The sequence below is a fragment of the Castor canadensis genome, chromosome 3 (assembly GCF_047511655.1).
Source record: "Castor canadensis chromosome 3, mCasCan1.hap1v2, whole genome shotgun sequence".
NCBI lineage: Eukaryota > Metazoa > Chordata > Mammalia > Rodentia > Castoridae > Castor > Castor canadensis.
The window spans coordinates 17950009-18238366 of record NC_133388.1 but is presented as its reverse complement, the minus strand read 5'-3'; the positions used below and the strand labels follow the sequence as shown (position 1 = coordinate 18238366).

Here is a 288358-nt window from a genome sequence, read left to right as displayed (position 1 = left end):
ACAATTGTGAAAATGTGAACACAGACTGGGTATTTAATGGTATTCAAGGACTTATTTTCAATTTCCGAGTGGTGTGAAAATGGTATTGGGATAATGCTAAAAGGAGTCCTAATTGTTTAGCGTTTTGTACTGAAATATTTATGGATGGAATAACACAGTGTCTGGGATGTGCTTTAAAATGATCTGTGGTGAAGAAAAGGAGAGAGTAAAAGTTGTGAGGAGATGCAGTCAGTGCAAAGCTGGTCCTTGTGGGCACCTAGGGGTCACCCATTTGAGTCACCCAAAATTGCTGATATGTGAGCATTTTTGACCACCAAAATGGCAATTTCATACAGTGCAAATGAATTCTGTGGTATATATTTGGAATTTTTCATAGTAAAATATTCCTTTAGAAATGATACATATCTGAGGAGATGGAAATGCTGATTACCCTGATCTGATTATCATGCCTGTACTGAAATGTCACACTGTAACCATAAGCATATACAATAATTACATATCAACTAAAAATAAAAATGTATTTTAAAATTTGTTTTAGGATAAAAGGAGAGGGCCAAGCCTGCCTTTCCAGGAGTCTCTACCCAAAGAAAGAGAAACCTAAGGCTGGGGCTAAAATCTGTAGGACTGCTGAGCATGTGGGTCACATCTATAATGCCAGCACTCAGGATGCTGAGGCAGAGGGTTATGAGTTGAAGGCCAGTCTGGGTTACATAGTGAGACCCTGCCTTAAAACAAAACTCCTTAAGCAGTGTCATAAAAAAGTCCAAACAACTGTTGGAGGCGGCTGTAAGCCAGTACATATGATTTTCATGGAACTAATAATCATAAAAGACTAGAAATTATGATAATGTACTACTGGTCATTGACCCCGAACCCTCTGCCTCATGCCTGCATCTGTTTGAACCTCAGAAGATGGTTTCATCAGCACTTGGTTGGTTGATAAAGAACAATAAAAAGGCAAGCATTTGATGACTGCCATAGACCAGCAAGTTCTTGCTTGCCGAAGAAGGCATCCAGGGTCATTCCTAGAGCATAACACTGTGCAGAACACTGGTCAGAAGACCTTGTAGGGTGGACAGAAGCTGGCTCCCAGGAGAGAGAAGTCCTGGATCTCAGCCCTGTTTCATTTTGAAGCCTCTGCAAAGCTGCCGACTTTGGGAGCCACAGCATGCACCCGTGCCTGTCTCCAGAGTTGTGTCTCCCAGTGCCTGGAGAAGGCTCAGGTCACTCTGTTAAGTCCCTTGTCTAGTCCGATTTTTATCTGGATGCCAAGTCAATCATTTGATCCACCAAGTCCTTACTTCTTTGTTGTTAATGCCTTCTCTTTGCTGAGCGTGGGGCTAGGTGCTATGGATGACACAGGTTTTTGTCTTAACAAGTGCATGCATAAAATCCTAAAGCTTTGTGGTTTTAGGCAAATATTTAACATCCACTTGGGCCTCAGTTTCTTTACCTGCAAATCTAGGATAATGAGCATTCATGCCTATTTCGTAGGGATTTTGTGAGTATTAAGCAGCAGATAAGGTATGTAAAGTATTTAATAGTATCTATTTCGTAGGGATTTTGTGAGTATTAAGCAGCAGATAAGGTATGTAAAGTATTTAATAGTATCTGGTACATTGTGGAGCTCAAGAAACAGTCTATTTTACTATTAATTATTAATTATTATTATTATTATTACATGGAGCCAGATGTGCTTAACAAAGACTATAAACTGTGGCTCAGAACGATGTGTGATGGAAGATAACCCCAAGGCCTGTTGTCACAAGGATAAGAGAGTCAGAAAATGCTAGATGTCTCCTAGTATTCAGTCAACATTTTTCCTTTAATGACAAAGCTGAGACTACATTTTCCAGTCTTCCTTACGGCCATGTGACAAAGTTCTGGCCATGAAATGAAAGCACAAGCGTTACTTGGGGCTTCTGGAAGAGTTGCTTAAAAGAAACCGATTCAGCAGAGAGGAGAGTCCCTTTGTCCTCACTTCTTCCTGCTGCTAGTCTAGAATGCTTACAAGACTGAGCTCCAGCATCCACTGTGGGGTGTGAGATGATCTGGCAAATAGAAAATGTGCACTGAGAATGGTGGAGCCTGCATTTCTAATGACACGGTGGAGCCACAATAATGCCGCTGACTGCCTGTCTCTTTCCTTTGATAATGTATAAAAATGTAAACAGCTATCTTATTGAAGGCGCCCTTTTTCTGTTATACACAGCTGAACCTAAACCCAGGGCATGATGTGGCAAGTATTTATAACTAGAATGCCCTGGCCCTGATGAGCCCGCACAGACTCTGGCCATAGTGCCAGAGCAGCAGAGGAAGGGACCAGGATGGCAGGGGGCTTGAGCTGCAGTTGTTCCCAAGCAGTGCAGACATAGTTTAATATTTTAGCACTCAGCTCAGCCATGTCAATGCACACCTGCTAGAAACCAGCTGAATCCCAGCCCTGCCTAATCTTAACCAAGACAATGAATAACGTTTGGGAACACTGAAAAAGACAAAGAGGAGGCCTCCAGGCCTTCCGCACAGCGTGAATAAAGGTTTAATGGGTGAGTGAGTGAAACGTGGTGATTAGATGAACCATGAGAACTGTAGACCCAGATCTGATGGGGGGCGGGGAGGAGGGAGAGAGAGAGAGAGAGATTTTGGAAGTATCATCAAAAAGGTCAAATAAATCCGATTACAGAAGTTGTTGAGAGGCAGATTCAGAAGTGATCTTTTTCTTTTTGTTTTTTTTTGAGATAAGTTCTCACCACTATGTAACCCAGGCTGATCTTGAACTTGCGATCCTCCTGCCTCAGCCTCTTGAGTGATGGGATTACAGACATGCAACACCATACATCACAAGAAGTGTTCTAAATTTGAGGCAATATAGTATCCCTGGAATATACAGGAGGATATGTGGAAACCAGATGACCAAGGGAAGTGAGGAGCCTTGGTGTAGCAGTGCCAGGTTGTGTTTAGTTATTATTGCAGAATAAGAAGCCATCTCCGTCAGCCATAGAAGTCACAAGTCTACCAAGATTCAAGGATGAGAAGACACAGCTGTCATCTCTCAGTGGGAGAACGTCAATGTCACAGTGCAGGGAAACATATGACATGGGAACTTCAACCTGGTGCAGGAAATGTCCTTCATCTCTGCACCTGTTTCTCCAAGAAGCCCCCAGGGTGGATGCCTTCTGTTTCAAAGCTCTTCCAGCCTGCTCCAAAGTATTGGGAGGGTCTTCCTATCTTCTAAATGGGATATGCAGTGTGCACCTAAATTATTTATGGAAACCAACTATGTCTTTGGTGGAAAATGTCCAAGAAGAAGCTTAAGCACTAAAATAATTAGTTAGCTAATGTAATTGAAACGAAGGGAATAGTTCAGACTCTTTAAATATGACTCAAAAACAAGGAGAAATGGATTTTTCAGTGGGAGGTGATATAAGCCCCATCACTATTCAGAATTACTGACTTTATGAGTCATTCACTTAGCAAAATTTCCTGAGTACTTACTATGTGCCAAACACTGGGATCCACCCAGGTTGAAGATGAAGTTGCTGCAGTTGTACCTGCAAGTTGCTGAAACTTAGCAAGGGAGATGATGAAAAAAAGATGTACCATGATGTGCTAAGTGCTCTGATGGAGGAAGGCAAAAAGTGCTATGGAGTGGGAGGCATTGGCCTCTAGGAGGTCATCCAGGTAACCCTGACAGCTTCCTGAGGTTGGATCTTGTCAACCATGGTTGAACACTTCTATCACATAGACCCAAAGGATAAATATATGTATACTATAAGTCATCCCTTGGTATCTGGGGGTGGGGAATTGGTTTCAGGACCCCCTAGAGATATAAAATATGTGGATACCCAAGTCTCTTGTATAAAATGGCACACATAGCATTTCCATATACACATCCTCCCGTATATTTTAAATTGTCTCTAGGTGATTTATAATATCTAACACCATGGCAGTGCTGTGTAAATAGCTGTCATATTATTTTGCTTAGGGAATAATGACAAAAAAGTCTGTACACATTCAGTACAGATGCAATTTTATTTCCCCAAATATTTTCAACCCATGGTTGGCTGAATCCACAGATGCCAATTATACACAGCAATATGGGGCCATTCAGGGAGGGGCAAACAGCCCCCTGAATCTCTACAAGCCCATAGGCAAGCATTCAATCATATTTAGGGCAATTCTAGACTGTCTACATTTTAAATTATCTCTGAATCCACTGTTTAAATGAGACACACCAGACGATCACATTTTTGATGTGAATGTTTCTTAAAGAAAAATCAACCATTCCTAATAGAAGTCACAAAGACCGTTTACACATACTCCTTAATTTTCTTGATAGCCTTGTGAGGAAGTTAATCTCCATTTTCTCGATAAGTTTCAGCAAGTTTGGGTGGTTTGCTCAAGGTCATATAATCAAATCAGAGCTGGAACTTCAATTTCATTCTTCTTACACATTGGATAATTAATTTCTGTGGAAAAGCTGATTCTTCCATGATGTCAGATAAGTGACAGCAATGAATTTGGGTTAACATGACAAAGGGGAGAAAGCAAAGGTTTTTTGTTTTTTTTTTTAATCATTTAGGACCCAAGGTCACTCGGGCGTTGACATCTGCAATAGAGGAAGGAACTGAAAGCATGAAGCAGCCAAGGGAGGTTTTCCCAGCCAGGTTGGAATACGATCTACATCACATCTGCCCACATCCTACTGGCCACAACATGGTTGCATAGCCCCATCTCAAGGCCAGGGTGGCTTGGAAGTAGAGTCCCCAAGTAGCCAGGGGCTTCTCAACAACAACTTATACTCTAGTCATCTCTGCCACAAGCCAACACTTACTGGTTACTTAAGATCTACCAAGCAGCATCCTAAGAGTTCCACTTGGTCCTCACAGTACAACCCTAGGTGGTTTGAATGCCATGGTTTGAATGCTCGTCTCTTCCAAAATTCATGTTGAAACTTAAGAGGTGTTTAAGTGATGATCTCTCTCTCTCTTTCTCTCCCTCTTTCCCTCCTTCCCTCCCTCCTTGTCCTTCCTCTCTCTTTCACCCTCTCTTGCCCTTTCATCATGTGCTGCTTTCCAGCATGGGATGATTCACAAAGCACAAGGGCTTTGGCAAATGTAGAGCCCTTGAACTTGGACTTCATAGACTCCAGCATGGAGAGCCAATAAGCCTCTTCATTGTACATGACCCAGTCTGTGGTATTCCCAGAGAGCAGCACAAAAGAGACTCAGACTGTCCTATAAGGAATGTGAGGCACAGAGAGAGGCTAAGGGATGGGTCTCAAATGGAAGTCCTTTCTCTGGCCCCTGGAGCCCAGCTGTGCACAACCCATGCATTGCTAGGTGATTTCCCTTCTGGCTCCCTGTCTCCATCCAGGTCCTGTCCTTTCATGTCTCATATATCCTTCTTTGCATACCTCATTCAGCCTTGCATGATTTGAATTCTCTAGCTTCAGTTTCTCTGTGCTGGTCACCAGTCCCCAGTCTCACCACAGAATATTGGGTATTTGCAGTGCTGTCCCTTCTTTCTGAAATGTTCTGTCGTTACATATAATGTACTTGTGTTTGCCATGGCAAGGCTCAGAGCCTGTCCACCATTTTCTCCCTCCTGGATTCCTTCGGTGGGTCAATCTCCTTTTCTTTTCTCAGAGTTTGTGGCCAGGCCTTCCCCGTTCCATACTACTGTGTCTTGGCTCTTTACTTGAAGGTCTCACCTCTTACCCCCAGACCAGGAGCAGCCTAAGGTCGAGACAGTATCTTATTCATTGTCATCTCCAGAGGACCCAGAGAAAGGGGTCTCATGCTAGTATGCCAGGCAGAGGGTCTTGGGTTCTGTGCCTGCTCCCTGCAGCTGGCTTTACACCTGTCCACAGGCAGCCTGGCCTCTCTGTGAAGGAAGGACATTAGTCTGTGGTTTTGAACCCTGGGAGCCAAGTGCCACCCCAGTGACTCTGAAACTCTCACTGTCAGGCAATTCTTTTTGTTTTGTTAGTATATTTTAATTGTACAAAATCATGGGCTTCATTATGACATTGTCATACATGCATATAATGTACTTTGACTATATTCACTCCCATTGTCCTCTCTCTGCTCCCACTGGTCCCCTTCCTCTTCTTTCTACTTTCATGTCTTTTTTCTTTGTTTTTAAATCTAGATGCTGCCAGGCAATTCTAACGTAGCCAGGACTGGAGACTGTGTCGAGTGCACTTCTGGTTTTAATGTGCACACAGCGGCTGGTCCCTTGTTGAAATACTGGTTCTGAGTCCCTAGGGTAGGGGTGGGGTTGGAGTGTTGCCTCTCTCACCAGCACCCAGCTGATGACACTGAGGCAGGTTCAAGGTACTTCTGAGGAGAAAGGACTTAGATGATACCTCCCACCCCTGTCCTGGCATTCGATGCCCCCAGGCTGGAAGGAGGAGGCTTGGAACTCAGAAAGGTGGTGCAAGGGGCAAGGGAAAGTAGTGGGGTTGTGGGGGGGTCAGGTGTGAGAGCTGTCATAGATGCAGTGGCAGGATGTGGTGACATGTGGCACACAGGCGATGGGTTGTGGTGCTTGCACACATCCTGGTCCTATTGATCATAATAGCTGTGCTTATCATGAACTGGGCACTGTTCTAGACTTTCCTTTTAGTAACTCATTTATTTAATCCCTCTTCTCATTTTATAGATGAGCAAATAGAGGCACAGAAAGATTAAATAACTCATCCAAGCTCAAGCATTTAGAAAATGGCAGAGCCAGAGTAGAGCCCAGGCAGTCTGGCTCCATGCTCTATGTGATTAACTTTGCCATATTACCTCTCTAGTTTCCGAGACAATGAATATTCATTTATTTGCTCATCTCATTAAATATTTAATGAGCTCCTGCCCTGTGCAGACTTGGGGCTGGGCACAGAAAATATAAGAGTACCACTGCCCAGGCCAGAGCTTGAAGGCAGTCCCTGAAGGTGGACTTGGAGGGCTTTGCTGTTGGAGTCCTCAGGGTTTGTCTAGTCACCCCACAGGGAACCCCAGCTCCTCCAGCAAGATCCGTGCTGAGGTGCAGCTCCTAACATCTGGCTCCAGCCTGACCCTGAGCCCTGCTGAGGACTCTGGGTGGGAGGCAGGCAGATGAGCCTTGGCCTCTACCTCTGCCCACTCACAAACTCCTTCCTCTCCTATCCCACCCAACTTCTTGGTACCTCAGTCCTCATCAGTCCTCCATGCCCTCTCCAGTCTCTGAATCTCATTGTCACAGCCCATAGACCATAACTACTTGTCTTTCATAAAATCAATTCTGTTCTATTATTTACTAATTGCTTAGTTATTATTTTGATGGATGGAATAGGGCACCCAGCCCTCTGGGCTCCTGTAAAACAAATTGACTTCCAGCCCACACTACTGTATAAATAATAGATCCACACATTGGGTAGCCTGGAAAGGGAACTGGGACACTATGTCCCCATGTTCCCTGCTCCTGGGCACTGTAGCTGAGATTGGAGCTCCTTTATGCAGACTCCGATTACAATGCGGGGGGGAGGTGCTGATGTCCTGATTTCCTGTTGGTGGTGCAAGAGGGAGACTGGTCAGGACCAGACTTGCCAGAGAGAAACAGACAAACTGAGGAAGGGTTTATCCAAGGCCAGTACTGCCCTCCCCAAGCCCCTCTTTCACTGGACTGTCATGTCTGTTAGTATCATTGCCTCTTCCATCAGACTGAGGCTCCAGGATCATCCAAATTTTATTTATCTCTGTTGTTTTGGGAGTCAGTGTAGAGCTTGATGGAGTGGATGATGATATGTACATCCCATATGGGGGAGGAATCCAAGGATTATAATTCTAGTGGCTATACTCAGCCTGCCACCAGCCATTCATCTGCCATTCTTCTGATGCATTGACTTTTGTTCCCAACAGATCACATTTGTGATGCATACTTCCTATGTTAGGCTATACTCTAGTTTCTTGTTTATTCATAGCTAGTATTTCCATCTGATGAGGTCCCATGGGATTTTGCACCTTATATCACAAGCTCTTAGGGACCATTTACTATGAGTCAAATGCTGTTCAAGGTGTTTCCTCAGTGAGTCTTCATAATGGCTCTATGGAGCAGGTAAAAACATTACCCACATTTTATGGAAAACCAAAGCACAGAGAGGTTGTGTAACCTGGTGACATCAGCAGCTGGGACTCAAACCCATGTCAACCCCCAGCTAACCCTCAGCTTCCTGTCTTTATTTCCCATCGTGGTTGTTATATGCCTACCTCGATCATCACAAAGTCATCTCCACACTTATTGATCTTGGAGCCCACCAGTAACAATTTTTGAGCATGCATCCCTCCAACACATGTCTAAGTGCCTTTAAGTCGTCTACAAGCACTGCGATCAGTAATCAATAGCAAAAGTCTTGGTTTACACTCACTGCAGTGATGGAAATAAGTCTGTCTTTCAAATAGCCTTCAGAGTTTCAGATAGGGGAGGAGGAAATTGTTTGCAGACGTGTCCTCTGGATTGTCTCATAGAAAGTCTGCAAGAATGGGTTGTCCTTGGAAAGGAGGGTCCAGCTCTGTCATTTGCTTTGTTTCTCCTGGGCTTACATGATTATTACTAGCTCCAGACTTTGCAGGATTTTTTTTAGCCATCTGTCCACTTGGTGAGAATTGATTTAGTGAACAGTAGACTTGGCAAGTCCAGTTGCCTGGGTAAAACTGAACTGCTGTATAACACAACACTGATGAGAGGTGCTGCAGTCAACGCCTCCACACTTTGGCCACCTGATCCAAGACAACCTCAAGGTCAAATGGTAAATTAGTCTTAGTAAGTCTTCATTTCTTCCCTAATTTTTACATGAAGATATGAATAAAGATTCTAACACTGTCTTCCTAAACTCAAGTGAATCAGTTATACCATTGCCTGGGATATTCACTTCTCCAGTGATACTCTATTTCCTGGTATCCTAATTTTTTTTTTTTTTTTTGGTGGTATTAGGGTTTGAACTCAGGGCCTCACACTGGCGCCATGTTCTCTTAATTTTTAAGGGAGCCTTCTATGGGATTCCAGAGTTCTTACACAAGATTCAGCCACTTTCACACAGATAAAAACCTTTGGGTAATGAAATAAACATTTCAAAATAGCCACAAAAAATTGTTTGATTAAATAAATACATGTTCAGGAGCACAAACAATTCTCAAAAAACACTTTTATGTATGCTATTAAGTTCAAAATAGGTGATCCGTGCTTGGTATTACACATGGTGGAAAAATCTAAGCTTGATTTTAGCAGATCCAGTAAACAAATGCTCTGAAGGGTTTATAATTCCTACCCCCCTGTGGCCTGTTGGATCATTTACAAAGTAACAGGTGTGGGTCTTGGTGAGCTTGGAAGCTTGAGTGATCATTGGCTGGAGTGAGCTCATGATTAGTGGGTCCAGCTGGACATGCATCTCCCAAATAAACACTGCAAGCAGAGAGATTTAGTGGGGGAAGTACTTGAGTCTCAGATTAAAGGCCATACAGATAGTTAGTGGTGGAGATGGATTTTAAAAGCAGGGCTTATGCTAGCTGGTATAGCATATTGAGAAAGCTCATTGTTCTTTAGTGTAGTAGGCAACAGTGCTGAGTAACAAAGAGCCCCCAGACCTCTGGAAAAAAAACTCGTTTATGACACATTCATGGTATGCAAATCAAGTGCACCTCAGCTATGCCAGGTTGGTTTCCGGAATTCAGGCCCCAGGCTGTCAGTTGAATTTTTGTCTCCCTATTGTTTGTCCTTGATGGCTTACCTGGGCCATGTGGTCTGCTCCACCTGTATCACTCTAGGGCTTAGACTGAAGGGACTTATTTTCCATGGTGATGACCATGGTGCAACAGGGCAAGCCCAGTTGGGCAAGGACATTTCAAGCCTTTGCTTGCTCTCTGACTGCCAATATTCCAATGTCCCTTGGGCAAGTCCCATGGTCAAGTTCAGACTCAATGGGTGGGGATATTCAATCCATCCACCAAGAGGCTATGGTGAGGGTGAGAGAAAGCCCCCTTTCCTGCCATCAGAAGCAGTGGCTTGAGTTCACTGGGACAAGATTCCCAGCAGCCTGAAAGGGCCTGGACTTGTGGCTGTCCCTGTCCAGAGGACAGAACTGGGTCTGTGAAGAATTTCAGTTCTACCTTTTTTGTTAAAAAAAAAAAAAAAAAAACTTATGAAAAACTCCAAGCACACAACAGTACAGAGAGTAGTATAATGAGCTCCCACTAACTCGTTACTTATATTTAACTTTCCACCATATTTGCTTCCTCTATTAGTTATGGATATAGCCGTAATACCACAACTTGCAATATTAACATTTAATTGCTTAATAGCTAGTATATTCAATTCCCCATTATCTCCCAAAAGCCCTTTTACAGATGTTTGAATTGGTATTTAAATAAGGTATATATACTGATTTTGGTCAGCCCATCTCCTAAGAGTTTTCCCATCTATAACCCTTACCCCACCTTTTAAAAAATGGCATTTATTTGTTAATCACAGACACTCACTCTGTAGACAGTCTACATTCTGGTTTGGCTCATTGTGTTTTTGTGGTATTATTTAGTGTGTCCCCTCTCTCCTCCATTTTCCTGTAAAGTGGAGTTGGATCTAGAGGTTTAAGTAGATTCAGGCTGAATATATTGTGGAAGAACAGCCTCATTGTGGAAACCGTGTACTTATAGACTTCATAGCAGGAGGAACATTCTGTCAGGGATAAGATTGATCCATAGATGCAGGTGGTATTAGCCTAGTCTATTATGAAGTTCTTCATGAGTGTTTTAGCTGGTGGTTTTAGCATTGAGTAGATAGATCCTTTCTGTCATGGGGGTGCTGAAATGGTGATATTCCAATTTTACCTGAATTGGGCAGCTTTCTGAAACTGTGGGAAAGTAACCTGAGGCAATCAGTTGGAAAGGGGGAAAGATGTGTTTTGGCTCATGGTCTCAGAGGGTTCAGATCATGGTTGCTTGGCCTGTGATGAGGCAGAGAATCATGGCAGGAAACATGAGGCAGAGGGGCTTGCTCACCTCATGGCAGCTGAGAAGCAAAGAGGGAGCAGAACGGCCCAGGGTGCTAATATCCCCTTCAAGGGCACACCCCCAATGACCTAACTTTCTCCCACTAGGCCCCATCTCTCAAAGTTTCCATCACCTCCCAGTAGCACCACTCTGGGGACCAAGCCTTCAACACCTGGGCCTTTGGGAGACATCCTATGCCAACTACAGCAGTATCATTTCTCTTACTTTTATTAGCTGTAATCCTTCCATGAAGGGGGACTTTCTCACATCAGCTATTTGTTTATCCAAAAGACAAGTTTCTACAGGAAAGTCATGGTAAATGTTTCTTTCCCTCCCAAAGGGGGCCAGTAAGGAGTTTTTGGCTTTTTTAAAAAATATCATTATGAGTAGTAGATTTGAAAACATATGGGAAGTGTTTCCATCCATTGTAGTCATTATTCTTATTGACAAATAAATGTGCCTGTGTTCGGTTAGTAGGAGCTCATTCAAGTGGCTTTTTGTGTCCTTTTGACACAATGCTTGTTATTTGATCAATTACTTGACTTCAAGTTCAGCAAGATGATCCAGGCTCATTCTGCACATTTTCTGCTCCAGTCCTAGAATCAACCATTTCTTCCATAAACCCAAGGTTTTTATAGTCGGGAATCATTCTTAGGCATCACACTCTAGGTGCAAAATATGTCGATTGCTATTGGGTCATTATTACTTCCAAGACTGTTCAGTGGACAACACTAAGGAAAAAAAAATTTTTTTTAGAAAAAAGGAAATAAGTCCTGAGTTCTACTGACATTTCAATTATAGAGTCTAGAGTAAAATTTTAACTTTTAAACTTCATATTTATATCCATTTTCTCTAACTCCATAAATACTTATTTGCACTCCCATCTCAGATTGTTTCCCTCTGTCTCATCCATATGATATCCATCATCCATCCATCCATCCATCCACAAGTATGCTCACACACATAAGAATAGTTTCAAACTAACCATGACAACATTGTCACTGGCAACATCAAATTTAATGTAGTTAAAGATTGTTTTGTGCCAGGCCTGGAGGCAGATGCCTGCAATCCCAGTACTCCTGCTGAGGCAGGAGTGTCATGAGTTTGAGGTCAACTAGGGCTGCATAGTAAAACCCTGTTAAAAAAAAAAGTTTTTTTGTGTGTTTTTTATCCCTTAGAATATGTAGTCAAAATAGTGTACTTAAAGTCACTTGCAATCATTTTTCTCTATATGGTTATACTGGCAACTTGATGCAATCACATGAAGTAGAATTAGGTTCATTTCTTTCAGTTTCAAAAGTGGTTTAAAAAATGTTTAGAGGATGGAACTGGAGAACATCATTCTGAGTGAGGTTAGCCTGGCCCAAAAGACCAAAAATCGTATGTTCTCCCTCATATGTGGACATTAGATCAAGGGCAAACACAACAATGGGATTGGACTTTGAGCACATGATAAAAGCGAGAGCACACAAGGGAGAGGTGAGGATAGGTAAGAAACCTAAAAAATTAGCTAGCATTTGTTGCCCTCAACGCAGAGAAACTAAAGCAGATACCTTAAAAGCAACTGAGGCCAATAGGAGAAGGGGACCAAGGAAGTAGAGAAAAGGTGAGATCAAGAAGAATTAACCTAGAAGGTAACACACACGCACAGGAAATCAATGTGAGTCAACTCCCTGTATAGCTATCCTTATCTCAACCAGCAAAAACCCTTGGTCCTTCCTATTATTGCTTATACTCTCTCTACAACAAAATTAGAGAGAAGGGCAGAATAGTTTCTGCCTGGTAGCGAGGATAAGGGAGGGTAAGGGAGGGAGTGTGGGTTGGGGGGAAGGTAGGAAGCGGGGGGAAGGGGGTAGAAATGACCCAAACATGTATGCACATATGGATAAAAATAAATAAATAAATAAATAAATAATGTTTAAGGATTTTTCATTTTTTAAAAAATTTACTTGAGCTGGCACTGATGGCTCATGCCTGTAATCCTAGCTACTCAGGAGGCAGAGATCAGGAGGATCACGGTTCAAAGCCAGCCAGAGCAAATGGTTCTTGAGAACCTATCTCAAAAAAACCCTTAACAAAAAAAAAAAAAGTAGGACTGGTGGAATGACTCAAGGTGAAGGCCCTGAGTTCAAACCCCAGTACCACAAAATAAAATAAAATAAAAAAAAAATTTGTTTGATTCCTCAAGCCAAAACATTAAATAAGATACATCCAGAAATGTCTGCATCCAGTTATATTCGCCCACCTTTGTTTTTATTAGTTGTGGTTACACACACACACACACACACACACACACACACACAGAGGCAACTATATACTCTGTTTTATACTGTCTTTTCCCTGAACAATGTGCTTTGGAAATTGTTTCATTGTTTTATTTGGAGGTAGTCCTCTTTTTACCCACTGCATAGTATTCCATTGTCTGCATGTACATAGTCCATTTATCTGACTCTTTATTGATAACAATTTGGGTTATTTCCAGAATTTTGCTACTACAAAAAGTCCTTATTGAATGATCTTGTGTTTACATAATTTCCTATTTCTTTCAGTGCATTTTTGGAAAAGATTCCTATAAATTGGATTCTTGTGTTGAAAGGTAAATGCCTATGTGATTTTGCTAGATTTTACCTAGCTACTTTTTTTTGCTGTACTGGAATTTGAACTCAGGGTCTACACCTTGAGCTACTCCACCATCTTTTTCTGTGTTTTTTTTTTTTCAAGATAAAGTCTCACAAACTATTTGCCAGGGCTGGCTTTGAACTGTGATCCTCCTGATCTCTGCCTTCTGAATAGCTAAGATTACAGGCATGAGTCACTGGTGCCTGGCCCCAGTTGCTTACTTTTGCTTTCCTACTTTGTTCAAGTATACATCTCTATCTTTTAGGAACTTTTAAAGTTTTCCCTCTATAGATTTTCTACATTTCTTACATTGATATCTAAATATTTTAATTTTTACTAGTAAAAATGGAGTCTGCTTTTCTGATAGTTTTTCTCACTGCTAACTACTATTAGTATCCTCTTGTTAATTTTATACCTTACTACTTTACTAAGTTCTTGTTATACATAGCAGTGTTTTCATATACTTTTGGCTTTTCCTAACGTACATATAGTCCTATCATCATCTGCAAATGATATATGTTTTACCTCTTGCTTTCCAGTTTTTTTTCTTTTTAGGCAAAACTGGGGTTCGAACTCAACCCCAGTTTTAAAGTGCCTGGTAAAAGCAGGCACTTTACCACTTGAACCATGCCTCCAAGTCCAATTTGCTCTGGTTACTTTGGAGATGAGGGGGGGAGTGTCTCACAAACTATTTGTCCAGGCTGGCCTCAAACCTTGATCCTCCAGATCTCAGCTTCCCAAGTAGCTAGGATAGCGGGTTTGAGCCACCAGCACCCAGCTTGCTTTCCAATTCTTGTTTTTCAATTGCTTTATCTTGTCTAATTGCTTTCACTGTTACCTCCATCATTGTGTTAATAGTCATATATCAATGTGCTACTGATCTTTGTTTATTAATATTTGTGTTTGTTAGTATCTTGTTTAAGATTCTCTAGCTGTGAGACAGTAAATGGAATGTGACCGGAATGATGTGTACCGTATCCAAATAAGCCCTGTAAGCAATTCCTACATGTAATTTTCCATATTCTTTTTCCTTCTGCTTATTGGATGCAGACAAGCAAGGTGAGAATGGGGGATCCATGATGTGGAAGGAAGCTGGCTTCCTGAGTCACCACTGAGAGGACAGTCACCTGATCATCAGGAATATAGTTTTGGAATTTACATGAATAAATTAGAAACTTTCATCATGTTTGATCATTGTCCCTTTCAAGGTTGTTTGTTATAGCAGCTAACATAACCTGAATTACATACCGTGCTTAAGAAACATGATCTCTTCCTCCCATTTTCCCCTTTTCTCAGCCCTCATGACCCAGCTCAAAATGCAGCTCTCTGGTGAGACCTTCAATCTCTGTAGGCAAAAATTAGTGAGTCATTCTGTCTTCTGCGCTCCCAAGGCACTTAGGACAGCCTTTTCCCTTTCCTGATTACAAACTAAGTTTGTTTACACATCTCAGCTATCAGCTCCAGGTGTCTGGCCCTCAGCTGGCACTCAACATGGGTAGGTTTGTTGAATGAGCAATGAGTAGTATATGAAGCTGTGTTACATACTTGCTCCGGATAAAGTCTAATGTCTGCAAAACGTCTCCAAACTTACAACAGGCAGGTCCATGGTAGTCTTGCCAAGGACTTGTATCCTGAAGAGATTCTGGTGCCCAACCATACATCACACAAAACTAAAACCATACTAGGGTGGAAAATTCACACTCCAATTGAATTCTGACTTTTTCACAATTATTACTTTGATAGCACTTTTGCAACATTGCATAGCAAAAGCTTTCTAAAATGTTTAATTCTTCCTCATCTATGTTTGGTATCTCTGTTTGCTGTCATCTTCAGCACCAGCTGGGCCTCCTGTTGTAGGATCTGGGAGGTCAATAATGCTCATCTCAAATCAGCTTGAGAATTTGGCCTTCCTGGTGTTGGTGGGAGCCGAGCTCCATTCCTGTCCCCGTGGACAAGTGCTAACACTTCACTCACATGTGGCTGAAAGGGAGCCAAGGTCTCAGAGCAGTAGCACCTTTCATGGGTCCCTGTGGTGTGTAGAGAAGGTAGGAAGTCCTGCAAGCTGCTTTGTGTGTGGGGGGGAGGCAAAGGTGTGACAAAGGGCTTGGAGATGGAGATAGGTGGGAAGATGGGAGACTGAGCTGAGGAAAGCTAGTAGGAAGGGGCCTGTGGAGAATGCACTTATGTCATCTCAGGCTCTGGCTGATGCAGAAAAATGTAGAGCAAGCTCAGGTGCTTTCGGGTGCAGAAGTCCCAGGATGGTTGTCTAGGGTGATGGCTAGATGTGATGGGTCATAGGGGGGTGGCACTGGGGACCAAGGAACCTCTGACTGGCCTTGGAGCCTTTCTTCCAATGTCCCAATAGTGGCAGTAAAGCAAAACAGCTAACAACAATAACAACAACAAAAAACCCACCTTAGGGTGCTAAAGATTGCTTAGCTCCAAATATGGGCTCTGTCATGCACTAGCTCCATAGTTGGTCCCAACCAAAAGGCATCAAAAAGACCACTTGGCCAACAACCTCATTCTGGACACAGTGCTGTTGTGCTCCTGAGTGGAAGTTCCTCTCCAACAGTCCCAGCTAGCAGGAGGTAGAGCTGGAGCCTGAACCGAGGAATTCTGATGCTCATCCTAATACTTTTATACAGTGTATCACTGTGAATATCCGGCACTAACACCATCCACTCACCAATCTCCACTATTTACCCATTCAACTCCCAGCCGCCCCTTAACCATCCACAAATACACCAATTTCCCCATTTCTCCTTTTGTAAAACCCATTCTATCTACCAACCTATCCACCCATTTACTTACCCATCCATCCATCCATCCATCTATCCCTCCCTCTATCCAGTTGTTTCTTGTCCATCCATTTACCTACCAACTTATTCATCATCTATCCATCTATCCACCCATCCGACCCCTTCCCCATCCATTCAGGAAGAATGAAAGTTGGACATATAGCCAATAGTGTTTGCCATGGGGTTTGAAAATCTGCAATTATTATTTTTAAGCCTTTTATTTCCATTTCAAGTCAAAGTGTTTAATGAATTGCTATTAAGTTCACAGTGTTGTTCTAGCACTATTGGGTAGGGGTAAGGGTTCAGGAAAAAACCTAAACCACAGTTGTCTCCTAAAGAAATATGACAACTAAATGCAATTCAAGACTGAGAATTGGATCTTGGACAGGGAAAATAAAAAAGTACATCAGTGGGACAGTTGATGACATTTTTAATATGGACTATGGAATAGATAGCAGTAATTGCTAGAATGTTTAATTTCCTGATTTTGATAATGGTACTGTGGTTATATAAAAGAATGTTCTTTTTCTTAGGAAATTCCCACAAAAATACTTATGGATGAAGGGGAATGCTATCAATTTATTTGCAAATGACTTCAGAAAAAGTTATATGGATTACATATAATGTGTATATAATGCATACATGTCTATACATCTACATATCTATATCTGTAAGAGAGAGAGAGAAAGAAGGAGAGAGATACAAAAAGCAAGCAACTGGTGAATCTGGGCCAGGGATATAAATGAACTCCTTGTACTATTTTTGCAAATTTTCTCTGTGTTTGAAATTACATAAAATAAAAAGTCCACCCCCAAATCCACAGTCCCTTTCTCTCAGAGCTTACAGTTAGAGAAGGATATATGTGACTGTAAAGAGGACACAGCTTATGAATCTGTAGGTGCTCACCGTCCCCACCTCACCCCCAGCAGAGTGCCTAGAGAAGAGCTGGAAGGGAGAAGAAGGAAGGACCATGGTGGTAGCTGGAAGGAGAGAGGGGAAGGCATGTGAGAGCTGCAGCTTTAGAGTGTCCAAGGGCTTGGAAGAGGCAGAAGCTTCTGGGAAGCCTGCAATGGGTTATGAATTGGATGATAACCCAGCAATCAGGATTGAAATGTCTTCTTAAAATTGCTTTTGGTTGCTGGACTCTGATTATTTATTTATTTATTTATTTTTGTCATACTGGAGATTGAAACCAGGGCCTCACACATGCTAGACAAGTGTTCTACTACTTGAGTCACAGCTCCAGCCATTTTGCTTTGAAATAGAATCTTGCTAACTTTGCCCAGGCTGGCCTCCAATTCTCAATCCAAATCTCAGTCTCTGTTTCCCAAGTAGCTGGGATTACAGACAGGAACCACCATGCCCAGATTGGACTGTGAATATATTTGTGTGTGTGTGTGTGTGTGTGTCTGTGTGTGTGTGTGAGTGTTGGTACTGGGGCTTGAACTCAGGGTCTTGTGTTTGGTAGGCAAGCACTCCACCACTTGATCCATATGCCCCAGTCCTTTTTGCTTTAGTTTATTTTCCAGATAGGGTCTCACACTTTTGCCCAGGGCTGGCCTCAGACTGCAATCCTACGTCCACCTCCTGTGTTACTTAGATTAAAGATTCATGCCACCAAGCCTAGTTCATTTTTTGAGATAGGGTCTAACATTTTGCCCCAACTGATTTCAAACCACCATCCTCCCATCTCTGCCTCCTGTATAGCTGGGATTACAAGTATGTATACATGCCTTTGCACCTTTGTGCAAAGACTGGTTCACATGGAACCTTGTACCTTATTCAGGTACATAGCTCTCCCTCAGTGAGTGCTATGGCAAAGAGGTCACTGGAGTGAGCTGGTCAGAGGACCTCCACTTAGCCATTGAAAAACTGTGCTACATGATAAAAGCGAGAGCACACAAGGGAGGGGTGAGGATAGGTGAGACACCTAAAAAATTAGTTAGCATTTGTTGCCCTTAATGCAGAGAAACTAAAGCAGATACCTTAAAAGCAACTGAGGCCAATAGGAAAAGGGGACCAGGAACTAGAGAAAAGGTGAGATCAAAACGAATTAACCTAGAAGGTAACACCCACGCACAGGAAATCAATGTGAGTCAATGCCCTGTATAGCTATCCTTATCTCAACCAGCAAAAACCCTTGTTCCTTCCTATTATTGCTTATACTCTCTCTTCAACAAAATTAGAAATAAGGGCAAAATAGTTTCTGCTGGGTATTGAGGGGGTGGGGGGGAGAGGGAGGGAGCGGAGTGGGTGGTAAGGGAGGGGGTGGGGGCAGGGGGGAGAAATGACCCAAGCCTTGTATGCACCTATGAATAATTAAAAAAAAAAAACTTGAAAGAAAAAAAAAAAAAAAAGAAAAACTGTGCTATATCAACCCAAGCTTACATGATAAGACAGCCAGGAAGAGGACCTTGTGTATCCAGGGAAGAAAGGGAAAAGCCACAGGGAAATTTAGTATTTGTGGAGCACTGTCCCATACACCATGCCTGCCGTTTTACAGATAAGGAGACTGAGTCACAGGCGTGCTGCAACTGACAAGTGGCGAAGCTAGGAATTGCAAGACTCTGAAGCCCCAATACCACAGGCCTGAGGTACATGACATTTGGGGAGAGAGGAGATGGAGCGGGAGGGAAAGAGAAGGCCTTGAGTGCTAGGAGCACGAACCCGGATTTCCTCGTACAAATCCCAAAAAAAGTCTTAGCAGGGAAAGGCTGTGGTGGACAAGGGACAATAGGAGAGGAGCCAGGTGCTCCCATTCTTATCCAGCCACTGCAGCAGCTGTCACAAAGGTGGCCACCCTTCAGAGGCCCAGTGTGTAGCTCGCTGCCTTCATCTGAGCGACTCTCTTCCGAGGTGGGAGCCACTTCCTTCTCAGTGGCACCAGCACATTGGAATTCAGGGAGAGGGATTTGTGGTTCTGTGTGGGCAGACTCCAATTGTGAACTTGCCAGCTGCTGTTTCCTGTTCTCTCCTGACACAGGATGGGGGAAGCAGCCCCTCCTGCAGACTGGATGATTGTGGAACACGCACCAGCTGTGCAGTGACTCCAGCCTTCCTCTACTTGGTGACTTGGACTGCAGCCTCGACCACCTGCCCAACCCGGACCCCAGACCAGGTCTTTCCTGAGAGGGCAGAGGGAGTGAGCAGGTGATCCCAGGGGCTGGAGAAAGCTGAGGTCTGGAGTAGTTCAAGCCCAGCATGAGGGCATCCGTGAAAGCCAGAAGTCACTGGGAGATTTCAGCCAAGGAGAAGCAGGGTTTTCCTGACTGTGCCAGGGTTCCATTTTCTTCTGTCCCTGGATCAGACTATGATGAGATGTTATAGGATGGCTGAGCAACAAAATGGAAGAAGTCTGCATCTCTCAAGGACAGTGTGAAGGACAAGTACCCTACCCTACTCAGGACCAGTGTGAGCAAGAACGACCCTTCTGTCTCAGTGATCTGTCACATGTTTGGGCCTATTTGTCACAGCAGTTATATAATACCCAGTCCAAACTGTCAAGGTGTCATGCAAGGAGCACCCTCTTCCCAGCTGTACCCCAAATATTATCTGTCACCTTGGACATTCACTTTTCTGGGCCTTGGTTTTCCCACATGTGAGAAGAGGATCAGTTAGTTGATTTCCAAAGTTTCTTCTGTTCTTCAATTTGATTTCCTAAAAGGTGAGCAACCATCTTTGAGAAATATTTGATGAAAAAATTCACAGTAACAGCACCAATAAGATGGCAAAATGGAACCCTGAGGGCTGTAAGTGGAGAGGGGTCATAGCAGGTTGACCAATGTGACTCAGGAACATTCACTAGTAGATCAATTACAACCTGACATGGAGGTCTGTAGTGACATACCACAGGGCTCTTCAAACTTGGCAACTTGGATGAACAAACAGAAAAGAAGGTGAGGCAAATATACCAAAAAATGCAAAACTGGGAGGGATAGCTTATAGAAGAACGAGAAACTCAAGGTTCAAAACAGTTAATCAGGCAAGAAATTGGGACAAAGGCAACAAAGGAAATCAAACTGAGATATATCCAAGTCCTGCAAAATACAAGGATGGGGACAGGGGAGCTTGTCTTGGCAACAGGACTTAGCAATGGGGTGTATACACAGGGGCCAGGCATTTTTGTTGATCACATGTTCTCTAGGAGCCAATATTGGATCCTAGCTGCTGAAACCTCATAGCATCCAAGGCTGTGATGAAGCTACCCGCAGTTAAACACAGGCTCCATCAGGAACCGTCTCACATGGTGTCTCTTGTATCACATACTGAATCATTGATCCTCCAGAACAAGGGTCAGAAAACTCACTCTGCAAAGGGCCAGTAGTAACTATTTTAGGCTTTGTGGACCCCATAGTTTCTGTTACAACCATTCATTTTGGCCTTTATAGCACAAACGAGCTTTATACAGTAGTAAACAAATAGGTGTGGCTATGTACCAAGCAAACTTTATTTACAGAAGTGGGTAGTGGACCAAGTCTGGCCCTTGGGCTGTAGTTTGCCATTTTAGAAGAAAGGACAGACTTCAGAAATAGGCACAGTGAGGGTTCTGAGTTTGAGGCATGGATGGACTGGTGACAGATCTGGGAGGGGGTGCTCTCTCTGATCAGGCTGCCTACTCAGATTTCCCAGAGGGAAGGCCATTTGCGGGGAAGTTATAAGAAGGCTTAATTTTCATTTGTGTCAAGGAAGACTCCATAAAAATACCAAAAGGAGTGGATTCTGCACACTGGGGAGGCTGGAGACTGAGGGAACTGGACTGGGTGTGATTCAATGCCCAGTCCTTCTCTGGAGGAAGAGGTCTTCTGTCTCCCATGACAGCCCTGTCTTCCCACTCATCCCTGTGCCAGTGCTGAGCTGGCTCATCCCACCCACATGCTGAGGCATGAATAATACATCCGAGAGGCAGCCACAGCCCCTTTGATCATGAGGCTCCAAGAGCAAAGAAGACATGCATAGGGCTGGCTTGACTAGAATCTGTGATGAGCTCTCAGGGTGCTGGGGAGGTCTGTGGCTGCAGAACTCCACCCCCTCCCACCCCTGCCACACACACACACACACACACACACACACACACACACACACACACAGGGCTGATAGACAGCTGGCTCCTCAGCTCGGGGCTTGGTCCAGGACTGGGCTCTCAGAGCCTGCTTTGTGCCTTGGGGTCCTCCTCTGACCAAAAAAAGAAGGAGGTGAGAAAAGCTTGGGTGAATGAATGTCTCTGGCTCTTCTGAAGAGCCAGGAGGCAGCCACCAATGATTGATGACCACCTCTTGCTGGTCACCAGAAGGAAGCTTATGAATAGAGAAGTTGAACCTCCAGGTTTCTTGGGGCAACATTTTGGAATGAATCAGGATCAGGTACTGACTCATTCAATCTTGCAATAAACCTATGAAATGGAATCTCCCCAGAATTCAGCTGTAAGATTTTGATTGCAAATAATAGAAACCCCAATTGTACTGGCCATACTGAAGTACAGAAGCAACTGACTCATTCTCAGGGGACAAGGCACAACTCCAGGTCACAGAGGTGGCTGCTCAGGTAAAAGAATCCCCAACTGCAAATGACTTCAATGTGAGAAAAACGCATCTGTCATTTTAACAACAATATTCAGTAACATGAGGCCCTACCTCCCTGACCACAGCTGATTGGACTGGATTAGCATTAGACCCAGGGCAGCCAATCAGTAGCCTGGCAAGAAGCTGTGAGGATGATCAAGAGGGGGTAGTTCTGCCCCCTGGTGCTGGTCATTAAGAGGTCCAGGCTGGATCTCTCTCTTGGAAATCTGAGTAAGAGATTTGAAAGAAGTGTGTGGCAATCTGTAGAGAGACCTGAAGGCAAAAATCATGCCAAAGGCAGTTTGTTCTGATTTTTATAAGCCTGGCTGAGTCTTCACCATGGATCATTCCAAGTGATTGTTAGGACTGAGCTATTATCTTTGCTACTCCCACAATATTCTTATCTACCACCTCACACCAGCCCCTCACCATCACCTGAGAGGCCTCGAGGAGAGCAGAGGACCCTTGGAATTCTGAGAAATTCTCATGCAGTGTCAAGGTGTAGCATGAGACAGGCTTCTTGAATAAGGTTCTCTCTCCTTAGGGCACTCCTGGAGGAATGGGGAAGACACTGGGAATGGCACCCAGGTCTCTAGTCTCCCAGACTTCCTAATGCCATTCCTAAGCCAGGGAGGGAGACTTCCCTGAGCCTGAATGAAGGAACACTCATCAGCCAAGGCCAGAGAGTCAGCCCAAGAGTAGTAGTGGGGAGATATGGGCAGCTGGCATTGCCCTCTGATCTGGCCTAAACCAGGAAGATGAGTGTGAGGTATAGACAAAGTGAAGGAGGTTGTGGGGGAGGCCCTGTGGGGTCTCTGGCGTACAATCGTGTGCCAGTGTGTTCCCTTTCTGTCCCCACTCCATCTCATTTCATTAGCAGTCCTGAGTTTCTCAGACAAGATAGACCATCTAAGCACTATAGTGACTGTGGGAAGTGGACAAGTCACCAAGTCTCTTTGAGCCTCCACTTCCTCATCTGTAAAGTAGGAAGAGGAAATGAGTTCACACATGTGGAGCACGGGGAAGTGTCTGGAGCATAACACGTGCCAGTAACAATAGTATCAGCCATGGCTCCTGAGAGCAAGCACTCAGGGGAGGGAGTGGGAAAGAGAGGAGGAGGAGGAGGAGACAGAAACACAAAAGAGGGTGAAAAATAGGGAGAATAGGTTGTAGATGGAAGAGAGGAAACGTGGGGCCCACTGAGTGGGGGGGGTCTTCACTTCCCAGGGCTGACTCAGGACTCACTTTCTTGTTCTTCTTCCCCATATAATCTCCTGAGAATTGTGAAGAATTCTGTTTCCATCCCCCCTTACCCGCCCCCCCCCACGGTTGCCATGGTAATGCAAAAATCTGGACCCAGTGGAAAGTTCTCTGTGCTCTTGGCAACCAGGCTGCAGCACCCCGCCTCCTGCCTGTCTGCCTGCCTGTGCGTGGGCGGCCCGCTACTGTTGCTGCCAAGATTCAGGGCTAGCAGCTCTCCGAGGCCCAGCCCTGCCCCCATAGAATCTAGGGTGAGAGCCTTGGTGTGTCCAGAACCAGGAGCCCTCACAGAACATCTAGCCTGTCCCATTTTATAGGTAGGACACTCAGCCAGACAGGACCAGTGCCTTGGCCAATGCTACAAGGCTCCTGATTCCCCTGGGGCCTCACTTTCTGGCCAATTGTGAATCTGGTGGGCATGGTGTACCTTAGGACATCACAGACAGAGTCAAGAAGAAGCAGAAAAACAATGGGGCTCTGTGAAGGCCACTATCAGCTTTACTTCTCCCCCCAGAGACAGTGGTGGTGGGGTGTTATGGACATTTGTGTCCCTCTAAAATTCAAATGTTAAAATCTAATCTCCAGTGTGATGATATTGGGAGGTGTGGCCTTTGAGAGGTGACTTCATGAGATGGAGCCCTTGTGATATTAATGACCTTACCACGAGACCCCAGAGAGCTGCCTTTCCCCCTCTCCACAACATGAGGACCCAGTGAGAAGGTGCCATTTAAGAGCCAGGCTCTCCCTTGGGTATGGGACATATACGAGCATGGAAGATAGGGTCATGGACAGACCTAATCTTCCAGTACCTTAATTTTGGACTTCCCAGCCTCTACAACTGTAAGAAATACATTTCTATTGTTCATTATCCACTCAGTCTATGGTATTTTGTTATATCAGCCCAAACAGACTTAAGACATGCTTTGAAAACCTTTTTCCTTGAGCAGGTAGTCTTTATTGAGCAACACACACAATGGCCCATTTTTGATCATCAAAGCTTGTAGAATCCAGTCTTCAACTGTCCCAGAAGCAGACACATTGAATTCTTTGGGTCCTTATCTGCCACTCCATGTGGAGAATACTGGAATAGTTCCACAAATTAGACACTGACACTAGCCCAGGGCCTATTGTCCCCACTGCTCAGAACCCTGAAAAGGCAGGTTCACAGGTTGAGTACCACTGGACTTTCTCCCCAGATTCCAACCAGAGGATGGAATGTATACTTTCTTGGGAACTCCAGCCCTGGGCAGACTAAGGCCAGGTTAGACCACCTCAGTCTCGCCACAACCTCCCATGGCACTCAGCTGTCTAGATATTTTGGGAGTATGAAAGGTCCTTGTACTTCTTGCAAGAATAGGGTTCTTGTAAAGAAAGAGCCTCCCACCCTGTTTCTGGTGACAAAATGTGGACAACAAAACCACTCATAGGGAGCCCAGGGCCTTACTTGTACCATCTCTGTGGTCCCAGGAGCTATTACCCAGAAAATGGAAAACAAAGCCCTTGGATCCCAATTTCCCATGGAAATTTGGAGTTAAGACAGTCACTAAAGATAGATTTGACCCAATGTCCTCATGACACAGGGGCATGAACTTCATCTGGAGAAGGGAAGTGATGGGCATAGGCAGGGGATGGGACAAGGTCCAGAGACAAAGGGTTGGGGCACAAGTTCTCTCATGACCTATGTAATTACAGAGGAATTGCATCACTTTCCTAAGCCTCAGTCTTCCTGTCCATAAAATAGGGCTTAGGTTATCAACCATTGTTAATTCTTCCACTGGTCATATACTTGTTAGGGAAAGGATGTGCTATACTCTTATTTCTCTTCCACAGAGTCTGGAAGAGTAGTCCTGGCTGAATGTAGGGGTAAGAAAAAACCTTGAAGATATTCCTTACCCTGGCCTATCCACCACACATTCATTTCATTCATGAACTGATTTCATTTGTTCAGCCAAAATTTATTGTCAGCTATATGCTAGGCATACAGCAGTGAGGGGTAAGCAAACAAGGAGCTTACAACTGACTGGTGGGACCAGACAGGTGACACCACACAGTGCAGGACCCCAACTGAACACAACGGAGGAGAACTTCCCCAGCATTACAGAACCCAAAAAGGCTTCCTGAGAAGGTTCCAACTCAGTCAAAACCCCAAGAATAATGTCTATTGTAAGCAAAAGTAGTAGGCTTAGAGTTCCAGGAAGTGGAGATGGAAGTATAACCTGGAGGGGGAAAAGTGGAAAGTGTTCTCTGGGGCCACAAGTGTCCCCTTCCTGCACATCTACTTCTCAAAGAAACCATCTCACCCAGGGCAGAGAACAGGAAAATGGTTCAGGACCATGGAGAGCTCCACCATGCTATTCCAGCCACCACTTTGCTTGCACAGCTCAGGCTAAAACCTGAGGAAAGGAATGGTAGATTGTGCAGGTATGGAAGCCACCAGGCTAGGAGCCAGGGAAGGAGGGTCTGGGAAGGTTAGCTGAGGTTTGGGGTACTATCACCTCTCTAAAGAACCAAAGGGATCCTGGGGAGCAACAACCAGAAACCCTGCTGGTCACAGGAAAGCAGTGGGATAATTGGTTCTCTACTGTTGAAAATCAGACAGCCCTTTAAGAATTGAATGAATAGTGAATAACAAATTTAGAAACACAACATAATGACTCAATATGTCAGAAGGTGACTAATACTGTGGGAAAAAGAAACAGTCTCCTCCCCTAGCCCCCCAGGAAACAAGTAACCCCAAAGCTTTGGCACACTAGAGCTCTCTTTGGATTTGGTTAGGAACAAATCTCCTTCAGGAGGTAACCCAACCGATGTGAGATAGGAAGGTGGGGGTAAAAGCTGGGTGGAGATGGAGCTGGGTTGAGTCTACCTAAACCCCTAAGCCATGTATGGAAGGGGGCCGAGAAAGACACACAAAAATAATGTAAATTCTGTAGTACATCAAAATTGGTAAGTGCTGTGGGGGAAAAAATGGAAAAGTCTATCAGGATAAGAGTGGTTGGGAAGACTGGGGAATGGGTTTGGGTGTAGGGTGCCAGGTGTGGAAGTCAGAGTTTTAAATACAGAGGTCAGAGTTGTCCTACTGAGAAAGTAACCTTAGAGCAAAGACTTGAAAGGGTGAGGTACTTGACCATGCAGACTTGTGAGGGAGCAAGGTTCCAGGCAGAGGGAATGGGCAGTGCAAAGGCCTTGAAAAGGGAGTGTGGCTGCACATGGGGGGAGGGGGTAGAATAGCCAAGGGAACCACGGGAAGGTAGTGGGAAGGAGGTGAGAGCAGAATTGGGGGGAGGGAGCAGGTATGGGAGTCATTGTGCAGAAGAGCTTTTGCTCTGAGTGGCTATGAGTCAGGGCAGGGTTTGGAGCAAAGGAAGAACATAATCTGAACTGTAACAAATACCTGAGATAAATTGGTTTATAGAGGAAAGCTTAATTTTCGCTCACAATGTTAGAGGTTTGGGCCCATGAAGATTGACTCTTGTTTTGGGTCCATGGTGGCATAGTACATCATGGCAGAGTGTGTGAGAGAGGAAGGCTGATGACTTCATGGCATGCTGCAAAACAGAAGAAGAGGAAGGGGCTGGGGTCCCTTTCAAGGATGAGCACATAGCAATTGGAAGACCTTCCATTAGGTCCCACCTCTTAAAGGTTCCATGACCTTCCAATGGTGCCATTGTTTAGAGACCAAGTCTGTAACAGGTAGGACTTTGGGGTACACTTAACTACACCAAAGCAGCTTGTGCTGAAGATGGACTGTCAAGGAAAAGAGATTGGTTAGGAGGCCACGACAATTACCTGTATGAGGGATGCTGTGGCTTGGTCCATTCTGGTAGCTGGGGGTGGGGGGAGGAGTAGAGCAGAGGGGACGTGAGACTCAGTAGATTCTGAAGGTAAGAACAACAGAATCTGTGGGTGATCAGTTACAGGGTGAAACACAAAGAAGGTGTCAAGGGTGACTCGAGTTTTAGCTTGAGCATAGGAGAATGAAGTTGCCATCAGCAGAGAGCTGCAAGAGGGGCTGCATGAGGGATAGAGCAGGAGCTGGTTTGGGATGTGTTCTGTGTGAGATACCCATTGGACATCCCAGGGGAAGCACTGAGGAGGCATTTCTGGATTTCACGTTCCAGATAGGTTCCAACAAGATGGACCCTTAGAAGGCTGCCTGAGCCCAAGCCCCCAGTTGGAGCTGGCACATCATTCCCCTCACTTGTCCTGTCACTGCTGGTACAAGTCCATGAGTCATTGACACTATCTACCAAGGCCATCTCTTGTATGTCCAAACAACTCTGACTGAGAGCAGTCCTTCCTACGCTGAGCTGACTTCTGTCCTGGGGTCTCAGACCACAGGGAGAAATGCAGATAAGAGATGCTCTGACCTCAGACTGTAAGAGCAAGTGAGATATAGAGGTGTGTGCATTCCCAGTGTCTGATTGCAATCCTTCACAAGACCAGGTACTTCCGAGAAACCTGGGGCTTGCACACAGTCCCCTTTTCTCCAAAGTGAATTCCAGTAAGCTTCTGTGACAGCCACCAGATATCGCTACTCAGAGAGGCCATGAGGACTTAGTGAAATTGTCAAATGCTCAGCCTGGGGTCTCCTACAGAGAAGGTGATAGATGCAATGAGATAATTACCCAAGAGGCTACTGATCCTTGAGCTAAGCCCTAAGAGAAGGGCAAGAGTTAAGCAGATGAAGGGAAAGTCAAAGGATTCCAAAAATTTCCAGCCAGAGCCCAGGATGGTGTTTCATGCCTGCAATCCCAGCAATTTGAGAGGCAGACAGAGACTGGGTGTGGTTCGAGTGGCAGAGTGCAAGTATAGCATGCACAAGGACTTGAGTTCAATCCCCAGCACCACACACACACACAAACTTCTCAACCAGTCCCCATGTCCCCAAGCCATCTCTTCTTTCATACTTGGCATGCCAGCTTCACCACCCCCATAGCAAATATGATCCTGCCCCTTCTTGCAAAAAGCAGTGCCCAGGACAGAGCCTTGAAGAAGAACACAGCCCAGCATCGAGACAGTGGATTTAAGTCAAAGCCCACAACTTGCTATTATGTGAGTCGGGTAAGTTGCTGACCCTCTGTGCTTCGTTTTCTCCATCCATGGATAAGGAGATAGCAATCGGACCTAATTTGCAGGCTTGTGAAGATGAAGTGGCATCTGAAGTGCCTGGAAGTCTGGACAAGGCAAACACTCAAGAAATGTGAGCATTTTTTGTCGCAGTTGGGGCCTGCCTCTGCTCTGGCCTCAGATTTTTGCTCAGTCCAGCAAACCCTATCAGGTCCTCCATGGTCCACAAAGCCTGTTCTAGTCCTTGAGCTCAGATGGCACCGATTTTATAGAGAACAAAGTAGAAGAAACTGGAAGAGGCCAAGCGACACATCTCAGTCCCCATAGCTAGTCCAGTGTTCACTCAGCTAAAGGCCCAGGGTCTGACTAAGGAGAGAGGCCATAGCCAAGAGACCTGGGGAAGATGTTGTGGGAACTCATGCACAGGAAGCAGAGGAGACAGGCAGGACTGAGTAGGGGTGTGAGGAGACAGTTCCCTCAGGAAGACAGAGAGGAAACCAAGCAGTCTCCGGAAGTTGCGGTGGAAGCTCTGGACACACCACCTGGCTGTCGCCTGAGGTCCCCCACAGACCCCTCCTGCCTTGGTTTTCTGGTCTTACGTTGCAGCAGAGAAACCATTTTCTGAGTCACCCAGCAGCTGGCACGCTTCCTTTCGCTCCCTTAAGCCTCCACTCAGTTCCATTTTATGGTCTAGCCATGCCTCAGAGACCCAGTTTCTGCTCCTGGTCTGACCACTAGCTCACTGTGTGTCTTTGGGCAGGTCACTTCACTTCTCTGTGACCTGTGACTCAGACTTCTGAGGTATCCACTGGAATGGGCATCACTGGAATGCAGGTCCCAGGAAGCCTAAGACCTTGATGACCTACTTGTGTATCTCATGGCCTACTGTGGAGTCACACATGCACATGGTGCTCACGGAGGAATTTGAAAGTCAGAGAATGAGTGAATGCCCAGCTTAGTCTAAAGGCAACAGTGGGCAGATGAGCTAATAGCTCAATCCCTTGTGCCATGTCTGTGTGCCCACTGGCAACTGACCCCTCCTTCTTGAAGCTTCAAGTTCTCCATAACTGGATGTAGGCATCACCTGCTCACTCACCCTCTGCATCATTATGGCGGTGACCTTCCCCCATTAAGGAGAGCCCCCTCAGCACACCACCTTCATCACCAGTCCATCACCTGCTCCTCTGCCTCCTAACTAACACTCAAGTCCACACAGTCGCCATCTGACCTCAGTCACCTTGGCCAGACACATCATTTCTCACTGGCTACTTATCACAGTGACTTTCCAACTCATCTCCAGTGACATACTCCAACACCTCACCATCCTGTCCTAGAAAAAAAGACTCCTGTTGTCCTCAGAACTAGGGTCTGTATGGCCCATGGAGACTGGAGCCAAGCTTGTCTTTCAGCTTCGTCTCTCTTCTCCCTATCTTTTTCCATACAATGCCCTCTTTTAGGTTTCTGGAGCTTCTGTGCTCCTCTCATATTTGGGTGCCTTGGCCCATCGTATTCCTTCAGTCCAGAATACCTTCCTTGTCTGCATGGTAAACATTTATCCCTCAAATCCCTCAAGAACATCTGGGGAAACCCATTCTGACTACCCAAGAGCTGAGAGTTCCCCCTCGTCTTATGAATACATCTACTATATTGCGTTTCTCAAAGTAGTAAATTAAGGTTTTGGAGTCCCTCCTCCATGAGATATTTCTAGAATAAGCTCATGGTTTATTCAGATCACAAAACTTAGACTTGAATATAGATGTGAATATTTAAATCTAAACAGTATGAAGCTCAAGTAGGTATTCATAAAAATGTAATCAATGAATGTATTGATGGAGAGACAGGATGGGTGGGTGGACCAATGGAAGGATTAGACTAATCATACAGATGGAATGATGGGCGGTTGGGAATATAGAAACAGAAAAGATGGATGATGGGTTAGATGAATACATGGAAGGGATGAGGATGGAAGGAAGGAATGACAGATGAATGGAAGGATAGATGTTGAATGAAAGGCAGATGGATGGATGAATAGATAGAAAGATTGAATAGATAGATGAATAGATAGAAGATAGAAAATAGAATAGATAGAAGGAAGGATAGAAAATGGAAGAAAGAAAGAAAGAATGGACAAAAGAATAGCTGGATAGAAAGGATGTGAGCTGAGGAGGTAGCTCAGTGGCAGAATGCTTGCCTGCCACATGTGAGGCTCTAGGTTCAATCCCCAGCATTGCAAGAAAAAAAAGAGAGGGGTGTATGAAATGATTGCAAGAATGGAAGAGAAGACAAGAGGGAGAATGGAAAGATGAGTGGATGAATGGCAGAATGTCTATTCTCATGAGTGGATGTGACAGAGTTTTTAATGCCCCTTGAGCTGGTCAGCTTTTTCACAAGGTGTCTGGGATGCCCAGGCAGCCCCTGAAGCAGATTTCAGCCACCTATCCTGGTATATATAACGCACATTTTGGTCTTGGGCAATAAACAAACCATCTATTTTGGGTTAAGAAAAACTAGAATGCTAGAGATTAGTTAGACCAATAGATTCAGTGGGGGTTCAGGATAAATGGGGCTCAGAGGGGTTTTAAGCAGCCTGCCCACATCACAGTCAGGTCATTGCACTTGAGCTTGGCTCTTCAAACTCCACTCAGAGCTATAAGCTCTCCCCTTCTGGGCTCATTTCTTCCTGGATTCTCTTTCTGAGCAGTGCCTGTGTGTCCACTGACTTAGGGAGAGTTTTTCATGGAATAAATGAGAAAGAGAAATGACCTCATCCTAAGGCTGTGGCTGGAGAGGCATGGCAGGGCCAGCTGCTTTTCCAACCAGAACGTGACCCTGGGCACAGGAGAAAGAGAATCTGGCCCAGTGTTGGCACCCAGGCACTTGCCAGGCCCATGACACAGAAATTTGGGTCTGGGTGCCGAGAGGCCTTGTGGGAGGTGAGCCTGGAGGTCAAGTGCTTCTTTTGGAACCCAGTGTAGAGCCTGGGCATGGAGGGGTTTGTGGCCTCCTTACACTTCCCCCTACTGCTTGGTCATGGCCCAAAAGCTGACCCTCTGTTGGTGTCCCCAGTCTTCTCCTCTTATGGTAGCACTCACTGCTCTCTTCCTTAGCTCTTTACTCACAGACATCTTTGATGAAGCTTCCAGAAAGTGCTCATGTGCATGTAATACCCACACACTGGCCTTCATCCTTGCATCCCAGGTGGGCAGCCTATGGACCAGGAGAGCCAAGCCTTCTCCAGTCTGCATAGCCCTCCTCAGGGAACCTGGCCCTCCACATTTACCCTCTCATGGAGCCCTCTAGCAGCCCTGGATGGGAAGCGCTTGGGTTTCTATGACATAGGTACGGACTCAAGGTAAGAGAAAGCACACAGCTTAGGTACCCAGAGGCATGGATTCTAAGAGTTTTTATGGAGGAGTGAAGACTCCACACCTCAGCCTCCTTGTCTAGGTTTCTAAGTAATGCTGCATACTTTCCTTAAGGCAACCACAGGGCAAAACTTGTATTTTTGAAACTGCAGTGTTTTTGTGTTTTCCTTTTTTCTCTCTTCCTTGAAAACAATTCAGGGCTTTCTTTTCATGCTTCATAGCCATAGTGACTGAAAAAAAAAAACAACAACTTTGCTTTGGAAAGTTGGGGAAGAGTCCAAGTTTCCAAGGGAGGGGACCTGTGGAATGGGTGGGTGATGTTCTTTCACTCTCTGGTGCAAGTGTGGTTGGCCAATCTGCTGTGGCCAGCTGCAGACACTCAGCCTTTGTGGGCCTCATGCCAGTTGTGGTTTTTAATGTTGTCGTTCTCCAGAGTTAAGAATCGGTTTTTAATTGCACCTCAGGATACCACCCTGGTCTGTCTCCAATTCCTGTTCCCCTTACAGGCAAAATGGCAGGATTCAAAGTAAAATGTGAGGCTTTGTCATGTAGAGAATTCATGAAAATTCACAGAAATACATGTTTGCAAATTTAGAGATATGTCCTAGAACTCTTTACAGAGAACTAGTGAGTGAAACCTATTTTAAAATATATTTCTATAAACTAATATTTGAACTGTGCAAATACATAGCAAAAGTGTGAAATACTGTTCTTTGGGACCACTCATCTTTTAAGAGTCCAGACTTGGAACAGGCCACCTGGCCTCTTTTCTGTTCCTTCTGTTTCCAGCATAGTAGTGAATGGGATTATGGTAAAACTTAATGCACACACACTTAGGATGGGCGTCAGAAAACTTTCTTTGTAGCTGGGCTGGTGGCTCATGCCTGTAATCCTAGCTACTCAGCAAGCAGAGATCAGAAGGATCGTGGTTTGAAGCCAGTCCTGACGAATAGTTCTCAAGATTCTATCTTGAAAAAAGCCCATCACAAAAAAGGGCTGATGGAGTGGCTCAAGAGATAGAGTGCCTGCCTAGCAAGCATGAGGCCCTGAGTTCAAACCCTAGTACTACAAAAAAAATTTTTTTTGGAAAGAATCAGGTAGTAAATCTTGTACTTGTGGGCCATACAGTCTAATTTACAGCTACTCAACTCTGCCATAGCACAAAAGCAGCCATAGACAACAGCAAATAAATGGACATGACTGAATGCCAATAAAACTTTATGTATAAGAACAGGTTGGGGGGTTCAGAGTTGGGGCTGCTGTTTGCCACCCTGTGCTTTAGAATAGGGACAGACATAAATGATTAGTATAAGAAAAAATAAATGATTAGTATAGTGAATGATTGGGAGGTTCAGGCATACATGGTTTGGTGAGAGAGCTGGGTGGGGTTCTGTGTGGAGAAGACTCAGAAAGTCAGGTATCCCCCCTAAAACATCCCAGGATGGGGAGGGGGCCCACTCAGTGGTCCCAGAGGCTGTCCATAAGGTGAGGGAGGAAGTTACAAGGAAGCTCAATTTCATTCACTATAAACAATGAAGAGGTGGGCTCCCTGTCCTTGGAAGCATGCAAGCAGAGGCTAGGAACTGAGGAAAACAGACTGAGGAGTATGCGTCAAGGCCCAGTCTTGCTTTTGTACTGAAGGTTTCCATTTCTTCTTAAAACTCTTCATGGTTCCTGCTTTGTTCAGAGAAGAAGCCAAAATCTCCATGGAAGGGTGGCAACCTCAAACGCTCATCCTGCTGCCTAGCCCCATCCCGTTCTCCACTGAGCTCTGCTCTCCTCTAGGCCATGTCCGCAGCCCCAGACACACCCAGTCATCTGCTCTGGCTGGTCCCTTGCCTAGACTCTTGTCCCAGGCCTCCCAACTCTCAGGCCACCTGTCTTCCCTCCTTAGCACCCACTTCTACTCCACGTGGCATTTAGTTTACTTGTGGTAAACTCATGAGGCTTTCCTCATGAGGAGGTCAGTCTCACGAGACAGTGATTTTTGTCTTTTCGGTCAACCACTGTCTCCTCAGTGTTTAGTGCCTGGCTGATAAGTAAGTACACAGTAAATATGTAGTGACTACAGCACTCGTATTTCCAAAGATGGCTACCAAAGCCCCACTCAGCCCACTTGCATATCCACATGCTGCCGATAAGCCACCCTTTGAAGATTGGGATCTGGGTTATCACACCCTTGATCTTGGCAGGCCGGAGACTATGTCAGAGGTGAAGCTGTGTGGTGATAGGGGCTATCACCCAGAGGAGGGAGAGGCCAACTTCATAGGGAGGCCCCAGCTTACGTCAGGTTCACCTGATAGACAGGTGAGCAAAGACCTCCTCAAAATAACTCTAGTCCCCACTGTCATGGAGGAAGAGGTTTGGAGTGAGACCCAGTCAACCTTAGAGCTGTGGGATATGGTAACAGAATAGGGTGACTTGTTATTGGGTGAATCAAGAAACGAACGAATGCTGGTGTGGTGTAATCCTGTGTTCCCTACCTCATGCTCTGGCCCCGACTTGCTGGCAACCAGTCCCCCTTAGGGTAGGTGCCATTTCTTTACATTTGCCCTCATGCTCTCTGGAAGCTTCTGCTGAATGGGGGTGGGTGGAGTGGGTGCTCTGCTCTGTCCTGTCTGCCGTCTGCTGAGACTTGTTCTCCTAGGCGTGACTTTCTGCTGGAAGCCACTGCTGATGCTCCCCAGGCTTCAGGATCAATGGTGACACCTCCCCTCTCTGGACTGGCCAGAGCAGACATGTGTTCCCCACATGGAGGCCCAGGGCTCCTCAGCCATGGTCCTCCATACTGGTGTCCCAGAAACCAATCGCTGCTCTGGCTTCTGCTGCTACCTCCATCACAGCAGTGGGAAACTGAGGCGTGGCTTTGTCTTTAACTCCCCACTATCTCTATGTGATCTGGGGAAACTCACTCATCACCAGAACTACTTCATGCCTCCAGAGGAAAAAGACTGTGCCCAGACAGAGCAGAAAAGCTCCCTCACCCCACTCCCTTCCATGGGCCTTCTCTGCAAGTTGGGAGACAGCACTTGAGGTCTCTCTTGAATCCTGCCCCTGACACCATCCAGGATGCTGACACCAATCATGGTGCTGTATCGTGGTCCTCTATGACCCCAGTGTGGGCATTTCCCTGAAAGTCTGACTCATCCAGTTTTATCATCCATCATTGCATGCCCCATTTTTGTTCCTATCCACAGCCCCTGGGCACAGGGTGGGGCAGGTTCCCTCTGACTTGCCGTCTCTCAGATAGATGACAAAGGTGCAAGGGATGGTGCAGGGCTGGGGCTTCCTAGTAACCCAGATCCACTGTTTCATCCTTGCTTTGTGACCCTGGATAAGTCACTTACCATCTCTGAGCCTCTCCTTATGATCTCTGAAAGTAGTGGAAAATCGTGGTCCCTTCTGGGACTATTAGAAGAACTGAGGAGACAATGGGTAAAATGCAGTTTGCACAGCACTTGGCATGTAGCCGGCATGTGATAAACAGCAGCTGTCATCATTGTTAGGTGACCTGCCAAGGTCATGTAGCCAGTCAAGGCACAGGCAGCCTTGTGTCCCCATCTCCGCTGGCTATGACTATCCTCCCTCCACCTCCCCCCACACCCTCCTTGCCTTGCCTTTGGTGGTCCATAGCGCAGCTGTTCTCATTAAATCAAGATGCTCCTGATTTCTCATCCAAATCAGCTAGGGCACATCCTTCCCCGGCCCTTCATGTGACCAGAAAGAGCCCAGCAACCCAGGCCTTAGAGTTGTCCCCACTGTAGCTTGCAAATCAAACCAAGCTCTTTGTCTCTGTCTTGACGGCGGATACCCTTTTCTTCCTGCCCCTCTCCCCCAAACAGGACAGACAGACCCAGGAAAGGAGAGGGCATTGGACTCTGGCTCTTTAGTTAGAGCCAAAATGGATCAAGGAGGCAGCACGAACCCCAGAGGTTTGTGGGAACTTTGTTCCGCCCATTACTACTTGTGTGACCTTGAGCAAGTCTCTTTACTTCTTTTGAGGTTCAGTTTTGTCATCTTTGCTATAGGGACGGTAGTGCCAGCACCGTGGCATAAGAGCCTCCTGGCTCTGGGGCTGAATCAAGACACTTCTTTGAGGTGGCTTTGAGGTTGGTCTCTGCCGTCTCTGGACCCATAACCCCTATCCTGCTTTCCCCCTCTCCAGGAGTCCCATGTGGGGATGTGTGTACAGGCCTGTCTGTTCTTTACTTGTGAGGGTTGGACTTTCAACCATGTTCCCTTTAGTGGCCCTGTGCCCATCACAGGGTCATACACAGAGAAATAACTTGCGTTACCTCGGTGGATGTTGACTGATTTGTGACTGTGCACCTATAGTTGAGACTGAGTACCCAGCAGAAAAAGGCCCTGGCTGGTACCTTGGGGTGAGCCACCATGCAGACGTAGGGGACAAGGAGTGCTCTGAGTGCCTCTGGACTTCGAAGAATTCCTAGATGGGGCCCTAAAGCCATTTTGGTCAAGACCACATTAGGTGGTGTAATACAGAATGACTAACTGGTGTCGCTGAATCCAGAATCCCTGGAGGCACCTCAGCTAAAGAAGTTTCTAGAATCCACAGGCCTGTGCTGCTTTTGCTTTCTTCAAGACAGATTTATCCTGTAGTCTGTCATTGTCACCATCCATTGCACTCCTTGTTTCATTTGATGATCTTATGCAGTGATTACAGCACACTTGGCACTATTCTAAGTGCTTAAAATCTATGAATGCATTTACTACAACCCCCTATCAGGTGGTGCTACTTATTAGCCCTGAGGCCCAGAAAGGTTGTGTGACATATTTGATGTCACAAGGCTAATGGGTGCCAAAGAGGACTACCTGCTTTCTTCCCAGAGGCAGCAGCTGAGAATGGAGCATAAGATTACTGCATGTGCTACCTCGGGCCTCATGAGCTGCTGTTTCTCCATCGTGGCAGAAACTCAGTACCCACACATCCCTTCTTCTCTACCTGCTGCCTACCCTCTGGCTGGGGCTAACTTGGAAGTTCCTGCTGACAGAATTGTTCTGGAACAGGGCCAACAGGAGCACCCAGAGTCTGGGGCTAGTGTCACTTGGGTTGGGGGAGCCTCATGACATGCCTTCTCCAGGTGCCCCAGACCTTTGCCAACTGGGCAGAGAGGCAGGGCTGGCTTCTTTAAAGAACAGTGGGCCAGGATCCCAGCAGCCCCAGGGCTTGCCCCTGAGCTGTGAGCTGTTTGCAAGGTAGGGTAACCCTGGGGTCAGGAGGCCTCCCCAGAATGGTCTGCCCCCACCTTTGAGGAAATCCACAATGGCTCACTCTCCCAAAGGATTCCCTGCAGAGAGTTCAGGCTGGGCCAAGGTACACAGAACATTTGTTTGTGGAGTTCAGGTTGGGTGTGGGGTAGGGGAGGGTGGAGATCGGGCCAGAAGAAGCACCTGTCTAGGGTCATGGGTACCCTCAGAATACCTGTTCTCTGAGCTCCCACCCAGTCCTTCTGGGTCCCTAGTGTGGGGCAAAGCTGTACCCAGAGCACAGCCTGCCCTTCTCCTGGAGGAAGGGAACCAGAGGGGGTGGGCACTGGCCAAAGGTCACATAGGCACACTGGCTGTCTGCCACCTTGGGCAGGGCCTGTCACAGGATGTGTTTTGTGCACTGAGGCCCTCAAAGGTAGCCTTTGACATTCTTTCCAAAAGGTTACAGCATCTGTCCGGCATGACTGAGATGTCTGCAGGGACAAAGGACATTCATTTTACAGCTACCAAGGAGTGTCCCTCACAAAATGAAGTTCCTGTGACCCTGAAGTCCTTTGACCAACTTGTAACTATCACCAAGCTATTGTTCCAGGTGGTTCAAAGTAGTCATTTGTTTACTGCAAGCATTAAAAAATAATGTCATGATTCTTAAACTTCACCTTGACATGCCTTTGTTTGGCAAGAAGTAAGAACCTTGAAAAATGGCCACAGCTTGGGTTGTTCTCCACCTCCGAGGGCCCGGTGCCAGGAGCTGCTAGGAGAGGTGGTGTAGGCAGCCTCCTCTGTCCCCACCCCTGGGGAACAGCCTGGGGACTTAGCCAAATGCTAAGGGTCAGACAGGTGGCCAACCCTTAAATCAGCTCTGGACAGAGGACAGACAGATCCAGGTTGTCAGGCTTGTCTCAATCTACCTCTTCTCTGTGACCTTGGGCTAGGGACCTCCTCCAGCATCAGTTTCCCCACTTGAGCCTCAAGGGCTAAGCCAAGTGACCTTTTTGATGCTCTCCCACTCTGTTCCTGGCAGGGAAGACACCCTGCTCAGGCCTGGGGAAGCCGCTCGTGTGGGGGATCACCGAGCACAGCCTGGGTCGGAGCAGCTCAGGAAGGAGAGTGAACACTAAGTTGTCATAACAGAGCGGGCCTCCAGGCACCTCCTGTTTACCGAGGCTGAGCAAATACAGCCGGGCCCTTAGCAACAGGCACAAAGGGGCCCTTGTGATGCTGCTCCTGCAGGCTCCCTAGCTCCCCAGCTCAGCCCAGCTGGGAGCTCTGTGAGAGGCAGGCAGCCTGGCCCACAGCTGCCTGGCAGGTGGGAATGGGGTGGTTGCAAGGCCTACTCTGTGCCCTGCTCTGGGACCTGTCAGGGAGCCAGACTGTTGAGGCCCCTGTCCTTTACAGGCAGGAAGCCCAACCTATTCTTCAGATCAGTAAACTGAGGCTCTGAGAGGGCGCTGACTGGAGATTGTCCATCAGAGGTGGAGCAGGTGAGCCTCAGAGCAAGGACCCAGGGGGATGGATGGACATCTGTGTTGGCCCTGAGACCTTTAGCACATTACTTGTCAGGAATCCCAGGTTCTTCATCTGCCACCGAAGCTAATACAACCCACCACGTGGTTCACCTGGGCACCTGGGCCTCGGATGAGAAGATGCATGAAGATGTTTATTCTATAAACTCCAGAAGCCCTAAGTAAATACAGGGGATTGTTATTTTGGGCTGGTGTCGGGGAGACTGGGGGTGAAGGTCAAGGGTAAATTTTTAGTGCCCCTGTCAGCACCAGGAGCTTTCAGAGCCCACTTTGGAAGGTGGGGAGGGGTCTCCGGAGCCCCAGCTACTGGTATTCCACCCTTGCCTATCAGAGGAAAATGGGGCAGGGTGTCTGCGTCCTGCCCACAGGGCCTCATTGTCTGAAACAAGGCTGACTCAGGCAGAATGTGAAGTGCTGTTTTGAGTGAGTGAATAATGAATGCCCCAGTTAAAAAATAAGGAAAACACATGAAAAAATAATTCATAAGAGAATGAATGCTGATGACTGATAAACACTTGGAAAAAAGAGCCAACCTCCCTTTGGGTTAGGAGTATAGCTCAGTGCTAGAGTGCTTGCTTAGCATGCATTGAGCCCTGGGTTCCATCCTCAGCATACCAAAAATAAGTAAATAAGAGCAACAATGAGAGTTTTTTCTCCCCTTATGAGATTAGCAAAAGATCAGAAACTCTTCTCCCAGGGCTTGAATGCTGGGAAGGAATGTTCAGCTCCTTATTAACTTTGGACCTCCAGCGTAAGAGCCTGTAAAACAGGCAACGACAATACCCACTTTCCAGGTTTAGGGACAGGATTAAACAAGTTATCATGTCTGAAGTGCTGAGAAGAGTACCAGGCACATAAACAGACTTAATACAAGGAGTTTAATGATTATTGTTGATTCAAAGGATAAATTAGCACAATCTTTATAAAGGCCCATTTAGAGGCATATATCTCCAGTTTCAATGAACCCAGCAATTCCAGAGCTGAGGAAATAGACATGTCAGAGAGCTACACAAAAGGATGTTCTATCCTTTATTAAAACAAAAAATGTCCACTAAGAAGTGGATAATTAGATTACAACATTCCAACAACAAAGCCAGGCAGGGTAGAGATGTTTGTGTTGACATCACAGTGATGGTTTAAAAGCAATCAACCCAAGGGGACCCATTTCTGCAGAATGGCAAGCCCAGCTCTGTCAGTGTGTGTGTGTGTGTGTGTGTGTGTGTGTGTGTGTCACTGAGATGCCAGTGAGGATGTGAACAGCAGCTTTCTCTGAGTGAAGATGGGTTTTCTTCTCTTTCTTTTTTTTCTTTCTTTCTTTTTGGTGGTACTGGGGATTGAACTTGGGCCCTTCAGGGCCTTGAACTTGCTAGGCAAGTGCTTTTACCACTTGAGCCACACCACCAACCCTTTTGGTTTCAGTTTATTTTTCAGATTTTGCCCAGGTTAGCCTTTGTCTGCAATTGCCCTACCTCTGCCCCACCCTGCCTCCTGCTCCCCAGTAGCTGAGCTTACAGGTTTCTTCCACCATGTCCAGTCTTTATTTTATTCTTTATACTTTTAAAGATTTTGTTAGTTTATTTTCCAAAGCTCACTAAATCTATTTTCTTCTGTTTAAAGTTCAAATGCAGTAAGTGCCAGTGGGAAATCTAGGGTCTCACTTTCTGTGTCTGGACCTGGGAGGGGTAAAGAGGGGTGCTGAACACCAGCCTTAACCTGGGGACTCTGAGTGGGAGTCCAGTCAGTGCTGATGGGACAGAGCATCTTCTGAGCCAGTATATCAGTTGGCAGAGGACACAGGAAAGTCCTGGGCTCAGTGGTAGCAGAGCACCATGTATGCAAGAGGTCTTTCAGGTGAAAAAAGCAGACTGAAGGAGAAGCTGCAGGAGTTGGGATGAGGCCCGGTACTGATGGGTCTGGCTGCTCTTGGTGGCTGCCACTTGGACCTCAGTGCTGGGTTGAAAAGGCTTGAGGAAGGGACACAGGCCAAGCCTCCTGCCTCTGTTTTTGAAGGAGACAGACCTGAGGAAGTTGCTGGAGGCTCACAGCCCTTCCTGCTTGTCTGTGGCCATTCTGGGCCCTCACTAGGAGCCTCTCCTCCTGAATCTGCTAGTACGTCTCATCTCATGGCTGGCAGTCTCTGACTACCCCAGAGTCACTGGGGTATGCCACTCTCCAGAGCCACCCAACTCATCACCACGGGTTCTGAGCAGGTGGCACCATATAATGACAGGGAACTCCATGCTTCATTCCAGTGTTCTGGCCACCCCTGTCATTGTCAGGGTCCCCTTGCCTGAGGGGCAGAAACTAGCTCCCCAGCAGCACATGGTGGTCCAGAGATGGCAGCATGGCTGACATATGGGGTGAAGAATTCCACATGGGGGCCCTCTGTGCCCTGTGGGGTGCTTAGCAGTGCCCTAGCCCTTCTACTAGATGACGGTAGTACTCCCACCACTACAACCACCAGAAGCATTGCCAAATGGCCCCCAGGGGCACAATCACCACCTAGTCCAGAACCTCAGCTCCATAACAGCTTCATGCCATCAGTCTCTCTCCTGGGCAGAGTCCCTGCATCCGCCATCCTCACAGACGCAGCACATGCTCTGTGTGACTGGGAGCTGTCTATGGCCCTGCTTCACCCGACCTCTTCCTTCCATCCCAGATGGACACCCTAACTCCCCAGGATCTGGAAGATGAGCAGAAAACTCCATTGTGTCCTCCCACCTTTCCCAGCTCTCTGCTCCAAGGTGCCATAAGGAAAACCCAATCCTTTGAAAAAAGCAACCTTTAGTCACCTTTCTAGACAGTCATCCCCACGCCCATTGCACACAGGGCTGTCAGCCCTGCCCACGTGCTGTGGGGAGCTCCAACTCTTTGGGTCACCACACCCCTAGCTCCATCCCTGGCACTGGTTCCCAGTGGGCAGGGGCCATGTGGAGGGACTGGCACACTCTTAACACCTAAATGCACTTTTGAGGAGTCACATTCTCAAAATGGCAGCCCCAGGGTGGCGGGGAGGTGCTGGGCCGGGGCCCTGTTTCCCATGGCCAGGGAGGAGACAACCAGGATATTTGCAGGGACAAACACAAAGCTGGAAGCCATTTGAGGTGGGCAGGCAGCCAGCAGGATGCAGAGAGGGATGTAAGGTCAGCCTTCATTGAGCTACCTGGCTGGGGCTGACCAGAAGGGGAACATGGGGAGCTCAGAGTATTTGTTACATTCACGGACCCCAAACCTGTCCACATAGGGATGGGGCCCCACCTCAAGAAGACACCAGCCAGAAACTGGCCTGGGTCAAGATCATAGGCTCACCAGCTCACCTGGGGTCCTGGCAGGCCCTACAGAGTGGCTTTTGAATCAAACCAGCTCAGGGACATGTCTTCAAGGAAAGTTTTGTTGCTAGTCCCTGGAGATGAGATGCTGGATCAAAACAACCAAGTCCCACCCTTAGGGTCAGCCATGGTGACCTCTTCTCAGACATTGCACACTGAAAGAAAGGCAGGTTACCTTATTTTGTTTATTTTCTTTTGTTCTTTTGATGGGACTGGGATTTGAATTTAGGGCTTTGCACTTGCAAAGCAGGTGCTCCACTGCTTCAGCCATGCCTCCAGTCCATTATTTTGGAGATAGGGTCTTGTAAACTATTTGCCAGGGTTGGCCTCAAACCTTGATCCGCCTGATCTCAGCCTCCCAAGTAGCTAGGATTACAGATGTGAGTCACTGGTGCCTGTTGAAAGGCGGGTCATTTTAATCTTTATTCCAGAAGGAATTACTGGTCTGCCATTCTTAACAAATTGTCTTCACAAACGTATCACTGCTCACCTGCCTGCCCCCTGAGGGGTTCCTGCTGGATCCATGTGAGTGGGGCCCCAAGACGTCCTGCTGACTTTATTGGGGGGGGGTCCTGGGCTACCCCATAACAGCAGTTTCAATCTGTACATGTCAGTCGCCTGTTCATGAGGGTTACTGAGGTTAGGATTCCTGAGGAATGCAGCCACCAGGTGTCATTGACAAGAAAAAACAAAGGCTGAGAGCAGCAGCACTGGATCCCTGGGTCTGAGTGACACATGACATTATGACCAAGATTCTGGTGCCTGGGGTGGGCACAATCAGGAAAGCAGCTTCCTTCAAGAAAGCTGTCTGCACAGGCCTATTTCTGGCTGGGGTTGTCACCTATAGGGCAACCCAGGGAGTTCAAACCCCTGGGCCTTCTATGTTCCCTGACCTCCTATTCCCCCCGGAAGACAGGTGGAAGGATTTAGTTCAGGGGCATAAGTGTGGACATTTTGATTGACCTTCCACTCCTCTTCCTGGCCAACAGAATCCTGGTTTTGTCCAAGCAGCAGGGGACAAGTCTCGCTTCATTGCCAATTGGTCTGTGTGTGATCACTCTGTGCCCCTTTGCCAGATCTCTCTTTCCCAGCTTTCTTTGCAACTAGGGGTAGCTTTTGATCCAGTTGTAGGTAATGAAATGTAAGAGCTGTGGGGGAGAGCTTCTGGGAGAGCTTTTGTTTCTTATAAAAGGGTGGATATGACAGCAGAGTTCTCTTAGCTTGCCCTTCCCTTTTTTCATGCTAGAGTACAGTCATGATGACTAGTGCTGTAGCAGCTATCCTGTAACTATGTGGTCTCAAGAGAACACTGAAGGTGGTGGACATAGAGATGGAAAGAATCTGGTTCCTCAGTGACCTCGCTAAGCTTCCAAACCACGCTGACACCTGCTATGCCCAGGGTCCTCATTAGGTCAATAGTTACTGTATTTGTGGTTCAGAGAGAGGCACTGTTAATGTGCTCTGTGTGAGCCCGTGTGAATCGTCCATTATAGAGTGGATTCTTGGTGACCAGTGGCCATCACCAACATTGTGTGCAATCTGCTGGCTTGCATAAGTACACTTGGACGGATGACAGATTTGTGACATATGCATATACATGACCCCTGGGTCAGAGTGCCACTCAAGCCCTGGTCCTGAGTGTTACTTGCCCAGGCTCTCAGGCCACTCCATCAACCTTGCTGAGATGCATTCTCCTTATCTAAATGGGGAGGAAAATGGTAGCTTATGGGTGTGGAAGTTGGCAGTTAGCCCAGCCTCACGAACCCGGAGTGGGGCAAAAGGACCAGCTCCACCTGGCAGATAGGGAAACCAAGACTCAGAGAGGCTCAGTAAAATGCTGAGGTCAAGAGCCAAGACCTGGCGAACCACATGGCCTCACATAGCACCTGTGTGTTGGAGGACTGTCTATGTGCCTGAGTGTGCAGGCTGCATGCATGTATGTGCAAGCGTGTGTGCCCGGGGCTGTGTATATGTATGCAGAGTTATTATGCAGGAGTGTAAGTGCAAGTGTGCATGTGCACAGGGTGTGTGTGTGTGAGGCTGCATGTTCAGGGTGTATACACGTGCAGGGGCTGCGTGCAGGGAGTGTGTGCATCCACAGTCACTTAGGCCAGTGTGCAGATGAGCCCTGGAGACTGTGTTTTGAGGGTGTCTCTCTTCAGCCCCAGCAAGAGTGGCCTCTGCCTGTCCCTCACTGGCTCTGCAAGGCTCCCAGACCCCGGCACTGGCAGGGCCACCCCTGTTGCACTGACTCCCTCTGGCTCCCCTGGGCCCAGATGCTCCCCAGGGCTGCATCCTGCTCCCTTCTCCAAAACAACACCACCATCATCAGCAGCAGCAACAGTTCCCTGAGGGCGGCTGCCTCCCTTGCGTTGGCACCAGCCTGGGTCTCACCTGCTGGGCTGCTCAAGTGGCCACCAGCATTTTCCTGGCCCACACCCTTTTCCCCTCCTATCATCGTCATGGATGGCTATAGATAACGCTCCTCTTCCCTTTCCCTTGCCACTAAGTCAAGGAGTTCTACCCAGTCATCTCCACCTGGGCCAGCCTGGGGGTCGGTTGGGGGCCTGCATGAGAGGGTGGCAGGTGAAGGAAGTCCAAGACTCCCAGGGATAGCATCGGCACCCTGCCCTGCCCTTGCCCTCTTCCTGCCAGAGCAGACCCCTCAGGCTTCCCTAAAGACAGGGGCCATTGGAACCTCACACTCCAGCCCAGTCAAGGCAAACATGCTGGGAGACCTTCCTGCCCTCACTTGACCCTGAAGGGCTCCTTTCTCCTATCTTCACCTCCTCTTCAGCATCTCTGGCAAAGGAGAGTAGTCCCCCCATCTGGAGCCTGAGGCAGCCCTATCCGCCTCTCCAGCCCCAGAGTCACAGTCTCATCTCCATGACTTTCTCATTTTCCCCCAGCAAACTCACTGTCCCATTCTACTGTCCTCCCCGCTGGGAGTCCTTGATCCACCTTGGGCCCTGAGCCAAAAAGTCATTAAAACAAAGTACAACCAAGGAGAGGGAAAATTGCACTTTCTGATGGGAGAAAGCCAAACACTGTCACACTCCAGGGCCACTGGCTGTGTCCCAGGAACTCAGGGAGGGTGGGAGTGTGGCAGCCCAGGAGCAGGGGCAGGAGGGAGGGGGGTTAGAGCCGGGCCTTGAGGGCTGACAGGCCGAGGTGTAGGTCTCTGAATGCCCAGTCTTTTGGGAACTGTGACCTGCAGAGCTGGGCTGCAGAGCTGGCATGAAGCAGGCCCTGAGTCTCTGTTGTGTCTACAGCTCACAGGTGTTGGGAAGGCCTGGCTCCAGCCTGAGACTCTCACAGGACGGTGACCAAGCAGAGGCCTTGGGAGGATGAAGGACCCACCTCTCAGAGCACCTAGGACCCTTGGGTTTTCCCACATTCCCTGTGGTCCCCTGCACCTGTTGTATACCTATAGGAGACACGACAGAAAAAACAGATAGTGTTTCTCAGTCCCCACCTGGGGAAACTGAGGCTCAGGGTGGGAACCCTGGTGGGCATGTGACCCATTTAAGGGGGAGCAAGGGCTAAAATACAAATCTGACTTTCCCTGCCTTGTGTTCTCTTAACTAAACAATGGTGGTTATTGCATGTGGGTTTTTAAAACAAAATCATCTTTGATTTTTACAGCAAATACCTTGATGGTGGCTTTATTTCCCATCATTTACAGATGAGTACAGTGGGGCACAGAGAGGGTAATCAGATCCAAGGTTACACAGCAGATACACAGCAGAGTCAGGACTAAAACCCTGGGCACCTGACTCTAGCACCCGTGGCCAAGAACTCCAATGTGGCCAGTGAGAAGCTGACAGAGTCCTCCATTCTCAGGTGGGAAGGGGACCAAGAGCAGTTTGACCTGCCAAGTTCCTCCAGAGCTCCTCTGCTTGAGTGGAAGGACACGTGGGAATAAAAGGGGCAGAAGAGCTGATGGCATAGACTAGTCACAAAAACTGGCTAGGGGTCATGGGAGGAGAGTCCACAGGCTGGTGGCCACAGAGTGGAGGCTGAGGGTCTACTCCAGGCACCTGGCTCTGGCTGGGCACAGTGGGGAACAAAGGGCTAGGCTGTCTCATTGCCATGGACTGCGGACCTCCTTTTCCTCCTGGCTGCAAGCCTCCCCTGGCCTCCGGAGCCTCTCCCTGACAGCCGCCCCCCACTTGTCCCCTGTGGTCTGCCAGGAGTTCGATGTTCTTGGTGTGGGGAGGGGGTATGGCTGGGTGGGCTGCCTTCTCCACCCCCAGCCCAATCCTGAGCCTTCTTGCAGCCACAGTGGCTTGATGCCACCCTCTGCCCTCCCCTCCTCTCCCTCTTTAAAGCCAGCTATGCTAGAGACCCCTCCCTGCATGGGCACCCTGGGGTGGGGAATGGAGGAGCTAGGCCTTTGGCTCCAGGCCTGAGCCTGTGATGGTTGCCAGGGTAACAGCAGTCCATGGCAGGCAGCCTGGCAGCTGAGAGGAGGCAGGAAGCTGAGATGCGGGGAGTCCACCCATTCCCCTCCCTCTCTGCTCTAAGGGTGGTGTGTGGGGCTAGGTGGGGGCACCTGGCACAACCTGAGGCTTAGGGTTGTAGGAGTTAGGGAAGTTGGCAGGAGGAACTTGGGGGATGGATGACCTGCTTCAAGTTCTGGTCCAACCACAGGCCAGCTGTGTGGCCCTGGCCGTCTCTCCACTTCTCCAGAGCCTCAGTCTTCCCATCTGTGGTTGGCTGTGTAGCAGTTTGCTAGGCTGGAAATCTGAACTCAAAGTGTGGGCAGAGATGGTTTCTCCTGAGGCTCCCTCTCCTTTTCTCTGTGTGCTCATATGGTCTTCCCTCTGGGTGTGTCTGGATTCTACTCTTATAAGGACACAGTCCTACTGGATGAGGACTCACCCTAATGAACTCATTTGACTTAATTACGTCTTTGAAGGCCCCATCTCCAAATACAGTCACATCCAAGGTACTGGGGATGAGAGCTTCAGCATACAAATTTTGAGGAGGACACAATTCAGGACGTAAAATGCAGCCACCTGGCCTGGGCCCTGCCACTCCTGAACTGAATTTAAACAGACTGGTCAGCTCCCATTTGTACTTCTCAAGTCGCCGCCCTCAGGCGAGCCAGGCCATTGTCCTTAGCATCCAGCCCGTGAATTGGGTCCAAGGGTTACTGTGTGAAGCGAGATACATTTGTGATATGACAGGGCCAAGGTCATTCCCACGGCACATGCACAGCTCCTCCCAGTCCAAGAGAGTCCTGAAATTGAAGGATGGTTTCTCTTCCTTGCTCCAGGAATAGAGGGCTCCCTCAGTTGCTCTAGTGAAGAGGTGGAAGGGCAGGGGACAGTGAGAGGTGGCCAGGGTTAGGTGTTTAAGGCTCCCTTGAGGTTTTTGAGAAATACAAGGCTCTGAGTCACTTTGAAATTGCTTTGAGTTGCTGGACTTCTCTTTCTTGGACCGTAGATTCTCACAGATTAAAACTCAGAACAAAGCCAGACACATAGTAGGTGGTAAGAAAATGCATTTCAACTTCCACCCGCAGGGTGGAAACACAGAGACACTGTGTTTGGGGGCCACTGAAGCATGGACAAAGGCCTCTGCTCTGGGCTGGCGTTGGCTCTGATTGGTCACCAGAACCCACCAATTTTCCTAGGGAAAAAGGCCACACAGGGAGGCCTGGCCTTTTGTGATCCCCCACCTGCTACGCTCCCACCATGATAGGATGTGTCAGTACAGGGTGGGCAGTGGAGCAGGCCTGCACCCTGCTGTCTACTTCTCTCTCGGTGCATGTGCGTGTGTGCATGTGCGTGTGTGTTCCAAGCCCTATGCAGGACAGGAAGGTGACAGAGTTGTCCAGGACTCCTGGTGCTGGTTGAGACAGGGCAGAGCCAACTCCTAGGGAGGACAGAGGCTTGACTAGGAAATGGAGGTCTCCCAGGTCTCCATTTGAAGCTTCTTTCTTGTCCCAGGGTAGTTTGGATAATTTAATGGGAGCAATAACTTCCTTGTACTTCCTCAGGGCACTGCCCTTTACAGTTTTCAAGGCTGGTCCATATCAGCTGCACCACCCAACTCTGGAGGGGGCAGGCTTCCCAGATAAGGAAGCTGAGGCACCAAGGAGCCTCTGCCCTGACATCAGAGTGTAAGTGCATGGGCACCAAGGCATGGGGTCCTTGGGCCCAGCCCAGGGAAAGGCAGTGATAAGGCCACTGCCTCATGTGCTTCGAGAAGCCTGACCTTCAGTGAGGTGGGAAACCAGGGTGGGCCTGGCCAGAGCAAGGGAAGGTCCCTGGCCTGGTCCTTGGCCCTTGCCCCAAGCCCCACCCGACTGAGCCTCTATTTCCTGAGCTGGCCGCCAGGACAGGCTGGGTAGCTGAATCCCTTCCTAAAAAGGCATCAGGCAGTGGTGGCCCAGGCTATTTTTAGACAATTGTGTTGAAAATCTCAAGGCACATGTAGCACCATGTATTTTATTTCAGGAGGAAATAAGTGGGTGTAAGTAGATCCCCCAAAAGGCTTGGAGGAACCCCCATGGGTCTGCCTGAAAGGGCAGTGGCCTAAGATGCCCAGCCTGGGGTTTGAGGATTCAGGGCTTCCTGCCAGGGGCAGGGTCCACCACAGCCCCTCTTTGGCTTGGAGCTATCTGGAGTGCAAACTATCCACATTAAAGATGGGGAGTCCAAGACCCATCAGTCCTCATCCCCATCTCTATCCCAGACCTTACTTCTCAAAACTGTGGTTTAATAAGCTGCACATCTTTAGAGTACACAGGGTGTTATGTCTTGATATGTGTCTACACCCGTGAGGTCACCACCACAATTAAAACAGTAAACAAGCTGGGCTTGATGGTCCATACCTGTAATCCCATCATTTGAAAGGCTGAGGTAGGAGGATTGTGAATTCAAGGCCAGCCTAGGCTACAGAGCAAGTTCCAGGCTAGCTCAAGCTCCACAGTGAGACTGTCACAACAAACCAAACAAATGAAGACAGCAAACATACTCACCCCCACGCCCCAGGTCTCCTCGTCACCTTTGCAAACCCTCCGTCCTGTCTCCCACTGCCTCTCTGCCTCAGGCATCTGTTCTCTGTCACTATGGATTACCTCATAGTTTCCAGAATCTTCTACCAGTGGGGACCCACAGCAGGTTCGGTTTGACTGGCTTCTCTAACCCATCATCAGCATTATTTTGAGAGTCAACCGTGTTGTTGCATGTACCAATAGCTCGTCCCTTTACCCCCCATGGTATGCCATCATAAGGACGCACCACCATTTTTTTTTATCTAGTCATCTGCTCGTAGACGTTTGGATTATTTGTACTTTAGGATAGTACCAATATAAAATGTACCAGTCCTTGAGTAGACACATCTTTTCTTTTCTTTGGGGTAAATGATAGGAGAGAAATTCCTGGATAACTCTACGTTTGAACTTTAAAGAAACTGCCAAACACTTTCCCGAAGTGGCCGCCCCGTTTCACATCCCCGTATGTGCGTCCCAGGGTATGCATCTCTCACCAACACTTGGATTGTCTGTCATCTCGGTTAGACAGCTCAGTGGATGTGAGGTGGCCTCACACTGTGGTTTTGATTTGTTTTCCCCATGACCAGTGACACTGAACAGCTCATCATGTATTTGCTGACCCCAATCTCACTTTTTTCTTTAAATAAGCTTTTAACTTTAAAATAATTTTAAATTTACTGAAGAGTTGCAAAGCTAATACCAAGCATTCCCCCAGCCCCCTCCCCCTCATATTAGCTTCTTATGGTACCTGGTACACTTATCACAGTCATGCACCACAGCGTGTCACGTGTCAAGCGTATGATGCTAACGTGCCTCCCACAGGTACGTCATGTTTTGCTGTCGAATCTCCACAGGCCCCTGAGGTTACTGTCAGCTTCTTTGACTTCCCCTTGCTTTTCACACTCTTGACGGTTGGCTTAGATATTTTATAGAAATTTTTTCAATTTGGGTTTTCCTGTGATGAGACTGGGTTATTGTCTTGGAGAGCCCAGTGAGGACGTGCCTGGCTCATTCCTTCCCATCGGGATTTGTGCTGGCCACATGACTCATCACTGTGGTGCTGACCTTCAGCCCCGGGTTCAGATGGTGTCGGCCAGGGTTTTCCAGTGGGACGTCACTATTTTTCCTCTTTCGACAGCCTTTTTGGATGAAGGCCTCTTTGGGTCCTAACCTGCACTTCAGAGATTAAGTTCCCCACACTTTACCTTCATTTGAGAATCTTCCAGAGCAGGTACTTCACACTGACATGTCACTCGATCCCAAACCCAACCACTGTCCTTCTGTGAGGGGTCTTGGTAACCTCTACACTGGGCAAGCTTGTGGTTATAAAGGACTTGGAACAATGGCTTAAATGAGAAAACTGAGGCTCAGAGAGGGGTGAGATTTACTTAGGATCCACCATAACCAGAAGAAAAATGTCCTTGGGGCATTGACCAGGGCAGAGAGCAAGGGTGCCCTAGTCCAGGACGTGCTCAGGAGGTGCCCACATTGGTTAACACGCGGACACTCATGAATGATAAGGACTTCCATACATAAAACCTTTCTCTGTGAACAATGGAGGCTGCCCCAAGGGTCACCCACTGCCTCTCAGCCACCTGAATAAACTGGGGAAGCTAGAATGGGGGATGTCAAAGAGAAGACAGCCCAGCACTCCCCTGCTGAGGCCTCAATGTCACCTATGTGGCCACAGCAGCCCTGCCTCCTCTTGGCGGTCTGGCTGGCACAAGCTGGATTCTAGATTTCAGCTGGCCACAGATGAGTCTCCAAGCGGTCAGTTAGGGACTTGGGCACCATCGTGAGGCGACACACTCGTACCCTGACCTCGCAGGCCAGAGTTTAAATTGGTCGGACAAGTTATTAAGACACAAACAGGAACATTAAAAATGGTAATGATTTTTTAAAATTGTGCTAGGTGGGGGTACATTGTGGTGTTTACAGAAGTTCTTATAATATATCAAATATTTGATAGCTGAATTCACCCTCCATCAGTCTCCTCTACCCCCCTCCCCCCACTCCTGATGGTAATGGTTTTGCTCTGGTTCCCTGGAGAAGTTTTGAAAGGGCCATGGAATTGTGGAATCAGATGGATCCTGAGGAGACTAAGGATTGCTCTGTGGTGAGTCACCTCAACACCCTGAGTCTCAGTTTTCCCATCTGTGAGATGGGGATGATCAGTGTAGTTACCTTTTGTATTGTCTTTAATTTCCATAATCTAGTGCAGCACGGACAGTGTGGTGTGTGTATCTGTGTTCATTTTCACGTGCACCTTGAACCCTAATGAGAAGCTCACCCTCCAAAGCTGGTTTGGCATCTGCAAGACTGGAACCAAAGCCATTAGCTATTACTTGCCCACTAACTAATATCAGGCCACTAATTAGCCAAGGGATATAAAAAATGCTGTGTGTGTGTGTGTGATATAAGTGGTGTTAAGAGTGTGTAGATTGGGAGGGCCATGGCTCAAATTTATCCCCCCAAAACATGTTAGTGACAGTATTAAGGAGAGGGTCCTTTGAGAGATGATTTGGCCTCAAGGGTCCCACCCTCACAAACAGATGAATAGTGTCATAGGAGTGAGTTCCGCATGAAGGGCTGAGCTTGGCTCCCCTTGCCCCTTAACCTTTCTTGCTCTTCTGCTGTGGGGTGTTGGGGTGTCGCAGTAAAAGACCCTGGACAGATGCTGCCCCACTCCCGTCTTGGACTTCGCAGCCACCAGAACTGGGAGCCGATACAGCTCCGTTAGTCTATATTACATTGTCTTGGTGTTCTGTCACAACAGCACAAATGGACCAAGATGGCCAGCAATATTGTACAGGGGCCTCTGTACAATGTGGGGTTGTTCCAGAACCAGGGACTCCTGGGTCCTAGGTCTGGGTGCTTTGAGGATTTTGTTGGCTGATCCTGACTCTTAGCGTCAGAGTCCTGTTGCATCAGCCCCAAGTAGGCTCTTCACGTGAGTGCTTACCAGTGCCTGAAATTCAGAGCACAGGGACTCCACCCTGGCTGGACCATGTCGCTGTCTTGGCATCTGCTCACCAATGGCCTGATTTTCCTGTACTTTGCATTCACTGGGGTAGCATCTAGCAAGGAGTCACCGCTCTCACTTCTACTGATGACTGGCCAGCTCTACGGAGCCACCAGACAGAATCCAGCAGTTTCAACTGCCAGCTTGGTTCTGGCCAGTTTACAGATAGCATCACAGAGTCCTGAGGATTAAATGAGGGAACATGTGGAAAACACACACTAAGCCCTCAAGCAATGGAAGCTAATGAACCTGCTCCTCCTGGAAGTCTGTCTTAAAGATAGGCAGCCAGAGATGCTGGGGAAAGGTGTATGTGAGTGGCTAAGCGTGGGGATTCTGGAGTCAGGTAATCTGGGCTCGGATCCCAGTAACACTGCCTTGGGCAAGTTCCCTCATCTTTGAAGAAGGCTTTGCTTCTCATTTGTGCCTGCATCTGTAACATCAGTGTCCATCTAGCGAGGTTGCTGCGGTGGTTCATCTGGGAAATTAATGAAGTCCACGTCTAGGTATATCAATGAGGATGTTTACAGAGAAAATTAATAAGGGAGGGGGGCCCCTTCCAGAATCCAATAGGCTGGGGACCCAGAGGGAATAAAAGGAGGAGGAAGTCTGCTAGCACAAGCATCCATCTCTCTCTCTCTCTCTCTCTCTCTCTCTCTCTCAGTTCTTCCCCTTCTTCCCATGCCTAGCCTCCATGAGATAAGCAACTCTGCTCCTCCATGCCCTTCCACCACGGTGCTCTACCTCACAACATCCCAGAAACAATGGAGTCAGCTGACCACAGACTGAAACCTCTGAATCTATGAGCCAAAATAAATCTCTCCTCCTTTTAAATTGTTTCTTTCAGGTATTTGTCACAGCAGGAAAACTGAGTAACACAGTCACCACGAGTATTAGATGAGTCAATACATGTAGAACACTCAGAATGACACCTGGCACACAATAAATGCTCAATAAATGTGAGCGAGCACAGATCATCTCATTCTGTGTGGAATGACAATGGGAAGCAACCAGAACACCTGATGAGCATTTGGGATAAATGATTGGCAGGGCAGCCATGTGACGGAAGGCTATGCATTTTCTTCTTCTTCTTCTTCTTCTTCTGCAGTACTGGGGCTTGAACTCAGGGCCTACACCTTGAGCCGCTCCACCAGCCCTTTTTTTATCATGGGATTTTTTTGAGATAGGGTCTTGCGAAACATTTGCCTGGGCTGGTTTCGAACCATGATCTTCCTGATCTCTGCCTCCTGAGTAGCTAGGATTATAGGTGTGAGCCACCGGCACCCAGCTGCCTTTTATCGTCTTTGGGAGTAAGGGGGATTGAGCTCTGGGCCTCGTGCTTATTTGGCAGGCATGCTACCATTTGAGTCGCATCCCAGTCCTTTTACTTTTAGTTTGCTTTTCAGGTAGGTTCTCTAGCTTTTGCCTGGACTGGTCTTGGACCATGATCCTCCTACCTCTACCTCATGAGTAGCTGGGATTATTGGTGTGTGATACTGTACCTAGTTCTATAAACACAAAGAAATTCTAAGTGCAAAGGTATATAAAATATTATAAATAGTATCATGTCACTTCATTAAAAATATACTCCTGCCAGACGCTGGTGGCTCATGCCTGTAATCCTAGCTACTCAGGATGCAGAGATCCGGAGGATCACAGTTCAAAGCCAGCCCAGGCAAATAGTTTGCAAGACCCTATCTTGAAAAACCCTTCACATGCACACGGGCACACATGCACACACACACACACACACACACTATATATATATACGTATATATATATTCCTAAGAAAACTCCAGAAGGTAGTATGCCAAAATGATAAGGTGAACACTAAATGGTAGAATTGAGTTATCTAAATCTTTATATTTCTGGAATTGTCCATGATGAGTGTGGTAAGTGGAATAATGATTTCCCAGAGGGGTCAACATCCTAACCCTGGAACCTGTGACTGTGTTAGCTTACATGGCAAAGGGGACGGTACAGATGTGACTAAACGAAGGATCTGGGGTAGGGAGAAGATTTTGGGTGATCCAGGCTAGACCAATGTAGCTACAAGTTTCTTACAGGTGGAATAGGAAGGGAGGAGGGTGAGAGTCCAAGAGGGGGATGTAACAAATGTCAACCTGCAGAGGCTGGAGTGATGTCATTACTGGATTTGGAGATGGATAAGGGTTGTGAGCCAAGAGCAGCCTGGAGAAACTGGAAAAGTAAGGCGCAGGTTTCCCTAGGACACTCAGGAGAAATACAACCCTGCCACCACCTTCATTATTGCCCACCCCTCCGCCCTGTGACCCATTTCAGACTCCTGACATCCAGAATTATAAGATGATAAATGTATACTGTTTTAAGTTTTGTGACAACTTATTACAGCAGCATTAGGAAATGAATACAGTGGGTATGTATTTCATAGTCATAAAAGAAAAGGCTTCTGACTATTAAAAATAAAAGGCAGAGCCAGCTGTAGGTGACTTTATTACTCCCCTTCTCCATTGGAGGTAATGTGACCAGGCTGAGCTGGGATTCCAGCCAGATCTGTGTGACCCACAGCCTGGTGGTTACCAGGAAACCCTATTATCCTCAGGAGGTCAGGGGCCAAAGGGCAGAAGGGGTAGGCAGAGGAGCTGTGGAGGCCTTAGGCAGCCAGATATTCAGCTGGAATTCCTGGCACAAGGCAGGCCTGCAGAAGATAGCCACCATTTTCCTGTCACTTCCTGTTGCCAGTCCTACTCAGGCCCTGAGTGTGTTTGGGGTTCCTGCCTGCAGGCCTGGCCCTGAGGCCTCATACATTGTCCCTGTTTGGTGGTGGCCCTGGTTTTCCCTGCCCAGCAACCCTACCATACTGACAGCAGCCTGCTGACTCATGTCTCACCTGGAAGCAGGCTGGAGTGGGGGGCAGTTGTCCCCCATCTGACAGTGGGGCCCCAGAGGGACAGTGACTTCAGCTCATCCTCTAGGGAGGCTCAGAGTTGGAGTGTCTCTCTCAGGGCATGGCCTCAAGGAGGAGGCCACAGCCCGGTCCCCAAAGCCCTTTTGGAGGACCCTTTGTCTTTGTGAGTTGACTACAGGATGTCCCTCTCCTGGTAATATCTGGTGAGGCCTGGGCGGGGGCAGAAGGAAATGAGTGACTGATGGGACAGGATGGTCAGTGGCAGGAGCAGAGGTATGTGTGCATGTATGGGGAAGGTCCTGGAGACCCTGCACAGCCTGTCCACTGCCTGTCTCCCCTGATAGGCCACAGTCAGTGTGTGGATGCTTTTGGAGTAGGCAGAGGACAGGAGCTGGAGAAGAGAAGTCAAGGAAAGTCAGGGAAGAGCAGGAATGAGTCTAGCAAAGATCCAGAAACAGAGACGTGGTGGTGGGAAGACTCGCTGGGGGAGGGTCATAGAGGGGGATGGCAGGGCCACATGACTGGCCTTGGGTAGGAGGTCCCTTCTGCCACACTGGGCCTTTGCTGATTCTGTCACCCATTCCAGCTTTATGCTGGGTGTGTTGGAAGAACCGGGAGGGGCCATTGGGCTGGGGTTGTAGCTGGGGTGGCAGGGGACAGGCTGGTGATATGTCCATTACAGACAGGGTGGAGGTTGGGGGGGTGCTTGGTGAAGGTCAGGGTGTCCTTTGGGCAGATGGCACAAGGCATCCGAGGATGACATGAGACCAACAAGGAGATCGGCATGGCCTGGAGGAATCTGGAGTTGTTCTGATATGGACACAGGTGTACACACACATAACACACATACCTATGCAACCTCCCTTAGGCCATGAAGACACGTAAGGAGCGCAGGTTCCTGAGTGTGCCAAGGCCTGGCCACTGCCTATGCCTAGGACCTGGAGACAGATAGACAAGCCTATGGACTATGACAAATGACACTGGGATGAGAGAGGCCTGTCCTGGCCACACCCACCCCAAGGTCCTTTTTAGCTAGGAGTCAGGGCCCCCGTGAAGGTGGCCTCCTCTCTTCTTCTCACCTGCTTCCTCCTTCCCTCCTTGGCCCATTCACCTCCTATCCTCATCCTCAGCTTGTTCTCCAGCCTACTGAGAAAGGGAAGCCTATGGCTTACTGGTGTGGGATACCCAGGTGCTCTGTTCTCTCTCTGTTGCTACTCTGCAGGACCTCACTGGCTCAAGACTGAGGCAGCCCTTCTCTTCCTTGCTCCCCAGGGACACCTCCGGCTGGCTGTCCTCCATCTCTACCTCACTCCCTTCCCTCTGCAAACCAAGCGCACAGTGAGTACCCACCTACTCCCCTGTCCCCTATTCTCGGCTTTCCTCTACATCAATATCCTTGAAAGAGACCGCCATGTGAGATACTCTGCTCACCATCTTTTTCTTCTCTTGAACCCATGCCAACCTGGCTTTACCCTACCACTCTTCCCAAACAGCTTGTCTTAGTTCAGGCTGCCATAAAAGATACCACAGACAGATGGCTTCAGCAATGGAAATGCATGCTCTCACGGTTTTGGAGACTTGAAGTCCAATGTCAAGATTCTGGCTGATTTGGTGTCTGGAGCAGGCTCTCTTCCTAGAGTGTACTCAGCCACCTTCTCACGGAGTTGCTCGCTTGCTCTTTGGTGTCTCATCTTAAGGACACCAACCCTAACTGGATGACAGTCCCACCGCTATGACCTTATTTAACTGTGGTTACTTCCATAGTGGCCCTATATTAAAATGCGGTCACATTAGGAGTTCACTATACAATCTGAGGCAGGGCAAAGCTCTTGTCAAAATCTCTTCTCACCTCCACTTTCACAAACCCAACTGCTAATAGGTTGGCCCTACTAGACCTGGGCACAAAATAGAGCTATCCCTCTCTCCTCCCTGGAACTTGGCCTTCATTTGGCTTCTGAGTCTCTGCTCTCCTCTCTCCTGCTCCCTCAAGAGTGGCTCTGCTGCTCACTCCTTGCTGGCCCCTCTTCACTGTCCTAGAGGTGATCCCTGACCTCTTCCTCTCTGTCTGCACTTGTCCCAAGGAAACCCCTTGCTTTCTTTCTACTCCCTTTTCACTGATGTCTTCACATTTGCACCTCCACGTTTGTTCCAGTCCTGCTGTATAGCTGTTCCTCATTCGGAGGCGTCATGGGCATCTGACACCCAAACTTCATAAAAACAAACTCCTGGGTCCTCCCACCTCCCTGATTCAGTGGCTAAGAGTTCCACCCTTCCAGAAGTTCAGGACAAAACCCTCATTTCCATCTTCAGCTTCCCTCTTCCCCTAACACCCATTTCCATCTGTGAGCAAATCCTTTTGTCTCTGTCTTCACAACATTCACAACCCAACCATGTCTTACCACTTCGTGGGCTCCACTTGGCCCAGCCTCCATGACTGCCCACCTGGGTGATGGATGATGGTCTCCCAGCAGGCTATGGTTTGCAGAATCACTCTCTTCCACTTTTCCCCTAAGCAATCTCTATGCTACTCCCTGCAGTCTGAGAATATGTTTAGCTCACGCGGATGGCAAAGAGACCTTGCAGATGTGCAAGATGAAGTAGTCTGAGACAGGGAGGTAATCTTGGAACATTCCAGTAGGCAAAGGAAATCATGAGAGTCCTTATAAAAGAGAGGCAAGCAGCTCGGAAGGCAGGAGAAAGGTGATGTGACTCGGGACCCTGAACCAAAGAATGAGAAAGCCTCCAGAAGCTGAAAAAAGGCCAGATCATCTCCTGGAGCCTCCAGAAGGAACACTGCCCTACAAAACCTTGGTTCTAGACTTCTGAATTTGTGTTGCTTTTAGTAAGTTTGTGGTCATTTCTTACAGCAGCCATAGGAACCTAACATACCTTTAGCGTGGCCCCTGAATGCCCCTGTTAAGCCTCTGACCTCCTGTGCTTGCCCCTCCATCCTTTACCTCCCTGACTGTCCCTCCCACCTCTGAGCTTTTGCTTCTACTATTCCTTCTTCCTGGGATGCTTTCCCCCCACAAATCCACCTGGCTGGCTCTGGCCAAACATCGCCTATGGGAGAGCCCAGCCTGTCCTTATATTCCCAGCTTTGTTTTGTCTTTCTCCAGGTGTGTTACCACCTGCCATTGTGTACATTTGTCTGTTTCTTCCTCAAGAAGTGAAGCCCCACGTGTGCATGGTGTCTGCTCCAAGTGCTGCTGTATCCAGTGTGTAGCACAAGTGTCTGGCATGTTGTGAACACACAACAGATGCCTGTTGGATGGATGAATGAATGAGTGAGCAAGTGAATTTTACAAGTGAGGAAACCAAACTAGGGAAAGGGAATGACCTGTCGAGGTCACAATCAGCAGTAGTCCTACAACTCAAGGATCCCCCCAAACCCCTTTTGACAGGATGTGGGCACCTGTCAAAAGCTTATTCTCAAGCCCAAATCTCAATCCTATTTTTCCCAGGTGGTTTCTTCTTATTCTTGAGATTTCTGTTTCTTCACCTGTGAATGAATGAATGAGTGATGAGTGAATGCCCATATCTGGGAAGGAGCTGACAGGTCAGAGGACTAGAAGAAAGCCAGAACAGTGAGCAAGGAGGGGAGGGAGAAGGAGGCCAGGTAACCAGGGCCTCTGCAGTTTGGATCCTGTTCCACGCAAAAGTTGGGAAGCCATGGAGGCAGGTTACAGAGGGAAGAGACCCAATACCATTCTCTGCATGAGGCTGAACAGGCAGGAACAGGGAGGGCCTGCCATGGGCCAGAGAGAGGAAGAGGGGCTGGGCTATGGTGTTGGCATAGAGATAGAGAAGTGGAGAGGTTTGAGATGTGGACTGGGGAGGAAAGACAGGACTTACTGTAAAGCAGAACTTGAGTGGGTGGGATTAAGGCAGAGGGTCAAGGGGGTTGGAAGATTTCTCACATAGTGCCTATGGAGACCACAGCACTTCTCAGCATTTCTTAGGTGTCTTTCAGAATAGAAACCCATTGTGTGGGCTCTAAGCAGACCAGGGAGCTACATGCTCACATGATGGATGGAAAATGTTAGGTTCCCATGCTCCAGTGGTGACCCTGAGCCCTGATTCTCATCTCCTCATTCTCTTTTCCTGAGTTGGCACCACTCTCAGGCAGGCTGTCACACACAGGGCCAAATGTCCTCCAAGCGGGCATCCTGTTAGGACATCAAACCTATCAGTAAGAGTTTTTTCCCTAATATTTCCAGAACCAAAGTCACAGGGAGCTTAGGCTACATGCCCAAACCAAAAGCAGTAGCTGAAACTGGGGGGCTGTCAAGGTCAGTTGCTGAAATTGAGGGGGCTGTCATGGTCAGAGCGTGATTATGTCCATCCTTGAGCACAGGGGAGAGAGGAAGGGGAGGGTGGTTCCTCAAGGGAGTGAAAGTAACTGGTAGGGTGTTAGACCAGGAGTCTTAGAGGTCCTGGCTTTCTGCCTGTCTGGTACAGATTTGGGTGGTCTTACTCCACACTCCTGTACCATGTGGCAGGATTGGCCCTGAGCAGGGGCAAGTTGCCACCCTGCTGAGCCAATGTCTAACATTATAATTCCCTGATTTATGACCACTCACAGCCCCTAGTACTGCCTGGCAGGGTCAGAGCTGAGGTTGAGGTTGAGGTTGACCTGCTCTGTCCATACTGGGTCCTACCATCTGTTCCCAGACCTTAGCTGCCCCCTCACCACCTGCCTGCCTCAGTGAGCCAGGGAGGTTGTGCTCAGCTTGAATGGGGCCTTCTACGCTTTAGGGTAACTAAGATCAGAACTCAGGTCCTCCACATTACCTTGGGTCCTAGCTGGAGTCGGGAGTTGGGGTGGGGAGGAGGGTCACCCTACAACTGCTCAGCTAAGCTGCTGTGGGTGAAAGTAGAAGTCTGGTATTTTTCTCTGGTTCCTTGTTTTGCTGTCCACTCTGTCAGTCCTTGGCTCCGACCTCTATGCCTTCACCTTATGGTGACAGGAGGGCTGCCGTTCCAGCCTCACTTCTGAGGTTTACAACCAACAAGAAAAAGTGAGAGCCTTTTCTTGCAGCTCCAACTCTGACTGGACTGTGTTAAGTCACATGCCATTCCTCAACCTCTGTGGCCAGAGAGTGCAAGATGTTGATTGGCCAGGCCTGGGTCACATGCTCTAATCTCAAGTCCCATCTAGACAATGTGGGGAGATTTGGGAAAGGTGAATTCCCATGTATAATCAGAGTTGTGGCTACAAAGAAGAGGTTTGGATGCTGAGGACACAGGAAACGTATTAACCACGAGGATGGCCTGCAGAACACAAGTGAAGAGAGAGAGGCTTGGATGGAGGAAAGCACTTGCTTGCTCTGTTCAGACAGGGAGCAATGAATGGAGTCAGGTCCAAGGTTTGTCTCTGCAGCTGTTCTCACTGGGACCACTCTATGTAGGGTCCTCCTTGTGCCTCCTTGTCCCTCCAGGGCAGGCTGTAGGGAAAGATAGCTCCCCACCACAGGATCTAAGTCATTGCCTTTCTCAGGTTTTGCCAGCTTCTATGAAAGACAAGAGTCAGGGGTCCATTTAAAAATCATTTTTTTATTAACATCATCTTCCCATTTAGCCAAGTATTTGTCATGTATAAGGAATGCCGGTAAATATTCCATTTGAAGCTTCTTTGTACATATTTCCATCGATAAATAAACTCTGAATTCACATAAAAAAGTTAAACTTAAATAACTCATATTTCCTTCTCTTGTAACAGGCGTCTATTGGTAAAATATAAATATTCTTGGACTCGGGCTTTGTTCTAAGTGACGAGAACAGTAATTCATCACATGGACAATTAGTGACAATAGAACCAAGAAGTTGTCAGCTGGTGTCCTGGCATGGACTAGTACTGAGGTGGGAAACAAGAAAATTCACATTTGGTTTTTGGGCCAAGGTGGGACAGGTGTGGTGGCAGGGACAGAGGACAGGACAGTTGCTTTCTTTATAGCTCTGATAAAAATAATCTGCTCTGCCACTGAATTTTAACTTCGAATGTATCCTTCTACATTTGCTGATTAATTCCATAATCATTTTACCTGAAACTCAGATGTCAACTAACCAAATATGGCACATAATCCATTTTGAACAACGTCAGTAGATTTAGAAACTATCATTGGGCTGGCAAAACCAACAAGAGAAATAAATGCACGGGGAGAGAGCGACGACTCAAGGTTGGCTTGGTTAGTTCACTGTGGTCAGTTGAACATCCATCCAGGGCCTCAGTGCGGCAGACTCATCCCGTGGGCATCAGACTGGTCCCTGGCGACCCATGAAGGGCATCCTTGGCCTGCGAGGCAGGTGAAGTGGACAGCCCACTCTAGAGAACACGAGGGATGATGGTGAAGGGGACAGCAGGGCTGCTGGCCTCCAGCTCCAAAGCTGTCAGAAAGCACTCGGTGGCTGCAGCGTCGTTGCCCTGAGCCTGGAGGACCTCGCCCAGCCCGTTCCAGACCTCGTGGGCTGTCGAGTTCACCTGTACCGCATCCCGGAGAATTTTCTCTGCCAGACTGTATCGACCTAGCTGGTGGAGGATCAGGGCCTGTAGGAGTTGGAGACAGACAGTCAGACAGATGTAAGGAGCTGTGGGTACCTGTTTGTCCTTGAGTTTTCAGGGAGGTCCTTGGAGATGGGACTGTATCTCCTACTTAGCTGAGCACATAGTAAGCTCTCAAGTAATTCCCCAGGCTCAGGGGCAGTACTTGAAATAGTTACTTGAACCACATGAAATTGCTGAGATTCAGTCATTCTTAAACTATAAAACTATACAAAATTTCACACGGTTCATCTGAAACTTAACAACCAACTGGGAGGCCACAGTCTTGCTTGACCCAGTGTGGTTGAAGTGACCTGTCCCAGCTGACACCTGCCTGCATGGAAGAGTATCTGTTGTTAGTTGTAGTACTATCATAATGGTTATGACAGATTTTTTTTAAAGTTGCTCACAGCCTCCTGCCCTAACCAAGCCCTGATCTCAATGCCCCCTGTGCACAGTTGTCAATTTGCATTTTGAATAAGGGTGTATGTATTGGTCTCCGAATATTTGATCATCGCCATGCTTCCAAGTTGCACAACTCCATTAAATGTCATGTTTGTAACATTCATCCAACAGCTGTGTTCTTACAGACTCAATCTCTCTATTGGCAGGAGAGATTCTGAAATCATATCCAATCTCTGCTCTTAAATCACACCCTGATGAACACCTTTCCAGAAAAACTTCTTTGTTCTAAATCCTGCAAGTCTTTTCAATAGCTCTGGAAACCTTTGGGAAATGAAATTTTACTGGGAAAACTCACATAGTCTGTGTATGAATGAACTTAGAGGAACTGCGCCGGGTAGGGGCTAAGGGCTGGGGAGCTGTGTCCCCTAGAGACTACAGAAGCCATCTGGAGAGTCCCCCCAAAGTGGCTCTCTTTGGATATGACTCTTTCTAGGGTTCTCAAACATGTTGCAAATTTACCAGCAAAGGTTAGTACTGCTTGTCCATCCATCTAGACAACCATTCCGATCAGCTATTTAGTGGCTGTCGCCTGTGCCTTCTGTAAGCTATTTCTCCTGCTTTTGTTTGGGAGTTTTTTTTATAAGACTGGTGTTCACCTACCATCATAATTTTCTAGTCTGTTCTTTGACTCTTGAATTTTCTTTGAGCCAAAGTTTTTAGTTTTTTAATAAACTCAATGATGGTTGATAATTTCGGGGGGTCACTTAGAAATTTATCCTTCCACAGAACTGACATCTCTCATTCTCTGTGACTTGCCTGATTTTAAGTAGCTGACTACATTGTCCTGGTGATAGAGATCAATTTCTGCTACTGTGGTAGACACAAACTGGCTAATCCTGCCTGCCTTTGTCAAATGGTGAACTGTGACATGAAATGCTTTCTATTATTTTCCAATGAGCTGCAACAGCTAACTTTTGGATCAGAACCATACTGTTTTAATTTCTGCTACTCTGAGTCATGTTTTAACAGGTAGGAATAGTCTTTTTCCTCCTGTCCTTTGCTTCTATATATTTCCTGACAATCTCGCTCTGTACTACTCCAGATGAATGTTAAACTCATCTGTTCATTCCTTTTGGGGGTCGAATCATACTTGCATTGAATCTCTAAGCGTGTGCAGAGAAGCTGTCTTAACAGTGGTTAATCTTCCCACTGAAGAAGAAGCCAAGGCCTGATGGCTGTGCAAGTCTCATCCTAAACCTCCCACAAAGTCCTGTTCTTCCTTTGGGCGGTTCATGGGCCCCATACAGCCTGCTCTCAATCCCGAACTTCACCAATGAGTGAGGTCAGTAGGTCAGCTCTCTGGAGCAGAACCATCTAGCACAGTGCCATGAACAATGTGCCTGCCAATAGTGGGTTGCAGCACCATGGGTGCAGGGTGTGGGTGGGGCTCAGCAGAAGTGTCCCCCCTCCCCTGGAGACAAGCTCTGGAGGAAGCAGGGGACACCTGAACAGACAGTGTCCAGTCCCTGAGGGTAGCTTGGGCTGACCACCTCCTCTTCCCAGAGGTGCCTGAAAGGCAGCATGACTTCCTTAGTCACTTGCACCCAAGGTTACCTGGGAAGAGTTCATGATCAGTGGGAAGATAGCCAGGGGATCCATGGTACTAGGGCAGTGTGTGAGCCCTGTGCAGGCTCCTCCACTGGGAGGTGCAGAAGGAGGAGGAGGAGGAAGAACAACCAGGCCACCACAGAAAGCCAGTCCTAGTCTGCATAGGGTTTCTTCCAAGCCCTCTCCATCCCTCTCATAGGGTGAGGGAACTGGGTGCTCAGCTCCAGGTGGGGCTTCCTGACAGGATGAGTACTGTCTTACTACAGTACTGATAGCGAATGCTCCCCAGTGTCTGGGACACACTCAGCACTGTCCTAAGTGCATTGGTTTCCCTGGGGACCCCAAAACCATTTCACACGGTCATGGCCAGGACCCATGTGCACCAGAGTGCAAGGCCTGCTCTCACTGCTCAGAAAGAGAAAGAGCCCCAGCTGTGGGACAACTGTTATCACACCAGGTGAACTACTCCTCCCAGAGGCAAATCTCCTGTTCCCAGCATGCAGCTGGCCACTGCAGAACCCATCTTTCCCAGCTGCTAGGGACTGTGTGGAGTCCTCTGTGTGGAGTCCAGGGTGGCAAAGAATCCTGCCCGTCACCTATGATAGAGCTCCTCTTGAGGAATGTGACAACTTGACCTCATCACTTCCCAACCTTAAGGGCCAGCAGACCAACCAGGGACACTTGCCTAAGTGGTGGTCAGCAGAATGCCAGGTCTAATGAGCTCCTGGTTGTTTCCTTCCAGGATAGGCTGTCAATGTAGCTCCCCCTAGAACATTCTGATGCTGCCAACAGGAGCTGGGGGCAGGCAGGGGTCTGAGTGGTGGCAGTAAGCAGCAGTGTGGAGGGGTTATAATAGGGGCCTTTTTTCTTCTTCTAGGCAAGACTCAGTATAGCACAATATAACACACCCAGCAAGGGGATTCTAGTGGCTCTCCTGGCAGGGAGAGCTTTGCATGCCTCTGGTAAACAAGTGATGAAGGACAGCCACCATGGAAGGCAGGAAGGCATCCTTGCATACTTGGCTGCAGGTGGAGAACACAGTTCAGACCCACCAGGCTCTGCTGCTATAAATCAGCTCTGTGCTCTTTCCTTCATGGAGTGGGTTTGCCCTGTCAGGCACTGCGCTGTGCTTGGCTAATCTATTACCAATGCTTTAGAGACAAGGAGACCACAATCAGAAAAGTCAAGGTCCCAGGACCAGTGAACATTGAGTTGCAGGCTGCCTGGGTATGTCTGACGAAAGCCACCTGTTCTGCCCACAGGGATGGAGCTGCCCCTGTGGCTTTAAGAGGTGAGCCTGTGGCTGTGGCAGAGAGCTCTTTGGGGCTCTTGCATCACGCCCCAGTGCACTCAGGCAATAACCCACTTACACACATCCAAGCAACAGCAAATGGGCGTCTGCCACGCTGTGTCTTCCCTTTCATTTCCCTGACCACTAATTGCTTATTTTATTGCTCCTTTCCATGTTGTGATTGGGAAATTGCTCCTCTCCAAGGCACAGCTTTTCTCTGGCTCAGGCCTGCTGTTTGAGAGCTTCCTGTGTGTTTGCTCATGGATGGTGCAGGCTCCTTGCTTCCTTTTGGTGGCCCACAGGCTGGCCTGCTGGAGCCCCACCAGCACCTGGGCTGGAAATTTTGTTTAGAAAGTGTCAGGCCACTGAATCTGGGTGCAACCGACTGTGGGGGCTTCAGGGTATTGGGCAGGGGGCATTCTACCTGACCCTAAAAGTCCTGCAGAGCACAGCCCCAGAAGGCTTGTCTGACCATCACGCTCAGTGTGGGACAGTTGAGCACCTCTGGGGTTCCCTAGTGTTTAGGGCTCTTTTCCTTCATAGGCATGAACTTGTTCTCTGAAGGCTGCCATTCTCAGGTGACCTTGAGGCATCCTGAGGAATCTGCTTAGTGGAATTAATTCCTCAACCTGAGCTGCTCAAAGAGAGCTCAGACTTGTAGGGGCTGCCAGTGCAAGCTTGGCATAGGAATGAAAAATAGGCCTCTCCTCAGGTTCCCAGAGAGCTAAGGGCGGCTTGGAAATCAGTCACACCAAGAAATCAGCCTGCACAAGCTCTGACTGGGGTCTAAACCACTGCTGCATCCAGCATTGCAAGAAGGTTCAGAGGTGGGCTGGGAGCTGGATGTGCGTGGCTGTCAGGAGTGACACACCACCAGGTCCCTTTGTGTGCTGGGCGGGACTTCCCCCACCCTGGCCTTGATGAGCAGTTCTGCACAAGGGCCCTGACATCATTTCTAGTCCTACAGGCCCTGCTGTCTCTCTTCTCCAAAGTCAGAGGCCTCACTCCAGAAGCCCCAGCCTTCTTGTGGTTCTGTCAGGATGGCTGTCACCTGGTGCACTGCTGAGCACCCTCTGACCTCCCCAACCTCAATCAGCCTGAGCCCCCTGCTGGAGCTCCAGTCCATCTGTTACCCTCCCAAGAGCTCAGGCCTTGCTGCCTCCCACAGGCAGTCCACACGGCTGCTGTTCACAACCCTCCACCCGGCAGGAGAGAGATTCAAACTGACATAATCCAACACTCCCTGTCTCCACATCAAAATCAACAAAACCACTGGGTGCTGGCCCAGATGTGCCGGGACATAGCACAGTCAGACAGCAGACTTGCTCTCAAAGAGCAGTGAAAATGTTTAATGATAATGGAGCCATTACTCTGTGCTGGGTGCTGGCTCTACTCTTGGCAGGCAGGACCCCTCCACCCTCACCCACCTCCAGGAGCCCATGCTATCGCAGAGCTGAGGCTGGCACTGTGCTGTGTGCCTGTGCTCTAGCGCTGGACCCTCTCTCTTCTCCTGTGCAGGGTGTGGAAACAGACTTCTACCTTCCCAGCCCTGGGGTTCCTGAGCCAGCAACGAGGGGGAGTCACCTCGGAGCTCCTTTGCTAGGTCCCTTTCATTAAACATAAATGGAGATGGTTCCCAAGCTTGTAATTATTCTAATCAGGTGTTTTGTACAAATAAGATCTTGGTGATGCACCAAATTAGAAATAAAGGATTAAATTAAACCTGCTATTTCAAATGAGATGAAATGGACTTGGCTAGTTTGAGGGCAATTAGCATTTTCCTCACTCCTGCCTTTTTGTTGCAGTAATTGCTGCCCCAGGACTAGACACTTTGCTACTTGTGCCCTGCAGGAGTCAATGAAGGCTGCAATGAAAGACCCTGGCTCCAGGAGCTTAGGAGGCCAGCAGCCTGAGCTACTCTCGGAGTCGGAAGCCCACAGGGCTGAGACCCTTTCAGAGACATCCCTTATGGTGCTCTGCCCAAGAGTGAAGTCAGCCATTTGGTGGGCTCACAGGTATGTCGTGGCCACTGCTTGTCCCTCTAGGGGTACAGGCACAAGAAGATGACATCTCTGGAAGAAAGCATTCTTCCCAAGAAGCCACTTAGAAGTCACGTGGCTTACCTCTGACTGGGCGGGTCTTTCTTCCCAGCTGACTGTTGCTTTGCAGGCAGTGTTTGGGGACCCAAACACTCAGCATAGGAAGGAAGTGAATAGTTTCCAGTGCTTTGCACATTAGAGCCTGGCCGATACTGTGGACTCCCAGCTCTGCTCTCAGCTCTTCTGAGCAGAGCAGTGAGCTGCCCATGCCACATTGGTGTCAGCCTCACATGTGCAAGGGCCACACCAAGGCCAAGGATGGGGGAGGAAGTCTGATGTTACATGTGGGTCTGGAGCACTAAAAGAGCTTTTATCCCACTTCTAGGTCAGAATGGCCACCATTACACCATGGTAGGGGGCAGAGATGGGGGTGGGTGGCTCTTCCAAAACCACAAATAAACCTGGAAGGACAGAGGCATGGATCTACCCCCTACCCCCGTATTATTTTTTAGTGTGCCAGGAGTTATAATGCATGCACTGTGGGTCTTACTGATGCCAAGGTGCTTGCTTGCCTGTCCTGGGTGGTGGCTTATCTCTAGTTCTGCTCCCCCACTAGACTTTGCTGTGAGTACCTGGAGGGCAGGGAGCAGACCAGCGGTCATCTCTGACTCCAGGCTGACCCCAAGCAGGTGGCAAGTAATCAGGGCAAAACAGACAAATAAACCAGTCCTAAAATAATATGACTAATGCCACTATTAACTGAGTGTGGTCCAAGAAGCCCGGGCCCTGCTCTAGTTCATCACACTGGCCTTGGGGAGGGGGGAAGATTTTCCAGGTACCCATGAGCCAGCAGCTGGTACAGCTATAAAGGTCAAGCCATGCTTGTAGAGTAGGGTCCCAAGGCAGGGGCTGTGGGACAGGGATGTCCTTGTTGCTAAGATAGGTAGAGCCCTGGAGGAACTGGATTGGGCTGAGAAATATGTCCATAGCTTTCTCAGGACCCAGCCTGGGCCTGTGTAGCTGGCACCCCAAGCCTTTTTGATAAAGCTATAGAATCCTGCGCAGGTGGGATTCCTACCATCAGGGGTGGTGGTAGCAGCCGAAGGAAAGCCTTTCATCCAGCTTTGTCACCCCTGGGAAGTTGATAGAGCAGCGGAGCTGGTTGGGCCTGAGCCATAGCTGTGCTGGCTGGGGCTCGTGACACAAGGAGGGGCCATGAAAGGCACTGCAGGCCTGGCTGCTGTGCGGGGTTTGTGTATTAGAGGGACCCACCGGGCCACAGGGGAAAGGCTAGCTCTTCAAGGTGTGTGACACCTAGGCTTGCTGGATAGCTGGGACTGCCTGCCAGCTCGCCATCTACTTGGTCCACTTAGTCTCATTTGCTTCATCTGTGTGAAGGGGAAGACACGGGTTCACAGGAGAGCTCAAGGAATCACAGAAGCAGTTTGCAAAGAGCTAGCAGAGTGCTGCATGCACTGTCAACCTTAGAACGGTTGCCCTCATCAACATTAAGACTATGGTAGAGCCAGATGCCGGTGGCTCACACCTATAAGCCTAGCTACTTGGAAGGCTGAATTTGGGAGGATTGTGGTTTGATGTCAGCTTGCTCAAATAGTTCTTGAGACCCCCATCTCTAAAACAACCACAGCAAAATGGACCGGAGGTGTGACTCAATCTGTAGAGTGCCTACTTTGCAAGTTCAAAGCCCTGAGTTCAAACCCCAGTGCCATCAAAAAACAAAAACAAATACATGGTGGTTCTCATTCCTATTAATGGTCTTACAGGAAGGGACAGGAATCAGTATGGTGGCTGTCTGAGAGACAGCCACAGCCCCTGGGGAAGGTGCTCTGTTCCCAGCAGAGCCCAGGGGCTGTCATGGCCTTCCCTGAAGCTGCAGGCTCACATACCACAGAGCTAACTTGTTCCCTAAGAAAACCCCAGAACTATCTCCAGACCATCTGCAGATAAGGCAACAGTGGGCCAAAGAGGAAAAGAGCCTTGCTCAACACCTGTCCCCATTGCTGGACACAGTAGGGCTGGAAGGCAACCTCCAAGAGCTGGGTGGAGTGCCTGACCTTCAGTAAGTTCCCAAGTTCTCATCTCTGATCACAGTGCTCTGAAAGTACCGATTTCAGCTTTTTTTCTGCAAGAGGCTGTATGCACAGCAGTTATTTCTTTTTCTTTTTTTTTTTTTTTATGGTAGTACTGGGGTTTGAACTCAGGGCCTCACACTTCCTAGGCAGGCGTTCTACCACTTGAGCCTCTCCATCAGTCCCTGTACGCACAGCAGACTGAGAGCTTTTTGTAAGTCAATGGAACCCCCATGAGTGCTCCATTATCAAGGGAAATGGGCCCCAGACCTGCAGTGTGGCTGGTCTGGGAGGCTGCATTGGTGGGCACAGGCCCACAGACGAGGAGGATCAACATACTCCATCCTTTCTCTTTGCATATTTGCTTTTTTCCCTAAGGATGCCACCAATCAGAGGGAGGTAGGGGATGGTGGTGGTGTTTGCAAAATATAGTTCTTTCAAATCAGAACATAAATAGCAAACTAGTGCCACTCTGAGAAGACCACAGGAAACAAAGTCTTGGTCAGGATTTCTTTGGAGCAGCTCTGGAACACAGAGCCTAGGGCTGCCCTTGCCTCCCTCTGAGCTGCCCTGTGTTCTTTGGCAAACATCAGCGGTGTCACTGGTTCTGAGCATGAGCGTTTGGTGGGCAGCTAAGGGGGGGACTGGTGAGCCATCCCTGCTTCCCAGCAATCCCTCAAAGAAGGAAGTAAGAAGCAACACACCAGTGGGCTGCAGCTGTGGCTTCTCTATCTGGATTCCAGCAGTTTCAGGTGAGGCCTGGTCTCTACTGGGCTCTGTTTTGTGTTTCTTTTGTTCTGAGAGCTTCAATATGGCACCAGCTCACAAGGAAAGCAAGTGTGTGTGTTTAGGAAAACAGCACCAGCCTGGAAGACTGGCCTCTAGACCAGGAGCTCCACAGGGCCAGGTGTCCTCAGCCCACCCTCGTCCTGACTACACAGCTCTGCCCCCCAGGGCACATGCAGATGGACTCATACTGCTACTCTGGGACTATAGCAGACAGTGGGCACCCCAGTGTGCATGCATGTAGCCATCTCTGGGTGGCCCCCAGTCCTCCCCACCCCCACACTCCAGGCCTCCGGGCAGGGACAGAGCTTTCATAAGGCCACTTAACCTTCAGAACAACAAAGACAGTTTCAAGCTCTGCTCTGGGAACCTGGGCAGAAGGGCAGTGAAGGGAAGACTGCCAGGACAAAGGAGAGGAAGGAAACTGTCAGCTGCTGGGGACCTGTTGCCTGGAGGAGTGGGGCCTCCATGGAAGGTCAGCTCAGATAGAGGAGGGCGGCTCTGGAGTACGTCAGCAGAAGCCAGGCTCCTGTGCTACATGGCCGTTCTCCATCTATGATGGCCAGGGCTGTGGCAACATAAAAGGTAAATCCCCTTGGATCACTGTGGTCTCTCCCCTCCATGTCCCCCAACTCCTCCTGCTTGAATGTCAGAACCACAACACAGGCTGATTCTCCCCTCTCTTTCCTTCAAGTTAACTACAACAGATGACCAAATCTGTTGCCGCCAGTAAGACCTGGTGTGGGGCCCAAGGAACCAAAGAAGGGTGAGGGATGCTTCTGGCTTGGGGCAGGGAAGGGCCTGAGTGCTTGGTGGACACTGAGGCTTCTCCTCATCAGCGTGTGCTGCCTACACCAGGAGGGAAAGGGCCCGCGGAGGACTCCCAGCTGGGCTCCAAGAGGCAACACTCCCTCTTTGAGGACATCTGGGGACTGCAGGGGCCGCCTTCTCATGGGGCCCCTTTCCCAGGCCAAATGTTTTACTTGAGGAAAACACTGAACTAACTCAGAAGGAAATAAAACTCAATTTTCCAAAAACCTCTTATTTTTCTAAGCCAGTGGCCAACCAGCTATGGAAGCAGATGTCCTTGGGTTGGGACAGGTGCTGAGTCTCTGATGTACAGGTCCCTGCTGCTGTCTCCAACAGGTGGTCTTCTACTTTTGCTTACACCTCCAGTAATGGGGAACTCCATCTCCCCAGCAGTCCACGCCATCAGTGGGCAGCCTGGACTGTGGCTTAAAAACATGGAGTCCTAATTAGTCTTTTCATCTAATCCCCCGTCTCTGATGTTCTGAGTCCCCTGGAGTCATGTGACAGTCCTTCGGGATCTGAAGGAAGCTTCCAGAACAGTACTGCTGTCCTGAGTGCTTTACAGTAATGGTAAATTCAGACCTCCCACCCACTCTCCCCACCTCGCTGAATTCTGCTGCTCAATGCAATCTTTAGAGGGAGACCTGTGGGTTCAGACAGAGGCACCATTAAGCCTCAGGCAAATGTGAGCATGGCTTTTACTTTTTTTTTTTGAGACACCTGTTTGGCAGAATCTCTTAAAGCTGCTTTCTTCCTGGATGGTTTGGAATATTCTAGAGGAGCTTACTCTGCAATCAGAAGTGCCAGAGTGATAGGCTGTCATGCAGCAGATACTGTACAGGATGCGGCAATCTGGCTCTGAGCCCAAGGGCCTGTCCAGCCTTTGCCCTCACCTCACTTTGGCCTTATTTCTTTGAAACTGGGTGCTCAGGACTGGTGCCAAAATATCCACAGGTTGTGGTGGCTGTTACAGAACAGTATCTGGGGAGTGGTGGGACATACAGGGAGGGGACTATAGCTTTCCTGGCAGCAGCCCCCAAAACCCAGAGCCTCATGTCCAGGTGGGTGGTGGTCAGCATGGTGGGGAGTAGAGCACAGTGCATTCCCAGAGAGCCAGTATCCTTATTTTATAGGGGGACAAATGCAGGCCTGGAGAGGGTGAGCGCAATCATCTTTCAGGCTCTATGGGGGAATTGGTTCTAAGAACTCCTTCGGACACCAAAATCCTCAGGTGCCTGAGAATGGTGTAGCGTCTGCCTAGCATCTGTGCACAACCTCCCACAATCACCTCTAGAATATGTGTAATACCTGTTGCAATGTAAATGCTTTATAACCAGGTGCCATTCTGTATTATTCAGGAGACAATGACGTGAAAAAGTCTGTATATGTTTTATATAGATGCGGTTTTTTTCGGATATTTTTGATTGGCGATTGGTTCATCTGTGGATGTGGAAGGCCAATTGCACACTGCCAAAGTCACAGAAGTGAGCTGTGGATCAGCATCCGGGCATCTGGGTTCCCAGGCTGGGGCTCTGTTCACTCTGCTACAACCGAAGCTCTTCTGAGCTCTTTCTTCCCTTCTACAACAGCACAGCACTGGTGTGCCAGCATGGTCCGCATGCTGGGGATGGGCCACACTCGCTGCCCACAGGAGCGCAGTGGATCCTACCCCAGCCTGAGGCACTCGGAGCTGGGCAGGGCTCGCTCACACACCAGGCCAGCACCTGACTGATGGAAGGAGGATGAGGGAGGACTGCCCCAGAAGACATGATGTGACACTCAACCCTTTTGCTAAACAAATGAAGGCGGAAGCTCAGGATCCAGGTGGCTGACTCATGTCCACATAGCTGGAGAGAAGAACCTGTGACCCCAAGCAAGCTCCTATGCTTTTGCCTCTAGTTTCCCTGTGAGCTGCTGTCTGCCCCGCCTAATTCTTCCTGGAGCAGAAGCCTCTTGGTGGTTGCACCTGAATGGTCTGGGGCAGGCTCCTGGATCTTGGGGGTGATGAGATCATTTAGCAACCAGGCAATTTCAAAAGGCAAAGAGGCATGGGAGCAGCACGTCACTTCCACTCACAGATGCTTGGAACAGAGTGTCCTGGCCCTAGCCCCAACACTAGTCCCTTCACTTGCTCTTGGAGTGAATGGTGTGGTTATTTTGCTGGTCAGGCAGAAGAGGGAGAAATGACCTTAGTAACAGCAGGACAACTTCACTTCAACATCAGTCTGTTTCTGACATTGGCACTATGAAGACTTAAGGGAGGCATCTGCTTCCTCTGCTGAGTGCTGCCCTGCCTCAGCCCTGGGTGGTCAGTGCCTCTTGCATCTGACAGGGGCGCTGGCTGCCACAGGGGGTTGGGGGATCCCAGAGTCAGGGCAGCTGTCCACTGACGGTAGCCTGAGGCACAACATTCATAAACTCAATGCCCACATTCACAGGAGCACCACATGGTGCACTGACCTAATTGAGAAAGCGTCAGGTCAGCAAGTCCTATGCAGTGTCAAAGGACAGCCAGTGAGGATCGACACCAGATCCATTCAGTGCAGCTCAGGCTGGGTGATGGGGGTGGACGAGGAGACAGGAGGAAGCCCTGGGGTCCCCAGCCATTTTCCTGACCCCGAAGCCGGAGACCATTCTTGGTAGTATTCCAGATGAGTCTCCAGCCTCCCTTCCCCCAACTGCCATTTCATCACATGCTTTGTAGTAATGGGATGAGCTCAGAGGCTGGGCCTGAGCCCTGGGCCTGACCATGCTGCTAGGGGAAAAAGCATGCTTTGGTCTTGATGCTGTGAGGCCTGACATGACCCCATCAGTGTGCTCTGGGGGGGGTGCTAGTATGGGTGCCTTGGCTGGTACTTTTCCATTGGCAGTGGGCAAGACACTCCTGTTGACTTAGTTATATGTCTCCCTGGTTGACTTATTTATTTATTTTTATCTACCTTCCTCAACAACAAGTTGGGCAGAGAACAACGGCGCAGGATGGCCTGGAAGCCAAGCATTTCCCCATAGCCCAAGTTATCCATACGGTGGAAAGTTTGATGCTAATTGCCCCCTGGGGACTCCTCCTGCCCTCAGGGGAGGCCACAGCTCATGTGTTTGGGAAGGTAGCATGCCACCACAGGTGGTGTGCACCCAGCTAGGGAGGTGCAGGCATCTGGGAAGTTCTGCTGCAGGCCCAGGCTTCCTCTGTGCTCTGGACCCCTAACTCCACAGGTGAAAAGAACAGAGCCAGGCAGAGGTCTAATTCCCCCAGAAGTCTTGGGAGAGGCAGGTGGCTCTACATGTCAGATGGGCTCCCAGTGAATGCTTGGCAAGGTCAGAGAACAATTCATGTGTGACCACTGTGGAGCTCCACTGAGGGACTTGCTGGAGTCCCAGGGCCCAAGAGTGAGAATCCTAGACACCCCAGCCCCCACTACATGGCCCAACACTGCAATCTCTTCCCAACAACCCTCACAGGTCCTCGCTGGCCCTGCTCAACCTGTCCTCAGGTGAGGTGGGGGAAGGAGGCCACACCTTAGTGGGGCACTCTCTGTTCTCAGTCTGACCATTTGTCACCAAATTCTGGGAGAAAAAAGCCTGTCCCTAGTTACCTTGCTCAGCAGCCAGAAGCTGTGCCTTCCTTGGGTAGAAGGGCAGGAATGGAGCAGTTCATGGGGCAGGGGGCACAGCTCCCTGACCTGCTCTGTGATCCACCATCCAGTGCCATCCAGTCTTCTCTCTCAGCCTCCCACTTTTCTAATGCAGAAAATGAAGGGGCTGAGTAAAAGATCTCCAGCTGAAAATTACCGGTTTTGATAAGATTTCCCCGCACTACCGTGTACTCAGTGTGTATGTTCTCCTAGAAATTGAGTAGGAGCAGCTCAGGTGGCCAGGAGGGCTTCTTGGAGGAGGCTCTGGAGCAACTTGGCCAGGAGGAGCAGAGGCCAGGTGAATTCTGATGTCTAGCAGCAAAACAGTGCAACAGGAGACCAGCACGGAAACCATGCATCCTACCTCTGCACGGGAGAAGGGGAGCGGCTCTGCTCTGTTTTTGCGGAGTGGGGTGGCAGGTGAGACCAGGCAACCATGGCCCTTGCAGGGTCACTGAGCAGTACAGTTCCACTTTCTCCTAGTTTCCTTTGGGACAGGCAGACAGGTAGAATATAGTGACAAAGGATGGGTTCAGTGGGTATGCTGGAAGGTCTCTGGATTGATAGAAAACTCTGCAAAGCACCAAAAAGCCAATAGTGTAGATGAGTTACTACTGGACTAAAAAAACTCAGGCTGCCAGAGGCAGTGGCTATACCACTCATCTTTGCCTCTCCAGAGATCTTATGGTCCTTGGGACCCAGACATAATATATACTTTTGGCTGAAAGTCACATTGTTTTTTTTTAATGGTGGTACTGGGGTTTGATGAAAGTCACATTCTTGATACTGCAGGCACTCAATAGATGACTATGGAATGAGTATCATCTCCCAGTTCCACTCATCAACCCTCCTGTCCAGCCTAGGGTCCACCATGAGCATGGGTGTGGAACTCACCCCAGCCTCTTTACCAACGTGCACCCTGGGCCCAGTGTAGCTGGGTGGTGGTGATGGATGCTGTCCTCAGTCAGGACAGCCAGCAGGCTTCCAGGCCCATCTCTGAAGGCTGCCTTGGGATTTGATTCCCCCAGGCTCCATCTGGAGGATGCCAGCTGCTTCATGCTGCCAGGATGACACAAAGCCTGTGTCATCAGGATGACACAGCCCCAGTTTTCAAGAGACAGGGGACGGAGGAGGAAGGCCCCGCTGGGGGCAGTGGACAGTGCTCTGTTGCAGCTGCAGACAACTCACTGGGGCACAAACACCAGGATGATTCACTACCTGCCATGTGGACGCGGTCATTTTGGCCAGCACCTACCCCATCCCTGCCAGGGTCTGGCATGAAGCGTTTTTTCCATTTTAAAACAGGAACAATGATAAGATACTTTCCAATGAAGGGAGGACTAGAATTGATAAGTCTTGGGACATTTTTTTCCCCCAAAATAATAAGAGAACTCATAACCCCAACTTTGGCCAGGACTTGGCTCTGCTCTGGCTGCTTCTCACCACACCACATGTGTTTCTGGGCACTAGTGCTACAGAAGCTGCAATTTAGTGAGGAAAAGAGAGACAGTTTGCTTGGAAATGGGGTCTTTCACTCCTGGGGTTCTTACAAACTTTCTCCCTAGACTTCCCAACTTAGGCTCAGAGCTAGAACAAGGACGATGGCAAACAGGCTGGGAACAGAGTGGGGAGCCACTGCTACCTGGGGAACACACACTTGTAAGGCATCCGCTAGGCTGGAGCTTTCAAGAACAGAGACCCAGCCTGGTGCTTTCTTTTCCCACACAGTTGAGCCCTTATCATTTCCCACTTCAATGTGGAATAAATCAGCATCAAGATTAGAGACATCTCAAAAACCCCCAGGCAACTCTGAGGGGAAGAGCACAGAGAGGTTGCTTAGCTAAGCTCACACACATGGCCCCCTGCTACTTAATGGGCAGCTCACAGGAGCAGGCTGCCTTCTCAGAAGTCAAGCGCCCCTGCATGGAGCTAAGAGAAAAAAGGGGTCTCTGGGGCTTAGACAATAACTTGAGGGAGATGGGCAAACTGGAAGAGCAAATTAAAGCCACCACCAACATCACTCCTGTGGCCACCTGGGGCCAGTGGACTCAGGAAAGTAATAGCTGGCCTGTGCTCCAGCTCCACTGTTCTCCAACTGCACAAATGGCTGGAAAGTGAGCCCTTTCCTTCCTGAAGCAGGGGAAGGGCAGGCCCACGGGAAGGCATGATGTCCATCCTCTAGGGGCCCTGAGGGTCTCTATTTCCCATGCAATTTTCACAGCCTCTCTGGTAGAAGGGAAGGTCAGGAGATGAATGGCTGGCTGTGAGGTGACGTTTATGTGCTGGGCACATGCCAAGGACTGTGTCTGGCCCCAGTGAGAGCCCTGTTAGGGTGGAATGTTCACTTCTGTATTACAGAGGTCAAATAACGTGCTGAGGTCACACAAATCCCTGCCCTGGCTCCTTCAGCTTCCACCTGGAGGGCAGGAGAGTTGTTAGATCTGTGCCAAATACTCCACTCAGGAGTCCTGAGTTGGCGTTCCCTGGGATGGTCTCCTCTGCCCAAGAACACTGCTCCTGGAGGAGCCTTTCCTTCCTTCCCTCTTAATCCCCCCTTCTGGACCTGTGAGTTCAGTGATGTGCCAGCAAACTGGTCTCTGAAAGAAAAAAAGTCCTTATAAGTGGCACTTTCCATCGTATAAATCCTCCCACTATGGCTGACTTCAGGCTGCCCACTTGAGGTCACTGTAGTGGTGGGGTGAGGTGAGAAGGCCAGGACTGCCCAGCACATACTATGGGTACCTCCTAGCTGGCAGGGGCTACAAGAGACCCTCCCACTGGAGCAGAGGGACCACAAAGCAAACACAGGTGATGCTGGACCATCAATCACCAATTTTGGTGTCCAAGCCACACTGTCATCCTCGTGGTTAAGGGAAGCAACACAAAAGTCCTATTTTCTTCAGTGCTGAGGATACAGAAAGTGGCAAAGGGAGACATTTTGGGGTTGGGATACAGTACTAGGTTTTTGGACTCCAGGTCTTAAGTACTTTACCACTTAAGTCACACCCCAGCACTTTTTGCTTTAGTTATTTTTCAGATAGGGTCTTGACCTTCTTGCTTGGGGCCAGCTTCAGACTGAGATCCTCCATCTCCTGCATAGCTGGGATTATAAGCATGTATCACCATTGCCTTGCCTAGCTTGTTCTTTGAGATGATGGTGGTCTCACGAAAATTTTGCCGAGGCTTGCCTCAAACCACAATCCTCCTGTTTCTGCTTCCTGCATAGCCGGGATTACATGTGTGGGCCACCGCGTCTGGTGGAATACATTTTCTTTATCATGAGAAGCTTGATAGAGAGGCTCAGGGCTTCACTGATACTCTCTGAACGCTTCCTGCTCTGGAAGGGGTGGGATGAGCTTTCTCCCTGTCAACAACACAGCCTTCCTAGCCCAACTTCCCTGCAGCCACTTCTCAGCAAACAGCCCTGTCCCGTCATGCTTGCTGGTAGGTGTGTGGGTGTCTGAGTGGGGGTGGGGATGGCTGGAGGGGGGCTGCCGTTGGCAGCAAGGGGAGACTATAGCTGGTTTTCTTTAATCATTCCAAAGGCAGAAGCAGATCTGTCACCTTTGTATAAGATGCCAGGCAGCAGGTAAAGAATTTAACAGCTCGTGGGAGTTCTAATTAGAGAGCCAATTATAACTCGATTGACCTGTCTCGCTTTGAAAGGCCTGGAAAAATGCACGTTGTCCTTAGGAAGAAGCAGGTCTTGCTTCTAGTTTGTTCTGGGAGGTCCCCGCAGGGATCACTCACTTGTGCTCCGGTTCCAGCCCCGTGCATCTGTCTGAACCCTGCCGCCCTGTGCAGAGGATAAGAGAGAAGCTGCAGGGATCTGGCTCCCTTTCTGCAGGGGCCGCTGTCTGCGGCAGGCGAGCTCTGCTTCTTTATTCATGAAGAAAGACACAGCATCATATACCAGAGGCTCCCCTGCGACTAGGCCAGCAGTTTCTGCTGTATTTGGACAGACACTGGCCAGCATTTCAATTGTGGATGTAACCAAGACTGAGCTCTTGGCAAGGCAGAGTGTTAGGCTTATTGTATGTGTGTGCATATGTGCGCATGCCCAAGTATCCTTTCAGTAACAGTCATTGCTGTTACGAGCTGGGGGTCACCCACTGCCCCCTAAGTAAGCTGTCAAGGTCTCAAATAGTCATGAAGAGGGGACATTTCATATTTCTAAGAAACAAGGTACAACATTCACCACCAGGCATCTATGAAGGTCTTGGGCTTAGGTACATGTAGTCACATCTAATTCCCACAGGGCCGTGACTGATCACCATCATTCCTACATGGAGAAGAAGAAACTGAGGCCCAGAGAAGTGAGGCAACTTGCCTGGGGCCCCAGCTCCTTTGTACGGAAGCTCTGTGTCCAATCTAAGCCACTTCCTCCAAGTAGGAAAGTGATTTTGCTGGCTGAGCCTCTCCCCTGCCTGAATCGCCTAAATCTCCTGTAGCTGTCTCTTCCTCTAGACATCAGTGCTTGAAAGGAGGGGTTGGGACAGAGTCAGGTATATTCTCAGGGATCTCATCCAGTGTCTGGCCCACATATCTTATCTCTGTCATCTTACTTAATCTGCAAAACAATTACCAAGGGACTGGTGTGCTGAGTCAATGCCCAGAGCACATGGGAATGTAATGCTTAGGGATGATGCTAAGCTAATGCTTAGCTGGACACAGAGAAGTGCTTAGTGTGGAATCTCTCCTGCTTTTTGGTCCTGTTGGTGACTGAAAGCTGATGTTCTGAGAGGCTCCATCATAAACAATACCTGTATGAGCATTTTAAGACAGGCGTTTTGTAAATATCAAGCAGATAAAAGGAAGAGTGCATCCGCAGTGAGCCTGGTGCACACTGAGAAAAGCACAGTGATCCTTGGAGGGCATCTTCTGCTGGGGCAAAGTTGGCTGCAGCCTCAGGACCCCTACTAAAGAGCTCTTGAAGGGCTTCCCCAAGCTTCTAGAGGTTGGAGTTTTCTGGACACCAGGGTCCACGGTGAGAGTGCATAGTGGGGCTCCCATGGCTTGGTTTGTCCTATTTTCTCCTTTCCCAGATGAGAGGCCAGGCCCTCCCCTGAGCTGGGTGGGGCTCTCACCCAGGCTCTGGTTGTGCCCTCCACACACCTGCACTCACTCGTTGGTTTACAGTGCTCACCGGGTGGTAAGTTCTCCAAGATAGGCCCCAGAGCAGGCTTCAGGACTCGTGCAGGGCACAGAGGCTGCTTAGGTTTCTAGGTCAGGACCTCTTGGCACCCAAGGGACTGAGAGTCGGTGATTTCTGATTTATCTGTCATTCTTTCCTCCTAAGCCACCCTTAGCCCCATCCCCTGGTGACAAGAGAGGTGTCAAAGGACAACATAGAAACATCCCTGAATCCAAATTAACACTGAAGCTGGCAATCCAGGCAAATCATGGCTCCAGACAGCTGAGAGACACAGCGAGGAGAGACAAAGACGTCATTCCAGATGGATGCAAAAGAGAAAGGAGCCAAGCTGGAGACTGCTTGACCATTCTGACACAGTCAGAGCAAGGACCATGAGAACTCCTACTCTCGCATCAGAGCAGGGACCATGTTCTCCGGGGCCAGGGTCTGTCCTGGAGAAGTTCAGAGAGCTGATCTCTTTTACCTTACCTCAGTGGCTACCTCAAGGAGACAGGTACTACTGCCTCATTTCACAGATGACGAAGGTAGCAAAGAGCCTTCAAAAGTGATGGGGTTACAACTCCTAGAAGGCTGCTACTTCCTGCTCTGTGCCCTTCCCCTATCTGGTTTCTTAGATTAGGAAATGTCAATGGGATTTTAAATCTGCACTATCTTCAACTCCTGGCAAGTGTCAGGTCCACAGGTTTTCATTGCCCACTGTCCATTTTAGATTCTCACCCATTATTGGGAGAGACTTCTCTAATCTTCTCTACGTTCTCCAGTGAGATGTCCTCCCTACATTTTAGGCCTAAAAGTATTAAACTTAGTCTGCAGGTCCAGACCACAGATGGGATTGACATGCCTAAAGAGAGCCCATAGCACTCAAGGAGGAGTCTCGGACTAGCCTCAATGCTGGAAAGCAATCCAGGCAGATGGGGGTGGGGAAGAGGGAGATGAGGAATGAAACACAGCAGCAGGGCTAAAATCCAGGGGCCAAGAATAAGGAGTGGAGTCAGGACTAGCATTCTAGAACACAGAACAACTCAGACATAAGACACAGTGCCTAATTCAAGCCAGGGAGCAGAAATGATGCAAAGCGGGAAGGCAAGGGAACCTAGATGTCAAATTGCAGGGAAGCAATGGGGCACAATTTCAAAGAATAAATATCTTGGATAGGATATGTTAGAGCTACAAAATTTCAGATCATAATTACTAAGGAGACTGCATGGCCTGCAATTAGTCATCTAAGACCCAAAACAGAAAACAGAAGTAAACATAGAACTGAGTTTTCCTTCAGTTAAAGTGAAGGAAGGCCTAGAGACAAAGGCAATGCATAGCTTCCATTTCAGAGCCAGGCCTGGCCTGGTTTGCCCTTGGTCCTTGGGAGAACAGTAGTGACCTGATGCCATGCTCCCTGACCTGTACCATGAAAAGTGCTGCAGTGGTAAAAGAGGTACCTGAAAACCAAACAGAAAACAAACACCTGCAGAGAAAGTTTGAGGCGGGGGTGACTTGGGAGGTAGGGCAGGCACAAGAGCCACAGGTGGACGGGGGTCATGTGATATAGAGCAGGAGCGCTCTGTGCCCTGGGGACATTCCTTTTGCTTCAAGGAGGACACAGATGCCCAGCAGCCAGAAAATGTTATAAGCTAAAAATAGACAGTTTCAAAGGATTTGAAGACACAGCTTCTGTCACAGGAAAGTGTCAATTACCTGGCTCTTCCCCCAGGTCATTTCCAATACCTTCTGTAACCCAGGCTCTCTACTGGCTGTGCACCTCTGACCACGCATTGGTAGCCTTGAGAGGGGTGGGTTATCCCCACTGCTGCCACCTGTTTCCCCTCACCTCCACCCTAGGGGAGCCATCTCTGAGCCACATGCAAAGCAAGGCCAGGCTGCTTTTCCTTTGGTGCGGGAAGGGGGGGTGTGGAGATACCCAGGCCAGGATAAGAAGGCCCCATCCTCACTGGGCAGTTGGCTGGGATTTGACTAAAAGAAACTCCACTACCAGAGAATTCATCTGAGCCAAGGGACCAGGGGTTGGGGTCTGCTTCTTCTTTTTTTTTTTTTTCTAAACAGAAAATAATATTTAATGATATTCATGTGACATGCAGAAGTGAGAGGTCCAGGTGGTCCTAGGGCAGAGATGACAAGCCCCACTCCCCCTTCATTTCCTGACTCTCCAAAAGGCTGAAGCTATTCTTTTCTTGGCTCATCTGTGACCACAGGACCCTGGCAGGGAGGCTCTGATTTAAAGATATAAATGGTGTGTTCTGGGCTCCAGGAAGGGACTCTCTAGTGCAAAGGAGGGGCCCCTCCAGGACCTACACAGCACTTGTGCACCCTGGAGCAGGTGCTGCAGGTCAGCCTGGTGACCTGGTCGTGCCAAGCACAGTGACCAGAGCCCAGATGATGGCTCCCCAGGTCCTCTCTGAGATCCTGCTTGCTACACTCACCAGAAGGTTCTATTCATCAGCCCTGACCTGGTCTCTGTGGACTCATGTGAAACCATGTGGCTATGTCCTCCAGTTGTATCCCAACACTTTTCCTGTGTCATGGTCAGAGAGGATGGCACTGAGGCAAAGTGACAAGCACCGAAAGTCCTCTGCACAAGGAAAGAGAACTAGATGACCTGACCACTTAAAAAAATGGCACATTCTGATGTCATCCAAGCTCAGCCTCTTCAAGGGCAGCAGCCTCTAGTGCTCTTGAAGGACAGGAATGGGACCTGCCTGGCTGCTTGCAGCTGTTGCTCACCCCCAGCTCCACCCCCACCCCGTCTCCACACCTGGTCCACACAGGTCACTGTGTGACCACCCTGCAGTGAGCTTCCAGCTGAGAGGGAAATGGATTATGGAGGGCTTCAAGATGGAAGGTAAGGGCTGAGGGCCTCTTTGTATAGATGGGTGGGGGTCAAGAAGAGTCCTAGAGGAGGTGACAGTTGAGCGGGGCTGCCCTTTAGGTCCAAGACTGAGGGGTGAGGCATGCTTCCTAACAGCTGTGGTTTGGTACCAAGAGGAAAGTGGCAGTATGAAGTCCAGGCCACCATCTCTGAAGCAAGCTGGGGCCTCTAAACACTCCCCTCCCCTTTCAGCCTTCATAACCTGGGCCGCAGGCTCCACAGAAACAGCTGGCAAGTAACACTTAAAAGCAAAAGAGTTGTGCTATTGGTCAACCACATGCTAGGATATGCTCTCATTTCTGCTCCTCTTACCAATGGAGCCTGGTCACAGTGGGCTGGTACCAACTCAGAGAAGAGATGCCCCGCCTTCGTCACATAGCTTGAGGAGTTAGCACTACAGGTGTGACCCACATCACAAGGATGACAGCCCTGCTTACAGCTATCGTTCCACAGCACTACACACCTGTATTCACTCATTCAATCCACACAGCACCACCATGAGGTGCTACTGTTACCCATTTTACTATGAGAAAGTGGAAGTACAGGAGGATTACAAAATCTATCTGAGGCCTCACAGTAAGACAAAGCTGAGCCAGGCACGGTGGTGCACACCTGTAATCCCAGCTATCAGGGAGGCGTAGGTAGGAGAATTGCAGTTTGAGGTCAGCTGGGGCAAAAGTGCCAAACCCTATCTGAAAAGTAAACTGAAGCAAAAAGGGCTACAAGTGTGGCTTTACATGGTAGAGTGCTTGCCTAGCAAGCTCAAGGCCCTGAGTTCAAACCCCAGCATTTCCAGCCAAAAAAAATTAACAAAGCTGGGTCCTGACCCAGGCTGCTGCTCCAGTGCCATGTCTTAGCCTCTGTGCCACCTTGTCACCAACGCTCTGGACTCCCAAGTGACAATACTAACATGCAGTCTGCTACTTTCTCATCCCGGTTGGCTCCTAACTTACAACATGACCCTGGGCAGGTCACCAAGAGCAGCTTCCCTCATTGGTAAACAAGCAATCCCCCATTTCACTGGCTGTTGGGACAACGGCACATCAGATATGGCATTGTTGAGAAAAAAAGTGAGATTCCTGCCGAGTATTAACAATTGCTGAAAAGACTTCAAGCTGAAGGAGCAACTGCCGCATTCACCGTTGAAATGGGACAAGATGGAGCAAAGCACAGACAACTGAACTTCCACTAGACAGCTCTGCTCTTCCCTCTGCCCTGTGGGCCTGACCCCAGTGACACTGGTAAAGTGAGTGAGGACGATATTAGCCAGCACACAGGACCAGGACGTCGAAACATCTCACAAAACTTTCTTCAGAGAAAAAAGCTGTTTTTAACTTTCAAGGCATTTTTTTAATTGTGAAAGAAAATAAATACAATTAATAGATGAGATGGTCTCAACTAGACTATTGCACGGCTTTAACCGTGCTGATCACTCTTTCTGTGTATGGAAAGACAGCCTACACTGGGTGAGAGAGACCCATTAAAGCTTGGTTTTGCTAGAGGAAGGATCTTCAGATTCTGTTTCACCAGGCTACTTGTGCCAGAGTCTTTCCCAGACTAACAAAACTGAGCAGAGTCTCTCTAGGGGAAAATCAGAGAGGTGCAGATGTAATCCTGTGTTGCCTGTCTGTGCCTTGGGTCCCTCACTACGCTGACGGATCAGTTGGAGACACACAGACACAGGTTGCCAGTCCCTGGAGTTCCAGCATCTCCACACTCATCTCTCCTCTGGCAGGGGCACATATTGGGAAGCAGGCTGCTAAACGAAAAATATGAGATACAGCTCTTGCCCAAATCTCAAAGAACAGATGGACACTTTCAAAGACGGGCGTGAAAGCAAAGCACCAAAGTTTTGTGATTAACAATGCCAGCTCCCTTAGCAAGTCCAGCTCACCTCTTTTCCTCCATTCAGCCCTTCTCTGCCAGTCTACCAGCCTGCCATGTACAATGGAATGAAATGCTTTCACACAGTAAACAGGCCTTTGAGCTTGAAAACAGTTTAAAGACAGCTCTGACTTCAGGCTCCTCTTTGAACTTCAGAAGAGCACTGCCTGCTCAGAGCAGTGTTACCTGTCAGCTTTGTCTTGGCAGATCAACCTTCAGAACTGTTAAAACAACTGAAAATGTAGCTGTAATCCAGAAAACATGTCCTCGTGCACTATGCTGCAGTGCAACCCCCCAACCCCAGCCTGCCATCAATGTGGGACACCTTTGGGAATCTTGTAATGAAATGTGTTTTCCAACAGCCAGTCTGCTACAAACATGGTACCTTGGAGCAGGACTGAAACCCACTCCTTGAGCTTTTATGCTCATGCCACTCAAGGGAGAAAGCCTTACGGAAAGCCTGTGTGTGAAGCCTTTGGCCTGAAGCCATCTTGACTGAACTAAGAGGTTTCTGACTCTTGTAATCCATCCACAGAAGACAAACAAGATTTTCAGGCCCACTATGCCCCAGACCAAAAGCCTGCTTGCTTATTAGACTGATCCCCTTATGGAAACCTGAAACGTGTTTTTCTGAGCAGTGACCCCTTCCAAGTGGCTGTAGCCCTGCCATATCCCATCATCCCCAGGACCCCAGGGGAGGCTGATAGTCCTTGGCCACACTCCTCAGGCAGGGGCCCTCGTCAGTGAGAACACCACCGGTCTGTTACCACCTCTTCCTCTGGGGCACCTAGAGCTTAGCACTTCCCTAATCCTCTAACCATCCTCTTCCAATGACCATGGCTTTCTGTCCCTTTCCAGGTTCAGCCTCTTCAACATTCACAGGGATGGTCCCTTCCTGCTTTCAGTCTAGGTTTTCTCATTTTTCGGCATGAGCTCTGAGACAGCACTGTCTCTGTCCCCAGATACTCCTCAGGAAACTGCCCATCCTTTTGGTGAACACATTGGTTCTCCTCCTCTGGCTGGGGGAGTTGTGTTATGTCACCAGTACTCCTACTGTCCCCTTCCATGGTCCTTTCCAATGCTGCCTTGGGTGATGCTGGCCACCCTCCCCCCACTACTGATCCCACCATCTGCTCTGGTTCTACACCTGTTCTTAAACTGTCAAATGCACAGAGGTGGACCTCCTGCTGGCACCTATCGTGCTGTTTATTGCTAGCCTTATCAACTCCCTCCAGTGTGCTTCCTGGCTCCCTTCCACATGCACCTGGCTCCTGAAACCTTGTCTCTTTCCTACCTTACCACCTCACACACTGCCCTCAAAAGCCCACACTGACATTATCAGAGGGCACCCAGATGTCCTTGTTTGCAGAGCCTGTCCCCGTCCTGGTAATTGTGTCCTCGGCTGCTCTGAATCTCTGTGCCTGTCCTTGGCTTGGGAAGTCTGCTCTAGGATGCAGTGCTCTCTCTGCCTGAGGTCACTGTGGGCCACCTTCCCTTCATTTCCCTCTACTTAGAACACAGAATGACTGCTTTGGAAAAAGCTGCCCTGGGCCTCATGAATTCATTGTACTGGGGGCTCAAGGTTTTTAACATAGTCAGCAAATATATGTAAATTTATACATTTATACAAACTAATAAGGAAACATGCCTTAAGATTTTCCGGGAAAAGTCTGATCACCCTATGAATTCCTCCCCTTGGAAGCAACATTACTTTGTAATTTTTGTCCCTTCAGCTTATATTGCTCCCTTAATAACTGCCCATGCTTGGCTCCCTCGCCTCCTGGTCTGTGTTCACTCAACATGTTGTTCTTTTCTCCCTTCTCACTAGATGTGAATCTGAACACATACAGTAAGGCTACTATGGGGCTTAATTTACATTTCTTTTGTCAAATCTGACCTTTGGCTTATTTTTGTGAATACTATCTGCTTTTTAACAAGGTTAACAGGTTTGCATTTTTGCATAAATTGAGGGTGTTAGACATCCTGGTGATCTGGCATGATCTGCCAGTTATACCCTAAAGTTATTGAGAATTGCTCTCCACAGAGCAAGCCCAGCTCCCATTGTTTTCTGCAGATTTCTGTGGCCACCCAACTACTGTCACTACTTGTGATAGACAACATGGCCTCCTGCCTTCTAGACATCTCCCTCCAACTGTCTCTCCAGCTCCTTGCCCTTTTCTCTGAGTATGAGGGCTGCTATGGACCTTATCCATCCTTGCAGTCTTTTCTGTGAGTACAATTTGCCTCACGATTGGTTCCTTCCCTGGGGACCTCTTTGATTGGCTCTATGGTGGTCTCCCGTGCATGTTCTTTGAACTGCTAGTCTGAATCTTTTGGCCCTGGCTTGGCCTGGGCTGCCCCTTGCCTGCTTTCACCCTTCTCTCCCTGGATGCCAGGCAACTGTCAATGTTCTTCTCTGTTTCCACCTCCCCATCTCATCCCCAAACTTGGTCTAGTGAGGAGACACTTCCACTGTCCCTGCTTCCACCTGCCTCCAGGGCTCACACACCAGTCTGCTTCCTGTGAGTCACAGGAGATTTCGGTTCTTGTGTTGACTTTGTCTCCATGACATTTGGTGCTAATCAATCCAGATCTGTTTATGTGCTTGAGGAAACCGAGGCACAAAAAAGGGGAGTGACTTGCTCCAAGACCCTGAGGCCAGTGAGTGACTGTGAAGGCCACCTCCCTCTATCCAAGGTCATAGAAGCACTGTTTTGCTGCATAGCTGGGGGGAGGGTGTGGGGGGGTCCTCAGGCTTAAGAGCCTCAGGATTCCAAGGGTCCCTCCACAAGCACCAGAGGTCAAGAAGGAGGGATCTGCCCTTGGCTATGATGGGGCTCTCCTGCTGTGGGCAGAACATAGGTGACAGTGCATCATTCATATGGTCACCAGGAGGAATTTTCCAAATGACTTTTGGGAATCACCACGATTACAGTCAAGGGCAAGTTACTGACTTTGAAAATCCATACTCTTCAAAATCTTCAGGCGTGTGGCTTTCAACCTGCCTTCAATCTAGACAGTTTTCTGAATACATCAGATGCATTGAGAAAGAGCTTTTGAATCTGTTATTATTACTGGTTTTATTGGCAAGACCCCCCAAAGCAGCCACCGTCTCTGGGCCCGGTGAGGCATGGTTGCTGCCAATGGGTGTGGGCCCCACCACTGGCCCAGTCCCTGCCTTATCAGCCTAGAGCTGGGCGCAGTTCTTGCTCCTTCAGAAAGGAAAGTGCTGCCTGACATTTGTCAGGAGCTCAGGTGTCTCGAAAAGCTCCAAGGAGGAAACAGAAGACTCCCTTGGTGCGATTTTCCTATTTGATCTTTTGTCTCATGTGTTCCCCTTGGGGGTGGACAAGAAATACTTCTCTGAATAATTCATAGACCCCCCCAAGGTGGAAATACACTACCTCTTTTGAATAAAGACGGGTACATGGGGTTGATTGTACTTCTGCAACGTTCCAGCAGAAGCTCAGAGTTCTGAAAAGCTGTAACAAATCCTTCTTCCAATAGTGAGACAAAAATTAAAAGCCAGGTAATATTTTTAATCCAACAGACTAATGTTTGGATAATTTGTGAAATTATTTATAAAGCTGCATTGAGCTACAGCATCCTCATGAAAGGAAGTTGAAAAAAATTAAGTAGCTATAATTATTATAAGGTTTGATTTATTTTTAAAAACTGAAAGTGATTGTCTTCAGTTTTTTAGGTAATTAGCACCCAGTAGGTACCAGGAACTCTGCTGGTCTTGTTATATGAGTCATTTCACTCAGTTCTCACACAGCCCACCTGGGTAAGTACCAGCACAATTCACAGAAGCACCACAGCTCTTGGAGGTTAAAGGGCAAGTCCAAGTTCAAGTCCAGATCTCACTCTTAGGAGTACACTCTTCCCAGGATGCCTAATTCTTGGTACATCAGCATTCTTCTGCTGAAAACCAGAAGTTACACCTCAGCCCCTTCCACATTTTGCAACATTTATGCGAAATGGCAAGATAAGGAAGGCTTTGGAATCCTTCAGAGAACATTTACAATGCTGTTTAGTTATAAAACCACATCCTTTCAGTTCTAGACTGACACAGCCTATCCAGTGGAATGCCTTCCTTTTGCAAAAAGGGCACTGAAGTGCAGAGAGTTTTATGTGCCTTTCCAGAAGTTAAAGTGAGCTAGTGACACCACTGGGGCCAGATCTCTGTCCCTAGACTCCTTGTCCAGCACTTGTTTTTCATCTCACACAGCACTGTCTGATTATGGGTACTGAGCTCCCAAGGGCCTGTGGCGTGAAGAGCACCTGAGCTTCATTACAAGGCTTTTCTTTCTTGTGGTCCATTAAATCAGCGATGACCCACTGCTAAGAATAAAACGGAACTTTGGAACCCAAGCTTGGCACACAGGCCTAGAGAGGGCAGTGTGGCTTTTCCCCCACTCCACAGACCTTGTTACTTTGAGTTTCAGCTTAGACTCTCACAGGAAGGGAACAACAGACAGAAGCGCCCTGCACGGTGTGGCGCTTCATCCGCTTTCTTGGCAGTGCTGGAGGCTGAGCTCAGGGCCTTGTGCTTGCTAGGCAGGCACTCTACCACTTGAGTCACGTCCCCAGCTCATACATTTCTTGACGGATGGAAACTCCAGAGTGACCAGTCTGCTCCCTGCCTGCCTGACATTGAGCTTTTCAGGGGACAATTTCAGGACTTCTCAAAGATGGCCGATGGCAAGGCACTGGGAACATGAGGACAACATGCCCATCTTTTTGCCTGGACATCCAAAAGAGGGACACATGTGTTTCTGAAGAGCTGCTGCACGCATATGCTGTGTGGAAACTGGGTGACTTACCTGTGTCCCTGCTCTAGCATCTCACCTCTCAGTGCCACATAGCCAGGCCCTTCTTTCTCTGGGCTGTCCTCTACCAGTGGCCTTAGGGACCAGCGGGAGTCTTAGGGTCCTTTAAGGTAAAGGAACTCCCAGGGTGTAAGCGTTCTGACCTCTGACCTCAAGTCTGGGGTGGGGATGGTGAATACTCCCTCAAGGTGACTGCTGTAAGCAGTGCAGAGACCAGAATGACAATGACAGTGTCCAGGGCTATAACAATGTCCTTACCAAATCCAGAGCCACAGGGTGGCTTGGACTGCTGGCCAGAAAACCAGAGACCCTAACTGCCCCATGGCACCTAACAGGACCTTGGGCAGGGTGGCTATCACCCTGCATTGTCACTTCCCATTTGCATAAAACGCCACAGGAATAGCCAGCTGGCTTTGTACATTATGACAGCCTGGCAAGATGACTGTGGGAATCTGAGGGTTTAAAGGTCATGAGTCCCCCACTGCCTCCAACGGGAACACCAATCTAGGAGTGGGGGGGTCCCAGCCCAGGCCAAGACTCACCAGGCGCTGCATACTCTTCACGTGGGTGGGGCTGATGGATAAGGCTTCTTCATACCACCGCCGGGCTTCATCGAAGTTCCCTCGGAGCTCAGCAACCTGGCCCCGCATGTACAGGACATTGTGGGACATTGGGAAGAGGTTAGCAGCTTCTTGGGTACAGGCTGTGGCTTCTGCAGGCTTTCCAATGCCGATGTAGACCTCGGCTACAGGAGGAAAGCAGAGAACAGATGCTATCCTGGTTCTCTGCCATCAGAGGCTTGCAAGTGGCTATGATTCTGCTTGGAGAACTTTGCATTCCCCCATGGGAGTCTGGCAGGGCCCAGAGCCAGCTGATCCCCCACTTCTTGTGGACATGGCTGCCAACAGTTCCTTGTGCCCACTCCTGCCCAGGGAATCCAATCACTTCTGCTGTAGGTCTTGCAGGGCTGACACATGTCAGCACCAAGCAGAGGGGGTGAGGTCTGCCTGGGCTTTGCCTACAACCTCTGAGGACACCATCCCCAGGGCCCTTCTAAGGCCCCTCTGCATCTGGACAGAGGCTGGCCTCATCCTACCCTTTTCTCTGACTGCATGAGCACAGGGACAAGTAGACCAGAGACATACAGCCCCACATAGCACAGCAGTGTTCTGCCCTCTGGCCTATTATCCTGAAGCCAAAAGCATGCCGAGGGCAGCAGGCCGTGGCTTCCATGTTTAAAGGCATGAAACAAAATGGCCGCTCCAGCCTTTCCCAGAAAAAAGTGCACCCTGGAGATTCTTGACTATAAACATCAACAAAGTCTTTGATAAACCAAACTGCCACTTTCAAAACAAGCAGGAAAAACTTTCTGCCCATCACAGGCCTCAACTCTCCCAACTCTGCAGAGACTCGCAAGTTGCTCTGTAGCCCTGGCCTGGAAGCCCACTGTTCATTTCTATATGCCACCTCTCAGTCTCCCAAGTGGCCCACTCAGGTGTCCAGGTAGGAGTACCATGTCTCACCTCTCTGGTCTTTTCTCCCCAAGGCCTGTCTGAGTCTGACACCACCATCTTTCTCCTTGGCTGGGCCTGAGACTTTGAGGACATCTGAGTTCTCTCTCCTGTTCACTTCCGAGCTACCACAGTCACATCTGCCACGCCTCCTGGCCAGGGCTTTCCACACTGGCTGCTGTGCCCTGGGCTCTCTGACCCCTTTTCCCACGTGTAGGTCAGCCCCTTCTCAGTGCTTGCCTCAGTCCCTGGCTTCATCCCAGCAGTGAAAGATGTCTGCACCCCCACCTACAAACACGTACATAAAGTATAGGTAGGTGTACTATACAATGGCACACAGAACGGGAAAGTTAAACTGGACAGAAGCAAGCCTGTAATCCCAGTACTGGGGCAGCTAAGGCAGGAGGATAGAGAGTTCCAGGCCAGCCTGGGCCACATAGTGAGGCCCTGTCTCAAAAAACAAACAGTACAACAAAAAAGAGATAGAAATGCTAAAAGAACATGACCAAAACAATAAATAGAAAAGTTTTACTATTTGCCTCGTGCTTCTCTCCACTCTGCCTCCTGGAGCCCACGCTGGAAAGTTCTTCAGTCATGGCAGACCCTCCTTGAGGCCCTTCTCCCACTGCAGCCTCATAGCCAGCCTGCCCTCCACAGCTGCTAGAGCTCCACAGAGGTAGAGCTCTGGGGCAGCCATGTCACTGCTCAAATCCTTCCTTCCTGAAGGCCTTGCTGCCTTGGGTTCAGTTTTTCCTCCCAGGGCCATCCACTAGCCGGCTAACTTACCCTGCCACACCCCATTTGACACCTCTACTTCCTTTCCCTGCTTGATTTTACTTCGTGTGTCCCCACTAGAATGTAGGCTGTAGTGACACGAGAGCAGGGATCATGTTTGTGCTGTCCACTGCTGTGTCCCCACTGACCAGAGTAGTGCCCGGTACGCGGAGCTCAGTGCCTCGTGTGGGATGAATGAATGATGACAGCAAGGGTATTAGTAAATAGCTCCTGCTCATTAAACGTGGCTTTGTAATGGGAAAGCTCTCATCTCTCAGTTTATCTGCATGGTGATTCTGGTAGTGGTTACTGCTGTTTTATCCCCAATTGCACAGATGAGGAAACTGAGGCACAGTGAGGCTGAACTCAAGGTCCCAGAGCAGGTTAGAGGCAGTCTGGCTTGGGCCTGTGCTTAAGGCCTCCACAGAGAACAGAGTCTCCCCTGCCTTTGGAGCCCTTGGTGACTAGTCCCATGGCTCCTGCAACCTTTCTACTGCTTCCTGCACAGCTAGGCTCTGGTGTGGTCAGTGCTGCCTCCATATTAAGGAAGGTATTCCTGCCTCCACTCTTTTGTCTGCTGTGGCCTCTGTCCATAAAGCTGTCAGTCCAGTCTCCTTCAAGGCCCAGCTTGATGGGCACCATGCCTGGAGCCACCTCTGACCCTGCCTCTCCTGCTGCTGCAGCTCTCTGCTACCTGTGTCTGTCCCTATTAGTATGTTTGGAGGGTCCTAGGTCAGGGCACAGTCTCCCAGGACAGACTCTGGTGCAAACCTGTCCTTATAAATCCCCAGTCTCAGGTTTGGGTCTGGAGGCCAGGAAAAATGGCAGGTGTGGATGTCAGGGTCCCTGCTGCTGATCACTGAACCTAAGTCACCCTGGCCAGTCCCTCTCCTCAAGCACTCCCACTTGCCTAGTGACCGTGTTCACACCAAAGACTCAGGGGAAAGCCCTGGAGCAAGCAGGCCTAATTCTAGCTCAGTCCTGAACTTCCTTTCCAGCTTCCTGTCTGCCAGTCCCCTCCACAGTGGGAGCACAGAGAAGTGACAGACTGGTCCTAGGACTTGTAGAGGACAGTCCTGGAAGCTTGGGCAGTTCATACACAACTTCCTGAGCTCTAGGGTGGCAATGCCACAGCCATGCCAGTCTTAGCTTCTCAGGAGACTCAATGGGCACAACAGGGAGACATTTCTGTCCCTTGGTTTGGACCAGGCAAAACCCTGTCCACTCTGGGACATAAACACCCTCATAATGACACCATTAAGATTGTCCAATGTTCAGTTACACAATTCTCGAGGCACTGGCCAGACAAGATGAATGCACATCCACTGTGGTGTTAGGTTACCTGAGCATGGTGGCACCTTGGAGGTGGCACAGATGTTCTCTCAATGTACACTTGCCTCCTGACTTGCTTCTATTTTGGGGTAAGTCTGTGGACATTTCCAGGATCCCCCAGCCTACAGCTGTCTGTGGGTTGGTAAGGTATACTAAGTTCTCTCATCAAGCCCACTGGGAGAGAAGGGCCAGCTTGGGGGTGCAGGGACAGAAGGCTTCCAGAATGCTTATATGAAGAATCGACTGGGTAAGCCTTAAACACCACCTTGGCAGTGCTCATATAAGTCCTGTTCCATGGGAGTCCTCTGTGAGACCAAGTATGACACCAGCTACTTACTCATCACTACGTCTTTATAAGCCTCAGGCCTGATGCTGCCGCTCCTCCACACAGGAGGAAACAGAAGACAGGTGGACCCAGGCCAGGATGTGAAGGAGGGAGAAAGAGGCCTCCTCAGTGCCACAGAAGTTGTTTGAGGGGTCCATGACCCTGACAAGGCCTGTGCTCCTGAGGTAGATGTGGCAGAGAAGTGCATGACCTGCAGATGCTCCAAATCCCTCCAGCTTAAGCTCAAATGTAAGGACATGGGCACTACAATGATTTGGATGTAAAGTATCCCCCAAAAGGCTTATGTGTTAAAGGTTTGTCCCCTGCTGATGGTGCTATTGAGAGATGACTGGATCATGAGAGCGCTCACTCAACAATGTGCCAAGCCCCTGATGAGTTCATACTGGATGGGCTATTAGTAGGTGGGGCCTGGTTGTTGAAAGTGAGTCACTGGGGACATGCCTGACTTTCCCTCCCTCCTTCTCTGTCTGCCATGAAGTAAGCCTCTGTGCTCCACCACATGCTCTCCACCATGACGTTCTGACTCACCACAGCCTAAAAGCAATGGAGCTAGATGACCTTGAACTGAAACCCCTGAAGTTGTGAGCGAAAATAAATCTTGTTGTTTTCTCAGGTAGTTTGTCACAGCAACGGAAAAGTGACCAACACAGGTACAATGTCCTGTAGTGATTTTCAAGCTATTTTCACCAACAGAGCCTCTATTTTCGAAGGAGCTCTTAAGAAGAGGCAGCATAAGCGTGCTTATGATCCAATCACCTATCAGTAGGATGCTGCTGGGCACCCTAGAACTCTCAGTTTCCCATTTGTAAGGCACATTGTGCTAAGGGCCTGGAGGATTCTGTGCTTCCCCTGAGCCTTGTGTATATCCTGGGGCAAGTCAGATGGGGACCAGTCTTGGCCACACCTCCCCAGAGACAGTGGTAAGGTTCTAACAAGATGGTAGGATCCTACAGCCCAGGGTGAGTTGGGAAGGATGAGGACAATACTTGCTTAGCCTCACCCTTCCTGGATTTTGCAGAGGGGAAAGGAAGGTACAAAGAGGTAACATGACTGGGTGAGCCCTGCAGCTCTGTTTCTCTGACCCAGGACATATCGGGATCCAGGTCTGGCTTTCCATTTCACCAGGGATCTTTAATTCCCACTCTAAGAGGACACTCAAGTTGAATTGAACACACTGTCTTATGCTCCAGGAAGGAAGCTTTGGTAGTGGGATTTTCGGACTCAATCCAGGAGGCTGGGATAGAATTAAGGGAGGGAGAAGAAGAGATTAGTGAGGTTCCCCAACATCTCTGTGATCACCCCAGCATGCAGCCTTCTCTGGCGGAGTACATGGCTGGTCCCCAGAATACAAGGAGGCCACAGAGCATCACTGTGAGCTTGCACTGTGCATGAAGCCCTCTTCCCTGGAACTCCATGGCTCAGGCAAAGACCAAGGTCTCCCTAGAAGATGTGTCATGAACATCTATCCCTGATCCTGGGTGGAGGTCAACAGCCTCTCCTTTGCACTCATGTAGCACCTGAAATGACCTCTCTCATCAACTCAGTCATATCATTTTTGCTAGGGGACCCTCTGATCCTGCTGCCTGTTTCTGTCTGGGCCTCAGTTATGTGCCTATTCCTCTATTCGCCTCCTGGTTCTACCTAATTGTGGACTTTGGGGGGGAGGGGACTTAAGCCTGTTCACCTTGGCTTCTCTCTGTCCATAGCTCCCTGTCCAGTGTCCTGTCCCCTGGGTGCCTCATTTTCGGCTTGCTCTTCATGCAGACACATCGCTGGGCCCTGTCTCTGTAATAGGGAACCAGCAACGACATGGGCTGGGGAATTCAATTGTGCTGGGAGGCCCCAGGGAGCCCAGCTGAGAACAGAGGACAAGCCACATTCTTCCACCCAGCCTCCTGGGAATGAAGTTGGGATTCTGATCTCTACCTGCCTCCCTTGTCTTACTTGGTTTGGAATTCAGGAGGTAAAGAAAGGAGTATTACTTATACATTCCTAAAGCCCCCTTAGTAGAAACAGTATGTTTTTCTTCCCCACCAAATGTGGCAACTCCAAGTCACAATCATCTCTGCATCTTGTGCAGAGGACCCAGCACCTGGTAGGTGCTCAAGAAGAGCCTGCAGGTACATAAACCCTGAACAAGTGTCAGAGAGGGTGACCACTTCTGAGGCACAGGTTGCCAAAGTCAGCCAAAAGCTAGAGACGCTACAGTGGCTGAAATTTCCCTGTCCCTTTCATCAGGGCTAAGTTCAAGTTTGAAAAATAAAGGGCGTTGTGAGCTTATTAAGAGTCTAAGAACTTGTACAGAGTGAAGCAGGCTCTGGGAGTTTAGAGCCACTCAGCCAGGAGGAGAGCATTCTACAGTGGGCAGCTCTGGAGAGGTTACAGGGATAGATATTCTTCCCAGTCAGTGGCAAATGACAGCCTTTAACCACAGGTAAGGGACTACTCAAGGTCACGGCCACTTCCCTCCTCATTCTTAGAGCTTGTCTGAGCTGAGCGTCCTCTTTGGAATCCTAGGTCCAGCCTTGCTATCAAGTTATTATGAAAAATGTTGGAATAAAATCTCCCCCTCTGTGTACAAACCTTCAGTGGTTCCCTGTTGCAGGTGAATGAAATCCAAATGTTTGAGCTTAGCATTCAAAACCAGGGCCCTGCTAACTTCCCAACCACTCCCACCATCCCCTGCTGCACTATGCACACATGCTCACCAAGATCTAAGGCCCTCTACCAGGACTATTTCTCTGCCCACATGCCTCTCACTCCTCGCTTTGCTCTTGACCTGCTCAGACACTCAGGACACACCACTCTTCTCCTCCAGTCCCTCCATGCCATCCAGGACATCCTCGTCGTCTCCCCACAAGATGCCTTGCTCAAGGAGGGCTGGGGGGAACCTGTCCCTCTTTGTGCTGTCATGTCCTTAACTCTTGCTTGCAAGCAGAAGGCCTTCTGCAACTGCCTACTTACTGAAGCAAGTTCAGAATGTGGACGCCTGAGGACTGTGCCTTTCTCAGCCAAAGTGGTGTTCCCAGCAGGGGGCCTGGTACTGGAGGAACTCCAAATCCCATCAGTTTCCTCATCCATCCATTCACTTAACACTTGTCCGGTCCTGCTTTGTATCAGCTATGATGGTGCAGGTCGAGCACTGCATACAGGTGTGGGATTGAGTGCTGAAGTCAAGCCTGGATTCTGCTGCAGGCTGTGTGCCTGGCACAGCTGTGTCAGCACTGAGGAGCAGAAGGAAGCCCTTTTCTGATCACAATGTGCCTTTGGCTAGCCAAGTTTTCTCCCTTGGGGAGCTTACGTTACCCAGAGGGGACACCTTTTTTGGAAACTCACACAAAGCAGCAGTCTGTGTTAGAGGCAGCCCTGAGAACTGTGTCTAGGTCAAGCACTGGCAGATCTTCCATGTAACTCACAGCTGCTCCTTGTGCATGGCAGGCCAGCAGACAGGCAGAAAGGTAGGCTGGCAGACTCTCTAACCCATCAAATCATTTAGCTTACCCCAAACCTACAGAGAGACACCAGGGAGGCCAGGAGCATCTCAACTAAGTGTACTCTGGGTGACTAAAGCACAGAAGGTGCCCCTACAAACTTATTTTTTAATTCAAAGATCAGAAGGAAGGCAAAGAGAGAAGAGTCATGAGTTCTGATGGGTTTACTGTCACCCTTCCAGCTATCACGACCTAGGAGAGGCCTCCATTCTCCTCAGCTCCTGCTGCACTGGTGCTGTGCTCTCTGTCAAGGGAGGGGTGGGCAATGGGAGGAGGAAGACATTCTATTTTCAGCTGTGGCTGCACCCTGAGCACCTCTGCGCCAGGTCCGAATCTGGACCCTGCAGTCCCCAACCTGAACACGGTCCAGGTCCCATTCTCACTGAGGCCCAGCCAGCCTTTGCTAGGGTGTTAGCTGCATGACTGCCACTTATCTCTGAGTCTGCATCTGTCTGTGCAGGTCTGTCAAGAGTGACCCCTTCCCCAAGTCCTCAGTGGTACAGTAGGACATGCTCATTCCCAAGCTGACTAGTGACTTACTTCATCCCTTCTGGGTTGTGACCCTGATCCTCTGACTCCTGATCTTTCCCCAGTTGCTCTCAAAACCTTGGCAACCTTGACTCCCTTGACTCATCAGAGAAGCCAGAAGCCAGCAGAAGAGACCTTATGCCTTTCCCTGCCACCAAATCGACAAGCCCACCTGTGTCCTCTGCACCTGTCCACTGTGTTCCCTGCTGGGGTGCAGGGTCACTTGCTTTGCCTGGGATCCAGGCCCTGTCACTGTCCTACCTTCTCGAGGACTTCACACCTCCACACATCCCCTCTCTCTACTGGATGCTGAGACTTCTGTGCCTGCCTCTTGCACACCTGGTCTTCTTTTTCCCCTCCCTCCTCCCCAGCTCCCCGACCCTGCTCCACAGGTCTTCTTGCAATGATGGTGCACCTTTCTACCTCCACTTCCCCACTGGCCACCCACTCTGCACCCCATGTCAGATGGCTTCTAACTCTACCACTCCACCGAAACCAGTCTTCTTCTGGTCCCCAGCAACTCTTCTCCACCGGATCCCAAAGCGATTTGTTTGCACCATACTTAACTCCAGCATTTCCTGCTGGCCGCGTCATCCTTCAGGACGGTGACTTCACTAGTGTTTAGGTGCTTGCTGTGTGCAAGCACACCACATATGTGATCTTGTGTGACCGTCCCAACGTCTTCATGTTGCAGAGTGGCATACTAGCTTGAGTGGGAGTAGAAGTAACTTGCTGGTTGAGTCCTGAGTCCAAGCCCTTGATGGCACTGCACAGGCCCCTGCCTAAATAGCTTCCCCACCCCTGGCTGCTATGATGCCATCCGTCCAGCTGGCCATTCCCTTTCAGTTTCTGTGGCTTTCCCTGTCCTCCCCAAACATTAAGTGTGGAGGGGTTCGGGTCTCAGGCTGACCCTTTCTCTTCTCCACCTTCATTCTCTTCTTAGGCCTCCTTACCACATCTGTTAGTTACCCATCCCCACATTTAGCTAGAAGGAGTTTTTAAAATGTTGGTCGGATCGTCTCATACCCCTGCTTGAAGTCCTTTGCTTGCTTTTCAAAGAGCCTAACACAGCTACGGGGGACACAGTTCAGTCTGACCCCAGACCTCGCTTTCTCCCCTCAGATCACAGCATTGCATAGTCTTTAGGCTTCGTGCCCAGAGTCCTCCACTGCTCAGAGCTCATGCTGCCTCCAGACCTCACTGGGCTGTGCTGTGCTTGCCTCCCCCATGTCCCCTGACCAGTGCTAACCATTCTTCTAGTCTCCGCTCAACATGCACAGGCTTCTTCTGCCACCCTGCTTGGGATGGCCTTTGGTTTCCTAGGGTCGCAGGAGCTGCACTGCTTGTTCCTGCCACTTGGCACTGTGGGAGTTGCAGCCTTTTGTAACTGTTTTGTTTTGTATCTGGAACCCTAGGAAGGCAGGGATCGCGCCTGTCTCCATGACTACTGATGCTTGGAGATGACTGCGTTAAACAACTGAGCACATATTGAGGGTGAGAACAGGGTTTCGGGCCACATTAGTTGGCTCTGAATTCAGGTTTCCCAATGTGTGAGCCATGTAACCTCAGGCAAGTGACTGAGGCTGTGCCTCAGTTTCTTCCTCTGGGATGAATAAGGTGATGAAGGGTATCCATCCTATGCAAGGTTATGAGGATGAAATAAGTAAAGACATACTACGTCCTTGGAATAACATCTGACATATACACTGTGCTTGCTAAGTGTCAGCTATCTGCAAGTTGAGACTATTAGCCAAAACCCTTCTAGAAGGGAAAAGGGGCTTGAGGAGCAGAACTGATCTATGTAGACCAGGCCCATATGTGGCCAGGGCTGACCCTCCAGACTCAGCATTCTCTCTCACAGGCATGTCCTGTGCAGAAGCCCACATGCTACCTGTCTTCATTCTTTATCTCATTGGGTGGTCAAGCCACAGGGTCACCCCTTGACCCTACTGATGACACCTCTGGTTCCTGGGAGGAGCCAGAGAGTGGGGAAGGATGGATGGGCCAGGCCAGGACAGGGTCAAGGAATCTGTGAGAGTATCATAGCTTTAAATTCCCAGCAGAAATCAGAAAATCTGATCTTGCATATCTAAGAATAGCTTCTGGTTTCGGCTGTGAGAGGTGCCAAAGTGAAAGCTATAATTATTAGTAAGTAACAAGCAGAAACTGACCACCTGCCACCCCAATGTGGGAATTGAAAGATGGGTGCCAAGAAGCTGCTTGGTTCTGAAGGGCCCTGGTTCAATTACTATGGCTGTTTGAGTTCTGATGGCCAACAGCGAGGCTTGCAGCCTTCAAAAAGGGAAGTGCGTGGTTGGGGGGCTCCATGCTGAGGCTCTCCCGGTTCTGCCCTGGGAAGAGTACATGGTGCTCACCAATGTCTACTGGGGTCCCCCTGCCTCAGAGTAGAGGGGAGACCCTCCCTCTGCCCTTCTTTACAAAACACTATGTACAAATGGCACCATGAGATACTAGTACTTTCAAGAAGAGACTGAAAAAATTGATAGCTGCTTTCTAAATATGTGATGCCATACAGAAAGATTAATAAATATATTTTAAGAGCTGTTTGGAAAAAACACAAAGAAAATTAAAATGAGGGAAATACTAGCATACCTATCGGAGACACAAGGCAAATTTATTACACTCTGACATATAATAAATGCTTGTAAGAAAAGATGAAAAGCTCAATATCTAGGAAATGGGCAAAAGCCACGAGCAGCCAATGGAAACACCATTTCTTCACGTATCAGACTGGCAAAGATGGAGGATTTTGAGACTCTGTGGTATTGGCAAGGAAATGAGAAAATGGACATTCACACGTTGATTGGGATAGAAATTGGTGTGGTTCTATGGAAGGCAAATCAATATAAATTAAAGACACCCACCCTTTGACCCATCAGTGCCACTTTTTGGAGTTTATCTTAGAGACATAGAAAATGTATTTCAGGATACTTATTGAAACATTGTGTGTAATGGCAATAATCTAAACACTAATTAATATGTGCTGGTTAAATTATGGTGCTTCCGTTACATGGGTGCATACTAAACGCTGTAAAAAGGGTGAGCCAGCCTTGTATGTGCTGATATCCAACTCTCCCAGACACTGTGTTATGAGGGCACATGGACAAATCACAGAGTGGATAAAAGCTCCAGAAGGAACACAAAACTGCTACCAGGGGCTCCTATAACAGGTGACTGAGCCCTGGGGATAGGAGGAGCCTTTTAACTTTACATCTTTTTTTTCACCTTTTCAACTATGTACTACAAGAGTGTGCTGTATTTGTTTGAAAACAATTTAAATAAAATTGTGACACTGGTTACAAAGCAAGGAACAAACGTACAACCCAGGCTGGATGACCACCAGACGTCCTGGTGAAAAAGTCTGAGACTATGGTTTCAGGGATGTCCAGGATCGAAGAGGAGACATAGAGGGAAGGGGACACGCACCACATAGAGGGAGGGTGTGTGTTCAAGCATCGCTGTCTTCCTGAGTACATGCTCCCAGCTGGAACTTTGGCCAGTTTCCTCACTGAGTGGCAGGAGACTCAAGTGTCCTGCTCATCATCTTCCCATCAAATGCATATAGAAGTGTCCCCCAAACCTTCTAATGTAGCAGGCTGGAATCTGAGACCATCTCAGGATGACCCTTCCTGAAAAACTCAAATCTGGACCATCTGCACCATGGGCTCCTATCACTAGCTCCCACTATACTTAGAAAAACAATCAAGAGAGGACAGGGTAAATACAATTAAGATACATCATAAGCACAAATGTAAATGTCACAATGAAACCCCTCTTTACAACTCATATATGCTAATAAAAATTTTCATCATAAAAAAATCAACCAAGAGAGAACAGGCCCACAAATGCCGTAGAAACACCACAACATTGGGTGTTAGGTCTTGATCTGCTTTCTCTAAAGTTTGCAGAATTGATGGAGTCTGGCAGCATTGCTGTAGCTGACAGTGGACATGGAAAGCAGATGTTACCTGGTTCTCATGAACTGTCAAAAAATGAGGTCACTTTTATTTTGCCTCTCAGAGCAGTGAGCTCAAATCACACATGATAAGTCCTAATAGTTCAGTGGAAGCTGTTTTCTTCTAAAATTTCCTCTTTAAAAACTATGTGAATATATGACAGGATTCTAAAATCTTGATTCAGACAGTCATTGCTTTGGAAAGAGTCAATGTGGTACAAATTCTAAGAAGATTCTACTTTTCTCCATCCATTCATGCCACATGCACTGTTTATTATGTGTGTACAAGCACGTCTGCCTAGAGGCTATAAGCAAGTATAGCACTTGCTTTTCCTAGTTCAGTTCCACTCACTTGTAGAATGTAAAGCCATACCCACTGACCAGTAATGGCACCTTTATTTTGTCCTAGAGGCCATGACAATGAGAAATGGAGCTTCTGTGATTATGTAAAATTCAAGGATAGCTCCTAACAGAATCTTAGTCATTGAGTTCTTCAATGGCCTAATAAGCAGCTATAAAATTTCCTCACCAAGAGTCATGGCAGGTCACGCAAAGAGGGGCAAAGTGCCTGGATAGCTGAGTGAGGGGCAGCAGCTGCCAGGCAGAGCTCTCTGGAGCCTTACGGCCCTCAGATCATCAAGTTTTCCAAGAACCAAGCAGGAGAAGCAGCAGCTGTGAAGTCAGGAGCAGTTCCACCTGGAAGCAATACTTCCATTCCTAGGCTTTACGCCTTAGCCCTTCCCAAACTCAATTTCAAGTCTGCTTTGAAAGACAGCCCCGCCCTCGCCAGTCCTGTGTGTTTAGTCAGGCTTCCCTGGCTTGAACACTAGACCACACTCCTTTCCTGTCTGGTCTCCAGGGTCACTGTTCACGGAGGTGACTGAGCAGGATGGTTATTCTGGCAGAGAGCCAGGGAGGAGGCCTTCCTGCTGGGCCCTGGCCCTCTGAGGCAGCCTGCCTGTGACCTCTCTGGGCGCAGGGCTCAAGGCTACGGAGCATATGCAGCAGGGAAGAACAATTGCACATGCATGAATCAGCCCTCTTTTGTACTTCTGCTCAGAAGAATATAATTTGTAAATTTACGGTAGTTCTTATAGCTCAATTAAAGATGCCAACACAGAAAATGCTGACTGAGCTAGGCTCTGTGACTGCCAAAGCCAGGTAAGTCCAGCCACTCTTTCACACACATAGGACTGCCAATGGTGACACAAGGTTGAGCATCACACAACTGGCCTTGGCAAAGGAGTAATCAGATGGACAACTGGTAGGTCATGTGCACCCTTTATAGCCACATTTGGACTCTCAGACCCCACCCTGAGGGTCGAGCCTCAGAAGGCTCATCCAGATATGCAGATCAATGATAAAACATGAGGGGCAGAAATTACTTTTCATGCAGAAATAGAAACATGCAAGTACATCAGCAGGCATCATTTGCCTGGGAGCACTGTACCGTGGGATTATGGCTCAAATGCCCAGTGTTGGACTTACTTGTGGGTTCCCAGCTGTGCAGCAGCATGGCTGAGGCAGCCGACTGCCACAAAAAACCAAGGCAGGGGCGACTGTCCCTGCCTCTGGACCAGTTTTCCAATCACTGGCAGTTGCTACTGCCTCCCTCTCTGTGGGTGACTGGGGTGCCATCAGAGGGGAGTGGGGATACCAACCGCGTTGCCTTGCCCTGGCTTCGATAAAGGCATCTGTGTCATCAGTGCCCCTCATCCCCTCTCCTGAAGACTTGCCTGCTGAGAAGTGGTAAGCATGATACTTGTTAACCTAGGAGACACTTTTGTTTTTGTTTTGTTTGTTTGTGTGTGTGGTATTGGGGGGTTTGAACTCAAGGCTTTGCGTGTGCTAGGCAGGTTCTTTACCACTTGAGTCACATCCCTACCCAAGGCAGATGCCATTGTAACCCCAGTGTGCAGATGAAGATACTGAGGCCAAGAGGTAAAGACAGAACTCAGTTCTTCCCAGCTGGAAAGTAGCATATCTAGGATTCCACTTAAGTCACCCACAAAGACAGACGGGGGTATATCCCTGCACCCTACATGGCAAGCTCCCCAGAAGTCCTGAGTCTGGTTCACAAAAGCTCTCCTAGATGCCTGCTCTGGGCCAGGGGTAGAGCAGGGAGGGCAGGGGAGACACAGAGTAACTCCTGGTCCTTGTACAAAAGCAGTACCTGTTTGGTGTTTAGTCAAGCACCAAACAAAAGCTTTGGTTTCTCACAACCCATGAGGGGTCCTGGGCTCACTGACAAGTAAGAGTCTGCAGGAGCCTGCAGCCTCTTCCCAGCAAGGGATTGCTGGACGGGGTAGGTGGGTGGAGGAGCCCATGCAGGAGCGAGCAGAGTGGTACCTGCATGGAGCCAGATCTGTGCCAGTGTCATCCAGGGATGCAGCGGGCCCTGTTTGGGGGCACTGCTCTGCAGAGATGAGGCCACTTCTGACAGTGCCTGCTCCACTCTTGAGGCTGCTACCGATGTGGCATGGATGGAGCCTGTGGGAGGTTTCAAGTAGATAGGATCAGGAGTGAAAAGGTGGAGAACCAAATCACACAACCAACAGACGAGCCCTCCCATACACAGACGCCAGTGCGAACGTACACACGCCCCTTTCCCCAGGATGTTTCTGAGTTACTGTTCATGAGGAAATGGGGACAACTGTTATGGCTGGAACCTTTCTTCCATCCTGTTGCTTAGCTGATCCTTTAGTCAACACACAGGGCACATGCTATGCTAAGCGCTCCCTCAGGAGCTCAGTGGCACAGTGTGAGTGCAGGGCAGGAAGGAAGTTCAGCTAGACACACAGCAGGGATACAAGTGTTAACAAATGGCATACCCAGGGCCTACGAAGGGATGGTCCAAAACACCCTGTGAGGGCCACCCTCACCTCCTGGGTGGTGTTTGGGTAGATGGCTGGCCATTCTCAGGACAAATTCACTTCCCATTGTACCAGTGCAGCCTGGCCTTCGAGAGGTGGGCAACACCTTGCACTGGGAACCATGTTCTATGTAGCAAAGAACACTTTTCCCCTGTTGATAGCAGATTTCTATTCTTTTTTTTTGGCTGCACTGGGATTTGAACTCAGGGCCTCACACTTGCTAGGCAGGCGTACTCTACCACTTAAGCCATGCCCTCAGACCCTTTTTGCTTTTTAGTTATTTTTCAGGCAGAGTCTTTTATTTTTGCCTGGAGCCGGCTTCAGACTGCAATCCTTCTACCTATGGCTTCCCCATAGCTGGGATCACTGGTGTGCACCACCATGCACAGTTTATTGGTTGCTAACTGTTTGCCCAGGCTGGCCTCCAACAGTGATCTTCTTGCTCTCTGATTCTCACATAGCAGATATCTATTCTTAAGACTAGTACTGGATTAGTGGAGGATGGCTCACAGCAAAGATGTTTGGGGCTCAGAACACACACCCAACTATCATGTAAAACCTGCTGTTCTGAAAGGCTAAGGAAAGGGTCCATTCAACACATTCATCAGGCCCAAAGACATAGGTGTGGTGGTGAGTCAAAATGGAATGGTGATCCATGGAGATCGTGATGACTAGAGACTACCTCCTTAAACAGGGGCCTGTCCCTCACCTCTTTCCAGTATTTACTCTTAGAGGTATGGTTTCAGAAATTTAAAACTATCAATATTTATACTGACCAGCAGCATTCTTAATTATAATTCATCAGGAAGTTTAGTATAGAGAAAAACATTTCAGCATCACTAGTGGGAACTATCAACTGTCCTGAAGTTTAAAACAGCGATAATATGTAAAGGTAAATGCTGACTATGAAGGTAAACTGAGTTCATTAGACTCAGGATAATATAAAATTGTGAGCAAAAAATTATCTTAGCTGAGCTTTCAAATGTACCATAATTTAAAGGATTTATAAACTGGGCATGGTGGTACATACCTGTAATCCCAGTACTCAGGAGGCAGAAGCAGGAGGATCATGGAGTTTGAGACTAGCCTGAGCTATATAGCATAGCAAGACTCGGTCTCAGACAAACAAACAAACAAACAAACAAACCCTAAAACCAAACCAAAAAAGGATTTTCAATAGCTAGCCTTCCGACTGTGCCATAGTGATAATAACATGAACTTCTCAAATTCTTTGGTGGGGGTTTGGTGGATGGAAGACAAAATCTACTAAAGACCTTCCATCTTCAGAGAATAATCCACAGGCAGACAGGACACCCAGGAGGAAGCAGCCTCAGAAAAGACCTCGGAGTCATAGAGAGGGAAACATGCAAGGAAACTGAGGCCTAGATAAAAGATTCTAACTGATGGCTTTTGATGTGGAGAGCCTTTGGAGTCTGGCTATGAATCGACCCTAGTTAGACAAAGTATATCTAACTCTATTTAAAAAAAATCTTAATAGCAAAATGATTAAAATGCTACAGGTAATTTTGGTCTTACTTTGTTTTAAACTTTTTTATAGAATTAATACTTGAAACTTTGATGACAAGGACCTGATGTAGTTTCCCTGACATTTTCAGTAGCAATGATCAGCTAAATAAATGAATAATCTGGAGGCCATTGGTGCCATACTCTGCTATTACTAAGCTGGCTTGGCTTCTCACTGACTACCTTGAACAGTGGCCCTCAACCTTGACTCCACACGCAATCACTTGGGACTTAAAAAATCTTGACACAGCAACATTCCAGACCAAACAAGCCATAACTCTATGGCTGGTCACCTCAAGTGGTTCTAACAAGCAGCTAAGACTGAGAACCACTTGCCTGGAGGGACAGGAACAGATAATACAAATGTTTGGTCAAGAAAAACCTGGGCACAGGCTGGCAGCCTGAGCTCTCCTGCTTGCTTGTAGCCCAACAGTCACCTGGGGAACAGAGTTCCAAGAAGACCTCATTCTCTGGAATAGTGCTTCTCAGGTTCCTTGGTTCAGAATCCCTTTGGACTTTGGAAAACTGTTAAAGATTCTAAAGAGATTTAGTGGATTTTTATCTATAACATTTACCACATTAGAAACTAAAACTTAGATGTTTAAAACATTCAGGTTTTCTTTTTTTGTACTGGGATTTGAACAAAGGGCCTTGTGCTTGCTTGGCCAGTACTATATCATTTGAATCATACCTCCAGACCTTTTTACTTTAGGTTATTTTTCAGATAGGATCTCACTTTTTGCCCAGGGTCCACCTTGAACCCTGATCCTCCTACTTACAAGCCCCTGCTTAGCTGGGATGACAGGCACATGCCACCACACTTAGCTTGTTTTGTTGAGGTGGGGCTCAAGAACTTTTTCCTTGGACTGTCCTCAAATCACAATCATCCCGATCTCTGCTTCCTAGGCATCCCAACTTGCTGGGATAACAGATGTGAGCCACTGTGCCTGGCTAAAATATTCAGTTCTTAAAGTCATTAAATAATAATAAATTACTGCTACAGAAAAATTCTACAAATTCTCTACCACATTCTATGGATCCTTTGCTACAAGGACTTGTGGCTTTTGGAAGTGCTAATTTTGATTTTTGGATGAACTATTTTTGTTTGTTTTGATCCTCAAATAAGCCAGTCAGAACTCCTGCTGAAGTGCCTTTTCTTTGTGACAGCTATCTACAACTAAACTAATTAACTCTTGGCATAATTCCGTATTTCACTGTGAATGAGGTTTGGAAATGGTAATGATGATAATAATGATTGCAGTGGAGGTTATCAGGTTTGGAGAACATACTGTCCTTCAGGCTCTGTGCCTAGCACTTTACGTACATTATTTAATCTTTAAAGAGTTCTGGGAGGCAGGCAGTGATGTCACCTGCATTGTTTATATGGCAAAATTGAAATTTAACAAGGTTAAGTAACTGCCCAAAGTCATATAACCACTCAGCGGCACAAGGAGAACTCAAGCCCTGGTCGACTCCAAATCCACCCTCACCATCCAGCCCCAGGAGGGCTGCTGTGAGCCTCCGCCTGTCTCCGGGTGCTTGGTGCTTCCAGGTGGCTGTCATTATCACTATACAGCCCACAGGCTGTAAAGTAGATGCAGCTGGCTCCATTACCAGACTGCGTTGTTCTAGAAGACAGGGGCCTCTGTTTAGGCGTTTTCAGAGACTAGCGATACTAGGCCTATCCTAGGTAGCAGGTAAATGCCTGTGAAATGAGTATGTGTCCCATACAATATCAGAAAGAGAGTGGCCCCTCTTCCCTACTAATGGGGGAGAAGTCACAACTTTCATTGTCTCAAAGGGCTTTTTGGTATGGCTGTCATCACTTTTAGCAATCTGGACTGAAAGTGACAGAGCACACAGTTAGAATTAAACACTGGATGTCATTTAGTGACCTTCCCCTCTCGAATGTAACTAGCCTATTAACAGAAAAGAATGACTGAGTTTTATCAGAAGTACTTTTTTCCTTCTTAGTTCCTTGTTACGTTTCAGCAGGGCAGACAGCTTTCGTGTTCTGAACGAGGGATAGATATTGGAGCATTTCGAGATGCATTAACAGCAGCAGATGACTAACAATAATAGCAAAAATACAAAATAGTTAGCCTCGACTATTCCTGACAATAATACCATAAGTACAATCTTCCATTGGATTAGAATTTGGGGGACTGATTAAAAAACAGACCAAAACAACATGTATCTTACTATTTCATAGGATTGAATCAATACAGATTCTGGATTTTGATTATGTAGCTAAACAATGAGAAAACACTGATTCTAACCCATGTATGTTTAAGAAACTCTTTTGTTTCTAATCAACACAAATGCATTCCTACCTTGCATACCACCTAGTGTAGAAATGGACATACTGAGGCTTAAAAGGAATCAGAAGGAAGATGAGAGGATATAATCCCAACTTGACATCCAAGACTCTGGAGAAATAAGTTTCCAGACAATCAGGTGAGCCGGGCAGATGCCTGGGCTGCTGTGCACCTCTTATATATCACACTAATTTGAGACGTGCTTATCACTCGTGTGATCCTGGGGGCTGTGTGCTATATAGCAGCTGCGACGCTCCTCCAAGGATAATGTGCCCCTTCCTCTCAGGACACAAAGGCTCAGAAAAGCCATTGAGAAACCAAGTGACTGACAGCTGGTGTAGGCAGATGAAAGCTTGCCTCAAAATCTGGCCCAAGGTCTGTGACCTAATTGTCAGAATGGTCCAGGGCATTGAGGTTCCCTGGAGCTGAGGCGACCTGCAGGTCCTCAATCCATGGCTTTCTTTGCCCTCTTACCTAGACCCTAAAGAGAAAAGGCTGCCTCAGATACCTGATACACAGCCAAGTGCCACTTGAAGAATGGTTCCTAATTTGGGGTTTTTCTCCTTCCCTCCCCCAGGGACTGGGGATTAAACCCAGGGCTTTGCAGTTGCTAGGCAGTGCAAATTTGAGCCACGCCCCCAACCCAGGGTTCTCTTCTAGGCACCCCTTGGACCACTGTGTGGAACTGTAGTGAAAAGATATTTCTCTATGGGTGAGAGGACAAGGAATCAAAGCCACTGACCTCAGGGCACTGTGAGCCCATGCTCTGAACCCCTCCCCAGGTGTCCTATCACATGTAGAAGCCTGCTGAGAAACCCTGCCACAAGTAGGACACTACCAATAGCTGGCACTAATTGCTTTGTAGCTGAAGCCTTGCCAAAAACTCTCTTTCCACCTATGTAAAGAGACAGCTACAGTGGATTTCACACAGACCTCCACTGTAGATGGAGAAACTACATATGGGCCCCATTTCACTGCCAAAATTCATCATTCAAAGGGTCCCCAGAGCCAGTCACTTTGTGAAGGAAAAGGCACAAGAAATGAAGTGGCTGAGTTATGTGTGATCGCCCTGTATTTTCACAGGCAGAGCCACTGAACACATGTATATGTTCTTATCCAGCTCCCTGTTGACTTTCTGGTGGTATTAGGCAGGTGACTACAGTCTGTAGAACACTGCACCTTCCCTCTCCCCTCTCGTCTTCTCAGCATGGAGAAGATGAACTTGATCTTAGGTGGAACTCCACCTACCTAGTGACTTGGTGCACAACCTGAGCCAGGAACAAGGGACAACTATGTCATGTGATGTGTAAAAAAACCCTCCACCAAAAAAGACCCATCAGTAGAAACATTTGACAAGTGATCACTCAGGATCCTAGGCTGCTCCTTGTGTCCCAGCCCTGGAAGATTAGTTCAGTTGCCTCAGGTGCATGAACATGGGGGAATGATGGAGCACATGGGTACACCCCAAGTCCCATCCCCACTCGTCACCCACATCCTTTCTGCCTCGTGCTGCCACAGCGGATACCTGCTCTCCCCACATTTTTCTGAAAAGGAACTGAGCCAGTCTGGCATCAAGCATGCAGAAATCACCCACTGCAAATGAATCCCTCTGCTTATTTTCTCTCAGTCCCAAAATGATTCAATGTTATCTGTCAATAGGGTTTATTCAGCTTCCATCAATTAGAAGCCACCCCCCAAAACAATTAGAATAAGAAGAGAAAGCAACCATTCCAGCTTCTGAAGACCACAAATTCTCAACAGCCATCAGAATGACTAAGCATTGCGCCAGACTGCTTGCTGAAAATTTTTCATTTTTAACAGGAAAAGAATGTCTGTTTCTATAGACAGGGCTTAGAACTACATCCGCCCAACACTGCAGCCTGCTGGCAGCCATGACCTTCTGTTTCCACACCTGCCACCCATACTCCCAGAACCATGATGTCCTGGACTGAAGAAGGGAGGGAGGACAAGTGAGTCGTCTCTTAACTTTTAGAGGAAGACGAAAAGATGAGTGAGGCCCTTGTTCCAGTTCCCAAATTAGGCATATTTTATTGATATCTTTTATAACATAAAAATTTCTGGTAGAGGACTGTCTTTGCTGGAGGGTCGTCTTTGTCAGCAGGGTGGTACTGCCTTTCTGGGAAGGCTGGCTAGGGGAGGTGGCTCCTCCTACTACACTGTCATAGATCTCCTTTCCATATCTATGCACACCACTACCTCCTCTCACCGTGGTGTGTCCACCAGTGCGACAGTGGGGCAGGGCCACAGCAGCATGGTGGTCAACTTCTGCCTCCCACTGTCAACACTGCCCCCACTGTGGGCGCCTGTGACAAATGGCTTTGGCCAGCATTCCCAGGAGAACTTCCCTTTTCCTCTGAGTGAAGAATAGACTAGGACAGCCAAATCCACCTTCCCAAGACAGGACCACAACTTCCCGGCACCTCTAATATGGGTCATGGTAAACCTTGACAGGAAGTGTCTTCTGGGAGGGACAAGTTTGAGGACAGGACGCCACTAAGGCAGGAGAGAGTGGGCATGCAGGGCCAGGTGGCATGCTGCTCGTGCAGTTGGGAGAGCCAGGTGGTCACATGAAAGCGCAGAGGGAAGCCATTTGCAGGCATGCAGGAGGATGCCAGCTGTCGGGGTGCACCACGCTGGTGGCTCTGGGCTGGAGACAGTACCTTCTGGAGGACTACGGTGGGCAGATGCTTGTTTCCAGGCAAACCCTCCCTGCTGCATATTCATGAGGCTGCAGCTCTGGACTGAAGTGCCCCCTGCCTGGGGAGGCTGCTGCTCCCCAAGCCGCAAAGCGCTCATCTCTGGCTGTAGTGCTGTGGGGAGAGTCTACCAGGGCTGTGCTATTCTAATTCCAGGCCGCTACTTCCATCCAAGTACCCCTTAACTATTGACCTGTCGATCGCCTGTAATCCCATCCAACCTTGTTTAAAGAATGACACCACAGAACTAATTGAGGAGAATCATATTAAATTAATATTAATTTAATCTAAATAGTATGAAAAGGTTATATTTGCAAAGGCTAGATGTATATATCCTTTATATTATAAATTTTAAACATTGTAACTTCTCAAAAAATGGTGGGGTTATTATCACTAGAGTTCTATTTACATAAATACATAGATTTTAAAAAATAAAAGTACTTTTTAAGCAGGAGCAGAGGGTAAAATATGACACCTGATTTGTCACTTCCAATTCTGATAGACACTCTTGAATATTAGAAAATGTAAAGTCAATAAAAAGATGTTAGTTAAGAGAAAAAAACATGTGTATGCTGAATTCACTTCTCTATCTTATTTCATTTTGGAGGTGTTCTTTCTGTAACTAACCCATTTTCCCCTCTCCTCTCCTAGTGACCTGTCCCCAAGCAGCATGGCAATCTCACCAGAATCAGTGATACAAAAATGGAGTCAAGAGTACAAGTCAACAATCTTGATTTTAGCATGTTCTTGGAGAGGGTAATAAAATATCAGCACAAATTTCTCTCCAAAATGACAACTGCCAGACCACTCAAGAGTGGGGCCAAATCCTACTCCGCCATTCCCCATTTTCCATCCTGAGGCATCCCTTCCTTTGGGAGCCATAGCTGCTTGGGCTGTGTCTCAGGGAGAAAGGCACCTGGCTGGCCCTTAAATTCAGTATCACTTTCTGCCAGACCATAAAAGTGCATGTAAACAAATATTAAATTTGCATTTTTACAGATGAGGAAACTAAGGCCTAGAGATAGAAAGAGTTGTGATGGTTCCTCATCTGAACTGGTCCTTGAACTCAGGTTTCCTGACCTGTGAGGGAGGAGGAGCTGTTTCCATGGAAAATATCTAAAGCCCCTGTATTAATATATCAAGCTGCACTCTAAGCACTAAGAGCTGCTTGAAGGTTTTCATGTAGCCTGAGTTTCTGAAAATCAAGATTTTTTACTACCTCTGAAGAGCTTGCTATTAAAGGAGCCTGTTAGTGAGATATTTTTATGAAGAGCTCTAATGTGAGGCCAATACCAACATGTGCTTCTTTCTATTAGGGACTGTTCTTAACCAGAAAGGAAGCCACATCGAGGCTGAGCTGGACCTCAGAGAGGGAATTCAGCTTCTTGGGGTGGGGCAGGTATTTGCCGTAAGCTGAAGGCTCAGCTTATTCAAATTCACTGGACCACCATGAACATCAGCATCTCCCCAAATGCAATCCAAGGAACACTAATTTCACAGGGTCAAAAATAAAAATGACGAAATTAGCTTGGGAGCACTAGGTCAAAGTCAAGAGTCTTGAATGTTTTAAATTGCCGGACTTCCCTGAGTGAGTCTTTAATGTGAACTGTGAGTCCCTAGGCAGGAGATGAACTATTTCCCTAAAATACTTGCCTGGAGAGAATCAGGGGGTCTACAAAACATCCTTTGGAAAATGTGACCACTCACTAATGACTTAAAAGCACTTGCCCCTACTGCTGGGTTATTGCTCAGTGTCCTCACTTTTGGCCAATGTGGTTTTAAGTTTTATGATGTCTATTTTTAGGAAAAGTAATGATTAGACATCACTTTTCTGTGCAGCATCATGGATGCACTGGGAATGATGTCAAGATTCAATGGTTCTCTCCACCTTTAATTTATAAGCAACCATCTTGGGGGTCAGGGGGTTGCAGGCTCTGATCAGTTCAGAGGCACTTTTCCTGCCACCCTTCCTCTGTAGTCCTCAGACCAACACTGCCTCCACAGCGCTTAACCCCAGGCTGCAGCTGAGTGCCCTGGAAGCTCAGGGGAGCGAGTACCAGGTAGCAGAGTGGGCAAGCAGGCAGCAGCAAGATGTCCATGTCACCCCCCCACGCTCCCCACACTCGACAACCACAACACACATTGCATGGGGAGGGAGGTGTGATTTTGGAGGTCCTCAGAAGGGTTAATAGATTGGCAAACTACTTACTAACTGAAAAAAGGGAGGGAAAACCATGAAAGTATGCTTCTGGAGAGTTGCCTTGGAATAACAGATCAAACCAAAAATTAAAACCAAGAAACAAAACAGTTAAAAAAATCATAATTAAGGCTAAGAAAGCAAAGATCTAATAACCTTCCAACTGTAAGTCTGGCTGTCTGGAATCAGATTTCAGTTCAAGAGTGACACACATTTTTCCACTAGCAATGATTTTTTTTTTTTTGAACTGAAGAAAGGCCGATTAGGCTTTCCCTTCCACATTTACACGCTCACCCAGCACATGGAAACTGACCAATTCATGTAATGTGTTTTGTTTCCAGAGCAGGAAATTCCAAAAGGAAAGGAAAAATAATGAAACAAGTGGGCTTAGGATCTTTCCATATATTAACCCCAATCCTGGGTCCAGCAGTGTGCAGGGCTGGGCTAGTTGTCATTCCTAGGAAGCCAAAGGGTAGGAGAGAGAAATTCATAAAGCCTCATCCTTGGCTATCTGCTTGGCCCAGGAAAGAGCTGAAATCCATGTTCATTATAACTGTGTCAAGAAAATCTACATTTACCAGTGCATTCACCTTTCTCTAACTAAATGTATCCATGGGGAAGAATGATCCTTGAGAACTTGGGGCTTAGCTGAAACACCTGCTACCTGGTAGGCACTCCCCAAGGATGGAATGATGACTCATGGCTTCACCAAGAATAAACACTGAGCACTGCTCAGGACATGCTACATTCAGCAGAAAGCCCAGGAGGTGCTCATCACCCCAACAATTTACTAATTAATCTCATATGAAGTGCCCTGCTGGAAAAGCCAGTCAGTCTTCCAAGACTTGAAGGAACACAGGGCTCCTAGGATGCAATGTGATAAAAACTGGCAGAGGGTAGAGGAAGGTGGGTTTGCTGTGTAAAGTGGACAGGGCAGCAGAAACATATAACCAGTAAGATCTCATTTTAAGGTAATAAACTCAGCTGGGCGTGGTGGTATACATCTGTAATCCTAGCTACTTGGGAAGGGGAGGATCATCAGTTTGAGGCCAATTGGCATAAAGTTAGCTAGATTCCATCTCAAAAACAAAATCAAAAACAAACAAAAAAAACCCAAGAGTGCTGGGGCATGGCTCAAGTGGTACAGCACTTGCCTAGCATACATGAGGCCCTGGGTTCAATCCCCAGAACCACAAAACAAGAACAAAACAATAAACTCAGTAAAAGCCCATGTAAAAAAAGCAAAACAAAACAATTTTTCTGGAAAAACCAAAGTTGGCAATTGCCCCTCGGCATTGTATTAAGAGAAATATCTGTTTCTTAAGTGGATTAAAAGACAACCTAAGCAGTTTATAAATATCATCTTCCTCTTTCATTTCATAAAATTGGAATTGCCAAAAAGGCAAAGTTTAGAACATTAATATGCAGATGAGTAAGGTCAAGAATGTCTCTTGGTGTGACTGATACTTCACTGCTGTCCTGGCTGTCTGTGTGGATGGGGTTAGCCCAGCGGTTCAGTCGTCCTAAAGATGAGCACATTAGGGAAAGTGGTTCTTTCTGGCAGCAGTCCTCTTATGAGCTTGGGTTCGGCACATGACCGAGCATTTGGAACAAAGACAAGCCCTTATAAATCACAGATCCAGAGATTAAATTTTCTGGCGGTGCTGGCAGTAAAGTGAATATTAAATAGATGAGTGAAAGGAAGCAAAGACGGACTCTCCCAGTGAGATCCATATTTAGGTCACTTTTAAGGATTTTACAGAGCAGTTTGTTTCATTTTAATACAGGGATCTTTGTTTAAGTGACAGGTTCTAGAACTTCCTAAAGTAGACTTTTTTGAAATTTCTGTACTATTTAAAAGCAAGATTAGGCTAAAATGCTGGTCCATTTCCTTACACAGTTTTATGACACAAAGCCTACCTTTTCCTTCCTTTTCTTTCCTTGCGAATGGAGAACAGTTTATAGCATTGTTTGTCATTGTTTGTCAAAATGTGTTCCATAATTCACTGGACTGGTACATGCAGGTTTCTGGGCTTCCCTTGGGTCTATGAGGAAACTGGCAGATCCAAAAGCTCTCCATGTGAGGTGACTGCTCAGCAATGTCTGAAATTATCACTAGAATATGGCCTTCATTCTTAAATGCTGGTTGGAATAAATTAATTTCCAAATTGAAACCCACACATTTTTAGTATTAAATTATTACTTATAGGGCATTATAATTTACCTTTATTTTTAACGGGATTATTTTGTATGCACTTATGTCAACTCCAGGAAAGCACAGAAGGACCCAGAAACAACATTCTAGAAAAGTCCCATTTGTTCACCTCAAGCCTCCTGGTCTCCTTTACTTTTCGGAGAAGGTTGGAACTTGGGCACCAGTGTCTGAAATCTCACATTTCCCTCTGCCCTTAACAGTTCTGGATTTTCAAATAAGCAAGATCTTTTCTCTGGCAGGTTGATGGAGTTTCTTATCCAGCTTACAGGTCGGAAGATTATCAGAAAATAAAACATTAGGCAAATGGAAGCAGGTCTAACAAGAAAGGAAAAACCATGTTTACAGAGAGAGGGTTCCCGGCGGGGACCTGCGTCACTGACTGAATGAGCAGCAGGGGGCCACACAAAGGTATCAGGTTTGGGATGAGAATGAAGATGAGAAGATACAAACAGGTGGAGAGGAGATTCGGTTCTTGAAAGAGAAGAGGAGGAGGAGGAGGAGGAGGAATCTGACACTAAAAAAAGTGAAAGACAAAAAAAAAGGATAAAAGCAAAAAAAACCTTTAGAAACACAAAATAAAAATAAACTAGCTTTTGATATACTCACATAAGCTGCAAGGAAAATGAGGTCATATAATACACAATCATTCCTCTACTCGACAATAGAACCCAAGTACTTTTTGAAGAAAACACATTTGTTTTTCCATTGGTTATTTAATCATTCTGCAACAACGTCATGACATAAAAATAACTCCGATTTACCTGGGCACAGATTCAACAGAATGTCCACTGAAAATGACATGGCTTTAGTCTACAATATCCAGGGCATTCTGCAGGACACTACTCATTTTCCCATTGGAAAGGGTTAGACTTGACCTTCCATAGATTTGTTGTTTATGAGAGGTGCTTATATAAAGTTTATTTAAAAACCAAAGTTTTCCAAAATGCTGTGTGCTGAAGTGCACTGATGTCATGGTCCCAGCGTCCTGACAATGGAGTGCTAAGCTTTCTGAGGTGATCGAGAGTTGGGTACACTGGTCGAGCACTTTAAAAAGGAAGCTAGGACTGCTGCCTTCATGTCTGACAGCTGGTGAGATACATGGCAATGTGGAGGCCTCCACAGCTGTAATTAGAAACGTTTCTAAACAAAACACATCAAATTTTCAAGTTAAAAAAATTATTTTGCTTTGGATAGGTAGCTGGTAATATCTACTAATGAGTAAAGATAATTCCCCTTACCCCATATCCTGTTTTGAAGTAAAAGGAAGAAAAATAACTTTTTTTCATCCTCTATTTATGGAATTACAAACTTATTCCAAAGAAAAGAGAATGACTCACAGCTTCAAAGTAAAGATTGTCACTTCATTTGATTCCTCTTTTTCACTGGCTGGGATCTACTAGAGGTGGGAGGAAGGGAAGCCAGAGAGCATATCAGACGGGAATCACGTTCTGTAAGGGAGGGTTTCTTAGTTCAAGATGTCCATTTAATAAAATGTAATTCCACTATTAGCTGTCATGGACTTTGTTGGTCTGAAGCTTATAGATGTTAGTTCTTCCTGATATCATACTACTGTGTAAAGGCCTGGGATGTACAATCATTGTCTTGTGTTTCTATTTATTTAACATTCTTATCTGTTTCACATATATCCTAAAATTTTAACAGGCAAAATATGATGTCTGGGATTAATCTGAAAATATTCTATTAAAAACCAATGTGGGACAGGAGAAATAGATGAAATGAGTAATAATTGTTGAAGTTTGGTGGCAGGTAATGGGAATTTGTTATACTGGTATCTTCATTCTGGTTTATTTAACATGTTTCTGTAATATAAATTTTAAATTCAGAAATAAATAAATTGAATCCTGGGGAAAACTCAAAACCACTCCAGAAGACCTGTCATCTCACAGGGAGTCTGTCTGCACAACTGGGGTTCTAACCTTGAGACCTAGTGGCAGGATCAAGAGACTGGAAGCTCACGGAGTGTTGGCCATGCCCCTTTCTGATGGTAGCGCTGCATGGCTTTCTTTGCTCATGTCTGTGCCCTTCAGAGTGGATTTAGGAGTGTTGGCTTTTGAATTTATGCAATGTATTTCCTCTTGAAATGAAATTAAGATGAGAGGATAAACAAAATCTGGGTAGCTCCTGAGGCAGGCCATCCACATCTACCCTACTAGGAGCCAAACTAAATAAAACTGGGCTTTCTTAATGAAGATGGAGACATTGCTTCCACTTCTGGGTCAGTCTTCCTAATCTTTCAGTCTCTCTGATTTGCACTGTCACTTCAGAATGTTTTCCTTGGTTGACAAATGGTCTGCAATTGATAAGGTCCCCTAGCATGGACTTCCATTTTCCTGATTCCCTGCTCTCCTGGTTAAACTAATGGTGTTTGAACAATAGTTTGCGGCCCTGGATGCAGGGTGTGAAAGGTCTCTTAGAGGGATTCCTTTGCATAGTACAAGGCGGTCATTGGCCTGTGCCTGCGAGGCAGTGGTCTCCCCACGTTGTTCAGGAAAGACACAGGACCAGCAGCCCGGACTCCGTACACCTGGGTTTCCAGGTTGTGAGTAGGGGACTCTTCTCTCCCAAGAGCGGCTGCAGGGATGGCATAAGGTAAGCGGGAAAGAAAGAATGGCTGGAGCTTCCCTGGGGTAGTGACATTTGGCCTATACCACATAGACATAGCCTGGACAACATGGCACCTGAGAAGTATAACCTGCAGGGGGTGACACCTTGAGAGCTCCAGGGGAAACTTCCCCAAGGCTAAAGAGAGCATGACCAAGGACCTCGCTTATTTTTTGTCATTATCTGTTTTCAATATGATGTGACATTCAAGCCTTAGGACCTCTGGGGAAAAGAAGGTCCAAGTTAGCTGTAAGGAAAGGGGGTCTGGATATAATGCCCGCCCTTGCAGGATGCTGAGGAGGGACCAGAGGGACAGACAGTCATGGGCAGCTGTAGCAGCTGTTTCGACTCTGCCATTGTAAGTTTCCCTGGCTTCTCTTCTCTCCTGGTGTCCAAACTTCAGCTTGCCTTGGCTAGAGCTAATGCCTAACCTGCTTCCTACAGTGAGGGGCTTGACCAGATCCTTGTCAGGACTGCACCCACCAGCAGAACTTTGCTGTCTTGTGCCAGTCTGGCTCTGCCTCACTGGCAGTCTATGCCCACCCATGACTGCTGACCAATGTGGGGCACACATGGGGCTGGGGGGAGGTGGTTACCTTGCAGCTTGGTCAGCAGCAGTTGCAAGCCCAGTTAAAACTGCACTAAGTTTTTTTTTTTTAATTTTTATTGTTTTATTATTCATATGTGCATACAATGCTTGGGTCATTTCTCCCCCCCTGCCCTGCACTAAGTTTTAACTGTGCCACTTCTTCATGCCCAGCTGTCTTTTGACCTGGGAGCCCCAGGGCCCTTGTATGGGATAGCTCAGGCCAACTTTCACTTTGGTGGAGGGAAGCCTCGCAGGAATGCAGTCTGTGTCAGCCCAGGGGACAGGCTCAGTGAGTACTACCACACAGAGCTCCTCAAAGTCCCATTCTTCCCTTCTACTAGGGTTAGATTTTCCAGGGATGAGTCTTTGTTTTCTTTGGAAGGGCTCTGTGGGGGGGCTGGGATGTGACACAAGGACAGAAAAAGGACTTTGAGGCTCTTTTTATGAAGCTAGACCATAAAAGACCAGGCTAGACAGACAAGGATTAAGCCTTACAGAGGCCCTGAGGGTGGGGGAGAAGTAAAAGAAGTGGGTAGTAAATGATGTTCTAGAACTACATTTGAGGCTCAAGGTTGAGTCCCCCAAATTGTCACTGAGCAGTTGATATTATTGGAATTATGAAAACTAGGGAGGTGTCCTTGTTTCCCCATACTCAGGCAGCATTGGAACACAGAAACAGCCCCATGGAAGTATCAGCTCAGAGGAAGTGTGTGCTGTAGGGCCTCTAGTGCAGACAGTAAAACAGCAGCTCAGAAACCCCTGCCACCCTACAGGTCCTTCTGCTGGGTGCACATATGTGTGTATGTACAACTCATTAGGACTTGGAATGGCTGATGTCCACAAGGTCTGAAACCTACATGGAGGGACAGAACAGAGGAGAAACCAGATATGGATGGGAACCTTAACTTTAGGTTCAGATTTTAAACTCCCAGAGCAAGGGGGAAACACAGATTTCAGAGTTGTGCAGGGCAAATAATATTACAGCCCCACTGTGAACTCACATTGGAAACAGACTGGAGAAATATACCTCAATCAAGGGTCAACCTGTTTGCTGAGGACTCTTCTCACCCCGGATCTGGAGATTTCATGCACACCACTCAGCACCCGGACCCTCATTCTGCTCAGCACCATTTTGTCCCCTCTGGCCTTTCAGTCTCACCTGTCTCAGGATCGCTGAAGTCTGGTAAAGTGATTGTATTAAGCTGTCGTCTGTCGGCGATGGTTCTATCTAAGAGGCTGCTCCCACGTCCAGAGTCACTGCAAAACACACTGTGAATGTCAGTCACCTGGAAGGTGGGAAGGAGGAAGTAGAGATCCAGCCAGTGCAGATGCCAAGGTGCAGTGATGCCTCTCGTGCATCCTGGATGTTCCTCAGCATCTCTCCACGCATGAAGGAGGTACCTTGCAACCTGGCTTGGCTTGGGCTGGACTTCCTCTCAGCATTCAGAATCACAAACACAACTGAAACCATATCCACAGACCCTTGCTGATTTTACCCTCTGTGTCATTAAAAGACATGAAAACAAAAACTTCAAGCCAGGTTTTCCATCTACCAGATAGCGGGAAGCTCGTTGTCATTCTGTACCGCGAAGCCTTAGGACTCAGGGAGCTCCTCATCCCACTACCCTCCAAGATGTCTCTACCAGATAACGTGCCACACAGGCCTTCTGAACTCCATGGCTGGAGAAAATCACCCAGAGCAGTTCCAAGAAACCCTGGCACTGAGGCCCCACTCCAGACCAAGTAAGTTGGAATTTCAGGGCCAGTCACCATTTCTCAAGGCACCCCTAATGGCTGTGAGGGGCAGAGCTAGAGTTGAGGGCCCCTGGACCCTGCTTTTCAGAGAGTGACTGGTGATGAGCATGAGTGAGTTTCAGCACAAACCTTCTAGATACATCACCCGGGCAATATTCTTATCTAACAATTGAGGAGAGGGTGGTTTGAAATGACACACTGGGCTAGCCACAGCAGAGCTGTGGCACTTCTGGTGTTGCTGAGCTAAGGAGGCTGGCCAGACGGGATATGAAGGGACTTGGGGAGAACACAGCAAGTTTTGCTGCCTGCCTCCAGACCACCACTCTTTCCAGCTTCCCACCCTGGCCACCTTACTGACTCCCCATATCCAGCATGGTCTGCAAAACAGGCCTACCACTATTCAGTCAGCAATGTCACACGGAATGAAATAGTTAAGGGGCTGGTAGATTTTTTTTTTTTTAAATTCTATGAAGTTTGTAAGCAAAACTCATTGCTTTTTTGCTATCATGATAATCTTTATGGGGGCTCTAAGAGTTATTTTTGTTGTTGTTAAGAAGTTGAAATTCCACAGTAAAGAGACATAATTGCTAAAAGCAGTACAAAGAAGATTTGGTATGAAATGTTAACACCGTCTACAGGCTGCAATTTCCGTGTCCAGTGAGGCAGTGAGAGAAACCCACAGGACACAGAGGAAACTTCCCTCCACATAGACTGTCAGCCTGTCATTTATAACTTCATCCCATACAGGCTCTTTGCAAACTACTCTATTAATTATTTTCACAACTGAGAAATAGTGAATGTCTCTGTGTAGAAGATAACATAAAAGTACATGCAAATTTTCATGAGTTGCAAAACTGACCAAATGTTTTTAGCATTGACCTGCTTGTGTGGTATTTGTAATATAAATAATCACAAAGAGTTAATTACATGAATACTGCAATAGCTCCTCATCTAGGAGACTTCTCAAAATATAGTGACATTTTCAATCACCATGGGGATCCCAGGTGTTGGCACTGCAAAGGAAGAAGGTGCCTGGGTGCTAGGTGGACCACACCTGGGGTGCGTTGCAATCACATTGCTGCAGGTTTCCATATCATCAAGGTTCAAAGCATGAGCCTAGCTGCCATGAGTGATGCTTTGAAAGGACCCAGAAACTGGGGTCTTGGAACCCAGATGGTAGTCTTGGTTTTCATCCTACATCTGTCACTAAGGAGTAGTCACTCTGAATAAAGCTACTGCCTCAGTGACTTCCCTCCCAGATGAGGTAAGGGTTATCTTCCTGCACAGAACTGTGTAAGGATGGAGCAAGACTGTGTAGATGGAGCATTCTGGAGAGTTTTAACTTGTAGGCACAAGCCCAGTGTCATAATACAGTGACCTAGAAGCATCTGGGGTTATTACGACTGGCAGATTCCTGGAGACAACTTGTTCCTGGTCTTCTGGTGCAACTGCAGGTGTGGGGAAGCTGAGTTAAGGACCAACTTCCTACTCCAAATGTTAGAAATCCCAACTAAAGCCATAATCTTCACTTGTGGACCTTCCTCACTGTTAATGACACAGGATTCGTCTCCTTCCACCAGTGGAGAAACTACACTAAGTTATATTCCTCAGTTTGTCTTCCACAGTACCTTTTGAAAACTGCACAAGCGACAATTGACTTCAAAATGGAAATGCTTTTGTTTCCATGTAGAATGTTTTCTCTCTAAAAATAATTAGGTATTTGTGATTGAATGAAAAATTTGCTGAATGCTTCAAGTCATTTTCAGTTCTTCATTTACACAGTGCAGAGTCTTAACTAATCAAGACTTGTCTTTGCTAAAACCCAAAGAATGTGGAAGAAAGGGCAAGAGGAGGCCTTGGTCAAACCTGAAGCCTCAGGTCTCTCACTCTGACCAGTCTCCCTCATGCAAATTTGAAAGTCATCTTCCTTTTCCCCTCTGGGATGCTGTCTGCATTAAGTACCCTCCATGGATCACCTATCACATCTCTTCTCTGCCCGGCCCTTAGGCTGTCAGGAGCACCTCCCATTGGTGCCTGGAGACAGTTCAGGCGAGAGCAAACTGTAAGGACTCCTGAATCTATGACACTTAAGTTGGAGATGTCCACATGTGTAGATGGAGACATCCAGGGAATTTCCGTTCCCCAGCAGGACTGAAAATTCAAAGCACAGTGTTAACGACAGTTAAAGTTACACTGCAAACTATACGCTTCTCTCAGAAATCTTGTTTTCCACAGCCACACAGAGGCTAAACACAAGAGGCAAGGTGGTGGTAGAGGACCAGAAGTCAGGATCTGGAGTTCTTGCCATAGTTCTGCCTATTCCCAGCTCCTGGAATGGTGCCTGGCATGCAATAAATACTGGATCCTTAAGACAAGCAGATGGGAGGGGATTCCTGCTTTTCTTCAAGGCTCCTGAGCCTGGATTACAAGAATCATGCAAGTTCCTGGATATCCCTGAGCCTCAAACTTCCTCATCAGAAAATGAGTATGATATAATATGATATTTGTGCATTTCATCTGGCTTCTTTGAAGATGAAATGAGAGTATACTTTGTAAAAAGAAAAGTTCCACTGAAATGCTTGTGACTAGTATGAAATGAGGTTTCTAACTTTCAATTGAGTTTAGAATGAAGAAAATGTGTTTGTGTGTGTTTAAAGCCTATTTGTTGATAAATCATTGAAAAATGACTTAGAAAGAAGAAAACTGCCTTCCAACCACGGAGCTGTCAACTCAGGGCTTATGACAGAGATGGTTCAAGTGGCATTAACAAGGGTGGGGAGGTGGTTAAAAATAAAAAAAAGAAACTACTGTCACCTCAAGTGAGGCAGCATGCTGTCATGGAGAAAGAGCTTTGATGTGAGACAGACCTGGGTTTGAATCAGAGTTCTACTACTTATTTCATTGGGAAAACTCGGGCATGGTATTGAGCTTGTTTTAGCTTCAATTTTATTTCCTATAAAATAGAAATCACAGTAGTTAATCTTGCAAGGCGAATGCAGGGATTGACGACAACACATAAACGGCCCAGTATAGTACTGGCAGAGATGTTTCAATGCAAATGGTTATTACTGTCCCCAACTGAAATGCTGTGAGCATATGCAGGAGCCTGCTGGGATACTGTGGGGAGACTCTGGTCAGATTCATGTCGTCCTGAGTGCACAAGAACTGGGGGAGCTGTGTGCTTTACTAAGGGAGAGAAGACAGACAGGTTTTTATTCTACACATAAGCAAGGCTGCAGACCTAGGGAAAGGGAATCCAGGCTTCTGAAACTATAAACACCTCACCAAATGCACAGTGGAAAGAATGCTTCTACCATTTTGTTCAGAGCAAGAAATGTGTTCTATGACTGTGGGTGAAACCCTATTGGCACGTTTCCTAAGGCTCAGTTCAGCGACTAGCTCCTACTGAGATTTTCTTCAAGCAAAATTAAAAGAGAGAATGAGCTGCTCAGAACACAAAGTCAGGGTCGAGTCTCAATTTGAACGCTCACTCCCTGCTGCTGTCCATGCCTTCCTCCTGCCTCCTCTTCTGCTCTGGGGTTCTGTGCTGAGCCTCAGGATGGCTTGGAAGGGGCTGGGGAAGCCGGGGAAACCCTGCAGTTAGAGCAAGGGACCCACTACAACTGAACATGTTTGGAGAGAAGGGCGCGAGAGCCAGGAAGTCAGCATGGGCCTCCTCCGGATAGAAACCAACTGTCTCCTGCCAAAATCTTTCTGCTCAGTTTTCAGTTTATTTTATTCTTAGAAAAGGACACGTCTCATGCACTTCTTCCTGCAAATCTACTCTTTCCTAAAGCCCTGTGTGACCCAAGGCAGACTCAAGGCAGGTGGGGACAAATTGCTGCATCTGGAGGTTGTTAGTGTGTAGCTTCACTTTCCCCCCACACTGGCCAGGGTCACTTCTCATCCAAGCCAACTGTAGCATGTCTAAATATGCACGATGGTGAGGGCTGCTGAGAAATATTTATTTGTATCCCAGAGAAGATAAAGTTAAAACAAACAGGAAGCTCCTTAAAGGGGATGCATGTCCTGCCACCCCCCAGCCCCACCAGGCTCTGTGCAGAGCTAGGGTCCTCCATTCTCTGTCCCTGAAAGATCCTTCAGAAAACAGAGGAAGTATGGACATAGCCCAAACATTTGGCTAAGTATTTTTAAAAGGCTTTCCAATTCTGCTATTTTGTTCTCTTCACATTCAATATTCTTGGTTGCTAAGTGGGAGGAAATGCGGGGAGGTGGGAGAGGTGTGGAGAACCAAGGAAAAATTGGCACGGCGAAAGCTGATGGGTTTATTTTCTCCTTTCTTGGTGGGGACAAGGCAGAGGATGTGCTCCAGCATGGAGGCAGCCAGCTGGGGCAGTGTCTGCTATGGCTGGGTTAGGAGGCAAAGACTCCCCCAAATCCTGGTGCTATTGATGGGCCAGGAGTGGAGGCCTTTGGGGGAGATAAAGATAAGCATTTCCCGTTTTTGCTTACAGTCTTAGATAAGTAGGTTTTTTTTTTTAATTAAAATGATCTTTATTTCAGATCAAACCCATGAAAGGAAAGAGGCCAGACTCAGAATTACCTACCTTTCACCAAGAGAAGTGGGGAGCCAGAGCAGCAGTGGTTGTGCCACAGGCAGTGGTTGTGAAGGGGACTCTGGCTAAATCTTAGAAATGTGAAGGTCCCTGAGGAGTGCTGGCTGAATAGCAGGCTGGCTCTCCAGGCCAGGCTCCCTCAGCAGCTGCTCTGCCACAGGACCTGGTCACAGGTCTACCTAATGTCAGTTCACATTCCCCTCGAATTTGAACTCTTGTTTGTTAATTGTACACATTTTGGTAAAACACATCTTATAGGGAGCCCCATCTCCTTTCTGTAGCTACCTAACTGGCACTGCACTTTTATTCCTGCAGATCTCTGAAGACCACATCCACCAGCCTACTTGCCCACCTTCTGCCTGGCTGACCTGGGCAGGCCACACCCTGGGCACTCACTTACCATTTGAATAACACATTTTCAGACTTCTGAGTCTTAGTACTCTATGGGTTGTCCAGACACCTTGCCATGAATTTGAAAACTATTCTTAGTGTAAAAGCAGTTTTGCAGATTCATTAAATTACTTCCTTCACAGGGCAGGGGACACTTAGTAATTTAAACACACATGAGGAAATGTGCCCGTGGAAATGGGCAAATGGGTTCCTGGGTGTCCCTTGGGGGTTGTCTGGCTGCTCTTTCCCATGTCAGCTGACTCTAAGGGTGGCGTCTTTGACTTCTTGATAAGTCAACTATTTTACAGTTCTGAAGGGGCAAAAGTTAACCTGTAGAAAACTGATAATATGACAAATGAATTTTGTCTGTAGAGGTACAATTAATCTCCACACTGTGGAAAAGATAACCCGAAGGAATAGAGTTCATTGCCTTACAGGATACTGCTTCTGCATCTATTTGCAAATTCATTTCAGCATTTCTGCCAATAACTTTTTTCAAATTCTCCTTTGAATGGATCTTAACATTGTTCTGGTTCCCTCATTGGTTAATGAGGTAAATAAAATCTTTGATAGGTGTTTACTTTATATTTGTATGAGTCATGATTTTAACTTTTGAAAATTACATTTTTTCATGCTAATAGTGATTCCACTCTTCTTAGTAGGATGCAGCCCATTGTCCATACAGGACTTTTAAATATTACTATAAGAAATCCAACTGGAATATATCATTGACTGCTCTACACATAAATTACTAGAAAGATGATCTGTCTTGTCACAGGAGTTAAGTAAACGGCTGGTAGAGAGAAACAGGAAGATCATTTGTGAACTGAGGCTAAGAGTCACCGTGGCAGCAAAGCAAAAGCAATCCATGACTTGGAGGCTTCATTAGCCACTGGGGGAAAATTCCCTCAAAATGGTGTGAAGCTTCATTACTAACGATCTGCCACTCATGGGGACCTGGGGGTTCAGGGGTGATGGAGTTAATGCCTGCTAAATGCCCATCAGCAATGGCCCTGATAGACAGGGACCCATGCAAAACGCTACACAAAACAGGCCCCACTGGCCGCTTACCTGGGATTGGTTAGGTTGTAGCAGGATTTCCATATTTGTAACATGTGCTTACAGGTGAGCAGTGCCTCATCTGGACCCCGGCAGAGAGACTCCAACTTCACTTTGGAAAACAGTAGTCTATAGTGGGAGACAAGAAAAAAAACAACACAGCTTAAGCCAGAGGCTGCTACTTGACCAACTGAACCAGACAAAGAGGTGGACTGGGCCCAGGGGCTGGGGGTCTGTGCTCATCTTAGAATGGTGATATCTGCATGCCTTCTAGGGGAAGCAGTGACAATAAGGCCAAGGATTCCTGAACCCACAGCTCAACACATGGATTTGCATAAGTCTCACCAAGGAGGCAAATGTGAGCACAGGATGACTAATTGTGGTCATGTTAAAAGCATCAGAGTGACCAATTTTATTCAGAACACAGATTTTATTAAGAATGTGCTTTTTAGAACACAACCAATTTATCTGTGAAGCTTCAAAAATTCATTAAAAGTAAATCTAGATTTATTTACAAAATTACACAAGAGATATGACTCAGTTGATATAAATATCTACAGCTATCCTTCTGGGATGATGTTCATCCTCTCAGAGGCTTCAAAAACCTGCCTGAAGGCACACGAGGAAAAGGGGCCTCTGGTGCAGGCCTCTCCTCTTGGCCTGTCCCAGTTCTGTCATCTGGGGGCCAGACTTCAACTCCCTCCACAATCATCAAGGGATCTCTTCCCTATTTTTGTTGCCACCAGTGGCCTCAGCCTCCATCCAGACCTTCTGAGCACTAAGCGTAGAACCTTCTTTCTTAGACCCTCAGCCTCACCCGACTCCAAATTTCTCCTATCTCTCTGTAGACAGGAGACTATTGATTGCAGACCTCAGCTCTCTCCTTTCCTGGACTTGCCATGCCATCCTTCTTGGTGGCCTTCCTGTCCCTGGATTAGCCCGGCTCTCAGAAATCTTATCATACACATCTCCTACAATCATTTTCAGCTCCAGCTTGAGAAACCAACATGATTCCTTACTGCCTGTGATAGGAAGTCAAGTCCTTCTCTGGTGCTTCAAGGCTCTCATCTCACTATCCCATCCTGTGCTGTGTGTCCTGTTGAACCCATTAATCCTATCAGCCTAACTCACCGACCAAATGCTGTTCCTCTTTCAACTCAGTCACTATAGTGCCCTGTTCTCCACTGTAATCCCTGCTAGTCCACGTCCCTCTTCAGTTCTTCCCCAAAGCAGCTAACTGCTGACTCATCACATAAGCCCCCCCCCCCCACCACTACCACTTTCACACCTTTATCTTGTCCACTCAGCAGGTCCCCTAGCAGCTGGAGTGTGTTGTTAATAACAATGAAGAGAGGAGAAGGAGAGGGAACATCTGCAGCTTACTGAAGGCCTCCTATGTGCCAGGCCTGCATGTGCCACTTACAGATTCTGTCAACATCATCTCTGCAATCACCTTTCTCAGTAGTGGGATTTATCACTCTCCAAAAGATAAGGTGCCACTGCCCTCTGGCCAGTTGCTTTCTGGATGTGATCTTTGAAAGTATAGGAGCCTCTCTCTGGTCTTCCCCTCGGTTCTATGGACCTTTCATCAGCATTGCTCACTGGCTGCTTTCTCTATAAACCATGAATGATCAAGAAGTGTACTTTCAATGACATAACTTAGAAACACAGGACAGTTCCTCAGCCGTGCATGATGCAACGCCCTCACCCAAGGTACCTGAGTGGAGCCGAGCCTCTCCACTGTGAGAGATGGGATGAGGTTGGCCCACAACCTCACTGCCTCAGTTCAGAAATAAGAAATCAAATGCTCAGGAATGGGTCCGCTCAAGCCACTCCCTCCCAATGGAACACAAGAAGCCTGAAGGTGCTGGGAGTTCCCTGGAGGTTAGGGCTTCAGCCTTCCCAAGCCCAGATTTGCAGAACCTGGGCTGATGGGGCTACAGGCCAGGTAATGAGAAGGATGGAGTCCTTGATCAACAAGCAGATAAGGTGAAGAACAAGCCCAGACATGAGATCAGGGCTCGGCTTCTTTCTCACAGCATCTCTAGAAGCAGAAACTCCTTTGAAGCCTTACCAGGGAGGCCTCAAGGAAATGTCAGACACACAGGGGTTTAAAAAGAACCAGGAGCTGACTCCTGTTAGAGCCTACATAGTCCAGAATGTGACAGGAGGAATTTTCTACCAGAATCTCCTACCAAATTCAGTTCAACTGGGGGATGCATTATAAGGGAAGGAGAAGCTCCTAAGTGGTCACCTGTCAGCCTTTGGTGGAGATCTGTTTGGAAGCCCAGGGGCTACTTTGGATGGGGGGTGGTGGATGCCAAGCAACTGTGAGGGATCCTGAGACCCCTCTTAGGACTGTGGGGCCCAGGAGGTGAACTTCTGGGTAGGAGGAGACACCAAACTTCTGTGGCTGGGTCAGGCTCAGAGGGGGCCATGGAGGTGGTGGGAGGGCTTCCCTGCCCAGCAGGCAGCGGTGTGGCACTCACAGCAATTAGCCACAGTTCCTTTCCTGTACCCACAGTATAAAAGGCTAGAGTGCGCCTCTAAGCCTCAGCTTGGGGGAACAGTTCTGTGCGAGGCTTCTTGGCTGGAAAAAGAACTTCTAATTAACATAAAATAACAGCTTTCAAACACTTGACTCAGGATATGGAGTTGAAAGGTGTGGGCTGGATTTAAGAGAACCAGACAGGAAGAACAATAGTAGAATTGCTGCACACAAATGATGGAAAACGCACTTGGAAGTGAGACAGGGGGAGCAGCATGAAGGAGCCTGGCAGAGGACAGTAGCTGGGGAGCCCAGAGAACAGGCAGCAAGAGATACCAAAGCCACCAGCCATTTTGCAGCCTGTGCCACACACCTGCCAGCCTGGCTCTGACACCCGTGAGTGCACACACAGGCAGAGCAGGAGAGATGGTGTTGCCTTTGCACCCTTTCCCCAACCTCAGCGGGTTTATCATGCAGGAAGCAGTGCTGAGCATAGAGCCAGCAATGCCTGTCATCGGATCTGCTGAACCCTGGCATCCCAAGGACACTTGAGAACATCTGGTGGGATGGGAAGTAAGTCACGTTAGCACAGAAATACAGACTACACAAACATGACTAGCATTAATTGCTGCAGTTGATACCCAAAGATATTACAGATTCAACCTACTGAGGAAACCCCGAGGCAAAAAGACAAGTGATGAGAAAGGATGGGACAAACAGCATCGATGCATTACAACATGTCTCGCTGTCGACCTGCTACAGAGAGCACAGGAGACTGCCAGGTGGGACCAGGTGTGGTCACATTACCAAGTCCAGCCACGACTCTAGTAGGAAGCTACGTGTTTGGCGAATGTTCTCTTCCCATACACTATACCTTGCTCAAAGTTCATTAATCTAATTTAAAAAATATTTTGCTTAGAGACTCATTGAAAACTTACATAAAATGAATGAAGAAATGAAGAATACTAAAACACCAATCAGACTCCATTACTGATAACCAAATCTAGCATCTTCTACAATGTCCTTTGTCATCTGGCTCTTGCCCACCCACTTAGCCACCAAGGAAATTCTTCTTTACCCATCACATGCCACCCCCACCTGAGCCAAGGCCGACCTCCCCCAGCCCCATGGGTCTTTGCACATGTTGTACCCACTGTCTGGAATCTCTTCCACCAACCCATTTCTGCCTTTTAAGCACCACTCATCTTTCAAGATTCAGGTCAAGCCACCTCCTCACTGAGGGAAGGCAGCCTTATAGAATTGAGGTGAAACTTTCCAGATGGAAATGCAATTACAGAAACGATGAAAGCTCATAACTGTGGAATAACAAGTTACAAGTCAGGAAACTTCTAGTTTCAAGACAAAGTAAAATAATAATAACTGCAGCTGCCGGATATTTAAATATTCAATCAGTGATTCCTATCACAACTCTGCAAGTTAGGCAAGAGTTAAGTAACATGCCCAGGTTTACACCACCAGTGACTGGGAGAATGGATATTTAACCCTAAATCTATCTGCCTGATTCCAAAGCACTGAACAAGAAATAGAGGAAAATGACTTCAAACCTAACTGTACTGCTGACATTAGTGAAGGCACACAGCATTTTCTAATCGTTTGCCCTTTAAAACCCTGAACCGTAGAAAGCTCTGGGTCAGATGCTGTATGGAATACAACATCATATAAAGTACAGTCCCTGGCCCTCTGAGAACTTTTGGTCCATTTGAGGCCAAGGTGTGGCCAGGAACTTGAGGATTGAGCTGTTGGGGCATGGCTCCTACAACTCATAAGCGTCTCTGAAGGACAATTACATATGTGCATATGTTTGTGCCTTGCCTTTCATCCCAAAGTCTGGTGCATGTAAAATTCCAGTTATCTAGCTGTGTGCTAGTGGTTTACACCTACAATTCTAAAGCTACCTGAGAGGTTGAGATTGGGAGGATTGAGGTTTGAGGCCAGCACCAGCAAATGTTTCACGAAATCCCATCTCCAAAAATAACTAGATGAAAATGGGCTGGAGGTGTGGCTCAAGTGGTAGAATGCCTGCTGTGCAAGCATGAATCCATGCCCTGCCCTCCCCCCATTCTAGTTTTCTGAAGGATCCAGTTCATTAAAGTTTTACTCTTAAAAGAAAGTAAAAATAAATAAATAAATAAAATTACTGTACTATTAACTTAAAATTAATAAAAATGACATTTTTACTACATTTTTGGAATTTTTTAAAAAGAATCCCAAGATGATTCTTAAGTAACAATGATGGGCTTACTGGACAGCAAAAAAGGACTTAAAAACACCCAGTGAGGCTGTGAGACATGCAGCACTGTGACTTTCTATAGTTCATCACAGGAAATGAGTCAAAGTAGTGTTTCTCAGGGCCAGGTTGACCATCTAACGGTCATCCCCAGGAACACCTGCTGACCCCTTGGAGTCTACTCTACCTACTGGACACTTACATCTGTCCCTGATTGTTGTTTAGCTTCATCCTGGGCCCATCCCCAGACTGCAGACTTGGGCTGGGGCCAAAATAAAGTTAAAAGAGTGCCTATTTCTAAATTCTGAAATTTAATATGCTTGATAAAACTTTCTGATGACAACCTATCAATGAAAATAAATTAGAATGTTCAAAGTAATAATTCCTTCTGATCTTATCCTGCAGTATAAAAACACACTTGTTAAGTACAACCAGAGGGAGACATAGGTATTCACACACAAACCCTTGCTAATGAGCTGATCTGTGAGTGCTGGGTTCACAGCTGCTGATTTAGAAAAAAAATTAATGCTGGGCGCCAGTGGCTCACACCTGTAATCCTAGTTACTCAGGAGGCAGAGATTAGGAAGACTGTGGTTCAAGGCCAGTCAGGGCAAATAGTTCTGTGAGACCCTATCTTGAAAAATCCTTCACAACAATAGGGCTAGTGGAGTGGCTCAAGGTGAAGGCCCTGAGTTCAAACCCCAGTACTGCAAAATAAATTAAAAAATAAAAAGAAGTAAAGCCACAGGAACCTGAACACTTGGTGTTTGGGGCTGCTCTGTGTTTATAAGCTCTTGGGCTTAGCATGCCAGGGCACTCTTTTTGTTGATCCATTGAACATGGGCAGGGACACAAAACAGCTGTGCAGAAAGCCTGCAGGATCTGCCCAAGTAGGGCACCGGCTGTGGGGCCCTGAATCCCTTCCCCACCTATCACAGCCTGCAGAGCTGGAGTGGGGCTGGCTGCCAAACACCTGAAGGGAAGTGAGCATCTGTCACCAGGTAAAAGAAAGCCTAGATTGGCAGAGGTGAGTGGGCGAGGGGGAACGTATGTTGAAGTGGAATTTTAAATAGAGAAGACGGTTTGGCAGTGGATGGATCAGAATGGTAAGAGAAATGAAAAACAATGTGCCAAAAGCGTGTGGCCATGAGAAGAGAGATGAAGACTTGCAGCCAGATGAGTCAGCTGGGAAGAGACGTTCTAATGGGAGGGCGAAGCAGGCCACGTGCAGCACAGTTCTGCTTGGGAGAGGTGTGTCTTCAAATCTATCTAGCCAACCCCTCTGAAGGGGACAAGGGGTCTTTTGCAGGTCTCAACTGATCTTGAAGGAATTCCACCTCCATTCATCGTCACCAACATTTCTGACGGCCTGGTACATGCTGGTTGGAGCCATGGCTCGTCTGGATTGGATTCCCAAGGAGGTCAATCATGGAAGGTGGTACCTCTCTGCAAAAAAGCAGCCTATGGTCTCAAGCTAAGTCATGACTGAAAATCAGTGCTGTGACTGACCTGATACAGTTCCATGGGGGTCGATCCCCACAAGGTGAGCCCATGAGGCTAGGCTGACAGCTATGCAGGTGCTGGAGCTGAGAGACTGTAGGTCACCTTGAGGCTCCTCTGCCAACAGCTGGAAGGGATAAGAGGTGTGCCACCTGTTCACCTGACTGTTCCTACTGGGTATCAAATACTGTTTCGTGCCTCACTAACTGCAAATACTCAATAAATGTCACTTGAATGAATGATTCAATTACGCAATTGTTACATAGGAAATACATAATTTTTTAAACAGTCTGATTTACCTAATTGCTGTATTGGCATGCTATTCATGAGCTCATTAGAAAAAGAATATAGGTTTTTCCAATTAATCTAAAGCTAGAAAAGACCTTAAGAGGTCTTCAAATACTTTTCTACCCAGAGTGTGGTCCAAGACAGGCAGCTTCACAATCTCTGTGTTGTCCACATACTCACACCCACTAGTCAGAATCTGCATATGGCTAGATTCCTAGGTAATTCATGTACAAAATTAAGTTCAAGAAGTACCACTCCACTGGGTGAGGGTGGCTCATGCCTATAATCCCAGCTACTTAGAAGGCAGAGATCAGGAGGATCTCGGTTCAAGGCCAGCCCAGGCAAATAGTTTGAGAGACCCTATCTTGAGAAAACCCATCACAAAAAAGGACTGGTGGAGTGGCCCTGAGTTCAAACCCCAGTCTGCAAAAAGAAAAAAAAAAAACAAAAAAAGAGAAGTACCACTCCAGTTTATAACCCATCATCCTAATGGAGGATGGTCCTTCAATGGGCTGATTTTAAAAAAGAGAAAAAGGCCTCTGAGGAAAACAGTTCCCATAACCCCTACATTTATGAAATTCTACCTGGGCTTATGAAATATGAAAAAATATATAAGTTATTTAGACTGGTCCTGAACTCCTCGGCTCAAGCTCCTTCTGTCTTGGCCTCCTGAGCAGCTGGGACTGTAGGTGTGTGACACTGCACCTGGCTCCAGTGAGAATTTTGAGAGCATGAAGGATGCATTCTGTTCCTAAGTTCAGTGTGAATTCAGAGCAACCATTTAATGAAGCTCACAATTACCAGCACCCTGTTTGTGGTCCAGAACAGGATGCTGCCTTGCTTCTGGAGAGGTACCCCGATTGCTTTCTGGGGCTACTCAGGGTGTCCACATATTTCCGTGAGGGTCTGCAGGTGGCCACAATGTACTCATCCAGGAGGCACTATTCACAGCACCAGCCACCTTAGGGGCCCTCCTTGAGCTTATACAGCAAGAATAATCATCCACTAACATGTGGGTCCTCTTCTGGGGCTGAGGACTCGAATGTCTTTAAGAACAGGCAGGTAAACAGGAGCTGGGTTCAACAATGGGAGAGTCTGGAGTCCTGCCCATATACTCAAATAATCATCAAATTCAAACATTTTTGAAATGTGCACTGGATTAACAGAATTCTGCTGGTGCCTGAGAGAGCGCTCACAGGCCACCAGTTAGAAATCCCAGTCGTGAAGCTTTCCAGGAGTCAAATCTGAGCACTGGGCTCCGGTTACAGCAAAACAAAGTTTCTTGTGGCCAAAACGTTAGGAGGTGTTAGGAGGTGTCTGTCCTCAGGGCTTAGCAGCCCCTCATCTTCACTTAGGAGGCTGTGCGTGAGGATGGAGCTAGGAACAGACCCATGCCTGTCTCTGGTGATTGGCTATGCCCCTTGGTAATTCAGCCGCCTCTTTATGACGGGCAGGAACTCCTGCTAGCACCCGCATCAGTTACATTTTGCCTCTCATTTCAGTCAAAGTGTCAACAATCTGGAATACACCCCATCCTCCTAGAAGTATTTTTAGAACAAACAAACAACTGACATATTTAGCTGGAATAAATCACCTCAAGATACTCCAGTCTGGCTCATTTTTTGTTCCTGCTTCATCTTACTCTGAGTAGCATCATGGAGCTAACACCTGAACAGGAAATGACCTGACCAGGGAGGACTGAAAATACCTCAGGAATGGCACCATCCATGTTTCAAAGAATCCTCCAATCCGTGCGTATGACACTTTAATGAAGGGACTTATTGCATGTGATGCTTTCCCCAAATCAACAGAGTCTACACAGACAGCACAGCTTCCTATAGGCTTTCTGATTGAGGCAGGACAAGGTAAGAGGGAGGTGGAGAAGCTGCCCTCAGGTTTGGAGAATGAGCTGGTGAGCAAGTCTTTGGCACATCAAGTACAGTGAATAGAGAGTAAAAAAGCAAAACGGGCAGCAGAAGAAACACAGGCAGCCATGTGCTTGCCTACGACTAGGTGTTTCAACAGCTCACTGCACAAATACTACTCATGTCTGCAGCACACCAAGCCCTGGGCTAGGTTCTGGGGATCCATAGGTTTCCAGGAAACACCCTGTATGACTTCTGAAGATGACACTCCAGACTAGCAATTATTGAATAATAGATCTAGGAGAACATGGAGCTCTAGGAAGGAAAAGTATTGAGTTCTCTAGATGCCACAGCTGGAGAAGGGGAGCTTTGGTGTGCGTCTTGCTCTGGTTGCCTCACTGCCCCAGCTTGGCCTCTCCCAGCTACTTGACCCTCCAACTCTGGGACAGCTGGCAAGAACTGTCCTTAGACTTACGGAGATAATGGCCATTGCTGAAAAATTTCTCTCAGGCATACTCAAAAATAAAAAAAAAAAAATAAAAAACAAACAAAAAAAAACCTATGAAACACCTACATTTACTGATGGTCTTATTTCACACCAAAAGCCTCACAGAATGGAGACATAAGTGGGGGTGCCCACTCACTGCCTTGAGTCAATTCCATCCTGGAAGAATCTCCAGGGCAGAATGGTTCCCAATAATCTAATTTGGACCCTCCAAGAATGCTAGAAACCTTCCTGTGACTAGGCACACCAACAAGGAGGGGTAAGAAAGTTTTTTTGTTTTTTTTTTTTAAATAAATGTAGCAAAATATGTATGCTATAAAATTTGCCATTTTACCCATTTTCATGTGTACAACTGTGGCATTAATTACATTCACATTGTTGTACAACCATCACCACAATTCATCACCATACTCTTCATCTTATAAAACTAGAACTGTACCCATCAAACAGTAACTTCCCAGTCCACCTCCTCCCAGTCCCAACAGCTACCATTCTTACCAGCTCTATGAACTTGACTACTCTAGTACCTCATGCAAGTGGAATCACACAGCATTGGCCCTTTAGTGAGTATTTATTTTATTTAGCACATCGGCCTTGATTTTCATCTATGCTGGTGTATGCATCAGAATTCCCTTTCATGGCTAAACAAAGTTCCAGCATACGTACAGACTACAGTTTAACCATTCACTCATCCATGGGCACTTGGGCTGCTTCCACCTTTTGGGCTATTGTGATAATGCACTGTGAACACGGGTGTAAAATATCTGTTCAAGTCATTGCTCTCAATTCTGTTGCGTGTAGGCCTAGAAACAGGACCACTGGACAAGTGATCAATTTTTAATGTCTTGCAGAACTACCATGTTTTCCACTGAGGCGCCATTTTACATTCCCACCAGCAGTGCGGAAGGATTCCAATTTCTCTACATGTTGGTCAACACTTGTGACTTTTTGGGTTTTCTGATATCAGCCAACCTAATGGGTATGACTTAGCATCTCACTGTGGTTTTCATTTGCATTTCCCTAATGATTAGCAATGTTCAGAATCTTGTCATGTGCTTATTGACTATTTATATATCTTTTTTGGAGAAGTGTCTGTTCAACTCCTTTGCCCATTTTAAGTCAGGTTGTTTCTCCTATTGTTGGGGAAAGTTGATTTTAAATAAACTACTATACCACTAAATCCCACTCCACTTTGATCTGTGGTGTCTTCCAGCCTGCCACCCAGTCTCTGCCATCCATCTGTTTGTCCAAAGACTGTCCCAGCTTGTTTTCAAGAGACTGGCATCCTTGGGCTGGACACTGTGCACTCATCCCTCCCAGACATCCTTGTGTATCAGTGGGTCTAGATTCATGAGATGAACAGCTCTTTCCTCGTGGACCACATTTTTTATCAAATGCAAATTTCGCAGCCACGTTCATTATTTCATCAATCAGCTCAAGCATAAAAACAGCCCATAATACCTGGCCTCTCAGTAATCACTAAATCAAATATTGCTCAAGGTGATGTTCCAACTTCAGCAAAGTTTCTCAGGAGAGTGTGTATGAGACAGAATGAGAAAGAGGCAAGTTTATGATTTCCCAAGTCATGATTTTTTAAAATATCAGATCCATACCCTGATTAACTAAAGGATGACCCCAACCATGTTTTCTAGTTTCTAGATGAGATTTTAGGGGAGATAGCATATAAATCCTGCTCAAATCGACTATAAGCTCTAAGAGAGTAGAAACAATCTGTTGTTCATGGCAGTGGCCCCACCTCCTAGAATAGCACCTGGCATGTGGCAGGGACCCAATGGTTCAAAGGCACCTACAAGTTAAGAGTGCAGATGTCAACACCTAATTGCCTTAGGTTTAAGTCACAGCTGTGCTGCTTTCTGGGTACATTGTCTTGGAAAAGCTATTCACCCTCTCTGTGTCTCTGTTTCCTTATGTATAAAATGGGGACAATGATACTGCTTAGCTCAGATAGTTCTGGTGAGGATCAAATCAGTTTTAAAACTAAGCTATATATTATAAGTGTAAGTGGCTATCATTGATAAGTAAATGACTGAATGAATGTTACATATGTTTATGTCTTCCACTGGTGTAAAAAGAAACATGTTTGTCTGACAAATCTGCTTCTACATATATGAGAGCTGAAAAGCCCAGATAGGGGAATGGTATTTTAGAAGGACTGTGTTCCTCTAATCAGGTGACAGATAATTTGTTTTAACATATTCCCATGTATCATAGTTATGGATCAGAAATACACTTAAAAGACTTGTCCACATGCCATAATGCATTTGTATCCTCGAGACATTTCAAAAGTCACTTTCTTGTGCATTACAGTAACGTCTGATGGTTCCTTAAGTGTGCTGTTGATGTGGTGACCTTGCTGATAGCTCATGAATAGGGGCCAGGATTCCCACTTAAATAGGAAAAAAGTGAAAAATCAAATCATTTTAAGAAAATATATTGGCAGGCTGGGGGTGTGGCTCAAGTGGCAGAACACCTGTCCAGCAAGCAGAAGGCCCTAAGTTCAAACTCCAGTACTGTAAAACAAATCAAATCTACTGAAAGCCAGGTATGGCATGCCTGTAACCCCAACTACTTGCACCTGTAATCCCAGCTCCTCAGGAGGTAGAGGCAGGAGGGTCTGGAGTTGGAGGTCTGCCTGGGCAAAGGTAATGAGACCCTAACTCAAAACCAAAATACAGGGGGAATTCCAAGATGGCGGCTAGAGGTAGGAAGCAGAAAGCGACCCTCCTATAGTGAAATCTTGGAGAGACGCTGGAGACACACTTTGCAGGCATAATCACCGAGAAAAGGCATAACTTTGACTCCTCCACATCTCCAGCCGGCGCAGAGAATCTCCACTTCACGTTAAACGGAGAACCGAGGAGGGCCCCGGGGCCGCCAGTGGCCGGCGCCCATACGGCTTGGGAAGACGCGGACCAGGTGAGCTTCGCGGTACCACGGTTCCCCCACAGACAAGCCTGGGCCAGAGCAGCATAGCCCCCTGGACAGACTGACCTCCACCCGGGAAAAAAAGAGAAACTGAGTACTAAGCAATAAGAACAGTTAAGACACGCTGGAAAGAGGGTGGGGCGCCCTGAGCGCTGAAGATTGGGGGAAGGGACTCCTTCCCGGGACTGGAAATAAACGAGCCGGGCGGCCGGAGAGGCTCTGGCGGGAGCGGGGCGCGCCAGCAACCAGGAGCGGGGACGCTTGTGAGAGGAGGGAAGACCCACTTCCCACGTGAACTGTAAACAAACACGCAGGCCTGACAACGCGGGGCAGTGTCGCCTTTCCCAGTGCTTGGAAAGGGAAAAGCCTGTAGCAGAGGCCCCCGCACAGGAGAACTCTGAGCAAACAAAGCCTGCGGGACCAGGTGAGTGCTAAGCTCACCCCAGAGATCTGCATAAATAACGCCGCCATCTACAGGCGGAGAGCAGCAGGCAGGCGAGCCACAGTTGCAGATACCACTCTCAGAACTGTCTCCAGACGCTTTTTTTTCTTTTTCTCCCTACCTTTCATGAGAGAACAACCGAATTACACCTGCAAGCCGAAAAACTTACTGAAACTGTATTGCATTTGAACTGGGGACACTTGGTGGGTTTTTTTTTTTTTTCTTCTGTGTGAGTGTGAGTGTAGTTTTGTTCTACTTTATGCATCCCCTTTGATGAGACAACTACAGAACAACATCTGAGGCACCAACTCCAGGACTGGAGATTGAGACGGACACCCAAATTATTAAGACTGAAATTGCATTGCATATAAACTTGGAAGTTTTTTGGTTTGTTTTTTTTTTTAATTTTCTATTTTCCATTTTATTTTAATTCATTTTTATATATAGATATTACTTTCATATACTTATTTTTTATTTTTTTTATCTTTGATTTTCAATCCTCTCTCTGTCTCTCTATTGTCTGTTCAGCTTACTGTCGATTAGTACACTAACACTCCCTGTTTATACCTTTGAAACTCTCTTGTCTGATACCTTGTTCTGCTTTCTCCCTCTTGTCTGTATATCTGTTTTCCCCTTTTCTTTAACTTCTTGCTTTCCATCTCAGCTCACTCTTCCATTCTCAATATTACCATTGTTATTATTACAAGCTAGAAAATACTTAATTACACACAGTACAGGGACAGTAACAACACCAAGGACAATGACAGGAAGACAGAAAAAACAGGGAAACCTGTATTTTGGTTTTGTTTTTTTTTCATTTTTCTTTTATTATTCATATGTGCATACAAGGTTTGGGTCATTTCTCCCCCCTGCCCCCACCCCCTCCCTTACCACCCACTCCACCCCCTCCCCCCCCAATACCCAGCAGAAACTATTTTGCCCTTATTTCTAATTTTGTTGTAGAGAGAGTATAGCCATAATAGGAAGGAACAAGGGTTTTTGCTGGTTGAGATAAGGATAGCTATACAGGGAGCTGACTCACATTGATTTCCTGTGCGTGGGTGTTACCTTCTAGGTTAATTCTTTTTGATTTCACCTTTTCTCTAGTTCCTGGTCCCCTTTTCCTATTGGCCTCAGTTGCTTTTAAGGTATCTGCTTTAGTTTCTCTGCGTTAAGGGCAACAAATGCTAGCTAATTTTTTAGGTGTCTTACCTATCCTCACCCCTCCCTTGTGTGCTCTCGCTTTTATCATGTGCTCAAAGTCCAATCCCCTTGTTGTGTTTGCCCTTGATCTAATGTCCACATATGAGGGAGAACATACGATTTTTGGTCTTTTGGGCCAGGCTAACCTCACTCAGAATGATGTTCTCCAGTTCCATCCATTTACCAGCAAATGATAACATTTCGTTCTTCTTCATGGCTGCATAAAATTCCATTGTGTATAGATACCACATTTTCTTAATCCATTCGTCAGTGGTGGGGCATCTTGGCTGTTTCCATAACTTGGCTATTGTGAATAGTGCCGCAATAAACATGGATGTGCAGGTGCCTCTGCAGTAACAGTCTTTTGGGTATATCCCCAAGAGTGGTATTGCTGGATCAAATGGTAGATCGATGTCCAGCTTTTTAAGTAGCCTCCAAATTTTTTTCCAGAGTGGTTGTACTAGTCTACATTCCCACCAACAGTGTTCCTTTTCCCCGCATCCTCGCCAACACCTGTTGTTGGTGGTGTTGCTGATGATGGCTATTCTAACAGGGGTGAGGTGGAATCTTAGCGTGGTTTTAATTTGCATTTCCTTTATTGCTAGAGATGGTGAGCATTTTTTCATGTGTTTTCTGGCCATTTGAATTTCTTCTTTTGAGAAAGTTCTGTTTAGTTCACATGCCCATTTCTTTATTGGTTCATTAGTTTTGGGAGAATTTAGTTTTTTAAGTTCCCTGTATATTCTGGTTATCAGTCCTTTGTCTGACGTATAGTTGGCAAATATTTTCTCCCACTCTGTGGGTATTCTCTTCAGTTTAGAGACCATTTCTTTTGATGAACAGAAGTTTTTTAGTTTTATGAGGTCCCATTTATCTATGCTATCTCTTAGTTGCTGTGCTGCTGGGGTTTCATTGAGAAAGTTCTTACCTATACCTACTAACTCCAGAGTATTTCCTACTCTTTCTTGTATCAACTTAAGAGTTTGGGGTCTGATATTAAGATCCTTGATCCATTTTGAGTTAATCTTGGTATAGGGTGATATACATGGATCTAGTTTCAGTTTTTTGCAGACTGCTAACCAGTTTTCCCAGCAGTTTTTGTTGAAGAGGCTGCTATTTCTCCATCGTATATTTTTAGCTCCTTTGTCAAAGATGAGTAGCTCATAGTTGTGTGGCTTCATATCTGGATCCTCTATTATGTTCCACTGGTCTTCATGTCTGTTTTTGTGCCAGTACCATGCTGTTTTTATTGCTACTGCTTTGTAATATAGTTTGAAGTCAGGTATTGTGATACCTCCTGCATTGTTCTTTTGACTGAGTATTGCCTTGGCTATTCGTGACCTCTTGTGTTTCCATATAAATTTCACGGTAGATTTTTCAATCTCTCTAATGAATGTCATTGGAATTTTGATGGGAATTGCATTAAACATGTAGATTACTTTGGGGAGTATCGACATTTTTACTATGTTGATTCTACCAATCCATGAGCATGGGAGATCTCTCCACTTTCTATAGTCTTCCTCAGTCTCTTTCTTCAGAAGTTTATAGTTTTCCTTGTAGAGGTCTTTCACATCTTTTGTTAGGTTTACACCTAGGTATTTGATTTTTTTTTTTGAGGCTATTGTAAATGGAATTGTTTTCATACATTCTTTTTCCGTTTGCTCATTGTTAGTGTATAGAAATGCTAATGATTTTTCTATGTTGATTTTATATCCTGCTACCTTGCTATACCTATTGATGATGTCCAGAAGCTTCTGAGTAGAGTTTTTTGGGTCTTTATGGTATAGGATCATGTCATCTGCAAATAGGGATATTTTGACAGTTTCTTTACCTATTTGTATGCCTTTTATTCCTTCTTCTTGCCTAATTGCTCTGGCTAGGAATTCCAGTACTATGTTGAATAGGAGTGGGGACAGTGGGCATCCTTGTTGGTTCCTGATTAAATACATATTTTATATTACAGCTTCTACATTAGACATAGTTTAATATATTAAGAAGTAGAAACCTTGCAAAAGTAGAAAGCTTCCTATAATCACTTTGATAATCACTTTTTTTTTATAAAGGAAATCTCAGAAAAAAAAAAAAAAAAAGACCAGCCCTGCATGGTTTTCTGGGTGAATTTTACCTAAACTTAATATTCTAAGAAAAAATAGTTCTAATCTTACACAAATTATTCCAACACACAGAAAAAAAGGACTACAGCAGATCATTTTTTGAGGCTGGCCTAACCTGAATGTCAAAATGTGCTAAAGATGTAAGGACAAAGAAGAAATGTAGGTCTATTTTGCATGTGAACATAAACACAAAGTCTCTTTTAAAAATCAGTAATGACAGCTGTGCATGTGGCTCACGCCTGTAATAAGCCTAGCTACACAGACGGTGAAGATCCAGAGAATAACAGTTCAAAGCCAGCCTGGGCAAAAGGTTTGAGAGACTCGATAACTAGGCATGGTGGCAGGTGCCTGTCATCCTAGCTATGTGAGAGACTGAGTTTGGAAGGATCACGGTTTCAGGCCAGCCTGGGCCAAAAGTATGCAAGACTTCTCTTCCCACCACTTATCTCAACAGAAAAAAGTGGGGTGTTGTGGTATGCCTGTCAGCGCAACTAAAGTGGGAAGCCTAACACAGGAGGATCACTGTCCAGGCCGGCCTGGACAAAAGGCAAGATCCTATCTCAAAAATAACCAGAGCAAAAAGGGGCTGGAGGTGTGGTTCATGTTAGAAGTACCTGCCTAGCAAGCACGAGGTCCTGAGTTCAAGTTCAGTGCCATCAGAAAAAAATTATTTAAGAGAATTCATAAAAAAGTTATCTGGATCAAATTGGACTTATCCAAGAATACAAGAGTAGTTTAACATTTTAAATATCAATATAATATTCACAGATTAAAGGAGTAAAATTATATAATCATCTCAATTGATAAAATAAAAACATTTAATAAAATTCAATGTCAATTCATGATTAACAAAAGCAACTCCTAGCAAACAAGAAATATGGAAACTTCCATGATCTCTTAAATCACAATTTACAAACAAATCTATAAGAAATGTAATCTTAATGGTAAGACATTGAAAGACTTTTATTTACCTATATGGTAAGGCAAGTTGAAAAAAGTTGAAGGATTAGAGAAAAAGAATCTGAATGCTAATAATTTCAGAAAAATACTTGAATTAGTAGGGTCAAGAAGATTGTACAAAATTCAGTTGTCGTTCTATATACACTAGCAACAAGTAGGTAGTAAATTTGATCAAAAACATTCCACAGCCGGGTATGCTGGTGCACACTTCTAATTCTAGCTATGAGGAAATCATAGGTTCAAGGTCTGCCTGAAAAAAAAAAGTTAGTGAGCCCCTATCTCAAAAACAAGCCAGGCATAATCCATCACATCTATAAGCCCAGCTATATGGAAGGCATTGATAAGAGAATTGCAAATCAGAGGCTGAATCTAGGTGTCAGCATTGGAAGCTGTCTGAAAAATAACTAAAAACAAAAAAGGGCTGGGGAGTGGTTCAAGTGGTAGAGCACGTGGTAAGGCCCTGAGTTCAAACCCCAGTACTGCACCACCTCCCCCTCAAAAAAGTGTTGTATATATAAACTGTATCCAAAAGCATGAAAAAATATCCAGGTAACTAGGAATATATCTAGTAAAATATGGGCAAAATCTTTATGAAGAAAATTGTAAAACTTCACAAGAATTTTTTTAAAGGTCTAAATTATTAGCAATATAATGGCCAGGAATTAGAAACTCCAATGTCATAAATTGTGCTATTAGATTAAATGTAATTCCAATCCAAATCTCCAGAGATTACTTTTGTGGACCTTGATAAGATGATTTGAAAACTATATGGAAGGCCTGAGAATGGCCAGGATGCCTGTGAAGCACGGGCACAGAGAGGCCCATCTCATGTATAATAAAGCTGGAAGAATGACCAGTGGCAATCACACAGGCTGGGCATACGGACCAATACAGCCACACAGAAAGCTTACAACAGCTTGGAGCCTCCTGTGGACACCTGGTTTATGACAAAGGCGGCAATGTGGAATGACAGGGAAGGGAAGCTTTTCAATATGTAGGGATGGGAGACCAGGACAGCCACACAGGACACAATCACAATGGCTCCCCTCACCACACACTCATAAAGCCATCAATGGTAGACGGACCTCCAGATTTCACACGACAGCTTTTAGAAGACGACACAGGAGAGCCTCTTTCATTATCTAGGAGAAGCGAAGGGAAAGGTTCTTAAGCTGGACATGGAAAGTACTGCCCCTCAAGGCAAAGATCGGTAAATTCAGCCACTCGAAAATGAAGAGCTTCAGCTCGTCACGAGAGTTCATTGATCAAAACACATTACAGGCATGGTGTAAATGTCACAAGGAAGCCCCCTTGTGCGATTAATTTATGTTAATAACAAATGAAATTAAAAAGAGAGAGAGTTAAGAGAAAGCAAGGACAAGCAAACCACAGCTTGGTAGAAGAGTTTTGTGACACATATACTAATGAAAAGACTTGTAACGATAATATAAAAAGAACTGTTACAAATTATTTAAGAAAAAGACAACCCAGTTAGAAAAGAGGGAAAGACTTCTACATAGGCTTCACAAAAGAGCAAAGCTGAGTGACCAATAAGCAAACAGAAAGGTGTGCACCCCGATGGTAACAAAACTAAACTCACGACGTGGTATCACTAGCCTACCTCGCCACATTGCCAAAGAGAAGTCTGGCAACCAGACTGGTGGATGGAGCCACAGGGGCTCTCGGGCACTCCTGATGGCAATGCAACCTGGCACAGCTGCTTTGGAAAACAGTTGGGAATCATTTTGTAAGGTTGGAGATACACATATCCGATGACCTGAGACTCTCACTCCTAGGTTATGTATTCAGGGGAATCCTTGAACGTGAGCACCAAGAGACCTGTGCGAGAATACTCAGCAGTTTTCATAATGGCCCCAAACGAAAGCAACCCCCCATCTATTCATAGTAGACTTCATAAAGAAATCTCAGTTTCCTTTGTACAATAAAAATACTATTCCCTAGTGTAATGAACGCATTAATGCTGCAAGCATCAAGAGTGTAATTTTAAGCAACGAAGGCAATCATATAAGGGTTATATTTAGCATGATTCCATTTTTTAAAAATTTAAAACATGTAAAACTAAAAATGTTTATTATTTAAGAGTACAAACGTGGTATAGAAGGGTAAGAGAATGATCAACATAGAATTCAGGACAGTGATTAGGCAATCAGGTAAGAGGCAAGAAGACTGGATAGGGAAGACATTTATAGCCAGTCAATATTGCCCAGGAAACTAACTTATACATAATATATATGTGTATGTATGTATATATAATATACATATATGCAGAAATACATATATATATAAACATGTATATGTATAAATAAATATACACAAGCAATTCATCGGTACCATTAATGTTCTTTTTCTTAAAGAGACAGGTATACATATTCAAGTAGTGTTTCTATTTTAAATATATTTAATAAACATTCTTCTAGTTCTCAATATGAATAACAATTTAAAGGATTCTAAAATATCATAAAGACACTGTAGTAGCAGTGGTGGTAATAATATGAATTTCCATCAATGATTGAATGATTACCATGTACAAATGCCTTAAAAGCACTAGCCAAATCAATTCTTGCCATAAACCCTCTGGGATAGGGATTTTATTATTCACATTTGGCCCAGGAGGAAATGAGACACAGACATTTGGTGACTTACTCAAAAGAGGTAAATTGGTAGTCCAAAGCCAGTCAGTCTCTTAAGATTGGCCTATTAATTACTATAAAGAACCTTCTGCATTCCCTTCCTTCTGTGCAGAACTATCCCTGCAACACCCAGAAAAATGGTCACTTCTCCAAAGGAATGAACTTAGCTTTGGAGTTCCTTTAAGAGACCATTCCTGGCTCTCACAGTCCCTGTAGTTAGGATGTTCTCCCCAGCTGTTGAATCTATCATTCAGCCTCAATTCTACGTGGAGTGACAAAATGGTTGCAAAGTGCCTCTTAGCTTTAAGCACTTTGATCCCTGTCAAAACTTACTTAAAATACTTAGGCATCAACTGTTATTGTTTCAATGACAGTAAAGATGGTGTATTGGTTTGTTTTTGTGTCGCTATAATGAAATACCTGAAAGGGACAGGTGTGGTGGCACACAGCTATACTCCCAGCCACTTGGGAAGTAAAGGTACAAGAATTGCAATTTGAGGCTACCCTGGGCAAAAGTTAGCAATACTCTATCACAAAAACAAGTTGGGTATAGTGGTGCATGCCTGTAGTCCCAGATACTCAGAGGGTGGCAGTAGAAGGATCTCAGTGCAATGTTGGTTCAGGAGAAGTTAGTACAAAACTCAATCTGAAAAGCAAACTAAAAGAAAAAAGGCATGGGTGGGGGTATGGCTTAAGCGACAAGTGCAAGGCCCTGGGTTCAATCCCCAGTATTACAAAAACATAAAACAAAACAAAACAAAAATCTGTGGCAATTAACTTATAAACAGAAAGGCTTATTTTTGTTCTGGTTCTGGAGGTTCCAATCCAAAATCAAGGAGCCCCATTGCTTTGGGCCTCTAACAAGGGCAGCATATTGTGGTGGGAGCACGTGGTTGAGTGGACCACTCACTTCATGAGCTAGGATGCAAAAGAAGAAAACGAAAAAAAGAAAAAGCAAGAGGATGAGCTGGGGTCCCACAATTCCCTTCAAGGTTACACCTGCCGTGACTTAAGGAACTCCCACCAGGCCTGATTTCCTACAGGTCCACAGCATGCCATGATGAGGGGGCCTCACCAGAGTTGAGCAGAATCTGTGCCATGCTCTTGAACCTCCAGTGATCTAAAAAAACTTCTTTCCTTCACAAATGTTAACCCAGCACCAGACGCTTTGTTATAGCAACAGAAAACAGACTAATGCAGATGGGTAAACGCTGGAGGATCAGCTGCTGCTGTGAGAGCCTTCAACTGTCTTAGCTGGCAAGTATTCAATAGGTGGACAGGAAATCCTGGGAAGGATTTTCACTTCTGTGGAAGCAATTCTGGTGGTACTGTCTGTGATAGGTGTGGCTTATGGCCACAGGAAGCTTGAGGCTTTCCCAAGCTTCAGAGAGTCTACAGTTCTGCTGGGGACAAACTTGTCACAAACAGTATGGCCTGGTGGTTGGGACAGGTGCCAACTCAATCTTGTTTAGGTTGAAATGTTTTACCCAGGTTTGGAGGAAACCATGGGATCCACTGATGACATTTGGCCTCAACTTTTGATAAGTATTTTTGGGAAGAAGTTTCCCACCACAAAGGAAGAAATACAAATATTTTAAAAGCAAACAAGTCATCGGTGGCTCTCAGACCTGCTGCCATATGCTTTGCTTTTCCAGTTTACAGCTTAACATTAAAATAACAGGCTTGCATTCCTCAAATATCTCCACTGCTGTTCCTTGTTTCTACTATTTGAAAAGGCTGTCAGCTGCTGTCACTTGGAGGCATTACCTTATTAGCCACCACTGTTTACTGCCGACCCAGTGGTGTGGCTATTAGTCTAATAAGCAACTCTATGTGACACCCTGGGCTACGGAAGCAAGGACAATACGCTGGCGTCTGACATCTAATGAAGGGTGTGTACTTGTGTTGGAGATGGGGAGCAGGGTTCTTCATAAATACTGATGAAAGAAACTGCGTTCAATTATAACAGGTTGTACTTTACTATATTGGGATGGGTAGAGGATCCAATATTTTAAAAAGTAATTTAACCATTTTAAGGGTCCATGGACTAAAAACATCTTGGGATAAAATCCAGAAATATACTGGTGTGCAAAAAAAGCAAGTTTGAGATCTGCCAGAAGTAAAATACTGGCAAAGCTCTTTAATTCACTCTGCATAAACAGCTGAACCTACAAAAGAACTCTCTAGTCAGAGGTTTCCTGGATTATAACAAGAATTCTCTCGATGGGGAGGAAAGAAATGCCCTTTTCACTTGAAGACAAAGAAATGTTTGTAATGGAAATGTGTGAACCAATTTTCCAAGGAGAGCTGCTGAAAAGCACTGATTAAAAACACAGTGAGGTGATGAGGCAGAGAAATCAAGCCAAAGCTGACCCACTTAAAGTTTTCCACTACACTTCACAAAATGAAGAAAGCCACCTTCCACATTCCTTCCGTTCTCCCCCGACCCCAAGCTGTCCCCACTCCATTACTGGCTCTGCAACCATGTAGACAATTAGAACCTTCCAGCCTGCAGGAGTGTTTACTATTTCCAGCCACCGTGTGCTGTTACTAAGTTACCACTGAGGATAAAACGGTAACCCGGTAGCTCAAAAGACAATGTTCTTCTATAGGAAGCCAACCTAACCCGAGTTCATGGATTCAATAGAGATGTGACTCAGAGGAAAGATGTGAAGATAAATAGGCAAGTCAAACGTTTGACAGTTTGTAATGATAATGCTTACAGTATGTACAAATATTAAAGAACTTATTTAAGGAATTTAGCTTCCTAGAGAATAAAACCAAGGCTCAAAGAAGAAAGGTATCTTGGTTAAAGCTGCCCGACTCAGTAACACAGGACAAACAGGCTACAAAGCAATGCTTCCCAAATTCCAGTCATTGGAATTTACAGAATTTTTACCATATCCAATATTATCAGAATTAGTATTTAATTTATATTTTTCTTTTCTTTTTTTTTTTAATTTTTATTTTATTCATATGTGCATACAATGTTTGGGTCATTTCTCCTCCCTTCCCCCATATATTTTTCTTGAAATTGCCTAAAAATTCTTAGTCCTCTCCTGAACAATAACTTTCAAGAAATCACACTTTGATATATAGTATGTTTTTCCTAATATACATTTAAAAATGTATAACTATTAAAATATTCACCAACAATCATCTAAAATCATCCTGTGTGCTCCATGAGGGAAGAAGGGATGAAGCAGTTTACCTAAACAAGGATAATTTAATGCTATGTTAGGGTGACCTAATGAGCTAAGTTTGTTTTTAAGTACCGGGAAAAAAACAAGAGTAAAGGACATCCTTTTGTATGACTTGCTCCCAGGATGCTCATTAGGAGGAGGAGGAGAAGTACATTTGATAACCTCTGAGTGGGAGAAGCAAAGCGCAGGGTCACTTACATAAAGTTCTCCGGATATTCGCTCAGGGCCATGTCAATGATGTTTAGAGCATCGTGGTAATGCTTTTGTGCTGACAGTAAGAGGGCAAGGAGGTGCAGCGAGTTGGCATCATCACCTTGGAGTTGGAGAGCTTGACGGACGTACCCTAGAGCCTCTGGTATCTAGTTTAAAACAAAACCAAAAAGAATTTTTAAACACACACACAGGAACACAGGAAAGAAGTCATCATTGAATATCTGATTCTCTGTGATATCAACAGCTGTTTTGCATTGTGCCACATCCGCATCTTAGCCAAGTCTTCATGGAAGCCCAGGATTATTAACCACAAGGTGGAAACAGATGCTCTCCTCCAGCCACAGAGGATGATGAAGGGATGGGAGAGACCCAGTTTCTCTATGTAACTGCCAATACCAAATCTTTTACTTCTCCCTAAGTAAACACTTTCTTATTTTTCCCCCACAAAACAGATTTACTTTTGATTGTGTCCAATTACATTTCACTGTAAATGGAGACACATACAAATTGCCAGGGGTTTTTAGTGGAATTAAGCTGCCTTGCTGAACTGTTCTCCTTTATTACAAGTATTACTGAAATTAAAGTCATAAAACCTTTAAAGAGCTTTCCAAATGATCATATGTCTGGATCTCCACTGAATATGAAGGAAATATGCAAACAAACAAGTAAAACTCCACATTTTTTCCAAACTATGACCCCAAATAACTGGATGCAACAAACAAATTTTAATGCCACATACAAAGCAGAGGTATCCAAATTCGAGTGGAACCAGAAACAACCTTAACCTTTAAATGCAACAGCTGTCCAAGATGCTCGTCAAACCACCCACCATAGGGTTGGTGAATGCATATATGGTATCTGAACATGCTAGATTCCACACGGGTGTCACAGTAGCTTGAGGGAATGAGAACCCCAGCTGGATTTCAAAATATAGCTGAGGACAGAAGCATTCTTACACAACTGCCCCAGGGACTCTCCCATCTGGCCTCCGACTCCAACCCTGAGCAAGGCCTCCTCTCAGCTCGCCTGCTTCTCCCCAAACTTCAGTATCTTTAGACCTTAACCATGAAGTCTCACTCCCAGACCTATTAGTCTTCCTCGCTGAGCCTCCATTCTACATGGATTTAGATTATAAATAATTATAGATTATATGAAGGCTTTCCTCTTTGGAAACATATAAGCATGGCTGTCATGGCTGGAAGTAGATCAACCTGCACCATCTTTCATTTTCAGGGAGGAAGCTGAAGTCGGTTGGGAAAGATGAAATGACAAAGCAAGCCAACCAGCTACTGAGTGGCAGAGATGAGGGTAACTCTAGACCTCCTTCTTCTCATTGGTTGAACAGCATTGGTTCTAAAGGTAGGAATGTCACCACCACTTGTGAAAGCACTGGTGTATTGACACCACATGCCCATAAGCCTTCGGCTACACCTACAAGGCTCCATCCATTTCTCCTTCCCCAGGGTGACAATCTACTGTATGACCAGCACTTAGTCTGGTGTTGTGTGGAGGATCAAATGGCAGGCTAGCCTCATGGTGCTGATATGCGGGGATGACCAGAGCAATCAGGACAAAATGATGTCTGTGGGGGACAGCAGAAGAGGGAACTCAAAGTTGGTTCCTTCATTCAACCAGTCTTATTGAGGGCCAAATGCCAGGGTAAGGCAATGACAATGACAGACAGACATGCTGCTCTACGTGGAGACTCAAGCCCAGCATGAAAGAAAGATACTCCACAAGATAGCTGAGCAAGAGGAAGGAGAGGTACAGGCTGCTAAAGGAAGGAGGCTTTGAGGAGAAGGTGGGAGTAGCTCCCAGTGAAGAGGAAACCAGATGGTCTGTGCTCAGCCCGTATCTGCTGCAGCAGCAGCTCCTGGCCAATCCAGCTGTGACCCACACCGTGACAGGGGAGGGACCTTTACAGGGAAAGTATCTTGGTTTCCTTGGTCCCCAGGCTGTCAATGAGAGCCACTTTTTTGACACTATTCCCAGGCAACTAGGAAGTCAGATGCATGCCTCAACTGGGCCTGCTGGGGAATGGCATGTCTGGGGAGCTGGCCTCTCATTCACCCTCTTAGTCAGCACTCAGGAATGTGCTGGGGTCACCACCACTGTCTTGCACCTGGTGGGCAGGCAGGCATGTGGCTGGAGTCTCCAGAACAGTTGGGAGGTCACAGGAGGGTATGAGCATGTCACAAGCTGCCTTTGGGAAGATTAAGGCCAGCAGTGCCTGCCCCTCAGCAAGGAGAACACTGTTGAGTCTCCTATATTGAGTAACCAGTGGATATAATTCTTCATATCTTCCATGAATTTTAAAGGATCTGTATCTTTTGTTTATACCTGCTGGCATCTCCCTGTCAATCATAGGTTCCTTATGACGACCAGGCTCCAACCAGTGAGTAAATCCTACCACGTAGCTCAGCACTGGGCTTTGCTATTCCATTCCTGTTAGCAAGTGACAAAGTCTCTTTGATGACCCATGAGATCAGGTTATAAGCCATGACCCGAACCCAAAGCTGCCATTTGACCCCAGGGCAGGCTGATCTCCAAGATCAGCACCTAGAACTCCTGGGTGTTCATGGCTAATGCTCAAACTGACCAAAACCCCAGGGTCTTCTCCTGGAGGAGTTGGTGTGTCCCAAGAGGAGTCTGTGTCCCCTGAGACCCTGGCTACACATCAGCCTCAGGTAAAGGAAGATCATCTCCCACCTGAAAATGGTGAGCTGAAGGAAGTGGGTGGATAGAGAGGGAGTACCAAGTTAGGAAACGTTAGAGACACTGACCTGTCTGGAGATGGCGAGCTGCAGAGCCAGGTAGAAAGCTGCTTGGTGATCTGTAGGTGACAGGCTGTGGGCCCTGAAAAAGCATTCATGACCATTACAAGTCTTCTTCATTTGTGCATTTTTCTGCTCGGTCATATTTTTAGTTTAGTTATGTAATATCTCATTAAACTCTTCTCCCTTGTCCACTAGTAAGTTTTCCTCTGACCACTGTGTATGGGTTTTGTCTAGCATCTAACATGGCAGCCAACTCTCCCTGGCTGTGTGGAGGGGTCTAGCAGTGCAGAATCCCACAGCCCTGAGGTCTGACCACCCAGTAATACTTCCCTAGATCAAGCAGGAGAAGCCCATGTGTCACACCGGGTCATAGTAGTCATGTGTGCCCTTGGCAAGGCAATGGCTGTTTTGATTAAGTTTGGCTTGGCCGTCATGCTACTTCATCCAAATTTCTTGATTTCGGAGAAATCATATGAAAATCAAAGACCTAGCTTTGCTTATAAAACGAGGTTTTAGTTTTTCATGAACCAGAAGGGGAAAAGAAAGACACTCATCCAGTCTTTTGAAGCTTCTACTAAATTCCGTGCAGTTCACTAATTACATCCATATAACCGTGCTGTATAAGACCGTGTGGCAGCACACTGGGCTGAGTTCCCTTAGCAGGCCTTTGGCACCGGCTGCAAAGAGGCCATACTGGCCACCTAACTGACTGTAAACATAGTCTTTTTTTGCTTTTATGTGGAAGTCAATCGTATTTCACCACAAACAAATCAAAATGGGACTACACACAGGACATGCTTCTGCCTTTATCAGTCTGGTGGGAAGAGAAAAACAAACTTACTTTCCTTAAAAGGGACCACGAAGCAAAATAATTACAAATGGTGGGACCGGGATAGTAAACAAACCATCAGGCTGTTCTGTCAACACTCTGTGATTAAAGGAGGATCTTCTACCACAGAAAGCAAATCCAAGATAAAACAGAAAACCAAATCATGGATTCAACGGTGGCAAACCTGCCAAGGATGGCTTTCTGTAAAAATAAGGCCTTTTAATTAACTGTCTGCCTTTGACTCTGAGGTGTGTGCTATCAGGAAAATATGCCAAGTCCACAAATTTGGGGTACTGTTTAGGCTAAAGTGGTAGCTCATGTGCAGGACTGGGGTCTGCCCTTTTATTAATCTTAAAAGCAAGCAAACTCCCATCCCCAGGAATCCTCACCCTCAATCTAGTCACAAGATACAGCCTTGGGATGTTTCTTAGCTGGGTTTAAGAGAACTCACTTGCCTGCATTGCCTTCTGTCATGTCTTATTTCTACTGGAGGCCACTTTGCACACTCCAACTCTTATTATTTTATGAGTATTGATTTTCCATGCATTTGTACATGAAAGAAATTTTTCCTTTGGTGTTCTTAAGTGAGATTAGAATGTCATGGTTTCTATCTCTCCTAATTATTCAGGGAAAATGATTACAAAATTGATTATGAAGAGACTTTGAATTATGCAAGATTATTTATCTAATCTGCTTTCAAAAACAATAAAGCTGGGTTTCCACAGCCCTTAAAAAGATTTTGTCAGAGCTGTAATTTTCTCAGGCCCCTTTATACTTTTCACAAATGAAGTTAAATCATGGGTGCCTCTTGTAATGCCAACTGAGTGAGAAGCTAGCAGTGGTCTGGTGAATTCAGTGTGGACAATGATAGTTCATAGTTCTGATCACAGGCCCCACCAGGACCTCCTCAAATGATTGTAACCTGTTAGCCACAGCGACGTGAAAGAAACAGACCAGAAACACTAGCAATCTTGGCATTTCTGGGGTGCACCGAGGCAACATTTGAAGAATTTTCAACCTGGCTAATCACAAAAATCCAACTGCCAAATTCCTAATGAGGCACAGTTTAAACACACACATCTTAAATACCTCATTTAAAAAATCTGGCTAATGAATTAAACTGACTATTTTAGCCAAAGAAAGAAAAAAGGAAATAAGGAGAATGCCAAACAAAACAAGAAACAGTGCGTGATGTGGTCTCACATAGACCCTGAAAACCTTGCTTCGGTAGTGTGGAGTGTCTTCAGCAGCTAAGCTCCTGGGACAAGGTACCTTGGTGTGCTTACTGGAAACTTGCTCGACAGAAATTAGCAAGCAGAGCAGGTCAAGCCTGCTGATCTCTACACATGAGTCTACAGCAGCCCAAAGTTCCATTCCCACGCAGAGACTACCTGGCCAGGCTGCTAAGAGAAACCCAGACCTGAAAATGCCAATGGACAGTCACGAGTGCTTCCATTGTCAGAGCACTTCAACATTTATTAACTGTATCTTTCTTCCATAAGGAAGAGGCTGCCCAGCCTCCCTCCCATCCACCCATCCTTCCACATTAGGCAGTACCTACTGTAATGCTAGGCTCTGGGGAGTCCAACACAAGTGTCTGTTCATGAGGAGCCCTCCTACCCACCCACACACCAGAGGGGAGGCCAAAAATGATCATCATGGCACAGCAGAGAGCAGTGCCTCAAGGTACTGAGCTGCTGTTAGAGCCTGGACTGCTTGGCTAGAGCCCAACATGCCATGAGGTCCATCCCAGTGCTCTCCTAGAGTCCAGTGCCAATGTTCTCTAGAGCTGAACCAAGAAGATTAAGAAGGCTGATCAGCACACAAGGGAGGGGTGAGGATAGGTAAGACACCTAAAAAACTAGATAGCATTTGTTGCCCTCAACGCAGAGAAACTAAAGCAGATACCTTAAAGCAACTGAGGCTTTAAGGAAAAGCCTCAGTTCTCTTTTTTAGGAGAAGGGGACCAGGAACTAGAGAAAAGGTAAGATCAAGAAGAATTAACCTAGAAGGTAACACCCACGCACAGGAAATCAATGTGAGTCAACTCCCTGTATAGCTATCCTTATCTCAACCAGCAAAAACCCTTGTTCCTTCCTATTATTGCTTATACTCTCTCTACAACAAAATTAGAGATAAGGGCAAAATAGTTTCTGCCGGGTATCGAGGGGGTGGAGGGGAGAGGGAGGGGGTGGAGGAAGGGGGAAGAAATGACCCAAACATTGTGTGCACATATGAATAAAAAAATAAATTAAAAAAAAACATAAGAAAAATCTAGTAAAAAAAAAAATAAGAAGGCTGATCAGTTTTGGCCCTGGTCCCTAAGGCGTATGCCTGGTAAAAATTAAAATAAATTATAAGTACAATTTATTAAGTATCTACCATTAAGCATGTTACCCTAGCAAAAGAGGTAGAGCCAAAAGTGGAATGGAGGATGTGTGATTCGAAGGTCTGGTCTTTATGCAGTCACCCTGATGCCTTGAGCCAACTCTTCTCAAGGTCCCCTGCTGTCCTGATTACAGTCCTGTATCCACTGTACACCTCGTTAACTCAGGGATCCCTCAGTTGCACACAGCGAGCAACCAGAACTGAAAGTCACATGTTCTGGGAAATGGCTCAGTCGCAAACGAATCAGGGTAGGTAGTCACCCTATGCATTTAAAGCAAATTAAGACAGAGGAGACAATTTTGTGAGGTTGAGTACCCTCTGCCACATTGAGTGACAAACACAAATGATGCCATGTTGCCTCTGCTTCTGGAAGCTGCCCTGGCTTTCTGCATTTGTGGGTCAGTGCACTGAAACATGCTGTCAAGGTTCTCAGGATTGCTTTTCTCAGCAGGGTGACAGCCCAGAGAAGCAGCAGCTCATTATGTTGCAGACAACATTGCGTTTTCCTTTACTATACTTTTGTCCAGAGGTCAAGCTTGTGAATGTCAGAACAGCTGACAGTTTTAATATTAGGATGCAACCATTCCACTTGAATGTCTTCAAAACTCACCCTTTTGAGTCCCCGAGGGAGCAAAGCTTTCTGAATTCTGGCTCTAGCCACAATATAAGTTGATTTTCATGGGCTGTATCAGCAATCCCATTACTTTCTAAATTATATAATTTTCCTTTTAAACCAAAAAGGCAAAACAATAGGATAGGGGAGAATAGAATAGGAAAGAAAAATGTAAAATATATAGTAGAAAAAGTACTTCTCATCCAAGTGGTTTTAAATTACCTTTTTATATTTAAGAAGTAATATGAATCATTCTTATTTACTTAAAGCCTTTCCCCTTGAGGATTTATTAGGACTCCAATTCACTAAAATAGTCAGTATATACTTGAACCAAAATAGTTTTATTCCTTTAAAAAACATTCTGTATTTCATACAAATACTAAGTTAGGATAGCCCTTCTGCAATAGTCAGTTAGGTTAGTAGGATTTTATTACTCTTGATTTCCATACGAACTAAAATTTTAAAATCTCTTTGAATTAAAACCTAAGCAGAAAAGGAGCAAAAGAGAATTCAGGCAAAGGAACAGCTCTTACATAACATGGAGTTATACTGGCAGTTCCAAGAGACCACCATTGTGGCTGTTTTTAGAGACCCAATAAGATGTGCTGATTTAAGAAAAGTAAAACAGATGTAATGGCCACTTTCTTAGGCATCCATGTGTGGGTTTTACAAACTAGGCCTGGAGAATTTAAAACCTGAAATCATTTGAAATGGAAATGCTTTCCACACTCCATGCTAAAGAACACCAACAAAAGTTTAGCACACACAGATCTGTTTGCAGATGTCAACTGGTACTTTTTACCATTAACTGGACTGGGACTGGCACAGTGAAGGAGCTATGGACAAGCCTGTAGGAAGCAGTAGGAAATGAGATGGAAACATTTCAGACTAGCTGAAACCAAATGATGACTTTATGATAAAGACACATGGATACCATGACAGATCTGGAGACAACCCTGGCTCTAAGGAAAGGATCTAACACAGGTGGTTGGATATAGAGATGGCCTCATAAAATTTCCAAATACATAACTGTTCAATAGAATTTTTAAAAAATCAAAGTAAATTGTATGTATTTAAAGTAATAAGATCAATTCCAATTGGAGACTTCACCTCATGGGCCTATACTTTCAGGCAATGATTTCATTTTTGCAATTTATTTTATCTATAAAAAAAGAGTAAAAATTAGAGCAGTGGAATATAGTTGGTATAAGAAAAACTGGCTAGAGTCAAGAGACTCTGATTTTGCACTGACTGCAATCTATGTGACTCCTTTAATCCCTGCATCTCTGTCTTGTACTGCAATGGCATGACTATGTGTCCTGTCCTTGGCACATACAGGATGTGAGAGAGCCCTGGGACACCCAGCATTTTACAATTATAGGACACTCTCCTGAGTTTGTAAGAAGCACAGTGACAGAGACAAGCACAGGTGCAATGGAGCAAGACAGGGGTCTAAGCTCGCTCGGCTGATCGTTGGACACGGTATTTCAGAAACTTTCTAAAATCTAGCCTTTTTGTTTTGTAATATAAAACCCTACAGCTTGACATGTTTTTTTAAAAAAAAAACCCAAAAAAGATCCTTTTTTTCTAGATGATGACAAATGTCTTTAATAAAGAAACCATCTCCCCAGACATATAAAGTGCCTATCTTTTTGGAACTGAAAGCACTTTATCAGGAATGAATAAAATGTAGCCAAATGGATAAACAGATTACGAATGTAGATTTACAGGGTGACAAGTGACGTAGCTAGTTTCCATACTGCATGTTCACTGCTCAAGACGGAAGATTCCTGGGGGTAAAGCACTATTTACATAATCTTTATAAATACCCCTTCTTTTTATACTTATCATCCTTGGGTGTCAGTGTGTACAGCGGAGTGAAAAGATGAACTCCCACTCACCTCTGAAATGCAAGCAGCGCTTTCCTCTGCAGGACCTCCTGCATCCCTCGCAGAGAAGCTAAGAAAAGGGTTCAGTTAGTCAGTGGCATGAGAGATCAGAGTTTTCTGACAATATAGAACCCATCACCATGATTACTGCACCAGCTGCTGTTAAGACAGGACAGAATGCTAATTCTACCTCTAAGGCACTTGCACTTGTGCTATGAAACAACACCAAGGGAACAATACAAATTGGATGGTCACTCTTGGTAGCCCCATGTACATAGGGGCCATTTTCAAAGCAGTTGGAACTCCAGAAGAAGCATGTCCATCCTCCTGGGTGTATCATGTAACTCATGGGTAAAGACCAGCAGTCCTAGGATGGTATGGACAGGACTCAAACACCCATCGTGTTGCATCAATGACCTTCACAGATCCTCTGGCACTGACAAGCTATGACCCTGGATTAAGGGCACTATCTTGATGCCCTGCAAGTCCCGTCTAATTCACACTGGTCAATGGCCAGGACCTGCAATACTTTGATGTGAACATAAGGGAGGGAGCCACCAAACCCAACCCTGCCTGATACTGGAGTATCAACATGGAAGTATGAGGCCACCAGGCTGTAGGTCAACATTCCCCTGTGCAGAGCACATGAAAAATGGCTCCTTTATGGCCTATCTATGAACATAAAAAGATACTTTTTCCTGGGACAAGAAAACAAGTCCTAAGGACCCTGTTTGTGGTTGGAACTGCAGGAGGCAGCTCTAGCCTGACATGGACCAAGCAGTGGACAGCTGCCCAGAGGGCTGGATATGGCTGTGGCCAGGGCTAATAGAACAACAGTGACTGAGCTAAAGGGAACTCTGGAACAATCCAACTGATCCATGAATGCAAGAGGAGTCCCAGTGGGGTACAATGACTCCCAAGGCTAATTAGGGGCGGAGTCCTTATTGAGAATTAAGTTTATTCTTCCCTGAACAACTACTGTATTTGAAGCAACATGCAGAGTATGGCCAATAGATCATGTGTAGGTTGAAATAAGCTAGAAATCTATTATTGAAAAGTAGTTGATATGCAAAACTTCTCCAGGGTTATCAATACTTTAAGGTAGAGGAAAGAATGAGTGGAATAATTTGTAAAACAGACTCTAACAAAATTATAAAGAAAATGAAAGGAAGTACTATAAAAGTCAGAATAGTATTTTTTCTTAAAGGGGAATGGGGGCTGTGATTGGCAGGGCACACGTGATGGACTCCCCAGGTGTTCAGCAATGTTCTACCTCCTGAGCAGGGTACTAGGTTATATTTGTTTTTGAGGGTTTTTTTTTTAATAGTCATGTTATATTTAACAGAGAACAGAAAAACATTTAACAGAGATCAGAAAACCAACTTAGCAATTTATGTTTTCTGCAAAATATATAAAACATAGTTAAGGTATTTTTAGTCAGAAGCCCATCCACCAAAACTTAAAGTACATACCAAAATGTATAAATCACTGCCTCCAAAGGGCTGAGTGTGGTGGCTCACACTTATAATCTCACCTACTCAGAAGGCAGAGATCAGGGTGATCAAGGTGTGAGACTAGCCCAGGCACAACATTAGTGACATTCTATCTCAACAAACAAGCTAGGCTTGGTGGTACACACCAAGGTAGGAGGAACAAGGTCTGAGGCTGGCTCTAGGCAAAAACAGGAGCCCCTATCTGAAATACAATTAAAGCAAAAAAGGGATGGAGACCAAGCTCAAGTGGTAGCCTGCCTAGAAAGAATGAGGCCCTGAGTTAAAACCCTAGTACCACAAAAAAAAAAAAAAAAAATCATTGCCCCCCCCACCCCCCCCCCCCCCGCCAAGAGCCACGGATATTTGGAGAGCTGCTTCATTACGTGTGCACATATCTGTGAATTAAAACGTGTGAATGGAAAAGGGGCAGTCCCTGACTAGTGAAGGGCTGCTTCCTGGAAAAGTTTGGCCTTGAACTCTTCTTCACTCCTTTACAGAGCCAACATCCTTTCATTTGTGAATGACCTAGGCCAAGGGCTGTGGCCAGGGCAGGAGAAAGGCTGCGTTGGGTGACTCATCTCTCCAGACCCATCTCATCTCAGACCTTGGCAGATGCTCTGCCCTTGCTGGCAAGGAGCCTGGGTGCCACCAGCCCCTTGTGCCTGTGAACAGAGCCTTCCTCCCTCCCATTTCAGTTCAAGCAAAGAGGACAGCAGCTGCAGGGGGACACACAGGCCAGCATGCCAGAATGACCCAATTCTGCACCCTCTTAATACACTGTGGGATCCTGTGGGGCAGGACTTCTCTCACCGTCAGTGGCCTGCAGACTGTATGTGAGCCCCAGAGCTAAGTAGCCTTTGGCCTTGAACTCTGACGTTTTTTCTCCCACATCAACGACAGTTTTGGCAAACTTCTCAGCCTCTTCCAACTGAAAAATGAGACAAGTTGAAAACAACAACAATCTGCAGAATTTCTAGCATGAGCTCCCATAGCATCTGCTGCCAAAATGGGTTTCTGGTGAATCACTTGGAAATGACGCCCAAAGCTTCCAGCTCCACTCTGGTCACGCGGTGTTCCTATCGAGCCTCTCCAACAGTCCTCAGCACTCCTATCTTTTGGGGTTTTTTTTCTTTATGCTTCCCTTTATTGCTTATTTGCCTCCTTTTCCAAAGTCACTTTCACACTGGGTCTTTATATTTATATTTTTACTGACTGGTTCTGCACAGAGGTTGCACTAGGTATTCAGAAGTTGAATTAAATATACTTATATAAAGAACAAAGTTCCTGGAACTCTTTATTCTTTGTGTTTGGGTCTTTCCTTTAATTAATTTATTTTTTCATGACATAAAGAATCCATTTAGACTTGGATTCTCTTTGCCACAAGCTGTTAAAAATTTCAAAACTCCATCTATGTATTTTTATAGTGCACAACACACGGACTTCACGCTAGCAGATCACAATGAGAAAATATGCACCTGTATACTACACCCATAACGAGACCTCTTGCACAATTCACTAAAGCAAACACCCTAAGATTTCTTTCTTTAAAAGTGTGGCAAATATTGATGTTGCTGAAGCTGGGTGACAGTACATGGGAGTTCTTTATACTCTTGACTGTTGAGGTGTTTGAAAATTTTAATAGGAAAAATACACAGAAAATATTTGTTATACTCATCTTTTAAAAAGAGATGGACTTGAGGTATTTAGAGTTGAGTGCATTAGGGCTGGAAGGAAGCCGGTTGAGTCCTTGCTAGAAGTTGGAATGTTCCACACTCAAAAAGATTCAGTCCACTCCTCTACTCCCCCTGGGCCTGCCTGCATTGTCCCTTCTGCTCACAGCTCCAAAATATCAAAACCTACACCACCACCCCATGCCACAGCACAGCTGTGTGCTTCAGGTGAGAACCTGCTCTCTTTTTTCTTCCACATTATCTCAAGTAAAATTGAATCAAAGTGGATCATTTTCTTTACAAGGCTTACTTTCTCCTACTGGGTGAGAACACATAGAAAAAAACCAAACAGCGAGGACTATAATGGTGGAAAAAGGGAATCTTGGTCTTTTGAGCAAATTATTCTTATCACTAATCCTGACTTGAGGTTAAAACAAAGAAACTAAAACTCCATTGTATGTGGCAATTATCAAAACTGGCATCTCAGCAAATTATTCTGGGTAATTATTTTCTACTCTAATGATACATTTTTGAGGTCTAGGACTGTTATAAATCAGGCTATTGCCATATTGAAATTTGAAGAGAATAAGGAAGAAAGGTTGTGTAAAGAAAGAGGAATGATGAAAGTTGGATCCACACGAGTTAAAGTGGAGGGCGAATGTACTTTAGGTTGAGCCAAGGTAAATGATCTTGGCACGAATTTCTCAGTCCTACGTCACTTGTGAATTCCAATCTGTCTTATCATTGGTACTTGTCAAACACATTTACACACACACACAAAGAAAACACCAGAAGCGCCCTGGGAACACACTGGTTCCCCTCAGTCTTTGGGGTGGGTGGGCAAGGACTGGGGAGGCCAGGGGTCCAGGCCCAGGGTCTGGGGCTCAAAGTCCTCATCATTCTGGAGATGGTGAATAACTTGCATTTTTCTCTGTGTTTCCCCCTGCCCTGGAGGCCCCTGACAAGGGCGAGGCTTCCCCAGCTCACCCAGTGAAGAGAGCCCATGCAGAGCTTGGCGGCCAGCAGCGGAATGGTGGCATCGTCCGGCTTCAGACGGATACACTCCTTCAGCACCTTCACAGCACGGGCAGACTTGGCGAGAGGAGAGGATTTCCGTGAAACTCAAAATGTTTGACAGACCAGATACTAAACACTTACCAGAGGGGTTTCCCTTGGCAGGGATCTGGGGATGGCAAGAACCAGGGACAGGGGCTCCTGACTGACAGATGAGTAAACTGGGGCCAGAAACGAGTAGAAATGCTGCCCTGGCATCACTCCAATCTGTTCTCTACTTGTGCAGTCATTGAAAAAAATAAGGAATTAAACAGTGGAGGCTTATGCTATTACAAAAATTAAACCTTCAATTCAAAGCACAACATGATAAATTTCTGAGTCCACTTAATAAGTCTTCTATCTCAGACTCAACAATTTACCAAATGGCCCAAATGAACAAGAACAGCTATGGCTACCACCTGCTTCTCTCTGTGGGGTTGCTATCTTAAGTACCATATGCATATTATACCTTATTTGTCTGATGATAACTCTAGGAAGTAGGTACTCTTGGCTCCATTTAGTGAAGAGGAAACTGAGTCACTAAGTGGTGTGTCCTGTGTCATTAGCTCTGAGAATGGCCCAGGCTGCAACCCAGGAGCTGCAGTCCACAGCCCTCACTTCCAGCCAGTATCACACACTGCCTGCTATCCCAGGTGGATAATGATAACCAAAAGGCCTCCCTCCCCTCCAGAATATGTTTACACCCTCAAAAAAGTGCAGGGTTGGAACGAGCTTTGATTTAAGCCATGTCCATTTCACATGTGTGAGCTACAACAGCTCACTTGTTACGAAAATATTTCAGAACTTTTCATCTTAGTGCTACATCCGTCTTGACACCCATATTAAATTTGATTGTGGTTTGTCCTGTGATTATGAAAGGATCACAGGACAAGTTGAAATAGTGACTTAGTCTTCTACAAGGAATATCATATCATCCCAGGAAATTCCATGACATAATCATCAACACGATGCAACTAACTCACTTTTCCAGCAGCCATCAGCGACAGAGCAAACTGGTACCATAGGTGGAACTCCTCAAAGGCAAACTTCATGGCTCTTTCTAAGCACTGTTTGGAAAGAAACACAAATGCCAATATCTGAGAACATCACAACTGGACCCGTGTGAGTTTGCATCTATGTGCAGTAAGATCATTCTACAAACTTGGCTTCTCTTGAATGCCTAGGATATTAACCTGCACCAGACACTTCCAAGCAGTTCCTACACAGTGCACTGCACAGTGCCAGAGGCCAGGACAATTCACAACTGACCAAAACACAATCCTTGATCTGAGTAGCTTTGATCTAGGACACAGGCAGGCAAACAAACAACTCAAACACAAGGCCCAAACTGACAAGTGCCCATGGCAGGATGTAGAAGTCCTGTGGGAAAGCGAACACAGCCTTAGGAACAGCATCCGGAAGAGTGGTTGCCGAGCTGGGGTGTGACAATGACAGGGAACAGCACAGCTAGGAGATGGGAGTGACATTCCAGGAAGAGTGTAGGGATGGCCTCAACTTGGCCACTCCAAGTCCAGGATAAAGCCAGACTGACATAGGGCAGGAATGGGAGAGTCGGGCTGCTAGGCAGGTATTGCTAAGTTGACATGACAGCTCCGTTTTAAAGTTGTTCCTTTCCCCTCCTCTGTGCCCTAAATGCTCCCGCCACCGCAACTGCATGTCAATGAGACTGTCTTCACCCTCCTGCCCCAGCCCAGGGCCATGAGGAGAAACCAAGGGCAGCAATCATGGCTTCTTGGTCTCCTCAGTACCGATGCAGTGCCTGCTGTGGTGTGTCATCCCCAAACAGACTTCCCTCCTGGGTATCAGGGAGCCTCTGGTCCCTGCTGAGAGTGACATGATATACCAGAGCTGTAGGAAAATTGGGGAGGGGAGGGGATGAAGTGTAGGACCACAGGGGAAGCAAGCCAAGAATAAGAAGGCTTAATAACTAAGAAGTGTGTCCAAGTTAGAATCAGCAATGGCAGGGTAACATGAAGACTTCTTATTGAAGGAGAAGGGGAGAGAAGGACCAGGGAAGGAAACTGAAGAGGGGAGTCTGGGGTGGGGAGAGGATGTGGATCCAGAAAAGGTCTGAGGAATTGGAGCAATGGTCAGAGGCAATGGAGACCAAGCAGCTGGATTTAGCCTCATGCCGAGGCTCTGTGAGGATACTGTGGGGCCAGCTGAGGAGGACTCCAGGCCATGGGGTCAGAGGAGAAAAGATGCAGGTAAGGAGTGAAGAAAGGCTGTGTGGAGCACAGACCTGGCAATGAGGACAGGCTATGTGGCTAAGTCCTTATTCCCTCATAGAGGTGACTTGAGCAATTGTCTAACATGAAACGAGCAGGCAAGTAGAAAACACTGAGGAGACACAGAGTGACAGGTCCCCAGAACAAATGAGCCCAGGCTCTCAGGCCTTCTCATGAGGAAGCAGGGGCCTTAAAAGAAAGAAGAGAGGCTGCAGGGGCTATCCTGCCCACCACTGCTTTCTTTGTCAAGGTGGAATAAGGTGGTTGCTGGGAGGAAAAGAGAAACTAGGATTAGAAGGAAAGTGAAAGTAAAGAAGGGGAGAGGGGAGAAGAGAAGGGAGAAGAGAAAGGGAAGGACTGAACAATAAGGAAAGCCTCACAGTACTCCCATCAGGGTCACCTTAGAGACTGGACTGGGTGTTCAGACACCTACAGCACCACGCGGCCATTTTTATCTGTAATACTCTGAAGCCAGCTCAAGAGTAGAGAACATGATAAAATTCTGTGGATTAATGGGAGGGAAGAGCTGGGAGCCACAGAGGGCATGACAAATTGGAGGTCACAGTAAAGGCAAAGTGAGGTTGAGGGAGAGGAAAAAAGAATCCCAGAATTCTAAATGATCTCCACCGAGAAGATCACAGTAGTACTGTCCTAGTTGGTTCACTGGGAAAACCTGCCAGCAGGACTTAGAAACTGACTTTGGGGATGGCATGAGGCCTAATGGAGAAGGAGGAAGCAGGGCTGAGTTAGCCAAGGGGTGGCTTGTGGAGTAGATGACCCTGGTCCTCACACAGGATATCATGAACCCTGGAAGGAGGGAAGTGGGGAGCACCCAGGGAAAGCTCCTCATGCAGAGGGTATCTGTCCTTTTACCTGTCTTATACTTCAAAATCTGCTGATTTTGGGTGCATGTGAAAGCACCCAAAAGAGAAAGGCTACAATAGGAGGCTGTCATATGACCTTTGCATAGCCAATCAGAAACTCCTGCTGGACACTAAATCGGAAGGTAGTGAGGGAGGAAGGGACCACTGGAGGTTATTCCCAGTGGCCAGACCTAGGGCCCATAGAACAAGAAGGCTTGGTGGAGGCCTCCTGAGCAAACCATGGCCTCCTAACCCAGGGACGGAGCTTTGCCCCCTTGGTGTCTGTTCTTCAGCCTCCTGCGGATCCTATGAGCTGAGCAATGTGGACCCATAGATGCCGTCTCTGCTTCAGTCACCAAGTCAGGCTTTGTCTCCTACAACTAAGGCCTGCAGCACACCCAAGCTAATGTCTCAGGCTCCTCTTGCAACAACCCCTCCTGCCAGCCCCAGTGAGCACTTGCAGAGATTCTGCCTGAGGACCCTCAGAACAGGGAGCTCATGAGCCAAATGGTAGCTGGAAAGAAAGAACCTAGCCCTTCCACTGCATGGGTGTGTGAACTGGACACGTCAAATAACTCTGCTCCTGGATTCCTCACTGAGAACTGGGGACTGTAAGAACAACTAAATGCAGAGTTACCAGGGAGACTAACTTAGCTCATACTTAAAAAGACCAGAAACAGTGCCTCGCTTACAGACTAGTAAACGCTAAACAAAGATTGCTATTACTCCTTTAAAAGTTTTTAACTTTATTTGCTTACTTGTTTACTTATTTATTTATTGGAAATAAGATCTCACTTATGTAGTCCAGGTAGCTGAGAAAAAAGGTATATACTATCATGTCCAGCCAAATTTTTAACATTTTTATATTAGGAAAGAAAACACAACAAATATTATGTCACTCCAGTTTACTATATGAACACTGGAATTTATTGTGGGCACTTACTCTTCATTTTAGAAAAGGGCTCAATGTAAGACCCTGGAAAGAGTATATGACATTACAGAACTGGACTGAAATGTATGCTTGTTCATTGCTTTAACAAGTTATTCTTTTTAAATTTTTTTTTCTGATAGTGCTAGGTATGTAGCCAGGCACTATTTTAATTGCTTTACAAGTACTGCCTCACTAGGACACCCTAACAACCCCGCATGGCACAGACAGGTGCAAAGATCATCCTCCTTGCAGGGCCAGGAACCTGACACACAGGTGGTAACTGCACCCAGAAGCTCAGTGAGCTGGTGGCAGAGCCAGCTGGGAATCAAGCTGCCTGGTTCCAGAATCTGAGTTCCTAAGCATGACACCCTACAGCCTCCAGGACTTCAATCCCAGACACTTTGCTTACTTAACTTCACAGGCCCCTTCACATTGCTGATAGGAGCCCTGCTCCTATGGCCTCTTTGGGTCCTCAAGTAGACTCAGTACTGAGACCTTTCCAGCTATGGAATACCCCAGAAGCACCCCAGCAGGTGATGGTTTACCTCCATCTCAAAGGTGCTGAATTCAACAAATATTTCAGTGGCCATGCATTTTCTCTATACTGCAGCATCTTTCACAGTTCCCTCCCTGTTTGGATCTTTTTCTTATAAGTATAACATCCCACATCCCATCATAAGCTATGGGAGTGTCATAAAGACCATTAGGAAGTGCAAGTGAACAATCAAAAACTAGCCTAACCCCAGTTCAAAGGTGGGTGAGCTGTGTTACAGCTCAGGGCTCTGCCTTCCTGTGGGCTCCTGTGATACACAGACAACTCTGAAAGTGTCCAGACAACTCCAGAGCTCCTGAATCCTCATGCCACACACAGTGCTTGGATAATTCACATGTCTTCCCTTGTGTTTCCATAAACCATGAGGTGAAAACCTCTGAGCAGCTCAGGATGCCCACACCTCAATAAGAAGAGAAGCCCCTCTCAAAAAACACCTCTATGTAGAAAGCAACCTAGGTTTGTCCTGGGGACATTTAATAGTTCCACAACCTCTTCCTCTTAGACAGGGTGTCCTCACACCAATCTTTTGACTAGCCCCTTTATAAAACCCCAATCATATCTCTAAGTGATGGAGTAAAATGTCCAGTTTTAATGTTATAGGGCGGTTGAGAACAGAATATGTGCTAATAAAATAAAAGCATCCATATTTTCATAGTGGTCTCAGTGAAAATGGACTTTTCAGAGGGAACATGGGGGACGTGCAAGAGGCTGCTGAAGAACACAGGCCTGGTGTGACAGCAGGAGGAGGAGAAAAAAGAGAAAGAGGAGGGGGGCAGCCATATGGAGAACATACTGGCTCTGGGGCAAGACTGCCCAGGCTTGACCCGATCCCCTTTCTCTCCAGCCAGAGAGCTGTTATGGTGGTGAAGTAATGGATGGAAAATGCTCCCCCAGGTGTCTGGCCCAGAATGACAGTTGCTGAGGTTGCTTTTGTGAAACAACACAGCAGCAGGTCTTGTGGGGTTCAATATGAAGTAGGGATGATGGAGAATGAGAATCCATGGAATGGGGTGGGGTGCCAGGGGATGGCAAAGGGAGAGTGGACAGGATCCTTTGGGCGAAAAGGGAAGAATGAGGGCAAGATTCTGGGCCCTTTACACTTTTGAAGTCAGCTAGAGAGAGGGTGTGAGGCCTAGGGAGAGGGATATGGTGCTTGATTCAGAGCTACAGACCCTTGAGTCATCTACAAAGCAGGAGGCACCCCTCCAAATCAGCTCCATTCAGCAGCAGTATTACGTCCTACCAGAAGGACAGGTGCAGAATAATCACTAGACCCTAAATGGCATCTTCATCATGTGAGTGGTAGTCAGAATGTCACTTACAAAAATGTTTCTGTCCAGAGCAAGAGCCGGAGTATGGAAGCCTTATGCCTTTCCATTCAGTGTTTCCTAAGCAGCCATCTTTGAGGGGCTCCAGGAATGAGCCTCTCTTCTGGCATAAGAAGCAGATTTAGCAATTACGGTCCTTGTACAAAAAGGCCCAATTGCACAATTGTCATTGTGTGGCAATGACAGCTGCACAATACCACAAGCAAAGAGAAGCCAGAGTCTATTTTTGGAATTCAAGAGTGAGATTCAGCACTCAGCCTGAAGCCCAAGGTTGAAATCCATCTTTATTAAAAGAGAATGGTAACACAGTGAACTTTCTTCCTTATTCACCTTAGGGACAGGTGACAAGGCACAGTTCTCATCACATACATCCTTCCATTGGTTAGGAAGATTTTCTCTTCTATATCATAGATACTTAATAAGTCAGGCATTAAATGTAATTCTTTACAGTTGTGCAATGCTTTCTTTAAATTTTTAACATGGCATATGGATAATATTTCTCTTCTTTACCTTTAGCAATGAAAAACTATCTAAGCTACTGAGACCCACAGAATGACATGGTCATAGAATGAGTAAACAGAGGCCCACTGAGATTATCTGTTTCCATTCTTACTTTACAGATATGGAAATGAAGACCCAGAGGAGAAACAGGACATGCCTAGGGTCACACAGTGGCAGAGCTGAAGTTGGAATCCAGGGTTCATGATGCCCAGTCCAGAGCTCTTATTTCTAAATTAGCTAAAAATAAAAGCACAAGTTAAAATGGAGTTTGAGAGATCAGTTCCACAGGAGACTGGGTCTAGGAAAAGCTTCTAAAAGGTACACTTATAGGACTCTCAACTACATAAAAGTCTCCTTTCCCTCCACGAACTGTGAGAAAACATAGACACGATGTCCAAGCTTGCTCAAGTTTCCTCCCTTATTTTGGAAATAAAATACAGCAAACTCTGTATCACTTCCCCACCCATTTTCCATTTCTTTTTGCTTAAAAACAGTAAGCAGAGGAGGTTTTACTGCTTTAGCAAATGCGTAAATTGAAGCATACCATTGTCTATGGCCACAGTGAAAGGAGTAGAGAGAGCCGTTCCTCAGAGGTTTCAGACTTTATTATAGAATTTGAATGTTGGACACTGTTCTCTGGCATGCTCTCTTCTCAACTCTATGAAGCAACTTGACCAAGTCAACTTGGCTCCCTCTGCTGCTTTGCTGATGTGACTGTTCTTTGTTACCCTTGCAAAATGCACTGAATTCGAGAAACGGGTGTTCCATTTCCCGCCCTCCCCCCTTCAGCTGTCCCTCTTGGCCTTTGTTTTATCTCCTGACTTGGGGTAGGTTTTAATCCTTCAACCTTGGCTGCAGCCTCACCCATGCAAGGACAAAGGGGGGGGCGATAAGTTGACAAAGTGGTAGGCACTCAATGCTTAAATGAAGACACGAATGTAGAGAGTTAGGATCCAATTTTTCAGTTATCTTTTAAGCAGGGTCATGACAAATACAAAAGTACTAGGAGGAATACAATGAATTGTAAAGATGGTGGCATTTCAGACATGACTGAAACAGGGGCCCCTAAACTACAGCCTGAGGGTCCAGCCTCACCTGCTGTCTGTTTGTGTAAGGATAAGCATATAAACCAATGAGACAGAATAAAGATCCCAGACATCTATGACCAGTTGGCTTGTGCAAGTCCATTCAATATGGGAAAGAATGGTCCTTTAACAAACAGTGATGGAATACCTGGATTTCCACATGTAAAACAACAAAGTAAGACTCCTACCTCACTCAAAATGGGTCAATAACCTAAATATAAGAGCTAACCACACAAAACCCTTAGGGTAAACCTTCATGACTTTCGATTTGTCAACGGATCCTTAGTTACAACACTGAGAGCGTGAGCAACAGAAGAAAAAAATATACTGGGCTTAACTGAAATTAAAAACTTGTGCATTCAGGTTACTCCAGAGTCACCTGCACACACATGTTTATTGCGGCACTATTCACAATAGCCAAGTTATGGAAACAGCCAAGATTCCCCACCACCGACGAATGGATTAAGAAAATGTGGTATCTATACACAATGGAATTTTATGCAGCCATGAAGAAGAACGAAATGTTATCATTCGCTGGTAAATGGATGGAATTGGAGAACATCATTCTGAGTGAGGTTAGCCTGGCCCAAAAAACCAAAAATCGTATGTTCTCCCTCATATGTGGACATTAGATCAAGGGCAAACACAACAAGGGGATTGGACTTTGAGCACATGATAAAAGCGAGAGCACACAAGGGAGGGGTGAGGATAGGTAAGACACCTAAAAAATTAGCTAGCATTTGTTGCTCTTAATGCAGAGAAACTAAAGCAGATACCTTAAAAGCAACTGAGGCCAATAGGAGAAGGGGACCAGGAACAGAGAAAAGGTTAGATCAAAAAGAATTAACCTAGAAGGTAACACCCACACACAGGAAATCAATGTGAGTCAATGCCCTGTATAGCTATCCTTATCTCAACCAGCAAAAACCCTTGTTCCTTCCTATTATTGCTTATACTTTCTCTACAACAAGATTAGAAATAAGGGCAAAATAGTTTCTGCTGGGTATTGAGGGGGAGGGGGGAGAGGGAGGGGGCGGAGTGGGTGGTAAGGGAGGGGGTGGGGGCAGGGGGGAGAAATGACCTAAGCCTTGTATGCACATATGAATAATAAAAGAAAAAAAAAACTTGTGTATTGAAGGACATAATCAAGAAAGTGAATAGCCAATACACAGAATGAGAGAAAATATTTGCAAGTCATATATCCAATAAGAATTGATTATGTATCATAAATAAAGAACATCTGTAACTCAACCAAAGGGAAAAAAAAAAGAACCAATTTAAAAATGGGCACTGGGCTTGAATAGTCATTTCTCCAATGAAGATAAACAAATGGCCCAGAATCACTTGAAAAGATGCTTAATGTCATTAGTCATCAAAGAAATGCAAGTCAAACCCACCTACCAGGATGGCAATAGTCAAAGTAGGAGGCATTGGTGAAGATGTGGAGAAATTGTAAACCCCATGCATGCTGGTAGAATGCATGGGGCGGCCGCTGTAGAAAGTTTGGCAGTTCCACAAAAAGTTAAACACAGAATTACCCTATGATCCAGCAATTCCACCCCTAGGTATATACCAAAAAGAACTGAAAAGAGGAACTCAGATATGTGTATGCCAGTGTTGACTGTATACTCACGATAGCCAAAAGGTGAAAACAATCCACGTGTACATCAATAAATTAATGGCTAAACAAATGTGCATGTACGCATGATGGAATGTTATTTTGCCAAAAAATGAAGTTATGAGAGCGTATTGTCAGAGGCACTATAATAACATGACTAAACCTTAAATATGTCAGCTAAGTGAAAAAGCCAGATACAGAAGAATGAGTGCTATATGATTCTTTTATATCAGGTACCTACAATAGGCAAATTCAGAGAGACAGAAAGTACCTTAGAGGTTGTCAGGGTCTAGGGGGAGGGGAGATGGGGAGTTATTGCTTATTGGGTACAGTGTTTCTGTTTGAGGTGAGGAATAAGTTCAGAAATAGTGATGATAGTTGCACAACAATGTGACTGTTATTAAATGCCATTGAATTGTACCCTTTAAAAAGAATAAAACAGCATATTTTTTAAAAAATTAAAAAGCAAAGAATGAAAACAAAAATTGTGGTACATACTTGCTTTTCTGAACTGAACCACTGCTCCTTTAGGAGTACTGGCATTTTCATTGAGGACCACAGGAGAAAGTAACACTTCATGCAGAGGAATGCGTCTATGGGATGGAGACACCCACAGCCAATGTCAGGAGCTGAGATTCTGTGGGGCAGGCTGTCATGCAAAGACCACATAGGTGGTCTTTTCTGAGCCAACTCATAAAGCCAGACCAAAGTTCACACCTGTTCAGGGGTTCTGCCCTGAGCAGTGCCCATCTCTTCTGCTGACTAATTCCTATTAAAGACCCTTACTTGGCCTTTGGGTGAAGACACACTTACTACCCTTCCAGGGACAGTTTACCTGGGAAGCCCAAGGAATGGGAGCAGGTGAGTGCCTATGGGCTATGAAGCACTGGTGTTTCAGAAAGGTTTGTTTGTTTTTAAGAGAGGGCCTTGCTATATAGCCCAGGTTGGCCTTGAACTCTCGATCCTTCTGCCTCTGTCTCCTGGTTGACGGGATTACACGTATGTAGCACCATGCCCAGCTCAGCAAAGTTTTACTGAGTATCCACCAGGAGCCAAATTCTTGCCTTGGTTCTCACAAGTTTGTGTCTTTGTGTGCACCACTCACACCACTGATGCCTTCTGGGCACCTAGGCTGGGGCAGAGTTTGCTGTGTCCCTGGAGCTGCACAAGATGCTAACCCCTAAAGTAGCCTAGAAATGGTGGCCTCCTAAGCAGGCATAGCTAGTCGTGTATTGTTCTTCACAGTGCTCCCCGATACCCTAAGTGTCCAGATGAGGAAGGTGCAAATGTCTGTTTGGTACCATTACTAACTAGCAAGACAGATCTACCCACAGTGCTGTTGAGATTTTCCATAAACAAATGGGAAAGACAAAAATGCCAATTCTGCCTTAAAGCTGCCATGTCTATGTTGGGAGCACACACACAACTTTCAGAAATAGCCCCATAATATTCTGTCAAAATGGAGTCATTAATAGTCAAATTCCAGAAACAAACGTCCTTAGCAGCTTGGGTTCATTCTGAAAAACAGAGGAAGCAGGGTGCCTGGCTTTACTTTTAATAGCGTGGTTGTCATGTCAACTAGGGCTGCTGCTTAAATTGAAGGGAAAAGAAATTCTCCTTCCTACACAAACCTCAAAATGAGTCTTTAAAACACATGAAAACTAGCATTGGAGCAATGGTAAATATCACGCTTATATCTGAGCCCTACAGAGCAAGGCTGTGATAAACCTTAGGTTTGTGTTTCTGTTGTTCAACTCTGCAAGCCCAGAATCAGGTTGAACAGGGCCCTGAAAGAAAGAAAGCTTGTGTGAGCACACCTCATGGTGGCCAGTCCTGAGCTGGGAGAGCAGCCTTCCGTCTGAATAAGGACAGCAGAAGAAGGGTACAGAGAGAATGATGTCCCTGTAAGAGCATCTCTGCTGCTGGCTACAAGCACAGTTCTTCAAAGTGCTACACGGCATACCCACCACCCTTGGGTGCCAGTGATAGGAGGAAAGAGGACAAGCTGACACTCACAGCAGTCAGCCAAAGAGAGGAGACAAGAAGGAAAACATACCCTGGCCTGATGTGGAAGAGCTGCTGTTGGTTGGGACAAGAGAGAGGAAAGTCCAAGGACAGAATCTCTTCTCTCCCAATAGCCTGGCATGTCCTCCGTGAGCACAAAAGACTCCATGTGTACACACAAGGTTGCTGCACTGTCTCTGAGGCACAGAAGCCTGTTCACAGGTCAGCCGAGGATATGGCTGACCCACAGCAACAGGCAAAGCAAGGTCTGCCAACAGTTTGTGACACTGACAGTCTGGCCCCGGTGTTGCTTCCAACATCTCTACTATCAAAGAGGACAGCAAGCTTTCAGTTCCTGGTCTCTCAAGTCTAATCCTTTGCCACTCTGTAAGCTTGATGGTACAAGATATCTCTGTCCTCTTAGACTATGGTAGTCCCCTCTATCCTCAGAGTATCCATTCCAAAATCCCCAGCGATGGCTGAAACTGTGCATAGTGCCAAACCCTATGTCTATTGTTTTTTCTTTTTACCCTGCAGCATGCCCAAAAAGTAAGAGCTAATGTCCTTCCTTGTTTTATTCCCTGGTGCCCCCTCACCCCCTAGTCCTTGCACTTTGAGGCCACTGTTAGGTAATAGAAGGGTAACCTGAACTCAAGCATGTGATGTCATGACAGTTGGTCAATCTGCTAACAAGGCAGCTACTAAGTGACTAACAGGCAGGCCATGAACACAGCAGGGGTACACTGAACAAAGGGATGACTCACCTTGTGTCCCCCTTTGCTTCTTCCATGTATAAGCAGGATGGGGCAAGATTTCATCACCCTGCTCAGAGGACATGCAATTTAAACTTGCAAACTCTTTATTTTCAGTTATGCTTATTATATATTAGTTAGAAGATCTGAGACAGCATGGTTGTCATGTTTGTAGGTGTGTGCAGCGAAAGGGTAAGGGGAAGAAACTCCAACTGCTCACATAGAATGGGCAAGAAAAGCAGAAGCCAAGGATTCAAGTTCTTTATCACGGGATTCAGGGAATACTGAGTCCCTTGGAGTGTGCTGAGTCTCCTTGGGATTGTCTGGCTGCTTCTGTCCAGACTGGGAGACGCTCATGGGCAGTGGCTGCACTGTGCTCAGAGCTGTACCCCTATCCTTCATCACAACCCCTGGCACAGAACAGGTGATACATACATATGCATTGAAGCAATAAATTTCATATATTCTACCAAGTGATCTCTATTTCTAATAGATAAAAGACAGATATGGTACCAGAACCCAAAAGGCTCCAGGGGATACACTGAGATAAATTTCCCTTTCCTGCACACTTGCACTCCAACACCCTCAGGGCAGTCTTTGGCACCGTCTACCATTTTAAATATGACCAGTGAGGTGACATTCTGGACTGCAGGGGCCCCTGAAAGCAGACTACCCAGTGATTTGGGTATTAGGTCATTACCACAAGGTGGAGGATGCATGTGACATTGAGATGGAAGTCATCCGAGTGAAAACAAGGTCCTGGGATTCCATACTAAGAGAGCTTCCAGAGGAAGCTGCCGGCTTCCAGAGGAATGCTGCAAAGTTGATAGCCGTCCCCCCAGAGTCATCCATGGAATGACGAGCAGCCCACAGGCAGGAGCCATGCAGCCTGTCACCCGAGCTGGCCACTTCAGGCTCCTCACACCTGCTTTGGATGAAGGCAAATTTCTAGCTGGGGAAAGGCTATGTTGCTACAAGAGGGGACGAAAACAGTGTCGTGAACCACATTCTACCAAGGACCTAAACAGGTGTTCAGTGGTTTGTCTGGAGGGAAGAAGTACCTTGAAGAGCTCAACTGTGAGCAGATGGCACTGAGCCCACAGACAGGCTGTGTGGTGGGCACAACTGACAGGATCAAGCTGGTTGGGTGGATGGGCCAGGGAAATCAATGCATCTGAAGGGATTGGAACCTACAGGTAAGGGACAATCTGGGCCAACCCCAAACCTGGATCAGGTCCCAGCGGGGCAGGCCATGTATGCGGGACATCTAGACACAACACATTATCTGGGTGTGTCGTAAGGGGCTGGTGTTTTTGAAGGCTGAGTAACCACTGCCCTGCAGTCACCAAACCAGACTAAAAAAAGACCTGAGCCACGCAGGCTCTTCTGCTCCCCAGGTTCCTGCCTAATGTGGTGAGGCACGGCAGGCTGGAGGGCGAGGCGAGCTCTGATCTGATTTCAGCCAATCTGTTACTGTATTTCATTCCCTGTCCTCATGCCCAGAGGCTGTTGCAATGGGTATAAATTTAGAAAGAGAAAGATAAATAACATGGGAAAGTTTATTTTAACAAAATAGGTTGTTTCTTTCCCTCTTTTGATTTTGCTAAAGATAAAATGGTCTCTTTACTCATTTAGCTTTACCAACATGGAATTTGATACTGTGGGCAGAAACTTAATAATGTATAAGCACAGCCCAGATGAACTGGCTCCTTTTCAAACTGTGAAGCATCATATGTCCACAACCTAAGCATTTCTTAGACGCGGAGGGAGTTGAGAGGGCGATGACCCCCTGCACCAGATCTGGACTCCCAGCCCTTTCTGGCCGAGTAAAACACTCCAAAGGAAGACAGTGTTCACTTGATGTGAAACAGTCTCTACAGCCAACCTGATGGTACATGTGCCTGAAACTGTCACCAGGAGTGATACAGTGACAGTTTAAATGAAAGCCAGACACTTTGGTTATAATGGAAATTACACTGGAAGAGAGCTAGGCGCAGTGGCTCATGCCTGCAATCCCAGCTACTCAGCAGGTGGATATTAGGGGGAATCATGGTAGAGGGCAGCTGGTGGGGGGCTGGGGGGAGTAGTTAGCAAGATACCATGTCAACCAACAGGCCCTACATGGTGGCGTGCACCTGTCATCCCAGCTATACAGGACGTGTAAATAGGAGGAGTCCAGTCCAGGCTGGCCTGGGAAAAAACTCAAGTCCCTATCAGAAAAAATAACTAAAGTAAAAAGGATTAGGGGTATGGCTCAAGTGGTAGAGTGCCTGCCTGGCAAGCTCAAGGCCCAGAGTTCAAACCCTATTACCACCACTAAAAAAAGAGAAACTACACTGGAAGAGAAAATGCTTTAAGAAGTGCAGATCTCTTTCTGTCCCCTTCCCTACACTCACAGCCTGGGGCTTTGGGCTACTTCTAGTAAGAAACTGTCAATCATTTCCATCACCTAATCATTTAGCCCAATCACAGAGAAGGAAACCAATGTTAAATGGCTGGCCCAAGGTCATATGGCTGCCAGTGCTAGAGGAGTACCCAGGACCAGGTCCTGTGGCTCTTCCCTGAGGTCATCCTGCTACCACCTGCCACAAGAAAGCAACCAGACTCAGCAACTATACCTCTGACAGCATCTCATACTGGCCTCTTCTTCCAAGAGCAATGGTCAGTAAATCATAGACCACGGACGCACTCTGCAGACTGATGAGTCGGTCGCTCTTGTGCTCAGGTATTCTGCTCAGCACAGCATCCCGGTTGGCCTGAAGACAACATGGAAGAGAGAAGCAGATGGTGAGCCAGCCCACGCACACAGCCATCACTGTGTGGTACAGAGGCCACCTGGGTCCTCCTGCCCCTCATGGCTTGCTGAGGGGCTGGAGGGAGGGCAGGAGTGAGTAAGGGGCATGTCACCTCGGGGCATGTATTCAAAATCTCCAGAGCACCATGGAGAGTATATACATTTTGACACAACACTAAGGCCTAGAGGTGTGAACCTGACAGCAGGTGTTTGGAGGAAGGTCTGGGAGTTGAGGCAAAGCAGGGAGAGCGTTCCTGGGCTCCAGGCCACATGACAGTGGACTCTGGGCAGTCTCAGAAGCTATTAAGTGAGGCCTTGCTGTGATCAAGCTTCTGCTGTATGCTACTAACTGGAAGAACATTCCCAGAACTGCATTTTCTGTCATCAAATGGTGTCAACCAAGTCCCCTCAGTCCCACAGAGATAGATCACCCTTTCCCTCTATCACCAAGCAACGCTCAAGTCTGTCCATGGACAACATCTCCAGTGGAACAAGCCTCAAACACTAATCCAATCTTGTAAAGAGAAGCACAAAATAAAGGTATAAGAGGAGACAAGAAGGGGGCTGATTTTCACTTTCTGTGATTTTCCTGCAGAGGACTCAAGAGAACACCTGGGCAATTTCACATCTCCATTGCTTAGCACAGAAATCATCAGATACAGCCTAGCTCACTCATCTCATCTACACAGAAATCAAACGTTCTTCACAGCAACATGCTTTCATTGCTTCTGAGATGTAATTTCTCTACAGAGCTCCAGATATACCACAAGTTCTAGCTGCTCAAGAGCTGGCACGTTTTCCTCAGATTCTCTTGCCTCTCCTCCCCCCACTCCTGCTAATTAGCATAAGTCTCCAGGCCCCTCTGCCTGAGGCGCAGAGACAGGGCTCTACAGTCGTCCCTGTGAGCGTGGCATGGGAGGTTCTGGAGTCACTTGTCTCCCAGGCTAATGTGTATCTTCCTACCTGACATTGGAAATGACACACACACCCCTTCCCTATCGCTAATGAGGCAAAAAGCATTTTTGTGTGTGTGAGTCCAAGACATTTACTTTTAGCCACCCATCAGAACTTACTCACTTTAAAACGCCTGGCTCTTAAATGTCAAAGCCAAATGGGAATACATAAGACAGGCCACTTCCTACAAAGTGAGTCATCTCTCATGGAAAAGCCTGCTTTTGAAGATTTCATTCTAAGTTTTCTTTACGCAGTGCCTTCTGAACCCAACATAAGCCACTCTGAAGGAGGGAGGGCCTGCCGGAAATGGTCTCATTCTACTTATTTCTATAAATGTTCCTTACTGAGGCCAATGCCTAAAAGAGAACAAGATAAAGCACAACAAATACTGCTTAGGTGACATCTTCAAGTTATACCTAATGTATCCAAAAGGTACAATCGAGCGTGATGTGGTGATGCATGCCTATAATACTACCCATTCTACTTGAGAGGCAGAGACCTTGAAGCTGGTGGTTTGAGATCAGTTTGAGGAAAAAAGTTAGGAAGACCCCCATCTCATCTATGGTCCCAGCTATGTAGGAGGCTGTAAGTCGGAGGATCATGGTTCAAGGACACCCCAGGCAAAAACACGACACCCTATCTGGAAAATAACTAAAGCAGAAAGGGCTGGTAGAGCACCTTGCTAGCAAGTCTGAGCCCAGAGGTCAAACCTCAGTAGTGCAAAAAAAAAAAAAAAAAAAGTACAATCTGGAACCTTAAGTAGATCCACAAATAAGCATCCCAGAATCTGGTGTCAGTGGTAGTAGTACAGATACAGCTCTGATAATCTCTTTCTCCAAGAGAAAATGAGTTTGCTATGCATTGAGAAAGCCATACACTTCCAACTGATTTCTTGTAGGTGGAGACTGAATAAACTTGTGTTTCTACATCAGAGTCAGAACTGTTGAAGAGTATCATTTTCTCATATACCCAAAAAAACACAACAACTCTCATTTTGATTCTGAAATTGAACACATTTTCTGCGTGAAAACTGAAAAATCAAGAAGTCAAATGACATGAAAAAGAGTCTCCCCAGGACAACTTCAGTTAGGACGGATCCTGGGAGAAGGAGACCCTTTTAGTGGGGCCGAGTCCTTCTTAGTTACTGATCATGTCACTGGATATCACTGTTCTCTGAAGAGACTCTTCCAGAAATTAAGTACCACAAAGCCAATCTGGACTACTTCAAGGGAATCTCAATTTTGAGTATTGTAAGTTTCTACCACTTCTGGGCAGGAGCAGGAGACTCGAAGGTGCCATTCCAAAGCATCTACACCACACAAGGAGCAAGCACTACAGAGACAGGGCTGTGTTTCTCAAGTTCCAGCCTGGAACACAGGGTCTGACTAGGGACACAATATTTTCAATCGGAATTGTCCAAGCAATCTAAAATGCATGTCACCCTTTGATCACATGATAAAGCGAGAGTACACAAGGGAGGTATGCGGATAGTTAAGACACCTAAAAAACTAGATAGCATTTGTTGCCCTGAACGCAGAGAAACTAAAGCAGATACCTGAAAGCAACTGAGGCCAATCGGAGAAGGGTACCAGTAACTACAGAAAAGGTGAGATCAAAAAGAATTAACCTAGTCGCTGGTAAATGGATGGAATTGGAGAACATCATTCTGAGTGAGGTTAGCCTGGCTCAAAAAAACCAAAAATCGTATGTTCTCCCTCATATGTGGACATTAGATCAAGGGCAAACACAACAAGGGGATTGGACTATGAGCACAAGATAAAAGCGAGAGCACACAAGGGAGGGGTGAGGATAGGTAAGACACCTAAAAAACTAGCTAGCATTTGTTGCCCTTAACGCAGAGAAACTAAAGCAGATACCTTAAAGCAACTGAGGCCAATAGGAAAAGGGGAACAGGTACTAGAGAAAAGGTTAGATCAAAAAGAATTAACCTAGAAGGTAACACCCACACACAGGAAATCAATGTGAGTCAATGACCTATATAGCTATCCTTATCTCAACCAGCAAAAACCCTTGTTCCTTCCTATTATTGCTTATACTCTCTCTACAACAAAATTAGAAATAAGGGCAAAATAGTTTCTGCTGGGTATTGAGGGGGGTGGAGAGGGAGGGGGCGGAGTGGGTGGTAAGGGAGGGGGTGGGGGCAGGGGGGAGAAATGAACCAAGCCTTGTATGCACATATGAATAATAAAAGAAAAAAAAACATACAAAAAAAAAAAAAAAAAAGAATTAACCTAGAAGGTAACACACATGCACGGGAAATCATTGCAAGTCAATTCCCCGTATAGCTATCCTTATCTCAACTAGTAAAAACCCTTGGTCCTTCCTATTATTGCTTATAATCTCTTTTCAACAAAATTAGAGAGAAGGGCAAAATAGTTTCTGCCGGGTAGCGAGGGGTAAGGGGGGGTAAGGGAGGGGGCGGGGGGAAGGGGGGAGAAATGACCCAAACATTGTATGCACATATGAATAAAATAAAAATAAATAAATAAATAAATAAAATGTATGTCACCAAGCTTTCACAGCTTTTACATGGTAACCAACCAAGTTTGCCCCAAGGAAACTAACTGCCAAGATGTGAGGAGTCCAGAGTGGCACAAGGGAAAGTTAGTTAGGAAGTCAACGTGCACTGCCCCCATCAACTGGTGATGAAGCAGGTGAGACCTGTTCACTTGAAAAACAGTGACTGGATACCACCATGTGCCAGCATGGACACCTGTGCTGAATGCCTCTCTTGGCTGTGCCAAGGCAGAGCAGAGAAGATAAATGCCACCGTCTAGGTTACCAGCTGAGAGTCAAGGAAAGATGAACCAAGGGAAGCCCTGCTTCCTGGAGACAAAATCAGCCCGATGACGTCAAGGGCGTCCAGGAGAAACATGGTGGTAACTCAAGAAGGCCTGCTCTTGTAAACATCTCAGTGTCAGTTCCCAGAGCAGGAAAACCCCAAGTTTGAAATGGAGGCAAAACAGCTGCCCAGCCCAACTCATTGTAGCCTTTCTGATCCCCATCTCCTGCACAGGAGCATTCTCTAACTAGAATTTTCATGTGGCTGTCACCCAGGCATGCTTGTGCAGCACATTTGGGGTAAGGGGCATGTAAGAGAACAGCTTTCCTTCTGATTCCGTTTCTCCATGTGGGCTGGAAGCCTAACGAGGGGCAGTACAGTTTACCAGAAGGACCAATGGATCACTGTACCACAGGTGCATCTTGTCTGCTCTGGACCTCAGGTTCCCTCACCTGTAGCAGGAGGTGAGTGACCACAGGCCTCCAGAAGCCAACTCTGCTGCTCAAGTGCTCAGTAAACATCATTTGTCCATGGAGGCAGCAACTACAACTCAATACCTCCAAGGCCTCAAGCCAGGGCCATAATATCTAATGGAAGTCCAGTAAATGGTGAGTGATGCAGTTTTAGAGCTAAAATTCAATACCCTGAGAAAGTGTTCCAAAGGTCTGGCAAGGACTAGCAGAGGCAGAGCCAGGCTCTGCAGAGCCTGGGACAAGGCGGTACATGGAGAGGTGAGCAGCGTGACAGGAATAGGCAGTTCTATCAAACTCCTGCCATAAAAGCTAGGGTCTATTTACCCAACAATTGATGTAACCCAGCACCTGTCCTCCTGCCAGGGCAAAGCGAGAAGGTTGTAAGGGCCACCCTTCAGGCTCCTTTCCCCCAGGTAGTCATTTCATATCAGCACTTTACTTTCATACAGTCTCACTAGGGTTCAACCAATCCTTAGTGGGTGAATGAGTGAATGAAGACATCTGCCCATTGTCAAAATACTACTGCTTTTTTTTCCCTACTAAAGTATTCCCTCTAGAAAGAATTTTCTCCAGACAAAAAGTCACCATACTGAGGGATAGCAAATAAAGGGACTCTATGGAAAAGGGAAAGAAGAATGAAAAACACATTCCACTTACCATGGATTCACTAATCAGCAGTAACAACAGGGCCTCTTCAGTATTTTCTTGCGGACAAAAAATGCTGCATGAAGAAAATCAATTTTGATATATGGCAGTTTTGAAATAATATGAAATTCTTGACAAAAGTGGAATGGCATGCTAAAAGCAACTCGATTTTTATATAGAACCCATGAAAAATACTATATAATTTGGACACTTGAATCAGTTTGCTATGGCAGTCCATGAAATTAGTATGTTTTAGACACACATTTTAATGGCAAGCAGAGGGTGAAGTAAAGCTGTAAAAAAACAAGTTAAAAGCCCAAATAACATCTATCCCTATTACAGAGGCAGACATTTCAATCACTCCCAGCTGACATTGTGTAGACACTAGGAGATGTCGCTTACACCCAGTAGGAAGCATAAACTGCAGATATTTCTCTAGATAGCCCTCTTCTTACCTGTCATCAGCTAACTGGCATATCTAATATCATCATTCAGATGAAATAAGAGATTGGAAGAAATTTTGGAGTTTGAATAATTTCTCTAATGCCTTAAGAGTTTAGAGAGTAATCTTACTTAAACACACGTTTTCTTATGGGCCAGCATGCAGGAACTGTCTTGCTAATTTATTTTATGGAATTTGGCTGAACTCTAAAGTTCTGGATTAAGACAAAAAGCTTTTAATCTCAACATTGCTGAGGATTAGAAAACAATAAAACCTCCACACAACCCTCTGTGTCTATCTGCACCCTCTATATCCTATTTTTTGTACTGTGAGCACTTTTAAAGGCTCTTAGACTTTTTCTCCCTTCTTGTTCTGAAGATCTAGAATTCTTTGAATAGAACTGTGAACTTTATCACAAACTGGTCCAAACTCAACTCTTTTTTTCTTCATAAAATTGAAAAAGAGTTTGCAGTAAATAAAAATAAACTTGGTTTAAAAAAAACGCCTGCATGTTTTGAGGATGACTAGAGACTAAATTTACATCTTCCTAGAAAAAACTTTACAATTATTTAAAAGATTTCCTCCTCCCCAGAAAGAAAAAAATCCCACGTTTTCCAAGTCAGTATAAATACTTGGTCTTTTTGAAGAATTGGTTGATTCTCTACTACATCGGCGGACATTGAGGAGTGAGAGGAGGCACAGAGCCTGCTCCTCTGAACTGGCAGAGGCAAAGGGACCTCCTGGGGATGTGCTCACTGCCCCTCCAGGGCTATGGGAGGGCTGGCCTGGGACTGCAGGGAGGATTCTAGGGCTTGTAGTCACTCCCTTTGGAAGTCTGCACATGGTGATCTGGGTTTTTCAGAAAATGGAACACTTCTGTCCCATAAATTCAGAAACAGAATCTAAAGGCTTTGAATTAAGAGGCTCTTGCCGTGTGTGTGTGTGTGTGTGTGTGTGTGTGTGTGTGTGTGTGTGTCAATTATTTCCTGATATCCTGGCTCTGCTTATATGCAGTGGGGACCTCATAAATAAAGCAATAACCTTAACCATTATTGCATGGCTAGCCAGTCCTGTATTGTTCAGACTAATTGAAAAGAGAGAGAGAGAGAGAACGTGTGCACCCGTGCTAATTATGACTTATACCGGCCAATTCAGCCCATGGATAATCTCCAAATTCCATTTGAGCCATCCAGCTTGCTTGAATGCTAGATTGAGTTATTTTTATCAGAGTTGCTAACGAGCAGCGCATTAACTAATTCCACTTCCTCAGCCCTCCCTCTTATGGCAGGCGGGCCCTCTGGAGTGCTGCAAAGCTCCAGGGCTGTCAGGAAGAGGGGGAGTTGTATGAGACGTGCCTGAAAAACCACACACTGGAATGTTCCCTTCCATAATTAATGAGTCCCGGAAACACATTTATGGACACTTCTTCCTTTTTCCTTGCTCATGCAGTGTGGAGCCTAGGGTAGATGGTCAAAACTGTTGGGACCTTCCTTTTGTGACATTCTTCTCTTTGGGGCCCAAGAATCCCATGGGAAGACCTTGGAGTACACAGGCCTCAGTCTTGGAGAGTGGGAGAAGGGGACACTAGACCCTGAAGGGGCTGCATGAAGAGCGGGGGGAGGAGGGACCAGCAGGCAGTGTGGCAAGCTCCCAAAGGTGGGCAGGCTGGGGGTTCTGCTCAGCCCAGCCATGCTGCTGATTCCTGGGGTAAACTTTAGGCAAATTGCCCATTTTCTTTGGATAAATTTATCAACTCATTATGTGAGTCTATGGAAGACATAGAACAAGAGCAAGGAGCCTCATGTGTGGTTATGTCTTGCCAGGGTTCCCAGATAATAGTTCTTTCTCAAAAACTTTCCCAAATAGGTAAAACAAAAAAACCCTTTGCAATATATGTTAGACACAATCACGACAAAGAAATTAAGTCAACCTGCTCCAAGTGCATTTTGTCTCTTCTGTCCTCTGAGGATGTCTAAATGTCAACAGCACCACTGAGGAGTCAAAGTGACTCTATGTGGGTGCAGGGGAGGCCTTGAGCTCTCCAGCCCACAGGAGGCTGGTTTGTAAATAATGACATTAACTCCAAGGTCTAGGCGGGAGCTATTCTCCTTCTCCTGTGCCTGGCTGGGACACCACTAGGGAAACTCCTGGAGAAATCCAGCCTCTAAACCCAGCCAGCCAGGTGAGAGCCAGGGGTCAAGGCCAGGAGCAGCTGAAGCTGCAGCCACCCTAGCTGCACTGTTCATCAGACACACCAAGGCAGAAACTACTGCCATTCCAGGTTTGTGCAGAGAGATGAGGACACCAAGAAAGGAAGAAAATTTAAATTATATTTAGCAGTGCCTCATACTACTAATGTATGCTAATGAAAAAAGAGTTCCAGCTGGTCCAATCTGAGGATTACACAGGCCTCCCCACAACTTGTCCCTTTTCTATCATCTCTTTAGGACCAGGACAGAGGGCCTTTCCTCAGCTGTCTCAGATCTGTGCCTCACCCTGTAGATGGGCCAGGTAGATCGCCTGTGCCAGGGCTCCTGCAATCCTGTTGGGAGGACAGGCTCTGGGCCAGGCTCACTACATGGGAGGAAACTGATTAGTTCTGCCAACACGAAGTTGTCCTGAGACCATAACATTCCTTGTTTTTCCACTTTACCAGTGGCCCATCTTTACCAAAAACCTGTGTGTGGGCCACCAGGAGGTCAGGACCCACACTAAGCATGATCTGGTGATCTCCTACACCTAGCAGGGAGCCCAGCCCAAGGCCTGTGCTCAACGAAAGAAAAAAATACAGCTCACTGAAATATATGTGTTGCACACACTAAGAAACATGTACGGGAACATTCATAGCAACACTGTTCCTAGTTACCCCAAACAGAATGGGGAACAGCTCAAATGGTCATTACAAATGGAACGGGTCAATGTACTGGGTGATGTTAAAATGGAATAGTATGCAGCACTGAAAACAAACTACGAACAAAATGCTTTCAAGCATGTTAGACAAAAGAAGTTAAATATAAGTGAGTGCACATTGTATCATTCTGTTTATATAAATTTCTTCTTATTTCACGTGTTACAGATAAAACAATGACTTATTTGTCTTAGAATGGGATCTTGCTACATTTCCCAAGCTGGTCTCAAACTCCTGGGCTTAGGTGATCCCTCCTCAGTCTCCCAGGTGCTGGGACTACCACATGGGCCACATGCCCACCTTATATAACCTTCGAAATTAAGCAGACTAATTATTGTGCTAGAAGTGAGTTCAAGGTTTCCCTTGGACAGGGATAGCAATTTTGAGGAGTAGGAAGAAGGCATCTCAGGCTCTGGCAATGTCTGCTTCCTGATGAGGATGCTAGCTACGTGCATGCATTCATCTGGCCAAAATTTGTTTTATTCTTTTCATTTGTTTACTTTTTCCCATGTTTGTTATGCATCAATAAAAAGATTACCCTAAAAATAAATCAAAGTAGAAAATACTCTTCACAGAGGACCCAGAAGAAAGGAAAGAAGTTGGCCTATGACAGGTGAGCCCTCCCCCTTTCTACCCAGGGTTTCCAGCATTTTGTTTCCGTTCAAAATCCAAGCTATTGGTCAGAGAATGAGCAGGTCCAGGCTGCAGCCCAGTCCACAACAACAGGCATAGGAGTTTTCCGCTTCCCAGTAGAAGCCCATCATGACCACCATTCTGGATGGTCCTTGTGGTTTTCTGGAGCTACAAGGATCCATGTCACCTAAAGTCTGCTTTGAGACTACTGGCTAAACTGAAGTTGGAAGATTATCTACAGATGCCCTTTTCTCTTCCCACTAGCATTACTGAGTTGGTGGTAAGGCCCTCTCTCCATGCTGCTCACTGATCAGATAGTCTGCTTGGTGACAAAGGAGCCCCATGCAAGTATAACCCCAATGGATTTTCTCTCTTTCTAATATTCCAAGTAGGAAGTGGGGTTGCTGAACATACAAAATTAGAAAGCTGAAAACTGGTGAAGACATAAGGATTAGTGCAGAAATGAATGAAATAGAGAATAGAATCACAGTGAAGAAAATGAGTAACAATGAAAATTTGTGCTTCGAAAAAGAAAAATCAACACATTGACAAACTTTTAGTTAGATTGACTCCCTCCCCTGCCAAAAGAAAAGACCCAAATCACTAAGGTGAGAAATGAAAGACAGGGAATGAAAATCAACTTTTTTGGAAAAAAATACAAGAGAATATTATGACATATAGTGGTATGCAAATATATTAGGTAACTTAGATGAAAAAGACAAATTTCTAGAAAAACACAATCTACTAACACTGATTCAAGAAGAAACAGAAACTATGAGTGGACCTATATCAGGAGACTGAATTTGTATTCAAAAACTTTCCACAAAGAAAAACCTAGCACAATGGCTTCTCTGGTAAATTCTACCAAATATTTAAAGGAAAAGTAAGACCAAATTTCCACAACCTCTTTTTAAAAACAGAGCAGGAAGAAATACTCCCTAACTCATTTTATGAGACCAGAATTACCTAGATTCCCAAAATAGGCAAAGATATTACAAGAAAACTATAGAACAGTATCTTTTAGGAGATTCATCTCAGGAAGGGAAGGCTGGCTCAACATCTGAAAGTCAATTAATGCAATGTACCACATGAATAGAACAAAGGAAAAATAACTGCATGATCATGTAACAGATGCAGAAACAGCATCTGACAAAACTCAACACCTTTTCATTATATAACACTCAACAAACTAGGAATGGAGGGGCCATTTTCAACCTGAGGAAGGGCACCTACAAAACTCCACAGCAAAGCCCATATTAGTGAAAGGCTGGGTGCTTCCCCCTCCTAACATCAGGAACAAGGCAAGGCTGCTGCCTTTGCCACTTCTAGTCAACATTGCACTGGGGGTTCTATCCTGGCAGCTAGAGAAGAAAATGAAAAAAGAAGCACCCAGCTTGGAAAGGAGGAAGTGAAACCATCTCAACTTACGGAAGGCATGACCTTATGCAGTAAATGTAAGCAATGTAGAGCATGATGGGAACTAATAATTTAGGGAGGTTTCAGTGTACAAGATCAATATGCAAAATCGACTTGTCCGTATACTCACAGTGAAAAATTCAAATATGAAATTAACAAAATAATTGCACCTATTATAGCATCAAAAAGAACTGTGTGGCTGGGGACATAGTGCAGTGCTAGAGGACTTGCCTAACACACACAAGGCCCTGGTTCAATCCCCAGCACCACGAACAAAAGGAAACAAACAAAACCCAACTACACATACATACACAAAATTAGAAATAGGTTTAACAAAAGAAGCACAAACCTTAGACTATGAAAACTATAAATCATTGTTGAAAGAAATTAAAGAAAACATAAATGGAAGATTGTTCATGTTCATGAATCAGAAGATCTAACATTAAGATGGCAGCACCACCTAAATCGCTCTAAAAATTCAAGGCATTCCTATCAAAACCCTAGATGCTCCCCCTCACCCTTCCCCCCGCCCCACCCCCCCGCCACCCCTGGGCAGAAACCTAGGGAAATTCAACTAAAACCCATGGGAATTGAAGGGATTAGGAGATGGGGTGGCAGCTAAGAAGTACAGGGTGAGTTTGGGGTAATGAAATTGATTGAGGGATTCACTACTATGTGAGTGTATGAAAAGCCACTGAATTGCACACTTTGTGAAATGTACCAGATGTGAATTATGTCTCAACAAAACAGGCCAAAGCTAGACTGTGTGTATCTGGGATAAAGAAACTTGCAACTCAGTGATGAGCCCTGGTATGGGAAGGCTCCCTTTAGAGACTGTTTTCTGTATCTGCATCTGCCCCACAACCCTCCCTGTACAGATGGAAAACTGATGTCAGGGTGGTGTTAGAAGAGTTAAAAGCTCTGAGCAGCTTAGAGGACACCAGCAGTGTGAATGTTTCAGCCTTCGCCCAAGGTGAGACCACGTTGGGACACAGCCCCACCAGCTGTCACACTTGATGGAAGTGGAGGGGGACCAGGTTCCTTCATATACCTGGCATCTGGGCAGAAAACAAATCTAGGGTCTGTTTTGAAGACATAAGTATCACTTAAAATATGAATCTCAAATCTACTTCTAAAAGGTTCATCATGAAGGATCAGCCCTCTTATGGTGAGAGTTTGGGAAGTACCAGACAGGTATTTTATGATTCTAGTAAGGATAAGGAGTAAGCACAAGCTGCCAATTAAGCGAACCCATGCTTCAGCAGGCCGTGGAAAGGCCTTTTCCAGGAAAAGGAAACTAGAATCAGCCTAGGGGAAAAGCCAGGAACATGCTCCCTTGTCTGAATCCACATACAAATTGCAAACAGAACAAGAAGGTGACGAGGCTGAGAGATGCCAGAGGTCAACTTGAGAAATGCCATCCCCTTGGAAGATGCAGCATTGTTTCCAAAGTCACACAGGGAGGAGAGTCTAGCCAGCCCTGGTTCTCTGGTTTCCTACATTCGCTCATGAATGTTCCCCTTTCCGTCATGTGGTGAAGAGGAACAATTACCAAGCCTTGAACTTGCAGGAATAGGCAAAGAGGGGAAACAAAGTCTCAATGGAAGGCATAGGAAGAGAACGGTCCTTCCTGTCTCTCAGCCCTTCTCCTTGTCTCTCCCTCCTCTGTCCTCCTGCCCCTGACCAAAGAAGGCAGAGGCCCAAGAAGGTAGTGGCTCCCTGGCCCTTTGTCTCCAAGGTGATCAAGCCCCAAACTTAAAATTTACAAAAAGGAATTCTGCATATACATCTCCTTTCAATCACTGACAAGTTATTTAACTGTTTTTATATCTAGTGCAGCTTAGAACAAGATTTAAACAAAACAATGGAGGAAGACCATCAACTGTCACTGACTGCTGTGTAAAGCTGGGGTTCTTGTGATACACAGAATGAGATTCCCAAAGGCAGACAGTGATCGCTGAGCCCTGAGGGGAGGGCAGCTTTCTACCTATAATGCCCCCAGTGCAGATGTTTATAGGACTTAGGAAGAGGGATGAGGTGTCTCTATTAAACTGGTAAATGGGGCTCACTCATCTGATTTTCTTTTAGAAGAATCTGCCCCTCTACTTCTACTCACCCTTGAACCTCCCCACATTTCCTTCCCGCCCCTGAGCCCCAGCAGAGGACTAGAACTTCCATACTTCTCGCCTGAGTAGACGCGGGCTCTGCGAGGCAGTGTGTAGGTTTTGGTGTTTGCTCCTTTCCGGAGAGGGTCATCCAGAGGTGACTGGCACGGGGGATCCTCTAGGGGGTTCCAGTAGCTCTGCTCACACATACCCCGCAACAAGATCTCGGCCAACTGTCTGGCTATTGTCTGGAAACACAGAGGAAAGGCATAGCCATGAATCCATTTAATAGTATTCATTCATTCATTCACTAAATATTTATGTCAGTACATTGTGGGAAGCACTACTCCAAGACTCATAATTAAAAGTTTTACTTCTATGATGAAAATTATACATACCAGTTTATGATAAAAACATAAGAAAAGATGACATGTTGAGATATTTGAACACTTTTTTAAAAAGGGTTCAAGCACTTCCAGTGTCACCTGCCTCTGTTACACCCTGGAACACTAAACATGTTTTACAACTAAGACAACTGAACTTGTAGCTTAGCCCTTTTCCAAGGGCTCTTATAAACAACAGGTGAGCTGCAGATATTTTCATTACCTTGCAATGGATGCTCAAACCTGGCAAAAAGCCAGGACTCAATGTAGTCAATGCTATCCCTGAAAAACATCTCTTTATTGGCCATATGATGCACACTGAAGGGTTTCAGAACACCTCCATGAAGCACCAAAGGCCACCTTACATGGCCCCAGCCCAGAACCCAGCAACTGGCGGCCCATTCTCAGGCATCCTGGGCCTCTAGAACCAAAGGCTCCAATTAGCCTTGTGCAATAGGGAAGGTATAGTGGGGGGCTATGGATTCTGATTGAGAAAGACCCTTACTCAAAGCTGGCTGAGGATCATCTTCCTCACAGTGAAAACCCAGAAACACCTGGATCTTGTCCTCCTGTTACTGCAGGTCAATATGCCTTACCAAGACCTCTGTACCTCTGCTGCCTAGAACAATAGATGAGAAGGGGTGTGGTTGATGTGTATCAGCTCACTTAACTCATAATCTTCCAGTGATAAAGAAGAGAAGAAGTGAAACAAACCCATCTGGAAACAGAAGCATTGTATCCGAGGTGGTCCAGGTCAGCCAGAGATGGCACGGTGTGACTTCAACCAGCTAGGCTTTCTACCAGGACTTTGTATTCTTTGGAAGATACAGGCAAAAAAGTGCTGATCTTCCCTGAGACTCAGCCTTTTTAAACAAATATGTTCCAGAAGAGAATTTTGCTACACTTTCATCCATGTGAAGTCTCTTAAAATTACTCAAGGAAACCTAAGTGCAAGCAAACCACGAGCTTGGTGGCTTCTGATAACCACTGAGTGAAGGCAAATTTCCTTGATTATTCCCCTGTAGGACCCACTGCCTTTAAATGTCTAAAAAATGTGAAATTAAATGCACTGTGATCATCCCCAACTGAGCCATCTGTAAAGATCTTGTAAGAACACAATTTTCAGGACCTAAACAGTTCCTGAGCTGTTTTCTTAAACCTTCCATTATAGTTCATTCTGATCTCATTGCAGTCATATAAGCTAATGACTTCTGCTGGAAATTTTACCCGTCAGAAACACCCTCTACTCGCTATAGCTGAAAAATAAATGTTAAGAGAAAAAATGTTAGACAAACAAGGAACTTCATTTTCTGGATGTAATCGCTCTGTTGGGATTCTAACATTATAAATGCTTCTCCTCCTCCTCCTCCTTCTCCTCTTGCTCTTCTTCTCCTCCCTTTTTGCTTGTCCACTATGAGACCATAAAGGGTACAATGCGATGACATTTAGTACATTCACAATGTTATGCAACCATCACCACTGTCTAGTTCCAAGACATTTTCATCACCCCAAAAGGAAACCGTATACCCTTTAAGCAACCACTTCTCATCTTCCCTTCCTCCCAGACTCTGGGAACAACTCATCTGACTTCTGTGTCTATGGATTTGCCTATTTAGAACATTTCACAGAAGAGGAATTATACAATAAGGGCCTATTTGTGACTGGCTTTCTTCACTTAGTATAGTGTTTTCAGTGTCTATCCACGTTGTGTGTGGATCAGTATCTTACTACTTTTTATGGCTGAATGGCACTCTGTTTTATGGACATCCACATTTTGTTTATACATTTTTCAGCTCAGAGACATTTGGGTGGTTTCTAGTTTTGGGCTGTTGGAAATAGTGCTATTATGACCATTCATGTATAAGTTTGAGTGAACACCTGTGTTCAATTCTTTGGCACATATACCGAGGAGCAGAACTGCTGTAAATGTACTTTTAAATCCCTCCCTATGGTCTCACACCAAATCGAGTTTACCAAACAACTTTACCATCTCATAAAAATATCATAAGTTTGTAATTATTAGTTAATCTAAAAATCATAGAGTTAATAACTAAGTCTGATGGGCACTGTCTAAGGGATGGCATTAGCTGGAAAAGCATTCTGACATCCCATGAAAAGCAGCGCAAAGCCCAGGAAGTGCCGAGCGCATCTCTATTTAGAATCCACATCACAGGATTTTTAACAGTTAAAATACATTGATTTGAAAATTATAAACCATAGACAATAGTGGAATATATTTTCTTGAAATAAGCAGCAGGCAGATTCTCATAGTGTATTCAAGGCACTTGTATCTTTTAATGGGGAAACCATTCATTTTTGTAATAATGTGTGTTCATGTGTGTGTGTATGTGATTATGTGTGTGTACCTGAATCAACAGTATGAACAAATGTTGCATGTTTAAACCATTTTGTAAGACTGGCTTTTTCAATATGCTTCTAAAGTCATTCACAAAACACTTGGCAATTTAATCAGTTACTTCCGTTGTGCTTTGAGAACTTGGGAGAAACTATTTAAACACAGAAGCTATATGAAATGCTAGAATAAGTCAATTTGCAAGAAAAGATATCTGGGAATAATTTTTATCCATATAATTGCAGGGTTTTTTGCCTTCAAAAACCCCTAAAAATCAAAATGCTTTGTTTGAGCTTAAGTCCATAGAAATTACATCAATATGTAAATACTGGAGACCAAGTGTGATGGTGGTTGTGGTGTGTTTCTGTGCATGCAATATGTGTGTGTACATGTTGCTCATCTTGTTTAACTTCATAATTCTCACAAAGCCTATAGTTCAGCCACTTGGCCACACAGGTCATAGGTCTACATTATAAAAACCTGGAGATGCCCAACTAAAGCTCTACATTCATTTCCCACAACATGAATCTCTTAACTTTGCCCAACTGAGTACTACTCAACAATCTTCAAAGGATTGGTGACAAAGGGAAGATGACAGCATGGATGACAAAAGACAAGAGCAATTGCAATCTGATATACAGGGTTGCTACATCGATTGTGACATGTGGCATTTGCTTAGCTCTTAGTAATCACCAGGACTTCACCCAAACACCTGATAGCTGTAGCTCTGCAGGGCAAGCTACAAAGATATAATTAATCTTTGACCTCTTCAAAGAGAAAGCAAAAAGATTAAAAAGGAAGAGAGCATTCAAATCAACAGGAGGCCAAGCTCTGGTCAACTATTTGACCACCAGTTTGCAGATCGAACTATATACAGTTCATAAAAATAAACTCTCTAATATTTCAACTTTAAATTTGTAGTGAATGTGTCCACCCAAGCCACTAGTGTTTGAGGACCTCACCTGCATTGCTCTGTCTGGTTTTGGTGTGCAGCATAAGCACACTGACCCCTCCACGCCCTGGCATATGGGAGGGTCCACATTCTACCTGCTTCATGGGATACAGTCTTATATTCCAGAGAGAGCATTCCATACTGCACGAGAAGATGCTCAGGGGAATACACACCCAAACCACAATGAGGTACCACCAGACACTCACTCTGACTAAAAAATACTAATGAATGTTGCTTACGATATGGAGGAACCAGAATCCTCAGAACTGCAGGTGGGCCACTTTGGAAAAAGAATGGCAGTTCCTCAGACTGTTAAACACATAGTTACCATATGACCCATAATTCCATATATCCAAAAAAAAGAACAGATATGCCAACTCAAAGACATAAACATATTATCAATGTTCACAGCAGCATCATTCATAATAGCTTCATAGTAGAAACAACGCAAATGTCACCTGATAAATGGGCAAGCCAAGCGGGGTATATCCACACAAAAGAATATTCTTTGCCAGTAAAAAGAAAAGAAACACTAATATATGCTGCAACATGAAGGAAGCTCAAATGTGTTATGTTAGGTGAAGGGACCCAGTCACAAAAGACCACAGACTGCATTAATTCCACTGATATGAAATGTTTAAAAGAGACAAATCCACAGGCAAGAAGCACATAGTGATTTCCAGTGACTTGGGGAAGAGACGTCTAGGAATTGACTACTAATGAGCTTGGAGTTTCTTTTGGGAGTGATTAAAATGTTCTGAAGTTAAATATTGGTGATAGTTGAACAATTGTGAATACACGAAAAAACCATTGAAATGTGCACTTTAAATGGGTAAATTGCTATTTATATATCATATGATACATAAATGTAAATATATATTTGAGCCAAGGGCTCTGATGGCTTCAATCAAGTCATTAGTCACACTTACCATTCTCAGATTTTGGGTTGTTCTTGTTTCCACTGCTCTGAGAATCTCTCTGAATCTCCCGACTCCTCTTGTCAAGTTCCTGTGTGCACACAGAATTTGACAGGGTTTCCATGTTGTGTGTATTAATATTAAATATTTTATACACATATTCAATGCATTTATGAAAGCTGCTGGCTAGATTTTCAGCAAATAATTATTTTGCCCATGTCTATCCATATTTGGTCAACTGAAAAATCTGACCTAAGACTCATAATCTTTTGTACTTTCTAACCCCACTCAAATTTCCTCAAGGAAATAAAAATCTGTAAATCAGTTCTGAGGCCAAAAAAAAAAAATCAAGATATCTTATAAGGGTCTCTCTTCAAACTTACAACATCCCTCCCAGTGGTACTGGAATCTGTGTTTTTATTTACAAAGGAGGTGGCAACACAAGGCAGAAGGCATAAAGACACCAGCCAGGCACTGCATGCAATGAGGCACGGCTTCCTACAGCAAATTCATGGGTAGGATAAAGAGAAAAGGTTCAGAAAATGATGTCCACTAAGCAACTAGTCTGGATCTTTCAGAACATAACTCACTGCCCCGTAAATCCATCAAACCAACCCTCCTCCAACCTTGCACTGATGAAAAGAAGCAGAGGGTCAAAAGCCCCTCTGAGAACAAGTGTGTGGCGACTGTTGCGGGGTTTTCTGAGCAAGAACAGCACATGTCTCATCTTACTGCCTCACACACCCCACAGAGACATGTCTGGTGACATATTTCATTCAGGGACAAATCATTCTTTTAGTACCATCCTGGTCAGTGTATCTGGGCCCCACTGTCCTCTCTGAACTCTGATCCCATCCTCTTTAGCTGGGAACACCTCCCAGCCAGTTGCTTTACATTGAGCGCTGCCACCACTACGGCATAATTCGGTGATATTTATAACATGCTCATTAGAACATATCTCATCTTTCCAAAAAGCCACAGAACGGGTCAGCTGGTACAAAACTATCAGCCAGCCTCTGCAGGCTGTGGCAAATGCTCTAGGTATTCGGCTCTCTTCCTGGATGACATTTTAAATCACACAAAGGTATTAAATCAAAATGTGAGTTCTGTATATTACAAGCACTCGTGAGGGCTATTAATTTGCATCTTATACCTACATGACTTCCCAGGGCTCTCATTCATAAGAACAGCCCAGAACTTCAAGATAATGGCTTATTGGCACAGATATATAAATACTCCCATATTCCCCTTACCCACACATATCAGGTGATAGCAGATCAGAAGCTTTATGGTGGCATAAAAAAGAAAACCATGTGTTCAGGACTACAAGTAACACCAAGGAAATCTAATTAAGATGTGAATTAAAATTAGGTAACAGGCCTGGGACATGCAATCCACCCTGCTTTCCCTTTCACTTGCTTTTATGGGATCTGTGTTCACAGGCAACAAAGTACATTTACTCCAGACTGAAGGTGAGTTCTCTCGAGTAACATGGGGAAAGGAAATAGCTACAGCTAAAAAAAGGGATGAAATGGTGGTTAATTTTATTCCGGAATCACTGATTAAGCACCCACTGTGTACAAAAGGACCAGCACTCTGATGACAGGGGGTGCCTGAGACAATGTCACTGGAGACCCTGGTAAAGGACTGCATTGCCAGAGGGGAAATTAGACCCCAAATAAGCAGCATTAAAGCTAAACATCATAACTCAGGAAAGGCTACAAAAAGGAACTGGTCATTCAGAGTGTCTCCCATGCCCTTCTTGCAGGATAAGCTATTTATATAGTTACAGAAGCTCAGAATTTTCTAGCTATAAATGACCCAACGCAATCCATCTCACAAAGAAGGGAAAGGGCCTGCTCAGGTTCAAAGCCTGGCCAAAGAGCAAGGGAGCTTTCTACCACACTCTATTACCTTCTTGGGTAAAAGAATATAAGCTCTAAGCCAGAATGTAACTCTAGAGGAAAGAACAAATAAGAATGTAAGAGCTCAGGTGCACATTTTGTAACACAAATATGCAAACTACTTTATATAAAATAAATTCTATGTGTTCCAGTGATGACTGCTTATGAGATGTTCCCAGATGCTGGTTCAAAATTAGAACGCAAACCCATTGACCCAAGTGAAGAAGCCCAGAGCCTGAAGGTAATACCCTTGGTTACCCAAAGAGATAAATGATGGATGGAGAATCCAACTCCCCCTTAAGGCTGGAGATGGTTTCTCCCATGCAGGACCTGGGCCCTCTGGTGGAGGAATGGAAGAACATCTATGACCAAAGGTTGCTGAGCACACAGCATAGTGGGGGTAAAGCCAGCAATTGAATGCACACTCCCAAGAAGCCTTGGGAGCACACGCAAGCTTCTCTCACTCTCCTTCCAGCTTATTCCTGGACAGTGTTTAGGATTCATTATCAAATTCTTCCTCAAGCTGGGGAGAATGCTGCTTGTAGATAAAGAATTCTCAAAATACATAGAAGGCCCAAGGCTGTGGCCTGTTCAAATGCCTGTGGTACCCTGAAAAGTCAGTCATGGGGCTGACTGATGCTGCCCAGCTCTAGAGCAATCTGATGACAGGAAAGCAGGCTGTACAGTTTAAATTTTAGAAGAGGTCCCAAGTGCAAGTCTTGTATACCATTCAAACATGTTCAAATCATGTCACTAAACCAATCACTTCCACTGCTGCTACTGAGAACAGCCTTGATAGATAATCATGACAGAAGGGGGAGAGAAATTAGCTTATAAGAACTAAATTCTAAATGCTATGAAATCATCCAATTGAGAGAGACAAACAAAACCCACCTGATTGCCTTCTTATCACTGAACTATGAGTTTTTTCTTAAAATGCTGAGATCCCTTACAAAACTAGAATGAACTGTTGCTTGGAACTTGCACTCCAAAATGTAGACAAGAAAGCCAAGGAATTTCCCTGGTTTTGAGAGATTCCATAGACCCTTGACATGAGGTAATTTACTCCATTTCAACACCCTCAGCTGAGGCAGTGCAATGATGTCAGAATTCATTATGGTGAACTATTCACAAAAGGAATGTTTTTGCCAGCGTTGGAGCAGCGAACACTCTGGCAAGCCATCAGACCTTAGGTTCATCTTCTGTACTTTGGTTGGCAAGTTTCCTGAGCTGGGTGTATTTCTCTCCAGGTGGAGTGGTTCCGACAGCTCCGCCATTACCAAGGAGGGAGGGGCCTGGAGATCTCTGAGTGGCAGCAGCCTGTTCAGTCCAACAGGCAGGCAAAGCTCCATTTCTACTCACCAACCTCACTCCTGTGCCCTTCCCATCAGGGAGAGAGTGGGCCCATGCCACTCGGCCTTGTCCTTGATCAAAACCTTGCTCTCTCTTTGGCAGGAAAACCCACTAGTTTGATGGAGACACATTCTGCTCTGCCCTTGACCTACTTCCATTTTTTCTTCTCTCCTCCCTTTTCTACCTTGTTTCATCTTCCTCCTTCTGAATCTAACCCTTCTGGGGTTTATCTGCTGGCCCACAAGTAAGTGTAAAAATCATGACTTCCTGAGGGTCAACTCTGGTCCCCATGGGCCACCAGGACACCTGGGAGGGTGTTGACTTTCCAGCACTTGCCCCTCCCTCTTAACCCTCCATCCTCACAATAGGCTCCAGTTGCCTCTCAGGGCCTGAAGCAATCTTTTTCAAGGCCAGTCTCCAAAAGTCACATTCTTGCTACAAGCTTACAGCAACGCCCAGTTTTGTCCTGTTCTGTTTTATGACTGTGACAGTCTCAGATCTTTAATATTGTCCTCTGTTCCTCTGTACTATCAAACCAAGGGGAAACGCATTCAGGAAGAAAGTCAGAGATCCAACATCAAATCACAATGGAAAATCAACACTGGCAGAGACCAGGAGACTTGAGAATCCTTTCAGCTTGTGAGAGGCTAGGTTAATGCCAAGTTCAACACACATTTCTGTTATTTCTCCTCATTTCTTGGGACTAGGGTGAGAAAAGACAATTCTTCCTTTCAACATGTCCTTCTAAATTATCTTCTGACTTCCAACTTTGACTCAGGCCTCCAATACACATACATTCAATATCATTTGCTATTATTACGGAAACTCAAAATTGTGACATGAATAAAAAAATTTTCACACTAGATTTCAAATCCCTGGACAATAAGGAAAAGGTAGTCCTGCCAGAATAAACTCAATTTCTCCCCTAGCCGAGAGTTTCATAACTACAAATCAATTGTAGAACAAGTCAACACAATAGCTCTCTCTGAACAAAGAAATGGTTTGGCTTTTTCCAGGTTCTTTTTTTTTTTTTTAACCACTGGCACTTAAGCAGTAGGTTACTTTACCAATCACTGAGGTATATTTCCTTTCAGACTCCAGGCTGGTCCCTGAGAATACACTGGTGAACAGGGGACACCAACTGCCTCACAGAGCTTAGATGGCTTCACGGTCCTACTGGAATGGAAGTGTCTCCAAGACAGAGATGCCTGTTTTGCTCACTACCCTATCCCTAGCCCTCCAACAGAGCCTGGTTCAGTAAGTATTTGCTGAAAATGAATGAGTGACAACCTCATGAGCCAGAGGACCAAGACCACAGGGGATGTATTTTCAACCCACTGCCTATCCACTTCTTTCTCACAGGTCCTCCGAAAGCATCTTGTGGGCCCTCAGCAGTGCTCCTTGTAGTGTGGAGACTGAGGGGTGGATAGGGAGCGGTCCTTCTATACCAAGTCACATACCTGAGTGTGCCCATTCTGATAGGTTTAGAGAACTGTGTGGACAATGAGGATCTCAAGGTTTTTGTTTGTTTTAAGAAAACCCTTCCAGAGATTTTATAAAAACTCATCTGCCTTTGTGCCTTCACATGCTCCTCACTATCTGCAGAGTCCTGGGAACTCTTCCTTATCTTTCAAGACCAGGGCCAAGGCCACCTTGGAAAACTTTCCTAGCTTCTTCAGGAAGAGGCAGGCATGCTTCAGATTGGTGGTGGGGAGCTCCCAACAAGGCCACACACATTTTGAGCCTAGGCAGCACTTACCACATTGATTTTCACTGGTATCTCTAGGTTCATCAACCAAACTGCAACTGTCCTGGAGCAAACACACTCTTTGTGCCCACCTTTCCTGGTCCTGTTGCCTACAGAGCCAGCAAGGTACCTAGTGACTTAAGCCAGGAACCCAAAAGAAAGAAAAGAGTAAGCTCAAATTTGTATTCTGAAATCTTGTCCCTCTCTGCTTACTGCAAAGAGTTTCTGTGACTCCAGGGGACAAGGATAGCAGACTATTCCTACATCACAAGGTGCACTCCATCAACACTTACAATGCTAGAAAAACTGAAACAAACCATAGATCTTCCAGGTCAACTGCTTGAAAAACAGGCTTGAGAACTGCTTCTCCTTCATTTATGTAACCCTAATTCTCATCTATTTTGAAAAGTCTGAAATCAAAAACAGATATCCATCTCTGGAAAGTAGAAGAAGAAAAAGACATCCTTCCCAGTCCAGAAGGATATTTTCTGGCCGGCTGGCAGGGAGCTGTTTCTTTCCCCCGGAACGGATTCCAGGTTTTCTCTTCGTATACACTCTTCACCTCATATCCAGTGACACGCATTTGTGAAGACAGATGGCTTACTGCAGTCAGGGGCTAGGGTTCAAACCTACAACCTTGGCCTCATTAGCAAAGGACTCTCTCTGATCAGCGGAGCAGGCCAGCTGCAGCCTAGATATAGTGACAGAGGGTGTGACAATCATCCATGCTGGGATGTGAACAAGCAGGCGAAGCTTCCAGATGCTCATTTCAAACCTAATGAGAGTTGTAGAAGGCTTAGCAACATTTTTTGGACTACTTCAACCACTGAGGCTACCTCGTGACAAAGGCAAAGTAAATTATACATTGGGTCAGCAGGCCAGGTAGCACACGGCACACTGAGTAGGCACTAAGTATCAGGCAGGCAGCGTAGGAGATAGCAGGGACATAACGTCAAAAGACTCAGATTTAGTGGGTCAAGAAAGGAACACATAAACAAATCCTTCCAACACATCCTGCAAAGGCCTATAACTGAAAGGTGGGCAAGCAACAATGAGAGACAGAAAGAACAACTCGCCCTTCTCCCCATTCTTTTCCACTCCCCTAACCCTGAGTCTCTGAGAAAAGTGAAATATGGAAAGATTTGTCTCATCTCATGTCTTTCTTCCTTCTCAACTTTGGGGAATCAGTCAAAGGACATTAATCTTCATTCTATATGTATATATCTGGAGCTGGTGACTTGGCTCAAGCAGTAGCCTAGCAAGCATGAAGTCCTGAGTTCAAACTCCAATGTCAACACACACACATACACACTATATCTATCTATCTATCTATCTATCTATCTATCTATAGATATATACAAAGACAATATATATATATGTATATATAAAGAAATAAATATAGATACAGTTATATAGATACAGAGAAAGAGAAGTTGGCACAGAGAATGCAACAGGGAACCATGAACTTGTATCTTAGGGACGTTCAGTAACCACAGCAATATCCAATACATCCTTGGATTCTTCAGTGTGGTAGCATTTTTAACAAACTAACCAGAATATGTCTATTATATAAGGATTGTTCTTCAAAGTATTCACCTGGGAATCCACACACTTACCTGTAAACTTAAACCATGAAAGACAAATTAGAGAACGGGTAAGGATTCTGGAGCCAGACCATATGGGTTCAAATCAAGCTCCATCATTTACTAATTATTGACCTTGGGCAAGTACCTGAGCCTCAGTTCTCTCATGTATAAAATGGAAATAACAAGTGCACCCACTTTACCAATTTGTCCTAAGAATTAAACAAGCTAATACATGTAGGATGTGCTTTTTAAGTACTCAACATTATTATTCCTATTATCCTCAAGACTCTGCCATTGCTCAAAAAATGTTTAGAAATCTTAATCTACCACCCAGTCAATTACAGCATATGAAACTTGCTTTACTTTAGAACCACTTAATTGTGTAGGGAAAAAATGAGTGTCACTTATTCATTCACTTTGCTATTTGTTAAAAGCCTACCATGCCCCAGGACTCTCCCCAAATTCATAGGTATGGCTTACATGACAAAAGACAACAACCAATGTCAGTATAAAGTTCATTCCCAGGACTCTGTGGTCATTCTCTGGGGAGGACAGTGGTGACATCTCCTAAGAAGCTGCTGTTCTTGGGGAGGAGTGCAGTGTCTCCACCAAAGGCCACAAGGCGGGACACAGACAACTGCAAGGTTTCTGGCCATGAATCCTCATCAGCGTCTCAGCCCTGATGACATTAGGAGACTGTTCTGAATTAATCAAGAAGGACCAGGCCAAACCACACTATGTGAACTTGGTAGTGAACCACTGAAGTTTCTTGGGCCTGTAATACAAAGCTGAAAAAAGCAGAGCTGAGCACCAGCACCATTTACTTCTGCTGGGGGTGGAGGCGGGGGGCCGGGGGGGGGGGGTGCCTGCTCAATCCCAGCCTGAGCTGGGTGACAAGCACACTTAGCTTGAGGATCCAGGCTGGGACCCAACAGGCCTGCTCATAAGATGGAGCTCAGTCAATTACATAGAGTACTGATGAGCACCAGGCCAATGCAGTATTCATTTTAAAAGGAAGGATAGTGTAGAAGAAATGTTTTTTAACAATAGGACGTCAAACATTCATCAATGACAAGCAGCAAAGCTACATAGAAAATGGACTTTTGACCATCCTGTTCATCTAGTCCCTTGAGCTGTTGAGAGGGAGAAGAGCAGAAAGGGTGCCAAGAGGAGGAAAGTCCTTCCAAACATATCACAACTACTGGAACTGAAAGTTTAAATGCAAGGACAAGAATGCAATGCTCGCTTCCATTTCAGTCAATGGAAAACAGGAAAATTCCATTTCCAAATCAACTCTGGGGACATGTCAAAGCTGTGACAGGTGAGAAAATAATCCAAGGAAATCATTTGGAAAAAATAAAATAAAGACCTTTAACACACAGGAGGAGTGAGTGGTCCCAAGGGTGCCAGGATCTGAGCAGGTAGCAGACAGAAGTGAAGAGGGGCTCGGAGGACAAGGAGTGGTGGCAACTCCAGGGTAGGCGGCTCACTGTGCCTACAGGGCAGCGTACAGGCAGCTAGCAAAGGGAGGGTCTCTGCTACTACGCTGGTAAGGAAAAACCTCCCACGTTCTCCCTAGGGAAACAAAGGAAGCAGCACTACTTGGCTTGAGGCAGCATGGTGCCCTGCGGATTCTCACACATTCTTGTGAATCATCCCAGACACTCACTGGGCCTGGGAAAGGCTAATAATTTGGGGATAGAAAAGGGAAAAAGTTGAGGGTGATCATGAGAAAAGGAAGGAGAGGAATGGAGCATGGGAAGTGAGACATCTGGAGACATGGCAAAGGGAAGAAGTACCAGATGTGAGGCAAACACTGAGAATGGCAAGAACTGCTCCATCAGCTTCACCTGGCCTACCCTCACCTACAAACTGGGACTGGATCTACTTCTGATGCCTGAATAAGATGGCACCTGAAAGCTCTCGATCTGCTGCTCAAAACATGTCAATCCTCGCATTACCCACCAATTTGCTACCTCCCACCGTCTGCTATCTGGCTCTTTACTGCACATATAAACATTTATTGGATAAAGACCAAAAGCAGCCACTGTTATGTTTGAGAACCTTTGGCTTCATGGTGAACAGTGAAAATTCAAAACTGGGTTCTACTACACATTATGTCAAAGTTTTCTTCTCAATTACAGTTTTATATATGAGGACACAGCGGTTAAGAAGGATTGGGTAACATGTTCATAGTCATAAGATAGGGCTTAATCAATTACATAGAGCCCACAAACATTCGAGATGGGATTTGAACCCACCAATCTGGTTTAGTGTCAAGGAAGGCTGAAGATGGTTCTCATTCTGCAGATGCTGTCAAACAAGCTGGAATCCACAGCTAATTCCCAAACCAAAACCAAATGCATCCCAGAGGCAGGAGAACAGTGAGATACAGCTCAGGGCAGCACAGGCCATGGCAGTCTCTGCCTGGACAATTCTTGGTCCACAGAAGGGGAGTCTGGGACTGGATGACCAAGGAAAGCTAAGAATTTCTGTTGACTGGTCTCAGTTTCATGAAAGAATCATTACTCAGAAGGAAGACAGTATCATATGGAAAGATTGACATTGATAAGATGATAAAAGTGTGGGTCTGCCCATGTGTCATCAGGACAAGTATCTAAAGAAGGTTCTCTATCATACAGTGTCTCATTTATTTGGCTCTTCCCAGTCAGACTCCATCTCATTCCTCCAGATGGTGAGCTCACGTTTCCCTGCGCACTATCTATAGGAAAAAGGATGTCTAAATGCAGGGGGAACAAACTAGTTTCCAGCCCCTGTAAGTCACCTGGAAGAGCTGCCATCCCTCATCAAGCCAGTGCCCATACGGCTCTGGCTCTCCAACCAGAGCCTGGTCCCCATGTGCTGGGGACTTCCATCTGCCAGCAGGCTGCTGTGAGTATGCCATGAAGTATGTCACTACTTAGGCACTGTGAGCAGCCATCTTCTGTAGCTGCAGAGATGCCACAACTGACTCCAGGCCTTGCCCATTCTCCCACATGGCTTCCCACCCACCTCACCCGCCTACTGAGGCAGGCAGGGATTCACCGCCCTCAACTAACAGAGAAAATGAGTCCCACAGGGGAAGGGAGAGGCCAGCCCCACAGTTCAGTGAGTTGAGCCAGACTTGAGTCCTGGCTTCCTCCTCTGTCCTCTCTGGGCACTAGTCTGTCCTAACTTTTATTGTCCCCTCAATTCTTTTTATTATGTGAAACACAGATACAGAAATCACATAAATCAAATGTATCATTTAGGGGATTATTACAGGGCAAACATCCTTAACCATCAACCAAATTTTAAAAAGACTATTACTACTCACTGTTTCAATTAACAATGACAACTATTCAGACTTATAATAATTGCTTTGTTACATTTCTTTACAGTTCAAGTATACACTATCAGTCAGTCTTGCTCACTTTCATTTTTTACTTGATGAACCTTTGAAATCTCTCTTACTCTACACGTTCCCCCTCTATGTCTTTCCTTTCCTTACAATTGAGCTGTGCTAGAGAATCTGAACTGTTTGACCTGTGGAACTTCCCACAGGCTAGAAAGCTGCACACTCGTGGTAGAGTTTAATAGATTCGTTCCTCTCTTTCTGTATCTCCTGCAATTTCGCAGTTGGATACTAGGGCTTGATCAATCCTGGTTCGATGCCTCTGTATGACATCAGTAGGGCTGTGCTCCTGTCCTGAGGTTTCAGCCCCAGAAGCTCAATGCTCAGATGGGTCAGTCTACTGGGGCTACAAAAATGGTAAGATTATTCTCTCACTACATTTTCATGATTATCCAGAATAATTTAATAAAGATACTTCCCTTTATCTACTATTTGGTGTTTCAGTGGCTCAGTGCATACAGTAAAAATGATTCTTCCCATTTAATTACTTAGTTTTCAAAACACTGAATTAGAACTTCATGAATTTAAACATATTTAATAAGTCTGTTGCAATTTTAATCTTTTTTGAAATTCAAATTGCTCCATATTTGGCCAGAGTCCCTTTACCATGACTTAGAAGTCTGATAGTTTCCTTGCTATCTGAAACATGTAAGATGCTTCAGGGTGATTGAACACATTCCTGTTCCAGAAGCAGAATATGATATTTCAAGATTACAGTCTAGGAGCTAGGGACATGCCTTGTTAATGGGTCAGTCACCATGGCCAGACCTTCCTTTCCCTTCCCCCCACCTTCTCTTTCTCTTTCTCTCTCTCTCTCTCTCTCTCTCTCTCTCTCAACACACACACACACACACACACACACACACTCAAATACCTAAATAACTCATGACTTCATGATGATATTTCCAATTCAATCACTCAAGTTCAGTACTATAGTTTTTAGTTTTTCCTTGACTACTTCTATATTAAATCTGTTTGCCTTTCTCCCATTCCAAGAATATCAGTTCTCAAGGACACAGGGGATGATAGAATTAGAACATCCCATAAGTATTCAATTGCTTTATTGCATATTATATATGAAAGAGTCAGAATACCAATATTAGTAATACCACCACTAACTATAATTGCTGAAAACTGACAACTTGTTTTCTACATATGTTCTCCTTTCACTTTAACCTAAGTACTATGTGTATTTATGTTGTACTGTATCTGTTAGGAGACATGGAAAAAACAGGAAAGTATGACCCATGCTCAGAAATATGGTCAATATATGGTCAAAATATGGTTTTATATGGTCAATATAAAACCATTCCACATTGGCTCATGTGTTGGAAGTCTACATGGTGGACTTCAAAGAAACAACTGTAAGTGTATGATCAAAAAATTAATGGAAACTATCCTTAAGATTAAAAGAAAATAGGATGACAATGACTCATCAAATAGGGACTTTCAATAAATATAAACTATAAAAATTAACTAAAGAGAGAGCATAGAGTTGAAAATGTCATAGCTAAAATGAGAAATTCTCTAAATGGGCTCAATAACAGCTTTCAAGTGACAGAAAAAAATCATTAAACTTAAAGGTAAATGAGTAAAGATTATCTAATCCAGTATGAACATGGTGGTTCACGCCTGTAATCCCAGAAGTCTGAGTCAGGAGGATCATGAGTTGAAGGCTAACCTAGTTATACAGTGAGACCTTGTCACAAAAATAAAATAAAATCTCACAAAAAAAGAGATCAAAGAAAATTGAACAGAGACACCTAATAAAGCCTTTGGAAGATAAAAGTAAAACAAAATCTTGAAGGTAAGAGCTCCCAAACAACCACACACTGCTGAACAGCAGTAAGATTAGTAGTGACTCTATCAGATACTACCAGACACTAGGGAAGATAATACTCAAAGTGCTGAAAGAAAAAACGGTCATCAAGACTTCCATATCCAGTAAAACTATCCTTCAAAAATAAACACAAAAAAGAGGCAAAAAGTGAGAGAAGTCATAGTTAATAAACCTTCCCATGCAATATTTTAAAGAAGTCCTTCAGACTATAAGGAAATTATACCAGATAGTAATACAAATCCACAGGAATAAATTAATAACAGACCTGAAATGAATATATGAGCAAATGGAAAAAGACTATATGAATGTTTTACCTTCTCTTTTTTTTTTTTAAAAATCTATTTTAAAAAAGACAACATAAAGGAAAAATTAATAAGAGCTGAAATCAACGAAATAGAAACCAAAAAAACCATACAAAGAATTAATGAAACAAAAAGTTGGTTCTTTGAAAAAATAAACAAGATCGATAGACCCCTGGCAAACCTGACTAAAATGAAGACAGAAAAAACCCAAATTAGTAGAATCAGGAATGCTAAAGGGGAGATAACAACAAATACCATGGAAGTCCAGGAAATTATCAAAGACTACTTTGAGAACCTATATTCAAATAAATTTGAAAATCTTAAAGAAATGGACAGATTTCTAGATACATATGATCATCCAAAATTGAACCAAGAGGAAATTAATCACCTGAATAGATCTATAACACAAAATGAAATTGAAGCAGCAATAGAGAGTCTCCCCAAAAAGAAAAGTCCAGGACCTGATGGATTCTCCGCTGAATTCTATCAGACCTTTAAAGAAGAACTGATACCAACCCTCCTTAAACTGTTCCACGAAATAGAAAGGGAAGGAAAACTGCCAAACACATTTTATGAAGCCAGTATTACACTTATCCCAAAACCAGGCAAAGACACCTCCAAAAAGGAGAACTATAGGCCAATCTCCTTAATGAACATTGACGCAAAAATCCTCAACAAAATAATGGCAAACCGAATTCAACAACACATCAAAAAGATCATTCACCACGACCAAGTAGGCTTCATCCCAGGGATGCAGGGGTGGTTCAACATACGAAAATCAATAAACGTAATAAACCACATTAACAGAAGCAAAGACAAAAACCACTAGATATCTCAATAGATGCAGAAAAAGCCTTTGATAAGCTCCAACACCATTTCATGATAAAAGCTCTAAGAAAACTAGGAATAGAAGGAAAGTACCTCAACATTATAAAAGCTATATATGACAAACCTATAGCCAGAATTATACTTAACGGAGAAAAACTGAAACCATTCCCTCTAAAATCAGGAGCCAGACAAGGATGCCCACTATCTCCACTCCTATTCAACATAGTACTGGAATTCCTAGCCAGAGCAATTAGGCAAGAAGAAGGAATAAAAGGAATACAAATAGGTAAAGAAACTGTCAAAATATCCCTATTTGCAGACGACATGATCCTATACCTTAAAGACCCAAAAAACTCTACTCAAAAGCTTCTAAAGGACATCATCAATAGCTACATCAAGGTAGCAGGATATAAAATCAACATAGAAAAATCATTAGCATTTCTATACACTAACAATGAGCAAACTGAAAAAGAATGTATGAAAACAATTCCATTTACAATAGCCTCAAAAAAAAAATCAAATACCTAGGTGTAAACCTGACAAAAGATGTGAAAGACCTCTACAAGGAAAACTATAAACTTCTGAAGAAAGAGATCGAGGAAGACTATAGAAAGTGGAGAGATCTCCCATGCTCATGGATTGGTAGAATCAACATAGTAAAAATGTCGATACTCCCAAAAGTAATCTACATGTTTAATGCAATTCCCATCAAAACTCCAATGACATTCATTAAAGAGATAGAAAAATCTACCGTGAAATTTATATGGAAACACAAGAGGTCACGAATAGCCAAGGCAATACTCAGTCAAAAGAACAATGCAGGAGGTATCACAATACCTGACTTCAAACTATATTACAAAGCAATAACAATAAAAACAGCATGGTACTGGCACAAAAACAGACATGAAGACCAGTGGAACAGAATAGAGGACCCAGATATGAAGCCACACAAGTATAAGCAACTTGTTTTTGACAAAGGAGCTAAAAATATACGATGGAGAAATAGCAGCCTCTTCAACAAAAACTGCTGGGAAAACTGGTTAGCAGTCTGCAAAAAACTAAAACTAGATCCATGTATATCACCCTATACCAAGATTAACTCAAAATGGATCAAGGATCTTAATATCAGACCCCAAACTCTAAAGTTGGTACAGGAAAGAGTAGGAAATACTCTGGAGTTAATAGGTATGGGTAAGAATTTCTCAACGAAACCCCAGCAGCACAGCAACTAAGAGATAGCATAGATAAATGGGACCTCATAAAACTAAAAAGCTTCTGTTCATCAAAAGAAATGGTCTCTAAACTGAAGAGAACACCCACAGAGTGGGAGAAAATACTTGCCAGCTACACATCAGACAAAGGACTGATAACCAGAATATACAGGGAACTTAAAAAACTAAATTCTCCCAAAACTAATGAACCAATAAAGAAATGGGCAAGTGAACTAAACAGAACTTTCTCAAAAGAAGAAATTCAAATGGCTAAAAGACACATGAAAGAATGCTCACCATCTCTAGCAATAAAGGAAATGCAAATTAAAACCACACTAAGATTCCACCTCACCCCTGTTAGAATAGCCATCATTAGCAACACCACCAACAACAGGTGTTGGCGAGGATGCGGGGAAAAAGGAACCCTCATACACTGTTGGTGGGAATGTAAACTAGTACAACCACTCTGGAAAAAAATTTGGAGGCTACTTAAAAAGCTAGACATCGATCTACCATTTGATCCAGCAATACCACTCTTGGGGATATACCCAAAAGACTGTGACACAGGTTACTCCAGAGGCACCTACACACCCATGTTTATTGCAGCACTATTCACAATAGCCAAGTTATGGAAACAGCCAAGATGCCCCAGCACTGACGAATGGATTAAGAAAATGTGGTATCTATACACAATGGAATTTTTTGCAGCCATGAAGAAGAACGAAATGTTATCATTCGCTGGTAAATGGAGGGAATTGGAGAACATCATTCTGAGTGAGGTTAGCCTGGCCCAAAAGACCAAAAATCGTATGTTCTCCCTCATATGTGGACATTAGATCAAGGGCAAACACAACATTGGAATTGGGCTTTGAGCACATGATAAAAGCGAGAGCACACAAGGGAGGGGTGAGGATAGGTAAGACACCTAAAAAACTAGCTAGCATTTGTTGCCCTTAACGCAGAGAAACTAAAGCAGATACCTTAAAAGCAACTGAGGCCAATAGGAAAAAGGGGACCAGGAACTAGAGAAAAGGTGAGATCAAAAAAGAATTAACCTAGAAGGTAACACACATGCACAGGAAATCAATGTGAGTCAACTCCCTGTATAGCTATCCTTATCTCAACCAGCAAAAACCCTTGTTCCTTCCTGTTATTGCTTATACTCTCTCTTCAACAAAATTAGAGATAAGGGCAAAATAGTTTCTGCTGGGTATTGAGGGGGTTGGGGGGGAGAGGGAGGGGGCAGAGTGGGTGGTAAGGGAGGGGGTGGGGGCAGGGGGGAGAAATGACCCAAGCCTTGTATGCACATATGAATAATAAAACAATAAAAAAGGAAAAATTAATGTGCTGCATAATTGTGTTTGTGGCATTAATGGCACAAAGAAGGGAGGAAATGAAGCTACCTTGGAGCAAAGTTGCTATGTGTTACTGAAGTTACGTCAGTATTAACCTAAATAACACTGTCATAATTTAAGTTGTGTATTTTAATTTATAAAGGAACAAGATTTAAAAAAAAATACAGCTAAGAAAACCAACAGAGGAGGTAGGCATGGTAGTGCACACTTGTAATCCCAGCACTTGGGATGCTGAGGTAGGACGATCGTGAGTTTGAGGCCAACCTGGGCTACACAGTGAGACCTGTTTCAAAACCAAAACAAAAAACACACACAGAGGAATTTCAGTGGTATACTAACAGTATTTTTTAAACACAAAAGAGGATAGTACGGGAGGAATGAAAAAGTTTTAAAAAACACAGAAACAAGGAGCAAATGAGTAAATACAAATCCAATCGTATCAAAAGTTATATTAAGTGTTGATGATTAAATTATTCAAAAGGCAAAAAAATTATGAGATAAAAGACAACATCCAATGATATTCTACTGACAACAGATATGGAGAAATATTTTAATTTGAAGACACAGAGATTGAAAGTCAAAGGACAAAAAATATAGCACTTTATAAAACAGTAACCATAAAAGAAGTGGAGTAGTTGTGTTAATATTAGATAAAATAGACTTCCAGTCAAGGAATGTCATTAGAGACAGAGAGGTACCCATCAAAAAACCTATGGCCAATGCTGTAGTTAATGATGAAAGACCAAATAAGAGAAGAATGCGTGTTCTCAGCACTTTTCTTCAACATAGAGCTGGGATTCATGGTGGTACAATAAGACAATAAATAGAAGTAAAAGGCATCCATATTGAGAAACAGGAAGCAAAACCGATCATCCCACAGATGGCATGATCCTACATGTAAAAATCCTAAATAATCTATTAAATTTTAAATTATAACAACTAATTAATGATTAGCAAGGCTGCAGAATACAATATTCGTCTATAAAAATCAGTGCCATCTCTATATCCAAGGGAATGAAAACATAATCTACAGAAAGATCTCCATCCATCGAGGAATGCAGAAGTGTGGCATATGCATACAATGGAATAACCACTCCGCAATAAAGGGAATGGCCTGCTGATACATAATGGTTAGGGTAAACCTCTAACCATTATGCTAAGTTGGAAAAGTGAGGCGCACCAGACTACATAGCTATGATTACATTTATGTGAAATTTCTAGCACATAAGTAGCTGTCTGGGGCTAGGAGAGGGCTTGGAGATTGATTACAAACAGGCATGAGAAACTTTTTAGGGTAATGAAAATGTTCTAAATCTGGATTATGGAGACAATTGCATAGTTGTATACATTTATTAAAAGTAACTGAACTATAGAGCAGGCAGATTTTTTTTTAAGTGGGCCTGGGGCTTGAACTCAGGGCTTTGCCTTTGCAAAGCACCCACTCTACCACTTGAGCCACACCTCCAGTCCATTTTGCTCTGTTTATTTTGGAGATGGAGGGGTCTCTCAAACTATTTATCCAGACTGGCCTCAAACCTTGATCTTCCTGATCTCAGCCTCCCAAGTAGCTAGGATTACAGGCATCAGCCACCAGTGCCCAGCATCAGGTAGATTTTTGATATAAAAGTATACCTTTTATAAAGCATATGAATAAAGCATCTAAAAACAGATAACAGTTTGCTTTATGACAATCTGTCGCCTCCCACTTTTAGCTCCATTGTCTTGTTCTTTTGTGTCTTCTGTCACTTCTTGGTCAATATTCATTGCACATTGGACCTCACAATGAGGCCCAGTCCTTGAAAGGAGCTCTAGTGGAGTAACTACAGGTCTTCAGAGAGCTTAGACCTTACTGGGTAAAGCCCTCTCATCTTTAGATGTTAATCTCAAGTTGGCCAGACCAGCTTTCCTGTAAACACTTGTTGCTTTCTGGGGGTCTCTTGTTGTCAGCCTATTGTTTCCTTCTGCTCTCTCCCACATGGATGCAAATCACGTGCAGTCTTGATGCTGTTGGTACATTGGCCACATCAGATTATATTTGGAGGTGTGAGGGGATGCCTGTTATCCAGTGTTGCTGTCAGTTTTGTTCATGGGCTTTAGGTTTGCCTTTCCAACTGAATATGTGAGAACAAAACCTATTTGCCACTGTTGCTATCATCCTCTCAGATTTTTTAGCTGCCAATGCCTGCCTTTCCCTCTCTTGGAGTTGACAAGCTCGCTACTCTGTAGGTTTTACTTCTTTATCTGTCAAACCCTTAGATAGAGTTCACTATGTGTCTGACACTGTTGGAGCATGTTATAACACTAAGTCTGCTTAACTACTCTATGAAGAAGGCTCTGTTGTTATTACTATCCCCAGTTGCAGATGAAGAAACTGAAACAGAGAATAAATGAACTTGCCTATTTCACACTACTTGTCAACAGAACATTGAGGATTCAAAATAGGCAGTTGGATACAGAGTCAGTGCTAGACAACACCGTCTCTCACAAGCATGTCAAGTGTATCCACCTAGCAGGCCCAGCATCCAACCACGACCAGTGCACTCCCCTCCTACTTCCCCTAAGGTCTCCAGGTTCAAATGTCAATTCTTCTAAAAAACTGGATGAAGTCACCCAAGCAGTTAGTAACTTCCTCCTTCCTTCCCTCCCTTCACCTTCACCATCAGAACACCCCTTCATTACAGTACTTTCCACAGGGTGCTATAATTTTTCATTGATATTCTTGTGTTCCTATAGCATTTTAATTTCTCTTACATAACCAGAGCTTACCCAGTGAGTTTCCAACAAACATTCATGGAATTGAGTAGGAAATAGTTTGGGGTTTTCTGTTTTGTTTTGTTCTAATTTACTAGCTTAAATGTTCTTGGAAGCAATATAATTATGTCTTTTTTAAACAATCTGTAATTCAGGTTTCACTAAGTCTAGCTAATGAGTTTTTCTGGGTATCCTCAGTAGAAGCCCAGCTTCAGACTCTTCCTGGTATTTTAACTGCTTGTTTCCAACATGTAAGAATCTGCTTCTTCTGATGCAAATTTGCCAGGAAGATTCAAAGGAGAACCAGCTACCAGAACCAGCAGCCAGCACAGAGAGACGGGAGGATGCAGATCATGCCAAGGGGAGGCAGAAGGAAGAACAGCTAGCAGAAGAAAGGTACAGCACGTCCGTGCCAAATCCAGAGAATTACCAACAAAGCACTTGTGTACAAAGAGTAAAAAATTAAATTTAAAATAGTAAGGAAGGTGGAAAAACCAAATGCCAACTGAAAAACTTATTTATTAATCTTTAAATCCTGTAATCTCACTCTGGATCTTGCTATGAGAACAATCATATTATTATAGGCTTCCTTCTTGGTGGGCAGATCTGTGGCAGATATTGCCATACAATTATAAACATAGGCACCTGTAAGGCAGCCCCATTTATTTTCAATAGAAGGTTCTAGTAATGCCTAAGAGAACTCATAAATTCTCCCAAGATGTATCAGTCTTTTTCTGAGCTCAATCTCTCTAACGTGTTGTGTAAAAATATTTCTACAAAACAAGAATGGAGATGACAATGAATATTTTTAAAAATAGGAAATATCCCTTGAAAAGAGTTGGTGCTTCCACTCCCCACACCACCCCACTCTCATGCAAAATATTAATGCAGTTGACACTTAAGCGAGGGAAAGGAGAAAGCAGGTTAGTGAGTTTTGCTCTGGCAAGAGCCAGAGCAGGGATGCTGCATGCCCTCTAACTCCCTTCCCACTTGCCCTGCCTGAGCAGGAGCATCTACACCTGCTCTGTACAGAAGTCACTAAATTACCAAGACAACTCCCCACAGTCTGACAGACTCAGAGAGGTACTTGGCTTCCTTCTTGCCCAGACAGGATGCGAATTTCTCTTTTCTAACACACGTGTCATTTCCTCAGTCTGCCCTTGAGGCGTGCCTAAGAAGGCAGCACTAAATACTCAGGTGATTCTGTGTCCAACTTTACCACCCCCATGAGCTTTCAACTATATACATGAAGTCTTAAAAAAGTGTTCCCAGCAACTAAACCATAGAAGCTCTCGTCTGTTGTGGGAACTCAGGAACCCCATACACGTGTACATAGGCTCCCGTAAAGAAGCCAGTAAGCATCAAAACTGTACCACAGTGAGAACTTCCCAGAAATAAAAGGGCTTCTCTGCCTGAATGCCTCTCTATCTCTGTTGTTTTCATGTCATGAAGACAGTCAAGCTCCCTCTGAAGAGATCCACATGGGACAATCTGAACACCACCAAAAGCAAGTTAAAGGGGCTCAGAAGTGGATTTGCCAACTCCAGTTGAATCTTGAGATGATTGTAGTACACCAGGAAGCTTTGCTTCACCTCCTGAGAGACTATGACCCACAGAAACTGTAAGATAATCCATGTTTGTTGCAATAAAAAATAAACTTCGTCTTGTCACTCAAAAAAAAAAAAAAGAAATAAAAGGGCTTGCTTAAGTTATTCTAATAAAGCCAGCATTATTATAAACACTTTCCAAGCTCAAAGACAACAAAGAAAGTAGAGGTTCCTATGATCTTTCCAGAAAACATATTTCTTGATGGAGTCAAGGAAACTTTGATACTTGGCATCCTCTATCCTCCTTGAACATAGTGTGACTATGTTCAGGAAGGCCTATGTGGGCTCAGCACATCCCTGTCTCCCCAGAATAGGAAGCAATAGCAGAGGCGTAAGTGCCACAAAACTGGCCCAGTTTGTCTTGCTCATGCTCATCCCCCAGCATCCAGTCCAGCACTCAGCATGTTCATGTGATATTCAATAAATATGCATTACATTATTACATTTACTAATTTTACAGAAAATATACAACTGTCAGATAAGCAAAATAGGCATCCATGAGTCACAGGCATCTCAGCTGAAAATGAAACATGAATTCATTCATTCATTCATCTATCCATGCACCAACCATATGCCAGGCACTATTCAAGATACAGATCTGTCCCCAGACAAAACATAAAATTTCCTGCCCAGGTGGAGCTTATGTTCCAGTGAAAGGAGATGGACATGAACAAATTAAGTGTGGAAAGAAAGTAAAGCATGGGCAAAGAGTTAGCAAACTCCTGATGTTGCTGCTTGAGAATTTGACCATGGAATAACTTTCTAGTTCTGCTCCTCTGGAAACCTAAGAAAGGCAAAATGTCATGTATGTTACTAGACAACACTGTTCATGGTAGAAATGACTCCTAATTGATAATTTGCATCTGGACTGGGAGGCACTATAGAAACCTGATTGGGACATCAGCTTTGGGCTTCCTTGAGTGTGACAACTCTTATGACTCAGCATGGCCCTTGGGAGGCTCTGAAAACTTGGGGCAGAGCAGATCACACACCTCCTCAGTGTGAGCCTCATTCCTAGCCCCTAAGCTGTCACCTGAGAGAAGAGGGACAGACAACATCCCAGGGTGACTGAGGACTGCTGGGATACACCCATGTGGAAGAGACATACCCCTGATGCTGCTTTATGGGTTTGATCCATATCCTTCTAGACAGACCAGGGCCAAGTATGGCCTTGACATCCTGTGATTGTTGAACTGTTCCTGAGATGATCCCTGGAGGGAATGTTCATGGTGCACTTGTTGCTGGTTAAATGCTGCAGAGAAGAATAAAGCAGAGAACAGAGGCTGCTTTGGTGGGACAAGATGACCCCAAGGCTCCTTGATCGCCCCACCCTCTCACACTCCCTCTCCTAGATGACTTAGCTACTAGTCACCAATGAATCTTCAGGGCTCTGCTTCACCTCTTTGTCAGGAAGGGAAACTTCCCAGAACCACCATGCACTCTCAGCACTGCGACTACCATAGGATGTGCTCCTATGTACAAGAGTGTGATGATCCGACTCCCATGTGAGAGCGAGGGGTATGTCTGGCTGTTTTTCAGCTTATCCTGGGCCTTGAAGAACACCTGTTACAGTACAGAAGCTGGTCAGTGCTGATAGAACAAGTCAGTGTCGCAACATCACATCTGAGCCCAAGCACAGCACCGTGGGCAGTGCTCCTTGGCCTGCACTGCACGCTCCTGCGGTGTCTGTTCACATCACTCCCGTGGAGAGCACAGCTCAAGAACTGGCTTGCAAACATTGCCATCCCATAAGGCCTTCTAGCAGCATTTCCCAGGGCTATCACTCTCTAGTTACATCAAGAGGTAGTGAGAAATGCTTGAAAAACTTGAGTTAACTCCAGCTTTTAGACACCATATTATATAACTATTTTGAAAAGGAAATGCTGCCAGGTAAAAAGCTAAGGTAAGAAAAAAAATAGCATTGCCTCTTTGCCCTTTCCTAAAAGGCTTAGTCCACTTGTAATTATTTATTTTGCTGCTGGACTAGAAATTGTACAGGGGTCATTTGCCATCTCAATCCTAGTTGCTAGCACATAAATATTTGATGGGTGAATAAATAAACGAATGAACAAGCAAACAAGTGAAGAATCTCTTCCTAACCTAGGCAAAAACTATACTAGTTCATTTTTTCAGGGAATTCTAATTTCTTAATGGTGGTTAAAGGAATTGCAGCCCGCCTTCCAAGACACAGTGTGCATCTGGACAAAACTGGGAGGAGAAGGACTTTTATGAGATGTAATTAAACAGTCTGTTATTTCACAAAGCTCCTCCCCACTCTGGAAGCCTAAAAGGACCTTCTGTCAGAGCCAAGGACAGAGCAGTGGGCTATACCCACCTGGGTGATGCTGCTGAAGCTTTCTGGAGGGCGGGGTCTGACACTCATGGAGTGCTGGCACCCACGACACACCGACAGCGATTGTCTGTCCCATACTTCATCCAGAAAAGTGGTCTTGTACTTTCATAATTAAAGTTAATAAGGGCTCCTTTGCTTCCATAATAAATTTTTGATGGCATGCAAGAATGTGCCCAAAACAGCCCATATTTAAACAAAACAGACAAGATTTGGCTGCTGCTTTTTATGACACAATTTCATCCAGACTGGCTTTAAAAATAACTTACTTTCTAGTGAGACGTATCCCTCAAACTATGCTCTCAAGACTCCTTCTGCAAGAAGAGGACACCTGCTGGGTGTGGTCATGATGTTCAAAGTAGGAAGAGATCTGGACCAGGTGTGTCAGAGTGGGAGGCAGGCCCCAGCTCTGCTGCCTCTCAGCCATGAGCCTGAATAAATGTGCAATCTCCACAAAGATGGTGACTGATCCTGACTGCACACTTGGAACAGAGCTCAGCACTAGTGAGCTACCTAGTGAGTGAGGGTCTCAGCAAACATTTGTTGATTTGTTGCTGAACAGGACTTCTTTGGATCTCATCCATAAAGAGCAATGACCAAAACAAATATTGTCAATGAAACTCCAGAATTTTCAGAACTGATACCCCACAGTCAGTTCCACCACCATGAAAATTCCTTCTCATAGGAAATGACTCATGTAAAGTACTTAGTATGTGAGCAAGGATAGTCAAAGTTTCCCAGACTTTGGAATGCCTGAGGGACCTGTGGTAGGGAACAGGAAGGTACCCTCTCCTCTCAGGCTCCAGGAAAAACTGCCTTTTGAAGCTGCCAGCACCCATTGTGGCTCCTGTGGAGATCATAATGCAGCCTGTGGCCACCAGGCCTTGCAAAACAAACTAGGTCTAACTGAAACAGCAAAGTCTGCCTGCTGAACTGAACTACTGTGTCCTTGGCCCTTCCCCACTTCCCTCGCTCATGATCCAATAGCTTCTCCACACCTGAAGAATGAACTCCCTGCTCCTCAGCCTGGCATTTCATCCTGCACCATCTTCCTCCCAGTCATCCTTCAGCATAAGCTCCACATTGGGAAAGAAAGTGTTCTGGCAGACAGCACCTCTGAGGGTGCCGCTAGGCACTGCTGCCACTTTCTCCTGTGCTGCTTGCTGCTCGCCTTTCCCATCCTTGCTCTGACCACACTGCCCGGGCTTTCCAAGGCCAGTGTTTTCTGTTATTTAATCCAGTGGTCACACTTTGGTCTGCTTTACTAACATCCCAATAGCACTGGGCAGGTGAACTCACAGGACACTCCCTTGGCCTCTCCTGCCTGAGGCCCCTCCTCCTTTACTCATTTCCACCTCCTGCAGGTCTCCCAACTGGCTCCTAGCTCCTCTTCTTGCTTTATCCTCTGCCCCCTCACTGATGTCATCCAGTCCTGGGCTTGAAATATAATCAATATACTGAAATTTCTACCATATAACTGAGGGTCAGACCCTTCCCCAGGTTCTTGTGTCTCCTAGCTGATACTTTCACTTGGACATCTCACAGGCACCTTTGGACAGAACATGTGCAAAGGCAAATTTCTGATTTCCTCCTTTTCAAACTCTGATTCTCTCCTTGTCCATACTCCATCTAACCAATTGCTCAAGACAAAAGCCAGAGAATCATCTCTGATTTCTCCCCTTCCCTCACCCCTGCCTCCAAATCCAGTTCATAAGCAAGTCCTAATTCCAGCAGTTCTGGCACATACCTCAAATCCATCCTCTCTGGTCTCTGCCACTACCACCTCTGAGGTCTTACTAACCTGTTACCACCACCCCTTTGTTCTGGTGACTTGGGGCTTTTCTCTAGATGATCATCCTATTCCCATAGTATGTCACCATAGTAGCCCTGTCCTTTTCAGGGTCAGTCAGAGGAGTCTGTGACTCTCCCCTCCCAACTAAGCTTCAGCCACTCTGGACTCCTTTCAGATTCTGGAACGTGCCAAGATCTCTCCTGAGTCATGACCTTTTGTTTAGAATCCTCTTTCTCTTCCCTGGGCTTGGTGAGCCCCTGTCATCCTTCAGGTCTTGGTCTCATCTCAGTGTCACTGGGCCTGGCCACCCTATCTACGTGGTGTCCTCATATTGGCTTTCACTGCACCCATTCATTTCTTAGCACGGTCATCTCTTGTAATTACTTATTACTTACTTATTTACTACCTGTCTCCCTCGGCAGACAGAATCTGGAGGTCTCAACTATGTCTCTTACATTCACCAACATCTACTGATACCCAGCTCAGTATGTAACCCACTGCAGATCCCACAAAACACGTGCTGACTGACTCACCAGCCCACTGCCTACCAGGTCCTGTGCTGAGAAGTTTAGATAGAAACCTCCAGATTTCCAGATTCTACCTAAGCCTCACTCTAGCCAGTCTTGTCTCTATGTACCCTGCAGAACACACACAATCCCAAGGTCAGCTCTACCTTCATACCTCTACCAACCACTTGGAGCACCACTTCAAGCACACTTCTTCAGATCATTACTTCATTTTCCAAATCATGAGGCCATCCCTGCATAGCCGCCTCTTATTTGCTTTTGTGGCAACCTGGCTCCCTCTGTCACAACAAGAATAAACTGTCCTGAAACTGCATGGTCTAATCCTCAATTCTCCGTGGATTCTAGAAGGGTAGGATCTTTGTCCTTCTTTTCCTCTCCCCCGCACCACCCCCAACCCCGACCTAACATAGGGCCTGCACAATTAACCCTCATTAAATGAAAGAACAAATGACCTTACTGAAGTTTCCATGGGCCTGGAGACATCAGCTCATTTAAAGTGCTTAGGTGTTCTTTCTTTATTAAATGTTCATGACGTGCCTTTTTTCTTCTTGGGAAAAACTATTTCCCACTTCTTTCTCATCTCTGTTCATGATACCTGAAGAGTATCATGAGCAAACAGTTGATAGCTATTAAATGTTTATCCACTTCCTTTGGTGAGAAACACATCTGAGTTCTCTCTCCTTCACTGACCTGATTCATTATGTCAAGAGTTGTGTGCAGTTTAAGATGTGAACACTTCTTTATGCTGCAAAAAGATGATGGCTTGAATGCTAAGCGGCAAAGGATGGATTTTCCAGTGCCTGGGAAGCATAAGCCTAGCTTCCTGGTCATCTCCCTCCCCACGGTGGCCTCCCATGATCCCATGGGCTATGAGAGTCCATCTGTGTCCACTGCTGTTCCTGAAGTGAAAATTCCAGAAAGCACCCATTTTTCCACAGCCCATAGGACACAGCAGGGCCTAGTGGTCCCTTTTTCTGCCTTCTAAGTCTAGGCTACAGTGAGCTGAGGTGAGCAGTTGCAAAGGTCAACAAGATTAAACTTTTCAAAGTTCATACATAGTGGTGATTAGCAGTCTATTTGGCCATAAAGCCAGAACTCCAAAGTCCCTTTATACCACTGTATTCCCTGGCATGGCTAAAAGCACCTCAGGAGAGCCCCCAAATCCACCTATTTGTGCCTAAGCGGCTGCTTTGTTTGAGTTAAAGCTTCCCATGCAGAACTCAGTGACATGCCCCAGCAAATGGTACAACCCCACAGGCAGGAACCTCTCCAGGTGTTGACCACCATTTGCCTTCTCACCTCAATTTATCCCCATCCTTCCTGAATGAAACAGTCCAGAGGCTGGGGAAGCACACACTATACTCCTGTTTTGCTCAATCAAAACTTTGCTCCCCCCACCTACTTTCTCAGAAAAACTGGCAGGGCCACCAAGCTCATGGTTCCACACCTGCAGCAGAGTTTACTTAAACCACCAGTTATTATAAATGAAGACCCTATCTCCAAATCATGGCCTCAGAGACCTAGCAATAAAATGAATGACACTTACTTCTCTGTGAACTTCCACTTCAACTGGACTTCGAGAGGAAGGTGACCTGAATGCTAGAATGCAAAGGCCCAGTTATTCCCGTGCCTGGGGAGACTAAGGGGCTGAGAATGAACCTAACTTCCTTGTCAGCTCCCACGCATGATGGCCTCCCACAATGCCACTATGAAAGCCCATCTGTGTCTACTGCTACCCCTTAATCTGGTCCCACTTTCAACTGATAAAATCAGCTGGGTACCACAATCATTGGAAGTTACAATTTACCACTTGCTATTTGCCTGATGCTTCATGAAGTCTCCCACAGGCATTTTCTTATTTGCTACTCCCTGCAGCTCTGTGAGAAAGTGGTAGTAACCCTATCTCACAGATAAAGAAACTGAGGCCCAGTAAGTAAACAGGTTAGTTCCCAGTTCAGGTCTGGCCCAAGAGCCTTTGCTGTCTGTCATACAAATGTCTGCTGTAGAGAGGCAATTCCAAGACCCCTGGAGGCAGGTCCTGGCCCTCTGGGGTGACAAGCTCTCTGATTTCTCTCTCTCTGGGGAGGCTTCACAATTTTTTTTCATCATTAACATGTTTTCTGCTGCCACCCCAAGGGATAAAAGATATGTATATGAAAGACAGAAGGGTACACACCAATTCATACCATGCCCAGGGAGTCTTAGGGCTGGGAGGCCAAGGATGGTATAGGTCTGTATGGCAATCAGGATGTTGGAGAGTGAGGAAAGCAAGGGGAGGGAAGGGAAGGAAAGAAAGAGAGGGAAATAAAGGAAAGGGAAGAAGTGGGCACAGGATGAGGAGAACAAGAAGAGGGGAGAGAAGAAAAGAAATGTTTTGTGAAGTGTTGCAGACAAGGTTTGAGGAAAAGCCTGAAGAGAAATGACAAAACCAGGGGAGGATAGGAACCATCTGCTGGCAACATCCCATCCTGGGGGGTCAAATGCTCCCCAACAGAGAGGCAAGGTAGCAGACAAAGTCCTTCACACAGAGTGGCAGCATCCCCCTTAGGGGTATAGTGGGGAAAAGACTGCCACCAGAAACTTGCAACACAGGCCACTATATGACCTGTCCCAGTCAAATCACCTGAGTTTGGACTCCTCTGTAAAACTGGGGCAATACTACTGATACTGCCAATTTATGGATAGCAGTGGAGATGAGTGAGACAATGCTTTGAGGATCAGTGATCATGAGACGAAAGCTCACTTGGTAGACATTGACATCTAAGGCATCAGAAGCCCAGGAACAGGTCCTGGACTCAGGTATTCTGAAAGATGCTCAAAGTCACTCCTGAAAAAGATAGGATACTTATCAAAGAATAATATTGAATATAATTCATTAAGTCCTTAAGAATAACAACCCCAAAGCTAAGATATATTTAAGTGTTTCTAAAGAAATGTGATGTGTTTTACCTATTTCTGCCTCTTATTGCCGAACTCTTCTATATTGCATTTTCCTACCACTGAAAATCAGCCAATTCTGCCCACTACATCCTCACAACACATACAGAAAAAGTACAGAAGAAAAAGCAAGGAGTGAGACAGTAAGTTGCAAACACATTGTAGGACATAAATGTGGGAAGCCATAGAGCTTGAGGACAGCAGCTCCCTCCATTCTGCTGGTGCTGTCCAGTGATGAATCATCCTTGGAGTGGCTCTCAGGCCCTGAGAAACGCACTAAGGTGAGTCAGGCAGCCTGACGGCACTTGGAATATCCAACACCTCACTGGTTTCTCTCCTCCATCTACATTTTGAGGCTTCAACACTGATCCTCACCTCTACCCACCGAGTAAGCTCTTGCTACTGCTGCTCAACCTAGACTTAAGAACACTGTAGCTGCAGGAGTCTTCGTGAGTACCTGGTGTTTACAGCACAGAGTGAAGAGTGAGAGGACAAGGAAAGAAGAGAAAGGCACTTTCTTGAACTTGGGTAAAATGAAACAACATGAGAGATGAGTCAGAAAGCAATCCATGGCATGTAAGCCATCATCTAGAGCAAACCTCTCATTATTATATTTCAGTTGGATCCAGTGGGCAGCCAGCATCACAGGGGATGAGGTCAGAGCCCCACAGTGCCACTTCCTCCTCCTCAAGGAACAGGCTTCAGAGATAAAAATAAGTTAGCCAGCCCACTGGATCAATCTCACAGAAAGCATTTCCAATAGAAGGCATTGGTTTGGCTCCCTGGAGGCCCTAAGGGAATTGATTCCTGTCTCTGGATTCCATGTCAAACTTCCTCACAGGTTAGAGGGAAGGAGAGAAAGGGTTAGAGGCTCCTCTGAGATGACAACCATTTATTATGAAAAGGAAGAAGAAACAGATGATGTTCCACATTGCCTCCCTCTCCCTCTATTTACAACAGCAGAGAAAACAGAATCACAGCCTAGGAGATGTGCACCATCACTCAAATGATCTCAGTCAGCAGCAGATGAGATCAGACTCCAGGGTATCTTTGTGCCAAAGCCACCAAGCCACTCCAAACCTTGGGGTGTTTATTGAGGCCTTTTGTGGCTCATGTTGGGCTGAGTGGAGCCAGTGGCCTTTGGAGCAAAGTGGGCTTTTTCTCCCAAATGTTTAATGGGATTTGGAACACAAGCATTTATTCCCACAAATGCAAAAGAGATGCATGTAGTGCTGGGCCACCAGGCAAATGAAATCCCACTTCCGCGAGCTACGCCCCAAGGTTTGAAGCTCCTAAAAATGAAAAGGAAGCAGTTCCACTGTTCATTTTCCCAGTGGCTGAGACTTGTATCCCTGCTGCTGTTCACAGCACTACTGGACTACTGCTCCTAGAGGAAGGGGACAGGCCTCTAGAGGGCCCCCCATGTAAAGCCTAGGAGGAGCTACAGAGGAAGCAGATACCTACTATTGGTCTTCACGCACATCTATCCCGCAGCACAATGTCAAAACAAGGGACAACTGAAGAGATGTGGAACAGAATCAGCACATTTCTCACAAAAGTGACACAAAAGAAAAACGTCAGTGCATTGGAAAATTGCCCCTTCCATCCATGGCTCTCCAACCCTCCTTCAACCTTTTTCAAATGCAGCTTGAGTTGAAAATTTTCTTCCAGCCACACTCATATTCACAAAAACCCTAGGATTTGGCAAACCCAGTTCTCAGAACTGATCAGCCATTGAAAGGCCTTTCTGTGCCAGGGTTTCCAGTTCATTGAGTTTTTCTTGACAAAGTGGAGAGTGGTGCCATTAACATGGAAGAATGGCACCCAAAGCATAGTCCCACCAGACTCACCTGCCTGGTCTTGAGGCTCCCCACTTGGGGCTCATACTCACCCAGATGCCCTCCTCCCTCCTTCCTCCCATCTTCAAATCTCATAGAAAAGTAAGAGAGCCAGGTGGAGAGGAGACAAAAAGAGCCAATGCTCATCCTTTAAAAAAATTCCAATTCTGTTTATATTTAAAATTGCTTTACAGTAAACTAGAGTAGCATTAGGAGGTTTTCTATTTTCCTTCTTTAGGAAATGGATTGAAAAATGAAGAAAGCTTACCCATTTTTGAAATAGAGGACATGGGCTCTCTGAAGTCCTGTTTCTAGGAAAAAACCTAGTTCTTGATCGTGGGGAGCAGGGCCAGGCTTGGGGCTTCTGTTCTGAATATTAGAAAGTATTACCTAGAAGGGGAGAAAACCGGAAAACTAATCAGATGCACATCCATGCCTGCTTCTTTCGAACACTAGCTCCAAATGCACTGCGAGGCTTGAAAAATTGACTTCCTTTTGCAAAGGTCAGCACCTGGGGCAGGTGCCCAAATGCAAGGAGTGGGCGAGCACAGGAAATGACCGCTATTGGGCATGCAACACCACACACAGTCCTGCTGACTCTGAGAACTGAAGAACAAGGGGCGCTGCTGAAAGGATGGTACCAGAAGTGTTAGAAGGGGGTGCTCTACTGAGTGCCAGGATGTTGACAGGAAGGCTGGGAAGCAGGTCTCAGCAAAAGGCAGAAAGTCATCCACCAATAGTTTAGATGACCACAGGTCAATGGAGGCTCTAGCTCCATGTGAGCCTGAGGGCTTCTGAGAGCTGACAAGCAGGATCCCGGGCTGGAATTAGCCATAAGGCAATGGTGGGTTAAACAGTAGTCATCTATCCTCCAGGAGCGAGCTGAGAAAACAACCTATCCTCTCTCTCTCCTCAAACTTAGCCTTTTGTCAACAGATAACCAGGTCTAAAAAGGTTTAAATCTTTAGTCTTACAAGAAAGATGGGCAACTAACCAGGGAAAGACTTGAAAGTTGAGTTTCTTACAGTGACGTGTCAACGCGTATCAGCTACTCACTTTAAACTATAAGACAAAGCCTTTCTTAAAGAGAAACCTACTTGTGGCATATTTAAACATTGTCGAACACGCTGCCCACATTTGCTGGAAGCCAGAAGCTCTTTAAAATACCTAGTTTTTAGGCAAAGCCCAAATATCCGAAAGGTCTGGAAATTATTCTCCAGAGTTGAAGCAATTGCTGGTTTTCTAACCTGTGAGCTTTGGGGAAAAGAAAAGTAGAAGGTACACAATGAACCCATCACTTAGGGTTCAGGCAACTTTGACATTTGCACTATGACCCCGCGTCGTATCAAAAGCCCTAGTGCCTTTCCACCCCTGGTCCCCAGCTCAGGGGTGTTCCTCCCTCTGGGACCCTCATCTCCACTCTACTGCAGGGTTCTCCACATGAGCACTGGGTGTTGGAGATGCCCAGATCACTGCCATCCTGGCTACTTTCTTCTCTTGAGTCCATCTTGAGATAACCTCACCCATTCTTGTGAGCGTCAGCAATCACCAACATGCTGCCAACCCCAAGTCTCGTCGCTATCCAGACCTTCTCTCCGAACTCCAGCCTCACGCAGCCAGCCACACCACTTGAAGGTCCTGAAACTATCCAAAATTACCCTTCGCTTGCTTCTGAGCAGAGCTTTTAATTGTGAAATGTCATGACTATTTTAAAGCAAAAAACAATTCAATACAGCAGAAAGAAAATTAAAAGCTATCTCAAAATCCTACCACATAGAAATAACCACAGTTAACACATGTGGAACAAGACAAGTATCTTTGTGTACGTAATTATATCAGCAGGGAAAGATAATGACCATTTTACCAAAAAATGAGGTCATGTTATATTTGCTAGCCTTAAATTTAAACCATTACATTTAATTTAATGAAATTTGACGAAACTAAAGTGGAACCAAAGTAATCATTCAATTTAGAAAAATGGTTTTATCCACATAGTTCATTAAAAGTTCCTCCAAAGTTAAAAATATACATTCTGTCTATTATGTGTACATATGTGAGTTTTTATATAGTAACAAGAAAGTAGATTATTATTTTTATCTCCATATTTCAACTTTGTACATTATGTACTGGCACCTCATATAGGAGATGGGGAAAAATGAAGGGATTCATACTTTCTACTTTGCATTCTCTTTCAGCCCTCCATTTTTAGTATATTAATATTTTATATTTAAGCTTCCCAGCTATGTTATCTTACTACTTTTATATTGCCATGCAAATCTGTATGATATATACATATATGATATGTAGCTATTGTTTTGTTTTCTTTTTCAAGAATACAAATTGTGCGTCCTTTTGTGTCTGTGTGTGTGTGTGTGTGTGTGTGTGTGTGTGTGTGTGTGTGTGTGTGTGTGTATGTGATGCTGAGGACTGAACTCTAGGCCTTGGTGCCGTACCACTGAGGCGCTATCCCCAGCCTGGCCTGGGTGGTATCGTGACAATTGCAGCTTTGTGGCAAGTTTAGAGGTTGAGAAGTGTGAGTCCTTCAACCTCAGTCTTTCTATTTCAAGATTGTTTTTGGCTTTAGAGGTTGAGAAGTGTGAGTCCTTCAACCTCAGTCTTTCTATTTCAAGATTGTTTTTGGCTATTCTGGGCCATTTGAATTTTCGCACAAATTTCTGAACCAGTTTGTCAATATTTGCAAAAAGAGCAGCTCACATTTTTACAGGGTTTAGGCCATTTTTTTAAATTAAGTATTTCAATCCATGAACATGAGGTATCTTTTATTTATCTAGATGTTCCTTAATTTCTTATAACAATCTTTTGCAGTTTTTAGTGTACACATTTTGGTTAAATTTATTCCTATCCATTTTATTCTTTTGATACTAATAAAAGTGAACTGTTTTCTTAATTTTGTTTTTGGATTAGTCATTGCTAGTTTATAGAAATACACTAGGGCCTTGCAGATGCTTTTCCACTTGAGCCATGCCTCCATCCCTACAAATGATTTTTATATCATGACCTTGATGTTTTATAATCTTATTGAACCTTTTTATTCTAACAGTTTTTCATGTGTGGATTCCCTAGAATTTTATATATTAAAAAGCCAGGTTATCTGGAAATAGAGTTTTACTTTTCCCTTTCCAATCTGGGTGGCTTTTATTTCTTTTTTTGTGCCTAATTGCACAGGTCAGAATGCCTACTATAATAGTGAATAGAAGTCACAAGAAATCCTTGTCTTGTTTCTGATCTTGGAGGGAAGGCACCCCATCTTTCACCATGAACTATGTTGTTTCATGTGGGTTTTTCATAAACACCCTGTATCTGGTTGAGGAAGTTTCCTTCTATTTCTAGTATGTTGAGTGCTTTTTAAATAGCATATATTAGTTGTACAAAATAATAGACTTCATTATGATATTTTATTTTTTTCTCCTTTTATCATTTCTACATTTACTTACATGTGATACTTTCTTATGAGTTTTTTTTTTTTTAATCATGAAAGAGTGTTGGATTTGATCAAACACTGCATCTACTAAGATGATCAATCCTGAGCTGGTGGAATAGTTCAAGTGGAGAGCACCTCCCTAGCAAGTATGAGGCCCAGAGTTCAAACCCCGGTACCACACATGTACACACAAAAAAATAGATGAGCAATCCTATGGTTTCTTTATATACTAGTCTACTGCATTACATTAATTGATTTTCAGATTTTAAATCACCTTTTATTCCTGAAATGAGTCTCTTGGTCATGGTACATAATCCTTTTTACAGATGCTCCTCAATTTATGGTGGGGTCAATCTTGATAAACACATTATGAGTTTTCAAATCCTAGAGGGGGTTTATCCCAATATTCAAGTCTTAAGAATAATAAAATAAAATGTAATAAGGAAATCAGGGTTGGTACCAATGGGAGGGAGAAGGATGTAGGGAAAGGGTGTAGGAAGGTGAATATGGTGCCAAGATTGTGTACACATGTATGAAAATGGAAAAATGAAATCTGCTGAAACTGTTCTAGGAATGGGGGAAGGTGAGATAGAGGAGAATGGTGGAAGGGGTGAATTTAACTACGATATATTACAAGAACTTTGGTAAATGTCACAATGTACCCCCAATATAATAATTTAAAAAAAGATAATCAGCTTCAACTGTATAAAGATTCAAAATTTATGAGCAACTTAAAAATGAAAAATTACTGAATGGGAAAATATTCAGAGCAAATACGATAAGGGATTAACATATCTATGATATAGTTTATTCAAACTGTAAGACAAACACTACTTCCAAAAACTGGACACAAAGTATGAGACAAAAAAGAATATATCAAAGTTAAACATAAGTTATCATATGACCAGCAAATTCCACTCCTAGGGATATACCCAAGAAAGATGAAAATTTATCTGCACAAGAACTTGTATATGAATGTATGATAACATTATTTATAATAGCCCACAGTGAAAACAATCCAAATGTGTACCCAGTGTGAATAAACAAACACAATGTAGCATATCTATATAATGGATTACTTATCCTGGCGCATGCTACCACATGGGTGAATCTTAAGAACATTATGCTGAGCCAAAGAAGTCAGTCATAAAAAATCACATCTTGTGTGATTCGCTTACACGACATATCCAGATTGTGTGTCTATAAAGCACAAAGTAGATTAGTAACTGTGCAGGGCTGGAGAGACTGGACGTAAATAGGGAGCAACCGCTAATGAGTACAAGGTTTCTTTTTGGAGTGATGAAAATGTTCTGGAATTAAATACTGGTGACACTTACGCAACTCTGTAAATATATTAAAAACCACTGAGAGCCAGGCATAATGACATACACCTGCTCAGAGGATCACTGCGCTCAGGAGTTGGAGGCCAGCCTGGGCAACAAAGTGAGACCCCACCAAGAAAGGAAAGGAAAGACAAAAAGAAAGAAAGAAAGAAGGAAGGAAGGAGGGAGGGAGGAAGGAAGAAAAACCTCAAATTAAGCTGTACGATTTAGATGGATGAACTATACGATATGTGAACTATATCTTAATAATGCTGTCCTTAAAAAAATGAAAAGTAGTAAATACATATATAGAAAAATAACCTCAATAATCAAAAATGCAAGCTAAACTTACAAGCTACTAGTTTCACATAGCAAATGACTTTTCAACAATTTCACAAAAATTGCAAAGCAACACCTATAGTCTCCTGGGCCACCAAAGTCAGTGTGACTTGTAGAAAGCAAATGGGCACAGTGTGTGTTGACAAGAATGGTAATGACATCCCCACTTCTGGGAATTTGCCCTTAGGAAATAATGTCAAGGAAAAAATTTACCTGAAGGAATTTGGCATGTTAGAACCAAAAATAAGTTAACTGTATCACAGAGGTCACCCACTTGAAATAGAGCCATGAAAACAATGTGAGGTTTAATGTTAGGCAAAGAAAAGATAGATATAAAACCTTTCCAACTCTGTATAGCTATTTTTCATCTCAAACTAGCAAAAATGCTATGTCTTTCTTATTATCTCCTATGTTTTCTCTTCAGCAACATTGGAAAACAAGAGAGCGGAACAGGTTCTGCCTGGAGGGTGGGAGGGCAAACAATGTATACAACATGTGAGTAAATGTAAAAACGATAAAACAAAAGAATAAATAAAAGAACAAAGTTGGTTAAAAGGAAATTAAAACAAAACAAAACACTTTCAGTACTACTAAGTTATAAGGGCAAACAAAGACTGACAGGAAATACACAAAAATGAACATGAATGACTGCTCCTTCCTGGTTTCTAGACTTTTCTAGTCTAGTTTAAAGAGCACTGTAGACTCCTATTGCAGTCAGAGATACTAGAGTAGAGGCCACAGGCTGGCCAGTCTGTTTCTGGACATTTTTGTAAGGAAGTATGTATTCAGGTGTGCTGGTTAAACTCTGAACTGGGACCTGCTGCTTCTGCCTGAGCAAGAGGTCAGACCCTGGGACAGGGAAGGGAAGGAAGAACCTACCTCTTCTTTACTGTGTCATATTTTAAGCCACAAGTGCAGCCACTTGGACAGTTAGACTCGTACCTGCCTTTCTCAGAAGCACTGACTGCTGGGACATCTGGCTTGAATTCAAGACACAGTGACCTTAATCTAATCCAGTTCTGGATCCTTCCCTGCAACTATGCAGCTCAAGTTCCCCTTGCAGGGAGGACATGAACTCAGGTGTGACCCCAGGCCCAGTAGCAGCTCTGCTGAGCACTCCTGTATTAGGGAGCTAGTGTTTTTCTCAGAACCATGGTGCTATAAGTTTTGGATGTCCACAATTTAGCATGGACTTTTCTAAAATGAACAGTCAGCAGGAGCTAAAGTCCCATGCTGGCACTGCTCCTGCTCAAGAATGCCACAAGCAGCTGGCTGGTAGCTGCAAGCAAAGGACAGGGACAGGATGACTTCACACGCCAAAAGCAGGACTCACATTGTGACATACAAGGATGAAGTCATCGCTAATCCTGTCACCACACCACCACAAGCTTTTTGTGGGGCAGAAAGCTTATTCAGTGCTGGCACAATGCCACCATCTGAAGATAAACCAATTTATCCCATCCCCAATCACTGCTAATTCTGTCTGCTCTGACTTCATTTGTTTGACTAAATTATTTTCTATCCACAATATTAATTATATTCTATTCCCTTCTGAAAACAACCTATCAGAGAAGAGCATAGGCCAGTATCTCTGTAACCCTAATATGACAAGGACAACACAAAACAAATATTAAATGCACACAGCTGTCATTTATTCACCTCTCTTTTAGCCCTGCCTCCACATTTGGAACGAGGGGTAAGAATGACAGAGGGACAGCTCCTAGTGCACTGCCAGGTACACACTGGGTTTCCTTAAGAGTGGTGACCTCACCCTGTGAGGTCAGATGCGTCAGGCAGAACTGGGTTTGCTGAGGAGGTGGACAGCTGAAGCACACAGAAATCAGTGAGTGGGCCAAGGTCAGACAATGAGGAGCAAAGAGAAACCCAGAGCCCAGAAACAGGGACAACAGGAAAGATGATGTTCCTTCTCCTGGCTTCCGTACAAACCAAATGTCCCTGACAAGATTACTTCATCACATAAACATTCCTTAAAAATCCTTTTACATTCCTAATAAAATACCACTATTTGTGGTGTTCCCACTTTTTATCTAAGTATCTAGAATTTTCAAAAGTCAGGAAAGATTTCATAGCCAGGAACAAATAATGACCACACAGTGGACATTGTGTGTTAACACCACACCAGAACACACATGAATTGGACGAATTTATCCTCACAATGGCCACATGGCGGTTACCGTTATAATTTTATCTCTGAGCACAGAGAGGTTAAGTGACTTGTATGAAGTTCCACAGTTAGGATGTGGCAAGGCCAGGATTCCAACAAGAAGTCACTTTGTCACAGTGGCCTACTGCCTCTCACAGTTTATACTAGTGGCCTCAAGGGGAAGTCAAGGCCAATTGCCATTCTGAAGAATCACTGCCCTTCAGGAAAAAGGGAAAACAAAACAAAAACTGTCCAATATCAGTGAACATATACACTGTAGATAAACTCAGAGAATGGTAAGGTGTTAGAAACGTGACTTGGTGGTTCTAAATTTGAAGTCATTAGTCATGACACTCTAAACTGTCCTCAAAAGTGCTCTCCAAATTTTATTCTTGCAAATGAATAAAGAACCAACACTAAGAAACAAAATGGCAAAAGGTCTTGGCAAACTGGTTTCTTTGCTACAGAATGAGGGGGAAGGGAGAAGAAACCACTGTGTACTGTGGGAACAGCATTTGGGACTTTCTACTCATCGGGGCTGCTCAGAAAGCAAGGTACTACCTGCCTTAGGCATGTCCAAGGATTTTACTTCTTCAGATTTTGTTTCTCTAATATTTCTGTTTTCAATTCTACTAATTCTTGCTAAGTTCAAAATTAAGTCAATTAAGATAAAAAAATTGTTTAAGTTCTCTTTTTTTTTTTGCCATAGCACTCAATTACCTTATCACATATAAACCCTTAAATTTTTTTTTCTTTTTAATTTTTATTTTATTCATATGTGCATACAATGTTTGGGTCATTTCTCCCCCCTTCCCCCTGTCCCCTCCCTCTCCCCCCCACCCCCTCGCAACCCAGCAGAAACTATTTTGCCCTTATCTCTAATTTTGTTGAAGAGAGAGTATAAGCAATAATAGGAAGGACCAAGGGTTTTTGCTAGTTGAGATAAGGATAGCTATACAGGGAGTTGACTCGCTTTGATTTCCTGTGCATGTGTGTTACCTTCTAAGTTAATTCTTCTCAAACTCACCTTTTCTCTAGTCTCCTATTGGCCTCAGTTGCTTTAGAGTATCTGCTTTAGTTTCTCTGCGTTGAGGGCAATAAATGCTATCTAGTTTTTTAGGTGTCTTACTTATCCTCACACCTCCCTTGTGGGCTCTCGCTTTATCATGTGATCAAAGTCCAATCCCATTGTTGTGTTTGCCCTTGATCTAATGTCCACATATGAGGGAGAACATATGATTTTTGGTCTTTTGGGCCAGGCTAACCTCACTCAGAATGATGTTCCCGGTTCCATCCATTTACCAGCGAATGATAACATTTCGTTCTTCTTCATGGCTGCATAAAATTCCATTGTGTATAAATACCACATTTTCTTAATCCATTCGTCAGTGGTGGGGCATCTTGGCTGTTTCCATAACTTGGCTATTGTGAATAGTGCTGCAATAAACATGGGTGTGCAGGTGCCTCTGGAGTAACTTGTGTCACAGTCTTTTGGGTATATCCCCAAGAGTGGTATTGCTGGATCATATGGTAGATCAATGTTTAGATTTTTAAGTAGCCTTCAAATTTTTTTCCAGAGTGGTTGTACTAGTACATTCCCACCAGCAGTGTAAGAGGGTTCCTTTTTCCCCGCATCCTCGCCAACACCTGTTGTTGGTGGTGTTGCTAATGATGGCTATTCTAACAGGGGTGAGGTGGAATCTTAGTGTGGTTTTAATTTGCATTTCCTTTATTGCTAGAGATGGTGAGCATTTTTTCATGTGTCTTTTAGCCATTTGAATTTCTTCTTTTGAGAAAGTTCTGTTTAGTTCACTTGCCCATTTCTTTATTGGTTCATTAATTTTGGGAGAATTTAGTTTTTTAAGTTCCCTATATATTCTGGTTATCAGTCTTTTGTCTGATGTGTAGCTAGCAAATATTTTCTCCCACTCTGTGGGTGTTCTCTTCAGTTTAGAGACCATTTCTTTTGTTGAGCAGAAGCTTTTTAGTTTTATCAAGTCCCATTTATCTATGCTATCTCTTAGCTGCTGTGCTGCTGGGGTTCCATTGAGAAAGTTCTTGCCTATACCCATTAATTCCAGAGTATTTCCTACTCTTTCCTGTACCAACTTTAGAGTTTGGGGTCTGATATTAAGATCCTTGATCCATTTTGAGTTAATCTTGGTATAGGGTGATATACATGGATCTAGTTTTAGTTTTTTGCAGACTGCTAACCAGTTTTCCCAGCAGTTTTTGTTGAAGAGGCTGCTTTTTCTCCATTGTATATTTTTAGCTCCTTTGTCAAAGACAAGTTGGTTATAGTTGTGTAGCTTCATATCTGGGTCCTCTATTCTGTTCCACTGGTCTTCATGTCTGTTTTTGTGCCAGTACCATGCTGTTTTTATTGTTATTGCTTTGTAATATAGTTTGAAGTCAGGTATTGTGATACCTCCTGCATTGTTCTTTTGACTGAGTATTGCCTTGGCTATTAGTGGCCTCTTTTTCCATATAAATTTCACGGTAGATTTTTCAATCTCTTTAATGAATGTCATTGGAATTTCGATGGGAATTGAATTAAACATGTAGATTACTTTTGGGAGTATAGACATTTTTACTATGTTGATTCTACCAATCCATGAGCATGGGAGATTTCTCCACTTTCTATAGTCTTCCTCGATCTCTTTCTTTAGAAGTTTATAGTTTTCCTTGTAGAGGTCATTCACATCCTTTGTTAGGTTTACACCTAGGTATTTGAATTTTTTGAGGCTATTGTAAATGGAATTGTTTTCATATATTCATTCTCAGTTTTAAACCCTTGAATTTCCACCAAGCCCACTGGCCACTCGGAGAAGGTTACTTCCCCCCAGACTTCAGATTGACCAACACACAATATCCTGAGTTCCTACTACAGTCAAAACAGATGTTTGGCTTAGCCAACCTCTCACTGCTGAAATCTGGGGGGCCCAATATGGCTTCTATAAAGGTAAACTCATGCTGAAAAACCAGAGCCAGAGTCACCTAGAGAGGCTGAGATTTAACCCTAGGCTGAAGAAGCTGCTTCCCCATGCTAAAGCTAACTTCCCGTATATCCTTGGGCCTCAATTTCCTTCTCAAAACCTATCTCCTATGATCACCACATGCCCAAAACAGGAGAAGGTGACAGAGTGGCGGTGGTAGTAAGTTGTAGAAGAAGAGGAGAAGGAGGAAAGATTTCTTTTGAATTCAATGATTATATGAGTCTTCCCAAAAATCTGGCTGGAGAACCCAGCAGTGATTAGGGAGTTATGAATAAGCATATCAGGAAGTATATTCAGATATCTTCCAACCCTACTCTGAAGACACATGTAACAGATGAACCTGCTTTCCCCCAGTCAGGAAGAGGCAGCTCTGATATGACAGGGCAGGAAAACAGGTGGAGAGTAAGCTTCTGGCAGCCAATAAGGACAGCTTAGCTGGGTGAGCAGACTTCACTACCACATTCAGGCCATAGGAGGCAAGCAGCGGGAGGGGTGTGGATTTCAAAAACTGCCTGCGTAATCATTTCTGTAAGGTACACATCATAAGTTCTGAACAACAATATTCTCTCTTCATAGACCCTTCTGATAGAACATATTGGCAAGACAGCTAAAATTTTTCTGAGGTCCCAGACATCATGAACCATGACTGAGAGCCCATGGTTAAGAGTAGGTCAGATACTACTCCATGATCTCTCAGCTCTTGCATGTGTGTGAGCCTCGCCCTGCCCTCCCTGCCTTCTCAGAGGCAATTCTGGTCATCACCATACACACCAACACGGTACAAATGACTTATAAAAAACGACTTCTGGTCTGCACATGTGCAAAATAACAAAAGCTAGCAAGACTTAGGTAATCCCTAAACTCAGAAAATTGATGGAAAACAATGCTTCTAGTTATTTTCAAAGTCTTACAGGATTTCCAATCATTTCAAACAACCCCACAGGGCATATCTCTGGACCTGAGGGGATAGAGATCAGAGTCCAGTTAGAACTCTAGGAAATTCTGCTACAACAGAGACTGTTGTAAAACAAGTGACATTGCTCTGGGTTAAGAGTTAGAATGCCTGCCTAACAAGTGAAAGGCCCCAAATTCAAACCCCAGTACTGCTATAAATAAACACATACATACATACATACATACATACATACATAAGTGATATTTACCAAGAATTCAATATGTCCCCTAATCTAGGCTAAGTGCTTTTATCATAGACATGACCTTACATAGTCCCCACAAGAACTCCATAAATCAGGAACTACTATTATGTTCTTTTCACAGATGGAAAAATGAAGGCTGAGAGGGGAAGACCTCAGAAAAGAGCAGAACCAAAAGACAAGGATCCTTCTAAACAAACAAGGTATCCACACCTGACCAGTCCCTCCCACCTCCTCTGCCTGAAGGTGTGAACTCAGGACCTCTTGCTCACTTGTTCTCTGCTCTGGTGGCCTTCTTGTCTGCTGCTGGTTTCCATTCCCCACATACAGGTAAACCATTGACTGCTAGAGAAGATGGCCTCAGGGGAAACACAACCTGCTTCCCAGCATACCTTTGCCACACCATCTGAGGTATGTGAAGACTCCCACACCACAGATGAGCACATGAGCACAGACCACAAGGGGACAAAGGAAACAACCCATTTTGCTTAGGAGAACAGAAGGATTGAGCAGTCTCGGGTGCTAAGGGTACAAACAGCTGCATAGTATCAGATCTATCCAGATCTTAAAATGCTTCACACGCACAAGGGACCACACTCATTGCTATCTTCTCCTTAGCATTCAGAAATAAAGAAAGGCTTTGCACCCAGAGGCAGACAAGTTGAAGACTTTCTAGAGGTGACTGCTATCCAACTGTCTGTCTTGAAAAAGAAAAATCAGCAGCTGGAATGAACTCACTGTCTTCACTTACCTTTTCTATCTCTTGGAGGTACAAGAGTGCGATGTCCCCTGCTTTCTCATAACAGGTGACAACATCCTGCTCCCGATCCACATGGAGATTACTGGTAGAAGATGAAATAGGCAGCTTCTCTAAACAAAGTCCTAAAAATAAAAAGCAAGCACACAAAAACTAGGTAAGTTGTTTTTTATGAGGATTGACTTTAAAATACTGCCCTAGACGGCCACAAAAATGGTCCTAGGATATAATAGACTATCAGAGAAGCATATTCTCTGCCCTCTGTCTTCTCTCTGTAAAGACAAGATGGAACATCAAAATGGAGCACCAAAAGGAATATCCATAACTTACGGGAGAAAGAGGCCACTAAAAATACAAAAAATACGATCCATTTGATTTTGATACTCAGGTTAAGAACTTGCCAGGCACTTCACCAGGATCTCATTTAAACCTAAAGAGTATGGTGGTTAATTTAATGTGTCACCTTGTCTGGGTCACAGAGTGTCCAGACATTTGGACAAACATTATTCTGGATATGTCTGTGAGGGTCTTTCTGGATGAGATTAAGTATGAACTGGTAGAATGAGTAAGCAGACTGTCCTCCTTGCTGTGGGTGGGGCTCATCCAATCAGATGAAAAGGCTAAATGAGAAGGAACTCCTCCTGCCTGAGTACACAGTGGTGGAACTTGGTCTCTTCCTACTTTTGGGTTGAACTGAACTGCTGGTTTCTCTTGGGCTTCACCCCTGCCAGCTTTTAGACTGGAACTTAAATCACTGTGTCTTCTGGTTCTCAGCCTTCAGGCTTAAGCTGGAACTACATCATCAGCTCTCCTGGTACTCCAGCTTGGACTTGAGTACAAACCCTGGTAGCATGAAAAAAAAAAAAAAGCCAAACTGTCTTTAACAAGCATGTACCATTTTTCATCCTCACTGGCAAAGCTCCATAGCCTCCTCAGCACTTGGTACTGTTGACTTTGGGGATTTTAGCCATTCTAATAGGTGTACAGTGCTATCTCAGTGTTGCATTAATTTGTATTTCCCTGATGACACATGAAGTCAAGCATCTTCTCTTATTCTTATTTGTATACCTTATTTGGTATAGTGTCTGGTTTTTCTCATTTGGGATTTTTTTTAGTGTTGTGTTTTATGCATTCTTTGTATTCCCAATACTAAGCCGCCCTGATCAATATAGCTCTACTGAGGTATAATATACATGACATAAAATTCATCCATTTTTATGTGTGCAATTCAATTCCTAATAAATTCAGAGTTGTACAACTACCAACACAATTCAATTTTAGAACATTTCAATCATCCCCAAAGGATCCTTTCTGCCCAAATGCCATCAATCAGTTCCCACTCTCGGCCTCAGACAACCATTAATTTGCTTTCTATCTCCACAGATTTACCTTTTCTGGACATTTTATATAAATGGAATCATGAAGGCGCTCTTTTGGGTTCACCTTTGTGACTTGCATGTTTTTGAGGCTCATCCAGGTTACAGCTTGTAGTGCACAGCATTTCTTTTTATTGCTTTGTGAAGGGCTGCACTTTACCTACCCATTTGCTAGTCGTGGACATTTGGGTTCCTTCCCAAATGTTTACTGTTATGAATATGCAGCTATGAACATTCATGGATATTTTTCTCTATGGACATGTTTTTAATTCTTGGGTAGATCCCTAGGAGCAGGATTGTTGGGTCAGGTGCAAATTTCTTTTTTTTTAAACTTTTTAATTGCCAAACTGTTTTCCAAAGAAGCCGCATCTTTTTACATTAACCCCAGAAATGTATGAACATTCTAGTTTCTCCATATAGTCATCAACACTCATTATTGCCTGACTTTTTAAATACAGCCATCCTAGAGGATATGAATTGGCATCTCATTGTGGTTTTGATTTGTATTTCCATAATGACTAATAGTATTGATCTTTCTTTCTTCCTTTCTTTAATTCTTTCTTTCTTTTGTGGGACTGGGTTTGAACTCAGGGTTCATGTTTTCTAGGCAGGTGCTCTACCACTTGAGCAACTCCACCAGCCTTGACTCTTTTTGCATACTTACTTGTTATCTCTACATTTTCTTTGGTGAAGTAACTATTAAAATCTTTGACCTATTTTTATAGGATTGTTTTCTTATTGAGTTTCAAGAGTTCTTTATAAATTCTGCACACGAATGCTCAGATATTTGATTTGCAAATACTTCTGCTCTGTCTGTGGATTGTTTCTTCATTTGCTTAATGTGTCTTTTGAGATCAGAAACTTAAAATTTTGGTGAAATCCAATTTACAAAGGTTTATATTAATGGACTGTGCTTTAGGTTCTGAATCTAAGAAATCTTTGCCTAACTCAAAACTATAAAGGTTTTACCCTATGTGTTCCTCTGGAACTGTCATAGTTTTAAGCTTTTACATGTAGCTCTATGATCCAGGTTGACATAATTTTTGTATATGTTGCAAGGCAGAGATTGAAGGTGACTTCTTTGCAAATAGATATCCAATTGTTCTAATACCACCGACTGAAGATTTTCCTTTCTCCACTGAATTGCCTTTGGACATTTGTGAAAAATCAGATGGACATAACATGTGGGTATATTTCTCAAATCTGTTCTTATTACAATGATTTGGTTGTCAATATTTATACCCATATTGCTTTGATTACTGGGTTATTTTGTTTTGTTTTGTTTAAGACAAATTCTTGTTATATAGTCTAGGCTGGCCTCAAACTCATGATCTTTCTACCTCAGCCTCTCAAGGACTGGTATTACAGGCATGCACCACCATTCCTGGTGTGAACTCAAATTTTGTTGTTTTGTGGAGCTGGAGATTGAGCCTAGGACTTTGTGTATGCCAAGCAAGCCCTCTACCACTGAGCTACAGCCCCACCCCTATAAGTTTTGAAGATAATATGAGTCCTCCAAATTTTTTTCTCATTAAAATCTGAGATGATGCCTGGTCTATTTAGAAATTTATCTCAATAATGTTTTAGTTACTTTTTTTGTCCCAGAGAAATACATGACCAAAAAAAGGGGGGAGTGAAAAACAGACTTGATAAATGACTGGCATGACACCAATACCTGAATAAGATCTGTATCTCCAAAACCAAAGGTATGTATCAAAAAAATGGAAATTAAGTGTCTCAGTTTGTTTTCTGTCGCTATGACAAAATACAGCAGAGGCCAGATACACTATGAAGAAGAGAGGTCTGTTTAGTTGGAGGTTAAGTAATATAGCATGCCAACAACATCTGCTTGGCTCTGGTGAGAGACTTCTGGCTACATCACAATATGGTAGATGGCATCATGGTAAGAACTTAAGCAAGGGGAGATCACGTGGTGGGACAGGAAGCAAGAGATATTCGGGACCAGTCTCACTCCACTTATTACAACGTATTCTCATAGAAACTGATGGGAGTCTCAAGAACTTCATTAATCCCGTCCAAGGGCAGAGCCTCTGATGATCTAATCATTTTTCACCAGGCCTCTTCAAGGTTCTTTCTATCAACATCATTACACTAGGGACCAAGCCTCTAGGATGTGAACCTTTGTGGGGGCACTCTCAAAACATATCCAAACTATAGCTCAGTGCTTTTTTGACAATCAGGTCAGATTTAAGGTAGGGGTGATAAAAGTGCCTGACCTTATTGTTGTGATCTAAAAAACTCAAAATACTTTTCCAACCCAAAATTTATCCCCCTGCTACAGAAGGAAGTTCCCATAGATAGATTCATTTCTGAAAGGTCCTTCTATGAAAGATAACACATTTTATGTAAATTAATGATGACAAAATCATTTGATTACATTTAACTGCTCTCAGAGCTCTTCCATGTACAGTGGACTGTTTGGTCATATTCAATGGGTAACAAAATTTGTGGGAAAAAAAACCAGAGGCTCAGAGAAGTTAAGTGACTTCCCCATGGACTGCACAGGAGTTAGAAGAAGAGTTGGGGCCAAAGTATCCTGCCGTAGGTTGCATGCAGGATGGAATAATGAAAGTTGAAGTGCCAAACCCAGGGCAGGAGACCTGTTGGAGGATGCCATGGATGGGGTCATTGTGGGAGGGGATGCTGACAGTTGAGAAGCTGGATGAGGACCCTCTACACACTTAAAAGCTCCAATATGCCCACTCTCTGAGTTGTCCTATTTAGGTGGGACTTACAGAACATCACACGACAAACTGAACTCTGCTCCATGCTTCCCTCAACATCCAGGTTTCAATACTTCTGACAGGGACTGCCATTTTGTTTCCCATGGTCTGTAGCTTCTCTGGAGGATTGGATGAGAAAATGGAGAGCTACACATCTCACTCCCAGGAAGTCCAGTGGTCACTGAGGGGTTAGTACCCAAACTCTTTCAGGTCTGCCTGAATTTGAGACCCTTAGCTAGGAGCCTTGCCTGCGTGTAAGACTGAGCAGTGTCAATAATAATGAAGGTTTACTTAGCAAAGCTGACTCAGCACCCAGGGCTACGTCTAGGAGTTCATATGGACACTCTAATCCCCACAGCCACACTGCAAGGCTGATGCTAACAGAATCTTACAGATAACAGCAATGGCAATAGAGACACAAATCAAAGTCCAGAGCTGGAGGCTGCAGATTTTCTCTCCTGCCATAGCTGTACCACCCCAGGCAATTCCCAGGATGGTGGACCTCCTAATCCCTGTCTGTGTCATGAAGGGTTGAACTACTGAGACACCACCTTGAGCTATGTGAATCAGAAAAACTAACAACCAAAACAAATATTTTGATTTTCTAAAATCCCGTTGAAATGAACAGGAAATTAATTCCTTATAAGGTTATGCAATGCAATAAAAGGCTATAAAATTAATGATATGAACTATGTACTACAAAGTAGCCATTGTTTCCTTATGTATCTTAACCACATTTCTAGAAGTCAAGCCCGGGATGGGTTTATCCTGATGCTTTGCTGTAACATGACCCACAGGGGAGTCTACAACAGGAAGTACCAGAAAAACCTTATTATAATGTCATATCTCTGAAAAACTAGCCCTGTGGTATGGGTTTGAAAGGCAGTAAGACAACTGTCAGGGATTTCAATTTCTAGGCCTGAAAAGAAACTCAGGAAAAGATTCAAGATATACAAAGCAAAGCCTTGGCAAAGGCAGCCCAGGTTGCTGGCCTTCATCCTCACCTCTAGAATGGTGAGGCTCCCACGAGTGTCAGGTGTACTTGGTTCAATGGGAGGAGATGCCCTGTGCAGGGGTATAGAATGCAGGGGTGACAATGGAAAGCACCAAATGCTAGGGACAGAGGCTCTCCTTTGAGGCCTCTGTCAATCCAGTTTCTACCAATTTAGTGGTCTCTGAGCTGGGAGCCATGGTTGGACCCTTCTGGGAGCTTTCATGAATTGATTTCCTTCTGGACTCAGCATATCTGAACACACACACACACACACACACACACACACAGCCCTCATAGAAGACAAGGTACCAGGCCCTGGGTTAGACATCTACCTGCTAGAGCAGATGGTCTTTCAATGAATGTTTCTTACAGCTCTAAATTCTGTGAGCAAATGAGATGTTAATTCGACCTGAAATGCTCACTAAGTGAGTCTGCAGTTTGAACGTATGCTCTTTAAGTATTCATTACTAGCCATGTGATAGTAATAATAACATGTACTGAGTGCTAGCTACACATCAGAACCTGAGATAAATTATCCTTCTCTCAAGAGCCCTGTGTTAGAGGATTTACTCCTATCCCACATTAGAAAGAGGGAAGTAGACCTCTGAGTGTCTAAGTAACTCACCCAAGACTACACAAAAGTAGCAGAGCTGGGCTCCAACCTAGTGGTCTAACTCCCGAGTTGTTGTCATTTGACTCTACTGATGTACTTGTCTCTATATGCAAAGCTGTAGAACACAGTGGCCAAGAATGTGGGCTCTGAAGCCAGACTTCCCAGTTTATAATCCACAGCTGGCTTTATATGCAAGAATGTTAAGTGCTTGGAGCAGCGCCTGGCACACAGTAAGCGTCACTGTCTGTAGGAAACAGTAGGCTGGAGTGGGAGAGTTTTATTCACTGGCTGTTCTATAGATAGACGATAGATAGATAGACAGACAATTCACATACCATAAAATTCGCCATTCACAGTATACAGTTCACTGGTGTTAGTACAGTTGAAGAGTTGTGGAACCATCACCAGGAGCTATTTCTAGAACATTTCCATCACTCCAAAAAGAAGCCCCATGCCCATCAGCAGTCACTTCCCATTCCTTTTTCCTCTCAGACCCTGGTTACCACTAATCCACTTCCTGTCTCTATGCATTTGCCTACTCTCGATCTTTCATATAAATGGAACCATACAGAATGTGATCTTTTATATCTGGTTTCTTTGACTCAGCATAATGTTTTCCAGGTTCAGAGCTACTGTAGCAAGTATCAGAACTTCCATTTCTTTTTTAAAAATTGAAATGAAATTCATATAACAAAATTAATCATTTAAAAGTTAATAATTCAGTGTCATTTAGTACATTTACAATATTGTACAATCACCACTATTTAGTTCCAAAACTTCATTCCTTTTTATTGCCAAATAATATACCATTGAGTGGAAATACCATATTTATTTATCCATTCATTAGTTGCTGAATATTTGGGTTGCTTCCACTTCTTGGATATCTTTAGAGTGCTGCTATGAACATTCATGTACGCATTCTTGTGTGGACATGCATTGTCATTCTCTTGGCTATATATCTAGGAATGAATTGGTGATCTGTGGCAATCCTATCTTTTGTTATATTATCTTTGTTTAAAAAACCACAGTATCTAACTGCCAACCTGCTAGGTGAAACATTACGAGGTGAACATTTGGACTTCTGAGGAGACAGAGCTGGAGTCAAAACCCTTGCCTCTACAATTGTGTCCTGTGACTTGGAGCAAGCTACCTACCAGATTGGGGCCTTGGTCTCCTCACTACCTAAATGTACAGAGTAGCACCTGCTTCAGCTACTTGTGCCTGGCATATGAGGAGTACCTATTCTCATAAGCATGTACCTTTCCTGCAGCAGTAACAAGCATTCTCCAAAGTTTTCTGAGGGCTAGATCAAAAATGTAGAAAAACTTCAAGGAGAAAATAGCCATCACCCACATTCCCAGCGCTGGGAGTTTAAGCACGGTTAGCACACTGGTTAGCACCCTCACACATGCTCTCTGATCTGGGATCTACTTTCCTTCTGAGAAGACAGGATTCCTCACAGTAGGGCATCCTGCAGTGGAAGGAGGAGCCCTGCGCACCCCCCTGCGGCAAGGGCAAGGGCAGCCAGTATCTGTCCTTGCTCACTCCACAAAATCTCACTGAGCACCAACTACAACGGTGCTCTGGGCTAACAATGAGCTTCTCAAAACAGCTACCTCTAGTGGACTGGAGGAGAAAGACATTCTCAGTCAATGTCAAAAGGACAGTGACTGCCAGAGATATGGTCTCCTGAAGAATTAGGCACCAGCCCCCAAACAGACCTTCACCTAAGGCTTCTGCTCCCCAAACTTTCTCTGGACCCTCTGAGTCTCTGCTGCTTCCAAAGCCTATTAACACAAACAGCATTAAATATGAAAACGGGTCAGTGGCAGTAAAAGGCCTTGCTCTTCTTACAGGGTCTAAATATAAACAAGAAGTCCTGACTAGCAACCTGAGACTAGTGGCCCATGCAACACAGCTTGTAGCTCCACCATTGGTGGAATCATTAACTCTAGACCATGAAGGGGCCTGAGAGCTCACAGAGCCAGAGATAAACAGCTAACAGAAGGCTCACAGCAGCTCTCCAATGCCACTGTGGCCCCACAGTGCCCTCTCGAGCACCCCCTGCTCCCTAATCGCTGGACTTCACACATGGGCAAAAGCTGGCACTCAGCCAGGACACCTGTGCTCTATTTCCACCACCCCTTCCTCCACACATGGATTTTTCTTTAAAACTACTTTTTTATTCCCTGCACCCAAAAGAGATCTCAATGCTTCAACAAATGAAAAGCAACTTCTCAAGGAAAAACAACAGAGCCCCTGTGGTCTCTCCTGTCCTCTCTGCAGACAGGAAAATAAAAGCTCAGAAAGGGCTGGTGATTTGCCCATGGTCACACAGGTGACATTAGCAGAGCCCACCCTGATTCCCAATCCAAGGAGCTACCGTGCAGGATCCCAGGAGCTGCTGGGACACAGCCCCCAGCAGAAGGAGAGCTGTTGTGCCAGGGATGCAGCATGACAGCTGCTGTCCCTCCTGCAGTCCAGAATAGTCACTCGCAAGCACCCAAATCATAAAGCTTGGGGTGACATTCTGTCACTTCAAGACTTGACTCTACCAAGAAATACTCCAGGAAAATCCTCCTTGAGCTTGCACAGTTCTGTCCAGGAAGCAAAAGCGGGGCTTCAAGGCCTGCTGAAGCTGCGTGGGTAGGACGTACTCTTGCCCGCCCTTTCTCTTAAGCATCCCACGCCCAATCGCCCATGTTAGAGAAAAGCTAGCGCTGTCCCCGTGGTCCTGAGTTAGCCTGCAGGGGGCAGCTCCTCGCCCAGCATCTGCCAGAAAAGACAGTGCAAATGCTTGCAGCCAGACAGCTTTCACATTTGCCCCAGAAAGCGGACACGTGCCCGGCGCCTCACTAATGCAGGTTCACCCTCCTCCCTGGACTTAGTTGAATGATGGAATGAGTCAAACTTCAGGCATTGCAAATGGTAACTCGGGCCGGGAGGCTGGAGGCCGCTGGGTTAACCAGGCCTGAGATAAGCTGTGGTGTGGGAAGATGCGCTGTGCTGGCGGGGGGGGGGGGGGGGGGGGGGGGGGGGGGTTGGGGAAATGCTGAGGGTGGAGCTCAGGTTCTCTGGAGCAGATGGGAGGTTTTGCACATGCGCAGCTCGCATCTGTATCAGGACGCGACTCCTGCGACCCCTGGCGGTGGCCGCCGGGAATGCAGCGGATGACCTAGGGCAGCTGCTTGCAGAGACCAACCTGAGAGGTCCCAACTCAGAGCTGCTTTCTGGCTTTTGCACTTGCCTGAAGGCCTGCTGTGGAATTAATTCCAGGTTCTGAGCGTGCCAGAGTTCCCAGGTTCCCTGTTATCAAATAAAGATGCCGAGGGCTGTCCACACTGCGTAGGGAAAGGGTGATCTTCCGAAGCCTCTGAGCTATCCACAATGGCTCTGAGGGTGACTATACACAAGACTAAGGTATTTCCCCTCATACCATGAGTGACCTGGCCTCTTTCAGTGCGGATTGGGCCAGATCTGCAACTGCAAATGACATTCCAGCCCTTGATGCAAAGATTTGGACATCTGCCCCTCATGATCCTCTCTTAAACGGAGACCCTACCCATGTCTATCTCCGGGGTTCTGCAGATTAAGGGAGTTGAGGACTGCTTAGAACGGTGGGTGGAAGGACATTTTTAATACTGTAATTATTAATAACTTAATACTATTATTCCAGAACCTGTCTCACAGTAGTCACTCCATAAACCCAAGACCAGCCTCTCTCTGTCTTGAGAGGCTGCCGTGTGCGCTGCAAGACAGTTGCCTTCCTGGGCTGGTCCATGGGTCAGAGCACTGTTCAGGGAGGGTGTGCCAAGGCCAGCCCACAGCTTCCTGCTCTACTGCACCCTTCCCAGCCCACTCAGGACAGCCACACTCTGAGCCACACTCCGACACCCTCCTTCTCCACAGAACAGTCTGTGCTTTGCTCCCGCCCCCGAGACAGCGCAGAGCTTTCCAAATATGGATGCTTTTTTCATTCCCAAAAGTGTCACGAACATTTGGGGGAAGAAAATGAACACCAGACATGGCTTGGAAACCATGGAAGCTGAGAGATGAGTGGTGACAGAACAAGCACTGTGCTAGGAGTCAGGTGTCCTGGCTCTGAAACACAAAACAAAGGCCAAACTAGGGGACCTTTCATCCAGTGCCAGCTTTGTGCATGTCTAGGCCCAAGGAGATCCTAGAAGGACAGACCCAAATCCTCAGAATAAAAAAATATGGCGTGGCTAGCACACAATGCAGGGGAGATGGCTGAACTGAGAAGGCCAGCAAGCCATGGGAGACAGGCTCTTCAGAGCTAAGTAGCCTGAGATCGCAGCAGTCCACAGGTGATCCTGTGACCCTGGAAGTGAGTGTGGGCAGGAGAGCTACACAAGACTACTCATTTCCTGTCAGGCCCAACCCCAAATCTGTTTCCACCTATTTAGGACAGGAATTGAGAAGACACTGAAAACCCTGCACTTTTGCTTAGTTGACATGTGCGTTTGAGTGGTTTCTTTTCAATGGCGTGCCCCTGAATGCCAGGACAAGTGTTTAAATAACAGTCTCATTGCAGGCATCCCTGAGTGGCAGGCACAGTCCCCAGTGCCAGTGCAGGGAGACAGAGCAAACAGCTTAGTCGTGGCACAGCCTCAGTGCCCAGCCCAGAGCAGGTTTCCATGTATCTGATAGTTGAATGAATGAATTAATTCTACAGTCTAGTTTGAAAGAAGCAAGTGGCAGATGTGAAATGATTAAACAAAAACCAAGTGCCAAACTAAATGGTACTTGCTATGAATAGAGGTGGAATCAGAGGAAGGAGAGACTGGCATGCACACACAGAGCTGGTGAGGGCTGCATGCAAGGACACTATCACTGAAGGAGAGCCCAGCTTAGGGACCAGGAATGACTCCAAGCTGGAGGGAGAAGACAGGCAGGGGTGGATAGAGGATTAGAAGGGGTAAGGGCAGGCAGCCTGGAGCAGAGTGTGGGTGGAACACAGCAGGACATGTGACCAGCCTGCCAAAACTGGGACATACTGTGTTCAGAAATCTAGAGAAACGTGTGGCCATGCCTAGACTTGCTACAGTCAACAGGACTCAGTGAGCTTCAAACACAAAGGAAAAGATGACCTTTATTTGGGTGAACTCTTGATTATTTCTGGGTGATTTTTCCATGGTACTTTATTTAGCCTTCATCTTGACTATCTACTTACTGCCCTCACCAGGTGTTCACATCACCCTCACTGAGAACAGACATCTGCTGCAATGTACAAGTACTCATGTGTTTCAGGCACTGTAAAGGCCAGAGGAAAGCTCTGCATTACCTGACTCATCTGCATGTCTCCTCCCCTTTCTTAGCCTGCCTACAGGTCGCAGGCCCTGCTGTTTCAGGCTCAGCCTCTGCCCTCCTCACTCTGTGGTCCTCAACATGAGCTTCAGCTTCTCTTATACCTATATGTAAAGAATCCCTGAACCCTGACCAATAAACCTGTAGCCCAGAAACCTAGAAACCTTTAGGCTGAGCAGCAGTCCCAGAGTTCAATGGTTTCTGGGAGAGCACCCCCTGGTGGACACAGAGTTCACCATTTCAACTCTAACCAGGTTTCTTCTCCCACCCTCCATGGGAAATTGGCTCTGTTTCTCATCCTGTTCAACATCGTTCCCTACGCAGTGAGCTGAACTGAAACCTCTGTCACCTTCATGCCTCCCTTCCCCACCCTCCACACCCGCTCCTCAACAGACATGGCCTGTCTCTCTGGCTTGCTGCTCCTCATCCCAAAGCTTCTTGGTTCTGACTTGTCTGTCCCGACCTGGGTGTGACTGTCTGTACTTAGAATCTGGGTTTTAATATTTTGCTGCTTTCTTAGGATCCACCGAGGACAAAGGATGCACTCTAGTTCTCTCAAGGAAAGGAAACTTAACGTATGGATTGTCTGCATAGGGGATGAAACAAAAGGAGAAGCAAGATGGTTTCACATCCCAGAATTTAGCATCAGCAGGAAGCAGCTACCATCCTGCAGGCTAGGCAGAACAGAGGGGAAGATGTAGTGTAAACAGCCCAGAAGCTAGCACCACTGCATTGGAGCTAAAATCAGAGAGACAGGCTTCCTTCATGGTCAGGAGCTGGACACAACTGTGCCCACAGAGACATGCCTGCTGCCAAAGATGCTTCCTGCAGCAGAAAGGAATACCTGCATCCCTCTCCTCCTACTCCAGATTCCGCCCAGTGTCTCCTGCTGCCCAAACCCAGGCACAAATCAACTGACCTGGGCACCTAAGAAACAGCCTGTGGGAGTCAGGCCTCCAGAGATGCAGAACAGCATGGAGGAAAGGCCCAAAGCCAACTCACCACCTCCCACCAACCTCCTTCCCTACATCCTTTAATTCCTTCTAATCTATGCTCTGCTCTGTGCCAGAAAGATCATTTTTGCTTATACATTTCAGTAAGTCATTCCTCCTGCTTAAAACTTGGCAGTGGCTGACAGCTTCCTGGCAAGAGAAAAGCAGGATTTGTCCACCAGGCTGATTCTGTCAATCAAGTGTATGTATGGGAAGTGCTGCCGGCTCTGACTATGACAGGTATTGGGCCTGCTTTATAACATGGGGAGAGCTGCTACTCGAATTATTTCTGATGAACAGAATAGAGACTATCCTGTACATCACCAGTACTGAAACTAGAACTTGTTAAAGATGACTGCTCTGAGGATTGTTTCCATGATCAAGAGGCTTGGGTTCCAATGAAAAGACACCATGTATCTAGGTGCAGGGGCAAACATCTATAATCCCAGCTGTTTGGGAGACTGAGGCAGGAGCACCACAAATTCAAGGCCAGTCTAGGCAACAGCACAAGACCCCATCTCAAAAGAAATAAAAAAATTTTTAAAAAGATATTTAAAAAGAGTACAGAGAGCAAGTAAATACTATGAAAATCTATTAAACAATAAATAAGAGATTGAATTAGTAATCAAAACACTTCTGCAAAGATTAGTCCAGGCTTAGATGGCTTCACTGGTGAATTCTACCAAATACCTAAAAAAAAATTAGCACCAATCCTTTACAAACTCTTCCAAAATGTAGGAGGGAACATTTCACAACTCATCCTATGACAGAGTAGTACACTGACACCAAAGCCAAAGACATCACAAGAAAACTTCCAGTATCCATCATGAATGTCAACATGGAAATCCTCAGCAAAATAGCAGTAGTACGTAAAACCCAACCACATACAAAAAGGACTATATATCACGACCAAATAGGATTTAGCACAAGAATACAAAGTTGGTTTAAAATCAACAAATGTAAAACACTATATTAAAACAATGACATACATGAATTTGTATGAACACCTCAAGTGCAAAAAAGCATTTGACAATCTCTAACACACATTTATCACTAAAGTGATAAAAAAAATACTCAGCAAATTAGAAACAGAAGAAAACTTCTCTAATTTGATAAAGGCCCTGTATGAAAATCAATATGTACCATAATACTTAATGGTGAAAAGCACAGTTTTCCTCCTAAAATAAGGATGTCTACCCAGGTCACTTCAATTCAACATCATACTGCAGGTGCTAGCCAGTGCAATTTGGCAACAAAAAGAAACAATCATCCAAATTAGAAAGAAAAAAGTAAAACTATATTTGCACACGACATGATATTAAATACAGAAAACCCTAAAGAATCCAACCAACCTTGTATTCTTCCATACAACTTAATATACCTTGACCAAATGGAATTTAACCCAAGAATGCAAGGTTGGGTTAAAATCAACAAATGTAAAACACTACATTAAAAGAATTAAGCACTCAAATTCCTACAGTTAAGATTCAGGATACAAGATCAATACACGAAAATTAGTTTTATTTCTACAGCAATGAACTCTATCTATGTATGATAACATCAAAGAGAATAAAATACTTAGAATAAGTTATCTAAAAGAATGTGAGATTTGTACACCAAAAAACTACAAATACACTTTTAAATGAAGGAAGACATTCCATGTCCATGGACTGGAAGATCTAACATTGTGTGGCATGTGGTATTTTCATACAATAAAATATTATCCAGCCATAAAAAGATGATACATGCTCCAACATGTAAGTACTTGAAAACATGCTAAGTGAAAGAAACCAGACACAAAATTTCTATTATACGATTCCATTTATATAAAATATCTGGAACAAGGAAATCTACAGAGACAGAATGTAGATTAGCAGTTAACTAAAGTTATAGGGTAGGGATGGGGTAGGGAAGTGGGAAGTATCCACTAATAAGTATAGGCTTCTTTTTTGGAGTGATAAAACTTTTCTGAAATTGACTATGGTAATGGTTACACAATTACAAACATACTAAAGAACAATTACATAATTTAAAAGGTTGGATTTTATAGTACATATATGAATTATATATTAATAAGTCTGTTCATCGCAGACTTATATATATCAGAGGATTTTGGAAAGATGGTGGAGTAGGAAGCCCTGGGACTCTGTTTTCGAACTTAGACAACTAAGTCATAGATACGATTTGTCTGATATTAACCATTTTGAAACTTCCAGAGGAAAGCTTGCGGTGAATGCAGCTAATTAAAGCTCTTTGTAGTCACAGCTATGCACGTGTTCCCAGGGCACCCGATGTCCAACCTGCAGAAGCCAGGGTACACAGCATACTCTCCAAATGACTAAAAAATTCCCCAAATTTGATAAAAGACATAAATACAAACATCCAATAATTTCAACAAACCCCAGGTAAGATGAACTGAAAGATTTATATCAAATAATCAAACTTATAAAAGACAAAGACTCTTAAAGGCAGCAAGAACCAGGCAAAGACACCTCCAAAAAGGAGAACTGTAGGCCAATCTCCTTAATGAACATTGATGCAAAAATCCTCAACAAAATAATGGCAAACCGAATTCAACAACACATCAAAAAGATCATTCACCACAACCAAGTAGGCTTCATCCCAGGAATGCAGGGGTGGTTCAACATATGAAAATCAATAAACGTAATAAACCACATTAACAGAAGCAAAGGCAAAAACCACTTGATCATCTCAATAGATGCAGAAAAAGCCTTTGATAAGATCCAACACCATTTCATGATAAAAGCTCTAAGAAAACTAGGAATAGAAGGAAAGTACCTTAACACTATAAAAGCTATATATGACAAACCTACAGCCAGCATTATACTTCACGGAGAAAAACTGAAACCATTCCCTCTAAAATCAGGAACTAGACAAGGATGCCCACTATCTCACTCCTATTCAACATAGTACTGGAATTCCTAGCCAGAGCAATTAGGCAAGAAGAAGGAATAAAAAGAATACAAATAGGTAAAGAAACTGTCAAAATATCCCTATTTGCAGACAACATGATGCTATACCGTAAAGACCCAAAAAACTCTACTCAAAAGCTCCTAGACACCATCAATAGCTACAGCAAGGTAGCAGGATATAAAATCAACATAGAAAAATCATTAGCATTTCTATACACTAATAATGAACAAACTGAGAAAGAATATACGAAAACAATTCCATTTACAATAGCCTCAAAAAAAATCAAATGTGGTATTTATACACAATGGAATTTTATGCAGCCATGAAGAAGAACGAAATATTATCATTCGCTGGTAAATGGATGGAATTGGAGAACATCATTCTGAGTGAGGTTAGCCTGGCCCAAAAGACCAAAAATCGTATGTTCTCCCTCATATGTGGACATTAGATCAAAGGCAAACACAACAAGGGGATTGGACTTTGAGCACATGATAAAAGCGAGAGCACACAAGGGAGTTGTGAAGATAGGCAAGACACCTAAAAAACTAGATAGCATTTGTTGCCCTCGACGCAGAGAAACTAAAGCAGATACTTTAAAGCAACTGAGGCCAATAAGAGAAGGGGACCAGGAACTAGAGAAAAGGTTAGATCAAAAAGAATTAACCTAGAAGGTAACACACACACACAAGAAATCAATGTGAGTCAACTCCCTGTATAGCTATCCTTATCTCAACTAGCAAAAATCCTTGTTCCTTCCTATTATTGCTTATACTCTCTCTTCAACAAAATTAGAGATAAGGGCAAAATAGTTTCTGCGGGGTAGTGAGGGGGTGGGGGGGAGGGGGGAGAGGGAGGGGGTGGGGGGAGGGTAAGGGAGGGGGCGGGGGAAGGGGGAAGAAATGACCCAAGCATTGTATGCACATATGAATAAAATAAAATTTTTTTAAAAAGGCACCAAGAGAGATGTGACTCATCACGTACAAGGAATCAAATATGATTATCGATCTATTTCTCATCAGAAACTGTGGAGGTCAAATTGCAGTGAGTCAATTGTTCAAAGTACTGAAAGAAATAAATTGTCAATCAAGAATCCTGTATCTAGCAAAACTGTCCTTCAAAAGAGAAAGAGAAAGGAAGAAATTCCTAGGTTAAAAATTCTGAGGGTTGGTTACCACTATATCTTCCCTGCAAGGTAAAATGAAAGGTACACTAGACAGGAACTTGGAGAAATAGAGTTCTCCATAAATATGATGCATGCACAATTACATTCTCCAACAGAAAGATGCAGACTGGCAGAGTGAACTGAAGGAAAAACAAAACTATGACCCAACTCTATGTTGTCTATGAGAGACTCCCCAAAGGATGGAAAAAGATAATTCCATGCAAATAGTAAGTGAAGAAAAGCAGTGGTAACTGTACCAACATCAGACAGAACAGACTTTAAATCAAAAAAGACTAAGAGATAAAGAAGGAAATTCTATTTTAATAAAAGTCTCTATAAGGCAAAAAGATAGGACAACTTATAAATATTTACAAACCTCATAACAGACCATCAAGATGTATGAAGCAAAAGTTGACAGAGTTGAAGGGAGAACTGTCAGTTCTATAATAATAGTCGTACACTTCAATACCCCTCTCAATAATGGTTAGAACAACCAGAAAGAAGATAAGAAAGAAAAAAGAGGGCTGAAACAGCTTAAGAAGCCAACTCCATCTTTACTCACTCTACCCAACAATAGCACGTACATTTTTCCCAAGTACACACCTTCCAGAGGTGGTACACACCTTCCAGAGGACACCTTCCAGAGTGGACCATGACATTAATGGCCACCAACTAAGTCAACAGGGCTATTACCCATTCGTTAAAAGGAAAGAAATCCTGACACAAACTACAATAAGGATGAATGTCGAGGATCTTATGTTAAGTGAAATAAGCCAATCACAAAGAGACAATGCTGCATGACATCATGTCTGCGAAGTACCTAAAGTAGTCGAAATCACAGAGACAGAAAATAGAAGAGTGGTTGTCAGGGGCTAGGAGGAGGAGAACGGAGAGCTGTTTAATGAAGACAGAGTTTCAGTTTTAAAGATAAAAAGTTCTGGAGAAGGAGTGGAAGCTGCACAACATTGTGAATGTATTTGAAATCACTGAACTGTACCCAGAGGTCAAGGTGGTTAAGTTTTAGGTTATGTGTACTTTACCATAATATGAAAAGGCTTAAGTGGTAGTGTGTCTGCCTTGCAAGCTTGAGGCCCTGAGTTCAAATCCCAGTACTGCCAAAAAGAAATGAGGATTGGGGAGAAAGAGCCGAAAGACATATTTGTAATATGAAAACTAAAACAACTCAGATGTTCCTCAGACAGCTGGCTCACAAATAACCATAAGGCACACATACTGGCAGACATTAAAACTGTGCTTTTAGGGCTAAGGATAGGGCTCAAGTGGTAGAGAGCCCACCTAACAAGAGCTCAAGGCCCTGAGTTCGAACCCCAGTACTGCCAAAAAAAAGAAAACAGCTTTCAAAAATATTTAATGATATAGAAAAATAATTGTATATACATGTATACACATATATACATATAGTGAAAAAGAATAGAAAATAGAATGATCCCAATTGCATGTACAATTTTATATGTGCATATATATTATATATTTTTATATACACATTTAACAGTAGTTAAGTAGTTCAAGTGTCAGTATGGTACCTGATTTTATGCTTAAATATTGTAAAATAAATATAAATATAAATATATAACATGCAAATATTTTTCACTATTTTCCAAATAGTCTATGCTGGGCACACAAGATAATTTATTAATTAACAATAACTATTATTAATATTATTTATTAATAATTATTGAAATGTTACATCAAAGTGATTCTCTTCAGTGCTGCCTAGAAAGACAGGAGGCTGGCCCTCACACAGCAGGAAGAAGGTACACAGACTGTGTTAAGTCAGCTTTTTGTTTCTGGGACAAAAACCTAAGGAAACAACTTGAACAGAGGAAAGACTTATTTTGGCTCACGGTTTCAAGGTTTCAGGTCATGGCTGCTTGGCCCCATTGGTGTGAGTCCACGGTGAGGCACAGCATCGTGGTGGAGAGGTCGTAGTGGAGCAGAGCTGCTCGTCTCATCGTGGATAGAAAGCAGAGAAAAGAAAGACAGGAAGGCGCTGGAGACAAGATGCACCTCAGGCATGCTCCCCATGGCCTACTTCCTCCAGCTAGGCCCCACCTCCTACTTATCACCAAAACAGTGTCACCAGCTAGAAACTAAGCCTTCAACACACGCGCCAGTGGAGGACATTTCACATTTAAACCACTTAACGGGGTCCAGACACTCTACAGAGAATCCAAAAATACTTCTCTTTTGACACAGAAACTCCACTTCTAAAAAGTTCTCCTATGGAAATCAAGAGGAATAAGCACAAAGACCAAGCTAAGAGGGTGCCCATCACAACCTGGGTGAGATAATCAAAAGCTGAAAACACCACACATGTCCTAAATAGAGGCAGGTATAAATAAATTATACCTCATCCATACAATGAAAAAGGATATAGCTCCTAAAAATTTCAGAAATATAATTTACCATCATGGAACATGTTCAAGATCCCTGGCGAAGTGGAAAAAGCAGGTCACAAAGCAGTATATATGGTAAATTCCATTTTTACTTAAAAATTACACATGAAAGTGTAGGGAAGGTCTGGGAAGAAATGCACTAAGGTGCTAATAGCACCCGCCTCTGGGGAGATGGCTCCGGGATAGTTTGATGTTCTTTTGACTTGTCTGTCTGCATTTTATATAATGTGTATGTATTTTGTCTATATTAAGAACAATAAACTATCAATGTCGGGGAAGGGACAGGAAATAAACCCCAGGGACAGCTAGAAGCACCACTGGTTCCCAAGTTATACCTTTAACCCAAGCAAAGAAGCATGATGGCTGGGGCCTTTTTGAGGGAATGGGGATGGGAGATGGGGAGAATAAGGCCATGGCAGCCACCTGCTCCCAACCTCAGGCGTCCCGAGGTCACGCTATACAAAGTCTTCTTGATTGATCTCCACCTACATGTTTCAGAGCATTGTCCCACTTTGTCTCATTTGATCTTCTCAGGACTCTTTTGAGAGTAGTGTTAGCCCCATTGTGTACATTTTTAAAAAGTGACACTTAGATTAAATTACTCACAAATCACAGATTGGAATGAGAACAGAATAGCAGGTTATCTGACACCAGAGTCTCACCAACTACATCCCCACTCCAAATGAGTGACTCTGCTCAAGGAGGGGCAGCTCAGTCATACAGAAAGAGTGGGGATTCTGGAGTCTGAAGGCCTTGCTTAGAACCACCTCGCTTCTGGCATGGGTCTCTCAGCCTTTCTGCTGGGACCAATAATCTCACGGCACAGGAATGTTCTCAGGGCAAGTGCACTCACACGGGTAAAGCACCTGGCACAACACCACGTCTTCAGGCAGAGCTCAATAAGTGTGAATCCAAGCACCCACCTCTCAGTGCAGCCAAACCCTGAGGCAGCTGTGACTGTTACAAAAACTTCCATAAATGGACTGACACTATATGTCATGCAGTTCTCACCCAGTCCCTGAGGTCACAACACAGGAGGCTTTCTTCCTCCATAGCCTCCATGAACAAGGGCTGGCTACAGACTGCTCTGCTTCCCAAAGCCCCATTCCTTTAGCATTTACCTGCCTGGCAAGGTCTGTTCCCATGACCATGTCCAGTCCACAGGGACCCTGTCACTGAGCAGTCACCAGACTCCTCTTTCTTCCCTGCAGTGGCTGCCTCCTTGGAAAGGGAATAGGGTACGAGGTCTACTGATGAGAGGGCCCTTATCGGAAAAGTCACTGCCATGTACATCGTGGGCATTCATTTGCCCTTCCTCTGGCTCCCAATGGTAGTTCCCTCTTCATCCCAGGCTTCACACTGGGCTGAACAGAGCCATGGAAAATGTTGCTGGCAACTACTTCAAGGATGGCTGTGAGATCAACTTGGGGCCATCCAGACATATCGAGAACCTTGGCTGAGTCCTGAGGATTAGGATCAGGAACTGTCCCGCTGACCCAGAGCCTATGGTGGGAACTGGTTGGAGGGAAGGTGCCCCAAGAACTAGAGAGAAAGAATCCATACTTGGAGCTCTGAATACAGATGCTGCTGAGGTTGGTTGGGGCTGGATTTTATTTTACCTACAACTGAAGAAATCTTAGCAGAAGTACCTGGCACTGTACACTGTTTGCCCCTGACCCCACTTATGCTCAAAGCAGGAGCTGTGGTCCCATGCCCCCAAATCTCTGTGAGATGGAGCTTTTGTTGCTGACTTGGGTGTGCACTGTATCCTCCACGTCCCCTGTAAACAGAACATACCTGCTCACTCCACCTGCCAAGTAGCTGGCTGGGGCTGGGTAGGAGCATGATGGGATACTTTCCCACTGTCCCACAAACCCCACACACATTCCTATGTCCCCCACAGCCATGACACCAACCAACTTCAAAAGTGGCCTTAGGTCCTCTCTGGCACTGTCTTGCCACCCCTTGGCAGATCCCACTGGCATGAGCTCGGGTAGTCAAGTCTGGGCCTGCAGTCACCAGCTGAGCAAAGGAGTCACCTGGCCCCAAAGCCTTCAGCCATGCCTTGAGGGGGCCATGCAAAAGCAGAACTGCACGGCCACCCAGTGCTTCGGGCACAGGTGGAATGCAGGCAGCCTGGGACCAACCCACCATACCAGGCTCTCCTGGGACCCACCAAGAGTCCCAATCAGTCACCTGAAAACCCCAAGAAACATGTTTCCATGCACGAGGAAATCAGGACTGCTGCCTGGAGACACTATTCTAGAATGGAAAAATAAGATTCAAAGTAGAAAAGCAAACTTAAATCACCCTTTTAAGGTCTTTCCTCTCCATGGCATACAGTGCTTTCAGAATTAGCATTAAGGAAAAAGAACAGACACGCCCCCCATTCTTTGGTTTTCTTTTTTTATTACATGAGAGGAAAACCCTAATTAAAAACATATTCTCTTTCTGTGGTCTCAACATATGACAGTCTCATAAGAGTAGAATAGTGCCCAAGTCATAACTGCCCACTATCTAAAGATTTTCCATTTTACCATGTTTCAAACAGTTTTTGGGACACCCATGTGCCCAGGACTGAGAAATGGCTGAGCAATCCCTAAGAATGCCAGTTGTCAATGGACTGTCTCCCTGGCATCCATATCCACACTCTGCTCTGGTAGGGGGCACACAGAAGACAGTCCACAATTCCCAGGGTCCTCTTCCCACAACATTTAGTTGGCAAATGCTTTGGGTCTTCTGGGCTGACCATTGAGCATGTTAAGCCAAGGTCTGTGGGTATGTGAAGACACTGTCCTTTCAAGCTGAGGAGAGCAGGGCTGAGATTCAAATCTTTTCTTGGAGATGGGTCTTCTGTTGAAAGACCAGTGCTTACAAACTTTGGGGGAACTGGCCTGAAAAGCCCCATCCCAGAGTAACCTGTGAAAGGCAGGTGTCTCTGTTTCTTCTCTGACACTCCACCTTTCATGGCACATCCTAACACACATAATGGGCAGTACATGGATTGCTCTGGCCAATTATATGCATTGAGGCTGGTGAAAGAGGCTGAGACATCTTCCAAGCAGAAGCTAGTATATAATTAGTAACCACCTCCTCACTGCTGTTCTTCCTCACATGTACACTTCTCAGAAGCATGAGAGGTCTGTGAGCTCCAATCTGTAGAGGGGGACAAGCCCTTAGAATGGGCCTCTGCTCTGGCAGGTAGGGGAAGCCCAGGCAGAAGATATGAGGCCCTGGGGCTCAGTCCATGGATGGCTCCTCCTCCTCTAAGATCCCTCCTCCTCCTCTAAGATCCCTCCTCAGTGTGTGCACCTTACAAAGACAGAATTGTCCGCAGGTTGTGTGACTTGCCCTTGCCTCTCAAAGGAATACTTCTTGAAACAACTGATACTTTCCAGTGTGAAAGATCTTCTGTGATGAAGTCGTGAATTTGGGCCCAACTCCAAAGACCTCAACTCTTCCAGGGAAGCTTGGCAAGACTGGGGAACTCCAGGACACATGTCCCAGCCCCACTTGCCAGCAGCCTCATTAGGAAAATCCCTGCAGCTTCCCTGACTACTGGGTGCCCCAATCCTCCAACATCAGGACAACTTTCCCATTCCTGAGCAGCCTGTGGGGCCTCACATCTCCAGGTGATCTTCTCCAGAGTTCCCTCAAACACCCTGCATCCTGACAGGCAAGCCCACTGAGGCACAAATATGCTCATGGGAGAAGGCTAGACTCTCCCTTGCTCTGTAAATGGAGGCTACCTGGCGTGCCTGAGAGGTGCATCTACTTGGGGTCAGGCCCAAGAGACATATAAGAAAAAGAAAAAAGCAATAGTGGACTTTTGCTGACCTGTCAGGCACTATGCTAAGTGCTTTACATGTGCTCAATTACTCTCCACAGCAGCCTTGCACTGCAGGTACTATTATCCCCATTATACAGACAAGAGAACTAAGAGCCCAAGATCCTATAACTAATAAGTGACAAACCCAGAGGTCACATGTGGGCAGCTAGACTCCAAGGCCCTATGCTCTTTAATAAGGAGAGATGTAAAACCCAGGGCAAGGGAGGAGCACAGCAATGAAGGGCTGTTACAGCTCCACAGCATGGCTCCTTCTCCATCTGGGCACAGAGGACCCGCAGCTTGGCAGATAAATTTCCTACCAAGAAACATCCCTCTCTCCCCCACCATCTATGTGCATTCCCTCATCCTGGCCCTGCCCCATTTCAATGTGTGACATGCAACCAGTCCCTTACTCTCTCTGGAACAGGCTCCCATCTGGAAGATAAAACATTTGTAGAGGAAAGGTTACACAGGCGTTTTTACCTCCTGAAGCAGGTCCTTCAGTGCCAGACAATCTGCTGCTTCCAAGTTCACAATCCTCCTCTTCTTGGGCTCCAATGCCTCACGGCCCTGCACTCCCCTTTTTCCACCTGAGCGCAGGTTACTTCTGTCCTGACACCCTCTGATTGCTCCACCTGGGAGATCATGTTTGCCTGAAGACTGGCATGTCTTTCTCTTCTTTTCCCCAGGTGTCTGGTGGCTATGATTACTGATGGATTGTCAGCAGACCTGATGTGGGCCTCCACTTATTCTAGACAGCAATTTCTTTTCCCTCTTCATGAGCTACAGTAAGCCAGCAACCCAGCTTCAGTCATGCAGATGAGAACTGTGGTCTCCTGAGTGGTAGGGAACAGTGACCTCAGAAAGCAGAGCTTTCCTGCCAAGCTTGACTGGCTGGATTGTTATAGGCTTAAGGCCAATGGCTGTTTGGTTTCTTTACCACAGCAAGGTTCATACCAAGGCTATTTAGAAAGATCATCTCAGGAAGTAATGTCACTTCCAGCTCCACTGTCCCACTACAGACAGCTACCCCATGTCCAGCAGATCTCAGTCTGGCAGACGGTGGTCACCTTTTTACTGTTCCAGCCTTCTCCTTTGAGAGAAGAAAATCTGTGGCCACTTGGTGTCCTGGAGATTACTTCAGTCTGTATCCCGGAGCCAAGTCTTCCACTCATTTGATTAACCCAATATGCCAGGAGCTAAAGAGTTTCCCCACATCTTCCACTCCTATCTCAGATTCTCTTCTTAGATTGAAGAGATGGAAAGGGAGAGGGGCTGAGACGGCCTTAGCAGCTTTCTGATAAGGAAAGCAAACTAAATGCACACCCCACTGGCAAAGGGCTGTGCCAGCCTCTGAAGGCAAGGGCATCATCAGGCTCCTGTAGGTGCACCCCAAAGATGCAAGGGAAGGGCTATGAGTGACCAATAAGTGCCCTATGTGTTACTCACAGGCACAGCAAACACATACAACCATGTCAGGCTAGGAACAATGGCTCCCAGAAAAACCTGAATGGCATAACAGGTGCCTGGGAGTCTTTACAAATGCTGTGAGTATAACTGAGCTATAACTGAGAGTAAGCAGGCCCAGAGCCACTCCCACCCCCAACAAACAAACCAACTCCTGGCTATAACTCAGCAGTCCCCAGATCAATCAGTGACTAGAAATTACGAGATGAAGCTTTGCTATCATTCCAAAAATATTCCTCTCCCAAAATACACACACACACACACACACACATAAACAACTCCCAGATGTCTAAGGCCCATGGGGAGGCTGGGAGCATCAGACAGTAAAGAGGGCAGCTGAGGCTCAGCCCCCAGCAAACCCTATAGCTTGGACAGATGCAAACAAAGGCAGATGCTCACAAGAGCCTAGGGACAGCCTTGAGAACCATGCCCATTTCACTGCCTGAGTGCCCCGTCAAGAGCAATGGCATTTTTTCCAAGTCCACAGGGACATTTAGAAAATTAATTAGATGAACCCGGCAGTCCTTGAGGCTCCCCAGGGAACTGGGTAAATACATCAAGCATGTCACCAAGTTCTTAAGCAGTGTACTCTGGGCCATCTTTGTTCAGTGCTGTGTAGGACTGCAGAGTCAGACAAGCTGAACCCCCTCAAGTGTAGCCCAGATCATGGCAGCTCAAGAGCAGCCAGCTCCCTGCTATTGTGATCAGACCACCAGGGCCTTGGTCCCAATGCCATCTGCTGTCAGTCACAACGTGTGACTTGGACAGCAGGTGGCAGGCAGCAAAGCAGATGCTTCAGACTGTCCACTTCTTATCATGGCCTCAGGAAGTCCAGTTTCAAGGGTACCTCATTCTGGAGGCCTGGCTGGCCCTGCAGGCCTAGAGAGGCTCTTCTGCCACTGAAAATGTGTTAGTGCCCCTGAATTTTATCATTTGTTGCCTTGTTTGGGCTCACATTTTAAAATATCATTTATTGAGCACTGGGTATGTGATGGTATTGTAGTAAGTGCTTTACATACATTATTTGACTTCATTCTCAAATATAGCATGGTTATATCCATTTCAGAGGAGGGATTGGCATCTTGGCATAATAACATGTGTCAAACAATGTGTGTGCCCTGTCTTTCCATCCTTTTTCTTTCCAAGGGACTATATCCTCTCATACTAGATTACAAGTGCCTTCGTGGCACTAGAGATATTTACACTTTCTTCTGCCCCTAATAAGGACCTGGTGCACTTTCAGTAGATTGATGGCACAGTGACTACCATGTGACCTTAATTAACCCCAAGGTGGCATCAATGAATAAAAATATGGTCAGCCATGTGGCCAGTTATCATATGATATGAATTCCTGTCGATGTTGTGCAGTAAGTTGATTACCAAGGCAAGTCCATGCTTGAGTCGATCAGTTATCAAGAAACTTTACCAAGATATGCTGCCTTCGTTCCCATCAGCAACAGCTGAGGCACTGAAACTCTTCGGAAACAATGTGCTGTTGGACTTAAGATCACCCAGAACGTGCAGTGGGGCCAACCCAGGTGGTCTTGCTGAGAATGGCCGAGCTAATCACCAGCCAAAGCCTAGGACTCACAGAGGGCAGAGAGAGGTTCTGTTGGCTCCAGGGAATGTGAAGCCCGAGGGAGAAGCACACAGGCCTCACCTTTGGTAGCGTAGGCTTCCGCGATCATTCGCAGTCTATACGGAGGGACAGCTGTCAGAGGCAAGTCATCAAGGCCCACGCGGGCATAAATGTTCAGCGCTTCCTTGTAATCCCCTTCCACATAATTCAACTTGGCCATGATCAGATTGGATTCTTGTAGGAATTCTGACTAGAAGGAAAAGGAGAGAAAAACATTTTCCTACAATATTAGGTGTGATACTCCCTCAGGGCCCAGCTCTCTGCTGCCTTCACAGCTCCCCACAAGAAAATGTGTACGTGAATGCTCATAGCAGTATCAGTCACAATGACCAGAAACGGCAAGCAACCCAATCTCCATCAAAATGTGATCCAGTTCTAAGATGGAATATTACTCAGTCATAATAAGAAATGTATTGATACATGTTACATCACGGACGAACCCTCCAAACATTATACTAAGTGAAAAGGCCACATATGACCATTTATATGAAATGTCTAGAAGAGACTAATCAAGAGTCACAAAGGAAATTAGCGTGTGTCTGGGGCTGGGGGCTGAGGAAATAGGAGTTTCTTTTTAGGGTGATGAAAACGTTCTAGGACTGGTCACAGTGACAGCATACAACTTCATGAGTGTACTAAAGCCACTGAATTGTACACTTAAAATGGATGAATTGTACAGCTTGTGGCTTACAACTCAACAAACAACAAAACAAAACCCCAGCAGCTCCCCTCGGGGCCCTAGGCCGGGCTGGACCCAGCACAGAAGGAATGCTTTCCAAGTAACACAAGAACAGCGTGTCAAAAGAGGGAGCTGCCCCCGCACATCCCAGTGGGTCCTGCCTGAGGCTCTGGGATGCACCACAAGACTGGAACCCAATACCGTGAGGAGTGGTTTCGTACACAGGTGCAGAGTTGGGGCTTGCTTTCTTGCCTTCTTGCCAGGGGCAAACCCTTCTCACTAATCTGTTCAAGCTGTGAAGCTGGTTACTGCCTAGGGTTCCCTTCCTGAGGCTAAGGATTGTGGCAGCTTGAGGGATCACTCTCCTCGCCATTCTCCAGTCCACCCACCAGCCTTGTCGTCAGCTGAAGAAAGAAGAGCCAAGAGTGCCCCGGCCAGCTAGATGAAGAGACAGATCCATCACTCCCAGGTCTTCTTCTCAGAGGAAGCAACCCAAGCCTGGATCAACAAGAAGCAATCGTGAAGCTGCACCACTCTGTAACCTGCAGCTTTGAAGGGTAGATGACAAGACACAGGTGACCAAGCAGAGCATGGCAGAGTAGCCATGCAGACCAATACGGTCAGTTTTCAGGCATGCCTCTGAGTGGAGCAGGGTCACCAGGCAGCCCTTGGGAGGATGAGAGGATGGGTAATGAAATCTGAAGGCAGCAAAAAGGTTTTAGGAGTGGCCCGAGGGAGAGGCACCTATACAGAAATTAGAATTGCATTGGAGACCAACTTGAGAGGGGAGAAAAGGAGTTATGAAGAAAGTTGTGCTACAGGGCTCTCTGTTTGCTCAGGGACAGGCTGGGCTTGGGCACTGGGAAAGCTGAAAGGTTTCCTATGAGATCCAGCCACATATCCCTCCCTCCACGGATCTCCGGGAGTCAGTGTTAATGGAGATGGAGGTTCAGTCTGATAAGAGGAAAAAGTTCTGAAGATAGGTGGTAGAGATGATTGACAACAATGTCAATGTACTTAGTGCCACTAAAAAATGACCAAGCCTAAAAATGGCTACTTCTAGCTACTTGGGAGGCTGAGATCAGGAGGATGGCGGCTCGAGGCCAGCCTGAAAAAAAGAGTTCACAAGAACCCATCTCCAAAAGAAGCAGAGCAAAATGGACTAGAGGTGTGACTCAAGGGGTACAGCACTTTGCAAGTGTGAAGCTGTGGCAAACCTCAGATCCACCCCCCCAAAAAATGGCTAAGATGATAAATAGTTTTATGCTACGTGCATTTTACAAGGAAAAATAGTTTTAAAAATAAAGGAAATTGAAGAGACAGATGGCTAATTAGCTTGGAGGAAATTACAAGTCCAGAGAGACACAGGATGGGACGCCCTGCAAGGGCCTTGCTGGGAGAGTCCATCTACAGCATTGTACAGGAAGGAAACAGCTTAGCCAAGGCCCAGGTCACTTGGTTGCGAAGGTGGAAAGAGAACAGCTCCAAAACAGAGCCGGTGGCTGCCTTGCTTATGAGAAGTACAATTTTCCTATCTTAAATCAGAAGCCGTCTGGGACTCTTCTATCACCCCTCAATGCTGGCTTACTCTGCCCTTTCCAGATTCGGTTCACTTGAAATACGATGGACTTATGGTCAAGTAAAGAGAAAATTTCATGTTAGCCAGTGTGAATGTGGCAACACATCCAAGCAAAAGTTGTGCTTTTGGAACATTCTTTATAAGGTGGAGGAGGTAAAAAAATAGCACTGGGCGAAAAACTTATGTAGAAGAAAAAATTAGCAAAAAATAGCATGTCTAATGTGGTGCAGCTTTAAAGAACTTCCACATTTGAGATTCAGAACAATCCGTTAGGCAAACAGTAGAGAAATATGAAGCTCAGAGAGGTTAGGTAACTTCCCAAGATCACACAGCTTAAAACCCAGAATTGGGATTCGGACTCTAAAATTTTAACTTGAAATTCAATGTTCTTACTACCACATCAGGTTGTAAAGGAAGGAAAGCAGAGACTGGCAAAATAAATGGCTAATTTTTCAAGATGAAGGTACGGGGTTAGGAGTGGGAAAGAAATGAGTTAGATGTCTCCCTTAACACACAGTCACCACCGCCTCATACCTCCTGGTAAGACACTTGGGTCTGATTGACAGTCACTCTGAGCTGTGACCCCTGGGCCCACTGTCCTGCTTCCCTCTCCTGCTGCCCCAGACCCACCACCAGGGTCATGAGTAGCATCTTGGTTAAGAACAGCTGACATGCAGGCAATAACAGCTCTGCTCCCTAACTCTGAACCAAGGGGTGCCTGGTGCTTAGGAAGAAACCAAGCAAAGGCAAAGACCTGGTTATCAAGGCCCCCAAATAGCAGTGAGTCCTTATCACCCGGGCTTCCCATGTGACAGTAATGCCCTGGAGCAGCCTCCAGAACTGTTTCCACAGCAGACACACACAGACTGTTCATTTTAGAAGGGTTTCCAGAAGCCTGCTGCTATACCACCAACAGGCTAATGGAGTCCAGTGTTGCTCAAGCCCTCAAGTGCAACTGGGCCAAGGAGGTGGCCAGATAACAAAGAGGAAGAATATCTTAGAATAAAGGGTCATAGCTTGGAGCATACAGAAGCTGGGAGGGTCCAAGTTCACCTCTCCAAGAGTCCAACCCTAAAGAAACTGAGCCCTAGAGAAAAAAGTGACCTCCCCAGAGTCACAGGACAAGTTGGGAGCAGGCACAGGTTTCCAAAACAGATGTAAAAGGTAAAGCCAAGAAAATCTGGCTTCTGATGGAGGAGGAGAATGTACACAGACAGACAAGAATAAAGGCCAGAAGTAGCCCCAGAGGATTCTGAGTCACAAAGAGAAAAAAAATGAAAGTAACTTATCAGTTAAAAGGAAAAGAAGTCAGAGTTCCAGAAGTTCACCAAAGAGTAACCATCCTCAGAGGAAAACACATACTGGGAAGAAAAGGGGCTCTGAAGAAGATAGGTCTGGAAACCTGTCAGTTGTTTTAATGACAGATGGTGACTTTAGAAAGCAGTAAGGGCCAGACCTCAGTGGTGGAAAGTGTCCAGGGGTGGGAAGTGCCCAGAGCAGGAAGTATGAACTACAGGGTGGGGAAGAGGGCCAGGGCAAGTGAAGGAGAGATGGTCCCTGTGAAAGGCAAGAGGAGTTGGAAAGAGTGTCACAAGAAGCAAGGAGGGAGAGGCAAGGGAGACAGGAAGGGCACTGAGTAAGTGGAGACCAGAAAACACAGCAGATAAACAGACAGGCAGCACCTGAGGTATCCTAAGCCTGCAGATGAGGGTCCTGGCTCAAGCGGAGGGAAGTTCCTGGTTCTCTCCCACACTGAGGCAGTGCCAGGCCTGTTGGCACCAGCTCTGGGCCACAGCGCCTGTGACATTCATGAGCCACATGACCGAGGCAGGAAACTGTGCATTAATGACCCTCCTGACTGACTTCTCTTTTCTAGAGCAGGGCAAAGTGTCAGGTTGAGCCCTTGTTCAGGAGGATGTGTCACTGAAAATAGAGGTCCCTAGTGGGCTCCAGTCCTGCAGGCAGTCAGCCAGCCTAGGGGTTGATGCACAATTGGTCATGGAACAGCCTGCTGATGACAAGTACCAGCAGTGTGCAGAAGAACTCCAAACATGGCATGGTTCGTCCCTGGGCATCTTTCCCAACTCTGTATCATCCATGGAGATAATGCCAGCATCCCCCATAGTCCTCGCTTTGTCACAGAGGCCCACAGTACCTTGAGGTTCCCTCGGTCCAGGGCAGCAGTCAGGTGCTTGCGGACCTCAGTCAGCTGGGGCCTGGGGCCTCGGGGGCTGGCCCCCTGCCTCAGGGGGTGGCCCTTCAGATGCTGCTCCAGCTTTGCCTCCCCAAGGAGGAGCTCTGCCATGTCATCTGCAAAACAGAGGGAGACACTAAACAGGGGCCCGAATGGTCTGGGAACTAGCACCACCAAGGACCTTGGGACGCCCCACCCCATGCCCTAGGCTCCAGGCCACTCTGCAACCTCGTAACCTTAGATTGAGTCTAAGTGAGCACCGCCGTCCGGAGAGCCCTGTTCCCTAGTAAAGTTTATCAGCAGAGCTGGCACTCTTTGTCACACATTTACTGACTCCAAAAAGTGGGTATGTATTACCATGAGGAGTGTTCAACTTCAGTAGGGAGAAATAAAACTGCCTTGGGGTAGTAAGACACAGTACAATCATGGGAAGTACACACAGAACCCAGTATGGCATATTTCCAAGAGAGGAGCAGTGAGTTCTCCTGGCTCTTCTGAAGTCTGTGGCCTTGCACGTGGATGGGAGCCCACGGAACATGTTTGTGTTGAGATGACCCGAATGCTGGCAGTCTTCCCTCCAGAAGTCAACCCCATAGGAGCTGACTGGGATGCTCCTGGGAAGTGTCTACTCCTGAGTGTATGCATTGCAGAGTAGTTGTGACTTTGTTGGTGTCTAGGCTAGCTTGGTAATTTGCATAGAAAGCTCACTCCAGGAGCCACCCTTTGGTTCTCACATCCACCCCATTCTGAAAGAACCCAAAACAATTCATACACCAGTCTGAGCGTGGTCTACTTTCCTGTATAAAACTAAAAATTGGTTTTAAAAGATCTAGAAAGGTATGTCTCAAACCCAGTTATTGCTGGTGAGCAGGGCGGGGGTTGGGGGGTGGGATACTCACCTGGGACTAGTGGTCAAAATGGACTTCAGCATTATCTCTATTTACATGCTGGTCCTACAAAGGACAGCTGCTTTGCCTAATGTGTGTGCAATTTACAACTAATTCAAACAGTAATCACCAAAGACACGCTGAGGCTCTGGGTGCTCAGCCCACCAAACACTACGACAGCCCTTTCCATGTCTCTGCTTCAGCCCGCACAAACTGCTGGGTCTAGAGGAATTAGCACTGCTCCGTCTGGGTCCTGGAAAGCTAAAATAATTTCTCAGAGATGACAACTAGAGTCCTGGGAGGACCCAACTAACACCAGAACTGGGTCACGTCAGGTTAGTGAGAACAAGAATTCTTTAGGTGTTCACAAAGAGAAGGCTCATTCCCCACAGCTGGAAAGGAAATCAGGTGGCCCACAGCAGCGTCCAATGCTAGGGGACAATGCCTATATAGACAACAGAGAGACATGGGTGTAGCTCACACACATGGGACCAGTCGAAACGTGGCAAGTAGGAAAGCAACAAGCAGGATTCCTGGAAACAAGAACCCTTCATGAGAAAGGAAGTCTGTCCTCTTCATGTGAGATTTTCCAAAGTCAGTGTGTGTTTCGCACTGATGGTACATCTCAATTCAAGCCTGCCATACTGCAAGTGGTCAGTAGCTACCCATGGCTACTGGCTATTATATTGGAACCAAATGTAATCACTGTTTATAGAAGAATGTCTAAATATTTATCTATATCTGTTATGACCCTATAAAGATATCTAAAATAATTATCACCTAATGTAAACAAGAGAAATTTCTGAATAGAATTTGAGTATTTTTAATATTTTTATCTTTATAGCTTGAATTATATGTATTGAGCAGAAACTTTTTGTTCACTTGGTTTTAATTTTGTTTTGTTTTCTGAGACAGGGTCTCACCATGTAGCACAGGCTGGCCTTGAATCTTCCCTCTTCCTATCTCAGCCTCTCAGGAGCCGGGATTGCAGGTGTACCACCATAGCAGCCTGAGTAGAGTCATTTTACATTATTTCTAGAAAAAAACTGTAACTCTTCCTTAAAAGCTGGAGTTTCTATGTCAAAACAATTTTTGGTTATTTCTAAGTGGTAAAATTATCAATCTATGCTGAACTTTTTCTAAATATTTTAAATTTCCAACAAAATAAACTAGAACAAGCAAATCTGAGTCCTAGGTATAAATACCAGCTTCTCACTATATGAGGATAGCCCAGTGACTTAGCTTCAGCATTTTGAGGACAATTCTAAGAAAGCACCTCTGTCTTCCTGAGCTGAAGATTCCTCCCACTACTTCCCATGTTCTCACCTTCCACCTGCCCCTTCACTGCAAGACCCCTTTGGCTCACATCTGGAAATGGCTACCCAGGAGACACAGGACAGATTAGGACCCTTGCTACCTGTTCTCCTGTGGGACTGGAGCACACTATTTACCCTCTGGGACCTCAACCCCCACTAACAAACCATGAGCCATTGGACTGTGGACTGGAGCTAGTGGGTTTCCAGAGGGAAATGTGGTGACCCAGTGAGCACACCTGGGCCTTACAGGAGGAGAATGGCCTGGCTGCAAACACAGGGGAAGAGAGCCCAAAGCAAGGCTGGAAAATCAAACTGGGATCAGAATGGAGAGACAAAGGATGATGCTCCCTAGGCGTGGAAAACAGGCCCAGCCACATTCCCGCACATGCTGGCTGGCTCACTGCCCTGAGCCTCAGGTACTTGGGTATCCAGGGGACTCCATTCACCATTATTCAATAAACATCTACCAGGGCACTGATGACCTCTCCTGTCTTGTGCCCTAGGCAGCACCCCCACTGCCCTAGGAACCCACACACCCTAGCCTGGGCCTTTGTTTATCCATCTGCCCTTTCTAAAAGAAGGAAGCCGGAAGGAAGGACCTGTTAGTCCCTTCTGAATCCCAGGCTGAGCACAATGTCTGGCACAGAGTCAGCCCAATAAATAGTGGATTAGTCCAATGACAGTCCATCCTCCAGGGTTAGACCTGTGGCCGTCTGCTCACTGTCCTGAATGAATATTTATTCCCATACAGCTACCCAGCTAAAGCCTCTGGCTCCAGGCTTCCAGGTAGTAGATGCTGCAGGTGACTATGATGTGGCCACTGGGACATGAACAGGGCATCCTTTTGGGGAGTAGAATAGCCCTCCAGGTCCTTTCCAGTCTACCCCCAAGCTGGAATGAGTCTTGGGCTGTAGGATGGAAAGTACACTGAGATGGCAGAGCAGTGTGACATAGAAGCCTCGGTCCCCCACACCCCAGAGCTGCCCCGAGCCCTACACTGCCTATCCCCAGTTATCATACATGTGAAACATTAACTTCTCTCTTGCTCTGCTGAAGTCACTGCTATCCTGACCTCTGTTACAGAGGCCACAGGGGTGTCCTAACCCGATCTCCCAAGGCAGAAACAGACAGACACCTAATGTCTTGAAAACATTAGGAGGCTGAGACTATAACTCTCTTCATCTTATACAGAACCAGGCACTGAGTCAATTCATCCTAGAGCTGGGACAAGACCCCAGGTCGCCTCCCAACCCCATCTATCCAGTACGCCAGGCACAAACCACCTGACACTGGTGTCCAGAAGCAGCCCAGCTTCCCTCCCAATGAGCTGCGTGACCCTGAACAAACCACTGACATCATCTGCTACAGGGGCTGGGCAGGTGTTTTGGGGTCCCCTTCTTGCTCTCTGTGTGAGAACTCTCAGGGGCCAGAGCGAGGAGGGGCCTGGGGTACCCAGGATAGCCTTGCCTTTCCCACTGGCACTTTTCAGGGTTAAACAAGGCTGGAGAAACCAGGTGACCAGTGACTTATGCAGAGCTAGAGCCTGAGGAGACAGAGGCCACCAGCGAGAACCCACGCCTAGGTAAGTGCACGTGTTATTTGGCTCTCTACAGGCAATTCCATGAGCTGGCACGCCTGGCCTCCCTGGTCTCCCGGGGAAGGTAGGCTGTAGCCTTTGCCTTCTGAAGTGACTGCCCTTCCTCATGGTGTCTCCCTAGCAGGATAAACAGCTGACATGCAGATATTTGATTAAATGAGGGGAAAAAAACCTATAAGGTTTCTTCGCTGCTCTTAGGAGTACTTGAGGCCAACAAAACAATCTCAACCACTTGGTTCGTTTGTCAGTGAGAAGCACTTAGATCTATTCAAGCCATTCCTCCTGCGGATGCCATCCAAGAGGAAGAGACAAATCCCCATTCAAGCAGGAACTGGTTCTTCAGCCTGCCCTTTGTCACATGGTGAAGACAGCCAGACTGTCATTTTGCAAGTCTCACGAGGAGTCCCCTTGCTTATTTGGCTTCTTGTATGTCCCAGGTAACTTAGCAGTCACAGGACTTGAGTGCAGAGTGCCAGTCATACAGTGTTGGAGGGAGTACAGATCAGCAGACATGTCCCCAGGGGGCAGCCTGTCAATTTCTATACAATGTTTATATACCTGGACACCTGACCTAGAGATTTCAGTTCCAGGCATGTGTCCCATAGATACCTGCACCCTGAAGCACAGATTCATAAGTAAACAGACACTTGTTACACAAAGCTCTACTGGTAACAGTGTCAAAAAGAGATGGAAAATAACCTGCAGTGTCCTTAAAAGGGGACCTGTCCAATGAAATAAGGTCTGTCCCAATGCAACAGGACACAGTGTATCCATTAAACAAATGGGGTAGATCTAAACACAACTCCATGGTAGCCTGAATGCAGAAATGGCCCCAGACTTCACCCCTCCTGAGGCCCCATGTTCTGAGGCCTCACATCCTGCACCTCAAGGTGGCTGCACTGACAGCACAGTAGCAACTCTGATGCATGCAGAGGCTTGGAAAGGGGTGATTTCTCTCCCCTTCCCTCTTCCTCTCTGTGGCTACCATGGGACATGCTTGCCAAGCCAAGCCACTGGAGGATAAAGGCCATGTGAAGGGATCTGAGTTATCCACATACATCTGAGAGTAACACACACACACATACGAGAGGCCAGCCAAGAGCAACAAAGTCATTAGGCTGAGTCCAATGGGCCACGAATGTATGAGTGAGCCCTGGTAACCGCAGAATCATGACAAATAGTTAAAGGTGGTTGTTGTAAGGCACTAAATTTTGGGCTGTTTTGTTATACAGCAATACCTAACAATCTCAAAGACAGAAGGTAAAAAAAAGCAAACACAGAAGAGGGTGTATAGAATGTCATTATTGAGTATAAAACACAATGACAGAATACTTCTGAAGGGACTTCCTCAGAAGTCCTGAGAGTGGTGTGGCAGTAAGAGGAGTAAGAGGACATGGACAATGTAGGAGGAAGTTGTTTTTCACACTACAGAAGGTCCCTGATTTACAGCAGTTTAACTTATGATTGTTCAACTTTCCAGTGGTGCAAAAGTGAGACACATTTGGTAAAAAACCATACTTTAGACTTTTATCCTTGTCTTTTCGCAGGCTACCAGTACCATGGTCTGAGGGTCCTCACAGAGCCGGGCAGCCCCGTCAGCCCTGCGATCCATGGCTACCATACACAAAAGGCCTGTGTTAGATTACTCTGCCCATCTGCGGACGCACCTAAGTACTCTACACGAGCATGTGCAAGGCACAGGCTAAGCTTCGACTCTTGGTAGGTTGTGTGCACTAAACGCACTTTCAGCACGTGATGTTTTTACCTCATAACAGGTTTATCGGGGCATGACTTCATTTTAAGTCGAGGAGCGTCCACATTTCCTTTCGAATTGTTTTATTTTTAGCCATGTACATTCATTAGCTACATAAATCATTAACCAGTTAACTTTCTTTTCCTGGCAGTAAACAGGCCAGAGAGCAGTAAGAGAGTACAGAGAATTAAACAGGGCGAGGTGACAGTGAGAGGTGTCTTCTTTAGACTGTGTGGTCAAGTCAGGGACTCTCCAAGGAAAGGACATTTGAGGCAATGACCAGACAACTAAGCACACAAAGACCTGGGGGAAAAGCAAGCCAGAGAGAAAAGAGCTTGGGCAGGGACCCAGACAGTGGGGTCTAGGGCAGCAAGAAGGCTATGTGTCTGGAGCATAGGGTACTGGGGGAGGGCCAGGTCAGGGAGCTGGTGTGCATCCTAAGTGCAATGAAAGGTCTTGGAGGGTTTGCGAGCAGGGGGATAAGATGCTCTGATCAAGGCTTTAAAAGTTCCGTCTGTCTACAGTGTGAGAAATGGACCAGGTGAGAAAGAGGCAAAGACCAGAAATGGTTAGGTCACTATAGTAGTCAGGTGAGAGGTGACGACAAGTTGGAATTGGGAAAGGTGAGAAACAGTGCAGAAGGGAGAGATCGACAGAGGTATTCTCTTAGAGTTCTAGAGGTCAGAAGTTGAAAACAGACTAAAATCAAGTATTATCAGAGCTGCACTGAGGACATAGTCTATAGGTAAATAAACAAGACTTACTGGATGAACTGGATTGGTAATGTGGTAGACAGAATCATGGCCTCCAAAGAAGTCCACATTCTAATCTCTGCAGCCTGTGAGTATTAATTATTTTACGTAGCAAAAGGGGCTTTGCAGACGTAGTTAAGGTAAGGACTTTTAAATGGGGATTGTCTTGAATTTTGGAGTGGCCACTGGGTCCTTAGAAGAGGGCGGTGGAGGGTCAGCCTCAGGGGACACTTCTGTGACAACAGAAGCAGGGAGAGTTGGGGCAGACACATTGCTGGCTTGGGAACTGGAGGAAGGGGTCATGAGCTATGCAATATGTCCCTGCCCTGGAGGGCAGGGACAGGGACTTGCCCATGGAGCCTGTGAAGGGAGCATAGCTCTGATGAAACTTGATTTTAGCTCAACGGTGACCATGTCAAACTTCTGACCTCCAGAACTCTGAGAGAAAACATTTGCATGTTTTAAGCCAGTTAATGTGGGATAAGTTGTTACAGCAGCCACTGGAAGCCAATATAGGGCAGATTCGGAATGGAGAGGATAAAGCTGAACCCTCCATTGTGGACTGCACAGTGATAGACAGTGGTACCAGGTCAACATATACTGTGGTGAGGAGGAATGAAGCCAAGAGTTCTGTTTTGGCCAAGTTCATCATGCAAAGACATTCAATATCCACTCAGAAAACTCAAGTCCACACCTAAGCTGGTGAAGCCTGAGAGGGAAAGCTTGGAAAGAGAAACCAAGACATGTCTATTACAGTAACCAAGATCAAGGCAGTGTTTCAGTGACAGGAAGTAGTCCAGGGGGTTAAGAGTAGCTGGAACAGAAATAAGAGCACAGCCATTGCCATTAGATGTAGCAACATGGAGGCAACACCATAGGGTGACTTTGACAGCTGAGGTGATGGTGGTCTGTAAGGTGGCTAGGGATGCTGTGAAAGGGAACAGAGAGCTGGGCAGTAACTACACAGCCGCAGTGGGTGCTAAGGAAGCTGTGACGGGACTGTGCAGGCACCCATGGGTGCTGAGGGAACGATCTGGAGAGGGCAGAAGGAAGGCCAAAGCACAAGGCCTGGAAAGGTGGGAGCGGAGGGCTCTGGAGCAGAGGTGGAGGACTGTGGGCCTCTGAAGATGCTGAAGCCCCCAAGCAGTGGCAGGAAGAGAAGTTGGCAGGAAACTAAGTAAAACAGGAGGCAAGGCCAGCGGCTAAAAGTGAGCTCAGAGGGAGGAGAGAACGTGTGATGGAAGGTGGGGCTATAAGCCCACTGAAGAGCAGTGGTGGTCCCAGGTCTGTGGCCACCAGTTGCCAATGGCTGCTGTGGAGAGTGGATTATGAAAAGCCTATGAGAACTGGACGTAAGCAAGGTGAGATGTGGCTTAATTGCCAAGATAGCCACAGCCTCGGCCACAAAACAGAAAAAAGCAGCTGCATCTCCTAAACTTGCATTCAGAGAAGCAGGAAGGCAGGTTTCTCCTGTGACAATATCACGCTTCCTCCGGGACAGCTCTACTCCACCTTTTTTGCTACTGTTTATAAAAGGCCCTGGAGGAGGGCTTGAGGCTTTTGCTTTTTGCCTTTGGCTTTTACTTTGGGCTTTGGAGGGTTTTTGGGGCTTTGACTTTTGCTTTGGGCTTTTTGGTGTGGGAAGCTTTTGGAAGGGAAAAGAATTAGTGAAGGGAAAAGAATTGCTAAAGGGAAATTGCTGAAGGGAAAAGGATGACTAAAGAGGGGTGGATAGAAAGTCTGCACTGAGAACTTTAACACAGGCCTTAGAAAAACAAAGCCAAAGAAAGAACTTTAGCATAGGCCTTAGAAAGCTAAGCCAAAGAAAGAACTTTAACGTAGGCTTTAGAAGCTAAAGAAAAGCCAAAGAGAACATGGGACAGTGCAAAATAGAGGACTGAGACTTTGCAAGTCTGAGCACCACAGCATGGAGGCTTTAAGAAAGCTAAAGAGAGAATGCTAAAGAGAAGCTGCAAGAGCAATTAGGCTAAAGATAAGTTAAGAGAAAACATGGGACAGAGCAGGTCTAAGGAAAGAGGTCTTAAGCAAGGTTTTAAAGAAGACTTTAGAAGCAAGGTTTTAAAGAACTGCAAGGAGTAAGGCCTTAAAGAATCAAGATAGAGAAAAGAAGCAATGAGGGTTGGGCATCTCCAACCGAGTGCCCAACATACCTGACCCCACTTTTTTTCTGTCTATCTATCCTGTGTCTTTTCTGAATCTCCAGTCGCCCCTAGTTAAGCCCAGTTAGGTTCAGTAATAACCAGGAACAAGAGAGAAAGCTCACTCCAACAAGGGAGGGAGCGAGAAAACAGTGCCCTCTCCAGGCTGCTGCCCAGGGAAGACACCAACAGGCAGACAGGGTTAGGCCAGGGTGGGGACGGTGTCAACCAGTAGCATGACAAGAGAAAGCACGTAACTCTACTACAAAAAAATGGACCCGTCATCCCCTATCTATTTTAGACTATAAATTGAATCATGTGACTCTTCCTCATAACCCCTCTGATGGTCCCCTCCCCAGAGCAAAGGCCAAAAGCCTTGCATCTTACCCTGTCACTCTCATTCATGCTCTATCACCAGTGCTTAGCACACATTAGGTTCTCAATAAGTACTTCTGGACTGAATCAATCAATACATACATCTCCCCTGCATGGACAGGGCCCAAGCAAGTGCTTAGTCTCAGGAGACTCAGTTCCCCTCCCCTCAAGTTTTCTCATACATGGTGGCCATGATTGTTGACCAAGAACAGGAAGTCCCTACTTCAGGGCCCTTGTTGGCCATCCTTTGCCCCAATCCCTAACTATCTTTGTTTAACTATGACCCAGCTCACAGGGCCTAAGTATTTGGAACTCCTGACTAAAAACCAAAGATGGAAAAGTCAAAGGCTATGGGGCCCAAAAGAAGTTAGCACAAATGATCTTCTTGGTAGTAAGAGTCCAGGCTTCATGCCAAAGCCTCCTCACAACATCCACACATATCACAGAAGCTAAAGGGACAGACAGCATAGGAGAGGCAATGTCTCCACTGCAATGGCAAAAGAGACAAGCATGCCGGTTATACACTCACATGCTCACACACTCAAAACTCACACACACATGCACACACGCACACACACACTTCCCCTAAAGAAACCTAATCTAAGAAAATGTAATCTAAGAGTCAGTGGCCTGAAATTGGTCTGGCCTATCCCCAGAGCTCAGAAGGCAGGAAGTGACTACAGGGCAGGGGATATTATCAGGCCAGTCCAGAGGCTTAGAAATGGCCCTCCGGAAGCCAGCTCCACACACATCAGTTAAACACACCCACTGAAAAACGGGCAACATCTCCTGAAGAGTCAAAGCCCTGGTCCAGACCCTGCCCTCAAGGGGCACAGATGAGGAGAGATGGGGACCAGATGTCCTGGCATGGTATGGGAAGGCCATGGAACACTCAGGAGAGAATCAGGAGCACCTGACATAGGGGCTGGGCCTGAAGAATCCTCCAATCCTGGCAGGACTTCTCTAGTGCGACTCTGGCAGGAAGGGGACACTGGTCTCTGAGACCCAGTTGGAAGAATGGTGTGTAGAGGCAGAGAGGGGTCACACAGAGTGCGGGGCCAACTACAAAGGGTCTCAGAGACCCTGTTTTCTCAGGCCCCATACCCCCCAAAAAAAAAGTAGAGTTAACTCTCTTGGGCTGGTGGGCCAAGGAGGGAAAGCAGCATTTTCTGCAGGTCCTCTGCATTGTCCCCACAAGTCCCCACACAATGGCCTTGTGGACTGGCAGCATTCAGGGGTTTGCTGGCTTGACAGAAAGCACTCTCAGTAGGCTCTGAACCTGCAAGGGCCACAGAGGCAGTTCCTTCAGGGACCAGGCCTCTCTACACAGGGGTGAGTAGTCTGAGCGTACAGAGGGAAGAGGGACAAGAACAGCAGTGGAGGGGCCCAGAGTCCAGCACTCATCCTGTCCTGTGAAAGGCTGTTCAGCAGGTATCCACCTGCACTTCCGGGAGAACCTCAGGAAGGGTAGAAAAGACTATGGACATTCTGTCAGACCTAATATTAGCCAGGTCTCACCCAGAGCCTGAGTGAGCAGGACCCCACAGAGGCCCTCGGGATGACACCACTAGTCTTGGATGTGTGGCCAGGTCTCAAGTGGATGTTCTTTTCTTGGGCCTCAATGGCCTGCTTCCTCTACCACTCCCACCCTGGCATGAGCAGGGTCTGATAAGTCTACACACCAGATCTGAGCAAAGGTCATCCTAGGGCCTAGGACAGTGGCTGGCTCACAGGAGGGTTCAGTAAGTATTCCAAGAAAACTCCTCAAGGGTAGAGGCTAACTTGCTCATTTAATCATTAATTGTGCACCATCTATGTGCCTGACACTCTTATTGATGCTTGAGATACAGCAATAAACAAAACCAACACAAAGGTCCTGGCCTCATGGGGCTGACATTCAGCAGTCACATTCTTATGTCCCCATTGCACATATAACACCCAGGCCTTACCAGCTGCTCACAAAGTGCTGAGTCATGGATGAGGAGGGCTGTGCAACCCTCCACCTTGAATTCAATGAAGCCCTAGTTCTGCATGTACTGGGTCATTTTTCCTCACCTCTGGGCCTTTGTCACAATTGGGCATTGGGCACCACAGAAAGGCCCTGCTCCTTACAATTCCTATCACTGTTATTGTCATTCTCCTTCCTGTCCCCGTTCCCCCCTGTGAAGAACCAGGCATCTGGACTCTTCTGCCTTCCTTTTCCACACAATACTCCTGACTGGCCTGCCTGTTTCCAGATGCTGCCACTTTTGGAAACTGCATTATCTTTTCACTCCTCAAGACAACCTGTAGGAAGGTGTGACAGCAGCATGCTGAGGAGCTCTGCTACAGCCTGGCCGTGCAGTCACAGCCAGGGCCTCCCTGCTGCCCACTGCTGCCCGTGCACCAGGGTTCCCTCACCTTTCTAACTTTCCTCCGTCAACCTGGGAGAAAACTTCCCGAGACCTGCTGCCCAGTGCTGAGGGGTTTCCCGAAATGTGGGGCTTTCAGTGTCAAAGCCAGGAAAGTCGTGGGCCACCTAGGATGAGTTGGTCACCCTAACATCTCCAGCCTGCCCAAGATCTTCCTGGTGCTCAGTCAGGCCCTACTCACTGTCACCACGGCCCATCCTGGCCTCAGCCCTCCAGTAACCCAGCTGCATCCTTGGCTCGTGACACTGTCATTGTTCTCCTCAGACTGCAAGGTCACATCCTTCTCACCACTCAGAGGACAATCATGGCTAAAGTCTGAGCCCCGTAATGCAATCACCTGGGTACTAGTTAGCAATTCTGCTTCCTGACCACTAAGACATCCTAAGGCAAAGGTTCAGACCAAGCAGGAATCTGCTAACGGCCTCAGGTGACACCACTGCCTGGAGTTGTGTGACTCCTGAACTAGTTTCCCCTGGCTGATGACCTGCTCAGACCCCTAGGATTCTCAGTGCTGTGCTAGCACATGTAGGTGCTCATTAAATGCTAACCACTGAGAGGCTGCCACACCTGCCTGCTTAAACCACCTGAGGCTCCACTTAAAAATGCAGATTTCTAGCCCCTAGCTTGGGCCAGAGAAGACAAATCTGTAATATCCAGAGTCTTTAAGTTCGGTGCTTCTGAAAGCACAGCACCCAGCAGCCTTGGCATCACCCCGGGACTTATTAAGAATGCAGACCCTAGCTGATGGAGTGGCTCAGGCGGTAAGAGCGCCTGTTCAGCAAGCGTGTGGCCCTGAGTTCAAACCCCAGTGCTGCCAAAAACAAACAATTAAGCTGGGTGTGGCAGCACATACTTACTTGTAACCCTAAGCACTCAAAAGGCTGGGATAGGAGGGTCTTGAATTTGAGGCCAGGGTGGGCAGTGTAACCAGATCCTGCAAACAAACAAAGAATGCAGACCCCAGACCTGCTGCCTCAGGACCTCTGGGAGAGGGGCTGGAGATGGGGATCCTAACAAGCTGACTCAGCTGTGTTTTAATCTGGCCAGTTTAGACTAATCTGATTATCAGTGCAGGAGAAGAGTAACAGTATTCGAGTTCCAGGTGGGCTAGAACCCAGCTCAGTGAACACCTCCAGGCCATAGTCTATTCATGCTTTGATTCTCAAGAGCCAGGCCTCACTTGGTTCCTGTGATTACCTGGGATTCATGTGAAAGTTCATGCCCAGAATCTGGCACACAGGAGCCCAAAGAATGTGATTCACTCTTCCTACACACTGACAATGTCTAACACCTACGAAGTCAGGAAAATGAAAGTTGCAGAGGATCCACTTTGTGTACAAGGTCACTTATAGGGCAACTGCATGAGGATCCTGATTCCAGGCCTATCGGGCCTCTGAAGAAACAGAAAAGATCCGTTCAGCATAGTTCTGGCATACTTGATGAGCCAGGTGAGACAAATGCCAAGGGTGACAAGGGCTGCTACCACTCCATTCAGTTTTCTGTGGCTTGTGGCTACTCTTCATATTTTATATGGCACCCATGTAGATTGCCTGCCAAATATCCTTGTCTTGATGGCTGATGGGGAGGTTCTGAGAAATCTCAGAAAACCTCCTCCCTTTCCTGGGCTTCTCAGATGGGAACACTCACTTCCATGCATGTGGAAAGCCGACAAAGCTCCACCATTGGCCAAGCATGAGGTCACCCAGAGGGGCAGAAATCCAGTCACTCGAAGCCAGTGGGAATCAGGAGCAAAGGCCATTCTCAAGTGTCCAGGGCCAAGCTGGCCAGGCAGCTAGGCGCAGGGAGGGCCCCAGGGAAGAGAGGAGGAAGGTCAATTGAAAATGGCAACAAGTAATAACCAAATACCCGACTCAACGTGGGCTCAGTAAAGGAACATGTCACCTCATATAACAGGAAGACCAGAGAAGGGCAGCTAGTGGCCTTGAAAGCATGAGTGACAAGCTCCAGGACAAGAAGGACCCACTTCTTTAAAGCATGTATATGGTAGTTCAGCAGGAAGACATCTTTCCCAGAATCTCCCTGCCAAGCAAATGCCCCTGATGTATCACTGGGCAGAACTAAGTCACATGCAAATGCTTCAACCAGTTGCAGGCAAGCAACAACAATTACCTGACAAGGCCCACCTAGAGTGAAGTCATAGCACATGGAGAGAATGACGGCTAAACCAACCCGGGACCCAGTGGGGAAGGAGGAAAATTGGAGACTTCCTCACTTCCACGGTAGGAGCCCCTCAGCCTTACTTCCTTAGGCCTGTCAGTTCATGAGAGTCTGTGGGTGGGCCAAGGACATGCGATGCACCCAGCTCCGTGATTTGGGGCCATCAAGACAGGATCGCAGCCCTCAGCCCTCCAGAAGCTGGCTATTTGGTGAGGAAACAAGGCACAGGCCAAGAGAGGCGGTGCATCGGAGGGAAGCAGCACTGAACTGGGGGATGGGAGATGACAACACCTACCAGCAGCAGACAAAAGCTGAGTCCCAGTAGTGGCTTACTCTGACTAGGCACTGTGCTAAGTGCTTTTAGGAATTCTGGTTTTTCCCTCATGTGGTCCTTACAACCACCTGACAAGTTTGGCACTGCTACTGAAGGCTCACAATACCTTATCAATAATTTCTGAAATCCAGAACTCTCTAAAACCAAAAGCTGGTTTTTGTCATCATTTATTGTTTGAGCAACAACACCTCAAATGAATTGACATATGGCTGTTTATGGACGTATTTGGTTTGTGATGACTGTTCCTACATTTTGGTGCAGAAACGCTGACATGTTTTATTATGAAGTACTGCCCCAGACCCTCTGGGTGTGTCACATAATGTCTAGTAGATGTTCCATGTTCTGAAAACTTCTGCATTCTGAAAAACATCTGGCCCCAAAAGGTTCAGAAAAAGGACTCTGATTATGTCAATGGGGCTTTGCAAGGTGAAGGAAACTGCTTATGAAGCAGCCAAACTCCCTGGAAGTGCAGCAGTTGAACTCTGGGGCTAGTGCTCTGGCCTGCTCTGCTTGCTTCTCCCACTTGCTGGTTGGGGGCTATATAAGGAAAGAAACTCCCTCCCTCTCTCTTTCTCATTTGTAGTAGGTTGGACTAAATCGGAGGATTTCCATGCTCTTTTGTCTGTTTCTTAAGCATGTTAGCTCTTCCTTTAAAGTAAACCTTAAGGAAAAGTGCAACTGCTCCAGTGAGTGAGGCTGCCCACCCGCCGCAAGGCCCCTGTGCATCTCCCCAGCAGGGCTGTCCACTAGCACAGTTTAAAAACTGCTCTATGGCATGATCTCTAAGGTCTTGTCTGGTTCTAACATGTCTTCTCCAAGGCAAACAGCCTTTTCTTTGAGGACTACCTTGATAGATAGGTGGGCTTTTTATCTGCACTGAGGATTGCAAAGCTGAATAGTGTAAGCAAAGGTGGGAGTTAAGCAAGGGGTCTAGGAATCCAAACTAGCCACAGGATGGGGGGCGGGGGGAGCAGTGCACAGAGGTGATGGGAGGACATGCTGGAAAGGTTGGCTAACCGAGCAGATGAATGTTAGGAATCTTCCTCCTCCCAACTCAGATCCAGAAAATTGTTCCAAGCATGAGACCAGGGGAAGAGCGGGGAGTCCTGGCCCCATTACATCCTGCCATAAGAAGGCAGGGTGCTTTGGCACTGACTCCATGAGCATGAGCCTCATGCCCAGCTCCGTGCCATTAATCCAAAAATCAGGACATATGTCTGCCACAAAAGCATGGCCATCAGCAGATACAGGACAGAGTGTGAAAGCAGGATGCTGACCTTCAAAGGCCAGGCTGAAGTTTCATGGAAGGTCCCACTGGTCTTTTCTCACCTTCTGGGGGGTATCTGACTCCCAGGAATTTGTTGTGCCCTGGGAATGTCCCAAGAACCATTGCTAAACAGCAGAGCCACCTTTTCATGTCACAGCAAAGACTCAGCCTTGTTTCCAAGAAGACATGCGGACCACCAATAACTCTCTCTCCTTTTGCAAGGCTTCGAAGGCATGAGTGAAATCAAGAAGTGGACCAGGATCCCAGCCCTGCCCCAGACAGAGAAGCCATGATGCCATCCATGTCTTTCTGTGAACATGGACAAAGCCCATGTTCCTCCCCGACTTGACGGTCTAAATACAATGTATGGCCAAACTGTGGCCCAGGAAAAAAAAGGCACTATTTCTTTACCAACCCATCACTAACAGGTAATTAAAATGTCTCAAAATCTTACTGAATCAGACAGGTAATGATCCCTTAAAGGAGAAACTACCATTTGGGGCCTAAGTGAGCTCAGTAACAGAGCTACCTAAGAAGATTAGTAGGCTTGGGAGAGAGAAGTCGCACGGCCTCAGAGGGGAAGGTTGTCTGTGGGCTTCCCAGGCTCCTCAAACACCTGCTACTGCCTCTGGGATAGGCAGCTGTCCTGAACAGGCACCAACTCCAGTGTGTCGTCTAGGTCTCCCTCTTTTTCCCACCAGGCTCATAGCCAGGCTGAGCCTGCCTGGCCCAGAGTTGCACAGAGCCATGTCTTCAAATTTATGGACTGCAACCCAACGAATCCCCACAGCTACCCTAATGGAGCAGATGTTATTAATCTAGTCTTACCAATGGGGAAAGGCAGGCTCAGAGAGGTTAAGCAACTAAGCTCAAGGTCACCCAGTCATCTACAGGAAGAGTCCAGACATTAGCCCAGGTGCCAGATTGCACTTTCACACCTTGTCATGATGGGCCTGGACTGGGAATGCCCTGTGAGCCAACCAGAAGCCAAGTGCAATTGGTTCGCCATACTCACCCCTAGTCATTGGCTGCTACTTCAGCTCCAGTTAGGACACCATGCTTCGCTCTGCCCACAAAGCTGCTAGATACCTTGCCAAGGTGCAGATCTGGACACTGCAGGTTTGGGTGGGCTGAGTTCACATGCCTCACATATTCCAGTGATGCTTAGACCACACTTCAGGTAGAAGAGACTAGACTTCAGTGTAACTTTCTCCTACCCATAGACTGATGTGATCATTCTCTTGCTGGAACTCAGCAGGACCTGGCACAGAGCCAGGTACCACAGAATTTTGGGTTCTTAAGATAGAATGAATATAATGGTGACTGTAATGAGGCAGAAGGCAGAAAACGGGTTGAAGATTCTGTTCCCAACTTGGCATCTGACCTTTTCTTCCTGATTCACCTTTTATGTCTAAATGAATGTCTAAGACATTTTACCTCAAGAGCCACGCTGGAACAGCCCACTCTGAAAGTGGCTAAGGAGGGACAAACAACGGTGTCCCTTCCTAGGAACTGACCTGGGGAGTAGAAGCACTGAGGAGTGACCACTTTGGCCAGACCACCCGTGGCTCCAGTTCACTCAAAAGAAAGCCCAAATCTTAAGGTAGCCACTGAGACCCCACAAGATCTAGCCCTAGAGTCCTGTGCCTCAGAGTTTCTTCCCTGGAAATCCCTTCTCCAGCTCCTTCGGTCTTTTCTCAGATGCTGCCTTCTCAGTGGGACCTTCCTGGGCCACCTTTAAACTAGAGCACTCCCAGATCACCTGCCTCCTTCTCTACTCTTCCGATAGCACTTCAAAACATCGACACCTGGACAAGTCACGTCATGATCTTATTATTGGCCTCCCTGTCCTTTCACCATAGAACAAAAGATTCATAGGGTCTAGGGCTTTTGTCAATTTTGTCTGCTTTGTTCACTGATATATCCCCAGTGCTCAGCAGTGGCCAGCATATACAGGCATGCAGTGTTTGTGGAATGAATGAATGGATGGATAGATGGATAGATGGATGAATGAATGAATGAATGAAAAGCCTGTGTACTACAGTGTCAGGCTCGTGACTAGCTCCGGGAGACATTAGATGCTTTGATCTTCATAATCCCCATAAAGTACATCTTTTAATCCGAATTCTAAAATGAAGGAACTGAGGCTCAGCGGAGTGAAGTGACTGGACCAAGGTCATGGAGTCAAGACAGTCATGGAGTCAGCAATCAGGCCCCAGTCTGGCTGACTCCCAGGACTGTGTGCTCTCTCCTGCCTGTGGCTGTTTTCAACCTAACTTAGAGTGACAAACCCAGCATTAACTTGCTTTCCTTATTCCAAGTGGCAAAGGCTGAAGGATTTTGCCAAATCTACCCAGAACTGTGCTTTGTGCGTCCAAAGGTGTGTACAGGCAGCCAGCATGTCCAAGTCCAGGAAGAAGCCCACTACCAGCCCAAGGGAGTCCCCAGCAGCCAAAGGAAGGGTGGGAACCACCTTCAAATGCTCCTCTGAGCCCTAAAGAACAGCCACAATAATTCTGTTTTTGTGCCATCTTTTTCTCTGCTTTTTTTTTTTTTTTAAATCTTTCTGAGCAGTCTCTTTGACCTTTTCAAGTCAAGGTGAGCTTTTGCCATCAATAGCTGTTACTCACCATGTAAGTCTCTGGGACAAAAATCCATGCCCCATGAGTTTATCAAAACTGAACTTGCATACACACCCCTGACCCACAGTGCCCCTCTCACCTGCCACCTCAATCTGACTGGAGTTAGGCCAAAGGAACCAAGCTCTGGGGGCCATGATGCTGAGTAAGTTGGACCTGTGCCACCAAAAGTCCATCTACCCTTTCAGTCCACAAACCTCAGTGGCTTGAGTCCCCTCCCTTGTCCCCCGCCCACCACTCTCAGTCAACACTAATGCATCCGTTTTCTTTAAATCACTTCTTACTGTCCAAAACTATCCTGTTTATTTATCTCCATAATTGCTTGGCAAGGGCATGAGGCCAAGGGGTCACTCAGCTGTTCACCTCTGTTACCTGGCCACACAGGTGGCTTGCGCACACTGAATGAATGAGCTGGAGAGAGCAGGAAACAAGTGAATTTGGGAAGAAACACCCAGGAGAGGCTCCCAAATGAACACATCTAATCCAAACATCAACCCGCACAGAAGGCATCTTTATGCCACATAGCTGGGAAGTAACAAAGTCCACTCAGGGCTGTGCAACTGGAAGAAGAAAAGAGAAAATACTGCAGGTAAGGACAGGAGAAGCGAGAGGACAAGCCGGTGAATATTAAAGGAGTGCAAGGTCAAACTATGGCCCTGGGGTCAGAACACCTTTTCCTCAAATGCTGAATTAACTGAGAAGAGTTGATACTTTCTACCAAGCTGAGTGCGGGTAGGGTAGGGTCCCTGCTTCCTCCATGATCCTAGCACCATCATGGCCCCTACACTTACCCAGAAAACACCTGCCCAAAGAAAGTTACCATAGTTGAGCATGTACAAAACCAAGTTCTTATTTTGAGGCACTAATGAATTAAAGACACAAGCACAAACCATTCTGGAAAAGGACATGGGTCCTTCTACATAGCGTGAGGTGGGAAAGTTGAAATTACTGCTGGTCCTTTCTTGAATGGAAAGCATCATTCATTCATTCATTTACTCTTTCATTCATTTGTTCAACTGGCATCTGCTCTACAGCTTTGAGAAGCCAGAAGTGAAGCAGGACCAAAACCTCTGCCCTCTCTCGCCAGTCTCCTAGTGCCTGCGGTTTGGGCGGGCTTGTCTTTTAAGACAAGCAAATATTAACCATACTCGCTTCCAAAACAAATAAGGCCACGTGGAGCTGGGCTCTGGAATGGGATTTTGGCTGCAATTTTGACTCAATTACTTGGAAGAACTAATTCAGTCCACAGGAGGTCATGAACCAGCTCCAGGCTCCCACTCAGATCCCCTGCTCCTCTAGGGTCAAGACCTCCAGCCAGCCAGCTGCATTTCCCAACATCCTTCAACCACATTCTCACCTTCTCCACACTGGCCTTCCTTCCTGATTCCTCTGACTCTATTTCCCCTGGGCTGCCAACCCTGGCCTCTCCAGTAGTGCAGCCTTAAGACTCTCTAAACCCCAGGACACACGCCCCAACCTGTCACCCCCCTCACCCCCACTCCTCCCTCCATACACTCCAAGTCTCAGCTTCCTCCTTGGAGACCTCGGCACCAAATGCTTACAAGACCCCCATTCACGGGACCCCTGAGCACACACACACACACACACACACACACACACACACTCTGGTGGCCCCCCACCCGCTCACATCCATGTCCTGAGGGCGCCACCCTACATCACCTCCAACTTCTCAGAAGCGCAGGCCCTGGGTCCCCGCACAGGGGAGCCCCCATACCACCCCCTGTCTCGGCAGAAGCCACCCTGCAAGCCTGAGGTCCGGGACGCCACCACCCCTGGGTCCCATACCGCGCGACTCCGGGGGACCCCAGGTCCCCCAAGGGCCAAGCCGCGCCCCTACCCGCGCCTTGGGGCCCGGCTCGGCGGCGGAGGCCGCGGCGCACCCGCGCCTACCGTTGGCGATGAGCTTGGCCGACAGCTGCTTGACGAGCTCGGGGATCCGCTCCCATTGGCACTCGGAGCGGCAGCGCTCGATCTCCGTCTCCAGCCGCGAGCCCGCCTTCCTGGTCGCCATCGCGGCCTGGCCGGCCCGGCCCGCGCCCGCAGGCCCCGCAGGCCCCGCAGGCCGCCGGGCCCCGCGCCGCCTCCCGCTGCCGCCGCGGGCTCGGGCTCCCGGCTCCCGGCTCCGCGGCGTAACGGGAGCGCCGGCCGAGGAAGGGGCGGGGAGCGGGCGGCGGCGGGCGCGGCGGGGCCCCGGGCGCCGCGAGGAGCGGCCCCTGCCGGCCAGGGCCGGAGCCGCAACGGGCCGGGGCCGGGCTGGGGTCGGGCGGGGCACTGGGGGAACGGGGCCCCGGCAGAGCTGGGAGGGAGGCTGGGACCAGGGCAAGGGCGGGGAGGGGGCGACAGGGGCCCTCGAGGATCCCGAGGGGCCACGAGACGCTGGAGCTGGCCGACCCCAGGAATAGGAATATGGCCTAGCAAGGCAGCACCCTGGGGAAGGTCAAGTGGTCAGGCAGCACCAGGGGGTCTGCGGCCTGAGGTGGGGTGGAGGGGAGGGGAGGGGAGGGGAAGGCCGGCCTGGGCTTGTCCTGCGTCTCACGTTGCCTGTGACTCCCTTGGCTGGCCTGGCTTGGCCTGTGCCCCTCCTTAGATTCCTCCTCTGCCCCCCTAAGCAACCTTGGCCCCCATGCAGCCAGAGGTGGGCGGAGACTCATCAGGTCTGGCACCTGCCAGAGGTTCCTTAAATGCCTGTCTGAGTTGATCCGAGCAGGCATCATTGCAAGCTCAGACGCCAGCTCCCTGGCCCTCTAGGAGAAGGCAAAGTCACCGGTGGGTTCCTCGTCTTCTTGCCCGGGGTAGGTGTGTGAGCTGCACATTATTTCAGCTGTGCATTTGTTCAACAACTATTTAGTGATCACCTACTGTGTGCTAGGCACATTTTAGATGCTGGAGAAACAGTCCCGGACTAAAAAGACAAAAATCTCGCCTTGATGGAGCTTACATTCCAGTTAGGGGGATGAATAAGCAAAAATCAAGTAGCAAATTAGAAGGTAAACATGGCTATTTGAAGAAACAGCAGGATCTGGTGAGGAGGGTAGAACTGAGGCTTCTACCCTTCAGATAGCTGTTTTGCCTTCTAATTTCTGGTTTTAAATGGGATGGTCAGGATGGCTTCACTGAGGACAACCCAAGGACAGAGAAGTGGAAGTCAGAGTCTCAGCAGGAAAGGGAAGGGAAGGGAAGAAGAAGGAATGTCAGGAGGTGTCCCATCCCCTACCCCACTCCAGGCCCTCATATTCCTCCAACTCTGACGGGAATGACCTTGTGTGATCCCACAGCACTAGATGTGCGGCCTGCCTCCTAACAAACACTGTCACAGCAATGCCTGTGATAGTGACCACGACATAAGACAAAACATTAGGGTGCATCTCCCGGCATCTCTGGAAGATATGCTGTCTGAATGAGGCAGGAGTTGCCTGGGCAGTGCCATTTTACCTCCTCATCCTTTCATCCCTTGGCTCTAGTGCCTACCTGGAACATCGAGTGTACTAAACCCAGGCTGACATGCTATAGTACCCCTTGCACCTGGCATAGGGCCCCACCATGGTATTGGAGCCCAAATGGATGGTGAATGGACTGGAGATGTCCACAGTAGAATCAACCTCTGCATGCTTTTCTTTAGGGTTTAACATAACAAATATATGTGACTTGCTTTGGTTTAGATATGGATTGAATGTATTCCCCTAGAGTTTGTGAGTTGGGAATCTGATCCCTAGTGTGGCAGTGTCAAGAAATGGGGGACCATTAAGAGGCAGGACCTAGTGGGAGGTCTTTAGGTCATTGGTGGGGGGTTGCCCTTAGAAAGGATTAAGGAAGCTTTCTGGGACCCTGACCTCTTTCAAGTGAGTTGTTTTAAGAGAGAGTCTGAGTTCACCCCCTGAACTCCTCCTGACTTCCTCTTCAATGATGTAATCTTTCTCTCTCCTCACACACTCCTGCCACACACCACGATGTCCTCACCAGAGCTGAGCAGATGCTGGACCATGCTCTTAAACCTTCAGAACTGTGAAGTAAATAAACCTCTTTGTTTTATAAGGTTACTGCCTCAGGTGTTTCACTATAGTAAAGAAAAAGCAGATGAACACATGATTACATTCCAGGCTTCCACCTTTCACTGCAGGCTAAGGCCCACCAGAGCATTCTTGAGACCATTTGCTTGAGTGCTGAGGTTGCAGGGTTTGGGAGCAGAGGCTGATGTCAGCTTGACCCAGCACAGAGAAAGAAGCTTCTGGGTGTTCACTGTATGGGGTCCAAGAGCTGGGCCCTGTAATCTCTGAATTGATTCCCATCTCTGCTGCGTGTTGGTCCTTACTCGTCACTGGTGCTGTACTGGTACTGCTTCAACAGCTTTAGAGAGGACAAGCGACCCGTGAGTAACAAGTTCCCAGATGGTTTTCAGGTGAGTTTGTCTGCAGGTGGCATTCAAGTAAATTCACTAGTAGGAAGTCATTCATGCTAATAACAGCAATTAAGTCAACACCTCTTTCTCCAGGCAGTCAGGTATTACAAGTTTGACGAGGATGTGAAAAAAAAAATCACAGCTTTTAGGCCAAATCCTGTCCTGGGGCCTGTCAGGAAAGAAGCCAAAAGGGAGAGGCTGGGAAGGAAGTGCAGGTGAGCTTCCTGGGAACGCGGGGTTGCCAGGAACAGTGGACATGGGTTGTAGGTTCAGACCTACAGTCCTGTAGGTCAGGACCATGGGTAGCTTATATGGTCTAGAAACCTCTCAGACCCTCAAAGCCTCATCCCTCCATCCCCGAAAGCCTGGAATCCCCAAACAACTGGAGTAGGAAAAGAGCTGAGCAAGAGAGAAAGGCCTTGAGGGAGAGAGATTGTGAGCCTGGGCATGGTGAGAACAGTGCCTGACACATAAGAAATGCTCAGAGTTGGGCACTGGTGGCTCACACTTATAATAGCTATTCAGGAGGCAGAGATCAGAAGGATGCAGTTCAAAGCCAGCCCAGGCAAATAGTTCTCAAGACCCTATCTCGAAAAAGACCATCACAATAATAGGGCTGGTGGAGTGTCTCAAGGTGTAGGCCCTGAGTTCAAACCCCAGTACCATATACAAAAAGTTTACTGAGTATTTATTTATTTTGTGGTACTGGCGCTTGAACTCAGGGTCTTACTAAGCAGGTGCTTTACCACTTGAGTTATGCCTTTAGCCCTTTTTGCTTTAGTTATTTTTCAGATAGGGTCACTTGTTTTTTTCCTAGGGCTGACTTCACAATGAGATTCTCCTACCTCTGCCTCCTGCATGGCTGGGACCACAGGCGTAAGCCACTATGCCTGATTTTGAGATAGGGCCTCACTTTTTGCTGGACTGGTCACAGACCAAGATCTTCCTGTCTCTACCTCTCACATAGCTGGGATTACAGGTGTGAGCTGCCATGCTTGATTCCTTCAGTAAACATTTAATGAGTGAATGAATGAGTGGAAGGAAGGTGGTGGGCAGGCTGGCTGGATGCATGATGGGCTGGAGCCTCCCAGTAGACACACACAAGGGGAAGTGAGACTTCCTTGCTGAAACACGTGGTTTGGGTTTAGGGTGAGTTGAAAACCTAGAAATAGGAAATGACAGGGGGTTTCAGGGAGGACAGTCACATCTAACCTTTGACCTTGACCTGCTAGGACAGCAGCCCTGTAATTTGTCTGCCAGAGCCAGGGAGCATCTTTGGTGCCCTGGGAGGTGTGATCTGGCAGCTGGTGCTGTGGACGGAAGCTGGAAACCTCACCACAGCTTGCACGCCTGGGGCATGAGTAATGAGGCTGCAGTGCCTTCAGCTGGCTTTTATTTGTGTAATGTTTGACACATACAAAAATACATATGATCAAGAGGCTCCTGTAGAATAAAACAATAAGATGAAGAGCAGTGACACTACTGATGATCCCAGCATTAACTGCCTCTCAATTTTGTGTTTACTATACTCTTGCTTTGTTTGAAAACCAGTTTTATCACCAAACGTGTTTTCTCCTGCTTCTTATAATATGTGAGTAGTATGTAACCCTTAGGTGGTATTGTTGGGTTTCACTTGTGCTTGAAATTTCTGAAAATGAGGTTGTGTTCTACAGCTTGCTCTTTTGCTCATTCTGTTCCTGAGTTTATCTTGAATTGCATATTATGAGTCATCCTTTTCTCTGGTGTGTAATATTCTAAGGTGTGATTAGGCCACACTTAAATAGTCCTTCCTGCTGCTTTACCAAACCTCCAGTCTTCAAGTTGGCTTCTGTGACACAGTTGTGTCCATCCTGGGCTTTGAAGCAGGGCTTCTGAAGATGAATTCAAGACAATTCTGTGTCCCTTCCCCTGCAGTGCCCTGCTCCCCTGCCTTTCTTCCCAAGGGCCATCTGGAGCCCTGGTTCCCACTATAGGGACAAACCAGTGGGAAACTTGGTGGGTTGATCCATTGCAGGGAACTGGAGCTGGTATTTCTAATTTACCATCAGTTGCCACCTGCCAGGGAGGACCAGCATGGCATGATCCACATGTGAAAACCATGGTCAGAGAGGTGCTCTGGGGTGCTGTCCCTATTCCCATTGTTAAACCCCATGACAACTCACACTCACAACGGAAGCCATCTTCCATTTTCCAAACCAGCAGACCCCAATCCATGACGTGATGCATGCTAAGCTGAAGTGATGTCATCGGGGCTGAGGGTGTAGCTCAGTGGCAAAGTGTGAGCTTGGTATGCACAAGCCCAAGGGTTCAATCCCCAGAACACACCACACACACACACACACACACACACACACACACACACACACACACAGGATTGATTCACACATCCAGGATTTTAAAG

The 288358-nt window shown here is 45.8% G+C and overlaps 1 protein-coding gene across 8 annotated transcripts; it reads right to left on the bottom strand.

Moving 5' to 3' along the window:
* Window positions 1-60217: 60217 nt before the first annotated feature.
* On the bottom strand, window positions 60218-283610 carry Ttc7b (tetratricopeptide repeat domain 7B). Of its 8 annotated transcripts, XM_074067331.1 has the most exons (22): window positions 283452-283610; window positions 263834-263988; window positions 259442-259610; window positions 233920-234050; window positions 222020-222141; window positions 192442-192520; window positions 187900-188072; window positions 180333-180396; window positions 175270-175407; window positions 161751-161834; window positions 160702-160806; window positions 158855-158972; window positions 156564-156621; window positions 150839-150911; window positions 148041-148201; window positions 125442-125558; window positions 118808-118905; window positions 114781-114951; window positions 112235-112285; window positions 102943-103083; window positions 89178-89380; window positions 60218-61228 (listed from the first exon to the last, which is right to left on the bottom strand). In XM_074067331.1, exons 1-22 carry the CDS (start codon window positions 283570-283572, stop codon window positions 61007-61009), a joined length of 2754 nt encoding a protein of 917 aa, XP_073923432.1. In that variant the 5' UTR covers window positions 283573-283610; the 3' UTR covers window positions 60218-61006. The 8 variants fall into 8 exon arrangements, with proteins under 8 accessions (XP_073923432.1, XP_073923425.1, XP_073923428.1 ...); XM_074067324.1 differs by lacking the exon at window positions 114781-114951; XM_074067325.1 differs by lacking the exons at window positions 60218-61228; window positions 114781-114951 and adding an exon at window positions 74229-74456.
* Window positions 283611-288358: the final 4748 nt, after the last annotated feature.

Excerpts from the sequence above, each read along its gene's own strand:
- Ttc7b (XM_074067331.1), bottom strand. The coding sequence starts at position 283,572 with ATGGCGACCAGGAAGGCGGGCTCGCGGCTGGAGACGGAGATCGAGCGC. Across the intron at positions 192,521-222,019 it reads GTCCTCTATTTCAAAAATGG|GAACTTGACAAGAGGAGTCG; the intron begins GTAAGCTTTCTT and ends GTGTGCACACAG. Across the intron at positions 112,286-114,780 it reads CCGCCGGGAACCCTCTCTCT|GCAACTCTCCAGAAGCATAC; the intron begins GTAAACATGGTT and ends TGTTATTCCAAG.